Raw genomic sequence first — 288,358 nt, 5'->3', positions numbered from 1 at the left:
CTTATTCCACAGCTAAGATGGGAGCACAATTTCTTTTCTTTTTTTTTTTTTTTTTTTTTTTTTTTTTTTGAGACGGAGTCTCGCTGTGCCGCCCAGGCTGGAGTGCAGTGGCCGGATCTCAGCTCACTGCAAGCTCCGCCTCCCGGGTTCACGCCATTCTCCTGCCTCAGCCTCCCAAATAGTTGGGACTACAGGTGCCCGCCACCTCGCCCGGCTAGTTTTTTGTATTTTTTAGTAGAGACTGGGTTTCACCATGTTAGCCAGGATAGTCTCGATCTCCTGACCTCGTGATCCGCCCGTCTCGGCCTCCCAAAGTGCTGGGATTACAGGCTTGAGCCACCGCGCCCGGCCGGCAGCACAATTTCTACAAGAACTTCCCAAAGTTTCCAGGACTTCAGGATGCATAAACCAGAGAGGTGAGTAAAAAGGAGATGAGAAGAGCTGCTTTTGAAGCTCAAAAACCTGAATCCAGCCCATACATCGGTTCCTGACTGGCCTCTTCATTACCTATCCCCCTACCACTGAACTTTAGGCATGCCTGTTAATTCCATTTATAGAAATCATCCCATCATTCAACCTGCACTTATTAAGAGTCTCCTCATAATAATAAAGGTAAATATTTATTGAGTTGCACACTATAAGCCACAAATTGTGCTTTAATGTTTTACAGACTTTTACAAGTTGAATTAATTCTCCCAGTTATATCATGAAGTTGGTATTATTATTTCTCCATTTCATAAATGGGTTCTGAGAGTTAGAAATTTCCCTAAAGTCTACACAGAAAGTGTCTTGCAGGACTAGGATTTGAGCCTATGCAGTCTTATCCTAGATCCTACATTCCTTTTCATTTTTTATATTGCCCAGGCTGGTCTCAAACTCCTGAGCTCAAGCGATGGGCCCACCTCAGTCTCCCAAAGTGCTGGAATTACAGGTGTGAGCCACGGTGGCCAGCCTCTAGATCCTACATTCCTAACCACTGAATAGTGTGTGCATAACTGTGCTAGGACCAGCTGGGGGTGTGCAACAATAGTGACCAAAAGAGTCAACATTTCTGTCCTCCTCCGGCTGAGACATATTTTAAAATAATAATTGCCCATGATCTCCAGCCACACTGAGGAGCTTACAATGTCGTTCCCACCCTAAGATCTGCACATCTGTTCATTCTAACTCCAATGCTATCCTCCTTGATCTTCTTAGGATTGGCTCTTTGAACTATTTACACTGCTGTCTAAATTTAACTTCCTTAGGCCATCCCAGATCATCCAATAACTTAAACTCCTAATGAAATTATTCATGGGAGCACTTAACACTAATGTGGCATTTTCTTGTATCTTGTAAACAACAATTTATTGTTGTTCTTCCACAGTTTATTGCTGTGTGTGTGTGCGTGTGCATGTGCATGTGTATGTGTGTGTAAGGGAGCAGAAAGATGGCACAAAGGAGAATAAAAATGCAAGAAGAATAAGAATGCAAGAAGAAAAGAAGTGAGAGTTTCAGAAAGGAGGGGAGGAAGAAAAGTGTGAAAGAGAGTGATGAAAGTGAAGAAGGAAGGAAAGACAGGAGGAGGACATCATGGATAAGCCTAGCAGCATATTTTTTTAGAAGCCTTTGAGCTCATCTGTATCAGTTTCCTATGGCTGCTCTTGCAAATTACCACGAACATGGTGGCGGGTAAAATGACAGATCTATTCTTTCACTGTTCTGGAGGCCAGAAGTCTGAAACCCAGGTGTTGGGCAGGGTCTCATTCCTTCTAAAGGCTCTAGAGAAAATTCCATTCCCTGTCTGCTTGAATTAGCATCTGATCTTTCCTTTCCCCTCGTACGTGAACATCTCGAAAGAGTAGTACAGGCGGCCGGGCGCGGTGGCTCAAGCCTGTAATCGCATCACTTTGGGAGGCCGAGACAGGTGGATCACGAGGTCAGGAGATCGAGACCATCCTGGCTAACACGGTGAAACCCCGTCTCTACTAAAAATACAAAAAATTAGCCGGGCGCAGTGGCGGGCGCCTGTAGTCCCAGCTACTCGGGAGGCTGAGGCAGGAGAATGGCGTGAACCCGGGAGGCGGAGCTTGCAGTGAGCTGAGATCCGGCCACTGTATTCCAGCCTGGGTGACAGAGAGAAACTTGTCTCAAAAAAAAAAAGGTAGTACAGGCTTCAGCTATGTTCACATCTCCCATTCACCGTGGTCTATGGTAATCTGGCTTCTTCCCTTGTCAGTCTGCTGGAATTACTTTAGTTAAGGTCATAAAAATCTCCAGTGAATATTTTTCTGTTATTTAGTACTGAATTAACACACTATTTTGGTGATGTTTATTACTGTTTTGAAACTCTCTACTTTGTTGACTTTCATTGCATTTGACTTCCCTGGTTCTTTTCTTTTTCTTCTATTTAGTTCCTTCACTGTTTTCTCTTTGGACTTATCTTCCTCTGCCTACCCTTTAAAGAGTGTATTTCCAAAGATTTCATCCTGGTCCATTGCTTTTATTCTACATAGTAATTATAATGGGGTGGTCTCATCTACTTTCTTGACTTTAAATAGCACCAGAGTACTAACCCGCCTTCCAAATGTTTACCCTTAGTGAAGAGTCTTCTCTTGAACTTCTGGATATACATCCAACCACTCACCTGTGTCACACACACTTTTACCACAAACTCATCAGGTCCCAAACTGACATGATCAACCTTGCCCCTAACCTCCCGGTACTCTCTCTCTCTCAGTGGCATTATCATTCGGTCATCCGAGCTAGAATTTAGAGACTCAGTCCACCTTTAGTTCTTCCATCACCATCTAATCACTTACAAGCCCTGCCCATTCTACAAATCTGCACTCCCTCCCTCCATCTTCACTGCCACCCTCTCAATTCAAATGCTCATCTTCTCTCCTCGCTAGTTATTCTGCTGTCTATGTCCGTTCGCCACACAAGGTGCCAGATTAAAACGTCTGTCTCAAAGAAATACGGCATCATCACTCTTAACGTAAAATCAAAGATTCTTTCTCTTCCACCTCTCCAACCAAATTTTCCATGTTCACTTTTGAAATTTGGAAATTACGATAGTACTCTATACCCTGAGATGATGAATACCCCTGTGACTTCTTCATGCAGTGCCCTGTCACTGAGACTTGTGTCACCTGACTTGTAACCTGGTTAACTTCTCATCCTCCTTTATATGTAACCGCCAAATAACTTCTAGGAAGAATTCCCTGAACTTCCAAACTGCTCTGAATATCACCTCCCATTTTCTTATTTCTCTTTATCAACCTCTATTATTGCTTTACCTGTTGCATTATCATTACCACTTTACCTACCTGATTCTCTCAGTCGACAGTTTCCTAAGGATGGGAACTGCATCTGCTTTATCTGTGCACCCCATTACCTGGCCCATTGCTGGAGAATAATGGGAATCTCTTATTCTAGACCTTGCTGAGGAGGAAGCTGTCCTGGGGGAAGCAAGGGTTTTGGTGCCCGTCACGTAACACCACATCACCTAATTTTCAGTCCTCCCTACTAAGAACAGATAACGCAAAATCCCATTACACTTTAGAGTATCTCTATGGAGAGTGTTGAAATGAACACACTAGGATGACCCTCTGCTTTGTGATGAACATCCTTTTGCTTCCACCAGCATTGAAAACAGAACATTTATCCACCTCTCAATTGTGATGTCCTGCTCCTTTTGGAAATTCTGTTCTCTTTGAATAGAGCAGCTTCATTACCACAACCATCAGTTTCACAAGGTCACCCATAGCCCAGTGGACAGATTCAAAACATCTTTCACAGGAGGGTAGCCAGTCTCATGTCTGCAGTTTGGGGTGGGTGTGGGATTATACAGACACCAGAGTCTGTATTAGCACAGTTTCAACTTTCAGAAGGAGGAAACATAAAATCAGATCAAATCTTTATGTATTAGGTATTCTGTGTCACTATACTGAAATATTCTGTACTGTAACTTTTTGAGGAAGAAAAATAGTGCTTGGAAGATGAACTGGCCTTGTTCCAGTATATCCCTTAGTTCCAGTGCTAATGGAAATGAAAGTTATTCACCTATACAAGGAGTCCAAAGCACGGATTCATAACTGGGGGTTTTTTGGCCAGCACAGTATGATGATTTGTTTAATTTTTAAAATTTGTGGAGGATCCCTTGAACCCGAGAGGCAAAGGTTCCTGTGAGCTGAGACTGTACCATTGCTCTTCAGCCTGGGCAACAAGAGTGGAACTCCGTCTCAAAAAAAAAAAAAAAATTATGAAATATAGTATAAAAATCATAAAAGGGTGTAAAACATGAGTATATAATTTAATAAATAATTATAAATTAAATACATCTGAAACTATCTCTGAGATCAAGAAATACAATATCAACATCTGTTATGGGAGGAATTGTATCTTTCTCAAAATTCTGATGTTGAAGCCCTAAGCCCCAGTACCTCAGAATGTGACTGTATTTGGAGACAGGGCCTTTCAAGAAGTAATTAAGATTAAACAAAGTCATCAGGGTGGGTGGTAATCCAAGATGACTGGTGTCTCTATAAGAGAAGGAAATTTGGACACACACAGAGAGAAACATCAGACGTGCACACATAGACATCAGATGTGCACACATAACAAGCAGGCAGCCATTTGAAGCCAAAGAGAGAGACCTCTGAAAAAATCATGCCTGCCGACGCCTTGATCTTGGACTTCCAGCCTCCAGTACTGTGAGAAAATAAACCCCCCAGTCTGTGGCATTTTGTTACAGTGGCTCGGAAATACCCTTGTGTGCCCAATGACAAAACCCTCCCTCTCCAGCTTGGACATAGCCAGCCACTTGATTTATAATCATTGATAAACATGATGTTACTTTTCACTGCAGTTTTACCACTGCACTTGCATCCAAAAAATTATAGCTTGTTTTGCTAATTTTGCAGCTTTTTTATTGATTTGGAATTGAATAGCTTCAGGCAAAGCAACTATTCTCTCATTCACAATAGCCAATATCTGCCATGGTCTAGACCTGAGTAGTCCTTGGGTACATGTTTGTTACTTCTTGGACTCTTGCCCAGCCTTCTAGAATGTGCCTCCTTTAATGGCCAATTATCATCTTAAGAATGACTGAGTCAATGATTCTAATAGTCACACTCCTTCACTCCCACTTGTTACAGGTGTTAAATGTCAAATTTTTGTTTTAGAATCACAATGGAAATTGTTTGGAGAATTTCATGACACATACTGAAATAGTGTCACCCAGAACTGTCACAACCAAAGATAGAAAATTTCAAGTATAGGCTGAGTGAGCTTTATTTAAAGATGCAGTAACACCAAAACCCCTTTCTTGCCCCTATCCCTCAGGGTCCCAATAGAAAACAGATGGACAGTTGAGCTAAACTCATTCAGGAAAAATTTATTAAAAAGGAACTTCTTACAAAAGTAGGAGAAGCACAAGGAATGGTGAAGGAATCTCATGCTAGTAGCAAAGAGAGGGCTACAAAAACGCAGATGGAGAAAGAACAGTCTAGAAGAGAGTCCTTAAGCGTGACCTTTTACCAAGGTTCTCACTCAGTCTGAGGGAACTACCCAGGAAGGAAGCCAAAGGAAAAAAATCTTGTCCTCACTCTTCTCCCTCTGATAACCTTCCTGGGCTCCCCATTGGCTGAACCTAACCAGAAACCAGATGGTATGAGAATCTGTAGACAAAATATAGCCAGAGCTCAGGAGGAGGGTGAGGCTTGAGGAAGAAATGGAAAATTTCTGGCACATTGTCTTTTGAATGGCCGTGGGAGGTGATGTGGTTTGGGTCTTTGTCCCCACCCAAAACTCAAACTGTAATCTCCAGTGTTGGGGGAGGGGCTTGGTGGGAGCTGATTGGATCATGGGGACGGATTTCCCCTTGCTGTTCTGGTGATAGTGAATGCGTTCTCAGAAATCTGATTGTCTAAAAATGTGCAGCACCTCCCCGCCTTTTCTTCCTCCTGCTCTGGCCATGTAAAGATGCGCCTGCTTCCCCTTCACCTTCTGCCATGATTGTAAGTTTCCTGAGGCCTCCCAAGCCATGCTTCCTGAACAGCCTGTGGAACCACGAGCCAATTAAACCATTTTCTTTAGCAATTACCCAGTCTTGGCCTGGCGCAGTGGCTTACGCCTGTAATCCCAGCACTTTGGGAGGCCGAGGCGAGTGGAACACGAGGTCAGGAGTTCAAGACCAGCCTGGCCAAGATGGCTATGCTGAAGCCCTCCAGGCAGCATAAGGGATGTCATGTGAAACTTGGATAAACCTAAGTTACACCCTCTTGTAAATTCCTATTTTCACAAGATAATATATTCTAAGCCGATCACGAGATGATATGTGGCAAAGTTAACCGACAAACAACCCCAGGGTCTCTAACCCCAATATAAACCCTTCATTTTGTAAGCTCAAGTCTGCCTCTTCTGACTGTGATGGCACAGCCCGGCAGGTTAATAAACTTTCTCGCCTGACCTTGGGTCTCTCTCTCGTCTTTTCTCTCAGCTAACCTTACACCCATCTCTACTAAAAATACAAAAAAAAAAAAAAAAAATTAGCCAGGCACGGTGGCAGGTGCTTGTAGTCCCAGTTACTTGGGAGAATGAGGCAGGAGAATCACTTGAACCCAGGAGGCAGAGGTTGTAGTGACTCGAGATCGCACCACTGCACTCTACCCTGGGCGACAGAGTGAGACTCCGTCTCAAAAAAAAAAAAAAAAAAAAAAAAAAGAAAGAAATGACCCAGTCTCAAGTATTTCTTTGTAGCAGCGCAGAACAGACTAATACAGGAGGGAATGTAGATATTGGTTTCTCCAGGCAATCCCATGTTTGAAATATGATAATTCTCCAGGGAGGACAGTACGTGAAAAATATGCAGCTTCACCAGTAACCCTCCTGGAAGTATACAAAACCAGGATGACTAGATAGTAATAAGCAAGAAAATAAAGAGTGAATATCTTCAGGATTCAGATATGGATGCCACTGAGATATATTGCTACCAATTAGATTGCATGCCATTAGGGTTTACTAATTCTAACGCTTGAGACACTCCACCGCCAACTGAGAAGAACAATTAGGAGCAAAATACAGAGGTGCCATCTGGAAGGATTGGTATGCTTTGTAGGAAAGTGGGTGTGGCTTGCATTCAGAATTGGAACCAAAGTTAGCTAACCTTAAAGCATAAATCTCCCCTGGAAAAAAAAATTTTGTATGGGATCAAAGTGGGAAAATTATTTTTCAGTTTCTTTTTCAAAAGCATAGCATAATATCTTCTATAGCATAACATAGTATGGTTATCTATATTACGTCTATACATGTAGACATAAGTATCTATAGTATAGCACAAAAATAGTCACAGTTATTTCTAGGTTATTTATATTATACTGAAATTCACTGTACTCCTATTGGTAAATTTGGAATTGGACATCAGGAAGATCCATATTAAAATCCAGCCAACAGACCTTAGTCACTGAAATGCCAACATTATTATGCAAATGGTAGTCTACAAACGTAAGTAGCAAGGAAAGTGATTAATTAATGTTTCTCCAGAGACAGTTGTCATTAGTAATCCACTGGAAGAAAGAGAAAGAAAATGATGCAAAAAGAATGAGATAGGCCATGCAGAATTCTTGTTAAACAATAAACCAATTCTTAGAAGAGCTAGGCTTAGAAATCAGGTGCCAGATTTACTTCCATTCCAAAATTGGAACGCTCGAAGGTGGAATGTAGAATAGTACAGTCACTGTGGAAAACAATTTGACAGTCCTCAAAAAGTTAAATATGAAATTACAATATGACCCACAGTTGTACTCCTAGGTATATAACCACAAGTATTGAAAACAGGACTCAAACAGATACTTGTATGTTAATTTTCATAAAAGGACTATTCACAATAGCAGAAAGGTAGAAACACCCCAAGTATCCATCAACAGATGGATGGACAAACAAAATGTATACACAAGTATGAAATATGATTCAGTCATAAGAAGGTTATATATACTACACATGGCTAAACCCTGAAAACATTATGCTAAGTGGAATAAGCCAGATACAAAAAGATGACTGTTGTATGATTCCACTTATACGAAATATCTACAATAGACAAATTCACAGAGATAGTAAGTAAATTAGAAGTTACAAAGCTAGGAGAGAGAAGGGAACATGAGAAGTTATTGCTTAATGAGCACAGAGTTTCTTTTTGGGGGGATGAAAAGATTTTGGAAATAGATAGTGTTGATGGTTGTAAAACATTGTGGATGTCATTAATGCCACTGAATTGTAAACTTAAAGATAATTAAAATGGAAAATGTTATGTTATATATATTAACACAATCTAAAAAATTCCTCCTCCCCTTTTTCTCTATTGCATTTTATTTTAACTGAGTATGAAAAAGGAGCCTCAGAAACACTGCACAGTGCCATAAGATGAACTTAAATAAAGCCATACCAATAAGTGACAGTGATAAAACAACTGAAACATTCATTTCTGGTTTGAGTTCAAAGCAGTAGGGTGACCTTCCTTAGACCTTAGTTATCAAGCAGGAAATGTTATTAAATTATTAGAGCATTAAAGAAAGGTTGAAGAACAGACGATATTCCAATATTTCTAAATCAAAGGCTTCTAGACTTTTCTTGCTAAGACCCTAAAATGAATAGTGCTTCCCAGAGACCAAAACAGAACTGTAATGTGCACCGCTGTGGCTCTTTAGAGTCCAAATGGGGAAAGAGGACAAAATGTCAACGCTGCTTGTCGGAGGTGATGGAGAGTGATATCACTATTTGACTACAAGAAGCAACACTTCGGGCTGGGCGCGGTGGCTCACACCTGTAATCCCAGCACTTTGGGAGGCCGAGGTGGGTGGATCATCAGGTCAGGAGTTCAAGACCAGCCTGGCCAACATGGTGAAACCCTGTCTCTACTAAAATACAAAACGTAAACTGGGCATGGTAGTGGATGCCTGTAGTCCCAGCTACTCAGGAGGCTGAGGCAGGGGAATCACTTGAACCAGGGAGGCAGAGGTTGCAGTGAGCCAAGATTGCGCCACTGCACTCCAGCCCGGCGACAGAGCAAGGCTCTGTCTCGAAAAAATAAAAAAAAAAAAAATAAGAAGCACCGCTTCCTTCTCCTTTGGCCAGAACTTGGACTTATTTCCATCTCCCATGCTGCAGTGTATTTGTCAAGAAGCATAGATTTCATTTTGTTAATAAGCAGAATTGTTCATCAAAAGATTTTAAAATAATAACCGTTAACTTATTTCTAATTTTAAAACAGTATGTTTTTATCGTCATAATTTTAGGGGAAAAATTCAAGGAAGAAAAAATAAATCACCCATAATTTCACTGCCCAGATATAATTATGGCTGGTATTGTGATGTGTGCGTGCAATGTAAGACAAATGTGACTAATTTTAGTCAAAAATGAGAATGCCTAACATTTCCTCATTATGAAAGAAACAGTTTTTCATTGAAAAGTATGCCTTTGGAAAAGTACAAGCTATAGGGAGGACGGACAATTCCATCATGCGAAAACCATTTTGATGTATCCTAGTCCAGTGAGCCCAAGGCCACTAGTCTGTTTATTGACTTTTTGCAATGAAGGAGATCACAAATCAGAGGAATCCTGGGGCCTCTCACCAAAGAAAGAAATGGGGTTATTATAGGATTTGAGAGAGCAAAGCAGAGCCCTGGGCCGAAGATTCAACACGAAGTCTGGACTGCAAAATAGACCCACGGGCCTTTTTCCTTGGAAACCACAAAGTTAACATAGGTGTGAAATGCTGCATCTAGAAACTCCTTATCTGTAGCACTCCACCTGGGTTGGAAATCAAGGCTACATCTCTGTGTCAACGTGACTCAAATTCTCCCAGCAAGGAGAGTGGGTGCTTCATTCTTACTGATATGATTTCAAAGAGCAAAGTTTCTGACAGTCTATAATTTCAGAAAACAAGGTTTTTTTAAGTAAGATAGTAATAATCTCTCAAAGAAAGGTACCATTATGACTTTATAGCTGCAGCATGACCTTGGGAGAAATATTGCTTCCTGTCAACAGAGCTGCTGGCTTGATCTGGATGTGGGTCTCTTATTCCAGACTTGTGACTGGCAAGGAAGAGTTTTTACCTCCTCAGTCCCAGTTCATTTTGCAGAAGTTTTCTTCCATTTTTCTTAATGCCTAAATTTTTGTGTCTCTTGATCTAACGTATTTCAATATTGTAAATCCAACTGTGGATTCAGTTTTTTAACTTAATTTCATTTGATGATGATTTTTATATAACGACCTAGTCCTAAATACATATCATTTCAATGGCTAAATAATAGACCATCTTATAAGTATACCAAAGACCACCTAACAAATCCAAACTAGTTGTTACCAAATTTTACTTATAAATTTCTCACTTTTACTACAACGAGTTATGTTTTTAACAAACATTTGCATGAATGTAGCTTTATGAAAACTACTGGGGCAAAGGGTATGAGTGTTGGAGGCTCTAGATATTTATTTGTCAAATTGCTATCCACAAGGTTGTGTCTCTTTATACTGGTTCAGGTGATTATGAAAATAGTCATTTGTGATACTCACCTAAGCACAGGCAACAATTTTCTTTTAACTTTTAAAAATTGTTAATTCCAAGGCTGTAAAGTGGTAACTCCTTGTGATTTTAATTTGCCTTTTAAAATTATAGTAAGGTTAACATTTTCCCATATTATTTACTAATTCTAGTTCCTTTTTTGACTTATTCAAAATGTTTTTGTGATGATGCATTAGGAAACTTCGAGTGTTTCTCATTAAAACACCTTAGCGCTTTAGGTGTAAAAATACTATGTATTATAAACTGTCGTGTTCTCAGCAATATTTTCTTCCTAAGATGTAGTTTACAAGTCTTTGTGAAGTTATTCTTACTCTTTTGAAATTCTCCTTAATCTCACAACCTGAAGTTGGCATGCAGGAATCTAAGTCATCAGGTTTCACTAACCTCCTATTGATGGAAACTGTTTTGTCATGATTGGCTGTGATGTCTGACACCAATAATGTGTTACTTATTATAAAATACCAACTTTGGAAAATAATTTTTTAAAAAATAAATTCTTGAAAATTCAACGTTATTCTACAATATGGTTATACACAATTCCTGTATTCATTCTTCAGAGCAATGAGCATAGAGCTAACATGCTTTACAATATACATGCAGGCAATAAAACCCAAGTCATCAATACCAATAGGTGTGGCAACCGGTACGTGCGCTTCTGCTTCTCCATGTGCGATTCATGTCTTGTATGTATCTTAGATGAATAAGAAAAATAACTGCTGATTGAATCATCGTGTACCTTAAGACTGGGTCAGTGAGGACTCAAGGAAGGAATGCTTAATGCAGATACCATTACTGCAGTTTTAAATATTCATTCTGATTCTTTTCTTCATATCTGCTTTCTTTTAGGCCTGGTATTAATGTAATTTCTTACCCACATTGCCCTTTTGGCCTCGTTTAATTTGGATAGTTACCTTAGTGATGTCCCTGAATTGTAGCAGCCTGCGTCATTGCAGTTATCACAGTAATTTATGATTTCAGTTTGCCCTCTCCCCAGCTCCCTCTAGTCCTTTATTCCTATCACTGCCAACTGAAAGGAGAAAGTTCAAGAACTTGGAATGTCTCAAAATATCTTATCTTCTTTTAATGCCTTCTCCTTGGTTCACTTAATGATTGTTGGCATACAAGACAGAGTGTGTTATAAATTCACTTTGGAAAACCACATGGCCTAATGAGTATGACACTAACCTGTGAAAGGGCAGTTTTTCTTTGGTGCATGACCTCAATATTTCTCTTATTTAATGTCAAACTTCAGAGCTACACTGTTCAAACACTGCTAACACTCTGTTTGTAAAATGGATGACAACCTTGTAAACCAGGGGTCACTGAAAGCATGATAAGAAAATAAGTAAGACTTTTGTCGAGCTGGGGTGGGCAGGTGACAGGTGGTGCTTCTCGATCTATATTCAAGGGTGTATGGGATGCCATGGGTAATCTTGGGCCATCCTTCTCAATTTCAATTTTTAATACAAATGAGACCAGCCTAAAATGAACTTCAAGGAGATTTTGAAAAAGAAAGGAGCAGGGAAAGACATCACAAAGAAACAAAATAAGCAGTCTTAAATCTGCAAGGGGATGCACTGAGGAAGGTTTGTTCTGTTATTTTTTTCTTCTAGGTTTATTGAATAAAACAAATGAACAAAAATGGTGTACATTCCAGGTGTACAACATGATGATTCGATGTTCACATACATTGTGGGATGTGAGATGATTACCACAATCAAATTAACACACCTATCACCATATATAGCTACCAGTGTGTGTGTGGTGAGAACACGTAAGACCTACTCTTAGCAAATTTCATGTAAACAGTACAGTATTACCAACTATAGTCACCATGCTGTACATTAGAACCTCATAATTTGTTATTCATCTTATAAATGAAAGTTTGTACCCTTTGACCAACCTCTATTGCCCCCACCTCCTAGACTGTCTTCTTTGTTTCTGTTGTTTGTTTTGTTGTTGTCTTCATTTTGTTCTGTTTTGTTTTGAGATGTAGTCTCACTCTGTCACCCAGGCTGGAGTGGAGTGGCATGATCTTGGCTCACTGCAACCTCCGCCTGTCCAGGTTTAAGCAATTCTCTACCTTAGCCTCCGAAGTAGCTGGGATTATAGGCGCCTGCCACACGTCCAGCTAATTTTTGTATTTTTAGTAGAGACAGGGTTTCACCCTCTTGGCCAGGCTGGTCTTGAACTCCTGACCTCGTGATCCACCCGCCTCGGCCTCCCAAAGTGCTGGGATTACAGGCGTGAGCCACCATGCCCGGCGACTGTCTTCTTTGTTGACATCGTGGGATGTCAACCAGAAGGATACCACATTTTCCTGTGCCTTCCTTCTTGTATCTCCTTCCTGAAAATCTGACAGTAGGAAGGGTTAGAAATTAAATTGAAGTGGCTTTTACAGGTTAATTAAGTAAATGCAGGGTTCCCTTGCATTATTTTAATTTCATAAATCTGTTTGAAGTAATAGTGATGATGCTATAAGAATTGATCTATAATAATGATAATCTTTAGTTTAAGTAAATTAAAAATACAGCCAAGTACCGAATTAAGAACTGTTAACATTTGCTCATAATTGCCTTTCTTTCTTATCAAAGGAAGAAAATGCTACATTATAGTTGAAATCTCCTTTATTCCCATTTCCAGTCTTTTTTCTCCTTCTTCCCAAAGGCAACATTATCACTTCATTTGTTTGTTATTAGCACTCTGTTTTTGGTATAACATTAAGTTTTAAAAATTTATCCATGTCGAAGTGCATTATCTTATAGAGATATATAATATCATTCATTCCTTTTATTTGCCATGCAGTATTCCATTGTATGAATACCACATTTAATTTATCTATCCTTGTTTGACATATATTTTGGGTTTCAAGTTTTTGTCATTATGAAAAGTGCTCAATCATATACCCTTGTACATGTTTCCCTGTGCTCATATGCAAAAAAATATTTCAAGAGTACATATGAAAACGTGGAATCATTAGGTTGTAAGGTGAATACATATTCAAATTTATTCAATATAAATAAATTTCTCTCACTAGGAATTTTATCAATGACACTCACTCCAACAGCGATTATAAATTTCAATTTTCTCATATTTTGACCAATATTCACTATTATTCTACCTTAATGTCTTTCTCAATCTGAGGTATATCCTGTTGCTTTAATGTGCACTTGCCACTTTGCCAAGACCTGCTTGGTCAGGGAGACCCTAACTCAGCGGCACTAGAGGAATTAAAGACCCACACACAGAAATATAGACGTGTGAAGTGGGAAATCAGGGATCTCACAGCCTTCAGAGCTGAAAGCCCCGAACAGAGATTTACCCACATATTTATTAACAGCAAGCCAGTCATTAGCATTGTTTCTATAGATAATAGATTAACTAAAAGTGGGCCGAAATCAAGGGAAGGGTCTGGCTAGTTATCTGTAGCAGGATCATGTCCTTAATGCACAGATTGCTCATGCTATTGTTTGTGGCTTAAGAATGCCTTTAAGCGGTTTTCCACCCTGGGTGGGCCAGGTGTTCCTTGCCCTCATTCCGATAAACCTACAACCTTCCAGTGTGGGCATTATGGCCATCATGAACATGTCACAGTGCTGCAGAGATTTTGTTTATGGCCAATTTTGGGGCCAGTTTATGGCCACATTTGGGGGGGGGCCTGTTCCCAACACCACTTATTAGTGCATTGATTATCTTCTCACATGTTTATCACCATTCATATTTTTTCTTCTAAAAATTGTCTAGTCACTGCCAATGATCCTCCCAGGTAGAACAGGTTTATTGTTTACACTTAGCATGAAACTGATGCTCAGACAGGCCAAGTGACTTGCCCAAGCTCACAAAACTAGAGAGAACTCCAAGTGTATTAGTCTGTTCTCACACTGCTATAAGGACATACCCAAGATTTAGTAATTTATAAAGGAAAGAGGTTTAATTGACTGGGGAGACTTCAGGAAACTTACAATCATAGCAGAGGAGGAAGCACACGTCCTTCTTCACATGAGGGCAGGAAGGAGAAGAATGAGTGCCCAGTGAAGCAGGGGAATCTTCTTATAAAACCATCAGATCTCATGAGAACTCACTATCATGAGAATAGGACTGGGGAGACTGCCTTATGATTCAATCATCTCCACCTGGTCCTTTTCACAACATGTGGGGATTATGGGAACTACAATTCAAAATGAGATTTGGGTGGGGACATAGCCAAACGGTATCACCAAGTAAGATTTTGACCTCAGTGATCCACTTAAACCATTTCTCTTTTCCCAACACTATGCTTCTCAAAACACTGATCAGTGCATTTTAACTCTTTTCATTTCAATATCCATGACCTCCTGATCTAGGAAGATTGTCTAAAACACTTCATGAGGAAAGTGAAGTGAAGTGTTCCTGCAAGATTCAGTTTGAATTCTGACAAGAAGCCCTGCCCCAGTTGCCCAGTGGTACCTGGAATCCCTTGGAGATTTGAAGGCTTTTCTACTTCACAATAATCACAATAACCCTCTGAAGTACATACTACTATTATCATTGTTTTACACATGAGAGGTTAAATAACTTGCCTAATGTGATAAGATCAGGAAGACAGAAAGCAAGAAAAGCATTTAAAATTCCTCTGAGGCCAGCCATGGTGGCTCACACCTGTAATCCCACAACTCTGGGAGTCCACAGCAGGAGGACTGTTTGAGCTCAGGAGTTCAAGATTAGCCTGGGCAACATAGCAAGACCTTGTCTCTTTTTTAAATAAAGAATAAAAATAAATAAAAACAAAACCCCTCTGAGTTACAAAAAGATCGATCAGATTTGTTAAGAAAAACACTTTGTGGAGGAGATGAAAGCAAGTGACAAGACAGTTTCTTCCCCCACTTTCCCCCAGATTCAGCCTTAAAGAATCACAGGGCAGCATAGCAAGGGATCTTTCAGGGCATCTGTCTGAACCTATTATTATTATTATTCAGCAAAGAAACTGAGTCATTATCTAATTTACCAGAATCAAGTAATGGCAAGAATACAGAGGCAGAAACTCCAGCCAGGGCTGATGTTTGAGGGGTCTCAGGAGAATAAGTGCACGCTTCAAAACATGGAGAAACTTTAGTTTACGGTCTTTTTAGCTGAACTTTCTATAACAAGGACTCTCAGTTAACAAGGAGCATAGCTACCCTTAAAATCTAAATAAAACAGATAGTGGTCTAACGAGTCTGTGTGTGTGTGTGTGTGTGTGTGTGCACGCGCGCAGATCTATAATATTTTGCTTATGGTTGCATATTCTATCTTAGCCTTTATGGTTTTCCAGCATTAAGAATCCACTTCATCCTAATGTATAGCTTCAGATCCTGATACCTTCCTTATCAGGAGGCTGATTCTCCCCCACGTTACCTCATCAGCTGACAATAACTCCAGGGATGGGAACAGGTCAAATATGACCACAGCCAGGAGGAGCATTTGATGTAGGAGAATGTTAAGCATGAAGGAGAGAAAGCCCATTCCATCTGATTTCTGGTGACTTGTTAGAAGACAAAGGAAAAGTAAAGCAAATCTAAGGTGAGATGTGATGCTTTGCCCACCCCTCTGGCCAAAGTCATGGAAGGAAGAGGCAGGAAAGAGGAGATATGAAGGGCAGAAGCCATTACCCACTTCACATTCGGAAGTGTAGGAGAGGTAATCTCACAAGTGGTCCCCACCACCTACTGAGATTTGTAGACAATGAACTTGAGTTTGGCTCTCCTAACCCATTCTCAGTTTCTAAAATGGAATGGATGAGATCCCAGAATCTGCTGAATGTCCACAGATGTATTCTGAAATGAGTGAACATTTGGCTAGACATTTGCTGGAGGAGATCCCCATTCTTAGGACAAAGACTCTGTAGCTGAGGAATGCACCTTTAGAATAGGAGACAAAGCCAAATTTTGGGAACCCACAGCATAAGCAAGGGCTAAGGAAAGTCTGGGTCAGTAGGTAGGGCTTAGCGGACTAGTTTAAGCCACAAGAGAACAGTCCTCAAGCTACACTAGCTGCAGGTTTTAGCAATGGATGTTGGAAGGATGCTGAATTGAAGTAAGCCCTCTAAATTCCCAGACATCATTTTGGAGAAGAGCGGTGAGAGGGAGCTAATCTAAAATACTAAATCATTCATAGCATATGAATTATGTGATCAGCAGAGATGCTTTAAACCATTGGATGGTACAGCATGTACTGCGTATGTCTAAAATACAATTTTCCTATCACCCAGGAATAGGTATTCCTTTTGTAGGAAAAAGCAGATCTATTTTAAAGATGAAAAGTATCCATGTTTTCTGCACTTATATGATTGTAATGCTATAATTTTTTTAACGTAATGACATCAGCTTAAGTGGAAAGGGAAAAAATTGAAGTGATACCTGAAAAAGCCTGGATATAGTATTTGAAGCCATCAGAAATTCAGGCATCTAGCCCTCCTCTCTCTCTTCCTCGTTCTTGTCTCTCTCTCTCTCTCTGTCTCCCCAGTTCCATATGCATATGACCATATGTGTGGCCAGCAGAGAAGAATATTATTCAATCTCAATCCCACTCCTAAGTTTATTGGGTCCCAGAAAACAAATATGGCTGCTAGGGAGAGCATCTCCTGGGGGTTGTGGCATGGTTATTACAGAATTGAAATCACTATCATGCTTGTCTGCAAGTCTTTTTCTTTTTAACTTCACATTAACATTTTCCCATATCATTAACTATTTGTGAAAATATTTAATATGTGTGCTTAACAGTCTATTCTCCTCTTGTTTATCATTTAGTTTTTACCCCAATGCTTTTCTAGTATTATATAAATAATACTGTGTTGAACATGCTTAGACTTATTTTTGTGCCCATATTTACTTCCTGAGGACAAGTTCATAGACATGAAATTACTAATTCCTAAGGATCTGGAATTTCTAGCTGCCTAATAGTGAAAATTCTTAAACTACTACTGTTTATAAAATATCACTTATAAATATAGTTATTCTTAAAATAAGAATATTCAATATATTCATTCTCTTGCACACACACTGAAATTATTACATGAGTTAGGAATTGTAATTTAGTGCAAGATGATACAGTTTTCTGTTTTGAATTGAATAATATTTTAGATTTGTGGTAGTGTTTTTATGACTGTAAGTATGACAAATATCAAAAGCTGAAGACATTTGTTTATGTACTTTTTAAAATGTTGGAGCAAATTCTTTTCTTTTCTAGACTTTGCTATAAATATCCACAAATACAATACCACATTAGTCTGTGAAGATGCTTAGCTTAGCTTTGAGAAATCATCTTCTGGAGTAAAGCAAATTTTGTTTAAGATGGAGTTTACAGTGCCTAAGAGAATAAATGATACACACATTTGGAAATATAAATACTTCAAGTAAGATCTGTCACAAAGCATATACAAGCCCCAAAGGCGAGCTCAGTATGTTCAGGAAGGAGAGAGCACTGCTACCAGTGGATTGTTATTCTAATGAACCACTTACTGAACAATACTGTAATCATTTGCTCACACCTCGTTATTTCCCCAATTAGAGAGGCATCCTGCCTTGTCTATCTTACTTATCCTTGCAACTAGAGTGGGAATTCAATGTGTGTGTGTTGAATTGAATGGTAGGGCAATAAATAGATAGATCTATAAAGGGATGGTAATCATTCATGAAGACCTAGGTAGTGCTCTACAATGAGCTGGGTGGCCACTGAATTGCTCAGGTTCAGATACAGAGAGGAAACCTGGAAGAGAAAGAGGAAGTCAGTCTTCCAAACCATTCCTTCCACCTTTGATCTCAGTGGTGGTAGCCCAATGGATTCTTTTTGCCCACTGTACAGACAAAACCAGTTCACTGCACAGATGAAAACTGAGACAGCAGTGTTACAGCAGAGAAAGAGTTTAATTATCATGAGGTAACCCATCAACAGGACCGGAGATTTTTCTCAAATTCACTCCCTTAAGAGATCAGAGGCTAGAGTTCTTTTTTTTTTTTTTTTTTTTTTTTGAGACGGAGTCTCGCTCTGTCGCCCAGGCTGGAGTGCAGTGGCGTGATCTCGGCTCACTGCAAGCTCCACCTCCCAGGTTCACGCCATTCTCCTGCCTCAGCCTCCCGAGTAGCTGGGACTACAGGCGACTGCCATCACGCCCGGCTAGTTTTTTTGTATTTTTAGTAGAGACAGGGTTTCACTGTGTGAGCCGGGGTGGGATGGTCTCAATCTCCTGACCTCGTGATCTGCCCTCCTCGACCTCCCAAAGTGCTGGGATTACAGGCATGAGCCACCGCGCCCGGCCAAGGCTAGAGTTCTTAAAGATAACTTGGTGGGCAGTAGGTTAGAGAATGCTGCTAAGTGTTTGGGGATGAAATAGGAGTGTCCAAACTGTCTTCCCATGCTGAGTCAGTTTCTGGGTATGAGTCACAGGTCTGGGTGGTGTCAGTTGGTCTGCCAGAATGGAAAAATCTGAAAAAATTCTCAAAGACCAATCTTAAGGTTTTGACAATAGAGATGTTATCTGTAGGAGCAATTGGGGAAGTTACAGATCATGTTACCTCTGGGTACATGACTGAGCAGTAAGCTATTATAGAAAAGCAATCTAGGGGACAATCGCTGGTTATCATTTAACTACATCTTAGCAGAATTCAGCCCTTCCCATAATCCTAACCTTGTGGCCTTTCATTAGTCTTACGAAGGCAGTTTCAGTTCCCAGAGGGGGTCAGTTTGGGGAGGGACTATTATCATCCTTGCTTCAAAGTTAAACTATAAGCTGAATTTCTCCATAGTTAGCTTGGCCTACACCCAGGAATGAACAAAGACAGCTTCTGAGATTAGAAGCAGGATGAAGTCGGCTATGTCAGATTTTTCTCTCAGTCATAATTTTTGCAAAGGTAGTTTCATTGGAAGGAATCAACTATGCTACTAATAGGAATGGTAGAAACTAAATTTCTCCACATCTTCTGTATGTCTGTTATATTACACAGACTTACATTGTGTATTTGTTTATTCATAGCACTGGTGAAAGAAGTCAGGCCCTGGATCCAGCAGTGTAATGTTTAATCTCTAAGGCTCTAAGCTTCATTGTAAAATGGGGATAATGGTGGCACCGACCTCAAAGTGCTCTGAAGACTGAATAGGAGAAACACATAAAGGACTCAGCTTTGTGCCAGGCCCATAGAGAGTCATCAGCAACTATCAGCCTTCGTGATGTTGAGAATGTTAAAGCAACCTAAATATGGCCTGAGAAGGACTCTGTACTTCTATATTTGAGTGCTGGTGGATGAACTGTAACCTAGCTTAATAGGCAGACAAAATTGAAAACCTAACTCGGTGGTATGCACCTGTAACAATAGCTATGTCTTGGCCAATCCCAGTGGCCATACTTCAATTCATATGCTGCTGAGTGTTCAAACGGTGTTCAAATAAGGCATACGCTGAGCTGTAACCAATCCAGCCATTCTGTGCCTCACTTTCAATTTCTGTGCGGCATTTCCCTTTTTCTTGTCTAGAAATCTTCTTCCACCACTTGACTGCGCTGGAGCCTCTGTGAATCTGCCGTGATTCTGGGGGCTGCCCAATTCACAAATCGTTCATTGCTCAGATTAAACCCCTGTAAATTTAATTAGGCTGAAGTTCTTCTTTTGTCAAGAATTAATGTGGTCCTTGCTCTACCAGTTATTACACATTCAAAGTTTGTAAAATACTTTCAGCTTTTGTCAGGTTAAAATCCCATACTGACTCAACTGAAGGACATGGATCAAAAATGGAAACGCCATTTGATAAATGTGCTTGTCTAAAATTCATGAAATGCTAAAAATTACTTCTTAAAAATCCAGCATTTCTTTGTGACTAGATACAGAAATTCACCCAAGGTAGAATAAAAACCTCTAGAAAGGTAAAGTACCCAGGGAATATTTCCTGCCCCTAAATCTTTTTTTTTAAGATGAAGGCTTGCTCTTGTCCCCCAGGCTGGAGTGCAATGGTGCAACCTCAGCTCACTGCAACCTCCGCCTCCCGGGTTCAAGCAATTCTCCTGCCTCAGCCTCCTGTGTAGCTGGGATTACAGGTGCCTGCCACCACACCCGGCTAATTTTTGTATTTGAAGTAGAGACGCGGTTTCACCATGTTGGCCAGGCTGGTCTCTAACTCCTGACCCCAGGTGATCCACACACCTCAGCCTCCCAAAATGCTGGGATTACAGGCATAAGCCACCACACCTGGCCTCCTGCCCCTAAATCTTTTGAAGAACACTGCAGCTTTCCCATTTTGTTTACGTCTATACTCCCTAATACCATTATTTGCTTGTACACGTAGCTATCCTATTTTTTCAATAAAAAGGTAAACCTCTACTGCTCTCATATTTTAACCAATAGTTTATTGGATATTCTGTGTAAAGTCTGTATCAGTTTCCTTCTTAATATAATATGAATCTGGGCTTCTAAGGCAAATAGTGGTGGGCTATTCTCCTGTTAGTGGCACCTCATGGAAAAATTTTCTAAGGGCAAAGTAAATGAATCAAGGTCGTCAACAGTTTTACTGATCTTTACTCATCTTTTGATGCCATGGACTGGTACCAAGTATGGACTAAGCTCTTTGAATTCAAAACATAACCCCAGCTATTGATTTTAATAGAGAACTAGCTCCTTATCATTAAACGTGTGAAGGTCTGTGGGAATCTTGTTTATATGGGTCTGATAACAGTGCTTACCGGAATTATAAGGCGCATGCCATGACCCCCTGCACACAAAGAGTTTCGGATTACTTTTGGGTAGATTAAATGCATAACGAATAAAACAATAAGCATGCTCCATGTGCAGGCAACATGATTCATCACCACACAACAGTAATTATAACAGAGCCTGGCCTTGCTGTCTATTTTTAGTACTATTAGAAAGAAGAACTGGAGCTCAATGTTTTCAAAACAAAAGCTATAATTTTTGAAAATGACTTTTAACATTTTATTTGAGAATACAACTTTCTCAGTTAACTAAGGGTACATTTTACAGTACCAAAAGTATCTAAAAGAAGTTATGTTAATTAGATTTTATCCTTCTGAGAGTACTTTAGTGGGAATTATTTTAATGGCATAAGAGAGATTTGTTAACACTGATTTTGAATTTGTTTAAATGAAAATAGGTCTGGGAGAGTGTTTCTCAGTCTTGGGTTATGAGTAGACCATCTTTTAAAATGTTTAAACTATGTTATATTGAATACATACAAAAGAATATATATAATCCATAAGCAAGGTAAGAGTGTGTGTGTGTGTGTGTGTGTGTGTGTGTGTGTGTGTTTTCAAGACAGGATCTCATTCTGTCACCCAGCCTGGAATGCAGTGGTACAATCATGGAGGCTGCTCAATGCAGCCTCCAACTCCTGGGCTTAAGCAACCTTCCCCTCTCAGCTTCCTGAGTAATTAGGACTACAGGCATGTGCCACCATGCCTGGCTAATTTTTATATTTGTAGAGATGTGGTCTCCCTATGTTGCCTAGACTGGCCTCAAACTCCTGGCCTCAAGTGATCCTCCTTTCTTGGCCTCCCAAAGTGTGTTGGGATTACAGGAATGAACCACCATGTCCAGCCAATGTTTTTTAAATGAACCCATCACCTAGCTTAAGAAGTAGGTCACACAATGATGAAACCCACTGGGGACTCCCTTTCTTCCGCTCTAACCCCCTAAAGAATCCACTAGCTGGTTTTGAGCTTAGCTTTACTTTGTGTTTTCAAAAATACTTTTACCATATATGAACCCATCACTAAACAACATACTGTTCAAATTTACTTTATAAAAATTGCTTTATACACTCTGTAACAGTCTACAGCTTCCTTTCTTCATTCAATTTTGTTGCTATAATTCATCCCTGTTGTTCCTTATAGTTCTCGTTCATTCATTTCAACTGCTCTATAATATTCCATTGTGTGAATATACTTCAATAGATTGAACTAGTCTTCTACCTACAGACATTTTGATTATTTCCTGTTTTTTTCACCATGATGCTGCTGCCGTGACCATTTTTTAACACTGAAAGTTATTTTTTTCTGAGATACTTCATCAGTGCTTTAGATTTTAGCTATTTCCATAGGTATACAGTGGCATCTCATTTTTAAAAAACATGCAATTCCCAATTGACATTTGAGATTGAGCTTATTTTCATAATATTTTTGCATATGCTTATTTGCTACCTGAATATCTTTTTTTCCTGAGGTGTATTCTGATCTTTTGCCCATTTTTGTTAAATTGAGTATTCATTTTCTTATTGTTGACTTTTAAGAGTTCTTTATGTGTTTTGGACACAAGTCCTGTGTCACATGTGTGTTTTGCAAAGATTTTCTCCCAGTCTATAATTCGCCTTTTCATTCTCTTAGCTGTGTCTTTCCCAGGGCAGAAGTTTTACATTTTAATGTAGTCCAACTTATCAATTTTTTTCTTTCATGGATTATGCTTTTGACAAGATATCTAAGAACTAATTGCCAAACCCAAGTTCACCTAGATTAACTCCTATGTTACCTTCCAGAGGTTTTATAGTTTTGCATTTTACATTAGGTCTATGACCCATTTTAAGCTGATTTTTGTGAAAAGTGTAAGGTCTGTGTCTGGATTTTCTTGTGTGCAGATGTCCAGTTGTTCCGGCACCATTTGTTGAAAAAAAAACTGTGTTCTTTTTTCTCAGTTGAACTGTCGTTGCTCCTTTGACCAGGGTCAGTTGATTATATTTGTGTGCGCCTGTTCCTGAGCTCTCTATTCTGTTTTTTGATCTGTTTATTTATTCTTATGCCAGTATCACACTGTTTTGAGTACTGTGCTTTATAGTAAGTCTTGAAATCAGGTAATGCCAGTCCTCTGAGTTTGTTCTATTTATTTAATATTATGTTGGCTATTCTGAGTCTTTTGCCTTTCCAGATAAACTTTATAATTAGTTTATCAATACCCACAAAATAACTTGCTGGGATTTTTATTTGGATTGCATTAAACCTACAGATCAAGTTGGGAAGAACTGGTAGCTTAGTACTGTTAGAACTTCCCATCCATGGGCATAGAATCTCTCTCTAATAATTTAGATCTTCTTTGATTTATTTTTTTAAAAATCAGAGTTCTTGTGGTTAAAATTTTGCTGCGAATTCACTTTCTTTAATAGATATGCAACTATCCAGTTTATCTACTTCTTGACTGACATTTGATAGTTTCTGACTTTCCAGGGATTTATTAATTTTATATAAATTGTCAAATTTGTTGGCATAAAGTTGTTAATAATATTCCTTTATTATACTTTTAATATGTGCAGATTGTTTAGTGATGCCCTTCTTTCATTCTTGATGTTGAATATTTGTGTTATCACACCCCCAACCCCTCTACTGATTAATCTATCTACAGGTACATCAATTTTATTTATCTCCTTAGTGTACCAGCTTTGTGTTGCATTTACCTTCTGTGTTGGTTATCTGTCTTCTATTTTATTGATTTCTGTTCTGATTGTTACTATTTTCTTTCTTCTTCTTACTTTGTGTTTCATTAATCTTATTTTTCCAGTTTTTTAATGTGAGAGCTGAGGTCATGGTTTTGCATCCTATCTTATTTTCTAACATAGGTGGTGAGTGCTATAAGGCTTCCCCTAATTATTGCTTTAGCAGAATCTCAAAACATTTGATATGTTGTGCTTTCATTTCCATTCAGCTTAAAATACTAGAAGCACTTGCAAAATGGTAAAGTTAGTACTCCTCAAAATCTGCCCCTTTGTAAAAACAACGAGCTCACTGGCAACAATTGTCAAAATTCAGAATTCCGGCAATTAACCAAAGGCTTGCAACAATCTAAGGAGTGTTTATTCAAAAACATCAGATAAACCTCAGTAAGAGCAGTGACCTTTGTGGAGTGACCCTGTTCTCATCCCTTGCTCTATAGCTCATTGGTAGCCTTGAAAACCAATAGTCTTTCACTACAGTAGCTATGAAAACCAGCAGCCTAACAGCCACGGGAGTGGGCAGAATGGATTTGGAGCTCCCCCAAAAAACCCCATCCCCAGAGAATTGTCATATTTGACCTCTCTGGAAGCTCCCTGGAAAAGCTCCATTCTCAGAGCTTGTCTTTATTTTACCTCACTGAGAGCATGTTCCATGTCAACAATCTTTTCACCAGAGCATTTGTAAAAATCAATGAATAGCAACGGTTTAACATCACCACTGCCGGAGGCAATGACGCTATTTCGGGCTAACACAAGGCTGACCAAAAATCTTAAAAGGAAAATCTGGGGAGTAAGATATCCATAAAGGGCTTTGAAAAATCCCAACATATTTCTGAGATTCTAGAAGGCCGTACGCATGCTTAGGGTTGTGTGCATGCCCAGGAAAGAATTGAGAAGACTCCAATTTCTCACCTTAGGCTGATCTTGAGGCTCTGTGCAAAATTTGACTTTAGGAAGGCTAAAATTCATCTTTAGGAAAATTAAAGCAAGGTTGTAAATTGCCTGCCAGATCACTGAAGGCATGCCTCAACATACACCTTAGCCATTTCGCAAAGGTTGGAAGACTTACTGGTTCAAGTTCCTTAAGGAAATCTCTATCCAGCCATTACCCAACCACTAAGCTAACTACAGAGATTTCAGTGGTTACATGCAAAAAATATAGACCTTATACAATTATATAGAAAAGACACTAAGCAAACAAACAGCAGCAGCAACAACAACAGTCACAAACAACCCCATACTGGGAGAAGGGGAATCTGATTACCAAAGTCGCTACATTTTATTATGTAAAATGTCCAGTTTTCAAGAACAACATAAAATGAAACATGCAAAGAAGCATGATGATATGGCCCCCCAAAAATAAACAGCCAACAGAGACTCCCTGAGGAAAACCGGATGTTGGACTTATGAGACAAAGAGTTTAAATATGTTCAAAGAACTAATGGAAACTATGTCTAAGGAATTAAAGGTAATTATGATGTTTCATCAAATATCAATACATAGAAACTATTTTTAAAAACTAGCTATCTCAAAGTATAAAAAGCTGAAATTAAAATTTAGTAGAAGAGCTCAATAGCGTATTGAATTAGCAGAAGAAAGGATAAGAAAAATTGAAGATATGTCAGTTGAGATGATCTAGTCTAAGGTACAAGAGAAAAAAAAAGAATAGAGAAAAAAAGGATAGTGCCTCAGAGACCCATGGGACATCATTAAGTTTACCAACATAAACATAAAGGAAGTCACAGAGGAGAGGAGAGAGAGAGAGAAAGGAATAGAAAGAATATTTTTAAAAATAATGGCTGAAAACTATCCAAAGATAATTAAAAACAGCTACACATCTAAGAAGCTCAATTAATGCCACATAAGATAAACACAGAGATCCCCACATAGATACATCATAGTCAAACCTTTAAAATACACAGAGAGAATGTAAATGAAACAAAAGAAAAATGAATCATCCATGCAAGGGATTATAATAATAAAATTAACAGCTGACTTCGCATGGAGGCCACAAGGCCATGGGATGACATATTTGAAGGGCTGAAAGAAAAAGAATTCACCAATAATTCTATGTTCAGAAAAACTAACCTTCAAAAGCTAAGGGAAATTAAGGCATTTCCAGATAAAGAAAAAAACAAGAGAAATTACCATTAGCAGACCTGCCCTACAAAAAGTACTAAAAGGAGCCATTCAGGCTGAATGAAAGAACCCCTAGAAAGTTACATGAAACCACACAGGAAATAAAGAATATCAGTAAAGGCATATGTATATATAAGAGACATCATAATGTATATTTTATGAAAATATAATTCACATACCAAAAAAATTCATTCTTTTAAAGTGTATAGTTCAGTGGTTTTTAGTATCTTCAGAGAGTTGTGCAACCATCACCACTGTCTCATTTTAGAACATTTTCATCACCCTTAAACAGAAAAAAAATGGCAACCTCCCATGCCTTCTACTTTCATCCCCTGGCAACCAATAATCTACTTTCTGTCTCTATGGATTTGTCTATTCATGCCATTTAATATAAATGGAATAATAAAATATACACTTTTGGACTGACTTCTGCCACTTAGGATAACTTTTTAAGATCCATTCATGTTATAGCGTGCATCAATATTTCATTCCTTTTGATAGCAGAATCGTATTCCATTGTATGAATATACCACATTTTGTTTATCTGCTCATCAGTTGAAGGACACTTGGATTGTTTCAATTGTTTGGCTTTTATGAATAATGCTGCTATGAATATTCATGTACAAGTTTTTATGGGTGGACATATATTTGAAACTCTCTTGAGTATATACCTAGGATTAAAATTGCTAGGTCATATGGTAACTCTATGGTTAACTTTTTGAGAAACTGCCAAACTGTGTTCCAAATGGCTGCACAATTTCACAATCACATCAGCAATGTATAAGTGTTTCAGTTTCTTCACATTCCTGTCAACACTTGTTATTGTCCACGATTTTAGCCATCCTAGTGGATGTGAAGTGTTATTTCATTGTGTTTTTTATTTCTATTTTTCTAGTGACTAATGATACTGAGTATGTTTTCCTGTAATTATTGGCCATTTGTATATCTTCTTTGGAAAAATGTCTGTTCAAACCCTTTGTTCATTGGTAAATTATTTTTCTTTTTATTGTCAGGTTGGTAAGAGTCATTTGTATATTCTGGATACTAGATTTTTATCAGATACATGATTTGGAAATACTTTCTCCATTCAGTGGGTTGTTTTTCACTTCTTGATAGTGTCCTTGGTTGTAAAAAGAGTTTTTAATTTTGATGATGTCCAATTTATTTTTTTTCCATTTTGAAAGTGTTTTAACTTTTTTTTCATATTCTGCATTAGTTTAAGTAGCAAGAAAGTACTTTGTCAAACTTAAAAGACATTACAGATAAGACGTTTCAGTCCTCAAATTGTAAAAAATTCTGATTTTTTATGCTGATTGATTTGTTAAGTTTTTTTAACTGCTTCAAGTTAATTTCAGTAATTTTTTCCCTAACATTTTTTTATCTTAAAGGTTTTACATTTAATCATTTGTATGAATACCTAAAACTGGAGTGGCTTCTTTGTGGAATTAATCATTCTATAATTATTTATTTATTTTGCTATTCAGATTTTCTAAGCAATGCTTGTTTATTTCAGAACATACTGTTATTGATGTCTGGAGTTTCTTCTGTTTTGGAGACGGAGTCTCGCTCTGTCGCTTGGGCTAGAGTGCAGTGGTGCGATCTCGGCTCACTGCAAGCTCCGCCTTCCGGGTTCATGCCATTCTCCTGCCTCAGCCTCTTGAGTAGCTGGGACTACAGGCGCCCGTCACCACCCCCGGCTAATTTTTTTGTATTTTTTAGTAGTAGAGACGGGGTTTCACTGTGTTAGCTAGAATGGTCTCTATCTCCTGACCTTGTGATCCGTCAGCCTGGCCTCCCAATGTGCTCGGATTACAGGCGTGAGCCACTGAGCCCGGCTGATGTCTTGAGTTTCTATCAACCATACTATAAGTAACATGTATTTGTACTTAGATTTTAAAAACAATCAAATATTTTCATTGCACTTTACCCTTCATGACATAGCTGTTAAATTTGCCCTAACTTCTATCATTTTATTTCATGCTCCCTATTTTTTTTATGCTGACTAGTTGACTAGTTTTTTCATCCTAGCAGTTTTATTTGTTTTCTGCCTCTTGATATACAGACTGTATTTTACCTCATTTTATTTTCTGCACTTTTGCTTTACCTCTCAGCAAGTTTTCATACATTTGCTCACTGTCTCCTTGAAACTCTTACTTCCTTCATCATCCATGGAGTGACTTTTGTCCAGGTGTTTCGCCGTCCCTCTGGCACTTCCTCTTCAATTCTCATAGTTGGTTTCTCCCTCTTTCCCCCTTTTTTAAAATGTTGATGTTCTTAAAGTTCCTTTTTTCTTCTTAAGCAGCTTTTTTTGGGGCCATTTCATCCCCTTCCTTGGATTTAAGGATCATCCATATGTTAACAATTCCCAGCCTTTTAGGTCTATCCTAGATCTCTCTCCTGAACCCAAGCCCATAGATACAACTGACTACTAGATATCTATATTTGGATGTCTCACAGGCATATCAAACATAGCACGCTCAATATGGCACTCATCTCTTCCCAAGTAAACCTGTTCTTCTGCCAGAATTTTCCCTCCAGAAAATGACAGAATGTCAATCCTAAAGCCAGAAAATCTGGGAACATCTTTAACGTTTCCCTTTCCCTCAGCCCTTATATTTCTCATCTGCATCTTTTGATATTCTTGATTTTGTATTCTACATAGCTATGGAATTCAATTTCCTCTTCTTCTCTCCATAGCCCCTAACCCAGTGTAAGTGACCATGAGCTCTTCTCTGGAACCTGCAAAAACTGCCTAATTCATCTTCATTCTATCCTCCCTCCTGAAATTAAGAGAATCTTTCAAAATGCAAATCTGATTGTGCTACTCTTCCACTTAAAACTCTTCAGTGGCTTTCCATTACCTAAGTCAATGTTGTCAGGCCTCCTTAATCTTGCCCCCTGCCCCCCTTACCTCTGCTGCCTCTTTCTGAGCACTCTCCATGTCTCACTGTACTCTCCAGCCATACTACATTTACTTCAGTTTCTTGAACATTCTGTGTACCCTGTGGCAGGCACTGTTAATTGTCCCATTATCCATTCTGCCTTTCTTCTTCTTAGTAATAGAACCTATCCCATTCTCATTCAAATTTAGTGGTATCCACCTTGCTAGATGTGACCCTGTGACCGGGTTCTCACCAATGCAATGTGAGGAGGAGTGATATATCCAACTGCAATGTTACTTCCATAAAAGGAAGTTGATTGCCTTTTGTTTCCTCTTTGCCCCTTCCCTATGACTGGAATGCAGATGTGGAACTACAGCACAATCTTTATGTGGATGAGGAAATGTACTAGGGCAATAGAAGGCTATAAAATGTTGTTTTGGTATATTTTTGAGATGGAGTTTCACGCTTGTCACCCAGGCTGCAGTGCAATGGCACAATCACAGCTCACTGTAACCTCCACCACCCGGGTTCACTCAATTTTCCTGCCTCAACCTCCCAAGTAGCTGAGATTACAGGCGTGCACCACCACGCCCAGCTAATTTTGTATTTTTATTAGAGACAGGGTTTTACCATGTTCTTCAGGCTGATCTCGGACTCTCGGCCTCAGGTGATCTACCCTCCTCAGCCTCCCAAAGGGCTAGGATTACAGGTGTGAGCCACTGTGCCCAGCCAAAGGCTATAAAGTGGAAGGAACCCAGGACTCTAAATGACCATGTAGTGGACAGTATATTCTGGTTGTTCATTGCAGCAGTTTAGCCTGTGTATTGGTCAGGGTAGTCTATGTTATATTGCAGTAATACATAACCCCCAATGCTTAGTAGCTTAACACAATAAACTACTTACTTATTTTTCACTCATACTACATAGGTTCAGCACAGATCAGCAGAGTGGCTCTGCTCTTGTAGTCACTCAGAGATATAGCCTAATGAAGAGCTTCATCTAAATATGTGTCTTATGTGTCTTAATGAGCACACAGGAGAGAAAGGGAATTGGCAAATGTATTCTGTCTCTTAAAGCTTACAGCTAGAAGTCAGCCACATCACTCCACTCACAATCCATTAGACAAAGCCAGGTTAAGGGTTAAGGATATGTAGATCTACATGTTCCCAGAAGGGAGAGAAAACCACCATATTTGTGACTAGTCCAAGTGACTATTTCTGCAGCTTCATTAATACATCTTAGTTTGTGTTCCCCCTAGAAAAGTAACTTCTACATGTTTTGCTCAACTGTTTGTAGGATATGTTTCAAAATTTATACTTCAAGAAATTCACAAGACCATACCTTCTCAATAATTCTTCCTGCAATCATTTATCCTTGGGTTCCTAGAATAACTAGTTTATTTGCATAATGACTCCCAAATGTGTATCTAAATACCTGAATTCTCTCCAAAGTTCCAGTACTAGATTTCCCAGTGGCCACTACATGTCAAACTTCACAAGCTAAAAAAAAATTGAATGTATTACTTCCACTTCCCCCTCTTCAATCTGATTCTTCTAACTGGTTTATATTTAGTTTTGTTTCCTTTTGTTTGTATCTTTGTCCCCAGCCCCTAGAATAGTACCTGGCATGAGAAGGGGCACTATATACAAATTGAATTAATGAATTAATGCTGTCAAAATGTGATAATGGTTCTCAAAAGTGAAAAACTCCATTCCCCTCCTTACCAGCCTGCTGAGTCTGCCTCTGCACTCTCTCTTGCAGATGATCCTTCTCTTTTACCTGTCACACTTGGCTATTCAGGAGCTTATTGCCTATGAAGCAGACTCTTCTGATAGCTTTCTGACAGTCTCATCGCCAATTTTTCTATTCTCCTGTCCATTTCACACAGCACTTCCATGTTAATTTCCTTAAAGTGTATGACTCATTTTGTCACTGTTCCACAATCCTATAAGGGGCACATATAGTATGCAAGTGATGTGCTACATTCTGAAGAGAAAACAGGAACCAGGTACGGTTGCCACCCATGAGTAGCTCACCACCCCGCGGGGAGACGGATGTGTCTAAGAGATACAGAACAGAGACAACTGTGTCAAGATGGGAGGGGCACTGACCTGGGGTGACAGAGGTGACAGATGCTGAATCAGCCACAGAGCCACACAAGAGGGGCATTTATCCTGTGTCCCCACAGACAATTAGACATCTTCCAGGACCACATCGGACAGAAATAGGAACAGATTCATCTTTGGAGTCAGAAAGAAGGAAGGAAAGGATAGGCACTCACTGAGGTTAGCTTAGAAGTGGGGACCAGGGAAGAAAATGGATGGTGATTAGATCCGAGGACTTCTGATTTCTCTGATGGATGAGGCGAGTTTATTCCTTGAGGAGGACAAGCACTATGCTGTGGAGTGCTCCCTAAGACCTGGATGTGCTGCCAGCTGGTGGCTTTTGGTTCCCAGTCCCTGCTGGAAACGCCTACCTGTGTCCACGGTATGCAATCTAATTCTACAAACAGCTACTAATGTGTTGGGCATAGTGTTTAGCTATATTAGTAAGCTGCTGTTCCCCTTTCTCCTTGTAAATTTCTGCCATGGAAGCCATAGTTTCGCTTTCATGACAATGCTTAGATACACACTGTTCTCCAGGGGAGGGAGCCTGAAGTCAAATGAATTGCTGCATGGATTTTGTAAATTCATAGCAGGCCCAATTGCTTGGAAGCCATAGTACTTTTTATTTATAAAAGCCAGGCTTTTTTGAGAGAAAAAAAATAAAAGAGGTTTTTTATTTTTTTAAGGGGAAGGGGATATTATTTTCGGATTCTAAGAGCTTAACTTTGAATATAGAACCAAAGCCTGGAAAATTGAAAGCATATATTTTGCAAATAAGCCACAGAAAAGGGAAAGATGACAAAATAGTTTTTGCCAGATGGCATCCTCCTCAGCACTTTTCCCACCCCCCTCATCCCCGCCCCCCACACACACACTCATACCATCAAAAAGAATATCAGGCAGGACGATGTGGAGTTTTGTAATTTACTTTAAGTGCCTCTTTTGTGCAAGGCTCTTGGGGAATAAAAGACAATTCCTTTTCAGAAAAGAATCATCTAATCTGGCAAGGGTTATAGATAGGCCTCTTTACAGACACGTGAGGAGTGTCATTTGTCTTCTTCATACTGGCCAAGACTTTGCTGACTCCTGGCTCTGTGCTTAGACTTCCGGAGACCATACAGCCTCTGATAGGATCTTCTAGAAATTTCCATGCCCCTTTGATGAATTTCCAGGAGGACTAGAAAAGCAACTTTATAGTAGAGGCAGGTTGTTAAGATCACCTAAATAAGCTGTCGATATTGGGGCTCAGAAACCAATACCCCAGAATCTGACATTTTCCCATGCTGAACTGTAGAAGCCTCAAGGTCTTTCTGACCTTCCCTCACTCACTCTCTCTCCCAAAACACAGGATGCCTTTATCTGCCTAAAGCAACCCACCAAAAGGAACAATTGTTTTTGTTTTTTCTTCCTCTCCCTGTAAAACCAAGACTGTAACTGTTACAGTAGGTAGCTAGTCAAGCATGAATGGGGTAGGAGAGGGCTCCCCCACCCACCAGGAATGTCACACTGCCTCTCTAAAATGATAATTGGTCACAGCAGGTGCAGGGAGAGACAATTTCCCTAGACACAAACTTGAAATTGGTCATTGGCAGCTTCGAATAAAATCTCAGGAATTGGGCAAGTGGGCTCAAGCATGCGCATGAAGAGACAAAATGGCAGCATATGGCCTTTTGGGGGCATTCTACTGGAAAAGGGAAGAACACCACAGGTGAGCATGCATACAACTCCAGTACACACACTGCGCATGTTCACCTCCCATGTGTTAGCAGGCCACCACGCATGCGGGCAGCCTACTCCAAGGAAAGAACCATGGGAAAAGGGACTCAAGACCCCAGAAGTATGCCAGCATATAAAACCCGAAAGTCAAAAGGTCAAATGCCACACTTGTCCTTCCAGTCACCTATGTGGGTCTCTTCTAAGTGTACTTTCCTTCCTTTTGTTCCTGTTCTTAAGGGTTTTTTTAAATTTTTTCTTATTTATTTATTTATTTATTTATTTATTTATTTATTTATTTTGAGACAGTCTTACTCTGTTGCCCAGGCTGGAGTGCACTGGTGCCATCTCAGCGCACTGCAACCTCCACCTCCCAGGTTCAAGCAATTCTCATTCCTTAGCCTCCTGAGTAGCTGGGACTACAGGAATGAACCACCACGCCCGGCTAATTTTTGTATTTTTAGCAGAGACAGGGTTTCGCCATGTTGGCCAGGCTAGTCTCGATCTCCTGACCTCAAGTGATCCACCCGCCTCAGCCTCCTAAAGTGCTGGAATTACAGGTGCGAACCACTGTGTCTGGTCACTGCTCTAAAGCTTTTTAATAACTTCCACTCCTACTCTGAAACTTGCCTCAGTCTCTTTTTCTGCTGTATGCCTGTCAGTCGAATTCTTTCTTCTGAGGAGGCAAGAACTGAGGTTGCTGCAGACGGGTAGTACAGATTCGCTGCCAGTACCCGTAACTTGGATATTTGCCGTCCCTAACATATTTTGGCGCCATGTGAATTATACAGTTTTCCACCTAACCTATTCACACCTGAACAGATCCATTCACAGGATAACATACAAGTTAATTTCTGCTCCGTGATCCATTCATTCTCCCCAGATCCCCTCAACCAAATCCTCCCTGCTCCCCACCTGTTCTGCCAGGATGATACACATGCGTCTGAACCACCTTGCAGGGTGGGCAGTCACTCCTGGATTCTCTTCACATGCATGTTGTGTACACGTTAAATAAATCTGTACGCCTTTTCTCCAATTCATCTGCCTTTTGGGAGTTGAGTTTTTTAGTGAATTTTGTAAAGCAAAAATACGATTCTAAGCCCCCTCCCTCCACATCTGATTGAACCCCTCCTCTCAGCCAAGAGCATTCTGGAGTAAGCCTGAAAATCCAGTTCAGGTCATAATGGAAGAGGGGTTTAGACATGCCTCATTGTACCCCTCCAGCATTAATAGCAACACAGACCTTAAGCCTGATAAGAAACATTTACAATCTATTTTCTCTGAAGCTGGCTACCTGAAGGCTTCATCTGCATGATAAAACCTTGGTCTCCACAACCCGTTATCTTAATCCAGACATTTCTTTCTACCCATAATAATTCTTTCAACCAGTTGCCAATCACCTATGACCTGGAAAATCTACCTATGACCTGGAAGCCCCCCTGCCCACCCCCTTCAGGTTGTCTCTTCCTTCCAGATTGAACCAATATAAATCTTACACGTATTGATTGATGTATTATGTCTCCTTAAAATGTATAAAAGCAAGCTGTACCCTGAGCACCTTGGGCACATGTCAGAAGGACCTCCTGAGGCTGTGTTAAGGTCACGTCCTTAACCTTGGCAAAATAAGCTTTCTAAATTGACTGAGACCTGTCTCAGATATTTTGGGTTCACAACTTTCAGAGGGGGAAGGGGAAGCTTCCCCTCTACTCCCCTACACCAAACACCCACAGAAATAGGGAAATGGCTGAAGCTGAATTCCCCCCATCATTGGATAGATAAATAGAAAAGAGAATTGAAGGCTTTGAAAAGAGAAACCTAAGCCCTTCAAATCAAGCAGTTCTTTTGGAGGGTAAAAAATAAAAATAAATAAATAAAGCTCTTCGCAGTTCTTCAAGGCACACTCTAGAAAAGACTTTATAGCTAAATAATAATTAGGCAAATTAATTTTAAAAATGTTTACATTGAGAGCCACATTATTCTTATTTTACACTGAGCACTAAAAAGGATTACCTTGGAACCTCCTTGAAATAGGTCTAGAATTGCTTCATGGTTTTTAAAAAAAGAGTATCTGAAAGGCAGAAGGTTTTCTTTCCTTTTTTTTTTTTTTTTTGCCGGCAGATTTGTGAGAAAAATGAAAGCCATGAAACTAGCTTTTCCTCTCAAAAGATAACTAGCCCCCCTACACCTTTTTTTAAATACAGAATTTTAGTATTGCTCAAAAGGATATGGGCATGTCAAGTGCCCTTTGAAAAATCCTTCTGATAGAGAGAAAAATAATCCAGACAGACCGGAGAACATCACAATTCCTTTAATCCTTAATAATTACTGGAACTGAGAGAAGAGCTTAGAGTATTGTTAAAATTCCCCCAAGGAAATGTCAAGCTCTCACTAGAAAAGGCTTTTTTTAAAATCAACACTTAGGACTCCAAGAGAAGAAGGAACGCGAGGAATTTCATAAGCTATTTCAGTTACTTGAAATTTTGTGAGTCAAACAGAGCCAATTCTGAATACATGTGGAGTGGGTGCAGCCGGCGCCCCACCCAGATCCTCTCCATCTGGCTGCAGTTACTGTGAGTGTTGGCCCCTGACTACTCACACCGCCCCCTTCTCTAGAGCAGTGCCCTCAGCTGAATGGGAGCGTCCTTGTCTGGAAGGTTGCACCCCACTCAGGGACACGGGATGGGGCAGCTGGCAACTAATGACTGCCTGACACAGAGATACAAAAGGCTGGCCTCCGCCTCCGGATGAGACAAATTGTGGGGTGGCTATGGCCCAAAGCTGTGGGTCCTGGCTGTGGTGGAACTCATCCTTGCTTAGCTTTCTTCCCCTGTCAGATCTTGTTTTCCCAATTCCCTTTCTCCCAGGAACATGCTTTCAACAGACCTCTTCACCAGAATCCCTGTCTCAGGCTCTGTTACAGGGACCCTAATCTTAGTGCAACTCAGGAAAACCTGAGGCCCTCTTATGCCATTTTTACAACCTTCTTTCCTTCCTTTCTTCCTTCCTTTCTTCCTTCCTTCCTTCCTTCCTTCCTTCCTTCCTTCCTTCCTTCCTTCCTTCCTTCCTTCCTTCCTTCCTCCCTCTCTCCCTCCCTCCCTCCCTCCCTTCCTTCCCTCCTTCCTTCCTTCTTTCCTTCTTTCCTTCCTTCCTCAGAAAAGAGTCTAAGAGCTTCATATATATTTATAACATGTTAGGTCTCTCTCCTGGGGTATTTGTATTTTAACATGACACAAAGAACGTGACTGGAATTAAGAGATTCGTTGTTAGTGGCTAAAGAATTTTGAGAGGGGTAACTTTTTAGCACTTAAACCAACACATCACAGGTCAGTACATACTCTGCCTAAATACAAGTTTCATCCTAATTAGAAAGTGTTAGTTTTGTTTTGTTTTGCTTTGCTTTTTGTTTGTTTGTTTTTTTGTGTTTTTTTGCAATATTATAACCTCTGCCATTGCCATAAAGACTCTAAGACTTCTAGCTTCTTCCATTCTCAGGAAAGCACAGAGGGGGCTCTGGAAGCAGGAGCCAGGGGTCTTTCTCTTTCTCCACTCCTGCGTCTCATGGCCTCATTCTCTCTCTGGAATCCTGGAATATTAGACCTGCTGGCTCAACATTTCCCAAAGAATTCTGTGTTCAAGCACCTTTAGGGAACATCATTTATCTTATCCCCATTTGGGGGGAGTCACAATATCATTAAAATATTAAATTTAAGAAATATCAAAGTAAAGAATCCGTTTTAACTTATTGAACCCAGACTTTTCTAAACTTACCCATAGAATCCTATTTTTGTGGATCATAGTTGAGGAAACACCAATCTGGTCCAGTTCCTCATTTTAACACTGGAGGCCCACGGAGATGAGCTCCTCTGGGCTGCCAACTCCCTGAGTGACAAGCCACCCCAGCTCCACAGTAATTTGTAGTATCCTAGTGACAGTGCCACTCTCTGACTACACTAACGACATGCTGAGCACCATCCCGGGGGTTTGCTGCTTTTGCCAATCAACAGACCAGCTGCACATTCTCCCTTCGCAGGGTGACTTTCCATGGTTAACGACTCTGTGTTTGAAATGTGAGCTTCAGACCTCCTGTTACATCTGTATAAATAGATAAAATTGACCCAGACCCAAGTTGACTAAACAAGAGACCTGTTTGTTTTTATTGTTTTTGTGGGGCTCAAAGCTGCCCTTTGAGGTCTTGGCATGTGGGATCTCACCTGTTTGAATTCACAGTAATTCTCTGTTCCATCAGATCTCAGTGACTTTGATGATTCCAGGGCTCTGTTTCTATCTGCGATTTTTTAAAGGCAATTCGTATTTTATAAACACTTAGTAATTCTAGATACTTTTCCCTCCTGGCTTAGATGATCAACAAGCACTGTTTAATAACAGTTTGGCTTTTTGACCAATGAAGTCAAAATGGAAAGGCTCCCATTCTATGAAAAAATGAAGTGTTTACATTCAAAATAACTTAGGCTTGTCTTTCAGTTCTAAGCATATGCAGAGGACTCAAGGTTCCTCAGAGATGTGTCCTTACGTCTGTAGTCTGTATTTTTATAAATAAACTAGAGCCATGGGGTGTGTATGTATTTAGAAATAAGCCCTCAGGCTTCATGCGGCCTTTCCGGCCCAGCTGAGGGAACTAGCAAACAGCCTCTAGGGCTGGAAGGAAATCGGCCATTTTATACCCAGTTTAGTATTCAGCCTTTTATCTGGGTCTAAACATGTTTATAAAGAAACTATTTGGACAGCTTGCTTTTTCAGCCCTCAAATCATCCGATCAGCCAGAATGGCACTACAATAGAGAATCCTAACAAGGTCAGTCTGCCCCCCTGCTCCATTCCACTTAGAAAAGCCCTCACACACTTCACGAGTTCAAGGAGGGAAGCCAAATGTGCATTTCTGTGTGGGCGCTAACCACAGTGCTATAGACATCATTGCAGCTCAGCATCGGCAGCCTACAAATCCATCTGGGAAATTAGGGCCCCTCTCCCTTCCGATATCACAAACGGGAATGTCTCCTCACTTCCTGACATATCATCTTCCTGGGTCATTCTCCCTATGCACTGCATGAGGAGAGAAATAGAGCAAAATGAATCTGCCTACAATTAGATGGCAAAACATAATAAAGTGAAAGAGGACCTTGTGTGCTTTGCTTTTTTCTTCCAGGCAGGCATGCCGTCAACTCATCTCTCTTCCTTTGCTCCTGGAGCAGGTGTGGTTTGTAGCCATTAGCAATGCAGCCTCTCCCTTAGTACAACTTCAGGAGTGATTTCAGTCTACACACACACACACTCACACTCACACACACACACACAGTGATGTTGGGAGTGAGAGTGGAAGGCAGTATGACATGGAAGGGAGAATTAAGGACAGTGATTAATCCAGTCCAGAGTCGATTGTGTGACACGTTGAGTCCAATAGGCTGTGCCAGAAGCACCATGTTTCTGTGCATGAGAGGCCACTGGCTAAGGCACAACAGGCCCAACAGGCCCCAGCTGGAGAGACAGCTGGGGTGACTCCTCCCCTCTCCGCACTGCTGAGTTTCCTTCCTGTTCCAATACAGACATGCCAACACCCTTCACTTTTAATTACACAAATGGAAAGTAAGTGCACACGCATTTCAAGAAAATCACTCAACAACTAGAGGAACAGATGTTGTAGCCTGAAAAGGAAGTCGTCATTTTGGTAAAGTAAATTTGTGTGTGTGGCCGGAGCTAATGCTCAGCAGGTGTGGGTACTGACTTCTCCAGGAAAATGTTTGTCTTCCTTGTGTGGAATTATTGGTGGTTCCTGAGAAGGGAGATTCAGTTGTTGGCCTGAATTTGTTTGCTAGGGTGGCCATAACACAAGGCCACAGATTGGGTGGGTTAAGCAACAGAAATTTATTTTCTCACAATTCTGGAGGCTGGAAGTCCAAGACCAAGGTGTTGGCAGGGTTGGTTTCTTCTGAGGCCTCTCCCCTTGGCTTGTAGATGGTCATCTTTTCCCGGTCTCTTCACAGGTCTTCCCTCTGTGACTATGTGCTAATTTCCTCTTCTTATGAGGACATCAGTCTTATTGAATTAGGGCCCACTTAGTGACCTAATTTTCAATTAATTACATCTTTAAAGACTCTATCTCTAAATACAGTCATATTTGAGGTACTGAGCATTAGGACTTCAAGACATGAATTTGGGTGGGTGTACAAATCAGCTCATCATATCACCTGATAGATATCGATTGATAGGTAGACTTTTTTCAGTTTTTTTTAAGAGGTAAGGAATAGGAAAGAATCTATCAAGAACTGAAGCAAAAACACAAAATAAGTTGGACCAGGCTCATGGCATCCCCACCTAACAATGAGAGAGAGAATTGATAGTCACTTCTAAATTATGGTGTTAGTCATGACCAAAATGTACTCTTGTTAGACTATTGTATTCAGAAATATTTTTCCTGTTGGGGTACACTGAGCGAGGATAACTTTCTAGGGGTAAAGGATGGGGATTTACCTGAAGGAATAGAATGGGCCCATTGTCAGTCATCTGAAGAAGTATTTTCTTCTAGAACATGACATAAAATATCCAGGGAAGCAAACTGCAGAGTAGGAGATTCTTATGAGAATTCAGTCTGAAGTCAAGATGCAGACCAAGATTTACCACATTCCCAGGGATGAGTCAGCCCCTGCTACATAGACACAGCCCTGTAGCATTTATGCTAGTTAAGCCACTGGTTAAGAGAGCCTAGCAGCACCTTCAATTTAGCCAGTGAGATTAATAGCCACTGGACGTATTTGCCCAGTTGATAGCATGAGGTGAGCAGAGAATGAGGGATAGAGGCAGGGCTCTGGACCATGGGAATGCCAACTCCTCTTCTTCATTTCATCCACTTTCTGAGATAACATAGCTTTTACTTATTTTTCTTAATTTTTAAACATTTTAAATTGTGGCAAAATACGTGTAACATAAATGTTGCCATCTTAAAGAGACAGGGTCTTGCTATGTTGCCCAGGCTGGACTTCAGTGGTTATTCACAGGTGCTATCATAGCACACTACATCTTTGAATTCTTGGCCTCAAGTGATCCTCCCCTTTCTAAGTAGCTGGCATTACTGGCATATACCACTGCACTTAGCTTAACTGTCTTTAAGTATACAGTTCAATAGTGTTAGGTATGTTCACTGTTGTACAACCAATCTCCACAACCTTTTTATCTTGCAAAACTAAAGTTCCACACATTAACAAACACTCCCCATTTCCCTGGCCACCACCGTTCTACTTTCTGTTTCCAGGAATTTGACTACTCTAGATCTCTCATTTAAGTGGAATCATATAGTGTTTGTCTTCCTGTGACTGGCTTATTTCACTTAACATAATGTCCTCAAGTTTCCACCATATGTCAGAAACATATGTCAGAATTTCCTTCCTTTTCAAGGCTAATACTCCATTGTGTGTATACACCACATTTTGTTTATCCATGCATCCATCAATAGACATTAGGGTTGCTTCCAGCTCTTGGCTATTGTGAATAACAGTGTTATGAACATCGGTATAGAAAATATCTCTTCAAGACCATGCTTTCAATTCTTCTGTAAATATACCCTAAAGTGGAATTGCTGGATCATATGCATATTCATTCTTGACAGAAATAGAACCCATAGGAAAGTGGGAAAGAAAGGATTAATAGATAATATATAGATAGAAAGATAGATAGATAGATAGATAATAGGTACATGATAGATAATGGATAGATGATTGATAGATAATTGATAGATGATTGATGATAGATAGATAGATAGATAGATAGATAGATAGATAGATAGATAGATAAGAGATAGATAGGCCAGGCACGGTGGCTCACTCCTGTAATCCCAGCACTTTGGGAGGTTGAAATGGGTGGATCACTTGAGGGAGTTCTAGAGGAGCCTGACCAACATAGCGAAACCCCATGTCTACCAAAAATAAGTTAGCCAGGCGTGGTGGTGCATGCCTGTAATCCCAGTTTCTTGGGAGGCTGAGGCACTTGAACCTGGGAGGCAGAGGCTGCAGTGAGCTGAGATGGTGCCACTGCACTTCAACCTGGGTGACAGAGTGAAACCCTGTCTCAAAAAAAGAAAAAGAAAAAGAAAAAGAAAAGACAAATAGATAATACAAAATCAGCTTGCATGATTATGGAGACTGAGAAGTCCCACCATCTGCAAGCTGGATACCCAGCAAAGCCGGTGATGTGATTCTAGTCTGAATCCAAAGGCCTGAAAACCAGGGAAGCCAAGAGTACAAATCCCAGTTCAAAGGCAGAAGACCAATGTTCCTGCTCGAGCAGGCAGGCACAGGGGACAAGAAAGGACACATTTCTCCTTCGTCCACTTTTTTGTCCTATTCAGGCCCTCACCGGTTAGGATGATGGCCACCCACACTGAGAAGGACAATCTACTTTACGGAGTCCACCAACTCCAATGCCAGTCTCATCCGGAAACAGCCTCACAAGCTCAGCCAGAAATACTATTCAATCGGGGCACCCTGCGGCACAAATTGACATATAAAATTAACCGCACAATAAAGTAATTGTGTTTTTAATTTTTTGAGAGTATTTATTTTTTAAACCAGGTAATACATTCACTTGATTCAAACATCATAATGCTATAAAATGCTTTACTCTGAGAAGTCACCATTCATAACCTTTTCCTCATACCAATCACCAACTACAGCTAACCACACACACACACACACACACACACACACACACACACACACATCTATTCTGTATCACTCAAGTGTTCCTTTATAGAAATGCATACTTATATACTCTCACTTTCTAAGGCCAGAGTCCGCTGTGGTAACAGGACGGGGCCCCCATGATCTTCACCCCTGATACCATGTCTTTGAATAGGTTATATTACCTGGCAAAATAGACATGGCAGGGGGAATTAAGGTTATGGATCCTAAAAGAAAGAGATTATCCTGGATTAGAGTGGTAGGGGCACGCCAATCACTCAGCAGAAGGAGAGCCAGGAGAGAGAAGGCGGAAGTGGAAGTCGGAGATGGAAAGCAAGGCAAGGACTCAGCCCACCATGGCTGGCTTTGAAGAAGGAGAAAGGGGAGGGTGAGCCAAGGGATGCAGGCCACCTGCAGATGTTGGAAACAACACCCTTCACCCAGACAGCCAGCAAGGACACAGGAACCTCAGCTCCACTCGTGTGGAACCGAATTCGGTCAACAACCTGAATGAGCCTGAAAGTGAGTTCTCCCTCAGAGCTCAGATAAGAGCCCCATCTGTCTCACTCCTTGATTTAGGTCTTACGAGACCCAAAGCCGAAAAAACCATCTGAGCCCACCAGACTTCTAACTTCTAGAACTAAGTCTGGCTACTGCAGCCTGGAAATAATTTTTTACTGTGTTTCATCTGTTTTTAGCTCTGTCCATAGTCCCTTTACCTGACACACACTTTCATCTGTTTTTAGCTCAGTCCATAATCCCTTTACCTGACAAGCACACACATGTGTGTACAGCACTCACTACTACACTCTCACACCTTCTGCTCCCTCCAGGGAGGTCCAGGCCAGCAGCCTCTCTGTGAGAAGCATATGCTGTATCATCCGGCAGACGTGGCCCCCATCACTTACCTGTATCCAGCCAGTTCCGTGTTCGCAGTCCTCCCCGACACCCGAACTCACCTGAAGCCTCGCCTTTTCTAGGTGCCATCACTTTTAGAATCGACATCAAACCGTTTAGCATTTCCTCTGCTCTATACTTCCTTATGTCATTGATTTTCTTTGTCCAGTGAAATTAGGTCAATTTTTACTCTGCAGTTTGACCACGCAGAATGACAGGCACCGGAAACACAGTGACGCATATTAGGAAGTTCACTAAACTACACCAGATTTGTCCTATTATCTTTGTCTTGGTCCGATGTTTTCCTTATTTATAAAGTAAAAACACTGGCTTAAGTAAGGGTGATCAATCATTTTTTCACCCTAATATATTTGAAGGATATGAAACAATCTCATTGACAACAATGGGAAAATATAGCATGATTGTTAATTCAAAAATTTTCAGAATCTCTGAGGAAAGGAAAAGGTCCCCCTAAACTGGGCATGGTGGCTCACACCTATAATCCCAGCACTTTGGGAGGCCTAGGTGTGTGGATCATCTGAGGTCAGGAGTTCAAAACTAGCCTGGCCAACATGGTGAAACCCCGTTTCTACTAAAAATACAAAAATTAGCTGGGTGTGGTGGCGGGCACCTGTAATCTCAGCTACTTGGGAGGCTGAGGCAGGAGAATCGCTTGAACCTGGGAGGTGGAGGTTGCAGTGAGTTGAGATCGTGCCATTGCACTCCAGCCTGGGCAACAAGAGCAAAATTCTGTCTCAAAAAAAAGAAAAAGAAAAAGAAAAATCTCCCTAATTAGGATTGCCAGATAAACTGCAAGGCATACAACTAAATTTGAATTTTAGATAAACAGAAAATAATTTTTCAGTGTAAATATCCTAAATATTCAATGGACCATACTTATACTAAAAAATTATTCATTATTTAACTGATATTCCAATTTAATTGGGCAACTAGTTTTTTTATTTGCTATATCTGGCAACTCACCCCTATGTAACTCTAATTCTTTTTTCTTGGGATATGCATGACTGAGAATCACTGTACGAATTTCATTCAATAAAAATGTTTTGACTGCCAGGCACTGTTCTCAGGGCTAGGAATAGAAATTAACAAGCAGTCCTTTCGTTGTTGTTGTTTTTAAATTTTGTAGTGCTTGCGTTCTCATGGGAAGCTCAGGGACACAGACACAATCAAAAAAATATATAAAAATATGTAGCATGTTATTGAGAAAAACAAAGCAGATTATGGAAGTGCCAGTGGGCAAGAGGAGGGATGTTATTTTACATAGGGTGGCATTTACACAGACACTGAAGGAAAGCTTATTTGGGAACCAAGATGATACTTTTTATCTCAAGGTTCTGCTCCAATTCATTACTTAATGACTCATCAAATGTCTATTAGGTGCCCAGTATGTATCCAGCACAAACTAAGTAGTGATGATACAGAAAAAACAATGTGACACAGGCATGGTATCAGATCTCCTCTTTTAGGATTTTATAGACTAAGAGGGAGAGCTTGGCAAATAAACAAGTAATTATCTAAGAAGTTCAATGTGCTTTGGGCAGAGGCCCATGGGGGAGAAGGGATATAGAAAAACTATGATGGCTCCTCTGAAAAAAATTCCCAGAAAGCAGCATCACTGGAGCTGAGCCTAAAATGAGAGTAATTGTGTGCCAGGGACCGAGAAAGGACATTCCCAGCTACAGGGAGCAAACTGCTGGAGGGCCGGGAGCTGGAGGTCGTTCAGCAAGGATGGGCAGGAGCTCCAGAGGGGCTGAGCCAGGGGCAGAGGCTGGTCCTCAAGTGAGAAACCTGTGTGTCACACTGAGAGTTCCAAATGATTTTAAGTGGAACAATAGGATAGTAACAATTACTCAAGCAACAAGAACGGAGACTGGGCTGGAGGAAGCCAGAGAGCAGAACCTAAGCAGAAACTTCCCTTAGCTTGAATTGCCTCCAGATTAATAATATGGATGGAACCAAAATGAGAGACACTTATTAGCAATATTGAGAAACTATTATGTAGGAAAAAAGTGTTGAAATCCAGTGTTATAGTTTTTCTTCTTCACTTTGGCTACACAAATTTGACCAAGGATTCTTTTAAATCTACAATTGCCTAACATTTCCCATCACTGCCAGTTATTACGTCATTATAGTTACCAAATGAGAATTCTCATGGCTTTAGTTCTCAGGTAATGCTCAATGGATAGTTTCATCAACTTTGGCCTCTTCAACAAGAGATGAACGCTAAAGTATATGACATCCATAGAAAGTCATTAGAAAGTCGTTATTTAAGGGCTTTTTCATATTGCAAATGTGTCCTTTCTGGAACAATTTGCTTTTTGTCTATAAAAAGTATTAAGCATCAGTGCATTTCACACTTGATAATTGGTTTTCTCTTGGCATGACCTTCAATCCACTACACAGCAGAAGATACCTGCACTTTCAATTGTAAGATGATGTTAGGGACACACTTCTGCTGGAAGTGGCAGTTGCAATAGTTTCCACACTGCTCAACACACTGAAGCTTTGTGACAAAGAACACCATTTGCAACTCTGACTCTTACCTTAAGTTATGTTTTATGTTATTTTGTTTTCTTTCTCAGAAAGAGACTCTTTCAAAACCTACAGCTGAGTGAAGCAGGTTGAGGAATCCATAATATGGTATACATTCAGGTATTATTGACACTTCCTACCTCTGCAGATGTGAATGTGCTGAAACTAGTGTAACTCTTGCCTGAGCCTCTCCCAAGGCCTTGTACCTAATTTTATGTTCATAATTTTTTATCCTTGACGAGGGCCTCCCAAATTGTATAATATTCAGGCTCTATAAAAGCTGGATGCATGCTTGAGCCTAAGTAAATCAGACCACAACAACCTAGGAGTGAGGTCAGAGACAAAGAGTAGTTTTATGATTCCTTGGTTTTTTGCTTTTTCGTTCGTTTGTTTTTTAGACGGAGTCTTACTCTGTCACCCAGGCTGGAGTGCAGTGGTGCAATCTTGGCTCACTGCAACCTCCACCTCCCAGGTTTAAGCAATTCTCCTTCCTCAACCTCCTGAATAGCTGGGATTACAGGTGCATGCCACCACACCCAGCTAATTTTTTTTTTTTAGTACAGACGGGGTTTTGCCATGTTGGTCAGGCTGGTCTTGAACTTGTTACCTCAGGTGATCCACCCACCTTGGCCTCCCAAAGTGCTGGGATTACAGGCATGAGCCACTGCGCCCGGCTTTCTGATTCCACAGCAACTTGTCCTGCAGTCACTCAGTCTCCCTGAAATTCCTTCCAAGTATCTCCAGGAATTTCAACAAGTATTTCATATACTTTTCCCAAGCTAATTCCCTTAGCTATGGCCATTGTCATTTGACTCTGCCTGTTCTGCTTCACATTAGAGCAGGTCTTGTCACTGATGATAGGACACATTGCAACTCTGCTGTTCAGATCAGCTTCACTGCTGACACCCACCATGCCCGAGTCAAAGCAGTTAGGGCTGGTGCTGAGCAGAGAGACTCCAACACTGGGCGTCACATCTTCCTACCCTTCCGTCACCATCTCCTGCAACTGATAGAGGTGCAAGTGCTTCCCCTGTCGCAGCACTTTTCAGTTTTGCAGGCAATACATCGCAGCCTGCTCACCAAATGTCTAAGGCACAATACCCCAGGGGCCAATCTGGAAGGTAATCTGAGAGACAGACCTGAGGCGTTCATTTAACCAAACTCTTCCCTCTCCTCCTTTGCCTTCTTCCTCAAGAGGACCATTAGTCCCTCAGGTAAAACACAGTCTTGGAGATTCCACTCCAACAAAGTTACCCAGATGTTCCTAAGCATGGAATCAAAGAAAAAGGAAAGCTATGGAACAACTGCAGAACCGTGCAGAGCAGTCGCAGGCGAGGCAGTTTACGGTGGCCAAGAGTGCAGGCTCTGGACTCGGACTGTCTGAGATCTCACCCTGGTGCTGCTATTTAATAGCTCTGAAACCTTCAGCAAGTTATTTAATCTTTCTGTGCCTCAGTTTCATCACCTGTAGAATGAGGATAATAGTAGCATTTACTACATGTGGTTGCTATAAGAACTAAATGAGTAAATGTATATAAAATGGTTGGGAAATGGTACTCCATGAAAAAGTTATAGGAATGTGGGTCACCTGGCTGAAGCATGGAATAAATGCCTATCTTGAAATGGTATCTCTGCTATTTGCTTAGTATGTATTTATTTTTTAGAGCAAAAACAATACATACACATAAAATAAATTAAGGCATTCAAAACATATAGAGTGAGAGAAGCATCTTTTCATCCTGGCCCCCAGCCAGTCAGATCTCCTCCCCAGATACAATGGGGCCATCAGTTTCTCGTGCCCCCTTCCGGGGATACACTACGTGATTGCAAGCATCTATGTAGGTTTCACTTGTTAACTGATGAACTCTGGATCTACAAAGGTGACTGAGAGGGCAGTGATCAGCTCTCCTACAATTTGCCTTTAGGGAACGGACCATCTGGAGGAAGAGCCGATGAGCAACAAAACAGGGCAGAAAGGACACAGCCACAATGAAGGAAGCCAGAAAAAACAGTGGGAGGAAGCAGAAGCAATTCTGACTGGTAGAATCATTAGTGGAGAATGTCCCTGAGCCTAAACCAGTGATTACTTCCTTTTATGTGTATGTCTGTGCTAAGAAGTTCATTTAGAGTCTCATCCCCAAAGTATAAACTTCACAAAAAGCTTTACATAGCCAATATGATGGGGCTCTATAATGTTGGGTATATGCAAGTCACTATTATTAAAATTCAAATTATTTTACTTTTCTAAACTAAATTAAATGGAGCACTGAGCCCAGAGAGCGATGCCTTAAAAAAGACCCTTTATGACTACAGTCAATAATAATTTACTGTTCATTTAAAAATAATACTTGAAAGAGTATAATTGTATTGCTCATAACACAAAAGATAAATGCTTGAGGTGATGGATACCCCATTTACCCTAGTGTGATTATTACACAGTCCATGCCTGTATGAACATTTCCCATCTACCCCACAAATATATACACCTACTATGTACCCACAAAATTTAAAAATTAAAACAGAAAAAAAAAAAGAAGACCCTTGGTATCCAGGCTGCCATGGTCCCTCGGAGGATGCTCTTTGTCTTGGTTCACTTACCTGGAGCAGCCTCACTCCCTCCAGGCTCTGGGTCTTGCTCACATCACAAACGGACTCTGTACTCTATTCAGGACCCAGGCCACCCCCATCTGGGCTTCTTCCTGCACCCAGAACCTGAATTCCCCTCATCTGCAAACACGCTAAAACCCTCAACCCCTTCCAGTACAGACTTTTGTCTCCAGCCTTGACTCCTTCCAATCTGTTTTCCTTGTTGCAGCCAGAGTGACCGTTGTTTTTATCTGTCTGTTCGCTTGATCTTTAACAAGATTTACATTAGTATAACATGGTCTCAAAAAGACATTCATATCAGTTAATGCTATTTACTTATTTATTTTATTTCTTTGAGAGAGAGTCTCGCTCTGTTGCCCAGGCTGGAGTGCAGTGGCATGATCTCCATTCGATACAACCTCCGCCTCCCGGGTTCACGCCATTTTCCTGCCTCAGCCTCCCGAGTAGCTAGGACTACAGGCACCCGCCACCTTGCCTGGCTACTTTTTTTTTGTATTTTTACTAGAGATGGGTTTTCACCATGTTAACCAGGATGGTGTCGATCTCCTGACCTCGTGATCTGCCCACCTCGGCCTCCCAAAGTGCTGGGATTACAGGCTTGAACCACCGCACTTGGCCCCTGCAATGCAATTTATTTTAAGTTACCTGTGCCGTTTGAACCAAAAGTTGTCCATTACTTTAGGTTTAAAATAAAGAGGATTTGGTGGGTTTTTTTTTTTTTTTTAATCTATGACAAATGTGTAAAACTGCTCCCTCAAATACTGTTAAGGCAGGCAACATGAACCATGAGAAACTTACTTTTGTTTCACTTAGAAAATAAAACTATGTAAAAACTTAAAATTGATCCAACGAAGCTATTTTGTAATGTTTCCTTGCTGGTCTAAAAAATTTCAATAATTATAGTGTAGTCTCGGAGGTGGGAGCCCATTTGTACCCTGATCGTTTTTCATGGCTGCCACAACAAATTACCACAAATTTGGTGCCTTAAAACACAGAAATGTATTCTGTCTCAGTCCAAAAATTCAGAAATCTAAAATTGAGGTGTCAGCAGGGCCTTTCCAAAGGCTCTAGGGGAGAATCTTTTCCTGCCTTTCTCAGCTTCTGGTACCTTCCAGCATTCCTTTGCTTGCAGCAGCATCATTCCAACCTCTGCCTCTGTCTTCACATGGCCTTCTTCTGTCTGTGTCTCTCTGTGTCCCGTCTCTCCTTTCTCTTAAAAAGACATCAGTCTTTGGATTTAGGGCCCACCTTAAATCCAGGATTAATTTATCTCAATATCCTTAACTAATTACATCTGCAACGACCCTATTTTCAACAACAACCTAGGAAACAATCTCATTAGCTGTCCGTCTTTAGTTAACATTGCATGTAGACTATGTGCCTACCTACACCAAGATCCAAGTAATTTTCTTAATGAGTTGACACATCAGTTCATTTCATCTGCTGAGGTCAATGAGAGAACTCAACACATTGGCTATCGATATTTCTGATTTTTTTTATTTTTTTATTTTTATTTATTTTCTTTTTTTTTGAGACGGGGTCTCACTCTGTCGCCCAAGCTGGAGTGCAGTGGCACCATCTCAGCTCACTGCAAGCTCTGCCTCCCGAGTTCACACCATTCTCCTGCCTCAGCCTCCCAAGTAGCTAGGACTACAGGTGCTTGCCACCACACCCAGCTAATTTTTTGTATTTTTTTTTTAGTAGAGATGGGGTTTCACTGTGTTAGCCAGGATGATCTCAATCTCCTGACCTTGTGATCCGCCCACCTCAGCCTCCCAAAGTGCTGGGATTACAGGTGTGAGCCACCTTGCCTGGCCTGATTTTTATTTTTTAAAGAACGTTTTTATCCTAGTTACTCCAAGTCTAGAATAGGTAATTAACTAAAGCACTAACAAGTGCAGGAGAAGCTAAAATTTACCTCTCCCAATCTTAGATCTTAGGTGGGAAAGAACCCTGTATCAAAAGACCCATTAACAAGAAAAAAAAAAACAAATTTATTAACAAGTTTATTAGTTTATTAACATGCATTATAACACATTATGCAGGAGACACCTCAATGAAAAGTAACTCAAACCGGTGGTTTCAAATTCTGCTTATATGTCATCTTCAATAAAGAAAATACATTTGTAGAAAAATAACAGGATGAAGGAAAGTGGATTTAGTCTTCCAAGGTGGGAAACTGTAGGATGGTAAACAGATGGAGAAAACTAATGCAATAAGGTTAGTTTACTGATTCCTCTGGTGCTGTCTCTGAGCTGCTAAGGGTCTACAGTTGTCTCCAGTAAAGGAGAATTATATCCTGTCTTTAGACAAAAAAGGGGGCGTATATAAAGTGTTTTCCTCATGTTGCTGCTTCTTATCTTTAGCTTAAAAAATTTTTATCCCAAAGAAGCATATTTTGGGGTGACATATTCTGATTTTCCTCACACGGATACCTTCTGCTTTCAAACGTGCATTGAATGGTATGCCAGGAAGTCATGGAGCCCCAGTTTCAGCTCATAAGCAGAGAATGATTGAAGGGTGGTAGAATATAGAATGTGCCACCTCAAAGTATGCCACTTTGGCATAAGGAATATTTTGAGTTAAAGGCACATAAAAATAAAAGCAGCAGGTGCAAGAAGGATGCTCTGACCCTACCTTTTTCTTCCCAAAAGCAAGAGCCAAAACCCCCATATGTGCAATTCTTATACCAGGAGGAGAATAACATTCTTATCAAGGACAGGAAGTTGAAAGTGAGGAAATTTTGTTAAACAGACCTTGTTAAACTCACTCATATCTTCCTTTAGCCTTTCCACATAGTTTAGTTATTATTCCACAATTACCACTTTATTCAAGCTAGTATAAAAGCATTTAGGTTTTGCCATGTTGGGTTTTCATTTCCTTATGAAGCACTCCCATGTCACATAAAACTTATATTAAATAAACACGTATGCTTTTCTGTGTATCGGTCTTATGTCAGTTTAATTTGCAGGCTCAGTTGAAAAGCTCTGAGAGGGCACAGGTAAATTTGGCCTCTCCTCTAAGATCTAAAACAAATTTGGTCCTACCACATTGCTGCAAAAACCTATTGATGATATATATGCTCACTGCTCATAGGACAAAGACCTAATGCTAAACCAGGACCTGCCTGGTCTGGGCCTTGGGTCTGACTCTAGTCTCATTTCTGGTCACAGCCTCATTAGCTCTCCGTGTCCCAACCACCTACACCTTGTTCCTCAAGGGTGGTGTGCCATCATGCAAGCCCCACCACAAGGAAACACTCACTTTTCTCTGTCAAACAAATGCTACCCCCCTACTCCTTTCTCCTTTTCCTACCCTGCAGGTCTCATTTTCTCGGGAGGCCTTCCCTGACCTCCTGGCCAGGCCAAATCCCTGACGACGGTTCCCACAATCTCTTGCACCCCTTCTTCATGGCCCCTCTCACAGTCATGCTTTTGTGTCTATTTGAGCAATTATCTGATTAACATCAATAAGCCCAATAAGGGTGGAGATCCTGTCTCTTTTGTTTTCCATTGTGTCTCCAGCATCCAAGACAGAGTCTCACCCACAACTGATATCCAGTATACATATTTGTTGAATAAGTTAACAAGCACAATGATCACCCTGCTTATCTGCGCTTTTTTATCTCACTTCGTTGGGTGGTATCCATAGATACAGTCACGGGCATACCTGCACTGGATTCAGGGCAAAAATTCTTTGGTAATCTAGGCAGCTTTGTTCCCACTGAGAAAATTATAAACCCGAACAAAAGCTGAGGTTTGAGAAATGAGGACAAACACTGCTTTTGCACAGTCAATAGAGATTTTCACAGCATGTTCCCACCTTCCCCCCCTCCCCTTTAAAAAATTAGTTCTCTGCTATTGCCCGAGTAGGAGGTATGCAATGGAGAGGAACAATGAGGAATTGGGCAGGGGGCCATGGTGAGTAGCAGGATATGATATCAGGTAACAACTTGTGAGCCATGTCCTCAGAGTCCCCCTGCCAGGCTATATCTGAATTGGTCACATCTTCTCCGAAAGCAGGCGTCCCCCTTCTGTGCACGCTGACAGAGCCTGGTGCTTTGCAGAGCGCCTGCCAACTCCCAAGGAAGGTTTTGTTGGCAGAAGCACCAGGAAGTCTTGGTTTCTTAAAGGCAAGCAATCCACTGTTGAAATTTATGTTGGCCTTCAACTGCCACAGAGACAATCTGCTGAAAAGTTTATTTCAGGTTGAAATGAAAAGGAAATATCTTAAATGAATCCAGCTGTTTGTTTCAGTTCTCATTTTTTAACTAGTTGAGCCCAGCACATTGATTTTCAGAAAAAATAAGATTAAAAGGCTGCAGATATATACAGCCCAGGGTATTGATTCTGGGGGAAGATTCAGTCAAATAATCAAAATGTCATTTCTGGGTAAGAGTCCCCATCTTTTTGGATTTTAATAGGAAAATAATGGAGCCCTCCAGCAGGCTGGGGAGGAAATAGACGGTAATTCTGCTGCTGCTTGTGAGCAAGTAACCCGTTAGAAACTGGATGTAGAGAAACCCCTAAGGGAAAGTCTCTTTTCTTGTTACTCTCCAGTGTTTTCAGTTTTGAGCTCCAGACTGCGAAGGAAAAGTAGAAACACTTTTTTTCATAATATTAAAAAACTGTAATGCAATAGTTCTTAAAATGCAGATTTCCAGGTCTCCAAATCATGAGTCTCTGATTCAATTGGTCTGGCATGAGAGCCAGGAACCTGCATTTTATTTTATTTTATTTTTTGAGATGGAGTTTTGCTCTTGTCTCCCAGGCTGGAGTACAATGGCTCCATCACGGCCCACTGCAACCTCTGCCTCCCAGGTTCAAGCAATTCTCCTGCCTCGGCCTCCTAAGTAGCTGGGATTACAGGCACCCACCACCACACCTGGCTAATTTTTTTTTTTTTTTTTTTTTTTTTAGTAGAGACTGAGTTTCACCACATTGGTCAGGTTGGTCTCGAACTCCTGACCTCAGGTGATCCAATGGCCTCAGCCTCCCAAAGTGCTGAGATTACAGGCATGAGCCACCACACCCAGCCAGGAGCTTGCATTTTAAACTCCTAGCTCTCTGAGAACTAAGGAGGTCCTTCTGAATAGGTATCTCAATGACTCCCAAAACTTTTTCTTGCCATGGCACACATTAAAAATGATAGACTTTGCCTAGCATACTGGAATAAACAGATGGGATAGTTTCTAAGGGTTAACTGAAGTTTTTGAAGGCCTTGATTATCATGGTAATTATACTGATAATTAACTGAATTCTACAGAGAATGAAGCAAATATGGACTTTGCCAGAGGCCAGGACTTTGCCCCCTTATTTCTCCACTGACTCTCTCACAGGCTTCCACACCCCCAGCCACCCACTAGCCAAGCACCCCTGAACTGCTGACTGAACCTGGACTAGGGCTAAGGCTGGGCCAAGAAAGGGAAGGGACTAGGCCCCCCAAGAGGAAGACAGTGAACCACCCTTTTTTTTTTTTTTTTTTTTTTTTTTTTTAATGAAATGGGATCTGGTTCCATCACCCAGGCTGGAGTGCAGTGGCACAGTCATGGCTCACTACAGCCAACCTCCTGGGTTCAAGTGATCCTGCCACCTCAGCCTTCCGAGTCTCTGGGATGACAGGCATGCACCACTACACCCAACTAATTTTTTCATTTTATTTTTGTAAAGATGGGGTCTTGTTTTGTTGCCCAGGCTGGTCTCAAACTCTTTGCCTCAAGCAGTCCTCCCACCTCAACCTCCCAAAGTGTGTGGGCCACCGTGCCCAGCCTCAACTTTTTTTTTAAGGTAGACTTTTGATCACCAAGTTGTCATACAGTTACAAAGTTGTTAGCAATTTCTGAAAGGGTATTATTGCTTAAAATAAATCACTCCTTTTTTTTTTTTTTTCCTTTTTTTTTTTTTTTTTGAGATAGTCTTTCTCTGTTGCCCAGGCTAGAGTGCAGAGGTGTGATCTCGGCTCACTCCAAGCTCCGCCTCCCGGGTTCATGCCATTCTCCTGCCTCAGCCTCCGAGTAGCTGGGACTACAGGCATCTGCCACCATGCCCAGCTAATTTTTTGTATTTTTAGTAGAGACAGGGTTTCACTGTGTTAGCCAGGATGGTCTCGATCTCCTGACCTCGTGATCCGCCCAACTCGGCCTCCCAAAGTGCTGGGATTACAGGCGTGAGCCACCGCGCCTGGCCTAAAATAAATCAGTCTTACATGAACAATACCTAGTACTTAACTGGGACAGATTGTATGTAGACCAAGAGCAGGCAGGTGAGGGTGCACACCACTGATTCTCAACCAGGAGGGATCCTGCCTTCCCCTGCCCCACTCAAGGAGACATCTGGCACTGTCTGGAACCATTTCGATGGTTGCTACTGGCATCCAGTGAGTAAAGTTCAAGGCTGCTACTAAACACCCTTCCATGCAGACCAGCTCCCCACCGCAAAGAATTATCTAGCCCAAAATGGTCAGGGCGCTGGCGTTGAGAAACTCCGCCGTACATGAACATGTGAGAGGAGAGAGCGTGTCCCAGAGGAGTTTTTCGTTTCTGTGAATGACGCTGTCTGGCTGAAGAGATCATATTTTGTTAAGGTGAAGTCTGGAAAGAAATGCAGGTGTAAATATTGTCTGTAAGTCAATGTTCACATCCTGTTTCAAGTTCAGTGCTGCTGGCAATTGTTTGGACCTCTGAATTGGTGACTGTGTCAGCCTAACTGCAAACCATTCCCCCGGGGACCTGGGTACAACAGCTCTTAGGGCAAAATGCAGAGCCACATGAGCAAGTGGCAGTACTGTGACTACTTTTTGTTTTGTTTTGTTTTAAGAAACTGCAGCATTTCACAGGAAATAAGCATTAAAACTGGTTGGAAAGAACTTTTCTTTGCACTGACTTATAACCTCATATTTATCCCACACTAGTTGATGCTTCTGAAAGACATTATGGAATTATTTGCTTTTAGAGTGAAGACATAATGACTGCAAAATAAATTTGCCAAAGGAAATCCTAGTTGCTAAATGTATTAACAAAATCAGCAATGTGTACTCAGGAAGAAAGGCAAAAGCCCTCAATTAGACTTAAAATTTCCAAATCGAAACCTTGGACTCTGACCCCTGTGCATCTTCCAGGTCTTTCTGTCCACCTGGAGCACAGTTACTGAGACATCACCATATTCCCAGACAGGCCTCGCCCTGCCATGGACAACCAAGGGGTCTCAGGGAGATAAACTGGGTCCTTCTCTCTCTGGTGGCTAATCGCACTGTGCACCAAGCATTTTTGATGTGGCTACTCGGCAAAGGGTTGGACCAGCCTGCAGGAGAGAATTCCCTTACAGCCTGAGCGTAAATAGAAGCAGAAGCCCTTCTGTTGCTGGGCTCACCCACATCCCTTCCCTTCAAATAGATGCCAGAGGAGGTTGAAGGAAAAAACTCGAACTCTGTTCCTTTTCTTTGCTACCATTTTCGTTTTTCATTTTTACCCCTCAAGCCAGAAGGTGCAGGCTGTGCTTTCCTTTCCCTTTCTCTCTTTTTCTCTTTCTTTCTTTCTTTCTTTCTTTCTTTCTTTCTTTCTTTCTTTCTTTCTTTCTTTCTTTCTTTCTTTCTTTCTTTCTTTCTTTCTCTTTCTTTCTTTCTTTCTTTCTTTCTTTCTTTCTTTCTTTCTTTCTTTCTTTCTTTCTTTCTTTCTTTCTTTCTTTCTTTCTTTCTTTCTTTCTCTCTCTCTCTCTCTTTCCTTCCTTCCTTCCTTCCTTCCTTGCTTCATTTTTTTTTTTTTTGGAGATGGAGTCTCACTCTGTCCCCCAGGCTGGGAGGCAGTGGCATGATTTCGGCTCACTGCAACCTCCAGGATCTCCCAGGTTCAAGCGATTCTCCTGCCTCAGTCTCCTGAGTAGCTAGGATTACAGGCACATGCCACCATACCCAGCTAATTTTTGTATTTTTAGTAGAGATGGGGTTCCTTTCCCTTTTCTATCCAGATGAACTTCCTCCACTAGGTCCATGCCAGGAGGACAGACACAGTGCCTTCCTTCTCTCTCACTTCAGCTCAAGGCTAAACTTAAGGACATACACAGCACAGGAGAGAGAACTCACAAGAAGAGCTAAGGAGAAAGATAATTTTTAATACTCTACTTATATTAGGTATGATCATCACCTTTTTACAGATAGGAAATCAAAGTGAAAAAGGCTTAAATTATATCATAGGTGGTGGAGACAGGATTCTTTTTATTTTTATTTATTTATTTACTTATTTATTTATTTTGAGATAGAGTCTAAAGACTTAAATTATATCGTAGGTGGTGGAGACAGGATTCTTTTTATTTTTATTTATTTATTTACTTATTTATTTATTTTGAGATAGAGTCTTGCTCTGTCCCCAGGCCGGAGTGGAGTGTAGTGGCACCATCTCGGCTCACTGCAACCTCCATCTCCCGGGTTCAAGCAACTGTCCTGCCTCACCCTCCCGAGTAGCTGGGACTACCGGCATGCTACACTCAGCTAATTTTTGTATTTTTAGTAGAGATGAGGTTTCACCATGTTGACCAGGCTGATCTCAAACTCCTGACCTCAGGTGATCCGCCCAACTCAAAAGTGCTGGGATTACAGGCATGAGCCACTGAGCCCAGCCGAGCATGTGTTCTTCTATGGAAAAACACTAGCGGGAGAATTAGAGTCGTCCTTTTATTAACTGTGTGACCTGTCTTTGCCTCAGTGTTCTTATCTATAAAATGTAGATGATTATAATGATGCCTGCTTTCGGGGAATGGTCTAAAGATCAACTGAGTTCGTACATGACAGCATAAAAACATGACGCAAATGTCAGGAGGAATTATTTTTGTGATAAATTTGGTACCCACCACATTGGTGATGAGAGAACTGACTCATATTCAGGAACTACTGGCTTTTGTGTGTTTCTTTTTCTCCTTTGTTTTTGGAAATTATGCTGCCTAATTAAAATCTCCATTAACTATGTATGAATGATTAGCCTCTGTAGTTATTATCTAAAGAGATATTGCTATAACAACTTTGACTTTTAGACTCCAGACTAAGTGTTTGTTCAGAAAAGAATATTTCATTCCTAATAGCTGCATGTTGGACTGGTCTAGTCACTGCAATTACCACTAAAAGCAAATGTCATAAAAAATTAGTCTCTGTAAGTAGAGTGTGAGTTTTCTTAAAAGGAGATTTACTTTACAATTAGACTTTGTTTAGTCTATTATTAACAGGATTTCATATTACCCTAGTATGTGTCATCACCCACCTTCTCTGGAAACTCTGATCACAGTCCCATTATCATTCCTTTCTTTGTTTTGCATTTATCATCTATATTGCATAGTTAATACTTAGGTTACTGGCACTACCTCACATAGTGGACGCCTAATAAGACCCCCTTCCTTCCTCAACACTTCTTCTATTAATAAGACACTTCTTTATCAAGGGGAATCATTTTCATGTGGTTAGAGCTAAATTTCCAAAAAGCCAGATCCCCTTCCAACAGTGACTGGTTCAGGAACAGGCACATGGCACAACCTGGGGAATAAGGCTTCCCAGGGACTTTTCTGCAAGAGCTTTCCAGGGAAACATCTCCAGGGGCTCCTAAGTGGTAGAATGTGAGCCTTTCATTTGTGGCAGCCATCCGGCCAAGTACCTGGGGAACGAACACCTGCACAAAGAATGAAGCTAAGCAGAGACAAAGTGCTATGGTTTGAATGTGTCCCCTCGAAGTTTAAGTACTGGAAATTAATCCCCAGTGCAATCATCTTGAGAGGTGAAACCTTTAAGAGGTGATTAGGTTGTGAGGGCAGAGAGCTCTCATGAATAGATGAATGTCATTATTGCAAGAGAGGGCTCATTATCATAAGAATGGATTTGTTATAAAAGTTTGGCCCTCTCTTTTTCTCTTCTCTTCTCTTCTCTTCTTTCTCTTTCACATGTGTGTGTGCATGCTCTCTTGCTCTTCCACCCTCCACCATCAGATGACACAGCAAGAAGGCCCTTGCCAGATGCAAGCCCCTTGACTTTGGACTTACCAGGCTCCAGAATTGTAATAAATAATTTTTAAAAAATAAATCCAGCAGTTTGTATTATTCTGTTATAGCAACACAAAACAGACTAAGACATGAGGTGAGATTTAAAAATGGAACCAGATCTCTGAAAGAACATCAGAGCTCTTTGAACTCACCATTGTTAAAGCTAGCTGGCCCTCTACTTCCCAGTTATATATCAAGATATTTTGCCCCTACTTTTAATTTTGTTTATTTTGTTATGATTTGGGTTGTGTTTCTGTCACTTGCAACTGAAAGTATCCTGACTAATTCACAGCCCAATAGAAAATCTCTGTAAAAGTGATGTACATGTGTAAATCTTGTGCCTAATGTCACAGACATAACTACAGTAAGTGGGATGCTGTCATTGAGGATGGTCTCAATGATCAAGGGGCTCCACAGGCTCATTACCTGCTGAAGAAGAGGCATGGTCCCTGGGATTACTAACCAGCCCCCACATTCCTTCTTCCTCTAACTCTTTCATGGAGGCTAACCTTGGTTTCCTCTTAGATTTTGTATGCTATTCTGCATTTTTACAGCCCATTGGAACTAGGAGACCTGAGTCTTTACTCCTAATTCTTTGTGTGATATTGGAAAAGTCACTTATTCTCTCTTGGCTTCATTTTTTTTAATCTATCAAATAAAAATGATGGACTAATCTCAGAAAATCACATGTAATCTTATGAAATCACTATGATTCTTTTACTGTAATTGGTCCCTGCAGTTGTCTCGTCTTCTTCCCACATAAATCTTAAGCTCTTCATATGCAGAAATAACACTTCAGTCTTCTTTTTGTGTCCTCAGCACATTTGCTTTTATGTCACTTAGAATATTTTAGTTGGCCAGATTTAAATGTTTTTGAAATAAAATTATATTTTGTTAATAAAACAATTGACAGTACAGTGATAAGAAAGTAGTGCAATTCTTCATTTCTCCCAGAGAAAAGGGAATTGAGAAATTCAGAAATCTCCAGTTTATTAGAGTGAAATTTCTCAAACTGGCACTAGTAGTTGGAACAGAGATCCCATAAAATATATGAAAGCATAAACCACAGAAGAATAATCAAGGATCATAATTTCTTAGCACAAGATTACTTAACATATTTGTTTTCAAAAACATATTCATCTTTCCTGATTATAGAATTAGTAACATTAATTTTTTGAGGTTTGAGAAAGAAAAAAGAAAATAAAAATCTTTTGTAATAATTTCACACAGAGAAAATTAATAATTAGATCTATTCTTTTCAGTCTTTTGAGGAATAACTGCTATTTCTGGGGGATCCCCAAATTGGGAACAAATGGTATGCTTACAATTTTTTTCATTTAATATTGTGAACACTTTTTTATATCATTAAATAGTCTTTGAAATCACGATTATTGATAGTTGCAAAATATTCTACCATGTGGACAAACCATAATTTATTAATGAAGTTAACACTTAGGTCATTTTTAATTTTTTCTTATTATAAATAACATTCTGTTGAACTTCCTGGTATATAAAATCTTTGTGTGCATCCTCTCTTATTTCCTTAGGTGGCATTAATTGTAAATACATTACTCATGAAAAAGAATTGAGATATTTAATGGCCAAATTTCTTGAAAAGAATTTCCTAGTGAATGCAGAAACCATATCTATGCTGTTTGTTGTAAGGACCCTAATTGAAAGCCAAGGGTAGAACGTTAATGTGCAGCTTAGTTAAGGCAATTTCAAGGGAGGCATCAATGATGTATTCTTTGTCATGTACCTGAAAAATCTGGCAGAAATATTTTAAGGATTAAATGTCAGACTGCTATGGGTGTTCAGAGGCATGCTGTCTGTTCAATGTTCATTCCTACAAAAGTTTCACTATGTTATTTTATTATCAAAAGACATTAATAAGTATTTCACATCTATATCTTGCTGTATAATTTACCAGGCACTTTCATATATGCTTTATGATTCCTACAACAAATGTTGTAGGAGGCATATTTTAGCTCATTCCTAGGTAAAGTAACCACAGATCACCATTACCTTTCAGAAAAATAAATCTCATTATGTCAAACATCATCCCCTCTTTTTAAAAGTTTCTGTGATGGAACATTGTATTACATGTATTTTTACCTTCATTGTAAAATCTTCCTTTGGAAAAGCACTCTTCCGCAAACAGCCTAGAAAACTTCCAGAGCTGGCTCCAAGCCCTATCTCTTCCCTCTCTTCCCACCTTACCAACTTCTTCCTGTCTTCTGACCCAGCCATACACTGAATACCACCCCATGTGCACTTCCTCATGCCTTGAAGGTCTCTCCCCACCTTGCCTGATAAACTAGTACTCAGGTTTGTAGATTGTTTCAAATGGTAATTCTGCAAGGAATTCTTTTGAACTCGTGAAGTCACAGGTTTTTTATTTAGAATCTAGAGCCCTCTGTTCATATTATTCCACTATTATAGCACCAACGATACCACTATTGTAATGTATTTGATTACCTGTGCTTTTCTCTAACCAAACTAAGCCCCTTTGGAGCAAAAATCATCTCTTAATTATCTATAATCCCAGTACCTTGCGTGCTACCTGGCACACAGTAGGTGCTTAATAAATATTTGTTGAATGAGTGAGTTCAGGGACAGGCTTCATCCTCAAGGTCAGCTGATGTACTCTAGGGATCCAACAGAAGCCTCAAACCATGGCAAGAATGAAAACATCTGGAAAAAAAGCACCAATACACAAATGCACACATCTGAGTTATTCTGTTTATATTCTCCTTGCCTACTTAAAAAGTTTTATAATTTGTTTTTGTTTTGTTTTGTTTTGTTTTTTGAGATGGAGTCTCGTTCTGTCACCCAGGCTGGAGTGTGGAGCACTGCAACCTCTGCCTCCGAGGTTCAAGCAATTCCCCTGTCTCTCCCCAGTAGCTGGGAGTACAGGACGCGCCACCATGCCCAGCTAATTTGTTTGTATTTTTAGTGGAGGTCGGGTTTCACCATGTTGGTCAGGCTGGTCTGGAACTCCTGGCCTCAAGTGATCCACCTGCCTCTACTTACCAAAGTGCTGGGATTGCAGACGTGAGCCATCACGCCTGGCCCAAACGTTTTATAATTTGAAGCAAAGTTGCATTTTTATAGAGCTGAGCCTTCAAGTAATTCTCTAAAAGAATAAAACTGAAGAATAAATTTCACGTGACATATGGTAGAAAAAGCCCTGGGCTGGAAGCCGTGACACTTGGTCTTTGTATTGCTTCGGCCACTGTTTAGCAATTAATTGATTAATTGTCAAGCACAGCCCCTCTCTAGGCTCAGAACAAGGAACCTGGATTAGGTGACTCTAAAACAGCTCCCAATTCTATTAACTGACTATGAAAACACCCTGATCTGTTCCATATAAAATTGATTCCTTTATATTCTTTCATGCTTTCGATTTTCTCCTTATTTTTTGTCACCGCAAACTTTCATTAAAATTACCTAATTCATATTTGTTAAGGGTTTTTCTAGATCTAAAAGGCAAAAATAAAGTATTGCTTCTTGGAGTCTCCTTCTGAATGTCTTCCTCTCTCTAAATTTCTGTCTCCAAAGCATTTCCCTTTGCTCAGGCCAGGAGTGTAGGACTTCCAGCTTAGGGGTGTGTGAAGTGGATCAGGCATGGTTTGGAATTTCCCTAATGCACAAAGAATTCCTCTGGAAATAGTCACCTTCTCTGTGCGCCAGATTTGCCAACCTCGTATGTTGTAACAGAGCCAGTTCTAGCCCAAGTTGGCTCCAGAGCTGCCTAGGGCACTGATCTACAAACGCTATTAAATCATAAATAAATTAATAACTTAAATTTAGTAAATGTAAATATTCATTGCCAGGCATCTCAAGCTCTAGACATGCTTACCTACATACCTGAAGACATCAAAATTCGCTCTACCATAACTTAAGTGGTCAGTGCATTTATATGAGAAAAAACAAATTGTCCACCAATTATTTTTGCAAGGCACACAACAGGCTGCAGTGCAGGCCTCCCCATCTGCAGGCCTCGCCATCACTGTAAGTCAGGCAGTAGACAGTTACCTAAGGTCAGCAGAGCCATATAGTTGAACTTCTGAAAGATAATAGTACACGATTCCATACCGTTTACAAGAATGAATCACTTATTTTAATATCTCAATTTTGGACAGTTTACTATGCCCCCAGGTAGTTGCCTAGTTTGGAAAACTTGCATGTAATAAATTTATCTTGAACATTTAAAAAGCATACAACCTCCGTAAATGTAAAATTAACTTCTCTATATGTGATGGTTAATTATATCTATCGACTTGATGAGGCTATGTTCCCCAGTCGTTCTGTCAAACCCTGATCTAGATGTTGCCATAAAGGCATCTCTCCGATGTGATTAATATTTAAATAGGTAGACCTGGAGTGAAACAGATTACACTCCATAATATGAATGGGTCTTGTCCCATAAGGTGAAGGCCAAGGAGCAAAAACTGAGGTTACCCTGAGAAAAAGGACTTTGGTCTCAAGACTACAGCATAGAAATCCTGCCTGAGTTTACATATGTTTCCTCACTTAATTCTCACCATAGTTCCATGGGGGCAGGGGAAGCATATTATTCCATTTTTTCCAAACGAAAAATCAAAATTCAAAGAGAGTTAGCAATTTGCCCTATGATGAATATGTTAGAAGCAGCAAATCCCAGGTTCAAAACCAGGTCCCCCAGACCTCAGAGTTCATGCATTTTCCAACCCCTACGTGGCTACCCTCCTACAAACAAAATGTACAGAAGAGCACATTCACAACTTACTACTTGTATGTAGTGTTCAGGAGTTTGACTAGGGCGTATCATGGTATGGATTTCTTAGGGTTTACCCTGCTTGGAGTTTTCTCATCTTCTGGAATCTGTAGATTTATGTTTTTTGTCAAATCTGGGAAGTTTTCAGCCATTATTTTTTGACTATTTTTTTTTTTTTTCAGTTTTACCATCTCTCTCCTCTCCTTTCCTACCTCCAATGGGGAAAAAAAGTTATATCTTTTATTATAGTCTCCCAAGTTTCTGAGACTCCTTCCAATTTTTTTTCCATCTATTTCTGTTAATCAGACTGGGTAATTTCTATTGTCCTCTCTTTAGTTCACTGATTCTTTCCTCTGTCTCCCCCACTCTGCTATTGAACCTATTCATTGAGTTTTAAATTTCAGTTATTATATTTTCCTGTTTTAAAATTTCAGTTTGGTTCTTTATTATACTTGTATAATATACTTGCTGAGACTTTTATTTCTTTTCAGAGATCTGCAATTTTTTCATTTGTTTCAAGTTTGTTCATAATTGCACTTTGAATCATTTTTTATGATGGCAGAGGTATAATTTTTGTCAGATAACTCTAAACTTTTTGTCATCTTGTTGTAGACATCTGTTATGGGCTGCATTGTGTCCCCCACTTCAAAACTTTTATATTGAATTCTCAACCTCCAATACCTCAAAATGTAACCATACATGGAGATAGAGTCTTAAAAGAACTAATTAAGATTAAATGAAGTCATATGGGTGGGACCTAATCCATGTGACTGTATTTGGAGATAGGACCTTCAAAGAGGTAATTACATTCAAATTAGGCCAATAGGGCAGGATCCTAATCCAATGTAACTGGTGTCCTTGTGAGAAAAGAGACATCAGGGATGCACGCTCACAGAGAAAGCCTATGTGAGGGCACAGCAAGAGAGAGTCACTTGCAAGCCAAGGAAGAGACCTCCGTAGAAACAAAACCTACCAGTACCTTGATCTTGGACTTCCCAGCATCTAGAACAGTAAAAAATGTGTTTAAGCCACCCAGTCTGTGATACTTTGCTATGGCATCTCTAGCAAACTAATACACCATCTATTTATGGTCTTTCTTCATTACCTTTGAGATCTTCCTAGGTTTTGGTATAATGAGTGATTATCAATTGAAATCTGAACTTTTCCGGATTTCACTGATGCACTTCTAGCAAGGCAAGGGAAGGCTCTGCCCCATTACTGCCTGGTAAGGGAGGAAGTTTAAGTTTCCCCCTTGGTCTCTGTGATGGTTGATTCTGGATATCCATTTGACTGGATTTAGGGATACCCATATAGCTGGTAAAGCATACATTATTCTCGATGCTTCAGTAGACATTGAGCTCATCCCTCTTCTGCTGAAAGGGAAACCCAAGTGGTATGTTATTTGATTAGAATGATTGGGCTCCCCCAGCTGTGTTTGTGAGGGTGTTTCTGGAGTAGATTGGCAGGTGAGTCCACGGACTGAGTGGAGAAGATTTACCCTCAATGTGGGTGGCCACCATCCAATCAGCTGGGGGCTCAGGTGAAACAAGAAGGCAGAGGAAAGGTGAATTCTGGCTCTCTTTTCCAAAGCTGAGATACTCTGCTTCTCCGGCCCTTGGATGTCAGAACTCCAGGTTCTCTGGCGTTTGGACTCTGGGACTTGCATCAGTGCCTCTTCACCCCAGGATCTTGGCCTTCAACCTCCCAGTGAGGTCACACCATCAGCTTCTCTGGTTCTCAGGCCTCCAAGACTTGGATCAAGCCACACTACCAGCTTCCCTGGTTCTCCAGCTTGCAGATGGCCTATTGTGCAACTTCTCAGCCCCCATAATCAACTGAGCCATTCCCCTAATAAATCCCTTCTAATCTTTTTCTCTAGGATATACGTTCTAGAAGACATATGGTACATATAGAGAGACAGAACATATACATATATATCCTATATTTATATATTACATATCCTATATATGCTTATAGATAGTATAGTATATATAAGTATATATACATTTATATATCCTATATATGATATATATACTCTTATATATCCTATATATGATATATACACACATATATACTATTTATATAACTCTGTGGAGGCCTCATTAGGCCTCTGTATTAGATCTTCTGTAACTGGCAGATTGGTGTGCCTCATTACTTCTTCCCATACAGCTTCCACTGACCCCACAAGGAAGTGAAGGACCTCATTTCCGCTAGGCAGTGGTGGAAGTCCTGTCTCTCTACCAGGCCTCCTCTGATACCACCCCAGCAGAGGCGGGTGCAGCACCTTTTCACTGCTGGGTTGCGGTGGAAGTCTAAGCTTTCCACATGACCTTCAGGTATCCTGCAGTGTGAGAGGGTCTCATTACCACACAGTGGGAACGAAAGCCTTGTTCCCTACCCAACATTCTCGGACACCACCTTTGTGAAGGGCTTGGGGTTTTAAAGCCTGACAAGAGTAGAAGTCGAGGTGCCCCCTTAGCCCTTTGCTGGTGTAGGTGGGGGTGTGACCACAGATTTTTCTGTGGTGTTTGGCTGGAGTAGAGTGGATACTATGTAAACATTTCCTGTTTTGTGAGGCTGCTGCTTTCCTGGTTCTTTGGCTAGAGGGAGTGGGCTTTTATCAGGGCTGTTTCATGTGTCCTTGCAGGCGTTTCTAAAGTGCCAGCTTCTTCACCTCCTGGACTGGAATTGATGAAGCAAAAAGAAAACCTGAAGAACTCACTATGGTATCATTTCTTGTGTGCAGAGGTCCCTATACAGTATACCGCCTTTTCCCCGCCTTTCACAGTCGTCTTATGCCTGTTTTATATATTAGTAGAATGTCCAGGGCTTTTAGTTGTACTTGGCAAGAGGAATAGGGAAAAATATGTCTACTCCATCTTCCTAGAAGCAACAGGGTTGATCCATTTTTGAGCACCTGAAAAGTCAATTTATCAAACAATTTTATAAATAACTTTAAGCGGAAGAATAATCACTGCAGATCTTCAAAATGTTTTTCAACCCGTATCTGTGGGCACTTTGGCTTAACCTAATCCCAGCCTACCACCATCTTTTTGGATTTCTCTCTCTTTTTTACATTTCTTTTCACTTGTCTTTCTCCTTCCTGTTTAGAGAAAATCCAACAAATTATCTTCCCCACACTTCCTTGAAATCTTAGTGAAGTTTATCAAGTGTCTGCCATGTGCCTAGCACGGCAAACTGTGTCCTGCTGAAATTTTCCTTCGCAGAAGGAGGGAAAGCTGCTGCGAAAACATGGAAACACAGAAAGAGGAAAGTCAAAAGTACCCAGGGAGTCTCTGAGTTTGTGTGTGCGCATGGGTGAGGTCGCAAAAGGGGAGCAAACCTCCCACGTCCTACAGCTCAGATGACTTATCAATCGGAGGTCAGTGTTATTAGCAACTTTTTGTCCTAAAAAATATGGATGTGACTTTTTTAACCAAAAAGAGGCTAATGCAACTCTTTAAGAATGGAAAAACATTGTTTGCTGAATGCAATGACCCTCCCATGTGACCCAACTCCTTTGTCATCCTTTCCTCAATATTAAAATCCTCATTACTAATGTGAATATGATTAGCATTTTAATTATGTACTTACCTTAAAACTGTGTTTCTCAGGGTTGGGTACAGGGGCTCACGTCTGTAATCACAATGCTTTGGAAGGCTGAGGATTACTTGAGGCCAGGAGTTCAAGACCAGCTTGGACAACATAGTGAGGTCCCCTCTCTACAGACAATTTTTGAAAACCGACAGGTGCAGTGACTTGTGCCTGAATTCCAGCACTTTGGGAGGCTGAGGCAGGAAGATCACTTAGCCCAGAAGCTTAAGGCCAGTCTGGGCAGCATAGCAAGACTCCATCTCTACAAAACATTTTAATAAATTAGCCCGGCATAGTGGTGCGTGCCTGTAGCCCCAGCTGCACAGGAGGCTGAGGCAGAAGGATCACTTGAGCCCAGGAATTCAAGGTTACAGTGAGCCACGATCACACCACTGCACTCCAGTCTGGGTGACAGAGGAAGACCCTGTCTCTAAAAAAAAATTTAAAGACCCTATTTTTCAGTTTTTCCCCATCCAGTTTTCAGTATTTAGAAATCCTGGCTCTGAGGGTCAGGCCCTGAAAACTGCTCTGGGCCCCCCACCAGCTTTATTTACAACCCCACACAGTTCCCACACAGCTACAGATGGGTCCTGAGGCCTTAGTCTATCACAGATTTCTTTCTGGAATGCATGAGGAGTGACCCAGATTTTTCAAATGCCTACAATCTCCTTTGAAATAGCAGCTGCTTCAAAGGAAAGATCTATTATAGAAAATACAAACAAATATTTCAGCTGGGTGCTACTTGGAGATTTTATAATTTGCCCCTTACTAGGATTTTTTGCATTGGCAAACAGAAGGCATTCTGTCACTGTGAAGCATTTCAATTGATTAGAGTTCAGCATCACATAGCTAAAAGGCAAAAATAATCTTACCATTCATCTAACTAAGTAGATCAGCCATAAATACAATTCAAGAGAGCTAAGCAAGCTGTGATAGGAGACAAGACCTCTGTAACCAATTGCAAACATTGCTAATTTTTCTAAGCCCTTGGTCAAATCATTTTTTTCTAGGTATTGCCTTAGAGAAAAAGACCTATTTCTAAATTTCTTCTGGAAGTGTGATTTAAAAAAAATCCATCTTATTGAAAATTTCTTGCCGTCGTAGGCTGTTCCTGAGACACCCCGTGACTTCTAACAGAAGAATATACCCTTAAGATAGATTAATTTTATAAACTATGACTTCTTAATCTTTATCTACACAACCGCACTGGGAATAGTACCTTGAATTCATTATGTTTTTCAAATTAAATTTAAATTGATGAATTTCTCATGCATGCTACACAAAACCATCTACTCTATAATACTTATTTGTTAAATATTTGCACTGTGCTTGCTGGACATCACAAAAGGCAAGGTTGTTGGTTTTGACTGGTGTCAAAAGATTTTTTAAATGAAAAATTAAGATTTAAAGAGACCGATAGGAAAATTAATTAATCCCATCTGGAACTCAAGTCTGCTGTTGGTAAGTAAACTATATTAAAATAAAACTCAATCCATCTTTAGTATAGGCATGTTCAAATTCTATTTACTATTTTATATAAATATTAATACTTCTAACAGCTTCATTAGGGGAGAAAAAAATTCCTTCCCATTATCTGGCAGTGGCAGGTAAAAAGCAGCACGAAAAATGTGCATTGGAAGCATCATCTACCTGAGCACTTGGTGACTTTACCTGGGCACTCAGCTTCATGAACACAGAACCAGCATTTTAACCTCTGCCTGGGAATATCACAACCTGGTTCACCTTCCCGGCTCCCTCCTTATCTTGGCATCACCCCATCTGCTCTGCTGGCTTGGCTTAGCCTTAGCCCGGTGGGCTTTCTGGTTATTTTCAGGACACAATGTCTAGGAAACCACTCCCCTCCACCCCACCTTGACCCTGACTTCAGTCCTGGATGAATTCCCTCCCTTTCCCTCAGAGTGGGCCTCACTCAGGGCTGCAACCGCCGCTCCTCTCTCTCTGCAGCCACCATCCTCACGCAATGGATTGATCACTGAGAAGCAGGTAAAACTCTAGAAAATGAACAAACAGCACTTTAGATCAGAGTAATGGACAGGATCAGAAATCGCTGGTGTACATCTTTTCTCTGGGACGAGAGGTGCAGATTGTTTAATTCTTCACACTCAGTTCATGACACATTATCATCAAAGATCTCTACAAGGTTCCCCTTTTGTGTTGTTAAAAAAAAGTAAATGAATTAATTACTTTTTATCTCATTACCATAACCAACTGCTTTTCCTCCACCCCTTTATGAAAAACCATTCTGACAAGTGTACATGAATTTTTTTGTTAAGTGCATTTCTACAAAATTCTCATTGGTGTGTGTGTGTGACAGAGAGAGAGTGTGTGGGTGTGAGTGTGTGTGACAGAGAGAGAGAGAGTGTGTGTGTGTTATAGATCTCATTCTGTTTCTTTTCTCACTTGGGATTATTTTTAAGCTTCATTATGTAGCTATGTATAACTCAATCTGTTACTTTTAACTACTGCACGATACCCCATGTGCACGTTCCCCACATGGATTCTACTCACTCTTCTAGTGTTGGTCACCCAGCCTGCCTAGAACTCCTGCCATTACAAATAACATTGCAAACATCCTTACATGTCTCCCAAATGAAATGCCATGATCATTTCTTTAGGTTTATACTTGAGTGGATTTCCTGGGGCATCGTGGGCGGTAGATGCTATTGGTGCCATACCTACGTCTCCTTGTCTTACTGCAGGCCAGGCCTCCTTCACTGCCAACGGCGAGCACCTGCCCTCTCGTTCTCAGCAGCCCTGAGCCAATGCATGAGGAGCGTTGTATATAAATACCTTAGCTCTTTCGCCCCTTGGATGGGAAAATTGGGAGGCTCTTGTTCTACACTGGCTCCTGGAAGTCCCCAGTTAAGCTCCAGTGACTCACAGCGGAACTTGCTTGAAAACATGCCCTTATTGAGCGCCTTCCCTTCCTACCAGCATATCCTGGCATCATCTCCTGAATAAGCCACTTCCACTTAAATCCTTATCTCAGAAGCTGTTTCTGGGAGAACCCAAACCAAGACATAGAGGGTATGTATCTTCACCTTGACTCAGTAGTATCAGGTTGCTCAACGGAATGACTGCCTGGATCGGGCTCCCAGCTGCAATGAGTCGAGTGCTGCCAAAGTCCCTCATCCTCTCCAACACCAGCAATGTCTAGCTTCCCCATTTGTGCCCATGTAACTGGCTTATAGTGATATCTCACTATTATTTTCATTTCTATTTCTCCAATTGCCAACCCTTTTGAACTTTTCTTTATTTGGTGTGCTTCTGTCTTCATCTCTCTGTGAAACCCTGCTGCGATGGAGACAATAATAACAGTGAACACTTAGATCATCCTTGCAATACTCACACCACATTCTTTGACTCACTTAATCATGACAGCAACCCTAGGTACTATTCTTATCATCATCTGCATTTTGAAGATAAGCCAAAGCATGAGATGTTAAGTGATTTGCCCAAAGCCACATGGCTACTAGGCAATAGAGCCGGAGTTTAAGCCAAGATTCAGGCTGAGAGTCTGTGCTTTGAGTCTTCTCTCTCTGCTGCCTTTTCCTAATCAATATTTGAAAAGCCTGACCCTCTTCTATCCTTCAGAGTCTCCTATTCCCCTTCCTGGTAAATGAAGAATGCAGGGAGTGAGTCCCGGAATTGGGCACGGAACCTCTGCAACTGCACGGTGCAAAGTATACCTGGTCAGCGCAATCATTACAGAAAGAAATATTCTGCTTAACTAAATACTCTGGCTAATGGAAGATGACATGACTATCAAATTGGGATGTAAAAAATAATACCCTAAAGAGATATAGTCTGTATTCATTTTCTATTTCTGCTATTAAAATTGCCACAAATTTAGTGGTTTAAAACAATACAAATGGATTATCCCATGATTCTTTAGGCCAGAAGTTCACACGAGCTCAATGGATTCCTCTGCCCTGGGTCCCAGAGATTGACATCAAAGTATCAGCTGACCCAGACTCTCACATGAAGGCTCTGGGGGAGAATTTGCCGCCAAACTGATGCAGGTTGCTGGCAGAATTATGTTCTGAATTCTTGTTTCCTCGCTGGCTGAGTTCTGGTCTTTTCACTGGCTGGGAGATGTGACCTTCGTCAGCAACATAAGGCCACCTACACTACCCATCATGCTGCAACCTCCGTCCTCAAACTAGCATTAGTGCATCCCATCCCCCTCACACCTCTAATCTCTCTGACTTCTGTTTCTGCTGCATCTCTCCTGACTTCAGTCACAGAACGTTCTCTGTGTTTAAGAGCTGTGCGATTAGATTGGGTCCACCTCAAAAATCCAGGATAAACTCCCAATTTTATGGTCGGTTACCTTAATCACATCTGCAAAATCCCTTTGATATGTCATATAATATATCCATAGGTCCCAAGGATTAGGACATGGATGTCTCTGGAGGGCCACTGGGACATCACAAGGTTTTAGGAATCTGGGGTCACCACTGCAAATTTCAATGGGGGTAATAATAATACCTACTTAGAGGATGATTATGAGAATTAAGTAAGTTAATATTTGTAAAGTGCTTAGAACAATGTCTGGAAAGTACTATATAAGTGCTTGTTGAATGGACACATGGATGGATGAATGAATGAAATAAATGCTGGAATAAATGAAGTTCTGAATTTACTTTAAAGGTTAGAAGTATAGGTGGCTAAGCTGAATCTTTTGTCATCTAACAGCAAAAATGGGACGTATTAAGTAGCTTACAGAACTGATTTACTTTAAGGCCCAGTTAGTCAATAAATCTCTGCTCTGGCGTGGACTTCGGGATAGATAATCCCACATGTCACATCATACACTGTGGGTTGTTTTAGAGCATTTACAGCCCTTGCCTTGGTATCCGTAGACATACAGATTTCCTGGAAGTTGAGAAGTAGATACAGGCTTTTGTCTACACTTGATGGAAACTCTTAACTTCCATATTCCCATAACTCTCCACAGTCCCTTTGCTGTATTCAGGACAGAGATCATAGACAGAGAGACCGTAAACACCAGGCTATTTTCTAGTTTCAGTGTGCTTTCATCTCCTGAAGAAGCAGCATGATAAAGTGAATTTGAATCTTGCCTCTGCTATTTACTGGCTATTTGTTTTTGGAAAACGTCCACATCCTAGATGCAAAATGGAGTTAGTAATAACCGCCTTCAGCTGCTGTTAGAACTATAACCAATGTAATCTCGCTACCTAGTGATGCCTGGCACATGAAATAGGGACTCAGAAAATGGCTACTATTATCATAACATTATTTCTAGGCACGCCAGATAAAATACATGATGTCAGTTAAGTTTGAATTCCAAAGAAACAATAAATACTGTTTTGTACATCCAAAATATTGGGTGGAATATAATTTACACTGTTTTTATTTGCTAAATCTTGCAACTCTATTTCATTTGACCCTTATGACACCATGGAAATACATATTGTTCCCACTATTCAGGAGAGGAAACTGGAGCTCAGAAAAAGTGTTACAAAGTGATCACAAATACATTGAGAGATAGAACCTGTTTTGCTTTGCTTTTACCAAGATCTTGTCCTCCCCTCTAAAGGAAACTCTTGCTTTTCTCTCTTTATCTTCATCCCACCTCCAAGGTGCTTAACACAGCCACCTAAACATAAGTTTTCCATACATAGACTGTTGACATGAACAGACAAAGGAATAGCATGGAATTGTTATGCTACAACAGACCCTCGCTCACTGCAGGCAGGAGGGCTACCGCCTCTCCAAACAGGAGAACTGACTTGAAACAAATGGAAAGAGATGAGGTGAATGTAAAAGAAAGATGAACATTCATTCTACTCTTAGTTCATACTGATAGAGTGTTATCTTTCAGGCAATATTTATTAAGAGTCTGCTGCATGTACCCAGAAATGAGCTTGTTCCCTGTAGGTGTGAAGTAGGTGGACAGGGAGATATCTCGAGTAGATCATTAAGATCCTCAAGGTCAGGAGCCAGGACGTTTTCTTGTGTTTTGTGTCGTGGCCACATATCCCCAGCTCCCACCTACGTTATATTAACTGCATCTTGTTCCTTGTGTTTTATTAGTGTCCTCGCCAAAAAGCGAATAGAGGAGCTAAAGTTCGACTAAGTATTGACTCCTAATAAGTCATTCCAGTTGAGGTTTAGGTTGTCTGCGAGATTTCACTAAGCCAGGTCTGAGTTATAACAGCCATCAAAGATTTGGCCTTATCAGTAATGATATCATGAAGGAGGTAGAAGAACTTTAGACTCAGCTTTGAGTTACTCTTTTGGAGACAAGCCAATTTAAAAGAAGTCACCATAAACGTAGAGTTCAGGGATAAGTCTCTGAGATTCTATTGCAGGCAAACTCCAGGAGAAGTGTAATTTCCACAAAGCATCTGTCTCAGGTCCTTTTTCAGTCTCTTGGGAAGAACTCATATTTCTTATTTCTGCAATCACACACACAAAAAAATGTTTCCTATAGTTAAGTACATACTCATAAAGAAGAACACACTAGTGCTGAGGGCTTCTGTAAGTTGTTAACTCACGTGGCTACACCAGGAACCCTTCCGTAAAGAGAAAGGAGGCCTTCAGATTACCACTGCGCCCAGAAGCCTTTCGCTTCTCTTTCTACCGGTACATTTTGCAGACTTTTTCACAACTATTTCCACAGCCTCTTTCTTTTTTTTTTTTTTTTTTAACCATTGCAATGGTGCCCTTTTCTACCAATTTTAGCTTTACTTACATTGACCCACTTGGTTTTATGGAGAGACTGAATTCAGAGTATTATTTTTAATCCTTATGAAAGAAAGTCCCCATTCACCCTTTCTATGTTCATAACAGTCTGATCTGGCATCTCCTTGAGAAGGAAATATCTACGCAGTGTGAAAGTGCTTACAGCAGCCCGAAGAGAGCCAGGCCAACTGGGCCAAAGGAACTGCCTATTGACAACACCTGTATCTCAGCTCATTTCTACACACATAGGCTGGAAATGTCTGCTGTGAAATTCCAATTGTTTACTTTTTTTTTTGAAACAGTGTCTGGCTCTATCACCCAGGCTAGAGTGAAGTGGGCATAATGACAACTCACCACAGCCTCAAACTGCTGAGCTCGAGCGATTCTCCTGCCTCAGCATCTCAAGTAACTGGGACTACACGCGTGCACCACCACACCCAGCCTCAATTGTTTACTGTCTAATAAATCAACAAATCATTTAACTCAGGAACCAATTTTTCCTTAAATCAGTTTCTCAAAGTGGAGCCATGGACCACTTACATCAGATTCACCCTGGGATTCTTACATAACAGGCAGACTTTGGGGCTCCACTCCAGACCCACCACCAAGTCAGGCTTTTAAATTAAAAGTGAGTTTTTAAAACCTTGCCTTAGAGAAGGTATTCTAAATGTGATTCTAATTGAACTTGATGACTTATTTCCTCCATTGACTAGCTAGTATTGTCTAGGTAATAACCACCTCTGACTATATCACTTAATTATACTCTCTGGGCCCATGTACCTAGGTCAAGAATGGATCTGGGAGCCGTATAGTGGCCACATCTGAGAGGAACCCTGGGTAGTGCCAAGGATCCACCCAGGCTGGGTGGGGTCAGTCATCCGTTGCAGCACCAAGCCGCATGATCTTGTGATTTCTCTATAATGTGTTTAGTACCTACAGAACCCTCTAGACTGAGACAGCCTCCATTTAATCTACTTTTGAGGAGGGAAGATAAGGATGTGTAATGCCACACAAAGGAAATGAGAATTATAGAAAGCAACTGAAGTAATTTTAGCAAGCATATATATGCTAATATACTGAAACTACAAATTGAATCTCCTGTGGTTTTTCTATAAACTTTCAATCTCCCCTCACTGGAGATTAGTAAAATCATTAGCCGGATAGAGTGAAAGGAATTATATTTTTTCCAGGTCTGGTCTGGATTTTCTTTCTTTGTCTAGCATCTGCATTGTGTTCTGCTTCTCTTCTGTTTAGACTGCTCTTTGCTGGAATGGTCATTCCTCATTTTTTGACAATACCAGCATTTAAACACTTCCAGACTCCCTCGAATGTTCGAAGTCTAGATCCTACATGCTGAGATGGTATGAATTGGATTTCTGTGCTCTATCTCACTCTCTAATCAAAGTATTTCCCCCAGAGTTCCAATCCCTCTGAAAAAATGTCTTTTCCTGGAGGAAGCGACACAGTCCTTAGTCTGGCCTTTGGCTCTGTGCCTCCTAGAGGTTGCCTGTCACTGTCAAAGGAAGACTGCAGGTCTCTTCATTTTACTAGGTGAGTAGACATTCTAGGTTGAGACCCCTCTACTCTGAAAAAATTCCCAGTTACACAAAAACCCTTGCATTTTATCATATTTCCTGTTATCAAACACTCTCAGAGTCACTTGAGGTCTTTCTGCCTCTGTCAGGTAGGCTATATGCCCCTGACCTGCATAACCCTCCCAACCTATCTGCAGGTAAGAGAATGAAGTGAATTATCCCTTCCTGAGGGGCATAGTACACAGGTACCCAGTCTATGACATTCTGCTTTTAGGAAAAGCAGAAGTTGGTGGGAAGCTTCTTTGTCTAGTGGGTGTTCTGCCATCACAGAGCAGCCCACGAGGTGAGGCATAGGTCCATCCATGTGGTTTGTGTTACATGCAGAGATGTTCATATGTTATATGCAGAGATGACGCTGCTCCTGTTTGCTGTGTGCGATAGAACAAACTCACAATCCAGGAATATTCATAACAGGAGCTTTGGATGCATGAGAAAGAGGCAGTAAAGTTGAAGGAGGCTCTTCTGTTCTCCTCCCTTAGGAATAAGTTTAGTTAGTGTTCATCTGGTTCAAATAAAGATAATAATCATGTAAGTATTAAAATTTTTATCAAAATTTGAGCTATTGTGGAAATCAGATGATAATAATAATGAGTAGAAAGATAATTTTACTTGATGCTTTATAGGTATTGGTGGACTTAAAATGAAGTCCTCTAAAGTAGAAGCTGAATTTTAAACAGTCCTTGGATTTTGTTCAAATTCAATTTTCAAAAGAATGAGGTGCCACAATTTTTTAAATCACTCCAGAAGATTAGTCTTTCTCAAAAATTGACTATTCCTCAAGGAAAACATTCTATAATGAAAGGCAATAAAGATCTATAATTGCATGTAATGAGACTTTTCTAATCAATTTGGGCAGGGAACTGAATCAACTTGAAAATCCTGGCCTGCAAATTTTTGGTCCTCCAGCTAAATAAAGCACCAGTAGAGCCGTTTATATTTGCTGTTGTTTTTTAACCAGAATTATTTTGAAAATAGAAATTACATAGGACCGAAATATCAAAATAGAAACTTGATGTACTAGAATAACCTGCCTTGGGAAAGAACAAAAAGGATCATTCTTGATTTTTAAAATGGATTTAGCTGTAGAAATATCATCTCCCTCTATGCAGGAAACAGAGACATACATAAGTGTGACAATGGATCCAAGACACTCATTTATTCATTCAACAGGTATTCATTTGTACCAAGAACTGGTCCAGCCAACACATGTAATGGCCGTTTCTTTTCTTTAGTCTTTTGGATCAGATACCAATAATACATGCTAGCCAAAACATTTCCAAAGATAAAGATGTTTATAAAGTAAAATTGTTCAGCTGGGTGCGGTGGCTCATGGCTGTAATCCTAGAACTTTGGGAGACTGAGGCGGGTGGATCACTTGAGGTCAGGAGTTCGAGACCAGCCTGGCCAACATGGCAAAACCCTGTCTCTACTAAAAATACAAAAATTAGCCGGGCGTAGTTTTGGGCGCCAGTAATCCCAGTTACTCAGGAGACTGAGGCAGTAGAATCACTTCAATCCTGGAGGAGGAGGCTGTAGTAAGCTGAGATTGCGCCACTGCACTCCAGCCTGGGGGACAGAGCAAGACCGTTTCAAAAAAAAAAAAAGTTGTTTTCCTTTCAATCTCAAATGGGTGTTAACAAAGCTTTGTTAATCCCACTGAAAATTTCAAATAAATTCATCTGTGCTTCTTCATTTACTTAAATAATCGTATGAACAAATATTTTTCATTTTCCTTACATTACCATATGTTATAAACACAGGCATGTATATATACATATTACTCTATAACTTTTTCCACTTTATTATATGTTGGTATATGACTAAGACAACATGTAGGGATATACCTCATTATTTTTCTTAACTACGTGGTGTTCTATAGTCTAAATTTCTATAATTTAAAAAATGCAATTATTATCTTATTGAAAGATCTTCCATTTTTTCTTGTTTTTATACAAAAGAAAATTGCCACAATAAACATTCTTTAATATATAAATTTATATGCAAATTATTTTTCTGTAAATATATGCTCAAATATATACATAGTATATCCGTTTTTAATTTTCATAAAAATGCCAGATTACTTTAGCATGAGCTATGGCAATTTATAAGAAAGCAACAAAGTGTGTGAGTTCTTCACATCCAAGCCAGCACTTGATATTATAAAGGAGGAAACATTTTAGGTTTTCCAGCTGGAGCACTGTGAACTGACTGACAAAAGACAGGTGAACTAGAGTAAAACAGAAGTTTATAAGCATGTGCGTCACTCATACACATGAGCGCGCTCAGCAATGAGTAACTCAAAGGGGTGGTTAGAACTTGGGCTTAAGTAGCATCCCAACAGAAGAACAAAAAATTTTTAGAGAAGTGACAAGGCAAAGGAAAAGGAATTTGAGTCTCTAGGACCCCAAGTTGTGGGAAGGCAAATATATGGTGGAAACAAATGGAAGATAAAGACTAGTGTCGTTTGTTAAGTAGATTCCCCTAATGCTCTGATAAAGGTTTAGAGTTGTCTCTGATGATTGACTTCTGTCCTTCCTGGTAGAGAGGGGCAGGAAGACACAGTGACAAATTTATATCCTGCTTTTAGGCAAATAGGGAAGGGCAGAGAGCTTTGCTTTGCTTTTTCTCAGGTGTCTTCAGCTCAAAATAATCCTTTTGCCAAAGTATCATATATTGGAGTGGCTTAGTCCACTTCAATATTAGCAATATTTTGGCCAGGTGTGGTGATTCATGCCTGTAATCCCAGCACTTTGGGAGGCCAAGGCGGGTGGATCTCTTGAGGGCAGGAGTTCAAGAGCAGCCTGGCCAACATGGTGAAACCCCGTCTGTTCTAAAAATACAAAAATTAGGTAGACATGGTGGTGCATGTCTGTAATCCCAGCTACTTGGGAGGCTGAGGCATGAGAATCACTTGAACCTGGAAGGCGGAGATTGCAGTGAACCAAGATCACAACCACTGCACTCCAGCCTGGGCAACAGAGCAAGACTCCATCTCAAATATACACACACACACACACACACACACACACACACACACACACACAGACATACACACACACATATAATCAATATTTTAATTTTGGAATCTAATAGTTGAAAATGGTAGTTGTTTTTATTTTAATTTGCATTTTTAAGATGACCAATAAAGTTCATATATTTATTGAACCTGATGGGGCTCAGAACATCATACCCCAGAGTAAGGTGCCTTGGCATGCTAAGTATTTTGACTGAAGGAGATTGGAGGCTGCAGAAGCATGCAGGTCTCTCACCTCTTCCTGCCCTCCTTTCTCCCACCACCCTTGCTCCCCTCAAGCAAGTCATGGAAACTAAAATTCCTATCCCACAAAGTAAGTTACAAAACTTACAAGGGTCACTCTCTGATTTCCTCCTTTCATCCCTGATGATCTTCATGTGACAGGTGTCCTGCCCCATGGGGACAAGGGATATCATACAGAGACACAGGAAAAAATCTGAATAAACAGACCTAGCTAAGTCCTCCACCCCACCCCACTGCCCAGTTTATTAGATAATATCTCTTTTTGTCCAGTCACCTTTCTCCACATCTCCACAACTATCTATTTCTTTCATCAGACTAAGCATAGGAATACACAGTCTTCCCTGGGTCTTTGGGTCTTCATTTCTAAGGCTCCAGTATCACATAAAACTTTGGTTAAATAAATGTGTTATCCTTGTCTCTTGTTAATCTGTCTTGTGTTATAGGGATGTCAACTGTGAACCTTGCGATGGGCGAAAAAGATATTACTTTTTCTCCCCTACAGACATTTTCTCTTTTCTGTGGCCTGCCTGCTGATTTCCTTGGCTCATTTTTCTACTGAATTGTTTATAATTTGCTTGCACATTTGCTAGAAACTCTTTGCATATAATCCTTTGTTATGTGTATTGCAAATGTTTTATCTCGATCTATTTGATTGTCTTCTGTTTTTGTGTTTTCTTTTGCTGTGCTAAAGCTTTTAATTTCTGTGTAAAAAATTCTGTCAATTTGTATTATTTGTGGCTTTTTTTTCTGTCTTGGTTAAGAAGTTTACTCCCACTACAATCTCTATCCCAAGGAAATATAAAAGTTATATGCTTTTTGTAGCCTTTACAGCTGTAGGTTCCAATATCATTCAGAGCCAGCCTTTGCCTGTGTTTGTTTTTCTAGAACCCTTTTTTATACACTTCTGTATAATCTCTTCCTATGCTCCATCCTCTAAATTGCCCCGGATTTAGTAACAGGGGTTTGTTTGTTTTTCATTTGTTTGTGTCTTGTTTTTGCAGACTTGATCTGTTCTGTCAAAGAAGAAATCAATATGGGAATTATTAGCAAGGGCAGCTTCATTTTCAAAAGGCCTAGAGAGAAGAAAACACATGATGAGCCCCATTGCTCAACACTTCCTGCCACATATCTCTATGCCCACACATTAGCAAGCATATTACAGCACCCCCATACTACATGGCATGGCTTCAAATTCTTCTCAGTAAAACACCTGTAACAGACTGTTTTTCTCAAAGACATCCGCAACTGTACCTCCCACCCCAGGGGCTTTCTAGAACCTTGCTACTCTCTCTTTGAGAATTGGAGTCTAATTCCCCTCCTCTTGAGTCTGGGCAGATTTGAGGCTTACCTGTAACCAACCATGTATAGCAGAAGCAACTCTGTTGGCCTCTCAAGATTAGGTTATGAAAAATAATGCAGCTTTTTCCTTATTACTTGAAATGTTCACTCTTAAGGGTAAAATACATGCCCTTGAAGTCTTTAGCCGCCAGGTAAACCGTTCAATTACCCTGAGGCCACTATGCTGTAAGGAAGGCTAGCCCTACAGAAATAATACATGTGTGTATATATGAATATGTGTATATATATATATCTATAAATACATATATAGAGAGAGATGCCAGCCCCCAGCTGCTCCAGACCCCACTACACCAAACCACTGTATGACTGAACTATGTAAAAGACCTTCAACCAGAATTGCCCAATTGAGCTCTTTCTGAAATTGTGACCTACAGAAATCAAGAGGGACAATAAAATATCTACTGTTGTTTTAAGCCATGAAGTTTTGAGATGTTTTGTTAGAGAGCAATAAATAATTAGAATGCCATAGTAGATAGAAACAACCAATAGAATGGAGTTTGCCGTGAGTTCAAACGTATTTACATCCTTTGCCTAACTATACATGAAACTTTAGGCATCTATAAGCAAGACATTTTTCAACAGAGGGCTTTTATAGGTTTTCAAATAACTCAGTGATTTTGTTTCTTACTCTTGGGTATAATTCTGGTTTTGCTACCTTTCAAGAAAAGTATTCCCCACACTTCTGCAAAATAAATAAATAAATAAATAAAATGTAGAGAACTGAGGACTAGGGCCATTTAGAACAGCTGTCTACCACCTTCTGGTTCATTTCTTTCCCTCACTTGACATGCCTAGATAAAACTTCTTTCAGCAAGTCCCAAGGGATTGTCTGGTTAAGATGCTCAAAAGTCTGAAGGGGAGTTAATTTCTTAACATACCTTTTGATAATCTTACAGATATTCATAAATGTGATCAAAAAGATGCTTCATCTTATTTTTTCCTGATTCCCACTTGCCCTCTTCCCGCCTCAATTCCCCACATACACATCATCTCCAAGGTAACCCATGTCAGCAATTATATCATCCTTCCATATAATCCTATACAGCCAGACGTGCATGTATATGACTGTACAAAAAAGCTAAGGCTTTTAAACTTGTCAGTCCCACAGACTGTGTTCACTGCTATGTGGCTGATAGCAAACCATGCCTCCCATGCTTCTTCTTTGCCTCCCACGTACACCTTTATAAAATTCCCACTCCCCAATCTTCTTTCTCACAGGGATTACTTTAATTTAGATCATTTGAAGCCCTAACATTGCTGCTTATGCTTTCATCTCTCCATCCCTCTTTTTCTCCTACCATTATGTTCTTTTTAGCAATGTTTATTGCTATTCTTCTGACCTCTTCTCAGGGAATTCAGGCACTAAAACAGATGAAAGGCTGGAAATGAGCATTACTCTTGAGAAGGGTGGTTGACAAAGGCCCTATCCTTCTTGATTTGGAGAACAGACAATGCCTCGCCAGATGGGTTCACTGACCTCTTCCTTTACTGATCGCCTTGCTGTTGCTTCCACATCAGCTACATATTCCAGGAGGCAAGTTAGAAAAGCACTATTAGCTTTTCCAGCTATCACTCTCCTACTGTCACCATAGCGACAGATGTTATATGAAATCAACTGCTTTATTGTGAAAACAATGTTGGTCGAACACTGGCCTTGAGGAAGTTGTGAAGATGAGATTCAATTTTGATATACTCCCTATGGGTTTTCTTTTCTATATTACTTTTTTAAAAATATGCTTTATTGCAGTGTAATAATATAAAATAAAGTGAAAAGTCAAAGGGTCATCTTTTGAATTTCTTCAATGGTTCCTTGATTTAATGGTATGAGAAAAGGTCTTGGTGGAAGACTTGAAAACAAAATCAAATACGTGCAAATTCACAGAACATCAGTGCAGCAAAAGAAACCACAATGGTAAATGTGTTGTGTATTGAACACTGGCTGGAGTAATTTTATTCTTCTGAATGTAAACATGAAATTCTATGTCTGGATCAAAATCGGGATTAAAAACACATACATTTGGAATCTGATACCTTCCCATTAACTAATTAGAACCTGATTCATTGGAAATGAGACCATTCAGTATCCAGATGGTTGCAGACAAATCAAGTTAAATAATGGCACAACTAATGTTTTAATCATAAATAAGATATATAGAAATCCAGGATGGAATAACACAATAAAGTGAAAATAAAGGAGTAAGAAGTTCCTATTATTATCACTAGTTTGTGCTGACAATGAATTCAGGAGACATATTACCTAAGGGGCATCTTTCTACAAATGGCTGGGGAGCATCATTCATTGACTAAGCCATCAGAGTTCAAAGGACTTTGAACTAGATTTGATTTCAAAGACATATTTAAAAAATGCCTGACCCTTGGCATAAAATTACCCAGGATTCCATCAGGCATATGACAAAGAAAGTGATATACACCATCTGCAAGCACCAGGAATTAGAATAAAATAATTAGATGGTGGATAGACAAAAGTGTAGTTTCAGTGTTTAATCATGTTTTTATAACCACAAATTAGAATTTAGGTATATTGCAAAGACACATTTATGAGCTTCTTTAAAACATTATGGATATCAACTTGAGTAACTGCACCACGTATTAACCTATTTCTTTGAAGCTAAACATCATAATATATGGTAATTCACATGGACAGAATTTTCTTTTTTTTTTTTTTTTTTTTTTTTTGAGACGGAGTCTCGCTCTGTCGCCCAGGCTGGAGTGCAGTGGCCAGATCTCAGCTCACTGCAAGCTCCGCCTCCCGGGTTCGGGCCATTCTCCTGTCTCAGCCTCCTGAGTAGCTGGGACTACAGGCGCCCGCCACCTCGCCCGGCTAGTTTTTTGTATTTTTTAGTAGAGACGGGGTTTCACCGTGTTAGCCAGGATGGTCTCGATCTCCTGACCTAGTGATCCGCCCATCTCGGCCTCCCAAAGTGCTGGGATTACAGGCTTGAGCCACCGCGCCCGGCCTGGACAGAATTTTCAATTAGGAAATCAGAAAATCTTGAAAACTAAAGAATGAGATTTAGTTCATCTCAAGGAAAGGTATGACTATGTTTATATGTTTATTATGCTAAATCTGGCTAAGAGGACTTTCTGGGAATATAAGGCATTGGTATCAGAAACCTAGGTCCAAACTTTGGATCTGCCTCTTTCTAGCTATGTGATTTAGATGAATTCCTTAACCTCTAAACCTCAGTTTTCTTATTTGTGGTATCCACCTGACAATGGGTTGTAAGGATTCAGTGAGTAAATGCAGAGAGCTTATTTCAGCTCTTAGGATATAGAACTATTATTATTGTTAGTATTATTCAGCTGTGCAATCTACCAATTTTAACACCTATTTTTCAAACATTAGGAGTTTTAAGCTAATAATATACATTTTTAAAGCTAATTTTATTAGTGTCCTTATTGAACTGGTACAAAAAATATATCAGTTGCTCTTCACATTCACATTGATGCCAAACAAGGCCTCAAATCTACATATTCCATCATCTGATGTTTGTGACTAGGATTAGAAATTATCATAGGAAATACTCACATGTGCAAAGAGTTTCCCTGGATGGTATGCAATAATCTGAGAGCTCTCAGAATAAAATAGCCCAAGAAGTAATGAGAAGAAAGGAAATTGGAAATAAACTCATGTGCTTAAAATACTTACCCCCATGATAAATATTAGCCTTACATTTGCAGCATCACATTAAAAGATTACAAATGTCAATTTATTTGTAAGCTAAGATGCCTAGGATTTAGATCAACAAGTTAATGTCGGGGTAAATGGGCTCCTTCAGCAATCTGAGGCACAAGAAGAAAAGTAATTGGGAAACAATGAAGGATTATACAATTATAACAAATCTAGTGAATTTGACAGATAACCATTTACCTCTGAAATTGGCTTCTGAGAAATGAAAAGAACACAGGGAACATGTAGAAAAATCAAATTAGGTTTGGATAAGAGCTTCTGAAAAGGCAGTGTACTTCTATTCAGAAAGCTACATCTATCTCGTGCCTTATTATTTCAGAACCCCAAGTTGCAATATCTGAAGTAACATGATTTGGAAGCAGTGGGTCTCAGATCTTTTGAATATTACAGTTTTTTAAAGAGCTCCCTAAATGTCCTCTGCATCAAATCTCCCAAGCAAAAGAAATCATCTTTGGGCCTGCAAGCTAGCTTGTACCTTTAATCTGAGCACTTCAGGAGGTTGAGGCAAGAGGATCACTTGAGGCCAGAAGTTCAAGACCAGCCTGGGCAACATAGTGAGACCCCATCTTTACAAAAATAAAACTTAACCAGATGTTGTGGCACATGCCTGCGGTCTCAGCTACTCATGAGACTGAGGCAAGAGATTCACTTGAGCCCAAGAGATTGAGGCTGCAGTGATCTATGTTCCCACACCTGCACTCCAGCCAGGTGACAGAGTGAGATCCAGAATTTTTCTGGGTTCCCCAGGCCTGCCTGACCCACCTGAGACTATATACTCAAGAGGTGGGTAAAACACTCAAGAGGTGTTTTTTAGAAAAAGAAATCATCTTTGGTATTTTCTTCAGTTGTCACATCAGATCTTAAAAGCAAGAAGAGAAGATTTTCGCAGAAGAGCCTGGAGACCATGGTCTGTCTCCAGCTCATGGTGATTACCCAAGATCCTTTACTGCCTCCACATGCGGTGGCCTGGGGCCGCACCTTCCCCTGGCTAGCACTGACCAGAGGCGCTTTTCTGGATTCTTGACCTCAACCTCCAGCCACAGTCCTCTTCTCTACTACTCCAATCTGAAAGGTACCATTTAGCTTCCAGTTTCCTTCTGTCGCAGTTGTTTCCTATGACTGGGAAGGCAAGATAGTGTAAAGCAACCATGAAATTAAGTAACTGACCAACTGTGTAGAACTAAAGTTAAATCTGATATCTGACCTAGAAGCAAACAAACGGAGAAACACGCCGTGAGACAAGTGATCTCAACTTCTATCGCCTCTCTCCTGGCCTAACTAACCATAGGATAAATAACTATATTGCAAAACCCCTAGGGTACAGACTCTTGTATATACAGTCACCCTCCATATCCATGGGTTCCATATCCATTGATTCAACCAACTATAGATCAAAATTACTTGGGCGGGGAGAGGTTACATCTGTACTGAATAGGTGCAGACTTTTTTTTCTGTCCTTATTCCCTAAACAATACAGTGCAACAACTATTTATGTAGCATGTACATTGTATTAGGTATTTTAAGAAATCTGGAGATGGTTTAAAGTCTAAAGAAAGAAAGATGTATATAGGTCATAGGCAAATACTGCGTCATTTTTTAAATCAGGTACTTGAGCATCAGCAGATTTTGGTATCCATGGGGAATCCTCCCATTCAGAGACAACCTCCAGGGGCCTGAGTTGGCCCAGTGTCTCCTCAGAGTCTCTCTTCTTATGACTGTTCTACAGTTGTGCTTCGGGCAGGCACTTGAGTAGCAACACCCAGCAGACCCCGAACTGTCAGTTCCAGAATTTTTCTGGGTTTCCCAGGCCTGCCTGACCCACCTGAGACTATACACCCAAGAGGTGGGCTGGAACACTGGGCTAGTCTGTGGGAGTGGAGAACCGAAGCACAAATAGCAGATTCCTGTGAACAATGAACTTTAAGGAAAGGCAATTTCCTGAAGGAAATCAGATGGAGAGGCTGGGGCATTATGCTGTGCCCCCTGTCTTCAGTTAACATGTTTTTCTTGGGAATTCAGGTATGCAGGGTACTTGCAATTAGAGCTGTTGTAAAAGGTATGACTTCCCTTTTTTCAAGTGAAAGTAAGTTTATTAGGAAAGTCAAGAAAGAATGGCTACTCCACAGGCAGAGCAGCAGCATGGGCTGCCCGACTGATTATACTTATAGTTATTTCTTGATTATATGCTAAACAAGGGGCGGATTATTCATGAGTTTTCTGGGAAAGGGGTGGGCAGTTCCTGGAACAGAGGGTTCCTCCTGCCGTTCTTAGACCATATAGGGTAACTTCCTGATGTTGCCGTGGCATCTGTAAACTGTCATGGTGCTGGTGGGAATGTCTCTCAGCGTGCTAATACATTATAATTAGCGTATAATGAGCAGTGAGGACAACAAGAGGTCACTTTCCATACTTTTACCATTGTAGTTTTGGTGGGTTTTGGCCGGTTTCTTTATCACAAACTGTTTTATTAGCAAGGTCTTTGTGACCTGTATCTTGTGCTGTTCTCCTTTCTCATCCTGTGACTAAGAATGCCTAACCTCCTGAGAATGCAGCCTAGTAGGTCTCAGACTTATTTTACCCAGTCCCTATTCAAGATGGAGGCACCTGGTTCAACCACCTCTGACATATTTCCCCTCTCCCTTTTACAAGGGAATCCTTAATCCTAAGAATTGTAGGGGGGTGAAGATCTATCTTCTGTAACTTCTTCAGATTGAATAGGAGCAATGATAGTCCTGCCTAACTATTGGGATCTGTTGTATTCAGAGTAGAGAGAAGTTCAGTCAGAAAGCATAGGTATGGCAAGGGCCATTCATAACTCATGAGTTCCACAAAAGGTGATATCTGGAAGATTAATAAGTATTCAGTTGAAGAAAACATTGAGTAAGCTTATCTTGCATTCCTACACAAAGGGTACAACAGCAAATATATTCCACAACGATAAAGTAAAATTAGCAAAATTATCCCAAATAAGCTAAATAAGAAGACGTTTCATGAACTGATCAGCTGTTGGCACCAAACTGACATGGAGTTGCTAGCTGATTCCAATACATGTCCAGAATTAGAATACTGATCCAGATTTTTACACTACCCATCCCTCTTGTTTCTTCTGGGCAGCAGCCAGAGATCACTGGTTGATTCAGAAGAATAAGCAGACTCAGTCTAAATTGTAGAAGAAAACTCAAAAACAACTGATAAGTCTAGAATTAATAACAGAGTACTACAGTTCTTGAAACATAATTTTTCTCTCCCCAGTCTCCCATTTTTACTAAAGACAAATCACAATAGGACCGATTTGTTTGCAAAAAAAAAGCTTTGGTGTTTTACTTGGCCTGATTATTTGTATAAAGTGTAGCAAGAATAACTATTTTCACAAAGGCTTTTTAAATTGGCTTTGATGGAACTTTGTTCCATAAAAGGAATCTCAGATAAGACTTTTTTAAAGCCAAGCCCAGCCATGGTTTGTTGCCATCAAATACTTATGAGTTGGGTAAATTACTCTCCTCTTGAGGTCCCAAGATAACCTGGGGCTCCTGGGCCTGTGAGAAAGTGACATTCTTTACTTACCACAGGTCAGGAACCTGTACTGTGACTGTGTAGGTAAGGTGTGAAGCCACTGGAAGGTATTACTGTCAAAGCCCAATGCATGTTTGCTCACTGACCTAATCTGTTCGTTAATCACATTAATGCTACACTCATGCGTTCTAAAATTCTGTTTTACAGCAGGGACAAAGCTGATTCCCCAAACTCTCTTTGCCATTTAAGCCTTCTTCTGAACTCAATTTTAATTTCTGACTAGACTTGTCTCTTTGTCTTAAAATACTTCAATTAGAAATAAATCTTTAATATCTCAGACCTGTGGCCTGGTGCTTTTGCCAAAGAGGGTATTTTTAAGCGAATTTCCAAGAAGGCCTCTTTAAGGATGCCCGTCACCTGTGCTGAAGCAGTCAGGCTCATTCAAGTAAATGTCTGGTAAATATCCCACAACATCAGGATGTCTGAGTACTGAGCTTAACGATTTTGGTAACCCTTTTATTATTGTTCACCTTAACGGTTATGAAAACCTGGAACATGTTTAAGGAATAGAAAAAAACTAAGTGCTTTTAGCGGAAATTCAGTAAACACGAAAGAATAACTCATAGTTGCTGGAATAGCATAATGACGGTGGGTTTTTTCCCAAATACAGGTCTGATTTGTTGAGATGAGAGTAATGCTCCCGGGAATCTTCAGTGAGTACCTGCTTACCCTGTTCCTCCTCTCTGCCTGCTTCTTACCTTCCTCAGGAATCCCAGACACTGCGGGCAATGCTGCCTAATTTCCCATCAAAATCTTCTTTTTCATTTCCCTGAATGGGTTTGCTCATATTCAAGCTTAAGTATATTAATGAATTTATACCAACTAATATATATATATATTTTCCTCCCAACTTGAGACCACTCTGAAACTAAATGGAAAGCTGAGAAGTGTTCAAGACAAGTTTTCAATGTCTTCACTGTATTGGAAATTCTTCGGTATCAAGAAAAAAAAAAACACATTTAACTTGTTTCTGGAAGCAGCAGACCCTCCTCCCTGCATCTGCCCCTCACCCTCCCTGACCCACCCCTCCTCTTAGTTCTTTGAGCCTTAAATAGATTTCTAGTAACCCACACTTTGTCTGGACTTACTGACATCCGTCATTAAATATTAAAACAAATATATATAAAGTACTTAAAGTTTGTAAAACTGGTAGATATCAGAAATGTTATAGGTATTGTTTTCAGTTAACTTTAAGAAATCACAAGTTTAAGGAATTTACGTATTAATGCCTTGTAAATAGAATTAAGTTGTATATGGATAAAATAAAGGAAATTACCGTGTTATATGTTTTTCGAAACATGTATTTGCTAAAATCTTTTTCAATTTACTCAGTTTTTTTTCTTGTGTAACTTCAGAAAATAAGTTTTAACTTTTGTTAGAAAAATACATGTATAGAAAGAAAGTTACATTAGTTAAAATTGGATGTTCTCTGGGTTATTTAAGACAATAGGTGAATATTTTCCACACTGAAATTAATGTTGTCATGCTTTATGACATAAACATTTGCAGCTTTAATTACTCATTTATGTCTTGGGGAACCCCAGGTAAGTTTTCTGGAAAAGAAGGAAGTAAGAGAGGGAGACAGGAAATGTCCTATCTGAAATAATCCATTGCCTCATCTTTACACAAAGCAGAATTAAACAGCCAACCGGCCACCTTAGTTAGATTTCCTAACAATTTAAATATTGTCAGCCCTACTCAGTTTTCTTTCAAAACATATAATCTCCCCTTCATATGTAATGCAACAAATTATCTCCAAATATGTTACGTTTTCTCAAAATTTTAGTTATACTTTTTCATCAATTCCTCCTTTTTTATTACCTGTGTGAGTCACTCCTAATGGGAATAATCAGGAAATAAAAGAAATCTGATGAATGAAAGTGGACATCCTTACATTGAGCTGAAGCATAAACTGATACAAACTTTCTGGAAGATACCCAAGCAAGGTCGACATAAAATTTTGAAACTGTGAAGAGTTTGACCTAGAAATTCCACTTGTAGTGTTATAATTAAACAAATGCAAATGTTTAGCCACAAAATATTGAATATATATCATTTTTTTCTTAAAAGGAAAAATATTGGAACCAAACTTAATATCCTATAATGGAAGAATAACGAGTTAATTGTTTGTAGTTCATAACATAGAATAATATTCAACCACTAAAAGGTTATCATGTAATATACCTAGTGTTAGGGTATGCTTTTTTTTTTTTTTGAGATGGAGTCTCGCTCTGTCGCCCAGGCTGGGGTGCAGTGGCAGATCTCAGCTCACTGCAAGCTCTGCCTCCCAGGTTCACGCCATTCTCCTGCCTCAGCCTCCCGAGTAGCTGGGACTACAGGTGCCCGCCACCACGCCCGGCTAGTTTTTTTTTGTATTATTTAGCAGAGACGGGGTTTCACCGTGTTAGCCAGGATGGTCTCGATCTCCTGACCTTGTGATCCGCCCGTCTCGGCCTCCCAAAGTGCTGGGATTACAGGCTTGAGCCACCGCGCCCGGCCTAGAGTATGCTTTTTAAAAGGTTAAAAAAAGAAAATGTGTCAAAGATTTTGTTTAACTCATTAATTAATGAAAAAAACTGTAAAACAGGTTCAAAGGGCATTGGGGAAGCTGGGCATTTATAGGTAATTTAATAAACAAATGTTAGGATAAGATTGTTGAGATGGGAGCAAAACTGGTTAATGTCAAGATGGCAATGAACTACAGCCTTTAAGATTATCACCACACCATACACACACATTCGCGCGCGCGCACACACACACGCAAACCTACCTGGCACACTGACCTAATAGAAATTATCTACATCTTGACACAAATTTATGTTAACCTCTGCTTCTACAGAGTAGTAAAATAGTCCAGGCAATAGAAAATCAAAGCTGCAAGCTCAGCAATGCCCTGGAAAAAAAGCCCAGTTTTGTTTTCGGTTTTTTTTTTTACCTATTTCTACATTTCAGATACTTTTTTCATACCTCCTAGCATTGGTATGAGAATTGTATGTGTCAGTACATGCAAAGCACATAGAAAAGTGCCTGGCACAGAGTGATTATTAGCCATCATCACCAACACATAGCTGTACTTTTGGATTTTTGTTTATTAATTAAAAATCACTTACTTAGAGAAGGAAAAGAGACAAAGTGGGTGACAGAGTAGAAACTCAAGTTTTCTAGTGAAACTATGCATAATATATCGGAAGTTGAGAAAAAAATCATCATAGACCTGGATCTTTTCTAAGAGAGGGTATTGAAACATTCTTAAGAAGTGCCATTTCACTCTATTTGTTTCTAGAACATTGTAGGCTTGGGAGGTTGAAATTGACAACTTCTAGTGTCAAAATTTAAAAGGTTTTGATCATTTGAGCCAAGAATGAGAAAAGCCAGGCAGTGGGAGGCAGGAAACGGGGAGAGCTTTTTAGAATGCAGATTATTGCCAGCAAAGCAAAATGAATTTGAAAAGAGCTCAATGGGAAACGATGAATATGTTTCTCTGGAGCTAGAAATAATAAATGGAAATTAATTCTATAAGGGCCTTAATTTAAAAGATGGGTTTATATGTCACTTTCACTTGCTTTATTGCCCCAATTATATTGTTTTTAACAAGTTAACAACTTATTATAATAACTTTCACAGTTTCACTTGCATCCTCAATCCTCCCAACTCTGTTTTCCCATAAGGTCTTAGGTTTTCAATCATTAGTTGTTTTACTGCAATGATTTCAAGAATGGTTTGGCATTTATACTTCAGAGTCTTTGCAAGGGATCATAGCTTTAAAATCTCTATTTCCCAATTTCTATTATAAACATTTATTGCAAGATATGGTCCTAATGGAATCTTGGCTAATGGTTAGGCAGCCTATTTACTCCAATTGTTCATTCCAGCAAAATAGACTCTTAAGAATCTGATTCGTGTTTTGGAACTCCTCCCTCAAAAAATGTACATATGCTCATACACACAACATTTTGCATATAATTTCGGGAGGGTTATTGGGCTCTGTTTGTTTAATCTTTTGTTACAGAAAATTTCAAACACACACAGGAGTAGAGAAAATATATTAATGAATCCCCATGTGCACATCACCCAAACCCCACAGCCATTGATCCCATGCCAATTCTGTGCTCCTTCCATTTTAAATCTGTCCATAAATCAAGCTGGACCATCAGATAACCATACATCTGAGATAGATTATTAGTCCTACAGGCAGCTATCACCAAATTATCCTTAAGCATGATTATAAGTTTGAAATGCTTTGATAAATTCTTGAAGTGATCCCTAGAACAAAGTCACTTTTGTACCTCTTACAAATTCACGTTGAGGGCCAGGCATGGTGGCTCATGCCTGTAATCCCAGCACTTTAGGAGGCCAAGGCGAGTAGATCACCTGAGGTCAGGAGTATGAGACCAGTCTGGCAAACTGGTGAAACCCAGTCTCTACTAAAGAATACAAAAATTAGCTGGGCGTGGTGGCACACACCTGTAATCACGGCTACTCAAGAGGCTGAAGCAGGAGAATCACTTGAACCCAGGAGGTGGAGGTTGCAGTGAGCCAAGATAGCACCACTGCACTCCAGCTTGGGCAACAGAGTAAGACTCTGTCTCAAAAAAAAAAAAAAAATTCATGATGAGGATGTTATCCGCTCCATACCATCCCACCCCTCCTAGAGCTCATTGCTGGAACAATCTGCACTTCTCCTAAACTACTTCTTTGGGGGTATCTTATGAATATTCTGAATCTCATGATTGATCATTTATTACTTAAGACTTTTTGTGGATAGTTTAAATATTAATAATTATTGCAATTGTGAGTCCTATTTCTGTTTCTTTTATATTTAAACTCACTTCTGGCAAATCATTTGATTTTTTTGGTGTGATTATCATGTACCCTGCCATTTCATTGACCTTTAAAATTAATTCCTAGAATTTTTCTGTGGAGTCTCTTGAGTTGTCTATTTATTATGATGTTGATAAGTGTGTGATAATGTCATCCAAAAGTAATAATGTTGAGACGTCTTTTCTAACATGTATTTCCATTGATTCAATTTCATGTCCTATAGCATTGACCAGAAATTCTGGAGTGTTGTTAAATAATAATATTGGTAAAGGATTGCCTGATATATTTATGATTTTAATATATTTTTGAGTTTCAGCATTAAATAGGCTCTATGCTGTTGATTTCAAATAGATATACCTTGTCACATTAAGGGCTATTTCTTCCATTTTTACTTTACAAAGAAATTTGTTTATTTTATTTTAAACAAAAAATGAGAAGATTCTCTCAGATACTCATGTGACCTACTTTGAAATAAACATAGCCCATTCCTAATTTATTTAGTAATTTTTTTGTGTGTGTGAATTTCATAATATTAGACTCAACACCATTATATTGCCAGAATAAATCCCATTGCATAGGGCAGGTCATTATCTTACATACTACTAAATTCTGTTCAATCCTTTGTTTATAATTTTTCATATATACATATAAGTGAGACTGTTCTATGGCATTTTGTCTGTGTCTATTTGATATTAGGGTTGTATTTATTTCATCAAATGAGGTGTGCAATATATAACCTTTTTCTCTATCCCAGACTCCTTTCTATAAAATTGAATTAACTGATTCTTGAAAGGAGAACGTGGTATGAGTTTAATGTCATTGGAGAAATATTGATAGCGTTCTCAATTCATTCCATATTTTTGTTTGTGTAATTAAAAAATACACTTTTTAAAAAACTTCAACTTCTATTTAATTTATTTCTGTATTTATTCATTCATTCATTCATTCATTTTGAGACAGGGTCTCACTCTGTCACCCAGGCTGGAGTACAGTGGTGCGATACCAGCTCACTGCAGCTTTCACTTCCCGGGTTCAAGTGATTTTCCCACCTTCCAAGTAGCTGGGACTATAGATACATGCCACCACATCCAGCTAATTTTTTGGATTTTTTCGTAGAGACAGGGTTTCACCATGTTGACCAAGCTGGTCTTGAGCTCCTGACCTCAAGTGCTCCACCCATCTCGGCTTCCCAAAGTGCTGGGATTAGGGGTGTGAGCCACCACGCCCAGCCAACTTTTATTTTAGATTCAGGAGTACATGTGTAGGTTTGTTACATGGGTATATTGCAGGATGCTGAGGGTTGGGGTATGAATGATCTCATCATCCAGGTAGTGATCATAGTACCTAATAGTTAGCTTTCAATCCTTGTACCTCTTCTCCTTCTCCCTTCTAGTAGTCCCCATTGTCTATTGTTGCCATCTGTATGTCCACATGTAACCAATGTTTAGCTCCTACTCATAAGTGAGAACATATAGTATTTGGTTTTCTGTTCCTGCATTAATTCGATTAGGATAATGGTCTCCACCTGCATCCATGTTGCTGCAAAGGACTGCTATTGCTTTTTTTTTTTCTTTATTTTTTAAGACGGAGTCTTCCTTCATCGCCCAGGCTGGAGTGCAGTGGCGCCATCTCGGCTCACTGCAACCTCCACCTCCCGGGTTCAAGCAATTCTCTGTCTCAGCCTCCTAAGTAGCTGGGATTACAGGCTCCCACCACCATGCCTGGTTAATGTTTTTGTATTTTTAGACGAGATGGGGTTTCACCATCTTGGCCAGGCTGGTATTGAACTCCAGACCTTATGATCCACCCGCTTCGGCCTCCCAAAGTGCTGGGTGCAGGTGTGAGCCACTGCACCCAGCCCACTTTTTTTTTTCTTAATCTGGTCCACTGTTGACAGGAACCTAGGTTGATTCCATGCCTTTGCTGTTGTGACTAGTGCTACAATGAACATATGAGTGCACATGTCTTTTTGGTAGAATCACTTATCTTCTCCAAAAAAAAAATCTTAGTAAGTGGTTTTACCTTCTTACATTTTCATTTTTGTTAAAATATAAAAACAAACTATTTCCTTAAAATTGGTTAATTTTTTTAGAATATAAATCATACCTCAATTTAAAAAATGAATTTGGAGTTGGGGGGAAGGCATAGAAGGAAAAATCGAATTCACTTGGATTTCCTAATTCTTAAAAATATTTTTAGCCTTTACATTTAAATGTAGTTTGATGGTGCTTACAGACAGTCCATTTATCTTCTATGAGTATAAGAAAAATAACTGGGAAGACTGTTGTCTAAAGTAGTTATAATAATGTTGCTATGAAAAGCCACTGCTGTCTTGTGCTATGATAATGAGAGCAGCATGATGACGGGATATGCAGAAGCCAGAATTTCATTGTCACTCTATAATTACTGGAGCATGGAAGAAATCTTAGATTTGGTACCAAGTCTTAGTACTAATCCTTTGAGGTCTATGCTAAGATATATGTTAAAATATATGATACATGGTACGTATTCAGTGATTGTGAATTCTTTTCATTTAGTCACATAATTTTGGTGTCCTATTGAGGAAGTTATTGTCAAAACATTGAGAAGGTTGTCAATGGAAATGGAAAACACACTGTGAATCACTCAGAGAGGAAGGACATCTGAATTTGTTCTTTCCATCACAAATGCCAAATCATGAAAAAGAGAATTGATAACCAGACTGTACAGAGAGCAGAATTCTAAATAAAAGAAATTATATTAACTGTGTGCCTGGTGCAGAATTTCATATTGAGTCCCTGCTCACTCTAATAGAATGCAAGCCTTAATCATGATTTAAAGAGCCAGAGAGGAGCATTAAGAAAACATTTAAAAGATCTTTGAAGGCTTCTGAGGACTGGTCAGAGATGACCTTTAGCTTCACCCAGCCAGAGGAAGTCTTGCTGCCAGTGTAGTCTTGGTAATGGAATCATTATAGGAAACATACTCCGTAACGATGGAGTATGTTTCCTAATCTTTGTGACATCTTTTGAAAGGCTCTCTGTTGATTAAAAAAACAAAAAACAAAACAAAACAAAAAAACTCTACTTCCTTAACACTTTTTTTTTTTTTTTTTTTTTTTTTTTTTTTTTTTTTTTGAGACGGAGTCTTGCTCTGTCGCCCAGGCTGGAGTGCAGTGGCGCGATCTCGGCTCACTGCAAGCTCCGCCTCCTGGGTTTACGCCATTCTCCTGCCTCAGCCTCCTGAGTAGCTGGGACTACAGGCCTCCGCCACCGCGCCCGGCTAATTTTTTGTATTTTTAGTAGAGACGGGGTTTCACCGTGGTCTCGATCTCCTGACCTTGTGATCCGCCCGCCTCGGCCTCCCAAAGTGCTGGGATTACAGGCGTGAGCCACCGCGCCCGGCTTACTTCCTTAACATTTTATAACTATGGTAATGCCCAACAAGATTATTCAATTTACTGAAGGGTCGTTTACATCTTAGCACAAACTTGGCATCTGAGATTAAGATCAATTGACATCAAATTTACTTACCCAAGGATCTGGGCAAACAGGGCCCACCAGAACCTGTATCCAAATGCGGCAGGAAAGAGCACCTCTGGGGAAAGGAAAATGAGGGTAGCTGGTTAAAAAGAGAGCATCGGGTAAAAATGGGGAAAACTGTAGAGGGATGATCTTTGAAACTCAGACCTTTGATGCCTTCTTCAAATCATCACAGGACACTGACCCGTAATCACCAGACTAGAGGCCCCTGTTACAAGTTACCTGAGTTTTCATAGTCCTGTTGGTTTGAGCCTAATCAGTAGCTGCATTTTTACCATAGAGCTACTGCAAGCTCTCTGCTCAAGGTGTATTAGTCTCCAGGCTAATGGAGACTAATAATGAATGAAACATTATACATTCTATAGAAGACAAACTATGTTAACAAATATTCAGGCTTCTCAGAGCATCACATGGATATCTGCCAACATTCCTTGCAGTACTGCAGACTCAGAGTGTCTCTAGCATAATCTCACAGTTCTTGGTTGGTTTGTGACTCACACAGGCTGTTCATGCAGTCCATCCCTTTGACATCCAGGGAACCCATTTCTTTAGAGATACATTAGGAAAACCTCAGAATACCACTAACCTTCCTGTCCCTGCATAATACAGCCAGGGTTTACAGTAGAAGAGTGTGCTCCTTCACCTAAGGCCAATTCATCTACTTGTGCTCCATATCCCATATGTCAACTATCAAGAATTCTATCACTTCTCTCTTCTACATGTTTAACCTCTCCATTTTGTCTTTTCCCATTAAGAAAGGGAAAACAAAATCATCCAATTTCATTTCTGTCCTAGCTCTGGCTGCTATAACAAAATACAATAAACTGGTGGCTTAAACAGCAAACATTGATTTCTCACAGTTTTGGAAATTGGAAGTCCGAGATAAGGATGCCAGCAGGGTCAGGTTCGTGGTGATGGACCCTATTCTTGGTTTGTAAACAGTTGTCTGATTGCTGTGTCTGCTTGTGGAAAGGAGAGCGAGAGAGCTCTCTGGGGTCCTTTTATAAGGGCACTAATCCCACTCATGAGGGCTCCACCCTCTGACCTAATCACCTCCCAAAGCCTCCACCTCCTAATACCATCACACTGGGGAGTAGGATATCAGCATATAAATTTTGGAGGGTCTCAAACACTCAGCCCTAAACACTCCCCATCTATTTTTCCCCTCTCTTTTCTTCTTTTCATAACCAAATTTCTCAAGACAGTGCTCATTCTCACCACATCTGTGGCCTCATCTCCTGGACAATTCTCCACCCACTCTGCTGTGGCTGTCACCACCACTGCTCCTTGAAGGGGACCTCACTTGAGCTCCACAATGTTGCTAAACCCAAAGGACACTTTGAGACTGCATCTTACTTGTCCTCTCAGCTGTGGTCAGGCCCTTGAGCCAAATCCTACCCAACCTAGCCCCTCAGTCTCTGCACTCCAATCACCTTGGCTTCTTTCAGTTTCACCAGTTTTACATTTTGTACTTGCTGTCCTTCCTTGAAATAAGCCCTCTACTAAGAGGGCTTATCATTAACTTATGATAATTTTCCAAACACAACTATTTTGTTCACTCTGTACCCCCAGGCCTAGCATACCCAAGGCATCCAATATATGTTGCTTGAACAAATATTTTAAGTTATAGCACTGTTAGCAACAGTCATTATTTAGCAGTAATTTCTTTGAGCACCCTCTTTGCTCATAACTCTTCGATCTCTGCAAACCCACTATCATAATTTTACATGGAATCTCAGAAAAACGGCCTTTGTGCAATTGAAAAGAGAATGGTGATTATGCATGGTAGAATTATATCAAAAACCCAAAGCTAAGAAATCCCAAGAAGCCATCTAATACAACTCATATCCCATATGAACATTATTGGTCAGCTGTGGAGAATACTGAAGTCTGAAAATGTTAACTGGATTATGCACAGTCTGACAGATATTGTGTGGCTGAGTTGAAGCTAGAGCCCAACTGCCCACCCAGGGCTGGTTCCAACATGCACATACCTAATGATGCTATGTGGGTGATGGACCACTAGGACTGGACACTGGCACAGACATTACATTGGCAGTCGCTGCTTGTTTTCCCTTGGCTGCTTTGATTCAAAACTTGATCCAACTTCAATTCCGTATGAAAATGGGATTTCAAATATGAAGTCAGCCAGGTGTCATCCACAAAACAAGAGCCAGGCAAGAAGTCTAAATTTGGCTCTTCAGTGCCATTTGTTGAAAATTTTTATCTCAAGATTTTGCTGGTAAGCTAAGGAGCATTGATTTGTCTCCAGGTCTGAGGCCAAGAGTCTTAATTCTAGTTTTGCTTCACTCTGCTTTCTGTGTGATTTTAGACTTATTACCACAGTTTACATTCACCCATTCATTCTTTCACTCACGCGTTCATTTAGTCCTCTTTTGAAAACTTGTATTTGTAGGACATTGTGTTGGGTGCTATGGAGGACACAATGATGTGTGGGATGTTGTTTAGTTTTCAATAAACTTGCAAAACAATTGAGAGGAAAAAACAATTTGAATACTTCAGGATGTAAATGAACATGGGATCCAGATATCTGCAGGAAAATAGTGAGGCACAGAAGAGAGGAAATCCTAAGAAAGAAGGAAAAACTACTCACTGAAATGTATTCATTCTGGATGAGTAGTTATTACAAAGGATTGGGTCATGTTGGTAATGTGACCTGAGAGTAGTCCTTCAACTGTGTGGAAAGACAAAAAGCATGAGAAAACTAATATTGAGTGTCAGGGTTTCCGTACACTGATATTGTATCCTTTAGGCCAATTACCTAACTTCTCGCAGCCTCAGTTTCTTCTGTAAAACATGGTTAATAATAAACTACTTTACAGGATTGCTGTAATATATGTGAAGCAGTCTTAAAATTCAAACAAGCATGTACATGTATTATTTTACACCATACTCTACTTTCCCACAGGATATTGTTAGGGCCAGCTTCCAAAAAGTCTGTTAACTACCATTCAGTGATTGCTCTTACAATATGATATGTATAGGTTGAGATTCAGGAAGAGTGTGCACTGGAGTTTTATTTATTACTTAGGAGGCCTTGAATAAGGCACTAGCCTGTGAGCCGCTGTTTCTTCATCTGTAAGATAAGAGTAAGAATATTTATGTTCTCAATATTATTGGGTTGACTTGAGAATAAAGAAAACATATTACATATTTGGAATGCTTTAAGAGTATATAATTGTTCTTTATTCAGGAATGGAAAGAGATTTATAGACCAGGCATGGTGGCTTACGCCTGTAATCCCAGCACTTTGGGAGGCCGAAGCAGGTGGATCACTTGAGCCCAGAAGTTCAAGACCAACCTGGCCAACATAGCAAAAACCCATCTCAACAAAAAATATAAAAACTAGCTAGGCATGGTGGTGCAAGCCTGTAGTCCCAGCTCCTCAGCAGGTTGAAGCAGGAGGATCATTTGAACCAGTGGGGTGGAGGTTTCAATGAGCTGAGATGGTGCCACTGCACTCCAGCCTGGGTGACGGACCAAGACTCTTTCTCAAAAATAAAAAATAAAAATAAGAAAAGAAAGAAGGAGGGGGGGAGGGGGGAGGGATAGCATTAGGAGATATACCTAATGTAAATGACAAGTTAATGGGTGCAGCACACCAACATGGCACATGTATACGTATGTAACAAACCTGCACGTTGTGCACATGTACCCTAGAACTTAAAGTATAATTAAAAAAAAAAAAAGAAAGAAGGGAAAGCAAGAAAAAGAAAGAAGGAAGGAAGGAAAGAAGGAAGGAAGGAAGGAAGGAAGGAAGGAAGGAAGGAAGGAAGGAAGGAAGGAGTTTTATAAATCTGTCTGCATCTAAATTAGAAATAGTTTGCTTCCAGCTCTGCTCATTTTCCCCCTAGAATCCCAACACCATGACATAGTGCCATTCACATTTTGATGGCCATACTTTCATGAATCTCATTATTCTATAAAACCCCTCACACAGCCCCTCCACATACACATTTATTATTCCACATGAACGGATGTTAACAATATGTGAGGTTTCTTAAAACATGGTCACCTTCTGTTCATGTTGGACCCTTCCCCAAGTAATCTTTCAATAGTCAACTTGGGCTGTATTGTCTCTGTTGAGCACCTCCTAAACACTGCCCCACAAGGCAAAGTTTATCCCTACCTAACATGTACACAAAAAACCTTAAATGATTCCTTTCTAAATTGAAAGGCATATTATAAAATTATTTTCATTATCTATATATAGATTATATGTGCAGACTTCACCAAAGCACATGTAATAGTATCTATATATAACCTAGGAATATATCTAAACAAGGAAGTAAAAGATCTCTGCAGGAAGAAGTACAAAAATTAACTCAAGATGGGTTAAAGATTTAAATGTAAGACCTCAAAATATAAGCTTTCAAGAAAAAAACTGAAGAAACACTATTCTGTACATCAGCCTTGGGAAAGAATTTATGAATAAGTCCACTAAAGCAATTGCAACATATGTAAATATCATCAACTGGAACCTAATTAAACCAAAGAGCTTCATCACAGCAAAAGAGACTATCAACAAGTAGTTTGTGAATTTTTTCTCCCATTCTGTAGGTTGTCTGTAAGCACTTTCTCCCATTCTGTAGGTTGTCTGTTTACAGAATAGGAGAAAAAATCCACAAATTACTCATTCAACAAAAGTTTAATATCCAGAATCTATAAGGAACTTAAATAATTGAACAAGCGAAAACTGAACAATCTTATCAAAAAATGGGCAAAAGACATGAACAGACATTTCTCAAAAGAAGACGTACAAGTGACCACAAAACATATGAACAAACGCTCCACATCACTAATCACCAGAGAAATGCAAATCAAAACCACACTGAGATAAAATTTCACACCAGTAAGAATGGCTATTATTAAAAAGTGAAAAGTAACAGATGCTGGTGAGGCTGTGGAGAAAAGGGAATGCTTAAACACTGTTGGTGGGAATGTAAATTAGTTTGGCCACTGTGGAAAGCAGTTTTTCTCTGGAAAGAGATTTCTCAAAGAACCTAGAACTATCATTTGACCCAGCAGTCCCATTACCAGGTATATGTCTGAAAGAAAACAAATCATTCTACTAAAAAGACACATGCACTCACATGTTAATTGTAGCACTATTCACAATAACGAAGATATGGAATCAACCTAGGTGCCCATCAATGGTGGACTGGATAAAGAAAATGTGGTACATATACACCATGGAATACTATGCAGCCATAAAAAGGAACAAAATCTATGCAAACTAATGCAGTAATAGAAAACTAAATACTACATGTTCTCACATAAGTAGGAGCTAAACATTGGGTACTCATGGACATGAAGATGGCAACAATAGGAACTGGGGACTACTACAAAGGGGAGAGAGGAAAGGGTACAAAGGTTGAAAAACTATTGCATACTGTGCTCAGTGCTTGGATGATGAAATGGATAATTCATATCCTAAACCTTAGCATCACACAATACACCAAGGTAACAAACCTGTACATGTACCTGCTGAATCTAAAATAAAAGTTGAAGAAAAGGTATCTATACATAGTAATATCAAAATGTAAGGCTTGTGACACATCAATAATATGCTGATTAAGGCTAATTCTTTATGATTATCTTGTCAGAGGAAAATAGTGAATAAAACTTTTGGTGATTTTACATGATAAGTTTAAGAAGAAAAGTTGTTCCAGTGAGATTACAATACTATTGGTGACGTCTCTGCAAATTCGCTCTTACTCCAGAAAAAAATCTGCCAGCCCAGATTAGCTGGGAGTGGTTTTAAAGAAGAATAAATGTGCTGCCCTTCTAAAATGTTAATATGCATAGGAATCACCAGCGAATCAGGTTAAAATACAGATTCTGATTGAATTGATGAGGGGGATGGAGACTGAGGTTCTGTATTTCTAACAGGTGTCCTGGGTTTGTCTGTTTTTCTGACCTATTTTCTACCCTTTGAGAAGTAAGGCAACAAAGAATAAGAAAAGATACTGTAATTGCTGTTAACTTTATTTCCAGTGACAATATCCCAAGTCCTAGATCAGCATGAACTCAACCACTGCCAATTGAGACTCCAGTTATTGGACCGGTTTTGTGAAAAAGAATAACAAAGGTATATTTTGACAATTAATTGTAACAGCAACCCCAGATGAACCTGAAATGGCTGTGCTCAAATACTTATTACTAGTTCACACTCCCTTTTCATTTCTGGAGTGGTTTCTATGGAAAAGTAATTTGAAACCAGAAGATCTTACAAAATGTAATTTTGAAATATCATCACCTTTGCTACCAAAGAAAACATCCCATCCAGACAAACATGTTTCCAGGATATGAAATTTAATGGAAGAACAAGTACAAAAAAATCATGTTCTACATGCTGCATAAACTCCAGGAAAACTGACATTCCAACTCAGCAAAACATAGGTATAAACCATCTCAAAGAGAACTCTCCCCTGGCCTAAAGTAAGAGCAAATTTTACCCAAAAGGATGCATTGAACCCGTAGATCAATTTGGGGAGAACTGACATCTGAACAATATTGAATCTTCTAATTCATAAACATAAATCTCTCCATTGATTTAGGACTTCTTTAATTTCTCTCCGTGATGTTTTAATAGTGTTCACTCTTCCAATCTTACACATTTTTTCCTGTTTTTCATGTTTTTAGATACTATTGTAGATGATTTAAAATTTTAATATTCAATTGGCATTGCAAATACATTAAAGATATAATTGAATTCTGTATACTGACCTGATATCCTATGGCCTTGCTAAGTTTTTATTAGTTCTACCAATTTTTAACAGAGTCTATAGGAATTTCTTTGTATACAATTATGTCATCTGTGAATGAAAGCTGTTTTAATTATTCCTTTCTTGTTTGTATTCCTTGAATTTCTTGTTATTGCCTTATTGTACTGGCTAGACCCACAAGTACATTATTGTATAGAAATTATGAGAATGGACATTCTTAGCTTATTTTTGATCCTATGGGTAAAGCATTCAGTCTTTCACCATTAAGTATGACATTAATAATAAGTTTTAAACAAACTTCTTTTTATCAGAAATTTCCCTGCTTTTCCTAATTTATTGAGATACTTAAAAAATGAAATATTCTTCCCTTCCCGAGTCCAAGTGATCCATCACACACCGGGGCCTATCATGGGGAGGGGGGAGGGGGGAGGGATTGCATTGGGAGTTATACCTGATGTAAATGACGAGTTGATGGGTGCTGACGGGTTGATGGGTGCAGCACACCAACATGGCACAAGTATACATACGTAACAAACCTGCACATTATGCACATGTACCCTAGAACTTAAAGTATAATAATAATAATAAATAAATTTTAAAAAATGAAATATTCTTGAATTTTGTTAAGTGTTTATTCTACATCTCTTGAAATGATCATGTAGTTTTATCCTTTATTTTGATAATGTGGTAAATTACATTGATTTCTCAAATATTAAATCAAACTTTCAATCTTATGTAAATACTTGCTCATACTTGATACACACACAGAGACACACACACACACAGAGCTAATTTTTAATTTGCTAAGTTTTTATTACTTATTTTTGTGACTGTTCCAGAGTGATATCAATCTGTAGTTTGGTTTTTTTTTCCTTGGATTATCCTCTCTTTTGCTGTTAGAGTTTTATGCTGGCTTCGTAAAATGAAGTGAAAAAATGTTTCCTCTCTTCTATTTTCTGGAAGAGTTTGCATAAGGTTGGTATGACTTCTTTAAATATTTGTTAGAATTCAATAGTGAAGCTATCGGAGCCAGGAGTTTTCCTTGTGGGAAGGTTTTTAAATTATGGATTTAATTCTATTAATAGGTATAGCATTATTCAGTTTTCTGTTTTTTATTTAAGTCTGTGCTGCTAATGTGTATCTTTCAAGGAATTTGTCCTTTTCATCTAAGTTTACTTTTTTTTTTTATTTTCCTTTATTAGCTTTTTAATATGGGTAAGATTTGTAAAGATCTCTCCTCTTTCACTCCTGGTATTAGTAATTTTTGTCTTCTTTCTATTATCTTGATTAGTATTTGCTGTTTTTCAAAATTTCTCAATTTTGTGCCTATTTTCTATTTCACTGACTTCTGTTCTTATCTTTATTGTTTCCTTCTACATACTTTGGGTTTAATTTCTTTTGCGTTTTTCAGCTTCTTAAGGTGGAAGCTTAGATCATTGATTTGAGACCTGTCTTTTTTCTACTATAACATTTAAAGCCATAAGTCTCCCTCCATTCAGTACTTGAGCTGTGTCTCAAATTTCAGTATACTCTATTTTTATTTTCACTCATTTCCAAACAATTTATAATTGCCCTTGCTGATACATGAATTACTTGCAAATCTGTGTTAATTTCCAAATATTTAGGCATTCTCTAGATAGCTTTCTCTTACTTCTTTTTAACTTATTTTCTCTATGTTTAGAGAACACACTCTACAATATTTCAGTCCTTTTAAATGTATTGACTTATTTTATGGTCTTATAACAAAAAATAAAATATAGTTTGTTTTGGTGAATACTTCATATGCATTTGAACAGAATGTTTATTGCATTGTTCTTGGGCTAAATGGTCTATAAATATCAATTAGGTCAAGTTGGTTGACAGTGTTATTCAGTTCTGTCAATTTTGGTTTCATGTACTTTGAAGCTGTTATTGGGATTATGCAGAGTGAATCAGGTTAAATACACTATGTGTATTGAATCAGGTTAAATACACTATGTGTATTTAATGGGTGAATTTTCCCCTTTTCCATTATGAAATAATCCATCTTATCCATGACAACCTTCCTTCTGAAGTCTACGTTGTGTCACAAAGTAGCCACACTAGCTTTCTTAAATATAGTATCCACATGGTATATATTTTCCCAACCTTTCACTTTTAATGCACGTCTTTATAACTAAAGAAGGTTCCTCATAGACAGCATATAATTGAGCCTTACTTTTTAAATCCAATTTAGTAATACTTACCTTTTAACTGGAAAAAAAATTACTTTTATGTTTACCCAGGCATTTGCCATTTTACATGTTCTTTACGCCCTGCATAGGTCTGAATTTGTATCATTTTCCTTTCACCTGAAGAATTTTATTTAACATTTCTTGTAATGCAGGTCAGCAGGCAACTAATTTTCTCAGTTTTGTTTCTGAAAAGGGTTTTTTGGTTTTGCCTTAATTTTGGAAGAATATTTTTGTTGGTTATAAAATTTTGTATTGACATATTTTTTTCAGCATTTTAAAGATGCTTGTGTAGCTTGACCAGAAGTCTGCTGTCACTCTTATTTTGTAACTGGTTTTCAGAAATTTGGGTATGCCTTGGTGTGGGCCTGGTTGTGTGAAGGTACAGATATGTAGATGTTTAACCTTGTTGAAATTTGTTGAGCTTCTTACATTTCTGAGATGTAACATTTTCATCAAATTAGGAAATTTTTCAGGAACTATTTCTCCAATTATATTTTCTGTCCCTTACCCATCCACAGTATCTTTCTTGGACTCTAATTTTAAGTCTGTCAGACTCTTTGACATAGTCCCATAAGTCATTAGGGCTCTGTTAGTTTTGTCTCCAATTGTTTTTCTTTCTATTTCATTTTGGATAGATTTTACTGCTATGTCTTCAATTTCACTAATCTTTTCTTCTGTGGTGTCTAATCTGCTGTAAATCCTATACAGTGAAAATTTCATTTCAGATATTAGATTTTTCATTTCTGGATATTCCTTTTCATCTCCCTTGTCTCTTCTCATTATTTTTGTTTTCCTTTAAACACTTTAAATAGCTATAATTCTTGTTCTAACCATTTTGTCTACTAATATCATCATCTCTGACATTTTGGGGTTCATTTCTCTTGGTAGTTTTTCTTCTGGTCACAGGTCACATTTCCTACTTTTTGATAAGCTTAATATTATTACAGTGTTGAGTATCTGGAGTTTGTTGCCTTTTTTAAAAAACAGCATCAGTCTTTGTTTTGAAAGACAGCAGGTCAGTTTGATGCCTTTGAGTTCTGTTTTTAAGCATTGCTAGAATGATTCTAGCGTAGCCTTCATTCAAGAGACAGTTCAGGGGCTGGGCATGGTGGCTCACACCTGTAATCCCAGCACTTTGAGGGGCTGAGGTGGGTGGATCACTTGAAGTCAGGAGTTCAAGATCAGTCTAGTCAATATGGTGAAACCCCGTTTCTACTAAACATATGAAAAAAATTAGCCAGGCATTTGGGAGGCTGAGGCAGGAGAACCACTTGAACCTGGGAGGCGGAGGAGGTTGCAGTGAGCCGAGATCATGGCATGGCACTTCTCCAGCATAGGCAATAGAGTGAGACCCTGTTTCCCCCCAAAAAAAAAAAAAAAAAAAAAAGAGAGAGAGAGAGAGATAGTAGTTCAGATCTATTATTAAGGCAACATCACTCTGAAATCTCTGCTGGATACCTCAGAGGTCTCAGGAATCTCCACATTGTATGGCCAGAGTTCAGACATCACCCTGTCTTGTGTGAGCTCTGGGAATTTTTCTGCTTATGACACCCTCGGCTTTCTTTGTGTTGAGGAGTTTCACTCTGCACATGGATGGCCTAGCACTTAACAAAGACTCAATACAACCCCCATATATATTTCTGGAACTCTTTTTATCTTTAGCATCCCCTTTTCTAGAACTCTGTCTCATAGTTTCCAGTCATCTCAGCTTCTCTGAATTTTGATCTCCATCTTCAACTCAGTGATGCCATGAGGGATTTGGGGGCTCCCCTACCAGTCTGGAATTGGCCTTTGGACTCAAAGCTACAACTTTTAGGGCTTTTTCTCTTCTCTCAAGGATCACCACCTTATGCTTACTGCTGCCCAACGTCTGAAAACAGTTGTGTCATTTATTTTGTCCAGTTTTCTAGTTTTTTATGGAAGAGAGGGCAGTGATATCTGGTCACTGCTTCTCTTTTCTTTTTTGAAGCAGAGTTTTGCTCTTATTGCCCAGGCTGGAGTGCAATGGCGCGATCTCAGCTCACCGCAACCTTTGCCTCCCAGGTTCAAGCAATTCTCCTGCCTCAGCCTCCCAAGTAGCTGGGATTACAGGAATGCACCACCATGCCCGGCTAATTTTTTGTATTTTCAGTAGAGACAGAGTTTCTCCATGTTGGTCAGGCTGGTCTCAAACTCCCAACCTCAGGGGATCTGCCCACCTCAACCTCCCAAAGTGTTGGAATTACAGGCATGAGCCACAGGGCCTGGCTGCTCATTGCTTTTCTTATCATGGCCGAAAGTGGAAGTTTGTAGTAGTTTTTCACGAATGGCATTTTGAGTCTAAGCCATGTGTTTAGAGGTCCAGATGATAAAATATGCCACAATACTGAGGTGAGGGGAATGCTCTCCATTTCTGTGAGGAACAATCATGGCCCTACCTAGTGAGGACTGAAGGGATGGCAGTACCATTTTGTCACCTCAGTGGTTTTCTGCTTTGGGGATGGAGCAAGTAATACTACCCTGCTCAGGGCAGCATTCTTCCAAAAGGGGCATGTGTGGCAGAGCAGAGAAGTGAGTGTTCGACTCTCAGAAGGTGATGCCTGGGCAGGTAGGGCACGAGATGCTGGATGAGGCCTCTCAGAAATTCTTGCCTGTGGAATAGGGAGGGATGACCTGGAAATAACTGGCTTATTTTTACAGAATACCAGTTATCCAAACCTTCATTTCCAGTGCTATAATATATTATCTTTTAGGTCTAGAAAAGCTATGGTTCTCAATTCATAAACATTTTTTCAAAAACCTTGATTGAGGCCGGGCTCAGTGGCTTATGCCTGTAATCCCAACACTTTGGGAGGCCGAGGAGGGCAGATCACTTGAGGTCAGGTATGTAAGACCAGCCTGGCCAACATGGTGAAACCCCATCTCTACTGAAAATTAAAAAAATTAGCCAGGCATGGTGGCGCTTGCCTATAATTCCAGCTACTCAGGAGGCTGAGGCACAAGAATTGTTTGAACCTGGGAAGTGGAGAGTGCAGTGAGCCGGGATGGTGCCACTGCACTCCAGCTTGGGCGGCAGAGTAAGACACTGTCTAAAAAAAAGTCAAACAAATATTGGTGGAGCTCCTTGGCATACAATGAAAAAAAAAAAGTCCTTGTCATTGAAGTCTTCCAAGACACCTGAGGGAAAGGCAGCTGCATTAAATTAATGATTATGACTATGTTGAAGGTGTAATGACAGCACACACAAAGAAGCAGCTTTCACTGCTATTTGGACAGCAGCTGAACGTGGACAATTCAAAACAGATCTTTCATTGTACCATTTCTTACTGCAAAAGAGGGTCCCCCAGCCAACAGAAATATAGTCAATTTCATTTGCTCAATGAGGTATAGATAATGGTCTACTATTTTTAGTCTTGTACAGTACTTTATTCTTTCTCAAGTGTGAAACACTAACCACTGGAGAGGTTTTTTTTTTTTTTTTTTTTTTTTTTTTTTTTAAATATGGAGTCTCTGTCGCCCAAGCTGGAGTGCAGTGGCATGGTCTCGGCTCACTACAACCTCCACCTCTCAGGTTCAAGAGAGTCTCCTGCCTCCCAAGTAGCTGGCATTACAGGCGCACAACACCACACCCAGCTAATATTTGTGTTTTTGTAGAGATGGGGTTCCACTATGTTATATTTTTAGTAGAGAAGGAGTTTCACCATGTTGGCCAGGCTGGTCTTGAACTCCTGACCTCAAATGATCCACTGGCCTCGGCTTCCCAAAGTGCTGGGATTACAGGTATGAACCACTGCACCCAGCCCCAGTGGAGAGTTTTCTAGTATGCTCAGCATAACAATGATGATATAAATATGTTTCAATTCTCTGTTTAGTTATTGGACTAGTCTGCTTCTTAATCATAAGTATTTCATAATTTCAAACATGAAGTTTTTAATGAGCAAATAAAGAACACAGTCAACCTCAAAGGAAATGCAATAGAAAATGAAAACTGAAAACAAATCTATTTGGAATTGTAACACATTTTAAAGAAAACCCAAGGAAGTGCAGAATTGAGCCCATTAGCAAACTGGATCAATTCAAATAACTTGATATTAACCACTTGAACAAATCAAGCAAGTTCTCATTTGGGTATTATCTAGGTTCAGTGGTGCATTTTATACATTCCATGACACATCTGCATACCATTAAAAATGCAACAGCAAACCAATTTGCAACTGGTTATTCTATCCAAAATTGCAAGCCCCTTCTCCCCAACCCCCAAACAACACACATGAGTGTGAATGCGTGTGTGTGTCTCTGCATATGTGTGTGTGTGTGTGTGTGTGTGTAGGAGAGCTGGAAATGGGAGTGGTTGCTTTTATTTACCCAACAAGTATTAAACCCTCTATCTGCTAAATAAGTTCACTTCAGTGAGAATTCCAAAGTATAATATTAATTTCCTCCCGAAATAATGGCTTCCAGCACGTGAAATAGCAAAACTCTGCAGCAAAGATAATATATTACTTATAATGGAAGTGGACACACATTGATGGAAGCTGAAAATGTCCCTCAGGCAGTAAAATACAAGCCATGCCTCTTCTCACCTCCTCTAGATGCAACTCAATTTTGTGGCATGCACAGGTATGCTGTGCAGGCACAAAAACCTGTGCTGAATAAACCTATGCCTGTTTGGAAGGTCAGCAGTTTTCCAGCAAACGAGGCAGTGTGCTGCCAAGGATTACCTCACTAGCAGAGAAGAAACTCAGTGCCCAACTAACAAAAAAAAATTTAGTGGAATATGAATAATTGTGTTTCCATAGGCAAAGACTCAGGAAAGTCTGTAGGGAGGTGAATTTTCTTCCATCATGCCTCTGGAGGACATATATTTGAACATGCTCAAAATAGAAAAGACAAATCAGAATTCATATGCTTTAAATAGATGAAGCTCTTGTTACATGAAGGAAAACAGTGTTGCAGCCGTGCCTCACATATTTCTCCATTTCTTTTAGAATGTCAAGATGGAATCTGTGTAAGTTCTTCAGTCACTGAGTCTTTCCTGCCCTCTTCCCTTATCTTGTATTCAGCAAAGATAAGTATTCTTTTAAAAATAAAAAAGTATATATTATGCTAAGCAAAAGAACCCAGCCTCAAATATGCACGTACTGTATGAATTGACTCATGTGACATTTTAGAAAAGGCAAAAATGTAGGAACAGAGGACACATAAGAGGTAGCCAGGGGTTGGGGTGGGGGAGAAAGGGTCTAAATACACCAGGGCAGGTTGAAAGTTCTCTTCAGGAAGCTAAAATTGTTCTGTATCTTGTCTATGATGATGGTTACAAGAATCTATTTATGTATAAAAACTCAGAATTGTACACTCCCCAAAATTGCATTTTAATTGTGTAGAGAATGTAAAAATTGATTTGATTTAAAACTTAACTAGAGTGCCTATTTTGTACCAATACAACAATAAGATTTTCCTTGCTATAATGACGCTGATATTCAGCATGTCACCCACAGTGCTAATCCGCATCATTACAGCATTATTACTTCAGCATCGTTAGAGCATTGTTACTGCACTATTATTTCCAGCATTATTACAACATTATTACTTTAGTGTCACCTAAGCTTCCTAAGCTTCTTAACCAAGTAATATAACTCAAACTACAGTAATTAATGCTTGATGTGAAGAATCCACTTTTCCAATTATCTTGATTGTCATTTCATTTCTCTAGCTTTTGGGCCACTATTTTAAAATACTTAATTAGCAAGGCATATAAAACACAAGATATGTTTGTTCTCCTATGCCAAAAAGCTGTGCCTCACACCATAAATTCCCTTAATTTTTCCTTCACTCTTTCTTCTTTAAAAGAATAACCAGAAATTATAAGAAAATTTTACTATTTGCTCACTTTTGAGAAGCAGTTTGTCTTATAACTGGGTATCAATGATGATGGAGTCTAAAGAAGACTTTCATAGACTGTATCTTACCCCATTCTCTTTGGTTTCCTTTCCTTTTGCTACTTTCAAGCTGTTAATGGTATTTTATTTTTGAACACACACTATTGCCATATACAGTGTTGTCTTCAAACTCAGAGGCAACATTAGAGAGTAAGGACTTACCACTTTAGTTTATTGTAGATCCAGATGTCCAGAACATTCTAACGCCTCCATCTGAAAACCCTTCCTGGAGTGAACATTTTCTATTTTGCTGGAAACGGGAGTTTCCAACGCCATCTCTTCCTTAAGTCCTGTAAATCCTGTACTAACCACAGATGCCTAACATAAACCTTAGGGGGATGTATTAGTCCATTCTTCCATAGTTCTTGCTATAAAGAACTACCTGAGGCTGGATAATTTAAAAAGAAAAGAGGTTTAATTGACTCACAGTTCTGCAGGCTGTACAGTAAGCATGGTTGTGGAGGCCTCAGAAAACCTGAAATCATGGTGGAAGGCAATGGGGAAGCAGGCACGTCCTCCATGGCTGGAGCAGGGGGAAGAAAGTGAAGGGGGAGGTGCTACATACTTTTAAATAAGCAGATCTCATGAGAACTCACTCAGTAGCGTGAGAACAGCAGAGGGGAAATTTGCCCTCAGGATGCAATCACCTCCCATCAGGCCCCTCCTCCAACACTGGGGATTACAATTCTGCATGAGATTTGGGTGGGGACACAAATCCAAATCCTATCTGGGGAGAAAAAATCTTCTCATGGTGTGTCTTAGGATCTCTCATTCAGGATCTCTGGACATTTGTCACAACTGGCTCTTAGTGCTTAATATTGCATCTCTATCCTTAAAACAGTGTGTTGCTCCCTTTTCCCAGTTGTCCTTCATCCTCTGCTATCTTGTCTTTGTCCATCATGGTGACTCTGTTTGTCCTCTGTATCAGAGACTGAACTTTTCTTGAAGGCTTCCCTGTTCTAACCTCTGTTTTCAGTTCCCTAAGCCCTGACATTGGCTGAGTCCCATGATCTGAGACTCCTCTTGAAGACTTTGCTTACATTTCCCAGCATGTGCTAATGAAAAGTGAATCTGATTTTTCTTCCAGATCCTCAGTTATATTCTCTAGAGGAAGCATCTTCAATGATTTCTTGGGTATCCTTCCAGAACTTTCCCTGTATATACATACTCTATACACATATACTTTTCTGAAACACCCTTATGAATAGAAGCATATTATTCCTATGGTCTTGTGTTTTGCATTTTGCTTTATATGCTTATTATCTTTGTATTTCAAAATAACTATATTCACATCATTCTTTTTAACAGCAGCATAATTGCTATGTACCATAGTTTATTAATCAAACCTTTATTGCTTGAGTATAAGTTGTTTTCTTCTTTTGTCATTGTTGCCATCATAAACTATGGTGCAGCGAAAATCCTTGTGCTTATGTTTCTGCAAACACATGCAAATGTAACTGTTGAAAATTTTTTTGAAATGGAATTAATTGCTGAGTCAACACCTTCATTATAGATTTCATCAAATTCTTCTCCCAAAATAGGTATAAATTCCTATTTCTACCTGTGTTAGTGTTCCCCAGAGGGACAGAACTAATGGGATATATAAATGTGTAAAGGGGAGTGCAGGCCAGGTGCAGTGGCTTACGCGTGTAATCCTATCACTCTGGGAGGCCAAGGCAGGCAGATCACCTGAAGTCAGGAGTTCCAGACCAGCCTGGCCAACATGGTGAAACCCCATCTCTACTAAAAACACAAAAACATTAGCCAGGCATGGTGGCAGGTGCCTGTAATCCCAGCTACCTGGGAGGCTGAGGCAGGAGAATTGCTTGAACCCGGGAAGTGGAGGTTGCAGTGAGCCGAGATCGTGCTATTGCACTCCAGCCTGGGCAACAAGAGCGAGACTCCATCTCAAAAAAAAGGCGGGGAGTTTATTAAGTATTAACTTACACGATAACTGTCTGCAAAGTTGAGGAGCAAAGAGAGCCAGTCCGAGTCCCAAAACTGAAGTACTTGGAGTCTGATGTTCGAGGTCAGGAACCATCCAGCATGGGAGAAAGATATAGGCTGGGAGGCTAGGTCAGTCTTGCCTTTCACATTTTTCTACCTGCCTTGTATTTGCTGGTAGCTGATTAGATTGTGCCCACCAGATTAAGGGTGGGTCAGCCTTTCCCAGCCCACTGACTCAAATGTTAATCTCCTTTGGCAACACCATCACAGACACACACAGGAACAGTACTTTGCACCCTTCAGTCCAATCAAATTGACACTCAGTATCAACCACCACACTACCAAAATGATGTGACAGCTCCTGCTTCACACACCTGCACCAAGCTCATGTATTATCAAACTTTTAAATCTTTACTTCTCTGAGAGGTTTTTAAAAAGCTACCTCATTATTGCTCTACCTTGTTTTATTTAATCATTAGTGAAGTCTATATATCCTTTTTTATTTTTATTGTTTTTGAGATGGAGTCTCGCTCTGTTGCCCAGGCTGGAGTGCAATGGTACCATCTTGGCTCACTGCAACCTCCGCCTCCCAGGTTCAAGTGATTCTCCTGCCTCAGCCTCCCGAGTAGCTGGGATTACAGGCGCCCACCACTACCCCTGGCTAATTTTTGTATTTTTAGTAGAGAAGGGGTTTCACCATGTTAATCAGGTTGGTCTCGAACTCCTGACTCCACCCCCCTCAGCCTCCCAAAGTGCTGGGATTACAGGCATGAGCCATCACGCCTGGTCTTAGGTCTACATCTTTATATGTGGTTTGGGTCCATCTTTTCTCTCTTTCTGGGAACTATGATTTTTGCCTATTCTGTGATTGATGGGGATCATCTCTCATGGCACTCCCGGTCCTCAGAAATCTCGGCAGGCAGTGTGGCACAGGCTCTCTTCGGCCTTCTCAAGCCCCAACAAGCCCCACCACCCTTTCTGCTCTTACAGCCGACCTCCAGGACAGCAGCAAGGGTCACTTCTATCCTAGGCCGGCCACCTCTCTGGCACTTCTGTTGTAGGACTCTTTCCTTAGTTCAACTAAAGATGGGGGTCCTCATCACACGACCACAAAAAATTAGACTTGCAGAAATTTGAAGGGTGAGAAGGGCAGAGTTTATTGGATGAAAAGGAAAAGAGGGAAACGGGGACTCTCTGCAAGGCCAGAGTCCCTGGTAGTGCGCATCCCACCTCGCAGGTGGAATCCCAGGTACCACACCCCGGAACAGGAGAGAGAGGCCAGGCTCCTCCCCGCTGCAAAGGGCGTGAACTTCCCAGGGCTCCACACCAGAGCGCATTCCCCATGGTGCCCGCAGGCCATCAGAGGATCTACCAGGGAGCCCTTCCCACCTGGCTGTCTGACTTCCACCAGAAACGAGGCAAAAGATCTCTCCACTCTCAGGTTTCCCAAACTTCAAGGAGGGTGGAGAGTCCTAGTTTCGCCTCCAGCCGACTCCCCAGAGCAAGTCAGAGGAGGCATGGGAGACACAGCCCTCCCCGCATGCCTGAGTCACCTCGCCAAGCTCCATCTCCTCCCCTCCCTCCTAGGTTTGAGGTTCTTATCCAGCGTGGGCAGAGGCCATGGGAGGCTAATTCAGTCAGTTGTCTTGCTGTGACCAGTGTGTTGAATAAACAGGACTTGTGACATTATCCAAATACAGCTTTGTTTTTGTCTTCCTCACCTAACTTTATTCTGTGAGGATAATCTTCACCCGGATAAAAATTCTCGCAGTTCCTTGGATTTTTGGCTTTCTCTGTTGTAATATATATATATATAGTTACAAATGCCATCTGCTTTTTCGGTCATCAAAATGTCCAGTCCTGTTGACAGTCAAAACCCAACGCTGAATCCCTTCCCTGTAAGGCAGGGAGGAGACGTGAGGGGTACCTGGAGACAGGTCTGTGCCTTTGTCCAAAGACGATTTTGAGGGCTTTGGTATTTAAAGGAGAAAAGCCGGCTGCAGGGGAAAGAGGGAAGGTATCGTCATGTGACTCAATCCACATGTTGCAAGGGAAAGGGGGCAGGTAGGATAAAAGTCAATTATGTACTTGTTGGGCGGCGGCAGTGGCTCACACCTGCAATCCCAGCACTTTGGGAGGCCGAGGCAAGCGGATCACCTGAGGTCAGGAGTTCAAGGCTAGCCTGGCCAACATGGTGAAACCCCGTCTCTACTAAAAATACAAAAATTAGCCTGGCCTGGTGGCGTGCACCTGTAATCGCAGCTACTGGGGAGGCTGAGGCAGGAGAATCACTTGACCCCAGAAGGCGGAGGTTGCAGTGAGCCAAGATCCTGCTACTGCACTCTAGCCTGGGCAACAGAGCGAGACTCCATCTCAAAAAAAAAAGTATCTGTCTCATGCTCAGTAAATCGGCACTTTACATAAGATAAGTTGAACCTAGAGTAGCTACCTGTGGAAATATTTCACCTTTTATCTGTAACTATAAAGACAACTTTTTGCATGACTCAGCTTTCAGCTTAATTGTTTTTCCTTTTGGCAGAGTGAATTGGGGATCCAAGTTTTGATTTTCCTTTCACACACTTGACCCCAGAGGATATGCCTCTGCTCCTAGGGGCCTGTGCAGTACCTCCGCAGGCCTCCCACTCTTCTGGGTGAGACCTTCTCAGGCCTCTGCCGTGCCCCTGCAAGCCAGCCTCCCCTCTCCCCCATGAGGGAGAGTTGTCCACTCTGGGCTGTGGGCAGGGCCCCATGCAGTAGCACCCACGCAGGCCCGAGGCCACATTTTCACTTCCTCTAGATCCCCAGGTGGGAGTGCAGCCACCACCATTCCCCTTGACTGTCTCCCAGCCCTCAAGCATCAGTCCTCTGCATCCTCAACCAGAGGAAATACAGTCCGAGGTTCTCCGTGTGGTCCTTAAAGCCTCCATCCATGAAGCTTCAGGTGAGGAGGAAGTGTCAGGGATAAGCAAGGCTTGGCATTGATGAAAGTGGGAAAAGCAGGTGATGGGCTTTGGGGCATGCTATGCCAAAAGGTAGTGCTTTGACATTTGAGAAAACTGCAGTAAAGGGGACTTTGTGACCTTCTGCCATGCTTCTTCCCTGAAGTGGGCAAGAAAGAATTCTTCTGAACTTCCTCTGAAGTAGGTCATGAGATCCTCGTTGGAGACATATCCTCCCCATCCTAGAAGAAATGTCCTTGTCTGAGGTAGATTGGATTATCGTTCCCAATTCTTTATCCCTCTGTGTATCCTTTTCCATGTGACTGCCTTTTCCATGTAATTTACAGTTAATCTCACCAAAGGCAGAGCACAGTTAACCCTTGAACAACAAAGGCTTGAACTGCGAAGTTCCACTTATACACAAATTTTTTTCATCCAAATGCAGATAAAAAATACAGTCTTCTTGGGACATATGGGGACACAGGAAGAATCTGAACAAGCAGGCCTTGCTAAGTTTCCTCCAGCTGATCACCATTCCATCAGACCTTTTTGGTCCAATCATATTTTTCCTCAGTGTCCCATGTCGCCATCAAATCTAACATAGAAATATACAGGTTTCCCTGTTTCTTTGGGTCTTCATTTCTGAAGACTCCCATGTCATGTAAAACTTACGTTGAATACATCTGTATGCTTTTCTCTTGTTAGGCTGTCTTTTGTTACAGATGCCTAAGCCTTGAGCCTAATTATGGGAAGAAAAGATGTTTCCTTTCCCTTCCACAGGATTTATTCAGGAAAGAGTTGAGCTCCGTTTCACTTTGCACAGAAGTGCCTGGGCATTTTAAATAGAGAATGAGGAAGTAGACAGGGGAACAGGCAGGGGCTTCAGTGGAGTTAGGGCAGTGAAAAATACAAAAAGCCAGAAAGAGAGTTAATTCAAAATAAATGTGTTAGGCCATCTGTGTCTGCTAACTGGCATTTATGGAACTGGGGCTTCTGCCCTCCCAAAGGAACAGGAAGACAAAAATCCTTTCGTTTCTGATGATTACATTTCAAAGGAATGACTTTCAGGTCCTTGACAAAGGCGCTCCTCTGTTGTAGCAGATTTATAATACTTCTCAAAGGGACTGAGGAAGGCTTTACAGTTCTAAGCTTTTTAAAAGTAAGTGTGCTAAGAAAGGCACGTCAAGGGCCCATGGTCAGGTATTGGCTAGAACAAATGGTAAATTCTTTTGGCAGCCTTGACCTTTTCTCTATGGAAACTCAAGGTGGGGGAGGGAAGGAGTTATCTTAGGGACATAGCCTTAGGCTGCCAGAAGCTATGGCAGAGTTTGAGCAAGTCCCCTAGTGCAGATGTGGATGGATTCCTTCCAGCTGAGAATTTTGCAGTTTTCAGCAGACAGTCCCCACCATGGAGAAGATAAGGTGCAAAGCACAGCTTGCTCCAAATACAGCGTTCTCACAAAATTTTTACCCCTTTCTTGTGTTCTTGACCTCACTGAGGCATCTGGGTGTCACTCCCTCTTTCGTGTAACTGTGGCAAAGGGTCTGTCTCACACACACATCGGTATTCTGTATCTAGCTCGCCGATGCTTCAGTGGAAACAGCCCAATTCCAACATCTTGTTACAATGAAAACTGATGATCATACCAAAAGTTGGCCATTGGGAGCTCAAGAGCCAAAATATATGAAAATCAGCCTCTTTGGTCTATTTTGGTTAGTGTCTCGCAAAAGCAACGTCTTATTTGAAATTAGAGAAGTGATGGGGCAAACAGAGATTACAGAGAAAATAGTAAATACATCTATATCAATATGCTATGTATCATTCTGACAGATGGGTCTTACGCATACTAAGCACCCAGCCCAGTATCTGACCCATAGGAAATAATAAATGCAATGAGTGGACTCTGTTTCTAAGTGATGCAATCTTCATGCAGTGCTTATTTATGGCTGAGACGCAATGAATTGTCTAATCTGGCTATATTCATTTTATTTTTAAAATGGCATTTGCAATTTGATTTATAACAATATTATGTGACATTTTGAAAATCCTAAAGCGCATAAATTAGGAAGCAAACTCACCTGTAATCCTACCACTCAGAACTCATCACTGTTAACATTTTATATGCATATAAGCATATGTTACTTAAAAATAAAAATACTAAGCTAAATTTATAATATTAAATTTTTATGACCAAAAAATTATATGTACTCAATGGATGCTATGGCCTTTTTTTGTTATTGTTAAGTACAACTTTGCTCACATTTGTTGTTGTGTTTCAGTTTGACTTTTAGGCCCTGCCCTACTCAGTTTTGCCACAATAATGCTACATAACAACCAACCATCATTTCCCTCTCACTCACATGTCTTCAGGGGCAGGTCTGCTAGTGACAATGCACGTGGCAGGGCCTGGCTCCTGGCTGCAGGCCTGTTTCAGATGTTTCGCATGTCTTCGTATTTCAAGTCTTTACGTGCTTCATGTCCACTAAAATCCCATTAGCCAAAGTCAGTCACATGGGCAAGCCCAAAATCAACAGGGCAAAGAAATATATAGTTATCTCTTAGTATACAAGGGGGATTCGTTTCAGGACCATCTGGGTATACCCAAATCTGTGCATACTCAAGTCCCACAGTTGGCCCTGCTGAACCCAGATATAGGACAAGTCGGCCCTTGCGTACTCAAGTTTCACATCCCAAGAAGACTGTATTTTTTAATCTGCATTTGGTCGAAAAAAATTTGTGTATAAGTGGAACTTCGCAGTTCAAGCCTGTGTTGTTCAAGGGTTAACTGTGCTCTGCCTTTGGTGAGATTAACTGTAAACTACATGGAAAAGGATACACAGAGGGATAAAGAATTGGGAACGATAATCCAATCTACCTCAGGCATAAACATCCCTATTTACCATTGGTCCTCGGAATCCAAGAGTTCCACAGGAATGATTCAACCAACCAATGATCAAAAACATCTGGGTGGGAAAAAACAAAAAAAGTTAATACGAATAGAAGACCAATACAATATGATATCCATTTATGGCCTTTACATTGTATTAGGTATTATAAGTAATCTAGTGATTTAAAATATACTGGGAGGATGAACATAGGTTTTATGCTAATACTACACCATTTTATGTCAGGGACTTGAACATCCACATATTTTGGTATCCTGGGGAGGTCCTGGAACTAATTCCCCCAAAATATCAAGCGACAACTGTGCACTGTTTTACTGCAGTTAGGTCTAGAGTATTGACTGATTTTCATTATGCTTAACAACAAGCTATAATATTTATAATATTTATTTATAATATTTATAATATTTATTTAGGATGGGCATAAAAGACTTTACTGAATGCAGTGAAGTCTGGTGATTTCTGTGCTAAAACAAAGTTCGAATCCTCTGCATCTGTATTCAATCTGATGTGCTCACTCTCTTTCATCTGCTTACTTCATTCCTTTTATTTGAATGCTCTCTTGAACTTCTCTGTGTATTTCCTTGTGTGTCAATCAGGAGTCACCTTTCTCCAGGTGTTAGTAGAGCCAAAAGGAATAGTTCTTTCCCATTTCTATCTAAAACATTTGTATCATGATTCCCAGGGAAAATTAATATTTTTCTCTTGTTAAAATATTCCTACATTTCTAACATATAAGTAATATTTCTTATATCAAAATATAGTAGTCCTTCCTTACCTTTGGTTTCAGTTACCTGATGTCAACCTGTTATCGAGCAAATGGGGCTCCTTGCCTGATGTGCTATAAGTCAATACTGACACCAGATTTTTTCAAGAAAAGAAAAGCTTTATATTGAAAATCGACTCCCAGAGAGACAGGAGTCAAGCTCAAATCTGTCTCCCTGTGCTGGCCTTAAGGCAGTAGTTTTATTAGGAAAGGTTTAAGGGGTGGATACTGGGATTAGCAGGTGGTTGGTGGAAGGAAAGGGGAGTTCTGGAAAGTCCTTGGGCATGCACAGTTCTCTCTTCATGCCATTTCATGGGTCCTGTGTGCAAATTCAGGGGGACTTAGTATGAAACATGCAGTGGGAATTAAGGCTGTGACTTCAGCATACTCATTCTGCACAAATGCCAGTCTGCTATCTTAGTTCAAACAGATTTCAGCCAGTTCTTTTATCTCATAAGCAGAGCAAGTTTCAGTGTTTCAGCAAATTGTTTCTTACTGCCATCATGAAAACTCAAGAATTTCTTATAGACGTTGGTTGTTGGTTTCTTTTTTTTTTTTTTTTTTTGAGATGGAGTCTTGCTCTGTCACCCAGGCTGGAGTGCAGTGATGCAATCTCAGCTCACTGCAGTCTCTGCCTCCTGGGTTCCAGCAATTCTCCTGCCTCAGCTTCCCCAGTAGCTGGGATTACAGGTGAGCGCCACCATAGTTGGCTAATTTTTGTATTTTTAGTAGAGATGAGGTTTCACCATGTTGGCCAACCTAGTCTCAAACTCGTGACCTCAGGTGATCCACCTGCCTCAGCCTCCCAAAGTGTTGGGATTATAGGCGTGAGCCACCATGCCTGGCCTGTTAGTCATTGGTTTCTCTAACTCTTTGGGACACAGCTTCAAACTAAGTTCTGAAAATAAGTGAGTACAGTACAATATATTCAGAGAGAGAGACCACATTCACATAACTTGTATTATAGTATAGTATTATAATTGTTCTATTTTATTATTGTTGTTTATCTCTTGCTGTGCCTAATTTATAAATTAAACTTTATTGTAGGTATATATTAGAAGTATAGAATCAACTTACCTGTATATAGGTAAAAACATACTATATATAGGGTTTGGTACTATCCACGGTTTCAGGCAGCCGCTGGGGGTCTTGGAATATAACCCCCATGAATAAGGGGGGACTACTCTATATTTATTATAGACTTTTCCTCTTAAGCATATAATGTAAAATATTTTAACTTCCTTTTTAAATTAAATGAGTAAGAAATAGCCCTGTTAACATATTAAGTGATAATATGCTAATCATGTCATATTGTTTTAAAATTTGGAGGCTATCTTCTCTATTTCACTCTCTAAGTCTACCCAAAGAATCACATAAACCAAGACAATTCTTGCAACAATGGCATCATAACTGTCATCACAACTGATCCTTTCAGCCATTTTCCAAGTGCAGTAACTAGGTATTTTGATCCATGTCACATAAACTATGCCGGTGGTTTCATTTTCCTGTTTTCTATCCTAGTTCCTGATAATGTGTGTTCAGAGCCCCAATGAGCATGTGCTCTTCAAGACTAAATTACTTCTTGGTAATAGTGGAGGCAAGAAGGAGCACTAACTCTTTAACACTGCTGGGAGAGCACTATTTAATAGCGTACTCCTCAACTAGGGGTTGTGTGACCCCAGTCTGAAGGGGACCGGGAAATGTGTTGCAGGAAGTGAGGGACCCTGAACGGAGGGACCAGCTGAAATTGTGGCAGAAGAATATAAATTGTGAAGATTTCATGGACATTTATCAGTTCCCAAAATTAATACTTGTAATTTCTTACACCTGTCTTTACTGCAATCTCTGAACATAAATTGTGAAGATTTCATGGACATTTATCACTTCCCTAACAATACTCTCATAATTTCATATGCCTATCTTTACTTTAATCTCTTAATCCCGTTATCTTTGTAAGCTGAGAATGTACATCACCTCAGGACCACTATTGTATAAATTGATCATAAAATATGTATGTTTGAACAGTATTAAATCGGTGCATCTTGAAAAAGAACAGAATAGCAGCGATTTTCAGGGAATGAGGGAAGATATCCATAAGGTCTGACTGCCTGTGGGGTTGGGCAGAATACAGCCATATTTTTCTTCTTGTAGAGAGCCCATAAATGGATGTGCAAGTAAGAGAGATATTGCTGAATTCTTTTCCCAGCAAGGAATACCCTGGGGAAGGAATGCGTTCCTTGGGGGAGGTCTATAAACTATCGCTCCGGGAGTGTCTGTCTTATGCAGTTGAGATAAGGACTGAAATACGCCCTGGTCTCATGCAGTACCTTCAGGCTTACTAGGATTGGGAAATTCCAGTCTGGTAAATTTTGGTCAGACCAGTTCTCTGCTCTTGAACCCTGTTTTCTGTTAAGGTGTTTATCAAGACAATATATGCACAGCAGGACATAGACCCTAATCAGTAATTCTAATTTTGCCTTTGCCTTATGATCTTTATTGCCCTTTGAAGCATGGGATCTTCATGACCTACTCCCTGTTCGTACACTCCCTCTCCTTTTAAAATCCCTAATAAAAATCTGCTGGTTTTGCAGCTCAGGGGACATCACAGACCTACCAATATGTGATGTCACCCCCAGGGGCCCAGTTGTAAAATTCCTCTCTTTGTACCCTCTCTCTTTATTTCTCAGACCAGCTGACACTTAGGGAAAATAGAACTTATGTTGAAATATTGGGGGCTGGTTCCCCCGATAGAAATGTGTGGGTACATTTTGTTGTCACAATAACAAGAATCTGCTACTGGCATTTAGTGTCTGGGGATCTGGACTGGTAACTTAATATGCACAGAACCATCCCACACTACGAAGAAATCTCCAATCCAAAATGCCAGTTGTGCCTTGTGTTGAAATACTGATTTAGTGAGTAGAGCCTTTATTAGTCAAGATTTTTAGCTGCAAATAACTGAACCAACTTTGGCTAGTTTAAATGGAAAGGGAACTAATTAAAGGATATTCAGTAGCTCACAGAATCTTTAGAAGGTCCAGAAAATTAGGCTGAGTGGCTAAGCAGTAGGAACAATGCCTTGTTACACTGCCAGCTGCTCTAGAAGATTCCAGCTAGTGCTACTTTTTACCAGCTTGTAATTCCTACACAGAATAGGGATATGTGGGATGTGGGACGCCCCAGCTAGGTAGGGCCTTTGCCGCTACTGCTTCTGAGGTGGCTATCTCTCCACCATCCCTGCCAGGATGAACTGATTCCATGCAGGGTTTCCCTGTTGTTTTGTGGAGCCCAGGTCACATATTTGAACCCCAGTGACATGGAAGGCTGAAAGGGTGAGTTCTTGGCCTCCACCTTGGGGTCTCTGTCCTGGGGAAGCAAGGCTCACAAGGTAGAAAGCTACACGAAGATAGGAGTTCAAAAGATACTGGGCAGTCACCAAGTGTGACAAATGTCCACCAAATCATCAAAGGCCCTTGTTACAGACCTCTCCCTAAAGACACTTCTTGAGCATGGACCTGGGAAAAACAGCTTCTAAATTTGTCTTCCAGAATCTTGAAAGACAAGATTAGTCTCTCTCTACTGTTGCATATTCATTCTATTTTCTCTACTTCAATTAGCACATCAGATATTCTTCGGATTCGTGCATAAGTATCATTTTCATTTCTTTCCTCAGCACTGTAATTCCTGTCCAGCTGTAAGATTTATTTCTTTGTCCTCTCACCTCCTACAACTTCATATATCACACATTAGTGGTTTCAAAAAAAAAGATTTTTTGAAATTATGGGTAAGATAACATATTTGGCTAAAAAAAATCAGTGAAGACAATGTCTTTTGTTCAAAGACATTATCATGGCAACATTGTGCCCAAGTGGTTTTGGGCAGGAAATATCAGGAATAATTTAAAGCATTGTACCAGGCTGGGTATGGTGGCTTATGCCTGCAATCTCAACACTTTGGGAGGTCAAGGTGGGAGGATCACTTGAGGCAAGGAGTTCAAGGCCAGCTTGGGCAACAGTAAGACCCTGTTTCTACAAAAAATTTTAAAATTCACTGGGCATGGTAGTGTGCCTGTAGTTCAAGCTACTCAGGAGACTGACGCAGGAGGATCCCTTGAGCTCAGGAGTTGGAGGCTGCAGTGAGTTATAATCTGATTGCACTGCTGCACTCCAGCCTGGGTGACAGAGCAAGACCCTGTCTCTAAAAATAAATAAATAAAGCATTGTACCAATTTGCTGTGTTTACCTAAGGACAAGAGCTGCTTCTGCATATACCAAAAGTTGGCAGGACTGCAAGCAGGACTGTGTAACTTTTCTCAGATCAGTCAAAGAATGTAACACATAAATATATAGGTCAGTGTCATTGAATAGTAGCTTTTCAGAAACAATGTGAACCATTACAGGGAAAGCAACATAGATTTACTGAAAACAATGAATTAATTTCTTAGTTTAATTGTTTCTTTGATGCTGTTATAGAATTTCATGGTCTTCCAATAAATGATTAAATGATGGAATATGCAGAGGAATAAATATTATAGTTTACATTTTAAAATCATCCCAAATCACCTAACTTTATCAGTTACACTTAATGGATTCAAATAAGCAGTTTTGAGCATATCACCTTGGAGATGATAATAGCACCTTCCTCTTCAGAAGCTCTCAAATTACCTTATAAATAAGCCTTTATCTTCAAAACCGTGATGCAGAAATGAAGTGCTGTAGTTAACATCACAATTTTAAATTCACTGACTCTAAGTGAACTACTTTAATATTCATTTTCACTGTGAATGAAATAATCTAGGGACTTGTCTCATTAGCATCTGTGCTGCTATCAAATTCATATAGGGACCTAGAAACTGTTTTTTAAAGTACACCAAGTTTATGTATTTTTATATGAAGTCTACCTACCTGGGAAAACTGGAATTTAGGGTTGTCTCTATAATTTGTTTAAAGACAAAATTATTATAGGTGAGATTTGAAAGTGCTGAAAACAAGGGATGATGACAGGTTATCCATCAATTTATGTGTGGAGATACTAAAAGTTTTTATAGTATAAAATCTATAGTTTGATTATATAATGAAATAAATCACTATCTTGATTGTAGAATGAAATAAATTCCTAATTTGTTACACGATGTGATAGATGGTTTCTGCATCTGTGATCGAATGCATAGAAACAAACACATCTGTTTGGTCACATGCCTGAAATAATGCCCAGAAAATGAAGTCAAACGGCTTTAATTACCTCCTTATGGGAGTGCCTGGCTGTTGGGATGACTGGAAGGTAACACATTTGGGGTTTTGGAATGAATAATTTGAATCTTAAAATTATTAATCTTAAAATTAAGATTTTTTTGTCTCAAATTAAATTTTAATTAAAAATTATTTACTTAAAAATTAAAATTTATTAAATATAAATCTAGTATATCTTAAAGGCCTATAAAAATACTTCTGCACTGAGAAGTAGACTAATACAATAATAATCTAACATTTTATAAATGGGACTAAGTTCAAAGCTGACAAGAATTTTGTCCTACTGTTGAAAATACTACTTTTTGACATTCCTAATTAATCTAGGACATATTATTTTTCCAGTGACTGATTCCCAAAAATGTTGGCATTTGTTGATAAATATGAATATGTGCCACTGGGGCTTCCCTACCCGAAGCTGAGAACCAACACAAGTCACAGTGTAAAGTCTTCTAGAACTCTAAGCTCCTCCTGCCAACAGATGGAATAGCATGGCCCCATCAAGGCCTCACACAGCAGTAGCTGAGACAATGGTGTCAGCATGAGTAGCATCATGGTGTGGTCACAAAGAGCACTGTTCTAGGATCCTTGAAAATCACCCAGCCAAACTCTTTCCAATTCCAGATTGGGCAGTGAGGCTCAGAAAAGTGAATTGGTTTGGTCAAGATCATGTGTCAGTGGTGGACCCAAGTCTAGAAGACACAGTCTAGAAGGCCCAAGCCAGCACTCTGTGGCCAACCATGCAGCCTCCCTGTCACAAGACAAGGCTACATAACATACGGTACTGACTCAGGACAACTCACTCTGCCTATGTGACCCAAAGAGCAATTATTCCGTGACTGACTAATGGGAATAAAGTCACTTGGAACATTTCAGATCCCAAACTTAGAGTTCTGTAAATTAATGTCTTATTCGCTTTTAAAAATGGAAAACAAAATTTGTTTTATTTTATACCTTCCATTTTCTTCATAGACCTTCTTAAATGGAGATTTCATTGAGAAGGATGAGAATCCTTAATCCCTATATTAAGTGTCTGGGTGATTTTTCAGTTCCATCACATCAGCTGATCACTCTCATATATGTTCAGAGAAATTTAGGGCTGCAAGCAAGCTGGTATAGTCAAAAGAAAGTGACTTTCCTTTTCTTACACTTCTTTAATTTGTCAAATATATCGTACTTGGTGGAGAGAAGAAGCGCTGCATTTTGGAAAAAGTGTTGACTTTGAATTAGAAAAGATCGCAGTTTAAATTTGGCCTTACCTTTATTAGCTTTATAACCTTGGGCTATTTAACCACACAGGCCCGCGGTTTCCTAATCTGTAAAAGTACTAATTACTTCCTAATAGGGTCACTGAAGGGAAGAAATTTAATCATGAGCCTAAATCACCTGGCACACAATCTGGGACTTAGTATTTAACAAAAATCATGATTTTAAACTAAAGTAACAATAAGACATATACCCCAGATTGCAAAATGTATATACTATTTCAGCCTTTCAAATTATCTAGATGGATTGGGAATCGCTCCCAGAGGATATTTGTAGATACATGCTGAGAAGTGCCTTCTCTCCAGAAATACTGTTAACTTAGATTAGGGGGTGGTAAGGATAACACGGGGGCATTGACATAGAGCCATAGAGCCCCGGGTGACAGTTCAAGTCCAGTTCCCTGATAGCAGTGGGGCCCTGGATAAGGCATGCCACCTCTTGGAGTCTGTTTCCTTGTTTGAAAAACAAGGCAAGGCCAAAACTATCTTTGCTTTCTACCTTAAGGATTTACTTAAAGAAGCCAGTTACAAACAGTCAAGCCCTCTACCACTGAACGGGGTTTCATGGCAAACAGCTCCCAGGATTCTGCACCTGGATGGATCTCCACTTTCCATCTTTGCTAGGATGTCACACCAGTGACACATTCTTAGCTGTTTATAAGATGCTATTTATATTTTCTTTGAATTTAAGGTTCTGTTGTTAATTCTCTGTGAAGCTGACTGACTTGATATCATTTTAAAGGGTAAAGTTAAAGGTGCTTTAACAACTGTGCTATCTTAGCATGAAGGACAGGAACATGAAGGTGAAGCAACACTGAAACTATCGGAACTCTGACTTCGTTATACCAACATAGATCCAGCTACTCTCAAGAGTGAAAAAAGGAAATGAGGAAAGGCAACAAGGGAAAACAATATGTTTATTAAGAGCCATGAAAATGCATAAACTCATTTGTAAATAAATGTAGTATAATTTACCCAGTGAAAAAATAGCTAAAATCCATGAGTAAACTGGATTTTATATTTGAAGTGATTTCACATATTTGATCTCCAGTGATTTCCCCCTCCATCATGATCTATTGGTAGCAGCAGTTTTGCAATGACTATAGAAAAAGCTGTTACCAACAGTCATCACACCAGGGGAAGTTTTCAAGAATGCTCTTCAAAAGAGAAGCAGCGCAAACAAATTCAGATGACAAGGGATACGGTAAGACCTGGAGCTTATCTTCAGAAATGTAAAAAATAAAAATCCCACACATGTATTCCTTAAGAAACGAAAAAGCAAAACTACATTTTGATCAGTGAAAAATATTATAAGGTTATATAAAACATTCTTAACCAGTGATTGCAATAATTACATTTATAAATGTTCATTCAAGTACTATTGTTCAATAAACATTCAAATTCTCATTAAAAGTAACACTAGATGTAGACACACCTGGACAATGCTTCTTTTGATGTAGCAACAATCATGTCAACAGGAGGCAAGTGACCCTTAAAATACTGTTGTTGGCTCTGTTTTATTCTATTTGTCTGTGAATGATTTGTTCACAGTCTGTATTTTCTTTTTCTGCAAGGACCCGAGGAATATCTCACAATAGCTAATTAAGAAATCATTTCTATAAAATGACTCTCAATATTACAGAAACAGACATTCTAAAACACAAGTGTAGCTCAAAAAATAATAGGGCAGAATCAGTTTTCTTTGGCAAGAAATTGCTAATTCCTCACCAAATGTTGGTTTGCTGTTGTGCAGACACTATCAGAAACTTCTTTGGTGTTTACCAAAGAGCTACTTAATAAGCTGGAAAGATTTCATAAGCTATGTTGTCACAATCACAATGTAGAGCTTATGTCAAAGTTGTGCTGAAATCAACGTCATTTGCTGGATTACTGTTGTTAATAAGTCTTTCTTCAAAAAGTTCCCTCCTAATTTTGGCCTGAGTCTCAGGCTTTAATAAAAATTCCTTTATCTGTTTCACTTTGGACTTCAGACCCATCGTTTCTCGATGCAAAGCTTCATTAATTAAGTCTCGAATTCCAATAGGTTTCTTGCCTAAGAAAAAAAAATTATATAATACATTTCATTAAATATGGCATACTGACTTATCAAAATAGGATTTAAAAAAACTTTAAAATGTTGCCCACATTTTATAGAAAAGGTTGCATTTCACCAAAAATATATCATTTACATGAAACATAATTTACTATAAATAAAGATCACTGCATAGCAACAGCACACTTAGGACAAAAGTGAAACATTATGGACTAATTGTACAAATGACAATTTCAACAGTGATTATTTTAAACTTAGCACTTGATAGCTGTGTGTGAGAGTTCTGGCCTCAGATAAAGTAGTCAAATGCCCTGCTAAGCAATATAAATGGCAGTATTCCATTGATGGCAAGGCCTCTTTCACGGCCTTTAATTTGTGTCCAGGAGGCATAACCAAAAGTTCCCTCTCCCTTGTGCATGGCTGAGGGCGAGCAAAACTTGGGCCATTCTTCTTTCATCAATTAATTTCCTCTGCCAGTCCCAGCACTCCGTTTTTCTTCTGTTGTGTTTCAGAAATGCAAACACATCGATCATGAAAGTATTAGGCAATCTCCACAGATTGGACCAGAGAAACTTAAACAGCACGCTGCAAGTCAGTCCCTAGACTCAGCAGAGGGGAGGAGGGAGGCTTTGCACAGAGACATGGGGGCCTGCGTTCTGGCCTCATTTCCTGTTGTTCTCATTGTCATTGCCATTCCGATCAGCTGCTTCAGTTTTCACAGAGCTCCCCTCCCCTGGCTTGTTTTTATTCTGTGTTTCCTCCAGATACTGCTGGACAGCCTTGAGCACCGCGTTCTCCACCAGCCTTTTACTGAGCCTTACTAGTTCAGCGTCATCGGGCTCCCCTCCGTTCTTTTCACCTACATTCCACAATAGAGAAGAGAGGTCACTGAGATCACATTGCCATAGAAACTTGGCATGCAGGGGCCGGCTAGTTCCATTAGTTAAAAAGAGCAAGTGTAAATTGGATCTATAAATTCAAGAACAGTGGGTTGGCTTTTCATTGGGTATTTGCGGAAGCAGAAGCCTGTCTATTCCTGAAGGCTTCAGATTAAAAAGTAGTTCATTAGTCCCAATCTAGACAAGCTCTACCTACCAATGCGGGATGTTTCCCATTTATATGTGAATTTCTGTTCTCTCATCCAAGGCTGATTACTACTACTAACGTCCATGTCCCCACCACGTGAAGTCTCAGACATGTGAATTCACACTAAGTAGACCTATGTCTGCTTCTCATTCTCCAATATCAAATATCAGGTCGTCAAGATTTCCCCAGCATGTCATTACTTAAGATCACTAATTTAAAAGTGCTTGGCCTATAGGTTGGTTGTTAATAAATGCTCAGTGCTGCCATGAAGATAAAGGCAGTCACTACCACTAGGAATTGGTTTAAAATAAGCTTGTAAGACTAATATTCTTTTTAATTCCAGTGCTATCACTGCAATTTAAGAAATAGGAAATTCTTCAAAGAAAAATTAAGATTATAATGGTACATTACTAGATGTAAATATTTTATGGTCATTTTACTTCCCTGATAGTAATGATCCAGGTGTAATTATTCCATCTTTTGTTTTACTCTAAAAGAGCTGGTTTCCAACTATTCTCATGGTAGACATTTCCCAGTCATTCTCTTTCTTGTCTCCCTTAACTGTGGAAAGGAACTAAGGGGCTCCTTCCCCAGTTAAGGGAGACAAGGAAGAGAATGACCATTCAGTGCTCACTCTCCTCCCATCGAGCTGGGGACCCAGGAAAGAACAAGGTTGGAGGCAAAGAAGTCACAGGATGCTTGCATATTAAAATCAGCTCAGTTTTGGAAGACTACTCATGGGTTCCAGAAGACAAAGTCAGTGTTGCACTTCCATCTCTGGGTCTGGGACAGGCAGATACAAAGGGTGTGAGCTGGAAGATGGACACTACTTCCCATACTCACATATAATAGGGATTGAAGAACAGAAGCAGGTAGGCCAAGGGTGAGAACTGGCCCCCAACCTTGTTTCAGAGCCCCCTACTTGTACGTAACACCCATCAAGACCAACCGTGCTTATAACCATCCCCTTCATTCCTGGCAACATCCCAAGCAGAAGAGAGGGTGGGATAAGACCCATCTAGAAACACTAATAGTGGGAACCCTTAGCAACTGCCTTCTCCTCAAATACGGCAATATGGCACCCCAGACCCATGATCAGAAGTCCAAGATAGAACACCTGCAGTGCAAAATATGTTTAGAATTGAGTAAATGTCAACTCAGTAATAACTAAATATAACTTGCTAAATAATACTATTAAAGTAAAGAAATTCATAGATAATGTATTTACTATTAAAGTAAAGAAATTCATTGCTAACGTCATTTTGGGTGGCAAGTTAAGACTTTTTGTTTATCAGAGTTAATGAATACATTGCCTAATATTTAGGGATTTTATTTCAACCTTATAACACGGTGTTTATACTCTATAGACAATATCTCCAAATGAATGTGGAACTGTTTCTATAATGACTCTTCCCATTTAAAAGGGAAAACTCCAACTGCAAATGAAGGAATACTTTTTAAGTACCCTCCAAAACACTACACTGTAAATGACTGTCTACATCTGCCATCCTACTTGTGCTCTGTATCAAGGCCAGACATTGCACCCTGGGGGCTGTTCCTGAATCTAGTCAGCTTTCTCATCAGCAAGATGACGGTTGAATCTGAGTCTAATAAATGGCTCAACCTCCAAATCCCTTTGGGGTCTAATGTTCCATGATTCTGTGATTTCTACTAGTCCACAGTGAAGTGTCCCTATTATCTTTTTTTTTTTCTTTGAGACGGAGTCTCGCTCTGTCGCCCAGGCTGGAGTGCAGTGGCACGATCTCCGCTCACTGCAAGCTGTGCCTCCCGGGTTCACGCCATTCTCCTGCCTCAGCCTCCCGAGTAGCTGGGACTATAGGCGCCCGCCACCACGCCCCGCTAGCTTTTTGTATTTTTAGTAGAGACGGAGTTTCACCGTGTTAGCCAAGATGGTCTCGATCTCCTGACCTCGAGATCCACCCGCCTCAGCCTCCCAAAGTGCTGGGATTACAGGCGTGAGCCACCGGGTCTGGCCTCCTATTATCTTAAACACAAGAATCTTCCTACAAAAAGCTAATTTTGGCCAGGCACGGTAGCTCATGACTGTAATCCCAACATTTTGGGAGGCTGAGGCAGGTGGATCACGAGGTCAAGAGATCGAGACCATCCTGGCCAACATGGTGAAACCCCGTCTCTACCAAAAATATAAAAATTAGCTGGGCGTGGTGGCATGCACCTGTAGTCCCAGCTACTCAGGACGCTGAGGCAGGAGAATCACTTGAACCCAGGAGGCAGAGGTTGCAGGGAGCCAAGATCGCGTGACTACACTACAGCCTGGCGACACAGTGAGACTCCATCTCAAAAAAGAAGAAAAAAAAGTGAATTTTCCCTTCTGACATCTTATTTTCATTTATGCTGTTACTATTATTCGAGGCAGTCAAGCTCAAAACAAGATTGTAGCCATCTTTGATGCCTTCCTTTCCCTCATTAACCCCCTTAATTACCAAGCTTTGTCAATTGTGCTTCATGATTTCTCCCATCTTCAATGCGCCTGGTATAAAACCTCTAGATTATTATTTCTAAAACATCTCTTTCACTCTTTACAGGGAAATGTCTGTCTGTCAAGCCTTTCCAAAATTTGCCTTTCCAGCCTGACGGCCCACCACTGCACACCTCCACTGTCAGCTTCCAACATCTCCTCAGAGGCTTCCACACCATTCCCAATTTCGAGACGACCCTCCCTTTCTTTCAGCAATTAGAATCCCATCTACTCCATGAAGCCTTTCCTGGTTAGCTAATATAGTTTGAATTTGTGTCCCCACCCAATCTCCTGCGGAACTGTAATCCCCAATGCTGGAGGAAGGACCTGGTGGGAGGTAACGATCACAGAGGTGTGTTTCCCCCTTGCTGTTCTCATGATACTGAGTGAGTGCTCATGAGATCCGGTTGTTTGAAAAGAGATCGCCCTCTTTCCTTCCTCCTGCTGTGGCCATGTAAGATATGCCTGCTTCCCCTTCACCTTCTGTCATGATTGTAAGTTTCCTGAGGCCTCCCCAGCCATGCTTCCTGTACAGCCTGTGGAACCACGAGCCAACTAAACCTCTTTTCTTTATAAATTACCCAGTTTCAGGTATTTCTTTATAGCAATGCAAGAATGGGTTAATACACTATCCTAGCTGTAACTGATGAGCCTCCACTGGACTCTAATAACTCTCACTGCATGTACAGTACATGGCCTTTTGGTCATTCATTGAACAATTGTGTACTGAAGATCTATAAGGATACAAAGCAGTGAGCAAAACAACATCCTACTGGGTTTTTTTCTTAATTTCTTAACAAATTATGAGAATTATTTATTAATGTACTTATTCAACATTACTGATTCAGTATCTGCTCTGCTAAAGACAGTCTTGAGTATAGAAATTGTATCCTCGGCTTCTCAGTTATCTCTCCCTCTGCTAACATAGGACACCAATTACTCATCACAATAAGAGCTCAATACATTTTGTTAGTCAAGTGAATTGATGATTGAAGTCCTTGAAAGCAATAGCAACATTTAGAAATGCTTCTATCTTCCTATAAGGACAGCACACGAATGACCAGAAATTTAAATTTAATACTAAATTTAAAACATGAGCAGAGAACTCTGGAATCATTTAAATATCCATGTGAAAAATCTACCTCCACTTCACTTGATGAACCTGGTCAGTAAGACACAATATCTGACCTATGGGACAAATATTAGCTACCTATAATAACTAACTAACTAACCAACCAATCAGAACAATAAATTTACAAGCCAATCTTCTAGATCTGTCCTGGACTCTGGCCTCCCTTTATGATTTCCATAAAGTATCCTCAGACTATGACCATTAGCCCAGGGGTGAGTCTACAGGAAGGCTTATCACAGAGCCCTGCAATAATGCAGCAATTCAAAAAATAGACATTTTCATTCCTGTGAGATCTCATTTGTGTTCCCACTTTTAGCAGACTTAATTCATATTAATTAAAAACACGGATCTTAAGATTAGAATTATGCTGTATTTTTCTTCTGCCAACTACCTGACAAGTATCTGTCTCTCTGAGTTCTCAGATAAATGGCTACACTCATTTTAACTGTAGCTCCTTCAACAATGGCAGTTCAACATGCTAGTGTAACATATACAAATTGTCTTTTGATATTCCAACAGAAGTGCATATAAAAAATATTGCCAATGTAAGCAACACACTCTTGATAGGAATATTCTTTGTTGGACTACAGGGTTACTTAATATCCTACCTAATAAAATGACAGATTAATAGCCTTTGTCTTTGACACTGTTACTCTAGAAATCCCCCAGAATATCCTTGATCATTTTCTTAGGAGAATGGTAAAAATATAAAAGAAAGGTCAAGAAAACTCTTTTAAGCACACCAAACACAGCACTGGCCCTAAAAATACAGACTTAAGGAACTTTTCAATCAACTTCAAGTAAGCAATTCCACTTTCTGTAGGAGTTGTGGCATCATTCACCCAGGGTTTGTACCTATGATTCCATTTTGTTTATATTAACCTGAGATCTCTGATACCAAATCAATACAGGGATGGAATTTATATCTGTGGTTACTGAAAAGAAAATAAATAACTCCTTTGTGGTAGCAAAAATATTTTACACCTACTGAGAAAACTGAAGGTCAACATTAATGTGCTTCAGCTGGTCTTATGTGTGAGTTGACCCAACACAGCTTAACTGATGTCACAGGAAGGGCTCCAGAAACCATCACCACACTCTACCCACTGCCAATATCTAGGGGCCCATTTGTCCTGAAAGAACAAATCAGGCTAATTTTTTGGAAAAGGGAACAAAGAAAAATGTTCATTACAATACAAGATAGAGTGCAACCATGTTAAAATAATAACATTCAAACACTAAACATGAAAATATTAAAAGCTCTCACTTGCTCACATCCTAACTATCAAAAACTTCATTTGGTATCTGAACGAAGCCTTCCTAAACATCCTCCCCTTCATTGGAACTTCCTGTTCCCAACGCATAAGGGTTAAAAGTGGATTTTTTTTTTTTTTTTTTAACTGAGCTTACCTTTTCATTGGTCCATCTAACTAAAAAGAAGCACTAAATATAGATCTGTAGGCTATTCAAAAAGTTAGGATGGCACACTCAGCTGCCTTGCACACTACCTGCAAGTGATGTGAGGAAGGACAGATCAGGAATCATCCTCAACTGTACATTTCAACTGACACTGTCCTGGGACCCTTATTTGCCAAAAGTATTAGCTGCAGTACCCCAGGAAACAGAGTTCCTGCAAATACAGCTCCCTCCTCTCGCCAAAAACCAAAACTCACCCCCAACATATACACACCAGAAAATTTTATAATTAAAACACTAAAACCGTATTTTAAAACCTTTTCTATAATATAAATTTCAAAAGGGAAGGAACCATGCCTTTGTAAGGTGTATTCTAGATTCAGTAGCACAGAATAAATATAAAAATGATGTTGCTGTATGTCCAAAAGGACATCCCCACAGGGGTTTTAGAGACCACTACACTGTATGTCCCTCCACCCAACCCCACCCTCATCATTTTTACACTGGGGATGGTAGGGGTGGAATGCAGCTAAACTGAAAATCAAGAGTAGCCTTGGGAGAAGAAACAAAGGGGAGATAAAGTCTCAACAGGCATTTGGCTTCCAGTCTGAGTGGGCTGGGGTGGTGATTCCAGTCTCAGCCAAAGTGTCATAACGACAAATGTTATGAACCCTTCAGGCCTTTTGTAAACACAGCAGGTGCTGGCACATTCAGAGTCTTCATTTCTTTCCGCTGTTCCCCAAGATGCTGTCTGAAGCCAGTCCCTTGATCCATACATCCTTGTAGGAATGCCCAAACCACATGGTTCAGGATGATCCCTATGACTTGTGCCCTCCACATGGCTCCTCATATGGTCACATCAAAGATGGCGGCAGACATGTGATGGACGTTTGTAGGCCACGCAGCCTACCTAAGAACCCTCCTGCTTACCCTTTCCTGATATCCCAGAACAGCCCCTTAGAGACTTTTCTCTGTCAGTCTGTGACATCAGTTCTCTGACTCTATATTATGATTCTCATTGCTACCTATACAATTTCTGCAGATAGCTGTTATTTCTTGCTGGAAATCTTAGAAAATACTGATGGTGATATGACAGAACTCCTAATGTTGTTTGCAAGGAGAGAAAAGCAAAATATACCTTCAAGTTTGAAATCAAATTTTGGCGTTTTCTATCTGCACAACCTTGTCCGTGACCTCTCTAAACTAAAGTTGGGGTATCATGGGGATGACAATATATACATTGCATTGATGTTATAAGGATTAAATATAATGTATGAGAAGTACCTAAAATGGTGCCTGAAACATAGCAGGCTAGGCTCTCAAAATGTAGGTTATGATTAAATCTGAGTTCAACTTATTTTAAAAATAATATGCCCAATACCCGCTAAATGCCAATTATTTGTTGGTTCAATGAACACTTTAGTAAGCATCTATTATGTACCGCTATTAAGTATGTAAAAATGAATAAGATACAGTCTCTGACCACACACAAGTCAGTCTAGGAGGATGACCTAGATAATTGCAATAATGATTGCAAAACTATAGGTGAAGTGCTATAACAGAATACACTCAAGGTCTAGTGAAGTTGGGATGGGATAAAAAGGTAAGTTTTAAAGGAAAGGCATTTCAGGTCAATGAATAAGAGTTTCCAGGCATGGAGGCAGGGATGATGGAGGGGTAGGGAGGTTTCCAGACATAAGAAGGGCATAAGTATGTGCACACAGGCATGAGAAAGCATGATGCATTGGAGTACTGGAAGTATTCCATATTGCCAGGACAAAGAGTTCAGAGAGTCATGGGTGAGGTGAGGATGGCTTCGGGGGAAAGAAAGCTAGAAAACAGGTAGGGATAAAGGGACCTATGTACCATGCTATGGACTGAAGAGGGGCACATATAGGGGCAGAGAGCTGGGTGCGGTGGCATGCACCTGTAGTCCCAGCTACGCAGGAGGCTTGCTTGAGCCCAATAGTTTAAGTCCAGTCTGGGCAACATAGTGAGACCACATCTCTAAAAACAATAGAGGGAGGTTTTGCAACAGACAGAAAGAGAAACAATGAGGATGTGAACCATGGTAGATGCAGTAGAAAAGTGAAGTACATATTACAACAAGAGTTAAATAGGAATACTAAACCATGGCACCATTTTAATTAGGGAAGGAAGATAAGGAAAGACAGGGGGAGTGGAGAAAATGAATGCAGAAATAATGGCCAAAAATGTTTGAAATTCCACAAAAATTACATACCCTTTGAGTTTCTTGATACTACATATCGAGAAGCTCAAAGAATCCCAAGAAATGTGATTCTTGAGAAGAAATATGAAGTACAAGAAATGTGAAGAAAATCACACCAAGGAATATCATGATCAAATTTCTGAAAAACAGTATTAAAAGAAAATCTTAAAACAGCCAAAGAAAAAAGAAGCATCATATACAGAGAAATAAAGACAAGAACGACAGCAGACTTACTCATCAGAAACAATGCAGAAGACAACAGTGCAACATTTTAAAGTACCAAAAGAAAAAGAAAAGGCAACAAAGAATTCTTTACCCAAAAATATTATCTTTCAAAAATGAGGGTGAAGGATGACTTTTTCAGACATACAAATGCTAAATGAATTCATCATCAGCTGACCAGCACTAGAAGAAATGTCAAAGAAAAAAACTTGAGGCAGAAGGAAAATGATACTAGACAGAAATTTAGATCTACTCAGAGACAAAGAGAGAACCAAAAACTATACATATGTAAGTAAAAATAAAAGACTTTTTCTCATTTTTAATTTCTTTAAAAGAGAAAGAACTGTTTTAAGTGGGTATTATAAAATATGTAGAAATAAAACTTATGGCAACAATAGCACACAAAGATTGGGAGGGGGAAAATGCAAATAACTGTAAGGTTCTTCTGTTAAACATGAAGTGGCATAATATTATTTGAAGGCAGATGTTTATTTTAAAACCCTACAGTAACCACTAAAGTAAAATCAAAAAGAGGCACAGTAAATAAGCCAATAATGGAGATAAAATGGAGTAATAAAATTCCTTAATAAAAAATAAGGCAGTAAAAGAGGAGAAAAAGCAGCAAAGAACAGATGAGACAAGTAGAAAACAACTAGCAAGGTGGGAGATTTAAACTCACTCATATTGATAATCGTATAAAACATAAAATGGCCTAGACACACCAATGAACAGTCAGAGACTGTTGATTTGGATTAAAAAATCATAATCAACTATGATGTCTACCAAAAAAAAATCCAATTCAAATATGAAGAGACAGGAAGGTTAAAGTTACTAATACAGAAAAAGATATGCCACACTAACGCTAATGGAAAGAAAGCTAAAGAATCAATATCAGGCAAAGCAGATTTCAGAAAAAGTAGTACCTGGAAGAGATATTATGTAATAATGAGGGAATCAATTCTTCAAGAGGGTGTAAAAATCCTAAATGCATATATGTCTCATAAAAAGAGCATCAAAGCACCTGAAGCAAAAACTGATAGAACTAAAAGGTTGATAGATGATACACAATTACAGTTGAGATTTCGAGACCATTCTCAAGAGTTGATAAAACAGAAATTCTGTGAAAATACAGAAGACATGAACTACAGTACTAACCAAATCCACCTAACTGAAAATTATAGAACCCTCCACCCAACAGAACACACTTTCTTTTTAGTGTATAGAAAACGTTTGCCAAGAGAGATCACATTCTAAGCCATAAAACAAGACTCAATAGTTAAAAATACTGAACTCATCCAATGCATGTTTTTGATCCACAATGGATTCAAATAAGAAATCAGTAACAGAAAGATACCCTGAGAATCCTTTAGTTATTTATATTTAAACAATATTTCTAAATAATCCATGAATCAAAGATGAAACCAAAAGAGGAATTAGAAAATATTTAACTGAAGGTAAATTTAAAACAAAACATACCAAATTTGTGGAATGCAGCTAAAGCTGTACTTTGTACCACTAAGTGCTTATATTAGAAAATAAGAAAAGGTCTCAAGTCAGTTATCAAAGCTACCACATTGAGAACATAGGAAGAGAGGATCCAGTTAACCCCAAAGTAAGCAGAAAGAAGGAAATAATAAAAATAGTAGCAGAATGAAATAGAAAACAGATAAACAGTAGAGAACATCAGTGAAACCAAAGGCTAATCCTTTGAAAAAAAATCTATAAAATTGATAAAGCTGTATCCAGACTGATCAGGAACAAAAAAATACAAGATGTATATTGCCAATATCAGGAGTAGGGGTGGAAACATCACTATCAATTATACAAACATTAAGAGGATAATCAGGAAATATAAACAATTGTATGTGAAGAGATGCAACAAACTAGATGAAATGGGCAAATTCCTTAAAAGACACCAACTATCCAATTGCATTCAAGAAGAAACAGGTAACTTGAATAGCTCTCTACTTAATTTAAAAATTGAGAGTATAGTTAAAAATCTTTCAACAAAGTAGCCCAGATGGCTTCATTATTAGTAAATTCTACCAAATATTTAGGAAGAAATTTTACCAATCCATACTCTTCCAGAAAATAGAATAGGGAACACCCAATTACCTACACCAGACAGAGTGAAAAGATAAAATTACAGACCAATATTCTTCACAGAGACACAAAAATCCTTAAGAAAATTTTACCAAATCAGTATAGCAATATATAAAAACGATAAGACACAAACTAAGAGAGGTTTATTCTAGAAATGCAAGAATAAATTAACATTTGAAAACTGGTATATATAATTTCTATACCAAAAACTAAATAAGCAAATACGATCATTTAAATACATTCAGAAAAGGAATTTAACAAAATTCATACTCACTCATGATAAACACTCTTAGCAAACTAGAAACAGAAAGAAATATCCTTAGGCCAAAAGGGCCCCTATGAAAACCACCAGCGAACTGCATACTTTACTGGTCAGCTAACTTCAGACTTACTGGCAAAAGTCTGAATTATTTCCCCCTAAAATCAGGAACAAGATAAAAATGTCTGCTCTCACCACTGCTGCTCAGCATTATACTGAAAGTCCTAGCCAGTAGAAGTAGGCAAGGAAAAGAATAAAAACCTCTTCATCAAAAAAGAAGTAGTAAAATTGTCTTCATTTGCAAATTACATCTTCATCTATCCGGAAATCTAAGGATTCTACAAAAATGTGTTTAGCAAGGCCACAGGCTACAACCACTGTATTTAAAAAACTGTATTTCCTATACTATCCACAAATAACTGAAAATTGAAACTTAAAAAGTGATTTTAATAGCATAAAAGATTAAATACTTAGAGTAATTCAATAAAATGTATGCAACACCTGCATACTGACAACTATAAAACTTCCTGAGAGAAATTAAAACCTAAATAGAGAAATAAACTATAGTCATGGATCAAAAGATGTCAGTGCTCCCCCAGTTGCTCTATAGATCCAAATCAGTATCTATTAAACCCAACAAGGCTTTTTAAAATAAAAATTGGTAAGTTGACTTTAAATTTACATGAGGCTGGGTGCAGGGGCTCACAACTGTAATCCCAGAACTTTGGAAGGCCAAGGCGGGAGGATCACTTGAGGCCAAAAGTTCCAGATCAACCTGGGCAACATAGTAAGACCCCACCTCTACAAAAAATTAAAAAATCAGCCAGGCATGGTGGCATGCGCCTGTAGTCCCAGTTACTTGGAAGGCTGAGGCAGGAGGATCACTTGAGCCAAAATATTTCTGAACTTAGCCAAAATATTTCTGAGCTAAAAGATGGTGAATTGTTGAATAAATTCTTTGTGTGGAATCTGAACGCCAGTGATGAGGCTATAGTGTCTGTTCTGAGGGAACCTGTGGCAGAAGTGAATGGGATTTTTGATACCACATTCCAAAGTCACTGAACAAAGCCTTATGGAAGGCAGGGAAGTTGACCAGTCCTGGGGCTTTGCTCTTTCAGTGACAAGAATCAAGTCCCTCACAGATCCCTGACTAAAAGCAATGGTTTCACTGTGGCAACACTGGAACTATATGTAATTTAGTTTAGGACATATTAGACACACTACAATGCTTTTCTAGTTTTTGGTAGAGGTGTATTTCAAAGTAACTAGCATTTTTTACACATCTATGTACATATTCGTGGCCTTGTCTGACTTTAAAAGAGAACTTTTTTATTCTAAACAGACTCCATATGAACGGTTATCCTGTCATTTGACTCATGTGTCTCTACTTTTCCCTGTACTTTTCCCATTTATAATTTGTAAAATGTTCTCTTATGATCATCATGTATTTTGTAAATAATGAATAGTATTTGGTTAAAAAAAAAAAAAAAAAAAAAAACCAAGGCTGCAGTGAACTATGATGGCACCACTGCACTCCAGCCTGGGCAACAGAGCAAGATTCCAACTCTTTAAAAAATAAAATTTTATGAAAATGTAAAGGAACTCGAAAAGCCAAAAAGTTTTTAACAAGAAGAACACAATTAGAAGACTTACACTTCCTGATTTCAAGACTTACTTTGAAGCTACAGAAATAGAGACAGTGTGGTATTGGCATAAGTATAGACATATAGATAATAAAACAAAACAAAAATCCACAACTAGACTCACACACGTATGGCCAATTAATTTTCAACAAAGGAGCCAAGGCAATTAAAAAAGAATAATCTTTGCAAGGAATGGTACTAGAATAATTATATATCCATATGCAAAATAAAAAACCTCAACCCTTGTCTCACACCAATATAAAAATTAAAATGAATCACAGACCTAATATGAGAGCTTTATAAGTATAAGCTGTCTAGAAGAAAACACAGAATAACTTCTTAGTGACCTTGGATTTGGCAAAGATTTATTAAACAGGACAACAAAAGCACAAACTTTAAAAAAAGAGGTAAATTGAACTTCACCAAAATGTAAAACATTTGCTCTTTTCAGGACCCTGTTAGAAAACAAAAGGCAACCCACAGCCTGGGAGAAAATATTTGCAAAATTTATCTATTAAGGAACTTATAGCAAGAAAACAAAAAGAACTCTTACTACTTAATAGGAAGAAAAGCAACCAAATACAAAAATGGCCAAAGGAACTGACAAGTTTTTTTTTCACAAAATAAGATATACAGATGGTTGATAAACATGTAAAAAGACACTCAACATTTTTAGTCATCAGGGAAATACAAACTAAAGTCACAATGAGACACTACTACTCACCTGACAACATGACTGTCAATTAAAAAGATAGACAATACTAAGTGTTGGTGAAGATGTGAAGCAACTGGAACTCCTATTGCTGGTGGGAATGCAAAAATGGTAATAGCCACTTGGTAAAAACAGTTTAGAAACTTCTTATAAAAAGTTGACCATATTCTTACAATGCAAACCATTAATCTATTTCTAGCTAGACTTGAAATCAAAGAAAATGAAAGCACATACTCACATAAACACCTATACATGAATGTTTGTAGTAGCTTTATTCATAATTATCCCAGACTAGAAACAACTCAAATACTCTTCAACTGGGGAATGAATCAATAAGCTGTGGTAAATCCATGCAATGCATTAGTACTCAGTACAAAGTAATGAAATACTGATACAGGCAACAATACAGATGAATCTAAAACATGTTGTGTGAAATAAACTAGATTCAAAGGGTTACATGCTATATGATTTCATTTATATGACATTCTGGGAAAGGAAAAACTAACTGCAGACAAACCAGCAGTTTCCAGGGGTAGCTGTAACAGGAAGTGTTGACTATAAAAGGGCATGAGAGAATTTTGGAGAGTGATGGAACTGTTCACAGTCTAGATTGTGGTGCTATGACTCTGTGCTGATTACAACTGACAGACTTATACACAGTGAATATTACTGTATGTAAATTATACCTCAATGAAAAAACATTATTAGGAACAATGTATTCCCTCTGATGAGGGAAAAGTTCAGCCTCTATTGGGATCAACCTGTGAACTGGATGAATGGACTAGTGCCCTGTCACTCTGCAATTAGCATGTGCCTGGTAATGATGATGGCTTTCTCAGCCCCTGTTTTGACACATCTCAACTGTAATATCTGTAATCTCTCACAGCTGCAGGCCTCAGATTCTCAGTTGCTTTCCTTCTGAATCATATTTTTCTGTGTGCTTCATACCAAAATAGGAAAAATAATTTCCACTGAAATAGACTGGGGTGGTTTCTGGGCATAAATACGACTCAAATAAATTGTTTTAATTCTCCCCTTCAGTATATCAGACAGGTATCATCTGCTCCAATCTGCTCAGAGAGTACAAACTAAGTTGGTACCCAATATTCTGACTGACATGTGATCACCCTTACTCTGTTGTTTAAATCTCTTTCAGAGGGGCACGATGCTCATGGCAGTTTATTTTGCTGACTGGGTTTGCCTTGTCTTGTTTGTAGGTTCCCATTTGCTACTCCATATCATAAATTGTTTTCTACTGTATGGTAACCATGGTGGTTTCCTCCCTGAATTTTGGTTCCTATATTTGTTCAGGTTGGAATGTGGGGATGCCTCAAGATCCCTGACTGGTTGCTCAAGACCACTCCAAGTCATTTTGTGCAAAACTGATTGAGAAGTGCAGTTCTGAGTAGTGATAAAAGTAGTATGCATTCCAGACCGGGCACAGTGGCTCACGCCTGTAATCCCAGCACTTGGTGGATCACCTGAAGTCAGGAGTTCGAGACCAGCCTGGCCAACATGGTGAAACCTTGTCTCCACTAAAAATACAAAAATTAGCCAGGTATGGTGGCACATGCCTGTAATCCCAGCTACTAGGGAAGCTGAAGCAGGAGAATTGCTTGAACCCAGGAGGCGAAGGTTGCAGTGGGCCGAGATCAGGCCACTACACTCCAGCTTGGGGGAAAGAGTGAGTGAGACTCTGTTTCCAAAAAAAAAGTAGTACGCATTCCAAACACAATTCCTGGTCCACAGGAGTGTCAGCAGAAGTATGGCTATCATTGAAAAATTATATTTATGACAGAGAAGAAATACAGTTTCAAACATGTCAAAAGCATAAATTTTCAAATAATCATGCTTTTGTAGAAAAACAAGGAAATCAGAAAATGAAGGACTCCTTAGAATCTAAATATTATTACATTCATGTAATTTCTTACCATGTATTTTAAGAGAGCATTAAATAAAACTTAGAAGCATGACTAACTGAAATTAATTTTTACCTATTTGGCCAACACACCTGCTCATGAGAATACAGACTTTTCTTTATAGGCTGATTATCCTAGGCTAGGAATTGATTTGAGCAGAAATAAGGTCACTCTCCTGTTCCGAAGGCAACGTTCACCAATGTAGGTTGGCAGAATAAATGTTGCCATTAATGTAATCTAGTAAAATAAATCATAAGTTGCAGATATCACTTTACCTCTTTTTTAAGCAGTAAGGACCCACCAAAATCAGAAGGTTTCGCAGGCTGAGAAAATTCCCATGATGCCAACTCACTAACAGCAGTAACAGGAACACTTTTTTCCACTTGTTCAGGTAACACTTCATACTTTCCAAAGTGTTTTCAGAAACATTATTTCATTTGGTTATCACAGAAACCTTAAGAGGTAAATTAAGTGTCATTCTTCCCATTTGCAGGTAGGAACAATGAGACTTGTATAAATTGCCTATGATCACATAGCAGTAGTGATGGAAACTGATAATTCCCTCACTAGGAATTAGGAAGCTTAGTTCATCCAAGACACCTACCCCCAGGCAGATATACTTCACAGTGCTCTCATCCTGGGAAAATGAAAGTATACAAGAGAGAAATATTATGTGAGAAATAGCACATAATTTAATGATTGGTCAATTAGAAAACAGAAAATTGAGAAGATTTCATTCTCAGCTTGAAATGTCCAATACTAAATAATGGTACTGATTAATGCAATACAATTACTTCCTCCCTCCCTCCCTTCCTTCAAATAAAGACAAGTTGTCCCTCCCTTTCTCCCTTCTTCCCTTCCTTCCTTCCCATGCTTTCATCTTTCCCAAAGTATTCACTGAGCATCCTCTTCTGTGATAAGCATCGTGCTATAAATACAGAAATGAATCTGACATGGGCCCTGCCTTCAGGAAACCTGCAATTCAGTACAGGTAGAAACATATTAAATAAATAAGAGATCATGAATGCTCTCAAGGAAAGATGTATGATATAGAAGGGTACACAAAGTAAGACAGTGGTGAATTCCATCTAGGGGAAAATATTTCAAAAAGTGTCATGCAGGAGGTGATGTTTGAGCTGGATCGGATAGAATGAATAACGCTCTCTCAGGTGGGCCAGGGAAGAAATGCCACAAGAGAGAGTTAAGAACAGCTTGGCTTGTTTTATAGCAACAGAACTTGCTCTGGTAAGTAACTGATGAGGTGGGTGAGAGGAGAATGATAAGGCTGGAAATATATGAAAGGGAGTGAATCTGAAGGCTTCAGGGGTACACACTGAGGAGTCTACATATCAACTATTTCTCAAGCACCTACTATGATCAAATTGCACTTCCAGATTCTGAGACATATACAAATTCTTAAGGCTTGTCTTCAAGGTTGCTTATTTCAACCTGTGAAGTATAATGTTAAAGAAAATTCGACTTTCAGAAAACTGCTCATGTTACAAAATGCAAGCTTCGGTCTCAGAACATTCCTATTATTTCATGGGAAAACATAAGATATGTCATTGACTAGTGATGCTGCTTCATTTTATCTTTGGTGCCAATATCCTGTCATTATGCTTAGCGAGAGGGCCTAAAATGTAAACAAAACTACAAAGTGACCAAGAGCATCACAAATACTTTAAACATCACAGGGTGAAAACATTATATTAAAATATTTTTTCATAATATTTTTTAAAATTATTCAAAATTAGCTCTGTAATCTTTAACTCAGCTGACTAATCCTAAACCAAATGCTTTTTAGATGAGTGTGTAGAATATGGTTTACTCTGTGAATTTTTCTATCTAATTATTCAGCTAACAAACATAAAATAGGTTTAACTGCCACTGTTTCTCTTTGAAGTCTGAACATGAAACTCCAGGTACACAGAAATATTTGGTCAGTACATCTTGCTTGTGAATACTAATCAATCTGTCAATCAAGTGTATCAGGAATTATAAAAGTAATAATAATGGGTCAAATAGAGAGAGTGTGATGCTAAAGAGAACTTGAAGTTGATTAATCATTAAAACAAAATCAAAAGAAAGGGTCATCTTTGGCCAGTCTTTCTAGAAATATCATAAAAATGAACAGAGAGACAGAGCACACTGTTAAAAAAAAAAAAAAAAACCCTGAAGCTTGGTGACTTCATAAATTTATTGCTTTAGCTTCATGAGGAATGACTGAAGAAAGTAATTTAGGATATTTCTTTTCTCAGTGGCCTACGATTATCAATTTACAAGAGGCTCCAAAAAGTATTTCGACAAAAACTAAATTGTTTTAAAGTTTTCTTTGGTGATGTCTACTGTTCATTAAACTTCTTTGAATATGTAAATTCTTACTGTAGGAAGTGAAACTAGCATTGAAACTTGTTGAGTAATAGTACACTGATGACATGTAAATATAAATTAATTTGACCCATCAGTTGACATTGCTTCTCAAGCTCTTGATCTCCACATGTGCACGAACTGCTCCCAGGCAAAGGAATTTCAGTTCTCTGTGGGGAACAAGCGCAGGTGTACCAGGGTGGACTAAGAACAGTCACTAGCATGCTGGACTTCCCCCACAGGCCACCATAAAGGCAAGATTAATTTCTGTAGGGAAAGTAGGGAAGCTACATGATGATTAGAAGGAGGAGGTCAGAGACAATCCCAGTCTTGTCCTCTACAATGTCCCACTGTTCCTTCCAGAAGAGTAAGCCAGAGTTGGCCCCACTGTGGCTGCTGAGGGTCTCTTCCCAGGATCTCTGGAGGTGAGAGGCTGTGTTCTTTCACCACCAGCTGCTTCCAAGACCTAGTGCCCTGCCCATTAAGCCCCCAAACTCTGCACACTTGTATTTTCCAACACGTATTATTTCTTAACTTACTTGTGACAATTATATGTATGGATCCTTTTAGTAATAATGAACCTATGTCATACTATGCATCTATTATGTGCCTGGGTTTTTCCCCCACACACTGAAGTCAAAAAGCTTTCTATTGTCACTCCTTGACAAACAAGAGTCAGAGAAGCCACGAGACTCGCCCAAGTCTACAAAACTAGAAACTGACAAAGTGAAATGTAGAACTATGTGGCTCCAAAACATCACACTTTCGCCATTATAAACCATAATGCTGTTCCACATCTGACAAATGGAACTGTATTTCTATGATACCTTCTGTAATTTTTTTGTTCTAAAATGAGACTGCTAATCAGAAACTATTTATAGTGCTTTCTCTTGAGTTATAGGGTCAGGATTACCTGGGCTGGAATCCTAGCTCCCCAACTCCCTGCTCGGTATCCCTGTGAAAGTTGCTCAGCCCCTCTATGGCCCACTTTATTTTGTAAGCCAGGGAAAACAGTTCTATACCACAGGGCTGCTGTGAAAATTAAGTAAGAAAATAATACAAAGCCGCCTGAAATCCCAGCACTTTGGGGAGCCAAGGCAGGCAGATCACCTGAGGTCAGGAGTTTGAGATCAGGCTGGCCAACATGGTGAAACCCCATCTCTACTAAAAATACAAAAATTAGCTGGGTGTGTTGGCACATGCCTGTAATCCCGGTTACTCAGGAGGCTGAGGCATGAGAATCGCTTGAACCTGGGGGGCAGAAGTTGCAGCGAGCCGAAATTGCGCCACTGCACTCCATCCTGGGCAACAGAGCAAGACTCTGTCAGAAAGAAAAGAAAGAAAGAAAAGAAAAGAAAAGAAAGAGAAAGAAAAAGAAAGAAAATAACACAAAGCACTTAGCATTATGCATGGCCTATAGTATAGCAATCAATAAAATGAGCTATTAATATGGCTTAGATGTTGGTCCCCTCCAAACCTCATATTGGAATATAGTCCCCAGTGTTGAAGGTGAGGCCTGATAGGGGTATTTGGGTCATGAGGCAGATCTCTCATAAATGGCCTCGTGCTGTCCTCATGATAATGAGTGAGTTCACACCCTAAGTTCATGTGAGATTTGGTTGTTTAAGAATGTGGCACTTCTCCCCAGTCTCTCTCTTGCTCCTGCTCTTGCCATATGATGTGCCTGCTCCCACTTCACCTTCCGCCATGAGTAAAAGCTTCCTGAGGCCCTCACCAGAAGCAGATGCTAGCACCATGTTTCCTGTTCAGAGTGCGGAACTGTGAGCTAATGAAAACTCTTTTCTTTATAAATTACTCAGTCTCAGATATTCCTTGATGGCAACACAAAAATGGCCTAACATAGCTATTATTATCACCATTTTGATTTAAATGAAAGAGACACTGTGACCCTCTTTCAAGTTAGAAGGTTGTAAGACTATTTACTTATGATCTTCCTGATAAACATCTCTGTAAGCAAACATAATATGGGAAACTTACCCACTTCATACAATATATTTATTGAAACAATGTTGAAATAACTGTAAACAATAATTTTATGCACTGTTCTATACAGCTAACATTTATGTTCTTTTGCTACTAAATGATATTACATGATAGGCAAAGAGAAGAGCTACTCCTAGTTATGCTTGCAAAAGGCTTCCAGCAGACATAAAAACAGACCACAGCAGAAATAGTGTGATACATATGGTTTTGTTTCTAGATGCACCAATCAAGCTCAGTTTATATGCAACTTTCCAAGTACTATCTACCTGAGAACACGTGTTAAGCACTTGTGGTAAATGCCACAATCATCCACGGTCTCAGCTTTGCTCTCACCTTCCTCATACAATCAATACATACTTTCAGTCACAGGGCTGCTTTCCATCCAGTCATTCCTTTTTGATTAAATCCCCAAAAGATTGGATATAATTAATGGCATAAAAAATAGAGCCAAAGATACACTCTGAGTAAAAATCAGGACCCAAAGGAAACATAAATTATAATAGCAAGTAAAGAACAGGGGGAAATACAAATCATGAGGTGCAAATCCCCACAGCCAAGTTTTGGGTTCTGAGCTTCTCAAAATTCAGAGTGAAATGGGATGCACGGTGGTTCTCACTGCCAAGAGCCCAAAGCACACACCACAGTAGCTTAGATCAGAGTGGCTACTCCATTGCCGCTCCACTCCAGGGCTCTAGGCCACATCCACTTTACAACAGTCTGCCCCAAATCCCTTCCTTACCTACCCTCCACCCTTCTCTTATAAGAGTATCCACTGCACCTGTCCCCTTGGGTAACTGCTCCTCTCACATTCTCTCCGGCTCCAGTAGGGCTGTTGATCCAGAGCTACCACAGGTCCATATGATGCTCTGCATGGATCTTTTAAGAAGTGACCCTTCCTTAAGACACTTCATTTCCATCTTCTGGGGAATTTTCACAACAGCAGCTTTTGTTTGTATAGAAAGGCACTTTACACCATAACACACAAATTACAATGTCTTCAATGTGTATACTGCCTCACAGGTTGTGCAGTTTACAACCTGTACCTTTACTCAGATTTCACGTATGGGAATGAGGAGAGGGAAACTCATTCTCCTTGAATGTCAAGCAGTAACAGTGTTCTCCAGAAATGCTGGAAGTCATATCCCCATCACTGAGTAAAGCCGGAGAGAGTGAGGACACAGAAGCTTCTGGAAGCCAGAGCCCTACCAGCAAGGGAACCTAAGAGGCTGAGAACAGAAGCTGAAAGAAGAGACGGAGAGGTGGTGTCCATAAGTTGGTCTCAAGGCTGACCTCTACCCCTTTCATGTTGTTTGCATAGGTGAGCCATTAAAATTCCCCTTCGAATAAAAACTAGAACAGATTTGCCTTGATGTATGCCACTTCCGGGCATCTATCCTCTCACTGCTTTGGCTCTACTACCCTTTTCTGTGTCTACTGACTAGTTCAGTATAAAAAAAAATTTTATAAAGACAATAATACAATAGACATTACACCTTAGTTCTCAGATTTGTCTAAGAATTCCTCAGACTTCAGAATATTCCAGCCACTGCTTTGACCTCCTGACATCTGAGCCTTTGATCCCCTTTAAACCTGAAGCCGTGAGAACACAGCTTATTATTCTCAAATGCTAATCTCCACCTGGCTGCAGGTTTAACTCTAACCTAATTTGCTAACCTCTCCCTATATCATAGATTGACACTGGACATCATTAATATGGATTGAGAGAACTGGCTTAGAAAAATATAAAAATACTATAACATTGCAGAACATGTGGTTAACAAACTTAGAAAGAAGAAATTATTTTTAAAGAATGTTCAAAACTATCGAAAGATTAGTTTTTAAATGATTTGTTCTTTTTAAGTTTGTTGAATTGATCTAGGTGAGAGTTTCCCTTGGAAACGTCTTATTAACAACTTGAATTATTGTAATATATCTTTCTTTAAAAATTATTTCTTTTGAAGTGGTCATATCTTTACATACTTTGTAAAAAATTATGGAATTTTATTGTGAAAAATACATCATCTTAAAATATGGTTACTGGTTTTTGTCCCAAAAGAAATAAGAACATTGGCATAAACAAAATGCTTACCTTGGAACAATGGGGAAAAAAGACATTGCCAAAATGTAGCCAACAACGATGTGCCGGTTATTAAACCACTGCCTCTCAGCTCCAAGCCCACCCTTCCTTACTCAGGTTTATGATAACGGAGCTGGGACTCAGCTCACTTACTTCTCCTTTGCCAGCTGGATCTGCTAAGTTCTGTCAAGAGGGGGAGCCAGAGAGAAACTGGACAGCTGCGCAAAGGGAACAGGATCTTGCCCTTTGCTATTTATTATTCTCATCAGGGTTGCCCCAACAACTGGTTCCAATAGCAGATAGCTCTAGTTTTCATCTTTTCCCTCACTCCTGGTATCAGCCTCACTGCATTCCCTGAGAGACAACAGCAAAGTTGGCCAATATCCCTTCCTCAAAAGCCAGAAGCCCAGCTTTGACGGTCCCTATTCTGTGTTCTTGGGGCACCTTCTTGCATAAAGTAACCTCTCTTCAAAGGTCTGAGTCTCGGCTACGTGGGGGTCCTTCATATAAGTTAACCCAGCCTAAAAGTTACTATCTTTTCCCTCAGTATTGCCTTTCCTCCCTTTATTCCTCCAAAACTTCCTTAACTAATTCCCTACATCAAATTCTCTCTGTTAAAACAACTGGTGTAGTTTCTATTTTCTTGGTTAGATTCCAAATGATACAAACTACTTCTTTATTTCCCCCCACAATGTTTTATTTACAGAGGACTAAGACACGAACAACAGAGGCAGAGTACAAAGGAATAGCTATGAGCTTGAAGTTTTTCAGAAAAAAATGCATATTTCATGAACTTGATTCTCCATAAAACAATTTATGTCTTTTAATATTCAAATTTAACAGTTTTACTATATATTTTTAGGCTCTGTAAAATCTGTAAATCTGATTTTACACTGGAGGTTGAGTAGGTTAAGTACAGACAGTACTGGGTATATAACAGCATCTCAATGAATTTTTATGTTAAATTTACCAAACTAATTTTAGAGAAAATTAATTTAAAATAAACTTAAATTTGGACAAAATAGTTTCGTAAAAATTTTATTTATAAAGACAATAATACAATAGATATTACACCTTAGTTTACTATCTCTAGGATTCATTGGTACCAACCGCCAGCTGTTACCACCATTAGTTCAATAATTGGTATTTTATGTGGTGCATAAGTGTTACAACAATGTATTTGAGCCCAAACTTGTATGTTATACTTCTATCTTAAAGCATATTTGTTGGTCTTAAAGTCATTAATTTAAAATAATCTTTTTTTTTTTTTTTTTTTTTTGAGACAGAGTTTCACTGTTGTTGCCCAGGCTGCAGAGCAATGGTGCAATCTCGGCTCACCGCAACCTCCACCTCCTGGGTTCAAGCGATTCTCCTGCCTCAGCCTGCTGAATAGCTGCGATTACAGGCATGTGCCACCAGGCCTGGCTAACTTCGTATGTTTAGTAGAGAAGGGGTTTCTCCATGTTGGTCAGGCTGGTCTCGAACTCCCAACCTCAGGTGATCTGCCCGCCTCGGCCTCCCACAGTGCTGCAATTACAGTCGGGAGCCACCGCGCTGGGCCATTAAAATATTCATTTAATAGTGACTATAAATTAAGGAAAATAAAAAGGTAGATATTTTTTCATTAAAGTTCTGGTGTTCTAAGTAAAAATTAACAAGTGGAATCTAATTCAACTAAAAAGCTTCTGCACAGCAAAATAAACTATCATCATAATGAACAGACAATCTAAAGAATGGGAGGAAATTTTTGCAATCTATCCATCTGACCAAGGGCTAATATCCAGAATCTACAAAGAACTTAAACAAATTTACAAGAAAGAAACAAACAGTCCCATTAAAAAGTGGACAAAAGACATGAACAAAAGAAGACATTTGTGCAGCCAACAAACATATGAAAAACAGCTCAGCATCACTGATCATTAGAGAAATGCAAATCAAAACCACAGTGAGATACCATCTAATACCAGTTAGGATGGCGATTATTAAAATGTCAAGAAATAACAGATGCTGGTGAGGCTTGGAGGAATAGGAACACTTTTACACTGTTGGTGGAAATGTAAATTAGTTCAACCACTCTGGGAGACAGTGTGGAGATTCCTCAAAGACCCAGAACCAGAAATACCATTTGATCCAGCAATCCCATTACTGGGTATACGTCCAATAAAATATAAATCATTCTATTATAATGATACACGCACACGTATGTTTTTTGCAGCACTATTCACAATAGCAAAGACATAGAATCAACCCAATGCCCATCAATGATAGACTAAAGAAAATGTGGTACATATACACCATGGAATACTATGCAGCCTTAGAAAGGAACAAGATCATGGCCTTTCTAGAGACATGGATGGATATGGAAGCCACTATCCTCAGCAAACTGACACAGGAACAGAAAAAAAAACCAAACACTACATGTTCTCACTTACAAGTAGGAGCTGAACAATGAGAGCACATGGACATAGGGAGGGGAATAGCACACGCCCCGGGGCCTGTTGTGGGGATGAGGGGCGAGAGAGTATCCGGATAAATAGCTAATGCATGCAAGGCTTAATACCTGGGTGATGGGTTGATGGGTGGAGCAAACCACCACGGCACACATTTACCTACGTAACAAACCTGCACACCCTGCACAGGTATCCCAGAACTTAAAATTAAATTTAAAAAAAAAATTTGGTCTTCCATTTAAATTGTTTGGTGACTTAAAATAGTTTGAAAATTCTGCCTTAAAAATCTTCTCTGACACAATTTATTATGAATTATTAATACAAAATTTGATTATGATAACTTCTCTATTTTATGATCCCATTTCAGTATTTTCATTGTTTAAAACAAGATTTATTGCAAACATAATTAGAATACTACTGGGCTTAATGTATCTTTACCATTGGCTTCTAAGACCACCAAATGAAAATGTGTTAAACTAACACCCACTGTCCTAATTCTGTTCCCCTAGAGCCATGCAAAACAACTCTTCTTTTGCTTCCACATTAAAGAGCCCTCTAAATGTTTTAAGACCACTAATTCTTCTGCCTTCTCTCCTCCCAGCTAAGCTGCCTGAGTCCTTCAGCTTTCCTCTTGTGATGTGGTTTCCAGGCTCGTCACCATCCTGGTCTCCCTCAGGACACCCTCCAGCTGGCCAGTACTCTAAACAAGGTCTGACTACAATAGCCCTAGATAGAAAGTCTGAGATTAACAAGTCATCTGCTTTCCAGTTTATCAGCTATCAATCAAATCCTGAAAAGGCTGCATATCACGCTAACTTTAGCTAAACATTTAAAATGCTTAGAAAGTGTGAATTATATTTTCGCTTAAACGGTCAGATATGAGACATCAAACTGAAGCCTGATGTAATTCACAAGGAAAATGCCAACAACAACTATCTGACCTCAAAGTCAGAAAAGAGGCGGGGGAGGGGATCTGAGCCAGGTCATTAAGAGTGAATCACCCTTTCCACCAGATTCCTTCTTCCCTCTCCCATCAGCATTACAAACTAGGTAACTAGGTGAGCTCTGACTCCCTTGGGAATATGAGATCCTAAGTCAATCCACGCCAAGCATCTTGTTCGTATATCACTTTCTCCCTGGCACTACATATATACATAATAGGCTTATTAATATTCTTGATTAAATTCATAAGTTTTGGGGGAAAGTATCTAAATGCAGAAAATTGTAAGCCGCAAATATCTTTGATTTAGACTTTAACAAAATTAACATTTATATTCTAGTTAGCATATAATTTAAGTTAAAGCTACACTTATTCTTTATATTTTCATCATACAGTTCCGCTTTTGTCTATGAAAGATTTATTTTAATAGTTTCAAGGTCTGTTAACTTGTAACTCACATTATGAACCTCAGTCACAGAAGACTTTATTTGCTAAGATGTTTGCTGTAGGAACTGTATGTTCGTGTCAAGTTGTAAATCCTGCCTGTGATAGGAGCTTAAGGTAATTTCCAATTTTGGTAGTAATTAAGTCACTCTCAGTGACTTAGCTGTGGAACTTCCTGGGCACGTAAGAGACATGGCTTTGCTTGTTAGACTGAAAGCATCAATCAATATCCTTTATCTTGGCTTTTTATGTTCAAGGCACAATAAACTTTGAGATCTCACAGATTTCTTTTTACAAGGCCATGTAACATTTTAAAGAAAGAATCCAGTAGTAGGAAGCATGTGCTACTCATCATTGTACCTTCCAGAACACCTGGCTCAGAGTTTTCTGAACGATGGGCTCAACAACATTCGTTGAAGTGAACCTGCTACTCTTTCACAGCAGCTCTGACTTAAGGCTACATTTCATTGCAACTAAAATGGAACATGAAGAATAAGTCAGAGAGCTCTGGCTTCTTCACTAGGTTTGGTAATACTTGTTTCGGAATATACACTGGGACTTGGCATCTAATAAACTCAGTAAATATAATTTCCCTGCAACAAAAAAGTGTATTAATTGTGTAACCACAGTCACCTTAGAAGTCAGCTTGGCATAACTATGGTTTTATTTCTACTTATACACACTGAGTGTCCCCTAAATCAAGCAAGTATAAACAAAGAAAAAGGAGAGGATTTATTGCTTCATGTAGTGGAGAAGGTGTTGGGCATGGCTGAACTCAGAGGCTCAAACACTCATCAGGACTCTTCCTTCCCTAGGCTTACTTCCCTCTGTGCTGGCTCCATTCTCAGAATGACTCTTCCTCACTGTACTTGCTCTACAGTACCAAGTACTGTGATCTTAGGATGGTAGCCTTTCTGCTCACAACCCAAAAGGAAGACAGGCTCTCTATCAAATCTCAAGGAAGATCATGGTTGACTTTGCTGGGACCACATGTCTCTCCTGGTGCAGGAAGTAAGGCTTCATGATGGACAAGACCCCAAGAAGAGGGGGAAAGAGTTCCCCATAGGAAATGAGGATCAATGCCAGATCAATGCCACAAGTCTACTCGACAATTCAAGGTCTGACATTCTAAGTGCCTTTTTATCTCTACTGCATAAGGTAGAAATAAAAGTATAGTTCTGCCAAGCTGACTTTTTTTTTTTTTTTTGGAGACAAGGTCTGTCTCACTTGGTCACCCAGGCTGGAGTGCAGTGGTGTAATCATGGCATTTCAGCCTCCCGAGTGGCTGGGACTACAGGTGCACATCATCAAACCCAGTTAATTTTCGCCACGTTGCCCAAGCTCAAGCTGACTTCTGACTGCAGCTATGCAATTAACACACTATTTGCTACAGAGAAATTTATATTTACTGAGTCTATTATATGCCAAGCACACTGTCAGGAATTTTATAGGCATTAGCTTATTTAATTTTCACAATAAGTAGATACTGTTTAAGACAAAGGTACAGAAAAAAGCTTAGAGAAGTTAAACGGTAAATGTCAGAACCAAAAGTGCAAACTGAGCCATTTTGTTTCTAGGGCCTCTATTTTTCTACAATATAGAAATTGAGAATTCTGAAACTCTTTTGAGTTGGGCTAAGTCATCATCACTGCTTATTTATTTTATTTTTTATTTCATTATTTTACTATAAATATTTCCCAAGAGCACTTGGGATAATTTGGTCTTATTAAAATGCAAATCCATGGCTGGGTGCAGTGGCTCACACCTATAATCCCAATACTCTGGGAGGCCGAGGTGGGAGGGAGGATCGCTTGAGGCCAGGAGTTTGAGACCTGCCTGGGCCATCTCTTAAAATAATAATAATGCTCCAGGAAGGAGCAACAGATATGAAGCTTTCTTTTATTAGCCAAAAGCTTTCGGTACATCAGAGTCCCGCTTCTTCTTTCATGGCCCCCCAGGAAGACGACACAGGACAGACCACGTCACAATGCTGAAGGACAGGGCTTCTGGATACAGCTCATGGCAGTCAATGGCTCTACTGGGGGCTGGGAACAAGTCTACGACCTTGCTATTCCTCATAAAAATTATTCAACATTTGATGGTAGAATCCTGCAAACTCTAAAAATGTCAGAACAACAAGAAGGAATACAGCTACCACATAGCCTGTGAATTAATAGAAGGAATCAGGAAGGTGAGATATGAATAGTAACTACTAGCATTTGCTCTAATGTTCCTTTACTTGATTTTAGAAACGTAAGCTTCCTGATTACAAATTACAAATTATTTAATAAAGGGAAAATCGAATCTTTAGTGACTATGGTTAAATGTTTGTTTTACCTTGCACACCATTCCTGCTCCACCACAATATTACCCACAGAAATCTTATGCAAAATGTAGTCTCAGGTTACACACAACACCTCTGGCTTCACTGCTTCAGAAAGCGGACAGCAGATACCGAGCTGCCTGGGATCCCAGCCTTCTACCAGCTCTCAGCCCCATGGCACCCTGGAGGACTGTAACTGAGAAATCCCCCACACTTCTGGCTTTCAGCAACTTGCCCTCTTAAATGAGACAGGGGAGCATCTATTTTCTACCAGTTGCATTTAATAAGCAGTCTTGAACATAATTCTAGCCTAGTACTTGGCACACAGTAAGCATTAAATAAATTAAGAAGAGGAGAAAGAGAAAGAGGGGAAGTCAAAGAGGAAGATGTAGAGGAGGAGGAAGAAAAACAATTGCATCACATCTCTATCACTCATTCTTTTATTCCCTAGACTCTTAGCTCTAAGGGGCAAATGGGAAAAAAATAAATTAAACTTTCAAAAGAAGAGTAGTTCAACCCCCACTTCTTAAATATGAGGAACTGAAGCCCTGAGATGTTAGCAGCTTGCTCAGACAAGATGTAATAGCAGAGCTGGGTTTCTCACCCAGTTCTCTGTTCTCCCAGGCCTGTGCTCGGTCTACAGTAAGAACTGCATGCCAAGCAATGGGCCGTATGTTTTCAACAGGCAGTGGCAGAACTGGAGTTATACTGTGTCCCCTGTGGGCAAACACATTTTTACTGGCAAGGAAGAAAAATCAAGTGTCACTGTCCTTTGATGGGAGGCTCCCTATCCACATTCCCTGGGGCCCAGAATGTAAAGTCAGTGTGAGCCTGTTAAAATGTTTCTCTGGTACGTTCAGTAACCAAAGCTCTTCATGGATTCCAACATTAACCAGAGTTATTCCATATTCTATCCTCTGATAGACTGATTGACACTGAAGCTCTCTCACACTCACAAGAAATGTGTATCATTCTCTTCATCGACAAGCATTTAGAACATGCCTCCTCTGGGTAAGATACTATGTTAGGGTCTGGTGCTACTAAGAGAGATGTACAATACATATCCTGAATACGAGGTGTTTGAAATCCATGTGATAAGATAGAGCAGACATATGAAAGGTAACCATGAAGTCAGCATATCTTAGATGCAAATGAGAAGAGCAAAGTATGAGGCTGTAGGATTTCTAGGATGACTTCTAGGTAATTGGAAAATCTAAGTGTAGATTTCCTTGTGTAAAATTTGATCACCTTTATGGTAATTATGGTTATATATAAGTATTCACCAGACATTAAATCCACACTGCATACCTCAATTTATGGATTAAAGTAATATCATCAGAAATTATCTCAACATTTGACTCATATTTATAAAATGAGTACTATAAATGGTCCCAGTAATTCATCCCTCACAAAAGACTATACTGACACATATTTCATGTATAAAATTAAAATGTGTCTTATTAAAACATACACTTACTCTAATATTTCATTTTCAGTCATCACAGAGTATCAGGGTTAGAAAGAAACTGAGTTGTCAATGCATTCATTCATTACCAAGTCCATTCTCCCTTTACAACACCCCTAGAAGGTGATGTCCTTACGATATCCCCATCCTATCCTTGAATAATTTCAGTGACAAGAGACTGACTAACTCATGAAGTAGGTCAGTTCATCTTTAGCCATTCAGCTACTTAACTCTATATAAAAGCAATGTACTTCAAAATGGGAAAATCTGCAATAGGAAAAGAGAAAATAGAATGTTTTCTAATTAGTTACAGAAGTATATACATAGTTATTAAGCTTTCTTGTGAGGTTTGCTTAAGGAGATATATAACCCACAGTGGGCCATATGACTCTGCGATATTGACCCCTGTGGGTTATCTGCAATGACATTTCTGTTCATGATGGACATTCCTTTCAGGCAGCTCAATATGAGAAATTAGGTAATTCAAAGAAATCAAGTTCTAGTCAGCAAAAACTATACTGGAAAATATCTATAGTATTTGTTAATCCTATAATATTTACTGTAATTTTTTAATGTTAAGAATGTTCCTATATAAAAAAAGAAAGGTTCTAATCTTCCAAGAAATATGAATTTATTGACAGTGTATTCTACTTACTGTGGTGAAAAAAAAAAAGTATACAGTTTGGAAAAATGTTTAACTTCCAAGATTTAAACAAAAAGTTGTTTTGTGCTGCACTAATTAATAAATAAGTCATGACAAGCTCTGCTGTATTTGACTATTCAACCCATTGGCAAAATTTCTTGCAATCCCACTACTGGGTATCTATCCACAGAAAAGGAAATCAGTGTATCAAAGGAATACCTGCACCCTGATGTTTGCTGCAGCATTATTCACTAGAGCCAAATACGGAATCAACCTAACTTTCCATCAATGGATGAATGGATGATGAAAGCATGTGGTATATATACTATGGAATACAATTCAGCCATAAAAAAGAATAAAAGCCTGTCACTTTCAGCAACATGGATGGAAACGTAGGTCATTATGGGAAGTGAAATAAGCCAGGCACATAAAGACAAATATTGTATGTTCTCACTCCTACATTGGAGCAAAAAAAAAAAGTGGATCTCATGGAGATAGAGTAGAATGATGGTTACCGGGGCTGGGAAGTTGTCGGGGAGAAAGATGATGAGAGATGAATGGGTACAAACACAGATAGAAGGAATCGGTTCTAATGTTTGACAGCACAGTAATATGACTATAGTTAAAAACAATTTATTGTACATTCCAAAATAGCTGGAAGAAAGGAGTTGAAATATTCCTGCCACGAGGAAATGATAAATGTTTGAGGTGATGGATAACCTAATTGCCCTGATTTGATCCTTACACATTGTATGCATGTACCAAAATATTGCATGTGCCCCATAAATATGTATTAGATATCAGTTAAAACTGCATAAAATATTTCTGGGTATGCATATAGTTAACTTTCTACAGCTTAGGCTCCCACATGACTAGCTCATTTTAAAAAATCATCACTTGCTATCAATACACTAAAATGGTAGCACTAATAAATCAATTAAATTAGAATTATTTCTATCTATCACCACCACCAAAGGGCAAAAGCAGGATAAAATAGCAGCAGGAGAGGGGAGGGGTCACTTCAATCTTACCACTTGACCAACTGGGTATGTCCTTGCTGTATCTCTGTAGGACTGCAGAGGACAAGCTTTCCAACTCACCTGTATTTTGAGAATAACACCCACACATTTAAACTTTCACCAAAAACTTATCAAATTATCCATAATTTGGGCTCCCTTCAAGGAAGAACATTCTAGGGCCACCGCCTGTTACAGAATTAGAAGGAGTGGGTATTCACATTTTTGTGCTTTGCTTTTAGTATGTGCTCAAGTAGTATGTTGCTCTGAGTAGGCTAACAAGGCTATTAGGTGATGACACAAAGATAAACAAGACCCAGGAGGTTACTGTACAATCCAGCAGCAAGATCAGGAAAAAGCTGGACCCTCCCAAATGTCTATTATGGATTCTTTCACATTAGCAGCACAACTTACAGACTGGATGCCCACAGTTTGTGCTAATTTATATGCTCCTTGAGGCATGCTGAGCAATAAATTCTCTGCCACTTTTTAAATGTCTCCTTTATAAGTACTGTTAGGTACATATTACCAGAAGGATAGCAGTGCCTGGCACAGAAGCCTCTCTTTAGACCATCCTGTAGCAAAGAAATTAAACACTGCATCAGGAAACAGCTCTACAATGTGCATATGTTTGTGCATGGGGTGTGTGAATGGAGTATGAAGCAGATTAGGAGGAGAAAAACAGTGAAGTAACCACGAAATCAGACAGAAGAAAGAATAATGGGGAGAAAATGGAGAGGACCCAGGGGGCCATCAGGAGTGAATGGGGGTGGGGATGCAAATGCATTTCTTCTAACCATAATTTGCACCTCCAGACTCAGGCTTCACTTCAGATATGGTGTTTTATCTTCATTTTTTCTTAAAGTTTGGAACTTGAGACAGTAAACCCCAAAAGCAGTATATATTACTTCCTGTCCATCAATATTAGGAAGCACCATATGTAAAACAGAAGACTGTTCTCCAATAGTCCCTGATAATGAAGACAGAAAAGAACAAATTCCTTCTGGAGTTGAAACTTCACTTCTTCAGATGGAGCCAAAAGATGTTTACAGACAGGGGAAGAAGAGAAACAGAACAGGAGAGCAGGCACTCCAAGGGAAAATCCTGAGCAGTGGAATAGAAAGTGAAGAGGGTGGGGAAAGAATTCACTATCCCTGCATCAGCCCATGCCGAGGTTTTTCAGAGAGAAGCGTTTCCCAAGAAAAAATTCAACCAACCCAAATCTTCAGGAACTACAAATAAATCATTCTGACAACCTGAGAAGTCTTGGGCTGCCAAATGAATGCCAATGCTCTTTGTTAGAAGTGAATGATTTTGTTATAAGGTCATCTCAAGTTGTAAGAGCAGGACTGTCACATACTGTACAGTATCCTTTCATAAGTAAAATTTAGAGCACAGTTTATTGGCTCCTTGTTAACAATCAAATGTTCCACAGTTTCCAATGTTTGGAGACTTCAGTGTTTATTCCAAAGGATTCCCCAAAGAGTTACTGTAAAAACCGTCTTATTTCCCAAATGAACAGGTATAGCATATGCATTATTTTTTTAAACAGTCCCTGGCTAGTTTCCTGAAGAACAAGCAGCAGGAAATATAAACCAGATGTAGATCTTTCAGCATCTGAACCAGATATTATGAAATTCTATGGACCTATTTAAATTAGAATCAAGCACTGATATGACACAAATGTGGCTGAAAATTTAGCAAGTATGACTGGAAACATTATATTGAAAAGTAAAAATTCCCTATTTCGGGGCAACTAGGGTAAGGCAAACTCTATTCGGCATACTAATTAAAATGCCAGTATTCCATTTAACAAAGCTAAAATGTAAGTGAATACACATAAGCCAGTGAAGAACAAAATTCAATGCAAATGTCACCACTTTAAGTTCTCTTCTCTGGGCATAAGCAGCTGTGGAATTCAACATTCATGTAGGCAGGTTCAATGGGGTTTCTGCTGGAAGCAAAGCGGCATCACTTGTTTAGAGTGGTCTCATAGGCACACTTGAATCCCTTCCAGGAAGAACAAAGCAGGGGACACATGAAAATATCTGCAAGTGTCTAATATGTGTCATTTTAGAACAAGCTTTACCTCTCTATCTGTTACCGTTGAGCATTGCTCTGAAAATACGCCAGTTTCAGATAAGAAAAATGAAGTCTGGCTTGTACAGTATATCAAATTGAATGCAGTGATTTAAAGAAACTCAAAACTAAACTCTGACTCTAACGTAGTGTGATAAAAATGAGCTGGGAGAATACCAACAGAGGAGAATCAGAAATGAGTTTTCAGTATTTTGTATTTTTAACACAGCCCATCTACTAAGTGGCAGTACTTTTACAGTTAATTTGTAACTACACACCTACCAGTCCCTTTAAGAAACACACATTAAAAATCATAGCTGATTAGTCTGCTATCTTTCCTATTAAAAAAAGAGCAAAACTACCCCTAGAAGACAACCGCACAAAATAGTAAAGCATTTAGGATTCTGCACAGTACAAATCCCACTTACTGATTTTTCCTTCATCTCTTGAGAAAGGAAAGCAGCAAAGCTGGCCCATGGCACTGGTCCTGTCTGTCTTTCCTGGTGTTCTTCTCCGTGAGGACCCCAAATAGAAATTGCAGTTTATAGCACAGTCTGCGAGCACACCCTGCCTTTTTCACTCCACAGAGCAGCACAGGCAGCTTGAAAAGCCAACGCACACGCCGCAGGGGGAGAGAAAGGAGAAGGGAACTTGCTGCCGTGAGCAAAAAAGGCTCCACCTCCAGTCCTCCAGCCTAATGCAACTGCTCTGGGACTGGCATTCAGAGAGGGAAGTGGCTATACACTCCCTAATTCTCTCAAAACTGTGAGTCCCCGGCCGTAGGTCAGTGCCATGTGTGCTGTCTGGCTATCTGCATGTCTTTAAGAATGATAGCCGAGAAAAACCACAATGAGTCCTTTCTCCTACAGACAACTGCAGTAATTACACATGAAAATTCAAACCCGAAAAAAAAAAAACCAACATATTTTCTGTCTGCTACTTAAAGAGGAAGAGCTTTCTTTTATCCACAAGAGATTGTTGTTTATGAATAGAAAACCCAACAGAGCAGAACACTGGAACCACAACTTGTATGAAGTACCATTAACTACCTAGCAAACTGCATGAACAATAGAAATGATAGGCTAAGTGTGGGGAAAGAGGCAATCGACTGTTATCGGTACGGTACGGCATATCTTTTAAATTCCTGCTTTCTGAGATACTGCCTTATTCCCCTACTAAAGCAGTAATCAATACTATGAATTTTGAAATTATACCATCAAATATGTCAACAGCCTACAAAATTACTCAAATATAGATGCATCACTGACAAAAACATAAAAGACTAGGGCATCTTTCTGAATGAAGCCACAAGGTGATTGAGCAAATTCAGGGGCAGGAAAACAACTAATTTTAAGACAGGCTAGATTTTGAACTTTATTCCATGAAATAACAGATTTCATATAATTGTTCAAAATCTGTTATCTTATAGAGATAATAGCCTTAGTTTATGACACTCTAGGAAAGAAAAATTGCCCATAGTGCCAGAAATTCCACCCCAATTCTTTCTTGTTCCTCTATTTACTAGCTAGGCACACCTATTTCCCATGGATTAGAAGGAGAGGGAACATGATGATGCTAAACACCTCAAGTGGTTCTGAACATAGTCCACCTACTTTCATACTCATCCAAACAAAAAGAGCCTGCAGCGTGGAAAAATGAAAATTGTCACTTTTACAAATTATATTTGTTACATTTTAGAAAAAAAACAGTGAAGATGTCGACAAACACTAGTATCTGTTTTCAGTGCTTTTTTTTTTTTTCTGAAAGACAGAATTTTGATAATTTTGATGCAAATATCAAAGAGTATTTGAGAGTGTCATCAAGGAACACAGTTGTTTCTATATGTCACAGGTACATTAATATGCACTTTGACTTCCAAATTAGAAATACTGTGAAGATCTATGGAATAAAAAGCAAAGATCTGACTGATTAAATTAAACTGGCAGGTCTACCCACATAATTAAAATTAACGTTCAGAGATTTATGCCTTTAAATTGCTTTCACTTTTTCAGACTATTTAACATGTAAATATGCTTATTTTACCTTGATTTAAAGAGGACACTCCATTCTATCATACAATGAACATTACAATTTTAAGTAAAATTCCACTTTTATAACCAGTTGTTTCTTCACAGCTTAGTGACTTATAAACAACAACTTTAAACTCTTCCATTATTCCTCCAAATTCACCAACACATGAGTGAATATAGATGTATGTTTTAAAATATAAAATGATTTTGTATATAAATGTAAAATAGTCCTAAAAGCAATAATATAAACCTTATTAAGACTACAAAGCAAATCAATGGCCTGTAATCCTAAAAATGGTAACATCAGAACCTAGAGCAAAGATTGAACACTGGAGAGGTGACACAGAATGAGGTTCTTCCCAGCCTTACCACTGCCACTAGCCAGCTAGGAAACACCAGACAAACCCTTGGTCTTCTCTGGACCTCTGTTTCTTCATCCAGAAATAAGGCAGTAGGAATATTAGGATCCTCTATAGCACTAGCATTATATGATTTTGTGATCAAAATAACAAAGGAAATAGCCTAACAACCAGTGAACAATTATCCTAAACATTACTTTTTGTGTTCAATGAAGATGTATTTGCAGGGAACGTTCTTCATTGAGGAAAGTAACTCCTGGCATTTCCCACTCACCAGCATCGGTATAGTGATAAAACCTTTAGAGTCAGGAAACCATGGGTTTGAATCCCAGATGTCAGGTATTAACAGTTATGAAACTCATGTCTCCTTGTCGGAGTTTTGATATCTTTATCTGTAAATCAGGTAAGTTCATTATAAAGCTTTTAATTTGGGTTGCAAAATAGTATTTGAGGGGGAGGGGAAGAAGAGAACAGATTGTCTAATGGCTGTATTTATATGCACCTCAGTCTTTCTAGCACCAGGTAGCAATCTTGCCTCCTCCACTTCCAATTTTATGCCCTACTAGCAGCCATCTTGAGTTAATACTTACATATCTGGTCTCCAAACAAAAAGGTCCTCTACTCAAACCAGAGCCCAGGAGGACAATGTTCGTGCAATAAATCCTACCAACTTAACTTTATTATTAATTATTCCCTGTTGGCACTGCTTCTGAAAATGTGCAATTAAGAACAGGTACAGGCACCATGGCTCATACCTATAATGCCAGCACGTTGGGAGGCCAAGGCGAGAGAAGCACTTGAGGCCAGGAGTGTAAGACCAGCCTGGGTAACACAGTGAGACCCCATCTCTACAAAAAAATTTAAAAAATTAGCTGGGCATAGTGGCACATGCCTTAGTCCTAGCTACTCAGAAGGCTGAGGGAGGAGGATTGCTTGAGCCCAGGAGTTCAAGGTTATAGTGAGCTATGATCATACCACTGTACTCCAGCCTGAGTGCAGGGGTGACTAAGTGCAACCCTGACTCTCTAAAAAAATAAAATGAAATATGGCTAGGCGCGGTGGCTCACACCTATCATCCCAGCACTTTGGGAGCACGAGGTGGGTGGGTCACAAGGTCAGGAGTTCAAGACCAGCCTGTCTAACATAGTGAAACCCTGCCTCTATTAAAAATACAAAAATTAACCAGGCATGGTGGTGCACTCCTGTAGTCCCAGCTACTCAGGAGGCTGAGGCAGAAGAATCGCTTGAACCTGGGAGGTGGAGGTTGCAGTGAGCTGAGATCACGCCACTGTACTGCAGCCTGGGTGACAGAGCAATACTCCATCTCAAGGCAGGGGGAAAATATATATATATATATGAAATGTGTCGTTAACTAACAGTATTTATCAAGATATTAACAAACAGTATTTAACAGTACTTATCACGAATGAAGGAAAGCTAGATAATGTTAGAGACTTTTTTCATAAGCATTAAGTGAATTAATCATAATGAAAGACAGAAAACAATGGAGAAATTCAAGACAAGAATTTTAAAACCTAACATTTATTGGACACTTAACACCAGGCACTTGAGTTTACTCATTCATTTAATCTCTAAGATAGCTCTCTGAGGACAGTGGTATTTACTATCCCCATTTTACAGGTGAAAAAAGTGAGCTCAGCAAAGTAACTTGTGTGAAATCTTTCGGAGAGTATGTGACAATAAGGGGATCTGAAACCAATCTGCCTGGCTCTACAAACCCTAAGCCACTGATCCAGAGTTCTGGATTATTCAACACAATTTGTGTGTAGACTCAGCTATATACGATATGAAACAGCATACCACAATTTCAAAATATTATGCAGAAAAAATGTTACTTAACCAAGCTCTATGGTAGTATGTTCAAAATCTTGCCTTGGTTCCCATGTTTTGCCATCACATCCCTTTATTAATGCTGCTAGAGTAATATAATCCTATTTTAAAACAAAGGACCTAAAGACAGACCCTTTTCGGGGCTGGAGCCTAGCACTGTTGCCTGCAACGTCTTGGAAAAACGACTCAATTGAGAGTACAGAAATAGCAGAATGGCCCCTAAACACGTTCATCTTCCAGGAAAAACAGCAACTTGGACCATTCACAAACATAATCACTGGCAATACTGACGACCATTTATTAGGGAATTAGCACTCTTCTCAGCAGTATATGGAGGTCTACTATAAGATTTAAAAAAGAAGGTTAACCTCGATGAGGAAAAATATCTGATATGATACTATGTTCACAAACTTAAAACCATAACCTTTCCATGCTTTCTTTTCTCCCAGGCCTGGCTATGGACAAATCATGGTTAGGACAGTTGCTTATATCTGCTATCATATTTTGGGTTTTTTATTATAATTGTTTAAAATGGCAGGAATGAAACTATAAAAAGTATGGGGTGGGTGGCAGCTGCCTCTTGTCCATGTACTTAGAACTGTCCACTCTGATTATTGTCTCTAATGGAAAAAGATAATTCTTAACTGTGACCAAAAGCTCTATTCTCTGTTAGTTAGCATCTTTTTCTACCTATAACTGAACATATATATATATTTGGAGTCAAAATAAAAAGCAAATCTTGCTGTAAGATTTTGACTCTACAAACTGTACAAATTACCAATTCTTACCAAAACTGTACAAATTGCCAATTCTTCTGAGGCTTCCAACTCATTAATTAAAGGAAATTTGAGTCTGACAACTTGTAGAGACACATGAAAAAGAAAAAAATAGTAAATATCTTTTATTCAAAAGAGAGAAGAGAAAAGAGGACATTAAATGATGAAGTGTAAAGAAAGAGAAAAACCACTTTATCCTTCCAAATTTTGGGACCAAGCCTTAGGAGACAAGATATACTTTTAAGTACACAAGAGACAATTCAGGAAGATTTCATTACACAGCAGGTAGCCCACTCATGGAAACTGTTATGCCAAGAAATGTCATAGTTCCTGTGAAAATGTATGTAAGCTCAAGAAGTGCTTGACAATTCATGGAAACATAACTCCTGGAAATTGGGATGTTATGGAATATACTCCAATTTTTATGTTGCCATTGGGTACCAAAAAGACAAACAATTATTCTGGGCCTGAAGAAAATTGGATGGTCATACCCAATATTACATTTTGTTTCTCTGTGTTCTTGTAGTGAAACCCCGTCTCTACTAAAAATACAAAAAAAAAGTATCTGGGCCTGGTGGTGGGCACCTGTAATCCCAGCTACTTGGGAGGCTGAGGCAGGAGAATCACATGAACCTGGGAGGTGGAGGTTGCAGTGACTAGAGATTGCACTACTGCACTCCAGCCCGGGCGACAGTGTAAGACTTCATCTCAAAAAAAAAAAAAAAAAAATTCAGCTCTCAATAATCAATTCACGATAGGCATACATCTATCACCCAGACCCAAAAGATGCTCCTTTATTGCTTAGCCTCTGCTGCACCTTTGTGGTCATTTTGTAACCAAAGAGAAAGATTCTGAAACAACGTAATTAAACCATAACTGAAAAACTTTATCTATAAATCTCACTGGTTAAGTCCTATTCTTAATTACCTGCAAAAAGAATCGGCCTTAACTGTGAAATCTGGAAGCCAAGAATCTTTTTTGTTAAACCATTATTCCTACTTTAGTCATATTTTCAACAGACTTTTTACTTCTCTTTACGGTGCTTTTGTTTTTCTCTAAAACTAAAAGTTAGAGGTATTTGTATTTGAAACGGCCATATGCTATACAATTTTAACATGTATAGCAATTGGAAAGAGAATTTTTTTTCTATAAAATAGAAGACAGAAAAGCATAAGGTGCTATATACAGCATATGTACATTTAGGAAAGGGGAAGAAACAAGTAGATACCAAGAGCTACCAAAGAATTCCTTTTTCTTCACCAATCCACGAGTCATTCTAAAATCTCTGCTGATGCGTTTCTGCTTAGTGCCAATTTTCAAATGCCTACTCCATGGTTACTATTCAGTCAGTTATTTTCTATGTGTGTGGCCCAACATTTAACGGCACGTATAGTCAAAGCCTTTTCCCCGAGAAATACGGAGGAAATTTTATCTCCCTGTTTAGAGGACATACAGCAGTAGAGCACTGGATGTAAGAGGCTAAAAGAAGGGCTGACAAGTCCCAGCAGGTATCTGGACACCTCACATTTACAGCATACTCTGCTACCAGTTTAATTCCAGCCACTGTTTATTGAACACATACTACGAGCTAATATGATCATCACATAGCTCCTGTGGTAAAGTTAACTCTTATGTGAAGGGGTGCCACCAGAATAGGTGAGAGAGCCAGGGCCCAAGGAGGGTACGAGCCCCCCCTCTGAAGTCATGGCCCTAGTGGAGCTGGAAGGAGCCCAGCATTCCCATTGTGTCAAATCACATTGGACAGTTTTATTAACTCAAAACAGTAACAGGAGAACAAAGGTCAGTAACAGGAGAACAAAAGTCAGTAACAGTCATTTATTCTAGACATATACTGTTTAGCCCTGCTTTTTACAGTCTGACCTTTTTTCAAGCATTAATGAAATCACAAAAACTAACATGAGTTACTTTCTCAAAAACAAGTTAAATGTTTGGATGTTAAAACCTTATTTGAAAAAAAAAAAAGAAAAGAAAAGAATAATCTACTGACCAGTATTTGTATTATCAGACATGGCTGCTTTCTTAGTCAAGTGCTTTTAATCTTTTAATGTCCTAGACCTTTCAGAGGAGAAACCAACATCCTTCACAAGAAGAAAAGAAACATATTTCAGAAACACCAACAGGGCCCAATGAGAAGATTTTACTTGTAGTTTAACAATATAAACAACAGAAAATTTGGTTCTACAATTTCTAAGTCACCAGAGGTTTTTCACAGGTCCTAATTATTCTTTATGTGGAATGCTCTCAATCTATATTTAGCTCTGAAAGTGGCCCACTGTTTGACCTTGGGCAAGACAACAGTCAGTCACATTTCCTGGTATGTCAAGCTTCAAATAAAAGTACTTTAATAACTCAATATATTATTATTAAAGCTTTTTTTCCTCTGATAACACTTAAAGGGATAAGGAAGAATGAAAGTGAATCCTCGAAATAAAAGAAAATTTATTTATACCAGATAAAATGCTGTTAAATCAAGGCTGCTCTTGGCAGGTCTCAAAATCTGTCATGGTCCACCACGGCCCCGGTTGACATGCCTCCGATAGGCCCTGTCAGTATTCATTCTGATTAGTCTGTTTATGGATCCTTTTAACAACATGTGGTAACTGTCAGAACTGTCGTTTAAATATCCCACTTAATCTATTTTCTGTTCATACATTTCTTAATCCACAACTGAAATGTGTATCTGTTAGGATGCACTCAGCTGCAAATACCAAAAATTCTTGATTCATCTGGCTTAAAAATAAATGTTATTATCTCCTATAGTCCTATAAGCTATGGTAGTGTCACTCTAGAAGTGGTTAATTCAGTCGCTTGACAAGATCATCACGGCTCATCCTCCTAGTGTCCCACGTTCAGCATGTGTACTTACAGTCACCCAGTGTCCAACATGGCTAAGATGGTAGCAAAGTACACCTAACACTTGACAGCTAAAAAATAGTAGTCCCTTCCCTCTAAATCTCTTTTTATCAACTCATTGGGTCCTATTGGCGTTTCTGAAATACGTTTCTTTTCTTCTCGTGAAAGATGTTGGCTTCTCCTCTGAAAGGTCTAGAGAATTAACAGATTAAAGGCACTTAACTTAGAAAGCAGCCATGTCCCATAATACAAATACTAGTCAGTAGATTAAGTATAAGAAAACTGCTGAGGTCCCCAGCAGACTTCTCACATATATTGAAATTGGGTCACACACCACTTCCTTCACTAATCACTAGGAAGAAGAATGGAGCTAATCACCCTCAGAGCAAAAGTCAGGCCCACGTGGCTTGAGGCCCACTGTATCCCAGCCAAAACGAAGAAAATGCGCTCAGAATACACAAACTACTAGTGTCTGCTAGTACTCTGTGTTTACCTTTTAATAAAAATGTGTATCTGCTTTTTGGTCAATTAATATTAGGAAAGTGATTAAAAGGGTCTATAAGTAATTTTATACAGCAAAAAAGGGGGGGAAAAGCCTAAAAAGTAAATCACTGAAAAAGAGTGTCATGCTAATAAAAAAAAATCTATCACATACATATTAATGGATGCCACACTAATAAACAAAATTGTAATTGCTAAAATACATGGCTGGAGAACAAGTAGCAAAACTATGAAACTGCCTTTCTCTAAACCTTACTACACTAACACTGACTGCTTAGGTAAAAGCTTCCACTGATCATGATCCAAGTTGTTGGCAATGAACATATATTTGGCAGCTATGGTTCTCTGGTACCAAATATAAAACTGTGATGGTCAATTGCAGCTTCCTTTACTCATAGCCAGAATCAAGACAAAATACTCACCTGAATCATTACTCCAGTCAACAGAAGATCAAATAGAACCACAATTCATGAATTGACAAACTGTTGTTTTCTCAGTTGCTCACACTTAGTCCCTTAGGCATTTTATATAAAACATATTACAGTCAGATACAATATCAAAGGATCTCTGTGGGTTAATGAAAAAAGACAGAATTTAAACTTCATAAAGGGAAATAAAATATACTCTGTGTTTCTTTAGTCCTCATTATCTTCATTTCTACCAGAACAAGTTTCTCTGTAGAAGATGCAATCTTGAATTATACAGAGACATTTTAGGCTACTGATGTTCCACAGACCAACAAGAAACAATTAACAAATTTGTCATACGTATGGAAATAATTTCCAAAACCTTTTATCTCTATCATAGCCTCTTGTTTAAGGTCTCCATCCTTTCTGTACAATACATATCTCAGGTAACCAGCTGCAAAGCAAATCTGAAGTTCTAGGTTTCCCAAGTAACCTTCAACTATTTCATTCATACCCATAGCTTGAACTACTAACCTAATGCCACTGAATCCTATAACCGTCATATACATATATATATATATAATCTATGTCCTGGATCTCTCTCCTCAACAAGCCCCTTGGTTGGGCCACAACTGCTTTCATATGCCCAAAATTGAACTCATTATCTTCTTGTCACCAAAGAAGGCTCTTTTATCCTGTACAACCAACTGGTTTAGGGCACTATTGTCTACCTAGCTGTCTAAACCCCAAATCTGGGAGCCAACCTAGGGTTCTCTTCTGTTTTTCAAAATCTATCCAAAACCTTAAAATATTGATTCTCCTGCCTACCAAGATCTGTGATACACACCCGCCCCTCCTTCTCCATCCACTGCAAATGCCAAGTGCAGGCAATTATCATGACCTGACTAGACTACCACTCCTGCCTACTTACTGGTCTTACTGATCTGTTTCCTGCTCCCTCTCAACCATCATGCTTATACCTTACCAGCAGAGTGTCTTTTCTTAAGCACAAATCTAATCATGTCATGTCCAGCTCCAAAAATGTTGATGGCTCCCATTCCCTAAAAAATAAGATCTGAACTACTTAAAGACAAGTAATTCATGTGCAGAGTGAATTACTTACACGTCCCTGCACAGACTCCACTGGGTCGCTTATGCTGCTTTCTCAGCCTGGAAAATCTCTTTCATTTGCCCCCCTCCACACTGAACATTCTCATTTTCAGTTCAAAACTTTCCTCTTCTGTGCAGCCTGCCCTGACAATCCCTGGCAGCATTAAAAGCACCCTCACTTGGTTCCCATTAACTTCATTACAGTCATTATCACTTTAAATTGTAATTGTTTGTTTGCATGCCTTCCCACTAGAAAGTAAACTCCGAGAGCATGGCTGTGTTTGCCTACCATCTTTGACCTTCTATACACATCATAATGCTTGGCACTTGGTACCCTCAATAGATACCTGTTCAATAAATTGCACAAATAAATTATAATAGCCAAAATTGAACTGAAAAAGTTTTAAAGTAAAGGAGAAGCCTTTATGTGCACAGTGGTCAGCAATGCTTCAAATGCCAGCAGGGAGCTGTGAATGAATTGGTAACTCAGGCAGTATCAATGAATCCTAAATTCACTCTGCCAGTGTGACAACCAAGACCTATTTACTCACTAATCATACTTCACTACCCCCATTCATATTTTAAGAGTAACTATATAACAATAAAGGATGCAACTGAATTGGATTTTAAAACAGGGCTGGAGATTGATAACTGTGTTACCTCTCTTCCAATTAATCAGATATCCAATAGTAATCAGGGTCTAGCTGTGACAAAAACTAAAATATAATTTAATGCAAAATAGAGGTTTCATGAATTCTAATGATAGAAGAAACTTCATGAGGCAATTCAGACCTCCAGATTAGATAACCTCATAAATGATACAATCTCTTCCATCTGAAAAGATAGTCAGATATTTTACAAATCCCTTAACAACTTGTTCTAGTGTCTTAACAATCCTTTAGAGTTCAAGGTTTTTCCTAATGCCTAGAATAGTGTACTCCTAGTAAGATTAAGGCAAAATGGACATTTTATTTTTCTTAGACTAACCCTACCATAAGTCACTCTTGAGCCTTGTTTGTCCTGGGCTTAAGAATTCTATATACAATTTGTAGCAATTCTACAACAATAATAATAGGCATCAGTTAATGAACATTGAGTATGTCCAGGCATGATGCTAAGAGATTTGCCTGCATGATCTTATTCAGTCCTCATGAACTAACAACTATTATTATCCCCATTTTATAGAAGTGGTAACTGGGTTTCGAGTCATTAAAAATGTGCAAAAAGTTGCGCAACTAAAAACTGGGAAGTGGCAGTGACCATTAGAACAAGGTCTGTCTGATTGTAGGAACTTCTGGTCGCTATGTTTTCCTCTGTAGTTTGAACTCTTTCTCTGTCTCTTTCTACTATTCTACATCCTCTCCAATGGCTCTATGTGTCACTGAAACGGAGAAGAATTTAATGAGTTTTATAAGTTTGTCTATTGTGATTTCACCACATTAGCAAGTTTTTAAAAATAACACTATATTATATAGATTTGCCAACTTTGTTTTTCCAGTCAAAAAAATTAAACCAAGTTTTTATCTTCACCTAGGTATTTATATATATAACTTATGCATACAATTTTTTTTTTTTTTTTTTTTTGAGACGGAGTCTGGCTCTGCTGCCCAGGCTGGAGTGCAGTGGCCGGATCTCAGCTCACTGCAAGCTCTGCCTCCCGGGTTTACGCCATTCTCCTGCCTCAGCCTCCCGAGTAGCTGGGACTACAGGCGCCTGCCACCTCGCCCGGCTAGTGTTTTTTTTGTACTTTTTAGTAGAGACAGGGTTTCACCGTGTTAGCCAGGATGGTCTCGATCTCCTGACCTCGTGATCCACCCGTCTCGGCCTCCCAAAGTGCTGGGATTACAGGCTTGAGCCACCGCGCCCGGCCATGTATACAATATTTTATATTGTATAAAATTTTTATAAAATATTTATTTTATTTATATACAATACAAAATAAATTTATATTTAATAATTACAATTTTATTAAATTTGTATTTAATAAAATACAATTTTATTACATTTGTATTTAATAAAATACAATTTTATTACATTTGTATTTAATAAAATACAAAATAAATATTTTATTTATATTGTATTTTATATTGTATATGTAAGTTATATATATATACACACACACACACATATAAGCATCTTTACTTTTGAAATGCACCAGTGTTGATCACATGCCAATTTAAGGAAAGCATTAGGAATAATGCAAATCTTTAATAACTAGAAAACTGATGTTCTGATGTTAGGAAAGAATACCACTGCAGTAAGTATTCTATATGACTAGCACTGCTATCAATATGAATAAGTAACATTTTCTTTTTTCTTTTTTTGAGACAGTCTCGCTTTGTCCCTCAAACTGGAGTGCAGTGGGGTAATCTCAGCTCATGCAACCTCTACCTCCCAGGTTCAAGTGATTCTCCTGCTTCAGGCTCCCAAGTAGCTGGGATTGCCTGGCTAATTTTTTTCATATTTTTAGTAGATACAGGGTTTCACCATGTTGACCAGGCTGGTTCTTTTTTTTTCTTTTTTTTTTTTTTGAGACGGAGTCTCGCTCTGCCGCCCAGGCTGGAGTGCAGTGGCCGGATCTCAGCTCACTGCAAGCTCCGCCTCCCGGGTTCACGCCATTCTCCTGCCTCAGCCTCCCGAGTAGCTGGGACTACAGGCGCCGCCACCTCGCCCGGCTAGTTTTTTGTATTTTTAAAGTAGAGACGGGGTTTCACCGTGTCAGCCAGGATGGTCTCGATCTCCTGACCTTGTGATCCGCCCGTCTCGGCCTCCCAAAGTGCTGGGATTACAGGCTTGAGCCACCGCGCCCGGCCCAGGCTGGTTCTTAACTCCTGACCTCGACCTCCCAAGGTGCTGGGATTACAGGTGTGAGCCACCGCCCGGTCACTAGTGATTTCATAACACCGTATGTCAAGCACTGTGGTAAGCACTTTTAAAACATTAATAAACACTGATTAATGTGGTGAAAAATATGTTCAGAGGCAATGAGGCAATGTCATGGACTAGGTAGCCATAACTTTTGGCAACTAATAATTCATTATTATGTTAATGGCTTTGTTTGACCAGACTCTGCACTCTAAGAATTTCATTCAAATGGTTTTATTTTTCCTGTTTATTTGGAAATCAGTATTTACCTTCATATTTTTTAGAATAAACTTCCAACTGAAGGCTCCACAAATAACTCATGAAATACCTTACTACTGCATCATTTTGGTAGTGATGCTTAATTTTCCAGATAGTTAAATTTACCACTTAGCACTGCCCCTTTAATATGCAGGGTTCCTAAGATGTCTAATATAAATCATAAGGTTTGAAACCAACAGATGGTTGGATTTTCAAAATAGCCTGAGCCACAGCTGCCACTTTGTGTTAGTATCCAGATTAATAGCTGATATACCAGTTAAAATACAGTGAGCCATCACTAAGATTAATTTTCTCAGTTATTTATCCCAAAGCTTCGTCTAACTTTGGCAGATGTAAAGAAGTAAGCTGAGAGTTCCAATTATTAGTTGCTTTTCATTTTTATTAGGGGCATATAACAACAAATTTTAAACATTTTCTTTTTAGAAGGCATGTTTCATCAAAGAAACATATAAAGGGGACACAGGATACAAAAACACGATTGGAATTAAAATAGCATGTCAAAGGTTCCACTTTTTCAAGAACATTATACTTTTTTAGGTAGGGTGACCTAAGTCCCAGTTAAGCCAGGATAGTCTTGGTTTTCCTCTTTTATCCCAGCCTAGTAAGTAACAGATCCCCTTTTATACTTACAAGTATACCATTTAGATGATAAATCATATGGTCACCCAATTTGTATGTCATAAAATAAGGAAATACCTTGTAGTCAGCTCTTATTAAATAAATTACTCCATAATTTTAACAGAGAAAATTTTGAACTGCTAACTTTTCAAGTGAAAAAAAAGTGTACAGTTCTCTCAGATAATAAACAGTTTTTTCTTTTTTTTTTTTTTTTTTTTTTTGAGATGGAGTCTGGCTCTGTCGCCCAGGCTGGAGTGCAGTGGCCGGATCTCAGCTCACTGCAAGCTCTGCCTCCCGGGTTTACGCCATTCTCCCGCCTCAGCCTCCGGAGTAGCTGGGACTACAGGCGCCCGCCACCTCCCCCGGTTAGTTTTTTGTATTTTTTAGTAGAGACGGGGTTTCACCGTGTTAGCCAGGATGGTCTCGATCTCCTGACCTCGTGATCCGCCCGTCTCGGCCTCCCAAAGTGCTGGGATTACAGGCTTGAGCCACCGCACCCGGCCAATAAAGTTTTTTCACTGTTCCCTCTTCTAAAATGCTTGAAATAAATTCATCTTAATTGGTCTAAGTAGAGATAAAATTTTCTTAATCACATCGCTGTTAGCCTGTGTAAAGAAAGAAGAAGAAAAAAAGGCAAATGTTTTGGTCCTACCTATCATGCAAGAGACATTTCTGTATTACATCATATCTATTTCACATGATAATGATTTTTAAATGAGTCATTTCACATAGATATGATCCTGTCTGTCTGGGGTGGTTTTATACTTGTTACATTTTTGCCACATAATGCTCAAATGGAAATTAAAGGAGGAGAAAAAATTAGAGAGTTATCAAACCAATTCATATTTGACATGGAGACAGCCTAATAGCCATCAAAATTAATTTATTCAAAGAAAGTGTTGAAAATATTGCTCAAAATTAAGTTAACTATCTACAGATTACATTTTTTCATGGTTTCCTTGGACCCATGAACTAAAGCAGAGGTTTCTTTTAACGTTTTTGACCTCAGGACTCCTTTATACTCTTCAGAATGACTGGCAACACCCCTACCCACCCACCTAGAGCTTTAGTTTGTGTGGGTTATATTCATAAACATTTATTAAATTAAGATAATCGTGGATATGCTTTGATACGATACCAAAACATGGTAAGTTATAGTTTCTTCAAGTTTAGTTGCAATGTAGAATCTTAAAACATACCAAAGAACTTTTTATACTCTACATTCAGATCTATTGATCTAACTTGAATTTTTAATGGATCTTTCTCCATGCATGACTTTGTAGTAACATGTATACCATAAAAATCCTAGAAGAAAACCTAGGAAATACCCTTCTCGACATTGGCCTTGGCAAAGAATTTTTGGCTAAGTCCCCAAATGCGATTGCAACAAAAACAAAAATTGACCAGTGGGGACCTAATTAAATAGCTTCTGCACAACAAAAACTATCAACAGAGTAAATAGACAACCTACAGAATAGGAGAAAATATTTGCAAACTATGTATCCAACAAAGGTCTAATTTCCAGAAATTGTAAGGAATTTAAATCAACATGTAAAAGAAAAAAAACCATTAAAAAATGGGCAAAGGACATGAACAGATACTTCTCAAAAGAAGACATACAAGTGACCAACAAATACATGAAAAAATGCTCCACATTAGTGATCATCAGAGAAATGCAAATCAAAACTGCAATGAGATATCATCTTGTACTAGTCAGAATATCTATTAATAAAAAGTCAAAAAAACAACAGATGCTGCTAAGGCTGCAGAGAAAAGGGAACACTTACATACTTTTGGTGAGAATGTGAATTAGTTTTGCCACTGTGGAAAGCAGTTCGGAGATTTCTCAAAGAATTTAAAACAGAGCTACCATTCAACCCAGAAATTCCATTACTGGGTATATACCCAAAGGAAAATAAATTGTTCTACCTACAAGACACATGCACTCGTATGTTCATCACTGTGCTTGCTATTCACAATAGCAAAGACATGGAATCAACCTAGGTACACATCAATGGTGAACTGGATTAAGAAAATGGGATACATATACATCATGGAATACTACACAGACATAAAAAAGAACAAAACCATGTCCTTTGCAGCAACATTAAAAACACATTAATTAATATCACCCCCATCTCCTTAGAATAGTCTTTAAGCATGGCTTGGCAAAGGACATAAGGAAACTTTGGGGAGTAATGTAAAGTTCAGCATCTTGAAGGCAATAATGATTTCACAGGCTATGGATATATGTAAAAACTCATCTAGTTGTATACTTTTAAGTATGTGCAGGTTTTGCATATAAGTTATACCTCATAGAGAATGTGACAGATAAAAACAAACTGGGAGGCCAGGCATGGTGGCTCATGCCTGTAATCTCAGCACTTTGGGAGGCCAAGGCGGGTGGATGACTTGAGGTCAGGAATTCAAGAACAGCCTGGCCAAGGTGGTGAAACCCTGTCTCTGCTAAAAATACAAAAATTAGCCAGGTACTGTGGTAGGCGCCTATAATCCCAGCTACTTGGGAGGCTGAGGCAGGAGAATCACTTGAACCTAGGAGGTGGAGGTTGCAGTGAGCCAAGATTGCACCACTGCACTCCAGCCTGGGCAACACAACGAGACTCCAGCTCAAAAAACAAAAAACTGGGAAAATGAAGTTCATTAACCTACTGTGTGCTTTGTCAAGCAACTGATAATATATGCGAGTTTTCCAAAATTTCTATTTTTGCTTGAAAGCTTGAATTTTATGATTAGCAGTAAATAATGTTAGTTGTTGTACTCGCTGTGACAAGTTTACTTGTTTATTTGCAAGAAAATGCCTGTCAACACCCAAGTATGAAAACAATAGTTTGTCCTTCAATCATTCTTCAAGAAAAAGTGGTGTTCCATGGACGAAAGTGGCTACTTTAGCTCACAGCTTAAACAATCATATAAACACGTTTCTTTGGGTCAGCCTACTTCAATATGCAACAAAAGTGCCTCATGCATACCTCCCATTTTTGTTACACAGAATATTAAAAATATATATACTTAGAACTTGAGATTAAACACAATTAGCAATTTTTACTACTCAGCAAGAACATTCTTATAAGAAACTGCCTTTAAAATTTTTTTTTCTAGTTGCAACTGTCGAGATTTATACTGGTCATACACAGTTTTACTCACCATTGCTTTTGCATGTAAATGTTAACCCAGTGGAAAAGACAAATAATGTCTTATTATTTTTACAAAAATAGTTTTGTCCTCGCTGACCCCCTAAAAGTATCTAAAGGACCACCAGACCCATGGACCAAATTCTAAGAACGGGTGAATCTAAAGCATATTTTAAAAGAATTTAAAACCCAGGCCGGGCACGGTGGCTCACACCTGTAATCCCAGCACTTTGGGAGGCCGAGGCAAGAGGACCACTTGAGCCCAGGAGTTTAAGACCAGCCTGGACATAGGGAGACCACGTCTCTACAAAAAATAAAAATAAAAAATAAAGTAAAACCCAACAAAAGTATAGCCTTGTAAATGATTAGAATACTAAATCATGTATAAGATAAGCACAATGAGGCACATTTTCCTACTGCAAAAAGCAAATTAAAAAAAAGGAAGGCATTCATGCACATATCTACTGCCAATGCCCCTCTCCACTAAGTGAGCATATGGCATTTAAGCAATACACACATTTTCAAATTCAACATTTTCAAATTTTATTATTTATCAAAGGTCCAGGTTTAAGGATTCTAGAAAGCTCAAAACCTTTTTTTCTTAGCTATGCCTTTCACCCAATGAAAAAATTAATTTCCTTCTCCTCTTATGCCTTCCTGCAGCATCAAACAATGGTTACTATCTTCCATAAAGGAGATCCCCATGCCTACATACTAAAACTGGGCAACATCCATCCAGATGTGGGCAACTCATCTCTGCCCTGGCCCCTAAGGGTAAAGGAGCACTGAAGATAAAGACGTCAGAGTCAGAGATGAGGGTCTCCTCAGTCAAAAGGGACTCCAACCTCAGAAGCAAGGAAAAAGGTCTTTTCTTTTTGGCTGAACTACTGCCCTCATATTACTAGAAATGCCTGGGTGAACCATGACAAGCCTTTTAAGACTAACAAGCCTTTTAAGACTGATCTAGGCTGTCTGAGTGTCTTAAGGGTAATTCTCAAAAAGCAAGGACATCTGAAGAATAAATTCATTGACTCTACTCACTCAGAATTATCCTTAGTGTTCAGCCCATAAAGTCTGAGCATGATATCCTGTTGTTCTGGCCTATTTAGAATTGGATACGTTCTGACTAAACTACAGCTATATGGCACTAACTTATCTAGAACTCTTTCCTGGTCTATCACCATGTCAACGGAGATCTTTGCTTCTTCCATTTAGTTTATGCTTGGCCCAAACCCATCCTCCTCCCGGCCTCTTATGCTACAGTCTCAAATTAATTAAAGGTCTTATCTTTAGGACTCAGTCCTGTGTTGTTATGTAGAGTATTAAACATCATCTTTTTTTAGTGTATGTGTTGCTGAAGCGAGCACAACATCATTCTCTTTTTATCTCACATTTATCTACTCAGTATTACACATTCACTGCCTTAGTGCATGTAGCTATGTCCATCCGCTCACCAACTCCTCATACCCGCAAACCTAGCAACCTCCCACTCTGCAGCTTCCTCAGCTAACTCAACCATAGGTTCAATCAAAATGTGGTCTATCACTATTAATGCCTCCACCCTGCCTCCCAATCCATTACTTCTCTTTCATTGTATCAGGTTGGTGCAAAAGTAATTGTGGTCTTTACCATTAAAGCAATGAAGTCAATTGCTCCAGAAAGTCTCCTTTCTCTATTAACTATCGCTCTGCTCCTCAATCTCATCCCATTCAGCTGAATTCTGCTACTCCCCTATCCCCCTACTCTCCTACTAAACAGTAAAATTATAAGCTTCCACTGTGTCCTATCAAATCCCATTATTGTTATAGACAAGTCCTATTCATCTATTCCTCCTCCATTTCTCAGACATAGTCTTTGCTGTCCAGTGATTCTGTATCACTCTTAAGGACTATGTCTTATACTTCTCTGTATCACATGATACCAAAGAGAGAAGTAGGCACATTGTACATGTTCAATAACATTCATTAATGTTGAATAATAATTATTAAGCAAAGAAACAGTGTTCCCAGAAAATAATTCTGTTTCTACCTCTGCTTGTAGAAGTTATAAATACACTGGACTGCAAACAAACAAACAAAAAATTCTAGACTCTTCCAAATTCCCCACTGCCTCCTGTAAGATATGTCTGACAGCTGAAAGTAAACTAGTCTTTGCAAGCACTAAATTGCTCATCAATCTTACAAAAGGTGTCATTTAGTCAATTACATTCCCAAGGGAAATATAAATGGAACATAGCTGCCTGAGAAAAATTAATTCACCCAACTCGAGTAAGTAGCTCACAGAGAACAGCTTTCATAATCCTAAAATATTTCATTCCTGAACCATATTTCGTTCCTGGTTTTTACCAAAAAGAAGTAGGGTTTTCACTTTTTTATTAATTATTTGAATTTTAACTGATTAGTGCAGTGTGGTTTGACAAGGAGGTATGATATCACCCAAAGCTTTCAGCATGAAACAACTAAAACGTACCTTTTCTTATATCTGAAAATATGAATGTTGCCACCATATCCTACCAAATTCTCCTAATACTCCACATAAAGGTATACAATGGCAGAAGATAAAGAGGAAAATGTTCACCATAGAAATGTAAAGTAGGCAACAGCTGGCAAGAGGTACAAACTCAGATGCCCTCAGGAGTCAAGTAGGCAGTGTAAAGGTAAACAGATTTGTACAAGAACAACAGGGTAAACAGGATAATAAAAGATAGCTATGCTCAAGGTCACAATGCCTATTACTCCATCCAGGAAATTGTAGTGCCATGCAAGAATGTGAGACCAATGTGGTAATGTGGGCACCTCTTCTGATTGTTCAGAAGAAAGTAGAAATCCAGATTTAATATAAGATCACACTAGTATCAGCAAGTAATTCAAATTATAAAAAAAGAACAAAAATCCCTGTTCCAATCAAGTACATGTAGGGCTGCTAATCTGTGATTTCTGAGACACAAAGAAAAAGATTGATGGGGTGTAAAAGAAATCCTAGAAAATAATTTCTTATTTATTTATTTATTTATTTATTTATTTTTTGAGATTGAGTCTTGCTCTGTTGCCCAAGCTGGAGTGCAGTGGCGCGATCTCGGCTGACTGCAAGCTCCGCCTCCCTGGTTCACGCCATTCTCCTGCCTCAGCCTCCCAAGTAGCTGGGCCTACAGGTGCCCGCCACCACACCCGGCTAATTTTTTGTATTTTTAGTAGAAACGGGGTTTCACCATGTTTGCCAGGATGGTCTCAGTCTCCTGACCTCGTGATCCGCCCGCCTCGGCCTCCCAAAGTGCTGAGATTACAGGCGTGAGCCACCGCACCTGGCAAGAAAATAATTTCTAAAACTAAATCTCTACTTCATGTGCACTAAAAATGAATAAATTAATGGATAAAATTTAAAATGCATAAAATAGAACTGGATTTATGAGTTTCTCCTGTGTGTATGAGAACTTATATTAATGATCATATCAGGTAAATTAAAAGCCTAAATGGAAAAACAAAAACAAAAAAAACTAAAAGAAAACATGAATGAATACACATCAAATCTTTGGTTTGAAGATAATTTCATAATGGTCATGATATAAATCACAGAAGAAATTTTCACCTATAATTTGATAAAACTTAACACATAATATAAAAAATTCCTTGTCCAAAATTAAAAGCAACATAATACTTGGAAAATATCTGAAGCCAATACAGCAAACAAAAGGCTAGTATCTTTACTCTCAACTCACATATTGGTAACAGAATTCAGAAGAAGGAATCCCAACTCCTTATGGATAAGGATGATTTGTGGTTACCAGTTCCTAACTCAGTTCAAAGCAACGTATCCTGTGGGACCAGGGCTGAGACAACCACAAAATCCACATGGGCTTCTAAGGGGAAAACATGCACAGTAAGACGAGCTCCAAAAAAAACTTAAAAAGCACTAGAGGAAACTGAGGGTCACAGAAGACCAAATACAAGAATTCACTCCCAAGGAATCACAGAACTTTTTAAATATGAAAAGAACTTTAAAAAATGACTATATTGAAATCCTCAAAGACATGACAGAAGAAATAATATCCATGAAGCAAAGAACAGAACTGGAAAATATGAAAGTGAATCAACTGGAGGCTGGGCACAGTGGTTCACACCTGTAATCTCTGCACTTTGGGAGGCTGAAGTGGGTGGATCACCTGAGGTCAGGAGTTTGATACCTGCCTGGCCAACAAAGCAAAACTCTGTCTCTATTAAAAATATAAAAAAAAATTAGCCAAGCATGGTGGTGTGCACCTGTAGTCCCAGCTACTCAGGAGGCTGAAGCAGGAGACTCACCTAAACCCAGGAGGTGGAGGTTGTGGTGAAATTGAGCCACTTCATTCCAACCTTGGGTGACAGAGCAAGACTCTGTCTCAAAAAAAAAAAAAAAAAAAAGTGAATCAACTGGAAACCTTACAAATGCAGCATATATACTCACTGATTTTTTTTAAAGATGTCTTAAATGGTATAACAGAGATGGTTAAAGAGAAAATCAGTAACTTGTAATCTAGCACTCTCCAAGAATGTACCATTAACAAAGATAGGAAATATGCAAATCTAATGAGGGCTAAATTATCTCCCCAGAAAAATTCACAAATGTACCTACGTACAAAGTTTTATGAACAATATCAGGAAGTTCTCAGGGTCCCTGAGGCCCAACTTCTATCCTAGAACTCTGAATAGTATCTTAAGATCAGAAATCTGTCCCACTTATTAATGTATACTATAAAATGTTGGCTCAAGCCTCAAGAAATTGACACTAAATTTGAGCTAGGATCAAATCAAAGGGAAGCTAAACCAAGGGAAGCCAATTAAATCTGATTGAGAAATAAAACAAAGTATCCCAAATCTAATATTGTTATAAAATATAGGTAAGATTGACAAAATCAATAATTATTTATAAGCGAATGAATTCTAGTGTACATTAAACTTGGTTAATTATAACAATAAATTATCACTTTAGAGGCACATATGATTTTGAAGTTTATATTGTCATTGCCAAATGTGACCCACAAAAGCATTTGTAATAAGCAAAAATCATTTTTTAAAACAATGTGAAGTGATTGGCATGGGGATACAAGATTGGCAGGGTTTGAAAAAGGCAAAATTGTTTTGAATTAGAAAGTGTGACAGCAATAAAGAAGCTTGATGGAAAGATCTGGAGAAACTACCTCACCTAAGGGGAAATTTAAAGACTATCAACTGAAAAAGAGCAATGAAAGCAAAATCTCAGTGGCTTGAACACAGTGATGGGGGGTGGTAGGCTGAACAGAACTGTCCAGTGGCAATTTAGGTAATCTATGATGTAAGCTTCATAATGCCAGTCCTGCAATATTTTCAGCAATATCAGCATATTCCTTTTTTTTTTTTTTTTTAAACAGGAGTGAGAGAGGTAATGAGGCACTGCATCTCTTATAAGGTTGGCCTTATAAGAGGCCTTATAAGGTTGGCAGAGAAGATAGGGGAAGCCAGCCAAAATCTGTCCTACACAAGAAGTATCTAAATTTTCCATTTACAATGAACCTAAACAGAAATGTTTGGTCCTCATCAAAACTTGGATGGAAGACAGCTCTCTTACAGAGATTCTGAAAACATGAAAATTCTCCTTAAAATAGACTTGAGATGTTTCAGAATATAAAATTCAAACGACATACTGAATATCTTCTGTTTAAAATAGCTGAAGTCTTTGAAAGGTAAAATGAGGACCTCTGAAGATCTCTAATGAAAATTTGGAAGTAAAATTGTGTCTCTTGAACATTTTTTAAATGCTTTAATAAACATCAGTATTAAGATTCTTTCAGGGTGTATACATCCATAGGTATTCTTCCAGCTGATGTGGAGATAAATTACCTTGGTTAAAGACCTTGCAATATTTAGCTACATATACAGACATACCTCAGAGGTGTTATGGGTTAGTTCTAGACTACTGCAATAAAGCAAACATTGCAATAATGCAAGTCACATGAATTTTTTGGTTTCCTAGTACATATAAAATTATGTTTCATTATACTGCAGTCTATTAAATGTGCAATATTATACCTAAAAAATGTACACATTTTACTTTAAATATACTTTATTGCCAAAAATGCTAACAATCATCAGAGCATTAAGCAAGTCATAATCTTTTTGCTGGTGGAGGGTCTTGTCTGTTGATGTTGATGGCTGCTGACTAATCAGGGTAGTACTTGCTGGAGGTTGGAGTGGTTGTGGCAATTTCTTAAAATAAGACAATAATGAAGTTTCCTGCATCAATCGACTCTTCCTTTCACGAAATATTTCTCTGTAGCATGGAATGCTGTTTGATAACATTTTACCCATGGTAAAACTTCTTCAAAACTGGAGCTGATTCTCTCAAACCCTTCAAAGCCACTGTTTTATCAATTAAGTTAATGTAGTATTCTAAATCCTTTGTTGTCATTTCAACAATGTTCAAGGATCTTTACCAAGGTGGATTCCATCTCAAGAAACCACTTATTTTGTTCATTCATAAGAAGCAACTCATCATCCACTAAAGTTTTATCATGAGATTATAGCAATTCAATCCCATCTTCAGGCTTCGCTCCTAATTTTAGTTCTCTTGCTATTTCTGTTTTTGAGACAGAGTCTCACCCTGTCACCCAGGTTGGGGTGCAGTGGTGGCAATCTCGGCTCACTGCAAGCTCTGCCTCCCAGGTTCACACCATTCTCCTGCTTCAGCCTCCCGAGTAGCTGGGACTACAGGCGCCTGCCACCACGTCTGGCTAATATTTTTTGCAGTTTTAGTAGAGACGGGGTTTCACTGTGTTAGCCAGGATGGTCTCGATCTCCTGACCTGTGATCCGCCTGCCTCGGCCTCCCAAAGTGCTGGAATTACAGGCGTGAGCCCCCGTGCCTGGCCATTCTCTTGCTATTTCTATCACATCTGCAGTTACTTCCTCCAACGAAGTCTTGAACCTCTTCTCAAAGTCATCCATGAGAGCTGGAATCAACTTCTTCCTAACTCCTGTTAATGTTGCTATTTTGACTTCCTCCTATGAATCATAGTGTTCTTAATGACATCTAGAATGGCGAATCTTTTCCAGAAGGTTTTCAATTTGCTTTCCTCATATCTATCAGAATAATCACTATTCATGGCAGCTATAGCCTTACAAAAATATTTCTTAAATAATAAGCCTTGAAAGTCTAAATTACTCCTTGACCCACAAGCTGTAGAATGGACATTGTGTTAGCAGGCATGAAAATAACACTAAACTCCTTGTACATTTCCATCAGAGTTCTTCGGAGACAAGGTGCACTGTCAATGAGCAGTAATCATTTGAAAAGAATCTTTTTTTTTTTCTGAGCAGTAGTTAAAATATTCAGTAACCCATGCTATTAACAGATGTGCTGTCATCCAGGCTCTGTTGTTCCATTTATATACAGACAGAGTGAATTTAGAATAATTCTTAAGGTCCCTAAGATTTTTGGAATGGACAATGAGCACTGGCTTCAACTTAAAAGTTACCAGCTGCATTAACCCCCCACAAGAAAGTCGGCCTGTTCTTTGAAAAACTTTGAAGTCAGACATTGACTTCTCTTCTGTAGCTATGAAAATTGTAGATGCCATCTTCTTCCAACAGAAGGCTATTTTGTCTACGTTGAAAATCTGTTGTTTTGAGCAGCCACCTTCATCAACGACCTTAGCTAGATCTTCTGGATAACTGGCTGCAGCTTCTGTATCAGCACTTGCTGCTTCACCATGCACTTTTATGTTATGGAGACAGCTTCTCTCCTTAAACCTCATGAAACAGTCTCTGCTGGTTTCCAACTTTTCTTCTGCACCCTGCTCACCTTTCTCACCTTTCACAGAATTGAAGAGAAGTGGGGCCTTGCACCGGATCAGGCTTTGGCTTAAGGGAATGTTGTGGTTGGTTTGATCTTCTATCTAGACCACTAAAACTTTTTCCATTTATCAGCAATAAGGCTAATTCACTTTCTTTTGATCTGTGTGTTCACTGGAATAGCACTTTTAATTTCCTTGGCATTCACAACTTGGCTAACTGGTACAAGAAGCCTAGCTTTTGGATTATTTCAGCCTTCGACATGCCTTCCTCACTAGGCTTAATCATTTCTAGCTTTTTTTTTTCTTGCATGTCCTTCCAATGTATCATTTCTAGTTTTTGATTTAAGGTAAGAGACGTACGACTCTTCATAGGGGAATGGCTGTTTGGTGGAGCAGTCAGAACACACACATTTATCAATTTGGTTTGCTATCTTATATGAATATAATTCATATGGTGGCACCCCAAAACAATAATGATAATAACATTAAAGATCACTGATCACCATAACAGATATAATAATAATGAAGTCGAAAATATTGTGAGAATTACCAAAATGTAATTGACACAAAAAGAGCACATGCTGTTAGAAAAATTGGCCCAGAAAGACAAGCGATACGGGGTTGCTACAAACCTTCAATTTGTTAAAAATAAATAAATAAACTGTCTTTTTAAGGCAATATCTGTGAAGCACAATAAAGCAAAACACAATACAACAAGGTATGCCTGTATTTGTCTTCTTTGAGTATTTTCATGTTACTTTAAAAGTATATAAATCAGGTTGTCTTGAAGTTCATAATTTTAAAAGAATAGTGTCTGGTTTGAAACAATAAATCTGAATCACAACAGAGCTGGCTCTTTTGAAATACATTCACATTGCAAAAAGTGGAGAATAGCTCTATTCTGGATGAAAGATCTCCATAAGTGTACACACTTTCCACCTGGAAACGCAGTTTTATATGAGTCTGTCTCATCTCATGCCATCTAACAGATGCATTTACATATAAATCTTTGCTTCCTCTCAAAACATCTTTCTTAGGGAAGAAATTGAAGTTTTCAATTTTTGCAGGTCACCTACATTTTCTCTTCTCAAGGTGAAACTTTCTGGCTGAGGTCATTCTCTTCCTAATTACAAGCTGCAAATACAAAAATGCCTGGTGTGGAAGGCCATGGAGGCCTTCCCTGGAGAAAATGCTTTCTTCATGTTCATGAAATAAAATTAAATTGAAATGATTTCTAAATCAGTATTTCCAGACTTCATTATAATTATATTTAAAGCCAGAAGTATAAAAACTATGGGTAGCAAATTCTTAACTGATCAATATAAATACTAAAAATGCTCTAGAAAATTTTCAGTGTATCATTGTCAAAACACAATATTTAGGAAAGTATATCATTGAGAAAACATATACAACTAAGTTTAAATATTTGCCAAGATAAAAGTGATGCCAAAAAAATTAAAAATAAAGATAATAAATAATTTTTAAATGACACTCACCAATCACAATGGAAGATTCACAGTGATAATAACCATTACTTTGTTTTTTCTTCAGCATGGAACAAAGATCTATGCGATATAATATTTCTTCTCCAAATCTGTGACTGATAAACTTTTCATATAAATCAGGATCTATTTTTTTCACTCCCTTGAAATGAAAAAACAAATAAGTCAATCAATCATTTCACCCAGGCAACCAGTTCATAATTACATCACTTTCCTAGAACCTGATTATTACATCTTAGAATAAAGTACACCACTGCCTATTGGCACTTGAAAATGCATGTACAACAATAAAATTGTTGTAAAGTTGTTTTTCAAGTCTCCCTCCCTAAAACGAGTTGTATTTAAAAACCATCAATAAAGAGTGTTAGGTTTAAATTTGGCAGTTTTCAGAACTTCATACATTTTAAGCTCCAGAAATAATAAAGTATACTGAGTTAAAATTTTGAGATACCAAGGAAAGACTAATCATCGACAACAAAAATGGAGAAATGGATAGTTTTTTTTTAAATGCAGTCACTCTGTCACCCAGGCTGGTGTGCAGTGACGCGATCTCGGCTCACTGCAACCTCCGCCTCCTGGGTTCAAGCGATGCTCCTCCCTCAGCCTCCTGAGTAGCTGCGACTACAGGCGTGTGTCACCACACCCAGCTAATTTTTTGTATTTTTAGTAGAGACGAGGTTTCACTGTGTTAGCCAGGATGGTCTTGATCTCCGGACCTTGTGATCCGCCCGCCTCGGCCTCCCAAAGTGCTGGGATTACAGACGTGAGCCACCGTGCCCAGCAAAATGGATAAATTTTTTAAAAGTAAGGTAGGAAAAAAATACTCTAAATCTTTAAAAAGTAAGGTGGATCTTAACATTTTATAGTGGAAAAATGTTCTAATTAGATGGATGTAATTTTTAAATTCCTTATGTAAGAATCATCTGAGAGACAATTAAAGATTACTTGAATTGGAACAGGGAGGTCAGTGGATCTTACAAGTTCTTCTCTATCTGCTCCTCCTTACTTTCAGTGTATTTTCTTAGCAGAAACAGTTGGTTGTTGAAAAATTACAGTGGGATGTCCTTGGTACCTCTGTAGTTCCCCCAAACATGGGAAAGAATATATCTTCCTCTGCTATACTATACAATGGCCCTGCAACTCGGCCTCAGAGTCCCAAAATACAGTCCATAAGATTAAGGTAACTAGAATAATATATTTTCTCTTTTCAATGACAAAAACTTAATTAGAAAATTGATGAAAAAAATTATAAAAGCAAAAAACTTAAATCACTACAAACTGCTACTGCTATAGTTTATGTGTTTAGTTTTCCCTATGCAAATACAAAGTACATTTTTTCTCTTCTATAGAATGTGGTTGTTCCCTGAGTACTATTTGATAACCAGCTTTATATTGTCAGTAAATATACCATGTCAGTAAATAATATACAGATGTGCCAAATATTTTTCTCCATAGTACTTCATTGCACGAAAGTCTCATAATTTATTCATCCAATTATTTACTGTTGGACATTTAAGTTGATCTTAATTTTTAATATCATATTAAACATATTTCTATTGATATATGTTTTTGCTCAATGTCTAAAACTGGACTCCTAATCTCTCCCCCTTACCTCAAAGGGTTATGTGGACTAAGTAAGTTAATTTATAAAAGTGCTTAAAACAATGAAATATAATAAATTATATATAAAAACACACATACACACAGCCATTATCATTAGTGAACTTTATGTAATAATTTCATTTAAGATAAGATTTCAAGAATAAAAAACATTCTGAGTAAATGGAAAATGACCAACCATGCTTGTCTTCTAAATGCTTGTATGTGTGTGTGGGTGGCGGGGGTGTGGAGGTTGGAGACAGTCATTCCTTTAGACTGGAGAGAAGACTGGCAATAACATAGCAGACAAATAAGAACCTTCAATTTTCAAGAAACCAATGCCAGCACTCACTAGCCACTATTGCTATAATCTTCACTTCCATTTTGTAAAATGTCATTTTTTAAAGAAATAAAACATGAGATTGACTCTCATCTTCTAGGCTTATTAATTTAATTTCAGCAAAAAGTAAATGCCAACTGTTTTGTAAGAATTTTTCACAGATGACTTCCAACATGAGTCTTTAGGACTTAATTTTTACTAGCAAGTGAAACGGAATTAATTGCTTAACTCATAATTTACAGAGAGAGCTATGGTTCAAAAAGGCATGAGAGGCACTGAAATTATATGCCCTGATCAGAAAAATCTTCAGTAATAAACAACCTAGAAATAGCTAAGCCTCTGCATTGTCTGCTATATATTACAATTTCAACATGATCTTCATTCTCTGGAGAAATTTTTTGTTTGGCAATATATTTCTTTTCTGATAAAATTTATCTGAATTGATTTCACCATCCAGCTGCAGCAGGTGGTGTTTTCTTTCATACTAAAAAAAAAAAGGAAGACTATGATTCTGAGAAAATAAATGGGACCTCAAAAGTGGATCATTTAGGGTAAGACTAAGAAGGGCCCTGTTTTCTGAATGAATCCACTGGGATGGCAAAATAGTTTCAGAAGCATTATCCTCCCAGATTGTATTTTAAAGCTAAAAAGGCTGGCTGGTGGCATTATTTTCAAGCTGTGGACCCCCCAAATTATTTTCTGCTTCCCTTCATCATAGGCCAGACCCTTCGTCATAGGTTAGACCCAAGGCACTATTACTCAACTATCAATGGAGGTATAAAATGTTAGGAGGGTTCGAAAGGTATCATGAAAATTGTTAAATTTGACCTATAAAGGCTAAGAGTTGGGATTATTTCACATGTAGAAGAAAAATATGTGAGGTATCTTTAACAAATCATGCTACGGGTGTTGCAACCCTGGAATTTTGAATATGATTGGAGATGGTCTAGTACTTAGAAGGTTATATTTGCCTTGAACCTAACAGGGACAAGGCATATTTTTAAGGGCTTCATATTTATAATTGTACCCAGTATAAGTGACATTTCAATTATGCAACATAACATTAGAAGAGAAAATAGGATGTTAAGTATGGAATACCAGACTTTGAAACAATAAATTAGTGACAAGAAATGTCAAACAGAAAAACGTTTTTAAGACTATCTTAATTAATCATTAGAAATGACTGAAGTTTTAACTTTTCTTTAGCCTAGTTTCAGTCACAGTTTAGGAAAAATTATCAGATGTTCAAAGACACTTGATAACCTTTGATACAATGTACCGTGAAACAGGAATTTCGTTCTTGGTTGTAACTTGGCACTCAAACAGTCCACTCCAGAGAAAATGCCACCAAAAGCATGATGAATATTTTTAGAATCATCTGATGGCTCAATTTGGTAAGCAATGGAAATTATTTACTCAGGAGGCATTTACCATATCATTTACATTTAGCTAAATGATGTGCACAATTTAATACGTACCAAAGAGGGCTCAGACTTATATTACTATGCCTCTGACTCTATTTTTAATACAGGAAGTAGACAGATGGTCACAAAAATATGGAAATTCACATTTGTTAATTTCAAAGTGAAAATCATTTAAGATTCTAAAAAATAAGATACATTTATTCATCTTTAATTTCTATGACAAACTTTTTGTCATCAGAATAATGGAAATTAATATTAAGAAGGTTGAAACTTTTGTGTAATAGAAGATAACTTCTTATTGTTACTTGTTATAACAATCACAACTTCCATGATGAAAATATAAACAGGCTTCCTATAAGACAAAGAAATTATTTGTCCTACTGATAATAAGCTTGGCATTCCTGGATCTCTGCTATGTTTTCCAATAGTTTATTGCTGTCATACGAGTAGCTATAAAAGACATATATATTTCCTGTGATAATGACTTGACAACAACATTAAGAATGTGATTTTCCACTTTGGGCACTGGCTGGTTAAAGAAGAATCGTAATCTCTTACGCTTATTTTTGTAAGTGGCAAAAAGTTACATTTGTTTAATGTTATATTGGTTAAGAAACTGAAATCACTTTTAGTGATCACTGCCCCAGTGAAAATGTACATACTGGCAATTCACAGTTATGAAAACATTATATATCGGCATGGGGCTTATCCCTGGCAAATCTTAAAGTTCTTCATGATTCCTTCACCTCTTTGCATAACTCCAATTTTTGCTGTTATTTGCAGTATTTTCATTTTCACCATCCTCCTGATACAGAACACTTGGTTACCTCCTTGCCAGCTGCAGCCTTCCCTCAGCTCCTCTGAGTCAGGAGGAGGCTCAGTTCCACCCCAGCCTGTTCTTGACAGGGAGGGAAAGAGATGAGGAGCTTCACTGCACCAACCAATGGGCTCTGGAATAGCATGGTGATTTTAGATCGTGTCCAGTACCCAGGGTGAGAATGGCCTTGCAGCCTTCCCATCTTCTCCTCTGGCCATACTGGGCCAGTCTATGTGGCTGGGCTCTGCTTTGGTCCCCTGGTCGAATGTGCCTGTTTCCTGTCTTGCTGAGGCCCTGACACCCCACCTACTGCCTGTCAGTTAGTTTACAGAAGGAAATGTAAGGAGTGATGAAAAATGGAAAAGTCAACAGTACTTTATGTGGCCCAATTATTGTGGCCCAATCTGAAAAAAAAAATGATGCCTGCTATCATCTGTATTATAGTAATAGAAAATACAAAGCATTTACTATGTACAGGCACTGTTCTAAGAACTTTTCTGAACTCATTTAATAACCACCTATTATCCACAGATAAGAAAACTAAATCACAGAGAAATGAGATCACTTACCAAAAGACACAGCTAGTAAGAGAGAGAGCTTAGATATAGATTCAGAATAAATAGAGAATATAATATATTGAAAAGAAGAGCAGAATAATAATTTCAAGCCCTCCATTATTTACTTTAAAATATTAAAATTCTAAGAATATTAATCATTCTTAAGATATAATCATATACATGATCATATTTACAAAACCAATGTCAAAATTACTTTGGGAATCTCTAGCATTCTAAAATACCTGCCCTTAATATAGTGCATGAATATTAATAAATCAAGTGATATGTATAGGTCATAGTAAATTAATAAGAAAGAATTCATAGATGCTACTTATATGTAGAAAAAATTATCTAAATAATCTAGCCTGTAAAAAGAATGCTTCTTATACTGTTGATATTCCAAATAATCAGGTAAAATACTGGCACAGATGGTCTGAGTTTTCTGGACCAGCTATTTATGTCCATATATAATACTTCTCAATTCTTAATTTTGTTTTATGCTAAAGCATCTATTCGGTTCACCATGGGATTTTTTTTAGGCAAGCCATCTCCCCACTCCTGTATTTATAAACTTCCTTTTAGTATTCCAGCCTGGTTTAATGTTCAGGCTTTATGGAAAGAAAGAGCAGAAACTTAGTATTTTAACTAACATTTACAGTATTACACCTTTCAGTAAGTAGTAAGTAGAAACACAGCTGCTAGAGTCATACGTTTTAAATCTACTGTTGACACCTCCTTTTACCTGTCCTAAGACTTTAAGAAGCACTGGATGCTCCTCGGTGGCATCAAGTGGCTAGGAAAGCAGACACAGAGGGAAGATAACACGATTCCTAATAACAGAAGTCATGTCACAAAAGCCACCAAGAGAAAATGCTGTATTGCCTCCTGGTCCTAACGTGTCATTCCAGGAGGTGCTGGCATCAACCAGACCAGAGGAAGAAACATGGCTTTGGTCCACAAACATTTGGTTCATTTATACTGACTAAGGCCATGTTAACCAGAGAGAGAACAACAGGTCATTGGCACCCAAAAAGTTCTCAAGGTTGCAGGCTCAGTACAACCAGCGCAGTCCTGGAACACTGCAATGCTTTTATTTACAACACAGTCTGTTTCCACGTAAGCTCATTCTTTGTCTACTTAGCCAACCTCAATTCTTTCTCCTCAAGTCCTCCTCCTTCTCATTTCCGGCAGGAGAGACCATATGCTGTTTGGCCACATAACTGTTTGTTATACTTGCATGTGGCTTTTCTCAGTATAATGAAACAAAGAAGGGGCTCAAAAAATGAGGCATCCAAGAACGATTCCTATATGCTCAGTCTCAGCTGAGCATTCAACTCCCTTTCATCAAACTCCAGCTGTGTTCTTGGCTTAGAACAGTCTTGTGATCACTCGAATGTAAACAAGCTACAGCTTCCTCCTCCTTCCTATCATCTGTTTTCCTAATGTTTTGCTCTTTGGTACATGTTCTCCTGAATTTACCAACTTCACCATTTATTTCTATATATCAAAAATAAAACAAAATCTCCCACATACACTTACAACTTAATCTATTATGTTTCCTTGTTTCAATGCAATAGCTTTTTCCTTCTAATATATACTTTCTAACATTAAGTAATTAATGCCAGTAAGCCACTGGTATAAAAATTTCTCAGGACCTCAACAGTGAAGCAGGAGAGTGGGGCTGTTTGGTAGAAAATCATTCAGAAATAAGTTCACAGAAAAATCCTAACTTTAACTTGCCCCATAACACTGGCCTGTGTGTTGCAACATACTTACATCATGATAGAAGGTGTTGTGCTTTTACAGCTTAGATGTCAAAAGTATGGAACCACTCATCTCCATGTTATCAACAGATAGAACTTCAGGCCTAACTGTACCTCAGGCACCATTCAAATGAGAGTTAAATACTGTCCCTAGACAGTGTAGAAGAGACTGCACACTCTCAAAATATTTTAAGTGCATCCACAGACATCACTAATTGTAGCCTTGTACCTTTAAACAAGAAAGACCTAAAGCATTTTCCCAGATCCTCCTGCTCCATGTACCTAGTACTTTCTACTTTTCTAACTTTCTTATGAACTACTCAATTTCCTGGACCCTTTACCCATCAACATTCTTCTTTCTCACTTTTCTCCCCCTCATTCTAACCCCCAACATCATTCTCAATAGGACACCTGACTTAACCTAACTCAGCCCCTTACTCTGCCTAACTACCCAGAAGTATTCCCTGAATACTACTTAGGAAAGATGCCCCTGTGTAACAGCGGAAGGGCTCCAACAACTGAATATTACAAGAACTGGGTGAAGAAATGGGAAAGAAATAGTGGCACTGCGATCTACACTGACATTCCTATAGATTAGGAAATGGAACAAGGAAGAAAGGTGCTCAATGATACAAGCCTTTCATTTTATTTGGTTTGGAACTATTCCCTGGACATCATAACAGATATAAGGGAGTCTAATAGGAAAATAACAATAGCTGAATATGAAACAGTCATTAAACATATAACCCAAGAATCATGTGTAGCCCTTAAACCAAAAATGAATGTTTCTCTCCAGATAGAGCAAGAAATGTAAACAAAGACTTTCTAAGTATGACACACATGGCTATGTAAAATAATTTTTTATATAACATTCAACTGGAACCTTGCCCACATTTCAAACTTAAACATTTAATTGTGAAATTTCTCCTTGTTTACTTTAAAATACAGATTGTCCCTGACTTAGGATGATTCAACATACCTTATTTCAACTTCACGACATGTGAAAGCAACATGCATTCGGTAGAACCCATACTTCTAGTACTAATACAACCATTGTTTTTTCACTTTCAGTGCAATATTCAATAAATTGCATGAGATATGCAACACTTTACTATAAAATGGGTTTTGTGTTAGATGATTTTGTCCAATTGTAGGCTAATATAAGTGTTCTGAGCACATTTAGGTAGGCTAGGCTAGGCTATCAGGTTTGATAAGGTAAATGTATTAAATGCATTTTTAACTTATAATGTGTTCAACTTATGATGGGTTTATCAGAATGTAACCCTATCATAAATTGAGGAACATCTGCATAGAATTACAGGGATTACATAAATTTTCTAATGCACTCAGAGTCAACCTGTATCTATAAACATTAGATTTGCTTTTTAAAAGTACAGTTAAAATAGGCATCAGACCAGTCAGTAATTTCCACACAGCCTTTTCTTTTAGACATTTCAAAAATTAAAAAGAATATTTTCCAATTTTTGAGAAGCACTTCAAGACTAATTTAAAAAGCAGTGAGTGTAGTAGGAAAAGAAAAAATTGACAAAAGACAAGGAATTGGTATCTTAAGATAATAGAATGTAAAAAATTATATATACTGGCATATTCCCCTTTTGCTATACCCACTAGGTGCTACCATTGCACACACAGACCCCAGAAAGCTAAACAAGCCAAACGACACTATCCTTTCCATGTCCATCACATACCCACTTTGTACATCTTAAGTACCTGCCAACAGGAATATATGTGTGATGGAAAAGCTACCACCTGTTGAGAAGTATGTTTGATGTGATTTCCCTATCCATTCAGCTTATTCCTAGGTGACCACTCCCTGGTAAATTAAATTTGAGAGATATTTGGGCTGGTAGTCTAAGAGCACACAGTTTACCATTTTCTGATTGTCAGGGTAGGTCAGGGAGGGTGAAGAGCAAGGTGGGATCCAAGGGGGCCAAGTCATGATACATGGGATGTATGAGATTAGGGAGGGGCTGTTGCCAAAGGTGCAGGATCACTACAGGGAGTCACGTGGAACATTCTCCCAAGTAATGAATGGCCAGACCAAACCAGAAAATACTGTGAAAGAAATGTTCTGTTCTAAATAAAGTTACACATCAAATTATTATAATCAGATCCAGCTGTGGGGAAGGCAATAGCCAAGGAAGGAAGAGAGGTAGTTTCATACTCTGGTCTTCAGCTTTGGGACAGTATAAAGATACAGCTGCACTAAAAGGCCTTAAAGATGGATCTCCAAAATGGTGTCACAAACCTGGCCAATAGTTAAATATATTGCCATCAGTAGAGTTTAGAGACAGAACACCTCCTGTAGGAACCAAACTGGAATTCCTGTAGTCAAGGGTAGCTAGTCCCTAAGATGATACATGGAGTAAGTGTTGTTAGGTCCTCAACTAAGATAAAGTGAGGCTTGGCCCTGGCAAACAGGCCAATAACCTTTTTGCCTTTTTAATTTACTAGAGTAACCAACTGAAAGAGAACTGAATTGGTTTAGTAATTTGAAGAACTAGTATTATTCTATTTTTAAGGTATCTTTTCTTGAGAGAGTAAGATTCTGATGGTCAAAATAAACCAGCTCATTTGTAGAAATGGAAGTATAATTCCGATATAAATTAGTTATGGTTTTGGATTGCAACCTTAATTCCCTCTCATATCTGAGTCTCTCAAGAAAAATATAGCTTTACCTTCTTTCACTACGCAGTTAATTATTTTAATAAGAGCTGGTTGGCTAATCTTTCCAGTGACAGAAAATCTTCTTGCCATCCAAATAATTCCAGCTGGTTTGCTTTTATGTGATCATTTGAGTGGGTCAGTAATTAGCTATTGTCACTTACTAAACAAGGTAAATAGTTCCGCATCAACACAATTTTGGAATAAAATCTTAGGTTTTCTTGACCATATATTCTATTTTTCTTTACTCATAATCAATCCACTGTGGGGGTTGCCTAGTTTCTTATATTTTCATGATGTTCCACTTTGTCCTTGACTAAGAAAATGAAATTAATTACCAGTTTCAAAATGTCTAAAAATGACTCGCTGAGAAAAACATTTTTCCCATAACTAATGGTAATCTTTGAGATAGAATTTTTATATTTAATATAATTAAGGCAAACACATGCAATTTTAATTAACTTGAATACTCCGATACTGCATCTTTTAATACAAGTTCTAAAACTCTGTTTCTTCAATTATACTTAAATCAGAAGTTTATCGGGCCGGGCGCACTGGCTCACACTTGTAATCCCAGCACTTTGGGAGGCCGAGATGGGCAGATCACGAGGTCAGGAGATCCAGACCATCCTGACTAACACTGTGAAACCCCACCTCTATTAAAAACACAAAAAATTAGCCGGGCATGGTGGTGGGCTCCTGTAGTCCCTGCTACTCGGGAAGCTGAGGCAGGAGAATGTCGTGAACCCAGGAGAATGTTGTGAACCCCAGAGCCGAGATCGCGCCACTGCACTCCATCCTGGGAGTCAGAGCGAGATTTGTCTCCAAATAAATAAATAAATAAATAAATAAATAAATAAATAAAAAACAGAAGCTTATCTGTAGATGCAACTGCTAGAAAATAAATGTGTACACAGAATCTATGTGTTTAACGACAAAAAAAAAAAAATCACTTAAGCCAGATTTATCAAATCAGCATTTCCTAAACCTATTCTGCCAAATACTAGGGCTACAAAACAGTCTGTGGAAAAAGGACTTGCTGGTCAAATGCATTTGGTTGGGAAACAACGCTGAGTGAACTATATGACCGTTCAAAATATTTACTGCCCCTCCTGTGGTGTCCCTTCCTGGAAGCAAATTATATAATTATATGTCCTGCTATGTTACACTCAGAAGGGACCATGTGACTTGCTTTGGCCAATAAAATATGATCAGAAATTACGTGTGTCACTTCTTAGCAAAAGCTTTAAGAATCAGCATGTTCACCAACTCTCTTTCCTTCTGCCAGAAGAGCAGAAAAGTCCTAGATGGAGGCTGCCCAGTCACGGTACTGAGTAAAGAGAGTGTGGAGCAGAGCCAGAGGATCCATGAACATGGGCAAAAAAAAAAAAAAAAAAGAATCTGTGTTGTTGTAAGCTCTTGAGATTCACAATAAGCATTTGCATTTCAGACAACCTAAGAAGTTCTGACATAAAGAGTTAGATTAACTTTACTTAACCCATTATTGCTAACATTCATTGGATCACAGATCCCGCCCTGCCTCACATAAAACCCTGAGAGATGTTCAGAAAGAAAAATCTCGGAAAATGCTATTGAAGATACTTGCTTCAAATCTCCATTCCACTTTGAAGATTTAACATTAGGTTCACCAGTCATTTCTTCTAGGGTTTTCAAAGTTGTCAAAATCTCTAACAGAATCAAGAGCAACCAGGAATCATTTGTAATCCTGACTTCAGTCAATTTCTAGAATTTCCCATAAAATAATTTAGCACTCTGTTTACTCTTTCTCAATTTTTAAAGACATATAAAGTACTGAAAGATTCCAAATGAATGTTAAGCAGGTTTACCTTTGTAAACATCATTTCCAACTGTTAAACAATTGTAAACTTGTTTTTTTTTTCAATGTACAGAAATAGATAATACAACAGCATAAAGTTGAAAAAGACATTAGAAACACAAGTGAAAGCACTTGTTATAAATAGTGCTCTTTAACACACAGTAGATGACAGGGTTGACTAATGTAATCTAGAGTATCTCAGAAGAAATTACAATTCTATCTCCTGAGAATTCACTGAATTTTTGGTATTAAAAAGCCATTAAAACAAAGAGATTTGCTGTTTAATGCACTTGGAAATATGAAAAGTGACTCAAAAACAACTAAAAACTGTGAGTAATTAAGCCATTTGACACAGGGAGATTCAAAAATAGTTTACAGAACCAATCTGATTTATTTTGCACCAAAGATATTTTTTTGTCTGGAATAATCAAGGTTCACTGAATATCCGGGGCATCTACAAACGCCCTCTTTGAGGGATGAAGGAAGGAAGTGGCAGGGTAGTCTTCGGGCTTCTCTGCGCCTCTTATTTGTTAGAATGAAGGAGGATTCTTTAAAATGTAGAGCCCTGTGAAAGCTTGCCTAGTCTGTCTCCCAGGTCAGGAGGGCCTCTACCACTAGCCCTTACACATAATTTGGTATTGACAGGATTTCTCTACCTCTCAGTTTCACTAAAGATATAGTATGTGGCTGGGTGCAGTGGCTCAAATTGGTAATCCCAGTAATCCCAACACTTTGGGAGGCCAAAGTGTGAGGATTGTTTAAGGCCAGGAGTTCAAGACCAGCCTGGGCAACATAGCAACACCCCGTATCTAGAAAAAAAAAATTTTTTTTTTTTTAATTAGCCAGGCATGGTGTGCACACTTGTAGTCCCAGCTACTCAGGAGGCTGAGGCAGGAGGATCATTTGAGCCCAGGATTTGGAGGCTGTGATGAGCTATGATCATGCCATGAACTCTAGGCCTGGGTAACCAAGTGAGATCCCAGTTCTTTAGGGAAAAAAAAGATGTGTAGAGTGTTTTTCCCATTGTCCTTGTTGCTCCATCTGGCTTCTAGGAGGACAAGTGGAAAGACTCGGATCTAAATTGCCACTATCTTCCTATCAGTACTTGAAGACCTTTCTTCTCTCTGTCTTTCTCCTTCCACGCAGACAAGAAAGCCAATATGAGGTTAGAAATATATATATCTGTGTGAAGCCAAATTAACCAATTTGGTCAAAGTGTTTATCTTATAGACATTTCAGGATAGCACAGGTGTCAAGAGTCCTTCTTGTACAAGTCAACAGAGATCGAGAGAGGTTAGGTGATTCTTCCAGGACTAAATAACAGGGCTAAAACAGGAAAGCTCATGCTCCTTTAAATTTACTACAGGGATTCCTTTAAGAAGGAATAGTCTTCATGCTCCTGAGTTTTAAAATGGTTTATAAAAGCTCACTGTCATGCAGACCCCCAAAAGTGAGTGGCAGTCAAATTATACCAGGCCCAGTTAAAATCCTGAAAAAATATGCAGCGATAGATAGATAGATAGATAGATAGATAGATAGATAGATAGATAGAGATAGAAGTAAGTAACGGTACTGAGTGAAGAAAGATGACATCAGGGCTCACAGTTAGGGAAGGATGCAGAGTAAGGCTGAGTTCAGCCAACCTAATATAGAAACTTTTCATTACAATTTTGGTTCCGTATATTCAATCACCAAACAATTCAGGAACTGGAATCTCCTCTTAATGGTAGCATCAGAACAAAATTTTCATCCATATGCTCTCTGTTTCCATTCCTACCAATAACTGTCCTATATCCTCTTCTCCACTCCCCTCAACATCATCTTCACCAGGTCCAATGATCACCCTTCAGCCCTTACTTTTTGCATATTGAATTCTGCCCTCAAAACAAACCAGTCTAAGTGAAAGTCACTAACAATTTTCAAAGATCATTTTTTTCATTCTAAAGTACTCTCATTTTCTGACTCTGTAAAAAAAAAAAAAAAAAAAAAAACACTGCTGCAAAGAGGCGTCATGTTCATAAAACATATCCTTGTCAGTTTAAGAGCTACAGTAGTAATTTGAAAGAGTTATAAATCAGGGAAGGTATCTAAGAAGCCCAGAAAATAATTTGTGATTAAAAACAACTGACCTATACATTAGGAGATCACATTTATTTTTTGAGGATGCTATCACATTTATTTTTTGAGATCTGCATTAAGATGTTTGTTTGATTTGAAACCTGTCTTCTTCTGCCACCAAGTGTTAGCACATATTTCTAACCAACCAAGATTTGCAACATTGAAATCACTGAAACTCAAGTTCATTCAATAAGAAAAATAAGTCCAAAAAGATACACTATAAAAAGCATGAAGCTGAACAAGTTAGTAGACTGGCTATGTCAACTAAATTCTGAAAAAAACTACAAATAACCTGAACTTTAGTTACTATTTCAGAGACAGTAATTTAATACGATTTTCTGAGGCTTCATTCAATGAAAAAATTACAAAATACAATGATAATGATTTCTTTTGATATTATGCAACATATCCACTACAATTTCATGAAACTAAGAATATGCAAAGCTGACACATTGACTAAATGTCTCCTGGTGTTAGAAAGATATATAATCGCCGAGAAAAGCCTTATGTTTCATAGAATCTGTCCTTAGCCTCAACTCAGCTCTCTAACTTGGGAACCAGAATACCATGCTGTCACAGAAGAAGTTTCACATCAGGACATTTGAGAGAGAGTTTCTGTATTTTCAAAATTTTGAACACAATATATTGAATGTTTAGATCCCCACTGGGCTTTTGGTTACTGCTACTACATGCAATTACCTGCCAACAGGTGCCTACCAGAGGACAGGACCCAGGAAATCCAGGGACTTCTGCACCAAACACTTAACACCACTGGGAAATCCTCACACTAGATCTGTACGACCTCCCAGGGGGTGAACACTCATCCCCTGCACCAGCCATCTGTCCACATCTTTAATGTCAATGAGATGTTTTACCTTCATAAACAGACTGATTATAGCTCTGACTTAAATCTAATTTTTTAAGTTGACATGGATAATAGCTTTTCAGGTTATTTTTTAAATGACAATGACAGATGATTTAAAAAAATCTCAATTGGGTTATCACTATAGAATATCGCATTACACCTCCTATAAACAATAATGAATGGACCAGCTATCTTATTATCTCAGAATTTTCCTATAATAATCCGGAGCATTCCTCTACACAGCACACCCCTTTTTACCAACAATCATCACGTCTACCCTGACAACAGTAGCACCAGTACTTTAGGAGTGCATCAGTATCATACACAAAATCATTTCCAGACTACCCTCTAGCAGGTCAAATTGAAATATAAGGAGGACACCACCTTGAATCAGTCTTTAAAACAGAGCACCTTAACAGGAGTTATCATTTAGCTCTTTTCCAGTCTCACTATACACCACCCCTGCATACCAGAAACTGAAGGAACACTCGTATGACAATGGAAAATCTTCAGGTTTCCTGAATCCGGTGGCTACCCCACACTCCTGCATTGCCATGGGGCACCTAACTTTGCTCATCACCACTTCTTATTACACTCTACTCACAAGGTCCCACCATTCCTCAGAACCCCAGCAAACCAAAATGGGAATCCTTAGCATGTCAAGGGAGACTAACTATATTCTGAGTGATATTAAGGTCAGTTCTATTCACTTACCTACCAGAAAAATCATGGGCTAAGAGAGCAGTTGTGGGAAGCCACTTTTTACCTCTAAAATGCATTGAAACACATTAAGGTGTTGGCAAGGCAAACCCAAGAAAACCATTTTATACAATTTTAATTATACTATACATTCTAAAGTATAGATTTTATATACTACATAAACAGTATAGTATTTTATTTACCTTTGCATGCTGTTATAGAATCCTTATATTTACTTCAATAGCTACTTATATCATTTATATGATTTACCATAATTGACTTAAACCTTTCCCTATTGCTGTGGGAGTTATTTCTATTATTTCCCTATTATTGATAATATTTCAGTAAACATCTTTATGCATAAAGAACTTCACTTTTTAAATTATTTCTTTAGAATAATATCAGCAGGTAGGACATCTTAAATAAAACGAGATTTTTAACATTTTTTTAATGTCAGTTGCATAATTCATAGCTCAAAGGGCCATATCAATTTTATATGACCTCTGATAGTCTTTCTACCACAAGTTTATCCTAACACATGCTCTTCTCATACACCATGGTTGGGAGTATAAACTGCCACTACTGCTTGACAAGGCAATTTGAGGTGTTTCTGAAAGTTTATAATGTCCAATACCCTTTGCCCTTAGAATTTCACTTCAAAGAATTGGTTCTTTGAAATACTGGCATATCCACCCAAAGAAAAGCGAACAAGGAAGTTCATAACAGCATTGTTTGTGGTACCAAAGAAATGGAAATCAACCTAATTATTCATCAAGGGAAGAATGTTTAAATTATGATAAATCAAAATAATATTGAGAGTTTTATTTCTGTTTTAAAGAAACTATACGCGTGTATGTATGTCCATATGTATTTGCAGTGCATAGAAAAAGGTCTGGAAGGATCTACTGGCAGTGGTTACCTAGAGAGAGAGACATTCTGTTGGAAGGAAGTGGGTTGCAGGATGGTAATGAGGGAGAAACTGTACCTTTCACTCTATAGGTCTGTATGTATTTTAATTGTTTACAGTAAGTATATATTCAGCTAATAATTTTATAATTAAAGTAACATTTTAAATAAAAAATAACATATGTGAAATGAGTCCAATCTCCTAACATGCAAGTGGAGAAAAAAAAAAAAACTATTTTGCCACTCCCTTCTTTTATTTCACTATCAATCTAAATAACATGGAAAGCCAGCAATACATTCCACAGTCATCTTTATTTAATGGTCACTTGCTTGTGATCATTAGATCAATGGATGGATTCAGAACAAAAATCTAGAAGAAAATTAGTGCCGAGAGAGGAAAATAGATAGCTGGAAATGTAAAAACGTTAAGAATGAGACTAAGGAACCATATATTTTCAAACAATCTACATACCAAACCACGAATTATAATAAAGTAAATAAATGAAATCCTTTTGTATATATGCCAGCTTTTCATACTGGTTTTAACCTTTACAGTAGATATGCTGCACAAGAAACTGTTGGGTATTAATTTAAGCCTGCAGGTCTCAAGTATATTCCTCTGCAGATCATCTGTATCAGAACCATATGTGGCATTTACTGAACATCAAAAGCTTAGGTCCTAGGTCCATCTCTAAATCTAAGGGTAGAGGGTGGAAATCTGAAACTTCAACAAGTACCCCCGCTGACTTGAGAATCCCCATATCTAAGATCTACTTCCTTAAACTTTCAGGAACACTGACCATTATAATAGTGATGGGAATAGACTCATTCCATAAATTAAAATAAAAAATTATTATTTGACTTCCTGAAAATGATAAGATCACAATTTATTTTCTAAATATTAAGCATTCTGATCTAAATAAAATGCAACCTTAGATTTTATGTACCATGCAAGCAGTGACTGTTTCTATTTTGATCACCATTCTGTGCCCAGCACCCAGTGTCTGGCACATAGTAGGCACTCAATATGTATTTACTTAATTAATATGATTTGGAACAGGGAGCTCCTTACACATAGAAATGACTCTATATGAACTGGAGCTGGCCAGTGGGAGGGAAGAATGTGAGACAGAATGAGATGGGATGGGTTTCTCAGGTACAGAGACAGGGCTCTGTAACTGGTAAGACTGTGATCTCAGTCACATCACAACCATTCCAAGTTTCATATCACTTTTCTATAGGGTAAGATTGATTCTGAGAAATTAACTGCCAATAAATCATTTAAATGCAGTTTGAAATGTTGACATATATAGTTAAGCATTTTTTGAATAAATGTCCTTGGGTGCTCTCATTTCAAAGTTAATATTATAAAGATAAAGAAACATTTTGAAATGGAGATATTACCTTCACCACTGATTGTCATTCTGTGATTAAGTTTGAAACCACTTGGAAGAGGACAATCCATTTGAAAGCAAAACAAGAAAGATAACCAGTAAAGAATCAAACTGTCAGTCTACAAGTTTTGTAAATTGTTATCATCCCAGATTTCAAAATCTATCATTTACACCAATTATTTTTACCTCATATACTCTGGAATGATACCTAATATGGATACTACTAAATTTGTGGCAATGTAATCCAAAAAAACATGCAAAATATCTTTTTGAGATTTTCAGCAATAGTCTGTAGAAAACTCTTAACTACAGGATGGTGAGTCACCCAAACCCATGATTTAAAGGACCCAAAAGACTTTTCTGAGGACAGAGACATTAAATACAAAATGTGACAAATTTAGAAAAAAAAAATTCTACTTACTACTATACATGGCCTTCATTGCTAGAGCTGCAAATCAGTCTTAACTGCAGCAAAGGGTCATGGAGAGCAGGGAGCGGATATTAATCTGCATGCCCATCTCCAAAACTCTGGTATATGAGAGCAGGCCATCAGATGTCTGAATTTGCATGAGGAACCCCCTAGGCTGAAATAGGAAACAAAATGAAGGGTGGCCTTAGGATTTTAGGAGAAATGCTCATGAACCTAGACAGAAGTCAAAAGTTGCTCTGACTTCTGAGGGAAGAAGGAGTGGCCTATAAAGGCAGTAAGTCACCCTGAGACAGGGGAAGTCAAAAGACTTGTCACTTGGATTGTGCCACTGTTGACCATCCTTAGGGAGAAGTACTTTTAAGTACCTCCAGGAAAGGAGGTCCCTCAGTTACCCTCATGCCCAGTTCCCGATACACCTGGTTCCAAGGCCTTAATTGAGGCAACCGCTGAAAGATGGTCTTTTGGAAACCTTGAAGAGCGACAGGAAGAGGGGTAAAAAAGCTTACCCAGTTGCAGTGAGCAGCACCAGCGTACACAGGCCAGCAGAGGAAGCTTTGATAGCAACAGGATGCAAATAACCACAAGCAAGGATAGCAGCAAAACTGAACTCTGGCACCACCTCGAGGCTCTTCAGGGAATGAAGCAGATGAGGCAACAGTGGTAGAAATAAATGATGGCCAGAGAATGCAAGAACAGCCATCATGGCAAAGGAAGGCAAAGCTGAAATAGCCTCCTTGGAAGGCCAGGAACATCCTCAGCATCTCTGGGAATTGGAACCAACCTGACTTGGAATCCCAGAAGCAAGAGTAGTGTGAGACCGCGGCAATGTCACTTGTGCTCCAGACCATGCTTATGGCTGGCGTGGCCTGGTAAAACAGGCTTGCGATAAGAACATGCACTCACATTCTTACGGAGCCATGGTGATTTTGACAACTTCATGAAGGTCAAATGAGGCTTAAAACTTCTGCTGTCTCCTGCCAGGATGCCTTTTTCTTGAAATGTCCTATTTGCAGTCTCTGAAGAAAATAAAGAGAAACAAAGAAATGCTACTACAGTCTGTTCACAGTTGTCTTTAATTGCAAAAAAATACCAGTTCAAACAATCACTATTTTACGGCGAAGATTACTTTATACACCTGTTTCAGATATTTTCTTTAAAAGAAAGAAAAAATCTGCAATATGTATAACAAATACTATTTGACAGTTAAATGTCCAGTGATTTCACACCTGTGGTAAAGCACACAAAAGCAATAATTTGAAAGGGATATCTAACAAATACAACAACTGTTGGGCTGACACGGTGCTGATTTTCACTGAGCATTCCAGTGGTTTCCCTGAGTATAAAAAAGGACTAGCTTATCTGAAACCCTTAATATCTAAAACTTCTGCTTCCAAGATGAAGTAGCAGAAACCTTCCCTGAGCAATGAGAAACAAACAAGGCAAGCCCTTTGATTGTTCCAGCTTATATCCTTGAATGTCCAAGGTCTTGTGTAAGGAGGTGAAACAGATAGAGTCCAGCCATTCCCTGGATTGAGGGAAAGGAGCTGAAAGGGACAGAATACTTGAGAAGAGAGACCTGTACCAAGAAAATTCCAGAGCTCTTCAAAGCGTTCCCCTAGAATATCTGACTGAGTCCTGATCAGTGCATGTGTGCAAGGAAACTACCTGAGGCTGGGGAAAAACACATTCAAAAGGATTAAAAGGGAGAGTGTCCAGTACTCTAACAAGAAAAGGTGAGCCCTTTGATTGCCCCAGCTTATATCCAAGGCCTTGTATGAGGAGGAGAAACCCAGACGGAGCCCAGGAATACTGTCTGCTCCATTAGCCAGTCTGGAAAACCCCAAGATTCATGAGACATCAGGTAGAAAGAACAGTCTTGCCTCAGTAGTGGGGAATAATTAACTCTGGACTGGTACTCTTCTAGTACCACCTAGGAAATCTTAGAAACAAGACCCAAAACAAACAAACAAACAAACAAAAAACTGATTTCCAGGTAACTTAATTGTGTACCAGAACAATGCCGAAGGATATTTATAGAAATACACAACAATTCAGCACCCAACAAGGGAAACTTCACAATGCCTGGCATCTAATCAAAAACTACCAGGTGTGCAAACTAACTGGTCAATATGGCCCTCATTTTTGAAAAGATAAATCAATTAATCAAAAGTGACTCAGAACTGACATCGAGGTTAGAATTAGTAGATAGGACATCAAAATAGTTATTGGTATGTCTTATGTTCAAAAAGTCAAGTAGATGTTGGGAGAAAAGCTGAGTGTTGGGAGAGAAGCTGAGGCAGGGCTTGCATGTCTGACATAATGTAAAAGAGTGTTGGAACATATCCGGGGTCCAGGGTCTAAAACCCCCCGTGGCCTTTGGAATATGTCTAGACTTGCTGGCTCCTTGCTTCTAGCACTCCCATTATCTGAAGTAGTCATATGTTTCAAAGAAAATGCTAAACCATCACAGCTGTAACTCATTTGATTGATACACCGCTTCCTTTCAACCCCCATATCCTCACCACCTGTTTCTTTGTTTGATCACCAATAAATAGCATGGGATCCCAGAACTCGGGGCCTTCGCGTCCTCCATACTGGCATTGGCCCCCAGTCCTACTTTCTCTCTTAACTTGTCTTTTCCTTTCACTCCGCTGGACTTCGTAGCCCCCACAGCCTGGTGTTGGGTCTGATCACCCCAACAAGCAGAGACACGGAAACTATTAAATCCAAATCCAAATCAAATTTATATAGAGATGGAAACTGCAATGTCTGAGAAAAATTAACTGGATGAAAATAACAGGTGAGACACGGCAGAGCAAAATACTGGTAAATTTGAAAACAATGCAATAGAACCCAAAATAAAACACACTAAGAAAAAGAAAATATAAAGAAAAAAGAACAGAGAATAGAATATCAGTGAGCTGTGGGGCAACTTCAAGTTGTCTAATATGTCTGTAACTGAAGTTCCTGAATAAGGGGGAAAGAAATGGAGTTAGAGAAAATAAATGAATAAATAATGGTGTTGCAGAATGAAAACTGCCACAACTACAATGGAAAGTAATCTTAGTAGCAACTATTAAAATTTAGGCTAAACAAGCATTTTGAGCCAGCAATTCCAATTCTAGGAAAATACAAAGAAATAAAAGCATCAGTATATGAAATTCTATGAAAAGACACTTATTAAAACATTATCTGAATTCGCACAAACTGGAAACAACCTTCATCAATAAATAAACGGTTGATAAATTACCATATGGCCACCATGAAGATAATAAAAGGAATTAATTAGAATTACACACGTAGACAGGAGAAGTGGCCATGATTCATTAAGCAAAAAGAGAGAACTTACATGGTTATTACATCTATAACATGATTCTCTGGAATATAAAAGAGAGAAGTAAAGAAAATAGATTATCTATATGTTTTCACTAACATGGAAAAATAGTATAGAATACCTTGGGATGTGGGTTGAGATTAAATAGAGGCACAGGAGACCAGATTTATAAATATAATACATATATATGGATTGAATTGTTAAAATGAGCATATATTACTTTTGAATAAAAAAATTAAAACATAAAATAAGCACAGTAACAAATGCACTATACATTAACAATATAACTGCTATGATTTCACAAGCATCAAACTAGAATGCACAAAGAAGAGGATAGAATCATTTGGCATGTATGTGAAAAATTCATACTTTTCAAAGATCAACGGTAAATAAATTTTCATGTGGTCTTTTTATCCAAAAACAAGTAGGGCTAATACTATTAAGCCAATTCTAAAGACAAGAAGACCGGAACGTAGGAAGAACTCAGAATTTTATCAGATAAATTTAACAATTACTCTTTGAAATAATTAAAAAGAATCAAGCAGAAATTCTAGAGTTGAAAAATGCAGGCTGAGCACGATGTCTCATGCCTGTAATCCCAACACTTTGGGAGGCCGAGGCAGGCAGATCACCTAAGGTCAGGAGTTCGAGACCAGCCTGGCCAACATGGTGAAACCCTGTCTCTATTAAAAATGCAAAAATTAGCCAGGCATGGTGGCACTCCTGTAATCTCAGTTACTCAGGAGGCTGAGGGAGGAAAATCGCTTAAACCTGGGAGGCAGAGGTTGCAGTGAGCTGAGATCGCACCATTGCACTCCAGCCTGGGCAACAGAGTGACACTCTGTCTCAAAAAAAAAAAAACAAAAGCAACTGACGTGCTGAAGAATGCATTAGAATCTCTTAATAACAGCGCCAAACAGGCAGAAGAAAGAATTAGTGAGCTTGAAGACAGGCTGTTTGAAAATACACAGTCAGAGGAGACAAAAGAAAAAAGAATATAAAATAATGAAGCCCACCTACAAGACCTAGAAAACAGTCTCAAAGGGACAAATCTCAGAGTTATTGACTTTAAAAAGAAGTAGAGAAAGAGGTAGGGGTAGAAAGTTTATTCAAAGGGATAATATAAGAGAATTTCCCAAACCTGGAGAAAGACGTCAATATTCAAGTACAAGAAGGTTATAGAACACCACGCAGATTTAATTCAAAGAAGACTACCTAAAGGCATTTAATAATCAAACGCCCAAAGGTCAAGAATAAAGAAAGGATCCTAAAAGCAGCAAGAAAAAAGAAGCAAATAACATACACTGGAGCTCCAATATGTCTGGCGGCAGATTTTTCAGGGGAAACGTTATAGACTAGGAGAGAATATCATGATATATTTAAGATGCTGAAGGAAAACAATCTTTTACCCTAACATAAGAACTAAAAAGCAAGAGCAAATCCAACCCAAAATTAGTAGAAGAGATAATAAATATCAGAGCAGAAATAAATGAAACTGAAACAAAATACAAAAAAAAAATCACAAAATGAAAAGCTGTTTTTTTGAAAAGATAAGCAAAATTGACAAACCTTTATCCAGACTAAGAACAAAGATAGAAGACCCAAATATATAAAATAAGAGCTGATAAATGAGACATTACAACTGATACCACAGAAATTCAAAGGATCATTAGTGGCTGCTATGAGCAACTATATGCCAATAAATTGGAAAATCTAGAGGACACAAATAAATTCCTAGACGCATACAATCTATGAAGACTGAACCATGAAGAAATCCAAAACCTGAACAGACCAATAACAAATGAGATAAACGTCATAATAAAACATCTCCCAGCAATAAAAAGCTTGGGACCTGAGGTCTTCACTGCTGAATTCTACCGAATATTTATAGAAGAACTAATACCAATCCTACTCAAACTACTCCAAAAAATAGAGGAGGAGGGAATACTTCCAAACTCATTCTACAAGGCCAGTATTACCCTAATATCAAAACCAGACAAAGATACATCAAATAAAGAAAACTACAGGCCAATATGTCTGATAAACATTGATGCAAAAATCACTGAATTCAACAACACATTTAAAAGATCATTTATCATGACCAAATGAGATTTATTCCAGGGATGCAAGGATGATTCCATATATGCAAATAAATCAATGTGATATATCATATCAACAGAATGAAGGACAAAAATCATATGACCATTTCAATTGATTCTGAAAAAGCATCTGATAAAATTCAACATCCCTTCATTAAAAAACTCAAAAAACTGTGTATAGAAGGAACATACTTCAACATAATAAAAGCTATATACAATAGATCCACATCTAATATCATACTGAATAAGGAAAAACTGAAAGCCTTTCCTCTAACATCTGGAACACGACAAGGATACCCACTTTCACCACTGTTATTCGACATAATAGAAGTCCTAGCTAGAGCAATCAGACAAAAGAAATAAAGGGCATCCAAATTGAAAAAGAAGAAGTCAAATTATCCTTGTTTGCAGATGATATGATCTTACATTTCTTAAAAACCCAAAGACTCCACCAAAAACTATTAGAACTGGTGAAAAAAATTCAGTAAAGTTGCAGGATACAAAATCAACATACAAAAATCAGTAGCGTTTCTATATGACAATAGTGAACAATCTGAAAAAGAAATCCAAAAAGTAATCCTATTTACAATAGCCACACACAAAAAAAAATTAAACACCTAGGAATTAACCAAAGAAGCAAAAATTTCTACAATGAAATCTATAAAACACTGATTGGATAAATTGAAGACAGCACCAAAAAAATGGAAAGATATTCCATGTCCATGGATTGGAAGAATCAATGTTGTTAAAATGTCCATACTACCCAAAGCAATCTACAGATTCCATGCAATCCCTATCAAAATTCCAACGACATTCTTCACAGAAATAGAAAAAACAATCCTAAAATTCACATGGAACCACAAAAGACCCAGAACAGCCAAAATTATCCTGAGAGAAGAGAACAAAACTGGAGGAATCGTATTACTTAAGTTCAAATTATACTACAGAGTAACAAACAGCATGGCACTGGCATACAAACAGACATACAGATCAATGGAGCAGAATAGAGAACCCAGAAACAAATCCATACATCTACGGCGAATTAATTTTCAACAAAGGTGCCAAGAGCATACAATGGGGAAAAGACAGCTTCTTCAATAAATGGTGCTGGGAAAACTGGATATCCACATGCAGAAGAATGAAACTAGACACCTGTCTCTCACCATATACAAAAATCAAATCAAAATGGATTAAAGACTTAAATCTAGACCTCAAACTATGAAACTACTACAAGAAAACAGTGGAGAAACTCTCCAGGACATTGGTCTGGGCAAAGATTTCTTGAGTAATACCTCAGAAGCACAGGGAACAGAAGCAAAAATAAATAAATGACATCACATCAAACTTAAAAGCTTCTGGCTGGGCATGGTGGCTCACATCTGTAATCCCAGCACTTTGGGAGGCCAAGGTGGGCAAACTGCTTGAGCTCAGGAGTTTGAGACCAGCCTAGGCAACATGGCTAGACCCCGTCTCTACAAAAAGATATAAAAATTAGCCAGGCATGGTGGTGAGCACCTGTAGTCCCAGCTACCTAGAAGGATCACTTGAGCCTGGGAGGCGGAGGTTGCAGTGAGCTGAGATCACACTGCTGCACTCCAGCCTGCGCAACACAGTGAGACTATTCCCAAATTAAAAAAAAAAAAAAAAAAAAAAAAAAGGCTTCTGCATAGCAAAGGAAACAATCAACAGAGACAACCTACAGAAGGAGAGAAAATTTGCAAACTACCCATCTGACAAGTGATTAATAACCAGAATTATAAGGAGCTCAAACAACTATATAGGAAAAAAATCTAATAATTCAATTTAAAAATCAGGAAAGATCTGAATAGACATTTCTCAAAAAAAGACACACAAATGGCACACAGGCATATGAAAAGGTGCTCAACATCACTGATCATAAGAGAAATGCATATCAAAACTACAATGAAATGTCATCTCACCTCAGTTAAAATGGCTTTTACCCAAAAGACAGGCAATAACAAATGCTGGCGAGGAAGTGGAGAAAGGGGAACTCTTGTATGCTGTTGGTGGGAATGTAAATTAGTACAACCACTATGGAGAACAGTTTGAAGGTCCCCCAAAACACTAGTAATACAGGTACTATACAATCCAGCAATCCCACTGCTGGGTATATACTCAAAAGAAAGGAAATCACCGTATCAAAGAGATATCTGCACTCCCATGTTTGTTGCAGCACTGTTCACAACAGCCAACATTTAGAAGGAACCTAAATGTCTGTCCATCAACAGATGAATGGATAAAGAAAATGTGGTACATATATATACTGGGGTGCTATTCAGCCATAAAAAAGAATGAGACCCTGTCATTTGCAACAATACAGGTGGTACTGGAGGTCATTATATTCAGTGAAATAAGCCAGGCAAAGAAAGACAAGCTTCACATGTTCTCACTTACTTGTGGAAGCTAAAAATTAAAACAATTTAACTCATGGAGATAGAGCATAGAAAGATGGTTACCAGAATCTAGGAAGGGTAGTAGGGGGATATGAAAGAAGTAGGGTGGTTAATGGGCACTAAAAAAAATAGAAAGAATAAGACCCAGTATTTGATAGTACAAAATGGTGACTACAGTCAATAATAATTTAATTACACATTTTAAAATAACTACAAGGGTATAATGGGATTGGTTTTTTATTTTTATTTCACTAGTTTTGGGGGAACAGGTGGTGTTTGGTTGCATGGAAAAGTTCTTTAGTGGTGATTTCCTAGATTCTAGTGCACTCATCACTTGAGCAATGCACACTGTACTCAACAGATAGTCTTTTATCCCTCACCCTCCTAGCACCCCTCCCCCCAAGTCCATTATATCATTCTTACGCCTTTGCTTCCTCATAGCTTGGCTCCCACTTATAAGTGAGAACATAAAATGTTTGATTTTCCATTCCTGAGTTACTTCACTTAGAACAATAGTCTCAGCTCCAACCAGGCTGTTGCAAATACCATTGTTTTGTTCCTTTTTATGGCTGAGTAGTATTCCATGGCGTCAATATACCACATTTTCTTTATCCATTCGTTGGTTGATAGGCATTTAGGCTGGTTCCATATTTTTGCAATTGTGAATTGTGCTGCTATAAATATGCATGTGCAAGTGTCTTTTTCATATGACTTATTTTCCTTTGGGTCCATACCTAGTAGTGGGATTGCTGAATCAAATGGTAGTTCTACTTTTAGTTCTTTAAGGAACCTCCATACTGTTCTCCATAGTGATTATACTAGTTTACAGTGTGGGATTATTTTTAACACAAAGGATAAATGCTTGAGAGGATGGATATTCCGTTTACCTTGATGTGATTATTATGCACTGCATGCCTGTACCAAAGTATTTCATGTACCCCATAAACATATACACCTACTATGTACCCACAAAAATTTTAAAAAAGAATCTAAAATCTTCTTTCTCCCTTCTATGAAACATTTTCAAACAAACGCTAAAAGTGGTGAGTTACTTTAAGAACCATACATTGTACATGAATTCCAATAGACAAACACAAGTTTAATCGTTCATTAATTCAGCAAATATTTATTGAGGGCCTAATATATACCAGGTACTGTTCTAGATGCTGAATATACAGCAGTGTGCAAGACAAACATCCTGCCCTGTGTGCCTTCCATATTTGTTGGGTGCCACAAACTAATACATAAATGAAGGTCAGGTTCTGTTAAGTGAAATAAAGAAAACAAAAGCAGGTAAGAGCATAGAGAGTTATGTGGAAGAAATAAGGTTCCCATTTTATATAAGGTGGTCTGGGAATCCAGCCCTGAATATATGGCATTTCAGCAGACACCTGAGTGAAATTGAGAAGAGAACCATGTGTGTATCTAGGGGAAGAGTACTTGCAGCAGAAGAACAACTTCTAAGGTGAAAGAATATTGAGTAGATCTGAAACACAATATAAAAGACAGGGTGACTAGGGCAGAGTGGGGATATGGGGAAGTGACAGGAAATACATTTAGAGAAGCAGGCAGGGACCTGCTAAAATCTTTGGATTTTATTCTAAGTATGATTGGCAATTTTAAAGGTTTTAGGGTAATGAAACTTATCTGTGAAGGTAACTTTATTTAGTCATCTATAATTTGTTTTGTTTTTTTTGAGACAGAGTCTCACTCTGTTGCCAGACTGGAGTGCAGTGGTGTGATCTTGGCTCACTGCAACCTCCGCCTCCTGGGTTGAAGCAATTCTTCTTCCTCAGCCTCCCGAGCAGCTGGGATTACAGGCACACACCACCACGCCCAGCTAATTTTTGTATTTTTAGTAGAGACAGAGTTTCACCATGTTGGTCAGGATGGTCTTGATCTCTTGACCTCACGATCTGCCTCAGCTTCCCAAAGTGTTGAGATTACGGGTGTGAGCCACCGCGCCCAGCCTATTTGTTTGTTTTTTAAGATGGGGTCTCACAGTGTTGCCAATGCTGGTCTCCAACTCCCGGGCTCAAGTGATCCTCCTGCCTCAGCCTCCAAGTAGCTGGGACTGCATGCATACGTCACCACACCTGGCTACTCATCTATATTTCAACTAGAATATCTATTTCTTCCTGGAGGAAAAAAATTAGACCTTTTGAAAATTCTTAGTGCTCCCTGGGACTGTATCTTTGTTGAAGAAGGTAGCTAATGGAGTGTCACAGTGTTTTAGATCGGGGGAAGAGAGGTGGGCAGCACTTGCGTCACTATTTGGCATTTCCTAAGACATGCACTATGCTTGATTTCTGCAACTGGATTCTCCCTCATTCCCATACATAAGGATTCTCTGCAACTTTGGTGCCCTCCCAAATACACAAGATTTCATCCTATAGCTTGCCATACCACACCAGAGCAAGCCGGAACTCACAGGGGCTGCCTGAGGCTCTTTACTGCCTTCCTGCTCCTCTTGAGCACACAGAAACAGCTGAGTGTCCTAGACCAAGGTGGAAAGGGTCCAAACAGGTCTGAACACCATGGGGCCACCTGGCACATGAAACCATCTTCTCTTCTGTCACCTCCAATATACTCTGGGAGCACAGGGAATTCTGGCTTTGCTGACTGTGTGCAGACTTCTCAGGGATGGAGCAGAGATCACTCCTGCTTTCAGACGTATGTGGATTTCTGTTGTTTCACTCATGGGATGACAGATTGGGCAAGAACACACACTCTTGCCAAGCGGCCTCTAACTCTTCTTCACCCAACCCAGAGTATCTTTTCTAGTACCAGGACAGGAAAAAAGCATATCATTATGCTTTGTTTTTGAAACCCCGCCTTTCCTCTACTTTTGCTGCTGTATTCCTACTCTTCTGAAACATGAGTGTCACTCACTGCCCAGGAGGGGGCAGGCAGAGAACAAGGGATACAAGAAACACAAGGAGAGAAACTCAGTGAATAACTCAAAACAGTATCTCACCACATCTTCGAAAAATCTTACTGTTATTTTACTTTTACTGTTACTTTCTTTTTTTAATTTATTATTTTACTTTTTACTGAACACTAATTAATGTGCTAAATGTGACATTTCAATCATGGTATATAAATTTGGGGCATATTCTAAAAACCCGGTGCTGGTAGTCACTGCCCTCAAATGGCTTTTTGTCTCTGTTCTATGGTAATAAAGAAGGTTAAGCAATAGACCATTAAAATGCCTAGAAAACACTGGTTCTCAGTTGCAAACAACAGATGGCAACTTTGGCTGAGTTGAGGAGGAAAAGAATTCATATAAGAACACCGGGAGGGCCGAGTGTGGTGGCTCAATCCTATACTCCCAGCACTTTGGGAGGCCATGGTGGGTAAACTGCCTGAGCTCAGGAGTTCAAGACCAGCCCACACAACATGGTGAAACCCCATCTCTACCAAAAATACAAACAATTAGCCAGGTGTGGTGGGGTGTACCTGTAGTCCCAGCTACTTGGGAGGCTAAGCTGGGTGACAGAGTAAGACCCAGTCTCAAAAAAAAAAAGAACATCACGAGGACCAGAGGACTAGGCTGAAAGGCCATGAAGCCAAGGAGATAGGAGATGCCCAAAGTTCTGGTGGAGCCCAGGTCCAGTACCAACACCCCCTCTTCCAGCGAGCATCAGGTGCCAAACCACAGACAGCACACAAAGGGTCAAAACTGCTCCCACTGGCCTTGGACTGGTAGTAGCTATCACTGATGACACACCTATCCCAAGGATGAATTCTACGTGGTCCTTTTCTTCTTCAAGTTGCTAGCTTCTGATTCAAAGTCTGCGTCATACCAAGATCATATTTTCCTTCCCTAGCAGCAAGGGAGTCTATGAAAATGTAACTAACACGAGAGATGAGTATAAAAAATTTAGATGCTGGGTAGCCAAAAAAAGAAAGACAAGTCCAGCATAAGCATGTTATGAAACAGTGAGAGTGTATTCCTATTATCACTGTATCACTGTAATTAACTTATCGACTTAGAGTTCATATAAATTACAAAAACCTATCTTTGCTCAACTACCCTGTCATAACCCAACTTTGGCCCTCTCTATTTGGGCATATTCACAACTGTTTTAAAAGAACTTCATGTTGAAATATTAGTCTGAATCATACAAAACTGTCACTTTTATGGGTCAAAAACAGTCAGATATTAGCGATGTCTTGCGGTTTTACATATGTCATGATGGACTAATTTACTATGTTCCTAAGATTTGACTGTTTAGAGCATAATTTCCAAGTCTTCAAATATTTGAAGAATTATCTCATATAAGAGCTTCCAATAGCAGTTTAGCAACATGTTTGTATCAACCCAGAAAACAAAGAGCATAAAGGTGTGGAAGCACAAATTCATTTATTCAGTTTCTTACTGAGCACTCCCTGTAAGTGCCAAGCACAGTACTGCTGAAGGCTGCACACAAGAGACTCTAACTTATTTTTGTCTCCTGGGAGGTTATAGTCTCATGGGACAGATTTCAGCACAATAAAAAGACGGACTTCCCAATCAACATCAAAAAGTCAAATTTGAATTTTTGAATTTATCAAAAAATTTGACGGCTATAAGAAATGGACTTTTGTTAACAGAAAATTAAAATAGTGGGCATTTGTACTGTTCTTTACTACCTAATGTTTATTTATTATCTTATTTGCTATAACAATCTTAACTGAGTCTAAAGAAAACAACATTTTTCTCTTTTTTTCCTTTTTTTTTCTTTTTCAAGACAGAATCTCGCTCCGTCACCCAGGCTGTATTGCAGTGGTACAATCTCAGTTCACTGCAACCTCCACCACCTCCTAGGTTCAAGCAATACTCGTGTCTCAGCCACCTGAGTAGCTGGGATTACAGGCACGCACCACCACGTCTGGCTAATTTTTGTATTTTTAGAAGATATGGGGATTTTGTCATGTTGGCCAGTCTGATCTCGAACTCCTGGCCTCAAGTGATCTGCCCGCCTTAGCTTCCCAACCAAAGTGCTGGGATTACAGTCATGAGCCACTGCACCCAGTCAACATTTTTCAATTTACTGATTTCAGTTACTTCAGATTTTGACCCAACAGCTCTCATTATTCACTGGGTCTGAAGTCTCTTATGATATTTATTCACAATACTGTTTTAAATAGTATTTGTCATAAAGAACTTTTGATTTTTATTAATGTGCTTTTTCAATATAGTCTATAGGTACACAGAAGTGGGAAAAAGAAAATGCCTTCTTTTTGAAAAGTACTTCTTAATACTGATTTTATATTCCTAACAGTAGTATCATCTATTGCTTAGAGTATTAGGTAATGGTTACAGCAATATCATATTTGGAATGAGAAAAGTTTTTACTAATGTGAAACCTACATGTCATTTTTCATCTATTAACAACTTATACAGAAGTTGGAAGTCCTGGAAGAGAAGCTTATGAATAATTAAGATTGCTTATTTCCTCCCAGTACCACAGGCATTCCTTCAAGCACTAAACCAAAAATCACAAAGCACATACGTCAGATATCCTTCAAAAAGTCAGGTAAGGGTGCTTCCTAAACAATATAACTTATAACTGAAGATGAAAATTGTCTGAAGAACAATTGCTTAAAAATATATTTACATACAAGGACACTTTGCTATATAAAAGAATACTGAAATAAACAATTTAATAGAGAAAGAATGCATTTGTAACCCTAACGAATACAGCTTTATCTGTTTTTTAGGCTTTACTTTTTTTTATATAGGAGATTTTCTTTAGGTAAATTCTTTAAAATATGTAGCAGCAATAAATTTACATAATAATCTTAAAGTGCAAAGAAGTTGCTAAAAGTTGTCTCAAAGTAAACTGTAACAGATCAATTTTAACAAAATCATGTTTCTACTTATATACCCTTTTTGCAAGATAAATATTTCCCCCTTCTTTCCAAGCTTTTGCTATTTTCTCCCTTTTTCTAATATTGTTAAGGATGCTTATGATCACATGATCTCCAATTTGAGAATAATCACAAAGAGGTTTATTAATAAGAATAGTCTAGAATGCTAAAGGAATGAAGTTCAATAATATTACTAAACTTATACAGATAATCTCAAACTACAAAGCTTCAATTTATGATTTTTTGATTTTACAATTGCACAAGAGCAACATGCATTCAGTAGAAACTCTACTTGGAAATTCTGATTTTTGGTCTTTTCCCAGGATAGCAATATGCAGTATGATATTCTCTCTTGATGCCGGAAAGCAGCAGTCAGCTGCTCCCGCTCAGTCACATGATCACAAGGGTAACAACCAACACTCTACAGTGTGTTGTGTTGCCAGATGATTTTGCCCAGCTGTAGGTTAATGTTAAGTGTTGTGGGCACATTTAAGGTAGGCTAGACTAAACTATATTTTCAGGTAGGTTAAATGTATTCAATTAATTTTCAAGTTACAATAGGTTTATTAGGATATAACTGCACCATAAGTCAAGTATCTCTATATATTATTTCAATATGTGGATATAACAAAAATAGCATGTTCAATTTTTGATTTGTGGCCAGGTGAGGTGGCTCATGGCTATAATACCAGTACTCTGGGAGGCCAAGGAGGGAGAATTGCCTGAGCCCAGGAATTTGAGACCAGCCTGGGCAACATGGTGAAACCCTGTCTCTACAAACAAACAAACAAAATCAGCCAGGTGTGATGGCACATGCCTGTAATCCCAGCTACCCAGGAGGATGAAATGGGAGGATCACCTAAGCCCTGGGAGGTCAAGGCTGCAGTGAGCTGTGATGGCACCACTGTACTCCAGCCTGGGTGACAGAGTGAGACACAGTCTTAAAAAACAAAACAACAACAACAACAAAAAACCTAATGTGTAATTAAACAATAGCAAGCAATGAGTGTTTTCCATGTTTTCCAATTATAAGATACTTTCTACTACTATTGTAAGTTACACTGAAACTGTGTCACATATAATATGAAAAATCTCAATGAAACTTTAGAATCACTTCTCATCACCTAAAACTTTAAAGAAATAAAAGCCATAAAGCTGTTTTTGTTGTTTCTATAGTATTACTATTAACATTTAAAGCATTCCTGTATCCACATACTGCTTAAACAGTTTCATTTCAGATAGTCTTAGCAAGTCACTTGAACTATATGTTTCAATAAAAAGGCTGACATAATGTTGAAACCAACTTCAATTTAAAAATTTTATAGTCCTCATCTTAGATAGAGATTTCTAGTTGATTACTGTGTAAAACTGACAAGTAGAATTTTTAAGTGTCATTCTTAAAAACACATCTTTAAAATACATCTTGATGCCAGAGGAATTCTACTCATTCCACTGCAGTTGAGAAAGAGAACCAGACTGAGCCTTCTAACTCCAACCCAGTTCTCCCATAACTTAGCGTGTGCTCCTGGACACATCACTTACCCTGACAGTAAAAGTGACGAGGCCATAATAAATTGTCTCTCGGGTACCTTCTTATCCTAACCACCAGCAAATCCAAGTGAATTGCCAGAGAGAGTTCTGGTACATCATCCTTAGGGGATTCTAGAACACCAGAACTGGGTTTAATTATCATGCAAAGATTTAGACACGAATGTAAATGAGGGAAGAGAGACTACCTAAGGTTAAATGTTCTTTCAATTAGACTTTTATGTATGCATCACACTTTTTTTCATTGCTTTATCTATTAAAATATATTTATTGAATCTCTATAACGTCGCAGGAGTTGAGGACAGAAAGATGAAAGATTCCTTCGAAGAGCTTTCAATTCTGGTTGGGAAAGTTAGATTTCTAAACAATTACGCTAAGTTGTTATAGTTTCTACAGTAGAAATTTAGGGGAGAAGATAATAAAATGATCATTTCTACTCTGGAGAAAAAGAAAAGTCCTTTATTTTAAAAGTGACACTTGAAATAAGTCTCTATGAAAGGTCAGTGATATGATATGAAAGGAAATTAAGAAAACAATTGCATCAACATTATAAATAAAATTATAAAATAATTAGGAATACAAAAATTATAAAATACTTAGGAATAAACTTAACCAAGGAGGTGAAAGATGCATATTCTGAAAACTACAAAACATTGCTAAAAGAAATTAAAGAAAATACAAATAAATGAAAAGACATCCTGCCTGTTTTAATGAACTGAAGGACTACATATTGTTAAAATGCCAATACTGCTCAAAGCAATCTAATGATTTAATGTAACCCTATCAAAATCCCAATGGTATTTTCTGCAGAAATTTTAAAAATCCATCCTAAAATTCATATTGAACCTCAGGGATCTCTGAATAGCAAAACGTATTCTTGATAAAGATCAAAGTCAGAGATTTTACACTTCTGATTTCAAAAGTTATTACAAATCTATAGTAATCAAGACAGTGTGATATATGCATAAAGACAAATATATAGACTAATGAAACAGAATAGAAAGCTCAAAAATAAACCCTCATTTATATGGTTGCTATAGTCTGAATGTTTGTGTCCCTCCAAAATTCTTATGTTGAGACCTAATCCCCAAGGTAATGGTATTAAGAGGTGGGGCCTTCGGGAGCCGATGAGGTCACAAGAGGTCTGCCTTCATTAATGGGATTACTGCCCTTAAAAGAGATTCAGGGGTCCTAAACCACTTTTATCTTTGTCCCTGTTTCCCCTCCACCATGTGAGGACATAGCGTTCTCCCCTTCCACTAGGTGAGGATGCAGCAACAAGGTGTCATCTGTGAAGCAGAGAGCCGTCTCCAGACACTAAATCTACTGGTGACCTGATCTTGAACTTCCAGTTTCCAGAACTGTGATGAATGAATTTCTGTTGTTTATAAATTACCCAGTCCAGGTATTTTGTTATAATGGCAGGAAAGGACTACGACAGTGGTCAAAAGGTTTCAACAACAGTGCCAAGACCATTCAATGAGAAAAGACAGTTGTATTAAGCCATTTCTGTATTGCTATAAAAAAATACCTATGACTGGGTAATTTAGAAAAAAAGAGACTTAATTGGCTCACAGTTCTGCAGGCTGTACAGGAAGCATAATGCCAGCATCTCCTTCTGGGGAGGCCTCAGGAAGCCACAATCCATGACAGAAGGCACAGGGTGACCGGGCATCTCACGTGGTGGGAACAGGAGTAAGACAGAGAGGGGAAGGTCCCACACACTTTTAAATGACCAGATCTCACAAGAACTCACTAGCATGAGGACAGTACCAAGAGGACGATAATCCAATTACCTTCCACAAGGCCCCACCTCCAACATTGGGGACTACATTTCAACATGAAATTTGGGAAGGTATAACATCTAAACTACATCAGCAGTCTTTCAACAAATGGTGCTAGGAAAACTGGATATCCACATGCAAAAGAGTGAAGTTAGTCCCTTACCTTACACCCGATACAAAAATTAACTCGAAATGGATCAAAGATGTAAACATTAAGAGTTAAAATTATAAGACTCTTAAGAAAAAACATAGAGGGAAAGGTTCAAGACATGAGATTTGGCAATGATTTCTTGAGTGTGACACCAAAGCACAGGCAACAAGAGCAAAAATAGATAAACTGGATTACATAAAAATTTAAAGTTTTCATGTAGCATAGGATATAATAGAATGAAAAGGCCACCTATGGAATGGGAGAAATATTTGCTAATCATGTATCTGATAAGAGGTTAATATTCAGAATATAAAGAACTCCTTCAAATCAACAAAAAAAAGACAAACAACTTGGTTTAAAAATGGGCAAAAGACTTGAACAGGATTTCTCCATAGAAGAAACACAAATGGCAAAAAGCACAGGGAAAGATGTTCAACATCACTAATCATTAAGGAATTGCAAATCAAAACCACAAATGAAATATCACCTCATACCTATTAGAATGGCCATTATTGGAGGGAGAAGAGCAGGGAAAACGGCACTGTGGTGGTGAGTGTAGTGAAGCTCCTTGGGAGCAGTACTACAAAGATGCCATGGAGCAGGGCCACAATTACAATGCCCACCTCTGTGCTGAGCGCAGCATGCGCCTGCCTTTCTTGGACTCACAGACTGGAGTAGCCCAGAGCAATTGTTACATCTGGATGGAAAAGTGACCGGGTTCTAGGATTGGCCTCTGGACAGCCATACTCTTACCCTGCCCAGCGCTGGCAGAAAAAGCAGCGAGTCCACCCCCCTGAAGATCCACAACTTTCCTTCCCATCTGTCAAGCCAGACACAGACCAGACCCTGAAGAAGGAGGGGCTGATCTCTCAGGATGGCAGCAGTTTAGAGGTTCTGTTGCACACTGACCCCCTGGAGAAGCGAGGTGCCCCAGGTCCCCGAGTTGATGATGACAGCCTGGGTGAGTTTCCTGTGACCAACAGTCAAGCACGAAAGCGAATCCTAGAACCAGATGACTTCAATGATGAGGACTATGAAGAAGATGCTCCCAAGCATACGGGAAAGGGGTAATCCAAGAGTAAAGGTGTGGGCAGTGCCTGTAAGGAGCTGGATGCTTCCAACCTGGAGGACCGGGACAAGCCCTATGCCTGTGACATTTGTGGAAAACATTATAAGAACCAACCAGGCCTCAGCTACCACTATGTCCACTCTCACTTGGCTGAGGAGGAGGGTGAGGACAAAGAAGACTCCCAACCACCCACCCCTGTTTCCCAGAGGTCTGAGGAACAGAAACCCAAAAAGGGTCCTGATGGATTGGCCTTGCCCAACAACTATTGTAACTTCTGTCTGGGGAACTCAAAGATTAACAAGAAGATGGGACAACTCGAGGAGCTGGTGTCTTGTTTTGACTGTGGCTGCTCAGGGCATCCATCTTGCCTCCTTTTCACCCCCATGACGACGGCGGCAGTGAAGACATGCTGCTGGCAGTGCATCGAGTGCGAATGTCGCGACACCTGCGGCACCGCTGAGAATGATGACCAGCTGGGCTTCCGTGCTGACTGCGATCACGGCTACCAACTGCACTGTCTCACCTCATCCATGTCTGAGCCCCCGAAGGAAGTGGGAGTTGCCACCTGTGTCTGGACCTGTTGAAGGAGAAAGTTGCCATCTACCAGAACCAGAACTCCTCTTGAGATGGCCACCCCCCTGCTCCTCGACATACCTAAGGCTGTTTCTCTCCTCCACTTCATTTTTCAAACCCACCTTTCCATTCTTCCACATCTCCTTCACAAGTCCAGAGAACCTTGGGGTGGTTGTTCTAGCCTGCCTTTGGCAGCCGCAAGCTGAGGTGGCAGCTCTGGCCACCTCTGGCCCTAGGCCCTCAAGGAGAAAGGAGCAACACCCTGCCCCAAGGCCTACCTGTGGGCCCAGTTTCTCTCTGCCCTCCAGAAAATGCATTCACTCTGCTTGCCTTGGGCCTAGGCTATGGCGATCACAGGCTTCAGTGTCCTCCTAGAAAGAGTGGGAGAGCAGCTCACTTCTCTCTCTGCTGCCTCCACTCTGGTCTCCAGAGTTTTCCCTTCCCCCAGAGGCAAGCCAGGCCAGAGCCCCTTTGCCCGAGGCAGCTGGGAGCAAGCAGCTGAGGCCACGGCCACAAGGAGCTTCCCATGGCCCTGTGCCACTTAGCCTCACCTCTTTCCTCCAGAGTGGCTCTCTGCAGCCCTCTGTTCCTGCTACATAGGGTTCTTTGCTGGAGTCAGGATGTTCTCAGTCACCCTCCCGGCTCTGCCCTGTCCCAGTCCACTCCACCCCAGGGGGAGCAGCAGCTTTACCTTGTGCTTCCCAGTGCTCTCCGGGCTCACTCTCATGGGGCGGGCTCCAGTGACCGAAGCATTCCCCACCCTTGGAATGTCTCATCTTCTGTCTCCCTTCTTATTCCTTTTGGTTTTGTGGGGAGAGGGGAAGGATCAGGGGGCCAGGCCAGCAGCTCAGGGGCTACAGGGAGATGGGTAATGTGCCTGTTTTTTTAACATGACGAAAAAACCTACCTCCAAAATCCCCTTTTTGTTCTTCCTGGACCTGGGCATTCAGCCTCCTGCCCTTAACTGAACTGGGAGCCTCTGCCACCTGCCCTGTGTATCCTGGCTCTCAGCTCATGGGGAAGCCACACAGACATCCCTTTCTTCCCTTGCACGCTCGCTAGCAGCTGGTAAGGTCTTCAAACCCTGATTCCTCAAGTTTTCTGCTTAGCGGCACTGACATTAAGTAGTGGAGGGACAGTGCATGCCAGGATACCCCGGAGTAGCCTTCCCCCTTGGCCACGGGCAGGCCCTCACTCACTGTCGCTTTGGAGTTGTCTTTTTTTTTTTTCCTTTCTTTAGTTCCTGTATTCTAAACATTAGTAAAAATAAATGTTTTTACACAGAGCCCTCTGCTGGATGGTTTATCTCCTGCCTCTCTTCATTAAGAAGGCCATTTCATCCTAAGAGTTCCATGATGGTGCTTTTTTTAAACATTTTGAAATACAGCTTTTTTTTCCCCCAAAATTAAAAGGTTTTTTGTTGAATTCCAATATGTAAAGCGAATATAAAATTGGTTATTTTGGTTAGTTTTAATTAGTTACATAAATTCAAGTTTATAACAATTCTTTGTTATAAAGAACAATGAAGCTGTTTTGATCAATACAAAATTTGGGTTAAATTTTTTTTAAAAAGGGCCATTATCAAAAAAATAGAAAATAACAAGTGTTGGAGCCCTTGTACACTGCTGGTGGGAATGTAAAATAGTCCAGCTGCTGCAGAAAACATTATGGCAGTTCCTCAAAATGTTAAAAATAAAACTACCATATGATTTAGTAATTCCACTTCTGATTACATATCCAAAAGATCTGAACTCAAGGTCTTAAAGAGATATTTGTACACTCGTGTTCATAGCTGTATTATTCACAATAGCCAAGAGTCCATCAACAAACCCATCAACAGATAACAAGATAAGCAAAATGTGGTATGTACATATACCATGGAATATTACAAAGCATTAAAAAGGAAGAAAGTTCTGACACAATACAACATGTATGAACCTTAAGGACATTATGTTAAGTGAAATCAGCCAGTCACAAAAAGATAAATACTACATGGTTTCACTTCTATGAGGCAGCTACACAGTCAAATTCATAGAGACAGAAAGTAGAATGGTGGTCGCCGGAAGCCAGGGGAAGGAGGGAGGATTTGTTCTTCATGGGTATGGAGTTTCCATTTTGCAAGATTAAAAAGATTCTGTAGCTTGCTTGCCCAATAATATGAATATACTTAACACTACTGAACTATATATTTTAAAAAAGTTAAGATAGTAAATTTCATATTATGTGTATTTTACTATAGTTAAAAATATATATATATATTTTTAGATGGAATCATTACTCTGTCACCCAGGCTGGAGTGCAGTGGTGCCATCTCAGCTCGCTACAACTGCTGCCTCTTGGGTTCATGCGATTCCCCCGCCTCAGCCTCCTGAGTAGGTGAGATCACAGGTACCCACCACCGTGCCTGGCTAATTCTTCTGTATTTTTAGTAGAGATGGAGTTTCACTATGTTGGCCAGGCTGGTTTCAAACTCCTGACCTCAAGTGATCTACCCGCCTCGGCCTCCCAAAGTGCTAGGATTACAGGCATGAGCCACCATGTCCGGCCAAAACTAACTAAAAAAAAAAAAAAAAAAAAAATCAGTGGTTGTTGTCTGATCATGTGAAGAATGTGAAGGATTCCATGGGGTGGCAGCAGCGTCAGCTAAGGCATGAAGACATGACATGGCCCAGTGCCTCTGGACACCTGTAAGTAGTTCAGCATGCCTTAAACAATGGGTGCAGCATGGACAGCACAATAAGGCTAAATACACAGGCAAGAATCCAGGAGCTCAGAATCTTAAATGACACAGGAAGAAGAACAGATTTTATCCTAGATCCAACAGTAACTCAATAAATTCTTTTAAGCAGACAGCATAAAAATGCTTAGTTTTGTGCTTTAGAAAAAGAGTCTGGAAGCAAAGCGGCAGGTTGTAGACCAGGAGACTACTGCAGTAGCATAGGTAAAAGATGAACAGAGCTGGAACTGAGGCACAGCAATAGGAACAGAAAGTAGGGAACAAATGGGAGTGATATTTAAGAGAGAAAATTTACAGCATTTGATGACTATGACTATCTAAAATAACTGATGCTGGCATTTAGGATGACACCTAAATTTCTTATGTTCCTGGTGGAAGAGTAGGGAGATTGACTGTGATGGTAAATACAAAAAGAGAAACATGGGGCCAGACGCAGTGGCTCACACCTGTAATCCCAGCACTTTGGGAGGCCGAGGCGGGCAGATCACCTGAGGTCAGGAGTTTGATATCAGCCTGGCCAACATGGTGAAACCCTGTCTCTACTAAAAATACAAAACTTAGCCAGGCGTGGTGGCATGTGCCTGTAATCCCAGCTACTCGGGAGGCTGAGGCAGAAGAATCGCTTGAATCTGGGAGGCAGAGGTTGTAGTGAGCCGAGATAGTGCCACTGCACTCCAGCCTGGGCGACAGAGTGAGACTCCATTTCAAAAAACAAAAAAAGAAAGAAACATAGTTAAACAGAGAGTCAGGTTCATAAATCTAAAAATATAAATGCTTAAAGAAAAAAGAGAGATGCTAGTGAAGAAAGCTGAGAAGATACATTGAGAGAAGTATTAAAAACACACACACAAAAAAAAAAGAAAAAAGAAAGTAGTGTCTCAGAAACCAAAAGAATTTAAAGAAGGGAGTGCTCGGTTGTATGAATAAATCTAGAGCATCCGTTAGATTCAGTTATTACAAAGCTATCAGGGGCCCATGATGTGGCATGTAGTGAAGTAAGCCATAGCCTACTGACGGTGGGAGGTTCGAGAAAAGGACAGTAATGAACTAGAGACAGAGAACACACGCAACTTTTTTAAAGATTCTGGGTAGGAAAGGTAAAATGAAGATTTTTAAATTTTAAAGATTCTGGGTAGGAAAGGTACAGAGAATACAGGCAACTCTTTTAAAGCTTCTGGGTAGGAAAGGTACAATGGAGAAGCTATCAGAAGATTCAAAATCAAGAGATTTTTCTGTAGCTAATTCTTACGGTTTTCTAGCTTTGTTTTTTATTTGTTTAGGGATAGGAAAGGTGTTATTGAGCAAGTAAAGTTGGGAGAAAGGAGGTGATAAAGACAAAGGGTTGAAAATACAGAAACACCGAGAAGGAAGAAGTAACTGGTATAACAAGATCCCGGTTGAGACCAGCCGACCAAGAACACAGCTGAAGGGGTTAGTCTTAACTAGATAAAGGACACCTTTTTTCCTAAAACTGTATGAGAATTTAAAAGCCAAATGCAGTAGCAGAGGGACTTGGGACTTGAAGTGAGCAGATCCCAGCCTCAGTGCCATCAGATGAGAGAGGGGTAGAAGGTTATAGTTGCTCCAAACAGGGCGCTGCAGCAGCAACAGTAGACATGAGAAAAAACTGAGCCAAAGCAGTGGACCTGCCGAGCCGAGGCTCTGAGTGTGGAAGACATACATTTGCAGGAGAGCCAACCTACAGGACTGTGTGATTTCTTCATTTTGTCATTCTTTTGATAAATACTTATTAACACCTTATTTATTATGTATTTATTTATTTGAGACAGGGTCTTTCTCTGTCACCCAGGCTGGAGTATGGTGGCATATTCACAGCTCACTGCAGCCCCGCCCTCCCAGATTCAAGCAATCCTTCCACCTCAGCTACCCAAGTAGCTGGAATCAAGGCATGCACCACCATGCCCAGGTAATTTTTTTCTATCTTTTGTAGAAACAGTCTCACTGTGTTGCCTAGGCTGGTCTTAAACCACTGAGCTCAAGCAATCCTCCCTCCTCAGGCCCCCAAAGTGCTGGGATTATGTGAGCCTTAACGCATTTTATGTGTCACACATTATAGAGGTACTGGGTATACGCTAGTGATCAAAACAGTCATGGTCCTGGCCCTCGTGGAGCCTAGTCTAACCACAAAGATGGTCAATCAAATAGACAATAATGGGCCAGGCACAGTGGCTCATGCCTGTAATCCCAGCACTTTGAGGGGCTGAGGCAGGCAGATCACTTGAGGTCACGAGTTTGAGACCAGCCTGGCCAACATGGTGAAACTCCATCTCTACTATAAATACAAAACTTAGCTGGGTGTGGTGGCAGGCACCTGTAATCCGAGCTACTAGGGAGGCTGAGACAGGAGAATCACTTGAACCCAGGAGGCAGAGTTTGCGGTGAGCCAAGATCGCGCAACTGCACTCCAGCCCGGGCGACAGAGCGAGACTCCATCTCAAAACAAACGAACAAACAACAACAACAAAAAAAAACCACAAATAGACAAAAACATAATCACAACATGTGATGAGCTCTATGAGGGTATGCCACTGGGTACAGTGATAGAGAGCTTACTTATAAAAATACTCTACTCACAGTGGGCAGGGACTCTGAAGTGGTGACATTTGAGATCCTAAGAATGAAGAGGTCTAAGCAGAAGGAACACTCAGGCATTTTCAGAAGATCTATAGCAGAAAAGACTTGGTTGAGTCCAGTATCTATAAGAAGAAAGTTCAACTGGAGCACAGTGGGCAGGGAGAGAGGACCATGATAAGGCAGGAGATACAGGCAGCAGACCAGAACATGGAGGGTATTGTGGGCTACAGCAAGGACGGTGGATTTTATTTTGCCCAGGTGTTGGGGCAAAAAAGCAAATGCCTGGATTGGATCTGCCATTGGTGTTTCCCAGCCAGGTCAAACAGAAGGAGATAGGACAACTGAAAGAGCCACCAAGAAAGTGACATACCTTGAGGCCTTGTCTAGTGTGAGAATGAATACATCCATGCTGTCCTGGAAGAGGCCAAGCCTGGGTGAGGTTCCAGAGCATTAGTAGTAGTGGAAAGGAAGTAAATGGCAACTAGAACGGGAAGCTGTGGCGATAGCTGTAGCTGAGTTTAAGGTCTCAGAAATATGCTTATGAATGGCAGAGTGATGTATGGGTGTAGGATGCCAACGTCAAAGAAGTCAAGGGATTTTAAGAAAAGCAACAGCTGTGATGGCCGTAGTGGGAATGGAGTATTTATCATTAATAATAACAGCCACCATCTGTTTAACATTGTCTATGTGCCCAATACTGTGCTAAACACTTCGTATAGATTATCTCACTTTATTTTCAGAACAGTTACTATTATGCCCATTGTACAAATAAAGAAACGGAAGGACTGGGAGGTGAAGTAAATTGCTTGAAACCACTCAGCTGGTAACAGACTGCACAGGAACGCAAATGGTTCTGACTGACTCCAAAGCTCACTTTGTGCCAGCATGGCTGGACAGATTGTGCTCGTGCTACTGAAGGACACAAGCATTGCAATGTAAGCTATGAAACAAAATCCTCAAAATAGGATAGGAAATATTCAGATGACAGCAAAAAGAGAGGCAGAAGGTAACAAAACCAGGTAACATGAACCACCAATACGGAAAGGCCTTTGTGTGAGGATAGAACAGGGACAAAGCAACAGAGAGCAAAGAGAATGTAGACGATATCTCTGGGTCCTGTGGAATGTGGGATTGGGTGAAATGAGCAGCCTTCACCTAGAAGAAGCTGTGATTTCAATCAGATAAGAGCTGAGTTTCAGCTAAGGCAAGAAGAGGTATTCCTGGAAAATGTTTAGGGAGTCCGGTTGCTAATTTACAATGTAACAGACTAGCATAGTGATTAAGAGCACAGAATCTGGAATCAGACTGCTTGGGCTTGAGTCCTGGTTCCCCTACTCACTAACAAATTACTTAACTTCTTTGTGCCTCAGTTTCCCTGACAAACAGGAGTGATGACAATGGTCTTCCCATGGTTTGGATGTGGTTTGTCCCCACCAAAACTCATGTTGAAATCTGATTCCCAACATGGTAGTGCTGGACATGGAGCCTTGTGGGAGATGTTTGGGTCACAGGGGTGGATCCCTCATAAATAGATGAATGCCTTACATTAGGAGGATGTTTTCACTTTCATGGGACTGGGTTAGTTACTAAAGAGTACGCTCTTATAAAAGTGAATTAGGCTTCCTAGATTCTCTCTTGCTTCCTCTGTCGCCATGTGATCTCTTTGCACGCACCCACTCACTTTTCCACTTCTCTGCCATGTTTTGACCCAGCATGTGGTTCTCACCAGGAGCCAGCCAGTGCAGTGCTACGCTCTTGAACTTCCCAGCCTGCAAAATTGTCAGCTCAATAAATGTCTTTCCTTCATAAATTACCCAGCCTCAAGTATTCTGTTATAGCAACACAAAATGAACTAAGACAGCCCCTACCTCATGGATTTGTCAGAACGAAATTAATATTTAATAAGATAATTAGAATAATGCCTGGAACAAAGTCAATCCATTTAGAAAGTGTTTGATTGAAAATCAAGTAAATAAAAGAGGTGAGAATAAAAAGGAGTAAGACAGAGGTAAGAAAGGAGAGGAAGGATGGAGGAAGTGTGCTTGGAGGCAGACGCAAATAGAGGCAGGGTATGAAACTAAGGTTCAATGGTGCAGGTCTCAATGGTGCAGGACTGTGAAAGCAGTCATCCTAGTTGAGAAGACAAGCTGGTCTTCTAAATGAAGTGTGGCTAAGTTATTTTGATGTTTCTGAAGGAAGCCTAGCCCAAGCCATTAGGGGGACGGTTAGTGGGCTGCTGGGAAACCCACCAGCCAGTGGTGGTTAGAAGTCGAAGACTTCATGTAGTAATAGAGCACCCTAGAAGGGCCTAAAGATACCAGAAACTGAACAGATTCTTCACAAGGAGCAGAAAACACAGAATGTAGTCTGTCCATCATTTGGGGGAAATGACAGTCAAAATAAAAGAAAGCATAATGTTCAAAAGAACATTCTAAAAACCTTTCATTTTTTCTTGTATGACATAAATGTACTTAGAATCTTTTATCATGCTAACCAAGGGCACTTTTCTATTTAAAAAAGAAAGATTTGCAAGAACTATTATAATTCTAGTGGGCTAAATTTTTAGCAATCTCTCAATCTAACAAGCTTAACAAAATTACATATGGCTGAAAAAATGAATGAAATCACATATCCATTTCTATGCAAAAAGCTTTTCAGTGCAATTTCATCATTCATTATAAAATGTGGGAACATGCCATATAAATGCAAAATTTTCAGTATCTTCTTAATTCTATCAGCTACTGGGTAGTTCTAGGAAAGAAGGTGCTGTTTTATTCTGGAAAAAAAAAAAAAACAGGATCACTCAAGGTCAAGCTAGGAAGCTGAGACACAGCCTCTGATGCCACACACCTTACCTGCTCCCTCAAGTGGCTACCACCATAAGCCCACAGTACATGTGATGCAAAGAAGGGCTTGGTCTCTTTAGCTCACCAGCAGGTACCAAAAATAACTGTGAGTAACAGCATAATTTTAATGGTATAGGAAAAAAGAAATATCTTTTTCTCATCCATCCTATATTCATTGTTACAGAGAACTCTATAAAAAAGACAGATTAACAAGAGACAAGCATTCCAATTTATTTAACAGAAGCTTTATGTGACATAGGACATTTTATAAGAAAATAATGACCCAAATAAACATGTAAACCTGTGTATTTTTATGCTATGTTTGATGAAGAAGTGGATAGTTGTGGAGAAGTACAACTGAATTAAAAACTATGATTTAATGGTAATAAACTGGGGGAAACTTAGCAAGGCCTACTGACTCAGCTTCTCCTCTGTGACCCAGTGTCTTCAGAAAGGAGGATGTTCCACTCCTCCAGGCACAGAGAGAGCATATCTCAAATGTGGGTCCTACGACCTGCTTCAGGGAAGGGCAGCAGGGCAGAGGGTGACTTTCCTACTTCTGCTGTTTTCTCAAATTCCTTTAGCTTAAAATATTATGGAGTAGCATATCCTGACCCCCATTAATGGTAAAAGCCCATCAATTTAGACTCTACTAGTACAAAATGTCCAGTAATTTTCTTCAATTTTACACATTACAAATTCTAAATGACTATCCTGCCAATATTTAGTAACGAGTACAAAGAGTAGTGTCTGAAATTGGTTCCTTTTTTCATAAGAACTATGTAACACTTTAAGAATTTATTTTTTTAACTTGTAAATCTAAAAACTCTCTCAATGAAAATTAGGTAAATTGGACTACAGCTGAACCTTTGAACAACACAGGTTTGAACTAAGCAGGTCCACTTATATATGGATATTTTTCTTTTTTTATTATTATTATACTTTATGTTCCAGGGTACATGTGCACAACATGCAGGTTACATATGTATACATGTGCCATGTTGGTGCGCTGCACCCATTAACTCATCATTTACATTAGGTATATCTCCTAATGCTATCCCTCCCCCCTCCCCCTACCCCACAATAGGCCCCAGTGTGTGATGTTCCCCTTCCTGTGTCCAAGTGTTCTCATTGTTCAATTCCCACCTATGAATGAGAACACGCAGTGTTTAGTTTTCTGTTCTTGCGATAGTTTGCTGAGAATGATGGTTTCCAACTGCATCCATGTCCCTACAAAGGACATGAACTCATCCTTTTTTATGGCTGCATAGTATTTCATGGTGTATATGTGCCACATTTTCTTAATCCAGTCTGTCACTGATGGACATTTGGGTTGGTTCCAAGTCTTTGCTATTGTGAATAGTGCCGCAATGAACATATATGCGCATGTGTCTTTACAGCAGCATGATTTATAATCCTTTGGGTATATACTCAGTAATGGGATAGCTGGGTCAAATGGTATTTCTAGTTAGAGATCCTTGAGGAATCGACTCACTGTCTTCCACAATGCTTGAACTAGTTTACAGTTCCACCAACAGTGTAAAAGTGTTCCTATTTCTCCACATCCTCTCCAGCACCTGTTGTTTCCTGACTTTTTAATGATCACCATTCTAATTGGTGTAAGATGGTATCTCATTATGATTTTGATTTGCATTTCTCTGATGGCTAGTGACAATGAGCATTTTTTCATGTGTCTGTTGGCTGCATAAATGTCTTCTTTTGAGAAGTGTCTGTTCATGTCCTTTGCCCACTTTTTGATGGGGTTGTTTTTTTCTTGTAAATTTGTTTGAGTTCTTTGTAGGTTCTGGATATTAGCCTTTTGTCAGATGAGTAGATTGCAAAAATTTTCTCCCATTCTGTAGGTTGCCTGTTCACTCTCACGGTAGTTTCTTTTGCTGTGCAGAAACTCTTTAGTTTAATTAGATCCCATTTGTCAATGTTAGCTTTTGTTGCCATTGCTTTTGGTGTTTTAGGCATGAAGTCCTTGCCCATGCCTATGTCCTGAATGGTATTGCCTAGGTTTTCTTCTAGGGTTTTCATGGTTTTAGGTCTAACATTTAAGTCTCTAATCCATCTTGAATTAATTTTTGTATAAGGTGTAAGGAAGGGATCCAGTTTCAACTTTCTACTTATGGCTAGCCAGTTTTCCTAGCACCATTTATTAAATAGGGAATCCTTTCCCCATTTCTTGTTTTTGTCAGGTTTGTCAAAGATCAGATGGTTGTAGATGTGTGGTATTATTTCTGAGGTCTCTGTTCTGTTCCATTGGTCTATATCTCTGTTTTGGTACCAGTACCATGCTGTTTTGATTACTGTAGCCTTGTAGTATAGTTTGAAGTCAGGTAGCATGATGTCTCCAGCTTTGTTCTTTTGGCTTAGGATTGTCTTGGCTATCTTGGCTCTTTTTTGATTCCATACGAACTTTAAAGTATTTTTTTTCTAATTCTGTGAAGAAAGTCATTGGTAGCTTAATGGGGATGGTTTTGAATCTACAAATTACCTTGGGCAATATGGCCATTTTCATGGTATTGATTCTTCCTATCCATGAGCATGGAATGTTCTTCCATTTGTTTGTGTCCTTTTATTTCATTGAGCAGTGGTTTGTAGTTCTCCTTGAAGAGGTCCTTAACATCCCTTGTAAGTTGGATTCCTAGGTATTTTATTCTCTTTGAAGCAGTTGTGAATGGGAGTTCACAATCTGACTTCCTCTTTTCCTAATTGAATACCCTTGATTTCTTTCTCTTGCCTGATTGCCCTGGCCAGAAGTTCCAACAATATGTTGAACAGGAGTGGTGAGAGAGGGCATCCCTGTCTTGTCCCAGTTTTCAAGGGGAATGCTTCCAGTTTTCCCCATTCAGTATGATATTGGCTGTGGGTTTGTCATAAATAGCTCTTTTTATTTTGAGATACGTTCCATCAATACCGAGTTTATTGAGACTTTTTAGCATGAAGGGCTGTTGAATTTTTTCAAAGGCTTTTTCTGCATTTATTGAGATAATCATGTGGTTTTTGTCTTTGGTTCTGTTTATATGCTGGATTACGTTTATTGATTCGCGTATATGGAACCAACCTTGCATCCCAGGGATGAAGCCCACTTGATTATGGTAGATAAGCTTTTTGATGTGCTGCTGGATTCAGTTTGCCAGTATTTTATTGAGGATTTTTGCATGGATGTTCATCAGGGATACTGGTCTAAAATTCTCTTTTTTTTGTTGTTGTGTCTCTGCCAGGCTTTGGTATCAGGATGATGTTGGCCTCATAAAATGAGTTAAGGAGGATTCCCTCTTTTTCTTATTTTTTTACTTTTTTTATTTTTTTATTATTTTTATTATTTTTATTATTATTATTATTATACTTTAAGTTCTAGGGTACATGTGCATAATGTGCAGGTTTGTTACATATGTATACTTGTGCCATGTTGGTGTGCTGCACCCATCACCTTGTCAGCACCCATCAACTCGTCATTTACATCAGGTATAACTCCCAATGCAATCCCTCCCCCCTCCCCCCTCCCCATGATAGGCCCCGGTGTATGATGTTCCCCTTCCCGAGTCCAAGTGATCTCATTGTCAGTTCCCACCTATGAGTGAGAACATGCGGTGTTTGGTTTTCTGTTCTTGTGATAGTTTGCTAAGAATGATGGTTTCCAGCTGCATCCATGTCCCTACAAAGAACACAAACTCATCCTTTTTTATGGCTGCATAGTATTCCATGGTGTATATGTGCCACATTTTCTTAATCCAGTCTGTCACTGATGGACATTTGGGTTGGTTCCAAGTCTTTGCTATTGTGAATAGTGCCACAATAAACATACGTGTGCATGTGTCTTTATAGCAGCATGATTCATAATCCTTTGGGTATATACCCAGTAATGGGATGGCTGGGTCATATGGTACATCTAGTTCTAGATCTTTGAGGAATCGCCATACTGTTTTCCATAATGGTTGAACTAGTTTACAATCCCACCAACAGTGTAAAAGTGTTCCTATTTCTCCACATCCTCTCCAGCACCTGTTGTTTCCTGACTTTTTAATGATTGCCATTCTAACTGGTGTGAGATGGTATCTCATTGTGGTTTTGATTTGCATTTCTCTGATGGCCAGTGATGATGAGCATTTTTTCATGTGTCTGTTGGCTGTATGAATGTCTTCTTTTGAGAAATGTCTGTTCATATCCTTTGCCCACTTTTTGATGGGGTTGTTTGTTTTTTTCTTGTAAATTTGTTTGAGTTCTTTGTAGGTTCTGGATATTAGCCCTTTGTCAGATGAGTAGATTGCAAAAATTTTCTCCCATTCTGTAGGTTGCCTGTTCACTCTGATGGTAGTTTCTTTTGCTATGCAGAAGCTCTTTAGTTTAATTAGATCCCATTTGTCAATTTTGGCTTTTGCTGCCGTTGCTTTTGGTGTTTTAGACATGAAGTCTTTGCCCATGCCTATGTCCTGAATGGTACTACCTAGGTTTTCCTCTAGGATTTTTATGGTATTAGGTCTAACATTTAAGTCTCTACTCCATCTTGAATTAATTTTCGTATAAGGAGTAAGGAAAGGATCCAGTTTCAGCTTTCTATTTACGGCTAGCCAATTTTCCCAGCACCATTTATTAAATAGGAAATCCTTTCCCCATTTCTTGTTTCTCTCAGGTTTCTCAAAGATCAGATGGCTGTAGATGTGTGGTATTATTTCTGAGGACTCTGTTCTGTTCCATTGGTCTATATCTCTGTTTTGGTACCAGTACCATGCTGTTTTGGTTACTGTAGCCTTGTAGTATAGTTTGAAGTCAGGTAGCGTGATGCCTCCAGCTTTGTTCTTTTGACTTAGGATTGTCTTGGAGATGCGGGCTCTTTTTTGGTTCCATATGAACTTTAAAGCAGTTTTTTCCAATTCTGTGAAGAAACTCGTTGGTAGCTTGATGGGGATGGCATTGAATCTATAAATTACCTTGGGCAGTATGGCCATTTTCACGATATTGATTCTTCCTATCCATGAGCATGGTATGTTCTTCCATTTGTTTGTGTCCTCTTTTATTTCACTGAGCAGTGGTTTGTAGTTCTCCTTGAAGAGGTCCTTTACATCCCTTGTAAGTTGGATTCCTAGGTATTTCATTCTCTTTGAAGCAATTGTGAATGGAAGTTCATTCCTGATTTGGCTCTCTGTTTGTCTGTTACTGGTGTATAAGAATGCTTGTGATTTTTGCACATTAATTTTGTATCCTGAGACTTTGCTGAAGTTGCTTATCAGCTTAAGGAGATTTTGGGCTGAGACAATGGGGTTTTCTAAATATACAATCATGTCATCTACAAACAGGGACAATTTGACTTCTTCTTTTCCTAACTGAATACCCTTGATTTCTTTCTCTTGCCTGATTGCCCTAGCCAGAACTTCCAACACTATGTTGAATAGGAGTGGTGAGAGAGGGCATCCCTGTCTTGTGCCAGTTTTCAAAGGGAATTTTTCCAGTTTTTGCCCATTCAGTATGATATTGGCTGTGGGTTTGTCATAGATAGCTCTTATTATTTTGAGGTACGTTCCATCAATACCGAATTTATTGAGCATTTTTAGCATGAAGGGCTGTTGAATTTTGTCAAAAGCCTTTTCTGCATCTATTGAGATAATCATGTGGTTCTTGTCTTTGGTTCTGTTTATATGCTGGATTATGTTTATTGATTTGCGAATGTTGAACCAGCCTTGCATCCCAGGGATGAAGCCCACTTGATCATGGTGGATAAGCTTTTTGATGTGTTGCTGAATCCGGTTTGCCAGCACTTATTGAGGATTTTTGCATCGATGTTCATCAGGGATATTGGTCTAAAATTCTCTTTTTTTGTTGTGTCTCTGCCAGGCTTTGGTATCAGGATGACGCTGGCCTCATAAAATGAGTTAGGGAGGATTCCCTCTTTTTCTATTGATTGGAATAGTTTCAGAAGGAATGGTACCAACTCCTCCTTGTACCTCTGGTAGAATTCAGCTGTGAATCCATCTGGTCCTGGACTTTTTTTGGTTGGTAGGCTATTAATTATTGCCTCAATTTCAGAGCCTGCTATTGGTCTATTCAGGGATTCAACTTCTTCCTGGTTTAGTCTTGGAAGAGTGTAAGTGTCCAGGAAATTATCCATTTCTTCTAGATTTTCCAGTTTATTTGGGTAGAGGTGTTTATAGTATTCTCTGATGGTAGTTTGTATTTCTGTGGGGTCGGTGGTGATATCCCCTTTATCATTTTTAATTGCGTCGATTTGATTCTTCTCTCTTTTCTTCTTTATTAGTCTTGCTAGTGGTCTGTCAATTTTGTTGATCTTTTCAAAAAACCAACTCCTGGATTCATTGATTTTTTGGAGGGTTTTTTGTGTCTCTATCTCCTTCAGTTCTGCTCTGATCTTAGTTATTTCTTGCCTTCTGCTAGCTTTCGAATGTGTTTCCTCTTGCTTCTCTAGTTCTTTTAATTGCGATGTTAGAGTGTCAATTTTAGATCTTTCCTGCTTTCTCTTGTGGGCATTTAGTGCTATAAATTTCCCTCTACACACTGCTTTAAATGTGTCCCAGAGATTCTGGTATGTTGTATCTTTGTTCTCATTGGTTTCAAAGAACATCTTTATTTCTGCCTTCATTTCGTTATGTACCCAGTAGTCATTCAGGAGCAGGTTGTTCAGTTTCCATGTAGTTGAGCGGTTTTGATTGAGTTTCTTAGTCCTGAGTTGTAGTTTGATTGCACTGTGGTCTGAGAGACAGTTTGTTATAATTTCTGTTCTTGTACATTTGCTGAGGAGTGCTTTACTTCCAATTACGTGGTCGATTTTGGAGTAAGTACGATGTGGTGCTGAGAAGAATGTATATTCTGTTGATTTGGGGTGGAGAGTTCTATAGATGTCTATTAGGTCTGCTTGCTGCAGAGATGAGTTCAATTCCTGGATATCCTTGTTAACTTTCTGTCTCGTTGATCTGTCTAATGTTGACAGTGGAGTGTTGAAGTCTCCCATTATTATTGTATGGGAGTCTAAGTCTCTTTGTAAGTCTCTAAGGACTTGCTTGATGAATCTGGGTGCTCCTGTATTGGGTGCATATATATTTAGGATAGTTAGCTCTTCCTGTTGAATTGATCCCTTTACCATTATGTAATGGCCTTCTTTGTCTCTTTTGATCTTTGATGGTTTAAAGTCTGTTTTATCAGAGACTAGTATTGCAACCCCCGCTTTTTTTTGTTCTCCATTTGCTTGGTAAATCTTCCTCCATCCCTTTATTTTGAGCCTATGTATGTCTCTGCGTGTGAGATGGGTCTCCTGAATACAGCAGACTGATGGGTCTTGACTCTTTATCCAGTTTGCCAGTCTGTGTCTTTTAATTGGAGCATTTAGTCCATTTACATTTAAGGTTAAGATTGTTATGTGTGAACTTGATCCTGCCATTATGATATTAACTGGTTATTTTGCTCGTTAGTTGATGCAGTTTCTTCCTTGCCTCGATGGTCTTTACATTTTGGCATGTTTTTGCAATGGCTGGTACCGGTTGTTCCTTTCCATGTTGAGTGATTCCTTCAGGGTCTCTTGTAAGGCAGGCCTAGTGGTGACAAAATCTCTAAGCATTTGCTTATCTGTAAAGGATTTTATTTCTCCTTCACTTATGAAACTTAGTTTGGCTGGATATGAAATTCTGGGTTTAAAATTCTTTTCTTTAAGAATGTTGAATATTGGCCCCCACTCTCTTCTGGCTTGGAGAGTTTCTGCCGAGAGATCTGCTGTTAGTCTGATGGGCTTCCCTTTGTGGGTAACCCGACCTTTCTCTCTGGCTGCCCTTAAGATTTTTTCCTTCATTTCAACTTTGGTGAATCTGGCAATTATGTGTCTTGGAGTTGCTCTTCTCGAGGAGTATCTTTGTGGCGTTCTCTGTATTTCCTGGATTTGAATGTTGGCCTGCCCTACTAGGTTGGGGAAGTTCTCCTGGATGATATCCTGAAGAGTGTTTTCCAACTTGGTTCCATTTTCCCCCTCACTTTCAGGCACCCCAATCAGACGTAGATTTGGTCTTTTTACATAATCCCATACTTCTTGCAGGCTTTGTTCATTTCTTTTTCTTCTTTTTTCTTTTGGTTTCTCTTCTCGCTTCATTTCATTCATTTGATCCTCAATCGCAGATACTCTTTCTTCCAGTTGATCGAGTCGGTTACTGAAGCTTGTGCATTTGTCACGTATTTCTCATGTCATGGTTTTCATCTCTTTCATTTCGTTTATGACCTTCTCTGCATTAATTACTCTAGCCATCAATTCTTCCACTTTTTTTTCAAGATTTTTAGTTTCTTTGCGCTGGGTACGTAATTCCTCCTTTAGCTCTGAGAAATTTGATGGACTGAAGCCTTCTTCTCTCATCTCGTCAAAGTCATTCTCCGTCCAGCTTTGATCCGTTGCTGGCGATGAGCTGCGCTCCTTTGCCGGGGGAGATGTGCTCTTATTTTTTGAATTTCCAGCTTTTCTGCCCTGCTTTTTCCCCATCTTTGTGGTTTTATCTGCCTCTGGTCTTTGATGATGGTGATGTACTGATGGGGTTTTGGTGTAGGTGTCCTTCCTGTTTGATAGTTTTCCTTCTAACAGTCAGGACCCTCAGCTGTAGGTCTGTTGGAGATTGCTTGAGGTCCACTCCAGACCCTGTTTGCCTGGGTATCAGCAGCAGAGGCTGCAGAAGATAGAATATTTCTGAACAGCGAGTGTACCTGTCTGATTCTTGCTTTGGAAGCTTCCTCTCAGGGGTGTACTCCACCATGTGAGGTGTGGGGTGTCAGACTGCCCCTAGTGGGGGATGTCTCCCAGTTAGGCTACTCAGGGGTCAGGGACCCACTTGAGCAGGGAGTCTGTCCCTTCTCAGATCTCAGCCTCCGTTTTGGGAGATCCACTGCTCTCTTCAAAGCTGTCAGACAGAGTCGTTTGCGTCTGCAGAGTTTTCTGCTGTGTTTGTTATTGTTTACTGTGCCCTGTCCCCAGAGGTGGAGTCTACAGAGACAGGCAGGTTTCCTTGAGCTGCTGTGAGCTCCACCCAGTTCGAGCTTCCCAGCGGCTTTGTTTACCTACTTAAGCCTCAGCAATGGCGGGCGCCCCTCCCCCAGCCTCGCTGCTGCCTTGCCGGTAGATCACAGACTGCTGTGCTAGCAATGAGGGAGGCTCCGTGGGTGTGGGACCCTCCCGGCCAGGTGTGGGATATGATCTCCTGGTGTGCCTGTTTGCTTAAAGCGCAGTATTGGGGTGGGAGTTACCCGATTTTCCAGGTGTTGTGTGTCTCAGTTCCCCTGGCTAGGAAAAGGGATTCCCTTCCCCCTTGCGCTTCCCAGGTGAGGCAATGCCTCGCCCTGCTTCAGCTCTGGCTGGTCGGGCTGCAGCAGCTGACCAGCACCGATCGTCCGGCACTCCCCAGTGAGATGAACCCAGTACCTCAGTTGAAAATGCAGAAATCACCGGTCTTCTGTGTCGCTCGCGCTGGGAGTTGGAGACTGGAGCTGTTCCTATTCGGCCATCTTCTAGAATTACTTTCTTTACAAATTTTCCTGCTTTACAGTAAGTCAGACTAGCTCTGTCTCCATTATTTTGAATGAACAAAATTTTAATATTCCTGTGTAGGCATATACATACAATTTATTACAAAGTTTTAAGAAACTTTGGTCAATGGAATATATTCTTCTGAAAGTTGGAATATATCATTTGACCAAACAGCTTATAAAATATGATGCAAAAACAAATATTAAATCAGTTTACTGATACTGTTGCATTGAAGTAATACTAATCCTAAGGCATTCTTTCTTTGAGATGGGGTCTCCCTCTGTTGCCCAGACTAGAGTGTAGTGGCACAATCATACCTCACTGTAACCTCCAGCCCCTGAGCTCACGTAATCCTTCTACCTCCGTCTGCTGAGTGGCTGGGATTACAGGCACAAGCCACTGTCCCCAGCCTGAGGCATTCTTTTAAAAATATATCTAAAGAAGCAAAATATTGACAAGAATTCCATGTGCTGAACATTCTGAATATCTGAACACTATGTAAATAGAGGCTATATCTAAACTTCAATGCCTGACACAGTACGTCCCCAATAATTAATAAATACATGTTGCTTCAGTAAGTGAATAAAGTTTTCCATGTATATTCAAATATTTAGGTTTCTCATAAAAGTGCATAAAAATTATAATCAAAAACAACAGTACAATACACACGTAAAAGATTAAAAGCAAGTATAACAGCGATTATATGAGGGGAAAGAATGCTTTTCTCCCTCCAGCTTCTATTTGTTATAATGCTTTGTTGAAACTTTTGAAAACACATAAATATTTTTAATCAACAGTACCCAATACCTCTGGAATCAAGAGAAGAATTACAAGAGCAGTAATAACAAACCAATATCTTCGGGCTTATATTCATATTAAAGCTGGTGAGACTTCACATTCCTCAGCACACAATGGATCTTTCATCAATATTGGAAAATGCCTTTGTGAGAATATTTGCAAAGAATGGATGGAATCTCAACGTTGCAAGCACCCAGTGAATTATTTAAAAGAACAATAGATGGATGACTAATTAGAAATGTTTCTTGAGTGCAGAGATGTTTATATTACCAAAGAAAAGCTCTAAGTCTAGCATTTTTTCCAGAGCAGCCAGGAAGAAAAGATTAAGCTTAACTGTGGGCATCAGTCCCAAATGATTTGCCCAGGAAGAAAAGATTAACTGTGGGCATTGGTCCCAAATGATGTGCCCTCAAAACAATTAGAGTTGCCTTCTCGTTGGCCAACTAATGATTTTAAGTACTCCTTGACTTGTAAATACTGCTTATTTGTTTGGATGCTTATTTACACGTTTTGCTTCACCCTATCCCTAAAAATAGGACTTAAGATAAGTCCAAAGAAGTGTACACTATAGTAAGTAAATTTAAAATAAAGAAAATGAGACAAAGGGAAACTAAAACTGTAAAGAAAACATGAAGCCAGGTATGAGATAAGTGCACAAAAAGAATAACGTATTCTAAATTCTAAATTCTAAATCCTATATTCTAAATTGAAGTACACAAGAAACTAGATTCTAAGTTTTCAAGTAACTAATTCTAACCCAAAGACAAAAGTTAAATGTTCAACATTCATTAGGTAAAAAACAGCATGTTCAAAAGAAATAGCCCCCATATTAAAATTAAAAAGAATTTTTTCTTTTTTTTTTTTTGAGATGGAGTCTCGCTCTGTCGCCTTGGTTGGAGTACAGGGGCACGATCTTGGCTCACTGCAACCTCTGCCTCCTGGGTTCAAGTGATTCTCCTGCCTCAACCTCTTGAGTAGCTGGGACTACAGGGGTGTGCCATCACACCCTGCTAATTTTTTGTATTTTTAGTGGAGACGGGGTTTCACCATATTGGCCAGGCTGATCTCGAGTACTGGTCACCCCTGACCTCGTGATCTGCTCACTTCAGCCTCCCAAAGTGCTGGGATTACTGGCATGAGCTGCCACGCCCAGCCAAAAAGAATTTTTTCTAATCAACTCATGTTATTTAACAAGATATAATCAACATTTTTAATACTTAAACACAGAGAATTTCCATAAACCTTTTTCTTATAAAATCATCAAATAATGCCAAAAGAATTACAGTAAAAGCAATTCTGTAATATCAGTTCTACAAAGTTTTACACAATTTTGTCTAAGTATCTATGCAATTTTTTTGATGGTCTGGCTTAGTCTAGAAATGTATTTCTCAGTGAGAGGAGATGCTCTTGTAACAAACAGAAAAAGAAAGGAGGGGCTGGGCACAGTGGTTCATGCCTGCAATCCCAACACTTTACAAGGCTGAGGCAGGACAACTGCTTGAGGCCAAGAGTTCAAGACCAGTCTTGGCAACATAGCGAGACCCCAACTCTTTAAAAAAAAAAAAATTAGCTGGCCATGGTGGCGCACACTTGTAGTCCCAACTACCCAAGAAGCTGAGGCAGGAGGATCGCTTGAGCCTAGGAGCTCAAGGCTGCAGTGAGTCACGATTGCACCACTGCACTCCAGCCTGGGTGACAGAGCAAGACTCTGTCTTTACAAAAGGAAAAGGGAAAAGTATTATGATAAACATACCTAGTAAAGATGGAATAGTCAAAATATTTCCTCCATAGAAGTCTTGCATATCCTTTAGTTGACTTATTCCTACGTCTCTACTGTTCTTGTTATTAAAAATTGTGCCTCTTAAAAAAATAATTATTTATAGTTTTTTGTATACTGATCATGTACCTAGGGACTTCACTGAAGCTGTAAGTTTCTCCTATGAAACCTAATAATCTATCTTCCTCTTGATTTTAAAACTTCTAGCTATCATTTGTTTTTCTTTGTGACGTCAACGAGCGAAGTTTCTACATACTCTCTATTAACCAGAAAGCTCCTCAATTCATAAAATCCAATATACTGCTCTCTGATCACACCTCCTGATTTTCCTTTCTCACTCTTGAACTTCTATTAACTCTCTTCTTCAGTCCTATTACTCTATTCTCCTTCCAAATATTAGTCCCATCCAGACTTCACTGCCTTCTCTTAATGTACGTCCAATAATGATCACATCAAACATTCTGCCACTCTCTTGACAGTCATGTTCCTTTGTCTTTTTACCACACCTACCATACAAGTGCTCAAGTATGGATTAATTCAGTTTCCCCTCTCCATTCCCATAGCTAAATCCTAGAATAGTACTTGAGAAGATCACAAATTAGTACCATTACAAATTTTTGCACTCATCCCAAATGCACCTTCTGCACTGCTCTGCAACCCATTACATGCTGCTTATTAAACTTTCCCCTTCCATTTCCCTTGGTCACCATTCTAAACTTTCACCACTCTCCTCATGCCCTTATTTTATCTTCACTGCTCCCTTTAGCATATGAATCTCATTTGATGATATCTATAGATTTGCAATTTATACTTCAGTAACACTAAACTACTTGTAGGTCCCTAAATAGAACTTGATTTATTTGCATATGCTGTTCCCTCTACCCAGAATACACTCCTCCCATTTGTTCAACCAGAAAACCTGTATTTACACTTCAAATGTTAACTCAAATGCTATTTCTCCTATGAAATCTTCCTCAATCCAGCCCCCTTCTCCTGTGTGCCCACTATACTCTGTGCCTCTGCCTCTCATTACAAAAATTATTATTATTACTATATTGCACTGCAATTGCTTGCCTGTTTGTTTCTGCACAAGGCTATAAGCTCCTTAGACAAAAAGGATCTTTTTTTTAATTTTTTTTATTTTTTCAGTTTTCTATCCCAAGTATCTAGCTGGCACCGGCTAACTGCATGCTAAAGGAATGAATTATTCCTACTAAAGTATAATTCCTTGGGCCCAACATTATGTAGAAGAAATGAAATTTAGAGGTAATAAATTTATAAAAACCTTAGCTAAAACGAATGTGGCTGTGTCACTAATAACAATAGTGAATTTCACATTTGCAACCCAATTGAAATGCTGTTATGTAAAATGTATTTCAAATATATAACAGAAATCTTCTACTAAAAAGATAACTAAACAGCTCTACTTCTGATACATCTGAATGGATAATGAACTCAGTGAACTTAAACCATGTACCAGACAGCACAACTGACACTACACTAAATGTCATTCTAACAATTAATCTGAATGATAATCCAGCCGTATATAAACATTGACATTCACAAAAATATTTATCACAAATATCTCAAGAACACAAAAGAAAAACCAGCAATGAAACCTGATCCTCACTCCCTGCCAAACATACACTTTAAAATAGGCAATTATTAAACAGCAAAGAGGCAATGTAACATTAAGCGAAAAGGATGTCCCAATAGATCACATACAACACGATGCCCTTTGTATTAAGTTAAAACCAACTAAAATGAAAATGCAAATACTTTGGGAAAATAAAAGGAAGTAAACACTGACTTCAGGATGATAGTGAACTTAATTGGAGGAAGGCAAAAGGATGCATTACTGAAAGGACAATACGGTTAGATTACTACCAAAGTACTAGCTTCTGTTTGGGGTGGTAGATTCCCAGGTAATTATTACACTGCTTTTTAAGAGATAGAGAGAGAGAGAAGGGTAGATACATAAAGAAAAGGAGGGATGGAGGCAAGAAGAGAGGGAAGAGGAGGCAGAGAAAGAAAACAGTAGAAGGAATAATAGATAGAAAGAAAAAAAACAGAGCATGGACCAATGATGCAAGCGTGTTATGAACTACGGATTACTGAACCTGCAATTAGATGACATGACATGAAATGATGTGAAAATAAAAATTTCTCACAGCATGTAGGCTAATACCCAACCTACTATCTCTGGATCAAACTGAAGTCACTCAACCAGGTTATGATTTTTTCTGCTTCCAATTCCCTGACACTTTCAATTGTGCTGCACAAAGCAATATGTTCTCCAACACATGTGAGGTCTTCTGCTAACACCAATGGGCCTTCTGCTCAGAGAGTAGTCCCTCCAGGGGAGTGGGTGGAGGGGAGCGGCATAAATGGAAACCTTGCTGATTCACCAACTGGCTCTCTGGAATGGGAATGACAACTCCTACAAGCCTTTGAATAGGCAACCAGTGACTCCTATTCATTGATTCAGTACTTACCAAGTGCCTGCTACTGTATGCCAAATGTTGTGATAAGCACTGAAATCCTTCAGACTTATGATTGGGACAGTCCTAAAAAATACTTGAGTCTAGTCCATCATCTTTCAAAATTAAAAAATGTCAAGTCTCTATTACAAAATTGAAAAATATTGCTTCTCCAACAGACAAGATTTCATATGAGTATGTTGCTGTTTTACCTGCTATCTCCAAAAGTGAGTTTATATGATCCCCTTCTGCCAGCTTCACAAATCCAACCTGATTTCCAAAAGTGCCAATCCCTTGAAAGGGCAAAGTCAAATGTTTTCCTTGGAGGAGTTCTTCTATGAATGGTTTCAATTCCAAAAGAGCATCAATACCACTAGTAAGAAATAATACATTTTTCAGTAACACATTAAGTAATAAAATATACAAAACCAAATAAGAAACAAAGTACCAGTTTTAGAAAGATGAATTCATTTTGATATTTGTACTAATTATTTTAAGGCTCAAAATACCTTCTAAATCTAAACTTTATGATTAAAACTGATAGACAGTTTTAAACAAAAACTATGGAAGAAGTAAAGAAATCTTTACCTAATTATAATTGCTATTAAAGACATGAAAATAGACACTATTTTACAGTTTACCAAAAAATGTTTAACCAAGTGAAATATGAACAACTCAAAAAATTACTGAAAATATATCCCAAAAAACCGAGTACCTACAAGAGATTACATTAGATTACATTACCTTACATTAGATGTCAATTTCTAGATTCTTGATGAAAGTACTAACACTTTTACAGTACATACTATTTGTGAGGCACTCTAATAAAAGTTAAAACACACTATCTCTTAAAATGCAACAGTCTCTATAATTAGATAATTTGCTATACTTAGACTCAAATAAAATACAACTTTAATTATATTCCCCAATTGTAACTGTAAGTTTGCCATATATACTTTAGCTATTTAGCCTATGCAATTATACGGCCGCTCTGTGTTGGAAGTGCTATATCTTTTCCTCTTCTCTCTTCTTCTTTCTTCTTCTTCTTCTTCATTTTTTTCTCTGTCTCTCTTTCTCTCTCTCTCTTTCTGTCTCTTTCTCTCTTCTTTTTTTCAGACAGGTTCTCTGTCTGTCACCCAGGCTGGAGTGCAGTGGTGGGATCACAGCTGACTGAAGCCTTGACCTCCTGGGCTTAGGTGATCCTCCTGCCTCAGCCTCCTGAGTAGCTGGAATACACAGGTGTATGCCAACATGCCTCATTATTTTTTTTAAATTATTTATAGAGAGGTTCCCCTGTGCTGCGAAAGCTGGTCTCAAACTCCTGGGCTCAAGTGATGCTCCCGCCTTGGCCTCCCAAATTGCTGGGATTACAGGTGTGAGCCACTGTGTAAAAGCCACTGCCACACTTTTTTCTGCCACTACAGAAAAGCCACTGCCACACTTTTCTTAATAAAAACAAATGTCTGCTATATTACTGAATTGGACATTACAAGATTTTTGATATTTGGAAAATTAGAATTACTTCTATCTTGAAGAGATTTTGGTATAGGTACTTTGAGAAAAAAATGAAATCTCACTAGAGGGCAGCAATTACTTAAAAAAGAACTAAGCACATTCATCCAGGGCTTTAAAACACCCTTCCAGTGGATTGCCATTCGTTTAAATTATTTTGATCAGTGATTTGTTCAGCCAGGTGTTTGAAAAAATCAGCATTTTTCTTGATCTTTCATATTTCTAAATTAGTCTTCAGGTAAAGTTTTTAACTGATTTTCATCTATGACTTCAATACTCAGTCTCATGTCTCTGAAACATTATATAGCTATAAGTATGGTACATTTCTCATTGTACCTCCAAATCCAGTTTAAATTCACTATTACCTAACTGTAGTTATGTTCATCCAAACAGTGCACATACTTTTAAGTCAGTATTTTCCTTCACTGTGTGCTATGAATTAAAGCATGTGATAACAGAACAGCTACTCCTGGCTCATTTATAAGTTGGGGGAATTCAAGATATTTGTTTTAAATGAAACTATATGTTAAACCAGACCATGAGAAAGGTTAACACTTTTCAGAGACAGTGAATTCTATGTCGTTATTCTTTAAAGAAATATAGATTATCTAAATTCAGTCCATTTTTCCAGTTCTCTAGTAGTATAAATCAGTAAATATGTGCCAATAAGATGCCACTGATTCACACAGTAAGAAGGAATCAGTGTCTACTGGGAGTATCACTAATATTCGAATTATTTTAAATAGAATATGTTTTCAAGAGGGGCTTACAAAAGGCTCCTTTAAGGTAAAGTAAGTAAAAAGTAAATGCATATAAGAAACAAAATTCTCAAACTGGAGTTCAGACCCAAAGGTTGTATTTCAAACAAAGACAGGACACCTATCTTTTCAAATCAGCAGCCGGGCTTGGCCTAATACATTTTTATTCCTTTCTTCTACACTATAAGGACACAAAGGAGTTTAGGTGACATCTACCTCAAGAAATTAATGATTTTTTTTTAAAGTATCTGCACATTCCATATCCAATCCATCGATCGGTATACTATTAAACAACTAAAACTTGATATTAGACTTTGAAAATTAGGAATCAATACAGGACAAGAAACGGACAATCTAGATGTCTAACATATTATACAGTATAGGATAAAAAGTTAAAAATTAGAGACTTTTAATAAATCATTCACATAAACAATGTCTTCCCAGAAACCTCATCAATTCCATTCTAGCTGCCCCAAAGTGAGGTCACACCTTGAACCTGCCCATCACTTAAAAGTTGATACCTCTGCCCCTCCAAAATGGGTGTGGACCCAATCCAATCAGCTAAAGGGCCTTAATAGAAAAGACTGGAGTCCCCCAAGAAGGAATTCTGTCCCCAGACTGACTAAGGTCTTGAGACATCAACTCCCCTTCCGGACTGCCATGCAGATTCCAGACTTCTCCCTCAATCATGGGAGACAATTCTTTAAAATAAATCTCTCTACATAAAGATATACATGTCTGCACAGACAGATATAGATAGATCTCTACATAGATACTCTCCTATTGGTGCTGTTTCTCTGTAGAATCCTGACCATTCTAACACACACAGAGCATGACTCCCTTCTCCCTTTCATTTTGCATAGCATCTTCTTTGGATTCTCTTCTTTCAAGAGCACCAGAGAACTGCTTTTTTCTTCTGATTGGCAAAGTGATCAAAGTCAGGCAAGTAAAATCTCCCCTCCTCTCTGTCCTCGCAGGATGCTCAAGGCTACTTTGGGTACATCAGCTCGGGACAGATCATAAGATTGACCTCTAAAGACATGAGGTTCTACTCTTTAAAAGACATAACTACAATAATCATAATGGGTTGGATATTTTGAGTTATTAATTTGTTTCATCTTATCCTTTTTTATTTTACCTTTTCCTCAACCCCTTCCTAATTTAAGCCTTGCTCCTCATTCCCTCAGGAGATATAGCTGTTAAAGTAGATAACAAAAGCAACCTGCAATTCATCCTGGCTTTGGTTTTCCATAGATCTTAGGCTTGAACTTAACACAGTGAGCTATATAGGAGGTAACAGAGGAAAGGAAAATCTAAGTACAGATAAGAGTGTCCCAGAAAATTGGGGGAAGAACAAGGTTTCTTTCAGATTGGAAAGCAGTAATCAATGACTTGTCTTCAACTTTTATGGCAGAACCCTGGCATGGGGGCGGTGGCGGTAGGTAGAGTACAGTGATTCTAAAATGACTAAGGTGAAACTGAAATTGTCCAGTGGCCTAGTAAAATGGCAGCTCTCATAGCTAATAATAGAGTGCCTACTATGTGCCAGGCCCTAGGCAAAGAGCTCTTGCATGTATTGGTACTATTATTGTCTCCATTTACTTAGAAAGTACATGATTTGCCCAAAGCGAGGCAGATAATAAGAGGTGGTTGCGCCATGATTCCAGAATATGTATCTAAAGTTTTAACCTAAATGGTCAAGTCCAGAGTGCTGATAATATGAGCATGGACAAAACGATTACATAACCAAGGGCTACCACTTGATAACCATAACAGAGTTTAAAAGTTTAGATTAAAAAGAATATTTATATACTTTACTCTGTATATTAACTATTAACTGGAATAAATTGTATAGAGACTACTTCTTTAAATTTAGAATGTCTCTTTGGGTTCTGCTGTGCTTACTCATATTAAAGTAATAATTTGGAAAATTATATTTAAGAAAAATATATTACTCACATGTTTACTTCATCTTCATTTAATAATTGCATCACCAGCAGGGTAATATGAAAGGAACCATCGCTGACCATTGCTTTGGCCAGTCGCTCATCTTGTTGTATTATTGCATTTTGCACGATCTTAATTCCTTTTATAATCTAATAACACATACACACATATAAAAAAAATTCCAGTGATTAGGTAAGCAAAATCTCTTTATGGTAAAATGTAAAATCAAGAAGAAAAATAAGCAACAACCAAAATTAGAACAACACTAAGATTCTTCAACCAAATGAATGCTTAACTGTCTGCTTGTTCTCAAACAGATAGTTGACTTGGACAGCTTAAAAGGATGTGTAAGATTTAAAGCATGATGATTGTCTATCTTAAGAGTACTGAACCCAACACCTTTATTATGAAGATCAGATTGCTATCTGACTGGAAAAACCTCTCAATGGCTCTGCATCTTTTCAGAAATTTGTCCTTGGAACACCCAATATGACTCAATAACTATGATCTTTCCTAAGAATAAGGCTTTATTCTTGCCACAGAAAGGTCAAGCCAGCAGACAACATTCCATTTCTGTTGGAAGCAATAATTATTTGTCTCCAAGTGAATGTGTCTGTGAACCCATTCCTCATGGCCTTTAAGATATTTTATGACAGCAATAATTTCAGTAGAAATGACTACTGTCATTTTTCCAGACCTGTGAGGAGGGTCATTACCATGAAGAGTTGTAAAGAAGTCCAAATGCACAGGTTAGAAGAACAGAATCTGCATCCAGAAATCCCCACAGACCTGGTCCATCATCTCCCTTCCTCTCTCAGCACCTGCTCCTCTGAAACAGGGAGAGGAATGATGCATCTTCCCTCCTCCACTTCCAGTTAGATACAATTCTAGTCAACTTCTAAATGTGAGTACATTGGAAAGTAGTTTGAATACAAAATAGCAAACCCAGAAAAAGAAACAACGGAGAAAAGAAAGCACAGAGAAACCCTAAGGGAACAGAAGACAGAAGCCCTGAGGCAGCAGAATTAGTGAGAGAAAAAAAGGAAAGAGTGGGGGCTGACAGTCAACGCAGAATCCATAAAAAAGCAGAGATAAGAAAAAACTGATTCATGAGCATAGCAAACTGTTCTGATACCAAAGTAGTTGTTTTATCCTGAACAATGTTCCCATTATCTGCGGAATGTGATTGTGCAAATCATGAGATGCTGTCCTTGGATCTCACTTCCCATTGACAGAGACTCTCTCCTTTGACCAAAACTCTAGTCAGGCCCCTCTGAGTCTTCTGCTTGACTAGGCCTAACCATGAGCTTCTCTCTCTGTCCTGGTAGAATCTGGTTTGAGCAAGAATGCTGCTAAGTCAGTTTAAAGAAATCCCCCACCCTGGGTGTCTAACCACCCTCCATATCTGAGCTATCTTATCACCACGGCCTCCCTTCAGCAATAATCCTATCCAGTCTGTTTAGCCAGAAACCCCTCATCCTTTCTCTCAGTAATTTTCCATTCACTGACCTCCATTCTGCTCCTTGGTTATAAATCCCCATTTGTTCTTGTTGGAGTTGAGTCCAATTTCTCTCCCCAAATGAGAGACCCCATTGCAGTGATCCCTGTACTGGTCACCATGGCCCCTCTGGAATACGGTCTGCCATACCATCTTTAACAAGTGTCATGAATAACTTTTTCTTTAGCATCATGTACTTTACAATAAATCCATATCACCCAAAATAACCTCAGCATTTCTCTGTTCCTTATAATCTGCAAGAGACCAACAGAGGAAATGGTGTTTTCTTAGTAGAAGTTACACAATAACACCTAACATTTTCCAACACAAGATGTCATTCGTGTGACACCCAATAAAAGAATATTCATAGCCTAATAAATAAAACGTTCCAAAAATAATGGTATACAAAAATCTTAGACAGTCACAGTTTACTCTATGTAGACAAAATGAAATTATAAACTTCTTGAGGTCAACGTCTATCTCTTCTACACCACTGTCTCACCACAGTGCAGTGATGATAATAAAAAAACCATATTTAAACAGCAGCAGCAGCAACTAACCTTTACTGTGTGCTCGCTAGGTTCTAGGTATCATGGTGAATATTTTACATATATATTAGCTCAGTGTAGCCTCCCAGCAGTCCCATGAGGTAGATATTGGTATTATCTCTGTTAAAATAAACTGAAACACAGACTAAAAATCTCAAGGCCAAATACTCCCCCTCCCCCGGCCAAAGCAAAAAACAACCTGGGAAAAGAATAAACTACATATGAAAAATATGAGAGAGGCACCTGGAGGAAAAGATCCAGGAGGGGTGAGGAGAAGAGGTAGCTAGAAAGCAATGGAATATGGAAAAAGACCAAGAGATGTACAAGGAGTTTGTCCATTTATGAGAAGAGGAAAGGGGAGAAGCAGAGATGTGGTCATGGACTTAAGAACTGAAACATCAAGGGAAGACATTTAAGGGGATTTTCAGAAAGTCTAACCAGTGCTATGGTTTGAATGTGTCCTCCAAAGTTCATGTGCTGGAAACTAGACCCCCCAGTTCACAGTGTGTGGGGTGGGGCCTAACGAGAGGTGTTTGGGTCATGGGGGCACTGTTCTCATGAATGGGTTAATGCAGTTACTATGGAAGTGGGCTTCTAAGAGAAGGATGAGTTCAGTTCCCTCTTGAGCCTGCTCACTTGCTCACTCACTCTCTCCTTGACCCTCTCGTCTTTCACCATGGGACAAGAGCAGCAAGAAGGCTCTTGCCAGATGCTGGCTGGCTCCTCAATCTTGGATTTCCCAGCCGCCAGAATTGTGAGAAATAAACTGCTCTTTATAAATTATCTAGTCTCAGGTAGCACAAAATGGACTAAGACACTATGTAGCAGAACACACTTGCCCTCAAAAAAAAGCCTTTAGTGTAAGTCCACGACTCCACAATTATTTTAAAGTTGAATTCTGGCATTGCCAAACTTACAGAGTTGCATTAAAGATCATATTAGAAAAGCTATATGAAAGTACTTTGGAAGCTCTTCACCATTTGCCAAATATATAAAGTACACAACAGCGCCAATATTATTCGAATCAGTGGTTTTCTACCAGCACAATTTTGCCTCCCAGAGGACATTTGGCAATACCTAGAGACATTTCTGGTTGTCATAATTGGATAGGGGATTGCTACTTGCACCTAGTAGGTAGAATATTTGCATTTTCATACTAACTTAGTCTTCATTCTAAGTTAAATATTAATTATATGTAAATTTAGGGCAATGTTCAAAATTCCATTCATCCATATATTCCACATTCTGGTGAAATGTCCCACATGGTAAAATAGTTTTAGACCATTAGTATCTTTGATTTATCCAGTAGCATATAAAACTTTAAGTAAAAACTGCAAAATACTTTAAAGACTATTATTTTTCTCAAGTCACATAGTACTTATGCATGATTAGCCTCAAACTTATGAAAATTTTAAGGTTAATCTTCAAGCAATATATTTCTAACAATGCTTTGATTCTCCAGATTTATGTATTCCTTGATATAACTATATTTTTCATGCATTTTATTCTTAATTACATTCTTTAAAAGTAAAACACTTTAGAGTCTTCTTTATATGTCATATTTTAAAAATACCAATGACATCAAAGGCCAAAGGAAACTAATTTTTACAGCCATTATTTAAAATTCTATAAGGTCATTAAAGCTTATCTCTCACCATAATCCCCAGCCATTGGCAGTGCTGCACAAAGCACATTTTTAAAACCTAATACTATAAAGTCAAATTCCAATAAGACAGTGAAAGAAACTTGTAAAAATAAAAACTTTACTTAAATCTTAAATATTTCATTCATTAATTCAAGTTAAGAGAATAAAAGCTGATATTCATCTGCTAAATATCACCACTGTCATATTCCATATGCCTAAAAACGATGCAATTAAAAAATCTGTTTTCATATCTTTTAAACTTTCTAATTTAATCAAATCCTATATGAGTTCAAAGGCAAAGTCTTAAAGTCAGCATGCCTCTACATGAGAGAGAAGAGTTACAGTCTGGGGAAAATGTCTTTAACCTCATCTTTTGATATTGTTCTTGGAATTTTCCTAAGCTGTTATTGATACACATATTGTTCCCAAATTTGTTGCCTCATTAAGATTTATTAGAATTATCACACTAATTTGCTACCTAATTTTTCTTAATTTTTTCTGCTTGTCCACAACTATAGAAAGAACTTGAAAAACTGATGATATAGCAATAATTGGAGTAAAAGTAAAAAAAATCATCCTCAAATAAATAATGTTCTGTATCTACCAGTGGTATGTGCCTAACATACCCATGATGACATCAAACACTTTTACTATTATTTTCCAGAAAAGAACTGAATGCACTAATCAATGTCCATATTTTCCTAAGACCAGTAAATTTCACATTGCAAAATTATGAAATACAGAATTACATGTAACAAATGCCTTTTAAAATCCCTGAAGAGGCTGGGCATGGTGGCTCACACCTGTAATCCCAACATTTTGGGAAGCTGAGAAGGAAGGATCACTTGAGCCCAGGAGATTAAGACCAGCCTGGGCAACATAGTGAGACCTCATCTCTATTCAAAAAAAAAAAAAAAAAACCAGAAACAAAGAAAGAAAAGAAAAAAGGAAGGAAGGAAGGAAAGAAGGAAGGAAGGAAGGGAGGGAGGGAGGGAAGGAGGGAGGGAGGGAGGGAGAGAGGGAGGGATAAACCTCTGAAGAAAACCCTTTTCTTCCATTAGTATATTTTAAAAACAAAGAAAAGAAAGAAAGAAAGAAAGAAAGAAAGAAAGAAAGAAAGAAAGAAAGAAAGAAAGAAAGAAAGAAAGAAAGAAAGAAAGAAAGCTGCTGAAGAAAACCTTTTTCTTTCATTAGTATATTTTTAAAACATGTCAAAAAATTAATATACTCCTAATTTCAATCAGCTTCTGACTGTTCCTTGATTTTTTCAATGTTGATTCTTACTACCTCTCAAAAGAAGGCATATAAAACCAATATATGGGTAAATCTAGCTAGAATTAATTAAACAATTCTAGTCATTTAAGAGACATTTAGGATTTACTATACCCCCATCGGAATGTTTTCTTCTTTTCTTTTTAAACTAACATGCAATTGAAAGTTAATGGAAACACATACTTTCATATACTTCCAATTAGGATTTTTTATGCAGCCATCCTAATCCATTTTCCAATTCTATTTGCTTAAAATATGAAATCAAGATTTTCCACTAATAAAGAATTCCAAACTTCTAAGAATGTGTTTTAAATCAAAGACCAGTGGAATTTTGAATACTTTTTTCTTTAAAACTAGATGCCAACATGTAGAGGCCAAAAGTAGAGCAACTCATTGTGAATACGCTAGCTTCCAAAAGCTTGTTTGCAGGTCACTTAATTGGAACTTGGAATACAGTCTTCCATTGAAACAATGTTATAAATGCTACTTTTTTCCCAAGCCTTCCCACTTTTAAAAGCTCATAAGTAATTTAAAAAGAAAATTAACATTAAACACTTTGCAAACAAAAATGTGCTCATGCAGAAGATATAAAATATAACTCCTAATCTTGCCTGATTCCTACATCTCTTCCCCATATTTGTATGTAAGCTTTCTAAGTGGTTAACTACAAATAAGTCTCTTGAAAGGGAAACATTAAATTATTTGGTTTCAAGGTCACTTGAAACCTGCATTTCCCTCTATTATAAGTTACCCTACCTCCTCCAAAACCAGTAAACTGCTGTTGAACCTGTATTATGAAACCACCATTACATTGCATTTATTATATTTAAGTGTTCTGGTTATAACTTGGAATGACAGAAATACGCATTTGCAATGAAACAACAGCAGAGAGAGAAAGAGCGAGAGCGAGAGAGTGCGCGTATGTGTGTGCACCTACTCTTGAACAAACACCAGTCTAGGTATGGGCATTCACTAAAAACCTTGCGAGGAAGACAAGTGTCAAGTTGCAAGGATGACAAATGACACACAGAAAGCTGTGAAAGCCTTTAGCTGACAGGAATGGGGCAAGGAAAGGGATAGTTGACCTAGACGAGGTGGTCATGGGTAGAGAGGTTTGAGCTGAGATTCTGGCATTAACAAAACCAAGAGGAGCAAGGAGAAAACTCCAGCCAGAGAAGGCTTTCCCTGGGGCCGAGGGAACCTGGCAAGCCCAAGGAAGGCTAGAAGAGCTCAGGCAGAAAAAGCAAGGGCTGAAGGGGAGAGGACAGAACAGACAAAACCTCAGAGAACATGGAAAAGAGGTTGTCTTTATCCTATCAATGGGAAAATCCTGAAGTATATAAGCAGGCTGGTGACATGGCTAGATTTGGGTTTAGAAAACAGTCATCTGAAGGAGGTATTATCACCCACCTCATTTTACACCTGAACAAACTGAAACTTGAAAAATGTTGTAACCTGACCTACACATGCAGCGGAGTCTGTGACTCAGTTGGTACTAACAAGTCTGTCAGACCCAAAGCCTGCAGTCTTTCCAGCATTTACACAACCTTACAGGGGTAGAGAGGCAGAAACAAAGGCTACAGCAGGTTAAAGGATGAAAACTCAAAGCTGCGGACAGGACTCTCATCCCCTTTCTCCCTTCACTTTTGTGATGCAAAGCCTAGAAGTTAGTGGTGGAAGGAAAGAATTTTTCTCTCCTCCGTCCTTTCAATCCCCTTCCCCACGTTCCCTATCCCATCAGCACATCATCCCAGCAGTCTTCTCCGGAAGCGGTAAGAAGCCGTAACACAGCTAGGAGGGGAGAGAGGGCAGACATGGGGGTGATGCAGAGATGCTGCTCAGTCTCCCCTAGGAGCAAGGAATACAGGTGAAGGGAGAAGCAGAAAATGAGCGGCCTAGGGAAAGTGACACTCAGAGGTGTTCATCGAACATCTAGACTGAGAGACTCTGTCAAATCAAAATACAGAACCTGGATTCTCTTCCAATCACAAATCACATGTCCATAGGGAAGTCACTTCAACTGTCTGACATTCAGTGTCCTTAGGACCTGGCTTCTGTCTGGCTGCTCATGAAAGTAGCAGCACCTCTCACTCCCTGAGCTCTTCTAATCCCCATAGGTATACGTAATCCTAACTTTCAAACTAAACAACTTGCAAGTATTTTAATATAATGCATAATTGCTGATTACACTAACTTTGTATTGCCTAAACACTTTTAAGGACTATTTCACTAGGACTTTTAATTTTTTTTTTTTTTTTTTTTTTTTTTTTTTTTGAGATACAGTCTAGCTCTGTCACCCAGGCTGGAGTGCAGTGGCGCAGTCTTGGCTCACTGCAACCTCTGCCTCCTGGACTCAAGCAATCCTTCCACCTCAGCCTCCCAAGTAGCTAGGACCACAGGTGCAAGCCACAATGCCTGGCTAATTTTTGTATTTTTAACAAAGACAGGGTTTTGCCATGTTAACCAGGCTGGTCTCAAACTCCTGGGCTCGAGAGATCCACCCACCTCAGCTTCCCAAAGTGCTGAGATTACAGGCATGAGCCACCACACCTGGCTCTCATTAGGACTTTTAAGAAGTATTCCTCAACGAAAGGAATGACATATGTGTCAGTAAAATCAGAATATGATTCTTCACTACATCAAATCTAAAATCTTCTATGGCTAGGTAACTCTTCTCTTGTTATGTATATTTTCTCCCCGGCTAAACTCTGTCTCACAGACTAGATATTTCCTAGAATGATACAACATAATTTATTTTTTCTTTTGATATTTCTTTCTTTCATTTTAATTTTGATTTGATTTTTAACAATTTGCTAGCATTCCCTAGAGACATTCTAGTCAAACAAGGGGAAAGGCAACCTGAAAATGTGCCTGGTCAAAGAGATTATAACCCACAAACAGAAATTCAAATCTGGCTCTTAAGTTGGGCCAAGGGGTACAAACAGTCAGTCTTCTAAGTGAGGTGTTCTTTCCTGCGGCATTGTAATTCCTACCTCACTGCTTCAGTTGCTGTAATGAGATGCAGTAGTTTTCTCTCTCAGGGGTTTCTCAGTAGGAGCTAACGGGCTGGTTCCATTTCCTATTATTTATTATATTAATTTTTCAGATTTTAATAGATTTCTACCAAGTTTAATGGTGCAATATTAAGTTGTTACAACACTGAGTAATTTTTTAAAGAAACTATGTTGAAATAATCACTATCATAAACAAGATTAAGCAGCAAGAAACCCCAGTTTACTTTCCCAACAGAGATCTCAGAATCCTCTTTTCTCAACTGGTCACTGCTCCCTACTTCCAAAGGGTCCCTCAGATAAAATGAACAAACACTTGCAAATGACCTTGACATGCCATCTGGCAACACTTTTTCCAGTGGGTTTTGCAAAATTACTGTTTAAATATGATTGTCTAAATATTTTTGGAGGCTGAGGTGGAAAGATTGCTTGAGTCCAGGAGTTCAAGGCTGCAGGGAGCTATGACTGTGCCACTACACTCCAGCCTGGGTGCCAGAGCAAGACCCTGTCTCAGAAAAATAAATAATATTTTCCAAACTTGTTGTTTAAATACATTTCTATTACTTAAATAGAAATATTGTCTGTACAGTCCTGCCAAAATGCCACCAAAGACTCTTAGAAGCTGAGAGCAAGTGGGTTCATAAGCATTTAGTATACTTTAAATTTAGAATAAAATTTCACAGTAAAAATAATTTTTTAAAAAAATAGCACCTCTTTGTTGGTGATTGGAATGGATAGGAAATAGTTGGGTTGATAATCTTTTTGCTTTTTTTTCCTCTTCTTTACTTGATCACTCTTGATCCATTCATTTTCTTGACTTCTCTTCAAATTTATTTGAGGTTCATCAGTGACTAGAGGAAAAAAGTCAAACAATACGTCTAATACATTTAAACAAAGATAATACAGTCAGAAAAAAAGCAATATATAAGTAGCAATCATTCATAAGTGTCATTTTCAAATCTAAAGCAGGAGTTTGCAAACATTTCTGTAAAGGACCTCAGTAAATAGTTTAGGCATTGCAGATGACATAGTCTCTGCCATCAACTACTCAACTCTGCCGTAGACAAAACATAAATGAGTGGGTACAGGTCGTGTTCCTGCTTTATTTTCAAAGCAGGGTGGTTAACCAGAGTTGGCCTGAGGGCCTTAGTGAGCTGACTTCTGATCTGAAGCACAGCTCCCAGCACCACAATGTTCATAACACTAAGAAAGATCACTTTTCAACCATCCCGTACAGGTATATATGTAACTTCTAGGGCATAACCCCACTGTCACACAAAGTTTTGGTCTGTGGCCACTGTCACGCTATAAACTATTTGTTGCAAAAATTAAGAGAATGCTTTGGAAACTTCCATAGCAATGGGGCAGAATAATTTGGTCTGCTGAAATTTGATTTCTACTTTGTAGGTCTTTTCTTTTATTTCATTTTCTAATAATTCACTTTTATTGTATTTTACAAAAGTATCCATTGGCAGCAAACAGGAAATTTTTTTAAAAAACTGATCCTTAACAAAAGGTAATTTGAGAAGCATTTACAATACCACTTTTTAAAGTAATCCTTGTAAGATTCATTTACAACATCTAACAATTCTAATTATGAAGCATGCTCCCAGAAATAATTACTAAATCTGTGTGAAATGCCATCATCTTTTTTTTTTTTTTAACAGATTCTATCAGGGCTTCCATATACATGCAAAACTACAATCCATTAATTGAGCTTCCAAGCCATGTCTTCTTGAATAGTAGTTCATTGCTCAAAATAGAGTTCCTCTGCAGGACATGGTGGCTCACGCCTGTAATCCCAGCACTTTGGGAGGCTGAAGTGGGAAGATCACTTGAGGTCAGGAGTGTGAGACCAGCCTGGCCAATAAGGTGAAACCTCATCTCTAAAAAGACAAAAATTAGCTGGGCATTGTAGCACATGCCTGTAGTCTCAGCTACTTAGGAGGGTGAGGCACAAGAATCGCTAGAACCCAGGAGGCAGAGGTTGCAGTGATCCAAGACCATACCACTGCACTCCAGCCTGGACAACAGAGTGAGACTCTGTCTCCAAAAAAAAACAAAACAAAACAAAATAGAGTACCTCACAGAGACTTTGTGAAAATTCAAATATATTTTCTGAGGTGTTATTTTGAAAAAGGAAGGGAAGAACCACTTTACCTTACATTCAATCCTATTCGGTTGGTTTTATCTTTGGGATCAACTCTAATAGACCACTGTAACCACCTGCACACAACCCCTTAAGAAGGACTGTGAAAAGAAGTCTGGGCTTAACCCACAGCACCATGCCTGTGTGCATATGCAACTCTGCTTTAACTAAATTCCTTATTTTACGCATGATAAAACAGAAAAGCAGAAAAACTTTGCTACTGTATCAAACTGCTTCTCTACTGAAGTTCTGCACAACTAGTTAATATTACACATGAAACCACTGAGCAAAAATAATTGTTCTTATTCTGTTTATCTTTGAGGTATTAATAGTAAACAATTTTAAGTTAATGTCTCAAAGAGTATTTTAATGCTAATTTCTAAGAAAAATAGTACAGCATGTTTAAAATTAAAAAGCTAAGGATGTGTAGGAATAGATGTGTTTTCTTTCCACAACATATATTTGTAAGACCTAAAAATGGGGTAAACCAAGAGCAAGGTGGCCTGGGCTATATATCTGACCATATCATTATGAATTAAGGCAAAATTATCTGGTGTGTTTGTGCATCTATTTCATCACTATATCTCTCAACAATATGTCTAATGATTAATGTGGCTAATGATGGCTCTTCATGGTTAGAGGATACACATTTAAAATATAAATTATTATCAGCTTCTTTTACACATGTAAGCTTGCCAGAACTTTATAGATTTCATTACTAAGAAATTAGTTTGTAGCATTTTTATCTGTGTTGCAAGAATTATGTGAATTGTCTCATTCATGATGCCATTGGGTTTTATTTCTTACATAAGAGTTTTAATACGGTAAATCAAATCAATATATAGTTGGGTTGCCTGCAATTTTATACATCGAAAAAAAAGTCCTATATCTAACTGTGGTAATATGAATATACTAATTTTGAACAGAAGCTACAAAATACGCTAATGAAGAACACATATATTTTAAATCCACTTCTAAATACATTTCTAGCCCACCACCACCTACTGTTAATAAATTAGTACTCTGAAAATGAAAGCCAATTTTAATATAGTTGGAACCAGAGCACCTGGGTTAGAATCCTGGCTCTCCCACATACTAGCTGTGTGACTGTGTGATTTTAGACGAGCACACAAACTCTCTTTACTCAGTTTCCCTGTGTAATTTTAGAATAATAATAATAGCTACTTCATAGGATCTTTGTGAGGATTGAGTGAGTTAATACATAAAAACATTTAGACCACTTCCTGATACAAAGTAAACACTATTATTAGCTACTATAAGTATTAGATAATACCCAGAACTAAACATAATTAGGAAGATAAATCTATATCTGCTAAAGAACATTTAGGAAACTCCAAAAAGAAACACATTATTTATAAACTCTCCATTGTTTTTACTCATCCAGACCACTTGCACCTTCTATAAGTATGGAAAATGAAGAGCTGTCCTGAACAGTTCTTTTTTTGTTGTTTTTTTGTTTTGTTTTGAGACAGGATCTCACTCTGTCACCCAGGCTGGAGTGTAGTGATGCAATCATAGCTCACTGTAACCTTGAACTCCTGGGGCTCAAGTGATCCTTCCACCTCAGCCTCTCCAAGCACCTGGGACTACAGGTATGTACCACCACAGCTCATTAATTTTTCATTTTTTATAGAGGTGGGGGTCTCACTATGTTGCCCAGGCTGGTCTCAAACTACTGGACTCAAGCAATCCTCCCACCTTGGCCTCCTAACATGCTGGGATTACAGGCATGAGCAACCACACCCATCCCTAAACAGTTTTTTTAACTAAATATAATGTTGAAAAATAAATTTCAGGCTGGGCGCAGAGGCTGACGCCTGTAATCCCAGCACTCTGGGAGGCTGAGGCGGGCAGATCACGAGGTCAGGAGATCGAGACCATCCTGGCTAACACAGTGAAACCCCGTCTCTACTAAAAAATACAAAAATTTAGCCGGGCGTAGTGGCGGGCACCTGTGGTCCCAGCTACTTGGGAGGCTGAGGCAGGAGAATGGCGTGAACCTGGGAGGCGGAGCTTGCAGTGAGCCCAGATCATGCCACTGCACTCCCCAGCACTCCAGCCTGGGCAACAGAGCAAGACTCCCCCTCAAAAAAAAATAAATTAATTAAAAAAAATAAATGAATTTCAAAAGTAAGATCCCCTTTTTTAAGGTAAAATTACAAATCAATTCTAAATAAGTTCCTAGTGTCTGTCCCTTGTATTTCATTGTCCAAATCACCACACAGGGCTAACCCCAAGCAACACAGGATGCTGGGATGGTGAATCTGGCAGCTATCAACCTGTGCTGGGAAAAAAACACTCTACAAAAGATAGAAGGGGGAACAGCACAGTTGAGAAGATGACTAGTACTGTGTGTTTCAATCTATAGAGGCAGCACTGGATAGTGAAAAGGCCAATGACCTTAAGACCAGATTTCCAACAAGCATCTTTTAATTAAGTTACTTAATGGGTTTATCTGAGAACTTAAAAATATTACCAATCCTTGGAAAAAGAGCTGATTCCAGGTCTGGAGCATACAATGTATGAGAGTTCTGGAAATTCAAAAGACTCCTGGGATCATATGAGAAGATCTCTAAAGTCAATTTAAACGTCTTCCCATTGGCCAAAGATGGGACAATGTGGGCACCAAATAGAATAAACTTCAGTGGCGTTAAATACATCAAATATACTTAAATCCATCCATTCTTAATGATACTAAAAAAATTAAAGCCAAAAACTCACAGGTCACCTTTAAAGGAGTCTAGAGAACCATGATTCTAAATATCTGATGATAACGGAAAAAAGTCAAGCATTTATTCCATCTTTCCTTATAACCAAATAGTCATTTAGGAAATTAAATAGCTAGTTAAGATAAAGTTCTTTATAGAAATTTCAAGCTAATTAATGCAAAAAGATAGAGTTAGAATATCACCATTTCAAAATACTTAACAAAGTAACAGATCAACCCAACGACCATCAATGGATGATCCATTAGATGGAAGGTTGATGGGGAACTTTAACAATAGATACTTCAGAGTAATAAGACCTGAAGCCACTGATCAATCTTAACATCACAAAAAGGCAAGACAAGCAAACATTATTTGCCTATTGATGTCACACTATAGGAAATTTAAAATACTATCTTTGGCCAGGCACAGTGGCTCATGCCTGTACTCTTAGCACTTTGAGAGGCCTAGGTGGGAGGACCACTAAAGGCAAGGAATTTAAAACCAGCCTGGGAAACGCAGCAAGACCTCATCTCTACAAAAAATTTAGAAATTCACCAGGCATTGTGGTATGCACCTGTAGTCCCAGCTACTTGAGGTGGGAGAATCACTTGAGCCCAGGAGTTCGAGGTTACTGTGAGCTATGATCATGTCACTGTACTCCAGTGTGGATGACAGGGTGAGGCCCTGTCTCTCAAAAAGAAACAAAAAATTATATCTTTGGAGCATTATTGCAAATGTCACAAACTTCATTAAGCCTCTTGATCTAACTACCAGTTTACCAGAAGTATAAGAGACAGAGAAAAATGTTAAATGACCAGAATATCAAAACTTCTACACAACCTGATTTCTTCAACAATACACGCACGCATACACATACCCAAAAAAGGAGATGTATACATGAAAAGAGACTCAAGAGCTGTATCAATTAAATACAGTGCATAGATTTTGGTAACTAATTCAAATAATCCAGATTTTTTTAAATTATGACATAATCAGAGATTGTCTGGTTATTTGATGACATTAGGAATTACCATTTTTTTGGTATAGTAAGAATATTTTGAATTTTTTTTTAAGATTCTTTACCTTTTAAAGAAACATACTAAAGTATTTACAGATAAAGTAATATGTCTGGGATCTACCTCAAAATAATCCAGTAAGGAAGAGGTAATGAATACATGAGGCTTGTCCTATTTTCTCTAAAATATGTTTGAAAGTTTCTACAATGCAACATTAAAAAAAAAAAAAGGAAGGAACATTTAGACAATCTCTCTCAGGTGTCTCTTCCAGTTCTAGCTTTCTGTGATTTGTGGTAAAGGTACTAACTGTTAACACTTGTACTAATTAGGACAATTCATGGTGATATTAAATAATAGATTCAAGACTGAGAATCAGAAACATACGTTCTAGGTTATTTTTCCTAAATTGCAAGCATCAACCTAAATTGCAAGCATCAATTGCAAGTAGGTTATCGAATCAACTTAGAAGATAATAAAGAACACTATTTTTTTTCTTTTTTTTTTGAGGCAGGGTTTTGCTCTTGTTGCCCAGGCTGGAGTACAATGGAGCAATCTCTGTTCACTGCAACCTCTGCCTCCTGAGTTCAAGCGATTCTCCTGCCTCAGCCTCCCGAGTAACTGGGATTACAGGCACCCACCACCATGACCAGCTATTTTTTTTTTTTTTTGAGACGGAGTCTCGCTCTGTCGCCCAGGCTGTAGTGCAGTGGCCGGATCTCAGCTCACTGCAAGCTCGGCCTCCCGGGTTTACGCCATTCTCCTGCCTCAGCCTCCCGAGTAGCTGGGACTATAGGAGAGACAGGTTTTCACCCTATGGGCTAGGCTGGTCTCGAATTCCTGACCTCAGGTAATCCACCCTTCTCAGCCTCCCAAAGTGCTGGGATTACAGGTGTGAGCCACCACATCCAGCCAATAAAGAGCACTTTTTAAAGAATGGAATGGAATGGAATGGGATGGGATGTAGTCATATAGATAGTATATTGCTCACAGTAAGTATAAGTATTGTTTTATGAAATTTTTATTTCCATTTTTTGCATACACTATTTATTGAGTGGCCATGTATAGTACATTCCTTACTGTGAAGATAAAACATATAATCATTTTTTTCTGTATTTTACTCACACTCCAATATGAACAATACTAAAGAGGGGGACAGAATTAACACAATATTTAAAAGACCACTGACACTTCCAGCATTTTATCATGTTTTCTACCTTATCTATTTAACGCTAAACTGTCTTCCTGTCTGCAGCAACTTATTTTTGCCATTTCAAACATCCTATAAATCCATTTTGAAGGGAAAAAAAAGTCATAATCTCTCAAGGTAATGGTTATAACATATAACAACTCTAACTATTCTGGTATCAGGAGAATGACATAGTGTAAAACCACAACCCAGAATACTTTCAGGTAAAAATTAAGTAGGACATGGTTTGTCTAAATGTATTTAGTTTTCTATAATTTTACCAATAACTATTTAACTTTCCTTTGAACTGGATAATCTAAAATTTTCTTGTTAGGCATCACAGACTATGTGTAGTTTTAAAATACCAAATGACAGATGGGGGAAAAAGGGAATCCTGTATTTATTGCTATAGTACAGTTTTACTGACCCTTGTAATACACTTTTCTTAATTCTGTGAGCCCTGCTGATTTATCAGACACTTGATACACACTGAGCCCAATCTCTCTCTCTCTTTTTTTTTGAGATGGAGTCTCACTTTGTTGCCCAGGCTACAGTGCAAGTGGTACGATTTCAGCTCATTGCAACCTCCACCTCCCAGGTTCAAGCGATTCTCATGCTTCAGCCCCCTGAATAGCTGGAACTACAAGCATGCACCATCATGCCCCGCTAACCTTTGTATTTTTAGTAGACACGGGGTTTCACATGTTGGCTAGGCTGGTCTTGAACTCCTGACCTCAAGTGATCTGCCCTCCTCAGCCTCCCAAAGTGCTGAGATTACAGGTGTGAGCCACCATGCCTGGCCCCAATATCTCTTCTCTCTTGTTTGCATAACATCTCTGATTTTATCTGTAAAGTTTATTTATATGTGGCCAAAGTATAAAATCTGTGTGCTTTTCATTACTAAACTCCATTTTATTTACCACTTTGAAATCATAATGTACGTTCTAAAATACAACTGGATATTATTCTTTACTTTTAGTTTCATATGAAAATATAAGGAACAAAATATTTATGTAATCATCTAGTTTACCAATTAGAATTTCAAAAATCAATGGCCATAGAACAAAATGTAGAAAAATTTGGCCACATGCCCAGGACCTTTCAACTGGATTATTTAGAGTAACTTCATTGGTTAGCAAAAAAGTCATCAGTTGGAGTACAGCTCATAAACCCATCTTATAAATTTAATTTATTCCACTTGTTAATTTTCATAATGATTTCAGTAGCCATTTGAATGTGTTGTAATGAATCTGGTCTTGCTGACAAAGCCTGTAACTCTCTGATATGTGTATTTGTTTTTTTAACTGAAGCACCACATGTCATTTTATGTAAATTATCTAATTTTTTCTCAAGTTCTATTTATTCCCTCAAAAACTACAAAGAAATGAATGATGAGGAAAATTAAGTCATCCATCTGTTATTGTGGGTTCATTGTTTTCACACTTACTCTTAGCTAAACGGTTGAGAATTAATTAGATTTGTTTTGATATTTTATTTTTTCTTGTTATTTAGGCAGCTAAAATCTTCGAAGTAACCAGTCCTAAAATTCCTTAGCTATATGACTTAGAATACTATCTTCTATATTTCATAGAATATTTTTTTTGAGACTGAGTTTCACTCTTGTTGCCCAGGCTGGAGTGCAATGGCACAATCTCGGCTCACTGCAACCTCCACCTCCCGGGTTCAAGTGATTCTCCTGCCTCAGCCTCCCAAGTAGCTAGGATTACAGGGACACGTCACCATACCCAGCTAATTTTTTGTATTTTTGGTAGAGATGGGATTTCACCATGTTGGCCAGGCTGATCTCAAACTCCTGACCTCAGGTGATCCACCCGCCTCAGCCTCCCAAAGTGCTGGGATTACAGGCATGAGCCACCACGCCCGCCCGTATATTTCATAGAATTATTCCCCTTTAGTATCTCAATAATCTTTGGCAAATTACTAAAACTTTCTAAAAAAAAATAATCTTACCTTCTCCCTCTTTAAGTTTTATGTGCTGGGTGCAGTGGCTCACACTTGTAATTCCAGCACTTTGAGAGGATGAGGCAGGTGGATCACTTGAGTCCAGGAGTTTGAGACCAGCCTAACTAACATGATGAAACCCTGTCTCTGCTAAAAATACAAAAAAATTAGCCGGGTGTGGTGGCGGGCGTCTGTAATCCCAGCTACTCGGGAGGCTGAGGCAGGAGAACCCCTTGAACCCAGGAGGCGGAGGTTGCAATGAGCTGAGAACGATCGTACCACTGCACTCCAGCCTGGGTGACAGAGAAGGACTATGTCTCAAAAAAACAAAAAAAGTTTCTATGAGGATTATGTAAGAAAATATGTGCATTTAGCAATGTGCTAGAGGTGCTCGATATTATTATGATAAAATATTGCTCTTAAAGGGAAATTTTTAATAAATATTTAATTTAGCAAACATATGCAAGAAAAAATCTGGTGAAACTAAATTAATGAAAATGTACTGAGGCTAGTTACATTTTAAGGACTTAACATGTATTGAGGAATTGAATCTTTCCAACAATCCTGTGAGACAGCTACCATTATTATGCCAATGTCATCGATAATGAATGAACTTGAGCCTGGAAAAAGTACACACTAGCTGAACTAACTACATCCTCAGTTCAGCACCAATAATAGTACCTAGTACATAACACACTCAATAAATATGTGTTGAATTAATTTAGTGATTGGGCTTGTTCCAATTTTTATTCATTTTCTTATTTTTTAACAAAAGAAAAGATATCAACAATTTATGTTGTTTGGGGCAGATATTTGCCTTAAGCTCTCTCATAATAACATTTGGAATATGTAGTATATGCTTCCCCAATTAATTATAGAGGACACAGAAAACAATTTATCTTTTATGTTTTTTAATTGACTCAGGGTAACCACCTATTATATCAGGTACAAAGATTCAATCTTTATTTGATATAGCATTTTTCTACAAAAAAAATTTTAGGTGAAGGTAAGTTTCAATTTATATTTTAAGATGTTTAAAATCTAAGTATTTTTTAAATATAATAACTTGTTAGGATTAATAAGTAGCAAAATTACGATTTCCCATATCTTCAAAATCTCCAATTACAGAGTAGAATTCTGTGTGACATAAAATAAGAATTATAAGCATTTTAATATAAGGAGAACTGAATTCCACATTTAGGGAAGACACGACACACAAAAAAAAGAAAATCAAAAGACTTGATTTAAATGTGGCTTGAGACTAGGCATAGTGGTGCATACCTATTATCCCAACTACTCAAGAGACTGAGGTGGGGGGATCACTGGAGCTGAGGAGTTTGAGACTAGCCTAGGCAACATAATGAGATCCCATCCCTAAATAAATTCAATAAATGTGGCTTGATAGTTAAGAACTGTGATTCCCTTAAGAGACTAGAATCAATTAAACTAAAACTCTCCACAAAGTCACACTGTGGGAAGCACACTAAGCTATTCCCAACAGCAGAATGACTCTCCATCTTACTTTCAGATGCAGAACAGCAGCAACCCAAATGTTTTTCTGGATGGTTTACTGGGTTTATAATCAACTGACCTACAACATTTCCCGTGTAAACAGCAAAGACCCCATCCAAGTCAACCACGCACTAAGCTGGATTTTCTACTAAAACGTGTCCACCCTATGGAGGTTGTACTGTCTCCTCATCATTTCCTTTTTTGTTTTGTTTCTTGAGACAGAATCTGGCTGTGTTGCCCAGGCTGGAATGCAGTGGCACAATCTCGGCTCACTGCAGCCTCTGCCTCCCTGATTCAAGCAATTCTCCTGCCTTAGCCTCCCTAATAGCTGGGATTACAGGTATGTGCCACCATGCCTGGCTAATTTTTCTATTTTTAGTAGAGACGGGGTTTCACCATGTTGGCCAGGATGGCTTCAAACTCCTGCCCTCAAGAGATCCGCCAACTCGGCCTTCCAAAGTGCTGGGATTACAGATGTGAGCCATGGCACCCAGCCTCCCCATCATTTCTAAAAGATTTCCATTGTACAAACACTTTGGATATTTTACTTCTAATATACTTTTACATTCTCATATTTAGTTCTAATGCATGTTATCTTCTAATTTTTGTTATAATATTCTAAACTATAACCCTAATAAAAGTCTGTTCTTAAAAACAAAACTAACCGAAACACATAAAGACCCATCTCACCCAACCAGACCACATGCTGCCTAATCAAGATACCACACTCACACTGAAGGCAATGCAGCTGACAATCAAGACACTATCCATTTCAGGGGGAGTTTTCCTACTGCCAAGGATTCCCCTTCCCATGATGTTTTTGTTAGCGCTACTTTCCTCATTGCTCTGCCAGGGTGTCTATTAGCAAGAATTTCTTGGCAGTTAACTCGCAATTTCCACACGCCAAAGAAAACTGAAGGAACCACAGGCAACAACCAGCAGCCTGAGAATTTTGAGGTTGCCATCTACCGTGGAGGAAATGAGTAGACTGATTACCAAATGTACAAGAAAGCCAAATTCAGTCCATTGAAGCCACAAACTAATTATATTGTGTTTCGGGCACAAACACTATTATTATATCTTTCTTATGGTTTAAGGGTTGGCAATAAAACTCTCAGTTTTTGTACATTTCTATAAAAATCTCACTTCAGAAAAACTAGTTAGTAGTTTCTGGTTTGCAAAGAATTTTACTATTTGTTCCTTAGTGTTTTAGTAAATGCTATCATAAAAATAAGAGAGTAAGTTGTCCCCAGATAACTAAGGGGTATGTTTCAAAGGTTTTATAAATAACATTTATTCATTATTTTACATTTTTAACTTCTTTATTGCATACATTATCTCTTTTTAGCCATAAAGTAACACTATGAGATAAACAGGAGGGAATTTTTATTCACACTTTAAGTGTCAAAGGTCCAAGTAGACAATGAAGTAACCAAAATTTAAAACACAAGTTTTCTGTTTTTCTCTTTGTACCACACTGCCCATGTATAAGCTGGAGCCTGGAATTTTAAATCCATCTTCCCACAAAAGTAATATAATACATGGTGGTTTGGAGTCTAGACTAATCCACAAAGACTTTTAACTCATAAAGCCTGAATCATCAAAAAGCATATATATTAGTTAAAAGTAGACTTTTGTGGACTGGCCTAAGCCCCTAATATACATAGATAACATCATTTCTTTGGTAAAAAATACACCATATCTTAGAGAGAAAAGACCCTGTTCATAATGAAGAACTGGCCATCCTTCCAATGCACATCCTCTGAAGAAACAGCTGTTGCTTTCACAGCAGGAATGAAATGCATGCCACAAACACATCCAGCCCCTTCCTTCTTTCTCATCCCAATGGCTATTAATCTTCTTACCAGTAGAGACACAAGAATATGGTGGCTACAGAAATACTATTTGCTCTCTGGGATTCTGGAAGTATCTTGCTTTCTGTCGCTAGTAGAAGCTATGTGTTCATATACACTAGATATATGTAAGATATGTATAAATCAGAAGTGCCTATAGCTGGAAGAATGAACAGACTCACCTCTTGTTCCAATCTAACTTATGCACTCCAATGGGAGTGATTCAGAGACTGGAACAAGGCTCAGAGGGAGAAGTGCAGGTGAGTAAGGTCCATGGTGGGCACACAGGGCATGGTTATTCATGAGAAGTCTTCTTTATTTACATCCAAATTAGAGAAAGTAGTGAAATCAGAAAGAAGTGATTGAATTTTTAAAATATATTCATTTTATTTGCTCAACAAGTAGGAAATTAAGAGGAAAACATTAAATCCTTGCTATTCTCACTTTTTTTTTTTTTTTTTTGAGATGGAGTCTCGCTCTGTCGCCCAGACTGGAGCCCAGCGGCTCGATCTCAGCTCACTGCAAGCTCCGCCTCCTGGGTTCATGCCATTCTCCTGCCTCAGTCTCCCAAGTAGCTAGGACTACAGGTGCCCGCCACCACACCCGGCTAATTTTTTGTATTTTTAGTAGAGACGAGGTTTCACCATGTTAGCCAGGATGGTCTCAATCTCCTAACCTTGTGATCCGTCCGCCTCGGTCTCCCAAAGTGCTGGGATTACAGGCGTGAGCCACCGTGCCTGGCCACTATTCTCACTTTTTTCTAAGAGTATCTTCCACTTAACAGGTATGTAAATTCTTCAGTGAAGATTTCCCCAACAGCTGTCAAACTCACAAACATGGTTCTTCTCTACAGGGCAGTTGCAAAGGAAAAGATAGGAAACACCTCTTCCTGATTCCTTTTCCCCTTGGATTATGGAATGGGAAAGACTGCTTAATAAAATACCAGAGACTTAATATGTTTTAAGTATCACACCTCCCCAAAATACAAGTCAGGTTTACTGCCTCCAGAAGACAGTGTGATAAAGAGTAGTGTGGTTTCTGAGACTGGCTAAGCATCAGAATCACCTGAGATGTTTAAAAAAATTTTTAAACAAAAAGATTCCCTGGTAGGAGACAAAGGTTGAAAAAGAAGAATCTGTGCTTTTACATCGCTCTGTAGAAAATTCTGATGTTCAGATAATTTCAAGAGCCCTGGATAGTTCATACTCATCCTCCAAGCCTCTACTCTCGACAAACACCTAGGAAGGCTTCCTTAACACCCTCTCCTCGCACACCCAGGTTAGACGCCTCCCTGCACACATCCTCACGCCACGCACTTCCAGAGCAGCCTGTACGGCATTCATCTGACGAGATGATAGCTGTCAACAGACTGGCTCCCCAAAGAAGCTGGGAGCTTTTGGACGTTCAAGACTGTCATGTGTTTTAACATTCCCAATGTCCAACACAATGCCTGGCTACAAATGTCCATCAAAGAAATGACTAATAAATCAGAAACCAGATTCTGTAACTAGTTCTTTCCCAATGTGTGAATTTAATTTACTTAACTGCTCTAAGTCAGTTTTCTTTTCTCAAAATGAAGAGACTAAAGCAGATGATTTCTTATGCCACAGAGCCCTAGTCATGAAGAAAGCATATCAAACCACGGCAAGGCTTTATGTAAGACTGCAAACAGCTGAATGGCACAGAGTATGTAGTCAATAAATATTTGAATATACTGATGCTTTTCCTTATTTTCCTCCCCACAAGTAACCTGGACAATAGTCAAATCTTTAACATTTTCAGTGGAGGTAAACCCAAATATCATGGACAGTATTGTTTTTACAATGACATAAAACAGATTTTTTTTTAAATTTATTTATTTTACTAAAATAAAGATGGGGGTTTCGCTACGTTGACCAAGCTGGTCTCAAACTCCTGGCCTCAAGTGATCCTCCCATCTCAGCCTCCCAAAGTGTTAAAAATACAGGCATGAGCCACCGCATCTGGCCAAAACACATATTTGGATATTTATGTAATTCCAGCAGTATTTCAATCAAGTAAGCACTGTTGCTCTAAAGTTTGTGAATGAAACTCTCAAGGACTGAATCAATCCAATACATGAATATTTAGTTAAAAGTTGACCTATTCTCAATATTAGCCTGTTGAGCTCCGTTGGGGCAGTGATAATTCCCATCTCGTTCACTGATGGACCCTCCCAATGCCTAGCAAAGTGCTTAGAGGATACCAAACAGCTAGTAAACATGTGTTAGATAAATGGGTACTGCTGAAATCAACAGTGGCTCCACAATAATCAAGGGCATTATCTAGCCCATTATTTTCAGAAGTAGCTTATAAACTAAAGAATGAGCTGGCTCAACATTTTGTGAGACATGTCAATATTATCTGTGATTATTTTATCACAGATTATTATTATACATGAATATAATAATATATTATTATACCAATAGATATATTATCTATATTATAATATTATATATAGGGTAATATATATTATATAATATATAAGATTATAATAATATCTATTTAAAAACTATTAAATAAAAACAAAACAAAACTTGGCCAGACACAATCATTCACATCTGTAATTCCAGCACTTTTGGAGGCCAAGGCAGGAGGATGGCTTGAGCCCAGGACTTTGAGACCAGTCTGGGCAACATGGCAAGACCCTATCTCTACAAAAAAAAAAAAAGTAGCCAGTCATGGTGGCACACATGGCTGTGGTCCCGGCTACCTCCCACCAGGAAGTTTGAGGTGGGAGAATTGCTTGAGACTAGGAGGTCAAGACTGCAGTGAACTGTGATCACACCACTGCACTCTAGCCTGGATGACAGAGTGAGACCGTGTATCAAAAAACTAGAATAAATAAATGAAATGAAATCAAAATTAAAACTCAAAAACATAAGTACTAAAAGTGAAATAACTTACAAAGAAAAAAATATATAACATATATACAACTAAATTTACTACTCATTGCTTTTAAATACATGTTTACTTAATAAAGTACTTACTTCTACAGTCATCCTGAATATCTACAGTAGCAAATGGCATGTCTACCAGAGAATCCATAGTATTGGCTTCAAATTCCTCCGACATTTTCTTTTTTCTTGATTCATTTTCACACTCATTGGAATTAATTTCTCCTTTAACATTTCACAAACAGAAAAAAAGGATTATTTAACTTGTTATTTTTTAAACTTATATCCTAAATGAAAATAACTCAGCTAACTGAATTCAATATAAATTAACAGCTGTTAAGAAAGTACCACTTGTGTTCAAATATATCATAGTTATAAACATTTATACCACATTATATATTTTTGTACACACTTATAAAGCTTTAATCATTTTTTAAAACACAGTATTCAACGTATGATTAGATGAAAACTGAGTCAATCAGTAATCCTCAAGATCTTTTATAGCTATATTTTAACTGTAAAACTACATATTTTTTCACATACCTTTTAAAACAACCAACAAGGTTTTGTCAGTCATTCTCATTCTTATTTTTAGCAACATCACTTATATGCTCTTATTTGTACAAGTTCTGGCCTATAATTTTTTCTTCAATAAAGACTTTCAAGTTGTTTCTCTCCATCTTGACATTTAACACTGGAAATTTAGTTTAAAATACATGGTTCTAAGTAATGCTTTTCTGAAAATTCAATTATTAAGAAGCAAATGATCTTACAGTTTCCCTAACTCCTCTCCCATGGTCATGTACTAACTTTAAAGCCATATTTCCTATTTAGTCTTTTTTTCGTTTTGTTTTCTTGCTATGGGTAGAACAATCTTATACCTTGGGTGGAGGTAAGAGAAAGAAGGTGTATGTTTAAATTGATAAAGTTAATTGCTACATTTATCAGATGGTAGTCTCCCCAGTGCCATTATAATTCATGCCTTTATTGACAGACACAAATGCTGTCTGAACTAATAAGATTGAACAGATCCTGGAATACTAATATAATTTTTACTCTAGATATTTACTAAAGATTAATTTACCACTCAAGATATTAAAGAAGTCCTTTAATTCACTGTCTTGTAATACTCTATTTTGAGATATAATATCTGTAAAACATATTCCATTAAGAATATGGCTTACAACATAGCTATGATGATAGGCCATAGTTAACATACATGCCAGAAAACATAAAATTGTATTGCAATTTGATTAATCTCTACTATTGTTCACACACCCACACCCCTGTTGTATTAGTCCATTTGCATTGCTATAAAGGAATACCTGAGGCTGGGTAATTTCTAAACAAAAGAGGTTTATTTGGCTCCTAGTTCTGCAGGCTGCACACAAAGCACAGTGCCAGCATCTGCTTTAGTGAGGGCCTCCAGAAGCTTAAGATCGTGGTGCAAGGCAAAGGGAAGCCAACGTGTCACATGTCAAGAAAAAGAGCAAAACAGAGAGGCAGAGATGCTAGCCTCTTTTAAGCAACCAGATCTCACATGAACTCATTACCACAGAGAGAGCACCAAGGCATTCATGAGAGATCTGCCCCCATGACTCAAACACCTCCCACCAAGCCCCACCTCCAACATTGCGGATTACATCTCAACATGGGATTTGGAGGAGACAAACATAAAAACTATTATCATTCTGCCCCTGGCCACCTAAATCTCACTGCAAAATATAATCATCTCTTCCCAATAGTCCGCCAAGGTCAACTCATTCCAGCATTAACTCAAAAGTCCAAAGTCTCATTTGAGACTCAAGGTAAGTTTCTTCCACCTATGTGGCCAAGGCTAAACAGTATAAACTGCTTGTAAATGCTGACAACTATGCTGAATACATTCATATGTTTCTCATTTCTGCTATTCAAACGTTTCAAAATTGAATATTACCTTTCTAAGAAAAACAATACATACATTTTAAGTACATTATAAAACCATACCTTTAAATATATGCTAATATTAAAATATAGGTGAAGCAAATGACTTCATCAAAAATAGGCCAACAGGGCCGGGCAAGGTGGCTCACGCCTGTAATCCCAGCACTTTGGGAGGCCAAGGCAGGCAGATCATGAGGTCAGGAGATACAGACCATCATGGCTAACGCGGTGAAACCCCATCTCTACTAAAAATACAAAAAATTAGCCAGGCGTGGTGGCACACACCTATAGTCCCAGCTACTCAGGAGGATGAGGCAGAGGAATTGCTTGAACCCGGGAGGCGCAGGTTGCAGTGAGCCGAGATTGTGCCACTGCACTCCAGCCTGAGCAACAGAGCGAGGCTCTGTCTCAAAAAAAAGAGTGTAAAAAGGGTATGGACAGTCGCCCACTGTCACACAAAATGCAAGTTTCCTACCTGGATAATAAATGACTACTCAATTTTGCTAAGTAAGTCTCTCATCACTCAACTAGGTAAATAGTAAATTTATCCCAGCTGAGCAAGTTGCCTCACACCTGTAATCCCAGCACTCTGAGAGGACTGCTTGAGCCCAGGAGTTCAAGCCTGGGTGACATGGCAAGATCCCGTCTCTACAAAAAAAAAAAAAAAAAAAAATACAAAAATTAGTCAGGCATGTTGGCACGGACCTTGCAGTCCCCGCTACTTGGGGAGGCTGAAACAGGAAGTTGGCATGATTCCAGCAGATCCAGGCTGCAGTGAGCCATGATCGCGCCAGTGCACTTCAACCTGAGCAACAGAGCAAGACCCTGTCTCTAAATAAAAAAACAAATAAATAAGTTTATTCCTAAGAACAACTAGAAAGGGCCAAAGGCATCCATTCTAGTCCTGGCTTAGCTACTAAAAATAGTATTAACATCTTACACGTTAGTAAATGTTGACTGCTGCGTAGAAATCAACAAGTTACCTGACCTCCAGGCTTTCCTTTCCTCCTCATAAAAAGGGAACAAAAGTACAATCCAAATTATTGGGGAGAAATGGACAAAATAAGTTAATAATGTCCGAAAATGGATGAAAGGAGGAAGTAACCTCCACAAACATCTTAAACTTTATATGAGTATGGAAAATATACAGATATGCTAACAGGATCCTGAATTGCAAGGCCACGGCACTTAAGGAACTGGAGTATGGCTCTTTTCTCCTTAACAATTTCCATTCCCATGCGTTTCCTAATTGCAAAAACTCACTGTCATCACTCCATTCACTTAACAATTGTAAACATATTTACATGAGTTAACTGCTATTTATATAGCACACGTTAACGTTTTTATGCTTTTTATACTCTTGTATGAGTTTATCCTATGAAAATCTTGCAGAGGAGCACCTTTTCTCTAATTGGTTTGCGGTCCCTTTTACCGAAAGTCCAACCCCTAACATGCTCCACTCACAAAGTTCAATTCACAACAAACGCTGACCCAAACTGGAATTTCATCCCGGGCGCTAGTATAGACTTGGCGCCAGTTTTAAAATTGGTCATGTTCAAACCTGGCAGAAAATCCTAAATGAGACAGTATGGTGGTTCAGGTGCTTAATATTTGTGATATAAGATACAATCGAGATTTTACTAGGTTTTGTTTACATTTACCCACATCGACACCGTCAAAAGCAATGTGTATTGGCATTAAGTTTGTGCAAAGGGTCACAGGATGAGAAAGGGAAAAAGAAAAGTGAAACTCGGGGATGGGCTCATACCCCCGCCTCCTGTCGGACCCACAATGCGTGCATTAAAACGCTTCGCTACAGGCAACACCGATGTACACTCGGTTGCACCAGGCTCCTCGGTGCTACCCTGAGTCCTTTCTGGAAGGAGGGAGACTCGGAGCAGGGCCGGCGCGGGTCAGGCCCTCCCAGAGGTCGAGCGCAGAGCGGGTCCAAGCCCCCGCGGCTCCTGTCGCCCCCGCCCCGGCCCGCTGGACAGCCAGGTCTCACCCGCTTCGGCGCGCTCCATGGTCGCGGCGCATGCGGGCGGCGCGTATGGGCTGGCGGCAGCGGCGGTGGCGGGCCGCAAACAGGGGCTGAAGGAGAGGTTGAGGCCAGGGCGGGGCCCGGGGCCCGAGGGTAGTGCGCTGGGCCGGGGCGGGGTCCAGCAACAGGCGGCGTGGGCCCGGGCAGCGGAGGCCAGGCCTGCGGAAGCGCGGAGCTTCCCAAGCCGCAGCCCCCGCGGCAGCAGCAGCAGCCGCCGCAGCGCCGGCATGTCAGGCCAGACGCCGGAACCAACCGGAAGGGACCGACCCGAGTCGCCGGCGGTACCCGGATTCGAGCGAGAGGCGCGGCCGCGCTCGGGCAGGGCGGGGGAAACTAAGGCCGGCGACTGCGGCGTCACGGCAGCCCAGGTCGTCTCGACTCTGCAATGCAACGCTGGGTCCTGCCTGCCACCCGAGCCCCGCGGCCTCCGACGGCCTTATAAGCCCTCATTTATATCCCGTGGCGCAGCCTTTCCTGTCCCACGCTTTCAGGGGCGAGATTGGGACTAGGATGAAAGAATTCTCTGGCCCGGTGTCTTTTGAAAACCCATGTACTTAGTTTTGCAATCAGGGTTCTGATTGCAGAATATTTGGGAATAGCGAAATGTACAAGAATGAGACCTTGTAATTCTGTATAATAAGATACTTTATTTACCTTACCTTTAAAAAATACAAATTGTGACAGTCTCTAATTTTTAACAATGTTATGTTTAGACATTAAGAGGAAACCAGTTGCTGGTTTTTGTAGTGTAAGGTACTGCTATGAGTAAATTGGGAGAAAAAGCAATTTACTTAGTTTAAAAAAAAATAAAAACCTTTCACTTGAAACAGAATGCTATTGGGATTGGTTTTAGTGCAAAGAAACCAGGGGACAAAAACATTAGGTGCATCCGTCCACATATTAGCACTTTTTGTGAGTAATAACACTTCGCTTATGTTGAATGCATCCTAGAATAGGGATGGAAGAAAAGACCCCTACACAGCCACAACAGCTGGCGTAAAGGCTGCACACTAGAAGTCAGCAAACTAGTTACTCTGATTTTCAAATAATTTTAACACGTTGAGTATTTGATGCCCATTTATGGGCTGGTAGAAAAGTACAACCAGTTCCCCTAATATTTATTTAATACCTGAGCTCTGTGCTGAGAATGTGCAGGTAAGACAGGTCTTTTACTTATGGAGCTGATCATGTAATAGTGAGAGGTGACAACGTGCTAGCAGCCCTCGTGCTCTCGGCACCTTCTTGACCTCGGGGTCCACCCTGGCGGCACTTGAGGAGCCCTTCAGCCCACCACTGCACTGTGGGAGCCCCTCTCTGGGCTGGCCAAGGCCTGAGCCAGCTCCCTCTGCTTGTGGGGAGGTGTGGAGGGACAGGCGCAGGCGGGAACCGGGGCTGCGTGCTGCGTTCATGGGCCCGCGTGAGTTCCGGGCAGGGTAGACTCCAGGATCCCGCACTCAGAGCGGCGGGCTGGCTGCCGACCCGGGGCATTGAGGGGCTTAGCACCCGGGCCAGCAGCTGCCTAAGGTGTGCAGGGTCCCCCAGCATTGCCAGTCCCCCCACGCCACACTCTAATTCTCGCCAGGCCTCAGCCACCTCCCCACAGGGCAGGGCTCAGGGCCTGCAGCCCATCATGCCTGAGCCCCTACCACAGGGCCCAAGCCTCCCCTATGGGTGCCACCCTTGCTCCTGGGGTGCAGTCCCATCAACTGCAGAAGGGCTGGGGAATGCAGGCGTATGTCTAGCTAAAGGATTATAAACGCACCAATCAGCACTCTGTGTCTAGCTCAAGATCTGTAGACGCACCAATCAGTGCTCTGTGTCTAGCTAATCTAGTGAGGACTTGGAGAACTTTCGTGTCCAGCTAAAGGATTGTAAATGCACCAATCAGCACTCTGTATCTAGCCCAGGGATTTTTAAACGCAACAGTCAGCACTCTGTAAAATGTCAGCAGGATGTGGGTGGGGCAAGATAAGGGAATAAAAGCGGGCTGCCCCAACCAGCAGAGCAACCTGCTCGGGTCCCCTTACATTCTGCCGAACCTTTGTTCTTTTGCTCTTTGCAATAAATCTTGTTACTGCTCACTCAGGTTCCTGCGGTCTTTATGAGCAGGAACATTCACCTCATGTGAGGGTCTGCAGCTTCACTCCTGAAGCCAGTGAGACCAAGAACCCACCAGAAGGAAGAAACTCTGGACACATCTGAACATCTAAAGGAACAAACTCCGGACACGCCATCTTTAAGAACTGTTAACACGCACCGTGAAGGTCTGCAGCTTCACTCCTGAAGCCAGCGAGACCATGAACCCACTGGAAGGAATGAACGACTGCAGATGCGCCCCCTTTAAGAACTGTAACACTCACCGTGAAGGTCTGCAGCTTCAACCCTGAAGTCAGCGAGACCACAAACCCACCAGAAGGAAGAAACTCCAGACACATGTGAACATCTGAAGGAACAAACTCCGGACCCGCCATCTTTAAGAACTGTTAACACTCACTGTGAGGGTCTGCAGCTTCATTCTTGAAGTCAGCGAGACCAAGAACCCACCAATTCCGGACGCAATAGCAGAGAAAGAAACATAAGTAACTGCAGAAATAAAAGCTGCAAAAATGTGGTCCACATTCATAGTGAAGAGGATGAGGATATGCCACCCCAAATATGCCACTTCAGCATAAGGATTAATCTTGAACTGAAAAGAGTTCAGAAACTAAATACTCAGGAACAACTCTGACCTCCCCCTTTCTGCCGAAAAGCAGGACATAAATTTCCCTTTGTAAAGGTGACATAAATTTTTACTTTTAAAGCTTTACTGGGCCAGGCCAGGTGGCTCATGCCTGTAATCCCAAGACTGTGGGAGGTCGAGGCTAGTGGATCACTTGAGTCCAGGAGTTTGAAACCACCCTGGGCAACATAGCAAAACCCCGTCTCTAGCAAAAATACAAAAATTAACCAGACGTGGTGACCCACATCTGTAATCCCAGCTACTCCAGAGGCTGAGGTGGGAGAATTGCTTGAGCCCAGGAGGTGGAGGTTGCAGTGAGCTGAGATGATGCCACTGTACTCCAGCATGAACAATAGAACCAGATCCTGTCTCAAACAAAGAAACAAAAAAGCTTTACCACTCACCCATATCAGAAAGAGGAGAATGAGTCTTACCTGAATAACAAACCCATACATTTTCTAGTAACCTTCCCATACCACAAATAGGCTAAGCCCCCTTTTCCTTTGTCTAGCCTCTTCACACTTTATCATCGTTAAAGTGATATAGAAGCCCCCAGTTCTAACTGTCTCTTTGGGCTTTTAGTTCTTCCTGTGAAGCATCTATGTGCGTGTGCAGTAATCCTTTTCTCCTCTTAATTTGTCTTTTGCCAATTTAATTCACACAGTCCAACCTACTGAACTAAATGGACAGGAGAAAGATTTTTCTGCCCCTGCGGTGTGTTCCAAGAGATACATGGAAGTTAATTATCTTACCTCAGCAGAGGTATCAGCCCAAATGCCACATATGTTTCACCACCAGTATTATGAATATAGAGTCTTACCAACACCTCCCATGTGGAGGAACATTTGAATTACCCAAGTCTGAAAAAGGAATTCTTCACAGAACTTTTAGAAATAACAGGGAGAAAGGGAAGTACAAGGTGAACCTTGGACATCTTCTTGTGCCAAAAAGCAAAGACAAATGGGGACTATCAAAAACACAAGAACGAGCTGGAAACATCTTTCTTTGAGCAAATGGGAGATAATCTGACATCGTAGAAGGATAACAACTGATTATAATAACATACTTGAGTACAAAATCTATACACCCATAATGATATTCAAAAAATGAGGAAGAAAAACTAGTAGGCCACCATTAGAGGTGACAAGTACACAATTTCTTAGTCTCCTTACTCTAAAAATTAAAGGGAAAGAAACATTTACCATGACTTTTTAGAAGTAGTAGTATGGGAAAGCTGCTTTGCACAGAAGAATATTCAATAATAAATATAGGAAACAAAGTAATTGTAAAATTACCATTTTGCCACCACAACTGATAACTGATTGATGCGAAGATCATCAATATATTCTAAAACCATTACATGAAAGGTTAATGTGGACCGAGATATTTATAAGTTGCCAAAATACTACCCCCCACAAAATACCTGGTAATTGCTCAGGCAAGAACGTATTTTTACTCCATGTAAATAAACCTGGTTGTCACCACCTTTATCGTGGTTAGTAGGCAACCTGTGAAAGCTCCTGTGAAAGCTGTAGCATCACGGCAAGGTAGTCTTGCCATAGATGTTTCACCTGAAGCTGCTAAGGCTTTAAATATAGTTTTCAGATTTCCAGAAATACAGGAGCTAGAGGAACAAGTAAAATAACATGATGAGGAAAGAATCAGACCAATCCAGAATGTGTGACATTCTAGAAAATAATTGGCTCAGGCTTTTCAAAATCTCGGTGGTGGAGTTGTGGTACAGGAACAGTGTGGTAGCTTAAAACTAAACCCTTCAATCCAGTTGTTTTGGCAGTGTGCCAGTGTATATTGTCCTCTGGGGAGAAAAGGGCTGTGTACTAATAGTCAGGGATGAATGGGCAGAACATACCGAGGGGGAGGGAAGTGTGGACCAGAGGATCCATGCCCTCATGAATCATGCTGCTGAAGAGGCTGAACCTTCGCTAAAGCATTGGGCAACCTGGTTCTTTTTTTCTGTCATAAAACAAATTAATACCCTAGTGTCTGTTGCAGTTGTTCCCTTCTTTGTGTCCACTTGTTCTCATTATTTAGCTCCCGCTTATAAGTGAGAACATGCAGTATTTGGTTTTCTGTCCCTGTGTTAGTTTGCTAAGGATAATCGCCTCCAGCTCCATCCGTATTCCTGCACAGGACATGATTTCATTCATTTTTATGATTGCATAGTATTCCATGGTGTGTATGTACTATATTTTCTTTATGCAGTCTACTGTTAACGGACATTTAGGGTGATTCTATGTCTTTGCTATTGTGAATAGTGCTGCAATGAATATATATGTGTGCATGTCTTTCTGGTAGAATGAAAATCTATTACTTTAAGTATTTTGTCATATATACTGAAAACATTTCCCCTAATTTGTTATCTGTATTTTAATTCATGTATAGAAGTTTATAATGTGCAGAATTTGAAAATTGTTATACAGTCTTATGTATTAATTTTCCTTAGTTGTTTTATTTCTTTGCTTTAATGATTTAAATGTTTTCCTTTCATTCCCTTTCATTTAAATGTTTCCTTTCCTCTACAGATTGTTTATAGTGGTTTCTACTTCTTTATTTCTTTAATATTTAATTGCTTAATGAATCTGGAACTTATTTGGTTGTATCTCATGAGATAGGAACTTTATTTTTTCTCTAAAGAAACCAAATGTCCAAGTGCCATCATGACATACAATCTATGATCAACTTCAAGGTCTGGGAGCAGATGCAGTGGCTTACGCCTGTAATGCCAGCACTTTGGGAGGCCAAGGTGGGCAGATCACTTGAGGTCATGAGTTAGAGACAAGCCTGGCCAATATCTCTACTAAAAATACAAAATATGAACCGGTCATGGTAGCATATGCCTGTAATCCCAGCTACTCAGGAGGCTAAGGCAGGAAAATCGCTTGAATCCAGGAGGCAGAAGTTACAGTGAGCTGAGATTGTGCCACTGGACTCCAGCTTCGGAGATGGAGCTAGACTCTGTCTCAAAAAACAAAAAACAAAACAAAACAAAACAGAAGAACTTCCAGGTCTGTTCTCCACACAAATCTACCTACCTTGTCTCTTTTTCTGAGGTCATATTCTTGATCAGTCATTCTCACAAACTAAACTATGCTCATGTACTAAGTCCCAATGAATTATTTTGGCAACAATAATGGCAGGAAAACACTCTGCACACCTGATATACATATAGAGGCAGCCACTTAGCCATTAAATTGCTCTGATTTATCTTTGTTCAAACCTCATTTCTGGTCCTTGTAACCACACCATGAGCAGGGAAGGCTAATGGAGCAGCAGAGGGAGACAAGACGCATAAATATGGAGTTCCCTAGGATTCAGGTAGTGCGGCCCATTCAAGCCACGAGCATTTAATTCTGAGTATATTAATATATGCTGCTTCTTTCCCCCACTTCTCGCATGAGGGCAGAGATTTTATAGTCTTCATCCAGAGTGTAGTATACAAGAGTTTCTAAATAAATGTTTATTGAGTTAGTTATTTAATGAACTTTCTAGAGATTGAACCTAATCTTAAAGAGCCAACTCTAATGGAAGCCAAGGATGGAAATTTTGGAGGCTTGAAGGCCTTGTGGCTGTTGTTTTGCCTGCTCATAAATCTAATAGTACCTGTGGACATTTACTTCTAGCATCATAAACTTGTTACAGTTGTGGATATTGACTCAGCATTTGCATCACTAATTCATTCCTCAAGCATTACCCATGAAATGCAGGAATGTTGTAATTAGTAATTCTTGGTACCCTGCCTATTTCCAATAAAAAGAAAAAAGTAAGCAAGAAAGAAAAGACAGCCAGCACATTCAATTAGAGTATTGTCACATGTAAATAATCTGAGCAACCAAAAATAAGCCATAAATGTGTTGACCAAGATAAATTATTATAAATGATCTCAAGCTTCAAATTTGTTCAGAAATACAACTTATTTATTAAAGTGACTACTTATTTAATAACACAATGCTAGTTGAAGAGAGGACACCTTATGGCGGACAGAACACTTTTCTAAAATCATGTCATATAGGAAATTAATCCTAATGCCACATAGCCTCCAAGTTTACTGCCAGACAGGCTATCACAGAGATCATGGAAATGAAAACTTCAAGACTAAATTAAACTGTTCACATCAACAGTTTATTAAATCAACTTAAAACACATAGTGAGAAGTGGGGGAAACAAGCAGCGTACATTAATATACTTAGGATTGGATGCTCATGGCATGAATGGGCCGCACTATCTGAATCCTGAGGAACTCCATATTCATGCATTTTGTCTCCCTCTGCTGCTTCATTAGCCTTCCCTGCTCGTGGTGTGGTTACAAGGACCAGAATTGAGGTTTGAACAAAGGGTTCCATATATTTAAGGCAGCCTAAGCCACTTGCTCTATTGGAAAGATGCAAGGACAAGTACATCTGGCCACAGGGTCCTCCTATATATGCAATGACTCATGATTATTAGGCATTTCTTGGTCATTCCATCCCTTTTAATATGCATCTACATTTAACACATACATACATACTTTACTTACTAACCACTTATCTCTGTGTAACACATCTTAGTTCATTCATTTCATTTTTCTTCTATAACAGATCTTAATGTTCTCAAACAATATAACATGTGCATGTTATAAATCTCTAACACAATTCCCTGACTGCTTAATCTGCTGTTGTTGTATCAAACCTTTATAACTCATGTTGAATCTCAACTTGGTGTGAAAATCCTCCAGAAAGTTTGGCCTTAACTTTTGGTGTTCATTTATTTTTCCTAATAGTGACCAGCTCTGATTCTGATTAATTCCAAAGTAACAGTGAAAGGAAAATGTTGTTTACCTGTATAGATTTTCCTCTCACTCCTAAGATCTGTACGTTTCCCACCCACTTAGATCCTTATTAAAAACTCCTTTACTTGGAATGCACCTTTTTATTCATCCTTGCTCTTCTTAATTTGAAAGTAAAAGAAAGAAAGAAAAGAAAAGAAAAAGAAAAAGAAAGAAAGAGAAAAAAAGAGAGGGAAGGAGGGAAGGAGGGAGAGAGGGAGGGAAGGAGGAAGAGAGGGAAGGAGGTGGGGGGGGAGGGAAAGAGGGAAGGAGGGAAGGAGGGAGGGAGAGAAGGAGGGAAGGAGGGAAGGAAGGAGCAAGTTTATTTGAAGGTCTCAGCCTGGGCCTATTATTAGGTAGAACAAGTGTTCTCATTCACCTTCCTTTTCCCTCACTGGAGTTTTCTGTAGCCAATTCTGCCACAAAAATTGTGAATTTCCACAACAGGCAACCACAAGAAAGCACTGCCTCCCTTTTCTCCCACAGGACTTTTGCCACATATATCACAGGCAGAGTGACCAACTGTCCCAGTTTGCCCAGGACTGTTCAGTTTTAGCACTGAAAGCCCCATATCCCAGGAAATCTCTCAGATAGAGAGCCAGGAAGGGCTTTGAAGGGGAGGTAATATTTAAGACCAGATTTGAAAATGAGTGGATTAAGGACACAACACATTCCAGGGTTGTGAAGACAGGACTGTGCAGGTAGATGCTAAAGAGAGTGGGTCTACCAGTTTGGCTGGTTCGAGTGACAGAGGACTGGGAGACAAGGCTGGAAAATTAGTTTGGGACCAGATTATAGAAAGTCTTAAATGCCAGGCTAAGCAAATGGGACTTTATTACATCAGAATTGGGATTTGTTAAAGAACTCTGACCTTGCAACTGACATGATGAAGGATAACTCTGGAAAGACACATCTTTCAGGTCTGTGCAGGATTTATTGGAGGGGATCGAGAATCAAAGCCCCAAGCCCAGTTAATTCACTGCAATACTACAATAATCCAAGTATAAGGAACAGAAATCTAAACAACAGTGTTGGCCTAGAAATAAAATAAAAGTGATAGAGTTAAGAATTTGCAAGACAATAGTTAGTGAAACTCAGCAATTGATAATGTGGAGAAAGAGAAAGAGTTGGCTGACACCAGACCATTAGAAGCACAGTGAGTTGGGTCTTCTCAGACAAGCCTAGAACAAAAAGGATGAAAAGTGGGTGAATGGAGAGAGGAGTGAGAGCTGAGTGAGCAAGATCGCGGACAGTGTGTGCTGGGGAGTGGGATCCTTCCCTGGATCTCAGACACCTTCAATAAAGTCAATAATTAAGTTCACCACTCTTAGTTGTGAATGATTTTGTTCTGGAAACCAAGGAGATGACTGAGGAACACAGAGCACTCAAGGACGGCCATGCCTAGAGGCTGGAAGAATCCTGTGATTATAAACCCCTAAGAATTTGCAGAAATCTTAGGGAGGGGCTAGACTTTCACATGCCATCAGAATTTGAATCCCTTTAACTGGATCTTCAGGGGTAGGAGTGACATTGAGCTAAATTCTATTTAAATGCCCAAAAGGAACCAGTAAAGAGAGAGACAGTAAAGGAAAAAAACTGGCTGGGCTCAGTGGCTCACACCTATAATCCCAGCACTTTGGGAGGCTGAGGCAGGTGGATCACTTGAGGTCGGGAGTTTGAGACCAGCCTGACCAACATGGTGAAACCCCATCTCTACTAAAAACCCCATCAGTCATCATGGTAGCATGCACCTGTAGTCCCAGCTGCTTGGGAGGCTGAGGCAGGAGAATTGCTTGAACTCAGGAAGTGGAGGTTGCAGTGAGCTGAGATCGCACCACTATACACCAGCCTGGGTGATGAAGCGAGATTCTGTCTCAAAAAAAAAAAAAAAAAAAAAAAAAAAAAAAAAAAAACACCTGAATAATGTGGGTGAGAGGTATAGAGTCGGTCCAAATGAAGGCATTGATCTCACACAGGACGGAAGCAAGTTAAGGAAAGATGGGTCCTGGTAAGTATGTGGGCGGGTCATGATTAAGGGAGCTACTTTCTAAAGATGTCAATTTGGTTGATGGAAGTAAGTAAAGTCATTTGCTGGGAGGAGAGGAAGACACTGAGGAAGGATTCTTGGCAACTTGGAAGTTATAGGTGTACAAGTGATCATTAAAACTATGGATGTGGATGAGGTCACCGAGAGAGGGTATATAAAGTTAGAAAATTAGAGGGCTGCAGATGGAAGACTTTCACTATCTTTGTGATAAGAATCTGAATTTTTTTGTACATTTCATCAGCTGCCTGAATTATTACATACTTAATACATTTCTTCTTTTCTGGCCAAGAATAAGAAATAAACACTGTTGAGGACATTTACATCAAGAACATTGATTCTTTTTCTTCAGTTAAAATAAACGGGATCATTTACTTATTATGAGGTATATACTAGTCTGTATTATTTACTCAGAAGATAATGATGTCTTATATTGTGGATTTTGAGATAATCTCTATTTTTATACACTGAAGTAGTTAGTACTCCTGACTACATTTTGAGCAAATGCCAGATTGGCAGATTAGGCTTAACAGTTCTAATTAGGCTTCCTGAATTTGATTAGTGCTAGGGATTAGTTTCTTCTTTGATAGTTTATTTCACAAGATTTCTTAGCTCGAAACTGTGTTTTGCTGGCTATTTTTGGTATCATATACATCATATAAACCATCATTATACATTATACATTATACATAGACCATTCTCCATTGATGATTTGTTGTTGTTATTCCCTAGGAAGATTTTCTGAATACTAAAAGAAAAACGTTAAGAGCTGTATCAAATTTCACTTTCTGGGTCATCAGGGCTGTATATTACTATTTGTTGGTTTCATTATCCTCCTAATGTGCCAGAAAGTGTTGATGCAGTTTATGTTCAAACTTCTCATTGTTCCTTCTAAATGTGTGTTACAATTGTTTTTTCAGGAAGATATTAACATAGATTATAGTAATAGGATATTAATATCCGGCCTAGCAGATTTTACATCTTATTCAATTTAGTCATCTCATTGCTTATTTGGCATAAGTATTCCTCGTTTTTTAGTTGTGCAATTGATATTTAAAACAGGCATCACACAGGCTTACACTGGCAATGCTAATCTTATTTGCATTCCAATTAGAGTATAATTGACAATTACACTATGAGGTTTTCTTTGAATATTGTAAGAATTAGAAGATTTAAGAAGTGGAAAAAATAGAAAAAATTTAAGAGTACTAGAGAGAAATAGAATCAGAGTGGGAGGAAATTTGAGTGTATTCTCCCTTATACAGTAACATATTTCCTTACAGATGGTCATCTATTTGAATACACAGTCCACCTAAAAGCTCCTTGCCTAAATATTGTGTGGTTTCAAATGACAAGTATCTTCATTGTCTATTGATCTAGTAATATAGTGAAAGACAAAATAATTATAGTCAACCAAACTGCAAAAATCCCTTTACTATAAAGTATTAGCTACCAGGCAGGCATGGTGACTCATGCCTGTAATCCTAGCACTTTGTGGGGCCAAGGCAAGTGGATCCCTTGAGCTCAGGAGTTCGAGACCAACCTGGGCAACATGACAAATCCAATCCCTACAAAAAGTGCAAAAATTAGCCAGGCGTGGTGGTGTGCACCTGTAGTCCCAGCTACTTAGGAGGCTGAGGTGGGAGAATCACCTGAGCCCAGGGAGGTAGAGACTGCAGTGAGCTATGGTCGAGCCACTGCCCTCTAGTCCAAGTGACAGAGTGAGACTCCATTTCAAAGAAAAGAAAGAAAGAAAGAAAGAAAGAAAGAAAGAAAGAAAGAAAGAAAGAAAGAAAGAAAGAAAGAAAGAAAGAAAGAAAGAAAGAATTACCCAAGGTCCTCTGATTTTTTTCATTCTTTATCACTTCAGAGTAACAGTAAATTTTATAGACATGATTTATATATATAAACAATATATAATACTGCTGTGTCACTTATAATTAATATCTTTCAAATATCTATCTCAAATAGGTATTTTATATATAGAATAATTTGTATTATATTATAATGCTTTATTGTATTAATATGCAATCATTTGTTTAACCAGTCCCCAAATCTTGATCATTTGCAGTAGAATCCACTCACAAATATTCTTGGAATTTTTCCCTTTCATTTGTATCATTTTCTTGATACATATACCAAAAGTAAATTTATCAAATTAGGAGGAATGTTCCATTTTATGGGGTTTTGGGGGGGTTGTTTGTTTTTGTTGTTTTTTTTTTTTTTGCCTAAGTAAAATACGGTAGTCATATGATGACAATCTATACAGCAATTACAGAGGATGGATTGATCTACAGTAACTAACATGCACAGATCTCAAAAACATAATTAAGCAAAGAAAACAAATTGCTAAACAATTCAATATATCATTTGCATTAAACACACAATATTTCCAATGAGTTCATATATGTATGTAAAAGTATTAAAACAGAGTCTAAATGCAAGTACAACAAACATAACAGCCATTAAGAGGGGAAGGGTTGGAATGGGGAGTGGTTGGTAGTTGAATGAGACTATCTTTATAACAATCTAATTTCTCAAAACGAGAATGAATCCATGCATTGCTTGGGTGATTAGAATGGATTTAACTTTTAAAAGCAAAA

The 288,358-nt window shown here is 39.1% G+C and overlaps 1 protein-coding gene and 1 pseudogene across 11 annotated transcripts; one reads left to right on the top strand and one right to left on the bottom strand.

Annotated features, from left to right (window-relative positions):
- Window positions 1-125,377: 125,377 nt before the first annotated feature.
- Window positions 125,378-276,424, bottom strand: AKAP7 (A-kinase anchoring protein 7). Of its 11 annotated transcripts, none has more exons than XR_012433437.1 (9): window positions 276,135-276,424; window positions 272,300-272,431; window positions 257,596-257,735; window positions 248,923-249,059; window positions 244,906-245,066; window positions 204,025-204,137; window positions 203,113-203,275; window positions 185,682-185,829; window positions 125,378-127,389 (listed from the first exon to the last, which is right to left on the bottom strand). XR_012433437.1 is itself a non-coding variant. In XM_065543407.2 (9 exons), the coding sequence occupies exons 1-9, from the start codon at window positions 276,397-276,399 to the stop codon at window positions 127,193-127,195; spliced, it is 1,365 nt and encodes a 454-aa protein (XP_065399479.1). In that variant the 5' UTR covers window positions 276,400-276,424; the 3' UTR covers window positions 125,378-127,192. The 11 variants fall into 11 exon arrangements, 9 of the variants coding, with proteins under 9 accessions (XP_065399479.1, XP_005551896.3, XP_005551895.3 ...); XR_012433438.1 differs by having other exon boundaries at window positions 125,378-126,530; XM_065543407.2 differs by lacking the exon at window positions 203,113-203,275 and adding an exon at window positions 180,681-180,752.
- On the top strand, window positions 220,860-222,001 carry LOC123573038 (zinc finger protein ubi-d4 pseudogene; annotated as a pseudogene).
- Window positions 276,425-288,358: the final 11,934 nt, after the last annotated feature.

Source organism: Macaca fascicularis, chromosome 4 (assembly GCF_037993035.2).
Source record: "Macaca fascicularis isolate 582-1 chromosome 4, T2T-MFA8v1.1".
NCBI lineage: Eukaryota > Metazoa > Chordata > Mammalia > Primates > Cercopithecidae > Macaca > Macaca fascicularis.
This window is presented reverse-complemented; position numbering and strand designations above follow the sequence as displayed.

Coding starts and splice junctions, on each gene's coding strand:
- AKAP7 (XM_065543407.2), bottom strand. CDS start 276,399: ATGCCGGCGCTGCGGCGGCTGCTGCTGCTGCCGCGGGGGCTGCGGCTT. Junction 257,736..272,299: donor TATTCAGGATGACTGTAGAA/GTAAGTACTTTA, acceptor TTTTTCCTCTAG/TCACTGATGAACCTCAAATA. Junction 185,830..204,024: donor CACCATGGCTCCGTAAGAAT/GTGAGTGCATGT, acceptor TTTCATTTCAAG/GGAGTGAAAAAAATAGATCC.